The 274,706-nt window shown below is 51.3% G+C and overlaps 15 protein-coding genes across 44 annotated transcripts; 8 read left to right on the top strand and 7 right to left on the bottom strand.

Moving 5' to 3' along the window:
* Positions 1–1,863: 1,863 nt before the first annotated feature.
* On the bottom strand, positions 1,864–2,721 carry LOC147597932 (syncytin-2-like). The gene has a single exon (XM_086765944.1). The coding sequence runs from the start codon at positions 2,719–2,721 to the stop codon at positions 1,864–1,866; it is 858 nt and encodes a 285-aa protein (XP_086622070.1).
* A 12,997-nt stretch (positions 2,722–15,718) lies between these two features.
* Positions 15,719–25,025, bottom strand: PNPLA1 (patatin like domain 1, omega-hydroxyceramide transacylase). 2 transcript variants are annotated; one of them, XM_086765740.1, is made up of 9 exons: positions 24,824–25,025; positions 21,772–22,004; positions 20,601–20,666; positions 18,876–19,088; positions 18,440–18,500; positions 18,189–18,329; positions 17,576–17,675; positions 16,995–17,093; positions 15,719–16,430 (listed from the first exon to the last, which is right to left on the bottom strand). In XM_086765740.1, exons 1-9 carry the CDS (start codon positions 25,023–25,025, stop codon positions 16,427–16,429), a joined length of 1,119 nt encoding a protein of 372 aa, XP_086621866.1. In that variant the 3' UTR covers positions 15,719–16,426. The 2 variants fall into 2 exon arrangements, with proteins under 2 accessions (XP_086621866.1, XP_086621865.1); XM_086765739.1 differs by lacking the exon at positions 15,719–16,430 and having other exon boundaries at positions 16,839–17,093.
* A 7,039-nt stretch (positions 25,026–32,064) lies between these two features.
* LOC104486648 (uncharacterized) lies at positions 32,065–40,749 on the bottom strand. 6 transcript variants are annotated; one of them, XM_086765649.1, is made up of 6 exons: positions 36,298–40,749; positions 34,515–35,569; positions 33,705–33,842; positions 33,227–33,288; positions 32,695–32,958; positions 32,065–32,319 (listed from the first exon to the last, which is right to left on the bottom strand). In XM_086765649.1, exons 2-6 carry the CDS (start codon positions 35,311–35,313, stop codon positions 32,275–32,277), a joined length of 1,308 nt encoding a protein of 435 aa, XP_086621775.1. In that variant the 5' UTR covers positions 35,314–35,569; positions 36,298–40,749; the 3' UTR covers positions 32,065–32,274. The 6 variants fall into 6 exon arrangements, with proteins under 6 accessions (XP_086621775.1, XP_086621780.1, XP_086621774.1 ...); XM_086765654.1 differs by having other exon boundaries at positions 34,515–35,212; XM_086765648.1 differs by having other exon boundaries at positions 34,515–38,028; positions 40,465–40,749.
* A 134-nt stretch (positions 40,750–40,883) lies between these two features.
* ETV7 (ETS variant transcription factor 7) lies at positions 40,884–47,915 on the bottom strand. Its single transcript, XM_086765655.1, has 7 exons — positions 47,419–47,915; positions 45,355–45,472; positions 44,514–44,621; positions 43,474–43,614; positions 43,028–43,170; positions 42,596–42,696; positions 40,884–41,678 (listed from the first exon to the last, which is right to left on the bottom strand). Exons 1-7 carry the CDS (start codon positions 47,422–47,424, stop codon positions 41,549–41,551), a joined length of 747 nt encoding a protein of 248 aa, XP_086621781.1. The 5' UTR covers positions 47,425–47,915; the 3' UTR covers positions 40,884–41,548.
* A 158-nt stretch (positions 47,916–48,073) lies between these two features.
* On the top strand, positions 48,074–74,869 carry KCTD20 (potassium channel tetramerization domain containing 20). Of its 6 annotated transcripts, none has more exons than XM_086765828.1 (9): positions 48,074–48,126; positions 51,811–51,883; positions 67,675–67,874; positions 68,583–68,862; positions 69,758–69,860; positions 70,366–70,486; positions 71,433–71,630; positions 72,145–72,255; positions 72,866–74,869. In XM_086765828.1, the coding sequence occupies exons 3-9, from the start codon at positions 67,724–67,726 to the stop codon at positions 73,156–73,158; spliced, it is 1,257 nt and encodes a 418-aa protein (XP_086621954.1). In that variant the 5' UTR covers positions 48,074–48,126; positions 51,811–51,883; positions 67,675–67,723; the 3' UTR covers positions 73,159–74,869. The 6 variants fall into 6 exon arrangements, with proteins under 6 accessions (XP_086621954.1, XP_086621957.1, XP_086621956.1 ...); XM_086765829.1 differs by lacking the exon at positions 48,074–48,126 and adding an exon at positions 48,714–48,736; XM_086765831.1 differs by lacking the exon at positions 51,811–51,883 and having other exon boundaries at positions 48,081–48,126.
* A 2,541-nt stretch (positions 74,870–77,410) lies between these two features.
* STK38 (serine/threonine kinase 38) lies at positions 77,411–94,056 on the bottom strand. 3 transcript variants are annotated; one of them, XM_086765824.1, is made up of 15 exons: positions 93,810–93,941; positions 92,946–93,165; positions 91,777–91,909; positions 89,255–89,306; positions 88,923–89,045; positions 88,213–88,296; positions 86,302–86,425; positions 85,243–85,397; positions 84,045–84,147; positions 83,119–83,180; positions 82,454–82,571; positions 82,131–82,254; positions 81,313–81,408; positions 80,970–81,064; positions 77,411–80,365 (listed from the first exon to the last, which is right to left on the bottom strand). In XM_086765824.1, the coding sequence occupies exons 3-15, from the start codon at positions 91,905–91,907 to the stop codon at positions 80,235–80,237; spliced, it is 1,398 nt and encodes a 465-aa protein (XP_086621950.1). In that variant the 5' UTR covers positions 91,908–91,909; positions 92,946–93,165; positions 93,810–93,941; the 3' UTR covers positions 77,411–80,234. The 3 variants fall into 3 exon arrangements, with proteins under 3 accessions (XP_086621950.1, XP_086621951.1, XP_086621949.1); XM_086765825.1 differs by lacking the exon at positions 93,810–93,941 and adding an exon at positions 93,304–93,464; XM_086765823.1 differs by lacking the exon at positions 92,946–93,165 and having other exon boundaries at positions 93,810–94,056.
* Positions 94,057–95,046: 990 nt separating this feature from the next.
* LOC147597931 (parathyroid hormone 4-like) lies at positions 95,047–106,355 on the bottom strand. The gene is made up of 4 exons (XM_086765644.1): positions 106,096–106,355; positions 99,429–99,539; positions 97,943–98,114; positions 95,047–96,522 (listed from the first exon to the last, which is right to left on the bottom strand). The coding sequence occupies exons 3-4, from the start codon at positions 98,029–98,031 to the stop codon at positions 96,120–96,122; spliced, it is 492 nt and encodes a 163-aa protein (XP_086621770.1). The 5' UTR covers positions 98,032–98,114; positions 99,429–99,539; positions 106,096–106,355; the 3' UTR covers positions 95,047–96,119.
* A 129-nt stretch (positions 106,356–106,484) lies between these two features.
* SRSF3 (serine and arginine rich splicing factor 3) lies at positions 106,485–112,508 on the top strand. Of its 2 annotated transcripts, none has more exons than XM_086765642.1 (6): positions 106,485–106,620; positions 107,405–107,612; positions 108,173–108,307; positions 110,472–110,510; positions 111,295–111,381; positions 111,645–112,508. In XM_086765642.1, exons 2-6 carry the CDS (start codon positions 107,407–107,409, stop codon positions 111,670–111,672), a joined length of 495 nt encoding a protein of 164 aa, XP_086621768.1. In that variant the 5' UTR covers positions 106,485–106,620; positions 107,405–107,406; the 3' UTR covers positions 111,673–112,508. The 2 variants fall into 2 exon arrangements, with proteins under 2 accessions (XP_086621768.1, XP_086621769.1); XM_086765643.1 differs by lacking the exon at positions 106,485–106,620 and adding an exon at positions 106,716–107,271.
* Positions 112,509–123,823: 11,315 nt separating this feature from the next.
* Positions 123,824–128,399, top strand: CDKN1A (cyclin dependent kinase inhibitor 1A). Its single transcript, XM_086765668.1, has 3 exons — positions 123,824–123,855; positions 126,062–126,472; positions 127,016–128,399. Exons 2-3 carry the CDS (start codon positions 126,070–126,072, stop codon positions 127,063–127,065), a joined length of 453 nt encoding a protein of 150 aa, XP_086621794.1. The 5' UTR covers positions 123,824–123,855; positions 126,062–126,069; the 3' UTR covers positions 127,066–128,399.
* A 3,897-nt stretch (positions 128,400–132,296) lies between these two features.
* On the top strand, positions 132,297–144,002 carry RAB44 (RAB44, member RAS oncogene family). The gene is made up of 15 exons (XM_086765902.1): positions 132,297–132,515; positions 132,612–132,726; positions 132,966–133,137; positions 133,435–133,578; positions 133,944–134,034; positions 134,157–134,252; positions 134,575–134,762; positions 135,115–135,163; positions 135,482–135,576; positions 136,094–139,866; positions 140,360–140,441; positions 140,792–140,906; positions 141,555–141,656; positions 142,511–142,587; positions 143,045–144,002. The coding sequence occupies exons 1-15, from the start codon at positions 132,312–132,314 to the stop codon at positions 143,127–143,129; spliced, it is 5,388 nt and encodes a 1,795-aa protein (XP_086622028.1). The 5' UTR covers positions 132,297–132,311; the 3' UTR covers positions 143,130–144,002.
* Positions 144,003–147,438: 3,436 nt separating this feature from the next.
* Positions 147,439–173,276, top strand: C23H6orf89 (chromosome 23 C6orf89 homolog). 2 transcript variants are annotated; one of them, XM_086765468.1, is made up of 8 exons: positions 147,439–147,566; positions 151,088–151,295; positions 152,571–152,736; positions 165,210–165,364; positions 165,690–165,811; positions 167,605–167,731; positions 168,123–168,246; positions 168,632–173,276. In XM_086765468.1, exons 1-8 carry the CDS (start codon positions 147,439–147,441, stop codon positions 168,715–168,717), a joined length of 1,116 nt encoding a protein of 371 aa, XP_086621594.1. In that variant the 3' UTR covers positions 168,718–173,276. The 2 variants fall into 2 exon arrangements, with proteins under 2 accessions (XP_086621594.1, XP_086621595.1); XM_086765469.1 differs by lacking the exon at positions 147,439–147,566 and adding an exon at positions 150,624–150,960.
* Positions 172,854–184,270, top strand: PI16 (peptidase inhibitor 16). Of its 3 annotated transcripts, XM_086765467.1 has the most exons (8): positions 172,854–172,951; positions 173,538–173,691; positions 175,762–175,871; positions 178,342–178,560; positions 179,184–179,293; positions 180,059–180,147; positions 180,595–182,448; positions 182,817–184,270. In XM_086765467.1, the coding sequence occupies exons 3-8, from the start codon at positions 175,854–175,856 to the stop codon at positions 182,957–182,959; spliced, it is 2,433 nt and encodes an 810-aa protein (XP_086621593.1). In that variant the 5' UTR covers positions 172,854–172,951; positions 173,538–173,691; positions 175,762–175,853; the 3' UTR covers positions 182,960–184,270. The 3 variants fall into 3 exon arrangements, with proteins under 3 accessions (XP_086621593.1, XP_086621591.1, XP_086621592.1); XM_086765465.1 differs by lacking the exons at positions 172,854–172,951; positions 173,538–173,691 and adding an exon at positions 174,363–174,593; XM_086765466.1 differs by lacking the exons at positions 172,854–172,951; positions 173,538–173,691 and adding an exon at positions 174,396–174,593 and having other exon boundaries at positions 182,820–184,270.
* A 23,776-nt stretch (positions 184,271–208,046) lies between these two features.
* On the top strand, positions 208,047–235,581 carry FGD2 (FYVE, RhoGEF and PH domain containing 2). 10 transcript variants are annotated; one of them, XM_086765346.1, is made up of 20 exons: positions 208,047–208,635; positions 219,699–219,859; positions 223,742–223,870; positions 225,535–225,808; positions 229,228–229,501; positions 229,737–229,817; positions 230,311–230,459; positions 230,874–231,030; positions 231,156–231,294; positions 231,853–231,911; positions 232,290–232,436; positions 232,830–232,931; positions 233,223–233,302; positions 233,381–233,411; positions 233,515–233,607; positions 233,833–233,958; positions 234,160–234,306; positions 234,709–234,852; positions 234,937–235,198; positions 235,294–235,581. In XM_086765346.1, exons 4-19 carry the CDS (start codon positions 225,744–225,746, stop codon positions 235,165–235,167), a joined length of 2,025 nt encoding a protein of 674 aa, XP_086621472.1. In that variant the 5' UTR covers positions 208,047–208,635; positions 219,699–219,859; positions 223,742–223,870; positions 225,535–225,743; the 3' UTR covers positions 235,168–235,198; positions 235,294–235,581. The 10 variants fall into 10 exon arrangements, with proteins under 10 accessions (XP_086621472.1, XP_086621471.1, XP_086621473.1 ...); XM_086765345.1 differs by lacking the exon at positions 219,699–219,859; XM_086765347.1 differs by lacking the exons at positions 208,047–208,635; positions 219,699–219,859; positions 223,742–223,870 and having other exon boundaries at positions 225,158–225,808; positions 229,231–229,501.
* On the bottom strand, positions 215,021–224,905 carry MTCH1 (mitochondrial carrier 1). The gene is made up of 12 exons (XM_086765354.1): positions 224,729–224,905; positions 223,849–223,933; positions 222,478–222,584; positions 221,989–222,066; positions 221,613–221,670; positions 221,356–221,407; positions 220,471–220,530; positions 217,143–217,236; positions 216,734–216,781; positions 216,475–216,542; positions 215,690–215,765; positions 215,021–215,234 (listed from the first exon to the last, which is right to left on the bottom strand). The coding sequence occupies exons 1-12, from the start codon at positions 224,903–224,905 to the stop codon at positions 215,160–215,162; spliced, it is 978 nt and encodes a 325-aa protein (XP_086621480.1). The 3' UTR covers positions 215,021–215,159.
* Positions 235,582–263,674: 28,093 nt separating the features above from the next.
* On the top strand, positions 263,675–267,241 carry PIM1 (Pim-1 proto-oncogene, serine/threonine kinase). Of its 4 annotated transcripts, none has more exons than XM_086765759.1 (6): positions 263,675–263,863; positions 263,942–264,048; positions 264,147–264,197; positions 264,566–264,932; positions 265,382–265,558; positions 265,880–267,241. In XM_086765759.1, the coding sequence occupies exons 1-6, from the start codon at positions 263,782–263,784 to the stop codon at positions 265,990–265,992; spliced, it is 897 nt and encodes a 298-aa protein (XP_086621885.1). In that variant the 5' UTR covers positions 263,675–263,781; the 3' UTR covers positions 265,993–267,241. The 4 variants fall into 4 exon arrangements, with proteins under 4 accessions (XP_086621885.1, XP_086621883.1, XP_086621884.1 ...); XM_086765758.1 differs by having other exon boundaries at positions 263,677–263,863; positions 265,835–267,241; XM_086765757.1 differs by having other exon boundaries at positions 263,675–264,048; positions 265,835–267,241.
* The last annotated feature ends 7,465 nt before the right edge of the window (positions 267,242–274,706 follow it).

The raw sequence follows: 274,706 nt of genomic DNA, 5'->3' as shown, positions 1-274,706 counted from the left end.
TCTGTTTGTCAGACTTTTTCCCCCCTTCTTTACTTCCTTATTGACCTGTTGGTCTACTGAAACCTCAGCCATTTAGGAGGCAGATTAAGCCACGAGTTGTGACCTGAACTCTGTATTTTTACCCTTTTGTAAGCAATTTCAAACACTGAAATTGTGGAACTAGGATAACAGCTTAGGTTATGATTTCTTTGATAATCCAGTCACCTTCTCCAACTTCTCCACTCCCTGGGATGGGGTTTGGTAACCTGTTACAAATGGGGCAAGACAGTTTTGAGCAGCATCTTGCAAGGCTCTTGCGTACCAGAGAATACTTGCTGATTCCTACCTCCTAAGAGGCTGCAAACTTAGGCTGGGACCCCAGGTACCACTAAAGCAGCCCAGCAGCTTGGGGAAGCCACTTTTCTCTCTGGAGGGCATGTTTCTGAGGCCCTGGTGACCACCCCGGGCTGCTTCCCCAACACATCAGTGTGACACATGGCCCTCCGCATCGCCTGGGGCTTCGGCAGTGGAGTGCACACCTTAGGAACATATTGCAGTGTAGTAATTTTGTTCTAACGAGTGGCCTGAGGTATTAAGACATCACGCCATCCACTTCTGCCCACTGCTGTGGTTTCACTGGGTGTTTGGCTTAGAGACCTATGTCAGACAGAGATATAAGACAGCAGCAGCATGGTCAGAAGCAGGTTGGGAACAGCCGCAGCTAAGTATTGGCTGGCAGGAGGTAGAAAAACCTCCAAACCTGTCCTGGGCAGCTGCTTTCTTGTGGCTCGAGTGCTTGGTGTTAGCAGAGGTGATGAAGAGAAGTGGAAATGAGGGAAGACCTTTCTCTGTGCTGTTTAGAGGCTGCAGTTTTTTGCTGATGTACTAAGCTGGAGTGTTCGCTGCTTTGCGGGAGTTGTCACCTGACATACTGAAATCTGCATCCAGGATCTATGGGGCGTCTTCGGGATCCATTGTAGCTGCTCTTGCACTGTGTGAGCATGATATAGGTGAGGGCTATGCACTTCCAATTGTTCTGTGTCTAAAGAGAGAGAACGTCTGGAAATTTTGGTGTTACAAATGATAATTTTTTAAAAATTATCCTTAATCAGTGGTTAATTCCTCAGAATTTTACTTCATTGACTTATTTAAGAGTGGAAAACATGGGTAAATTAACCAGCACAGAGAAAATAGACTAGATATAGTTATTAACTAAGTCGTTCCAACTTATCAGTTTGAATTAATGGTACATGTTGACGTGCGGAAAAGGGACTCCACAATCTGTGAGATTGTAAAGTAGGTATGTTTATTCGGCACCGACCAGCACGGGGGGTAGTCCCGCCAAAACCGTGCCCCCCTGATGCGGCAACTCGCTTTGAATTTATACATCCAGGTGTTACATACACATGAAGTTCCGTAATTCACCTGTACATATGCATGATCTATCCCTGCTTCCTATTAAAATTAGTCCCAAGGGGCCATTTTCATAAACTCCCCCCACCTGCGCTTGCGCAGTGCCTCCTGGTGGTGGTCGTCGGGGGTCGTGGGGATGAAGATGAGCTGCTCCTCTTTGTCACCGCTAGTAACCCTTTGTTTTCGCGCAGACTCGGTTATGCTTTGGTTCTTGTCCAACCCGCAGGGTCGGTTCTGGCTGGTTCATGCAGAAGGCCCCTCCGCTCTTATCAAGAACTGTCCTTGGGAGGGATACAAGACTTCTCGCTTTAGATAGTCTGCACGATGGCTGGTTAGTAAAGCATAGAGCACCATCTGTCTCAGTATGCACAGCTGCAATTGATTAATGCTATACCCACTTAGGAGTTTTCTTTTAGCCCCTTCTCTCAGTCCCCCCTTTTCTAGGAAATTAGTAAATTCTTTTACTACGTTTTAATAGGACATCTCCCTCTCCAGCACTTTCTCGAAATACTTGTCGGACTCAAGCCTTTGTCGTAATTGGTTCTTCTTCCAATCACTATAGGAACTTCTTGTATTCTGAAAACACCCGAGGCCACATCGAATCACCCTGCAAAGAATTATGATCAGAACTATGATTATGATTGCTGCGATAAATAATTGCTTTAACCATGCTAAGTTTGGCAACCAAGAGGTTAGTTTCTGCCATAAGTCAGAAAACCCCCAGGAGGTGTCATCCCTGGCTATCTCATGGAAAATTTTAGTCTGTTCCCAGATTCCTGACAAGTCCCTTTCTACCCTTTTTTCTTGATCTGCATATGTGCAACAACGTTCGCCTACGGCAGTACACAATCCCCCGTGCTGGGCAAACAACATATCCAAACCTAATCTATTCTGGATGACCATTTTCTCTAGAGATGAAGTTTCCTCTTGGAGGGCCTGAATTGTATCCCTTGTCGTGGTGCTGAGAGCTTCCATAGTAGCTGAAATATTCACTAGTGCCTTCTCTAATTCACTCACTCCCAGCCATGGAATAAACCACCTCGCAAAGCTATGAAAGCCAGTGGGCCTGTCTATCAAGGGGTTGCTGCCACGTCTGTGCCTAAAGGATCGCATGTATGTGCGTAGGAATTTTGGTGTGCTGAGGTGGGTTAGGTCTTTTCTAACAATAATATTTGGTACTATAATCCCCATAGTGCACCGACCAGCCCAATGCAATGGTAAAACTTTATACCCTGTACGCCCACAAATCCAATGCCAACCACGCGGGGCGGGGAGCCCGATCACTGGGATGTTTTCAGTCCATGTCGTCCACCAGTTAGCGATTGACATTGTCTGCAGCCTCTGGGGGCTTTCATTTTCTGAGGTGGGGGCTGGTGTGGGAGAGATGAAGTCTAATAATCGCGGAACGCATTTAGTACAGTTGGGGTATTGTCCTACAAATGTTGCATTGCTACATCGTGTATCGAGGTGCCCCAAGCTACAACTACAGTTCGTTACCCATGAATCAAAATTGTCGGGCCTCAGTCCATTTGAATCACACTCCATACCTTCATTCCGCAAATTGTCACACCTTCGGTGACACGTTGTACTTTGGGTTTCATTCCCCAGATTTAGGTCTATTTGCCAATCAAGATCCCCCGGTCTTACATTTTTTAGGTCATTAAAAAGGGTGCTGTGACCGGGTTTGGGGTCTGGGAAGATTATAGCTGTCACGGGGTGTCCACTTTCCGCGTTCCTCGGTAAGTGAGAGCACAACCAGCAATCAGACAGATTCATGACCTTAGCAACCTTTTCATGAAGTTGCAAAAATGTGTTATCCTCCCATGCCCCGACTCCCTTCATCAGAATAGTGATAGTGGTTAACGCCGCAATAACACGAGTTTTTGAGGCTGTACTTGTGTGACCCTCCATGTAGACCTGGGTGCTCTTTTTACCCTAGTGTGGTGTATCCAGGCGTTTTGCTCCTTGATCTTGATTGCTGTAAAGGAGGTGAGGAGTGCCTGGTACGGTCCTTCCCACTGCGGTTCCAGGGTTTTCTCTGCAAGAGACTTCACATATACATAATCTCCAGGTTCTATATCATGCACAGGTTCATCTAGACCTCTTCCTCGGGTCCCAATCACATGCTTTCTGATTTTATTAATCTGTTTGCCCAATGCCACCATGTAGGAAGTCATAATTTCGTCCCCAATTTGCATGGATATCCCCTTTTGTGTCTCATAGGGTCCCCCATACAAAATTTCAAAGGGACTCAGTCCTTCTCTCGCCCTTGGTCTCGTTCGTGTACGCAAAAGGGCTAAAGGGAGAGACTGAGGCCATGTGAGGTTTGCTTTTTGTCCCAATTTTACAATTTGCTGTTTGATTAAGTGGTTCGTTTTCTCCACTTGACCACTCGACTGGAGGCGATATGGGGTATGAAGTTGCCAATCTATTCCCAAATGGTGACTAATTTGTTGTACTATTTTTGAGACAAAGTGTGGTCCTCTGTCAGAGGATATGGTTGCTGGAACCCCAAAGCGTGGTATTATCTCTTGTACCAATACTTTAGTTACCTCCCGAGCCTTGGCTGTCCTAGTTGGGAACGCTTCTGGCCAACCTGAAGAGGTATCAGTTAATACCAGCAAATAGCGATACCCCCCTTTTCTTGGAAGTTCTGTAAAATCAACCTGCCATTGTTGTCCAGGCCCATTGCCTTTCCCAATTTGGCCCATTTCTGGTTTGGGAATATTTTTAGGATTAGTCTGGAGGTCACACTGTTGAGTCACCTGTCTCACCATGGTATATAAGTTTCTGGCTACAATTTCTCTTATTAAATGTTTATACAGAGCCTCTGTTCCCCAATGCCTTTTTCTATGTTCCTCCCGTATCAAGTGCCACAGTAAGCAGGAGGGAATAATTAGTCTTCCCTGTGGGGTATAAGCCCACCCTTCTTCATTATATGACCCTTCTAAGTCTGTGATAAGTTTCCGATCTTCCTTGGTGTATTCTGGCTTACCTTCTAGGGAGATTTGCCTATCAGGAATTAGAGCCCCTTCTATTTTCACCTTTGTTTTGGCCACTTGTTTTGCCTCTCTGTCCGCCAGCTCATTCCCTTTCTCCAAATCGGAGCTCACTCTCTGGTGTGCCTTAATATGCATAATTGCCACTTTCTCAGGGAGCTGGACAGCTTCTAGTAGCTTCAGAATCTCTTCTGCATATTTGATATTTTCCCTTGAGAGTTCAATAGTCCTCTCTCTTTCCAAATTGCTCCATGTGCGTGCACAACTCCGAAGGCATATTTCGAGTCTGTATAAATGTTCACAACCTTGCCCTGTGCCAATTCCAAGGCTCGGGTTAGGGCAATTGTTTCTGCCTTCTGTGCGGAGGTGTTCATGGGCAAAGGCCCCAATTCTATTACCTCTTGACTGGTGGTGATGGCATATCCCGCATGTCGGTTGCCATTTAAGACATAACTGCTCCCATCTGTGAACCAGTTTTCCCCGTTTTCCATGGGGCTGTCCCTCAGGTCTGGGCGGCTTGCGTATGTTGCTTTGATGGTTTCCAAACAGTCATGGTGCACTGGTTCTCCTGGGTTCTCGTTGAGAAAAGAAGCTGGGTTGACAATGTTAGTGACTATAATTTCCACGTCGTCCTGTTCTACCAATACAGCTTGATATCTCAGGAATCTTTGTGGAGAGAGCCAGTGCCCACCCTTTGCTTCCAGTACTGCTGATACTGCATGGGACACTAAAACAGTCATCTTCTGGCCCAGAGTAAACTTTCGGGCTTCCTGTATGTTTAATGTCATGGCTGCAACCACCCGTAGGCATCCAGGCCAACCCTTTGCTGTGGTGTCTAACTGCTTAGAGAGGTAGGCAACTGCCCGTCGATATGGACCCAGATCTTGTGCCAGTATTCCCAGGGCAATACCCCGCTTCTCATGAGAGAAAAGAAGAAATGGCTTACTCACATCTGGGAGTCCTAAGGCCGGGGCCGACATCAAAGCCTTCTTCAGTAGCTCAAAGGCTCGTTCAGTCTCCTTGTTCCACTCAAGATACTTCTGCTCGGTGGCTATCAGCGCATACATTGGTCTAACAAGCAGTCCATAATTATAGATCCACAATCAGCACCACCCCGTCATTCCCAGAAAAGTCCGCAACTCCTTTACCGTCTGAGGTTTTTGAGTTTGGCATATGGCCTCTTTGCGGGCCTGTCCCAAAGTTCTTTGTCCCGCACTAATTTCATAGCCCAAATAATTCACTTTGCGCTGCATTACCTGGGCCTTTTTCTTGGACACCCGGTATCCTTGGAGTCCTAAGAAATTCAACAGACTCACCATCCATGCCATACAGTCTTCCTCTGTGTTGGTAGCAATCAGGATGTCATCCACATACTGCAACAATTTTCCTTTCTCAGACGGGGCTTCCCAGGATTCCAGGTCTTTTGCAAGCTGATTGCCAAAAATGGCAGGACTATTCTTAAATCCTTGCAGCAACACCGTCCAAGTGAGCTGGGTCTTCCGACCACTTTTAGGGTTTTCCCATTCGAATGCAAACAATTTTTGACTGGCTTCGTGGAGAGGGAGGCAAAAAGAAAGCATCCTTCAAATCTAAGTAAACCAACTTAGTTCAGGTGTCAACACAGTCAGCAGGGTATATGGATTGGCCACTACTGGGTAGAGGTCTTCAGTTATCTTATTCACCGCCCGTAAGTCTTGGACCACCCGATATGACCCATCGGGTTTCTGAACAGGTAATGTAGGGGTATTGAATTCTGACTCACACTCCTTTCATAGTCCTAACTGTAGAAATTTTTCTATCACCAGCCGGATTCCTTCCCTGTCTTCCTTCTTTAGGGGGTATTGTTTAATTCTTACCGGTCGTTGGCCTTCCTTAATTCTAACTTCGACAGGTGGAGCACTTTTTGCTCTTCCAGGTACATCAGTAGCCCATACCCCCGGGTACACTTGGTTTAGGATTTCCTCATTAATTTTTCCTTCTGAGGGGAGACTAGTTAGGGTTGGACTTAATATCTGAACATATTGTTGATCTTTTACCTCCAGAGTAATTTCTCCTTTTTCAAATGTGATTTTTGCTCCCAATTGTTCCAACAAATATCTTCCCAAAAGTGCTTTTGGGGAGTTGGGCGTATATAAGAATTTGTGAATGCCCCATTGTTTTCCCCGTTTGTATTCTAGAGGCTTACAAAAATATGCCTTTTCACTTTGGGCAGTCGCCCCTTTTACCATGACATAATCGTTTCCCAGAGGCATCAAAGCTTGATTCAAAACCGAGTATGTTGCCCCTGTATCTACTAAGAATTCTACTTCTTCTTGTTTTTCCTCCAGCTTAATTATAACCAGTGGATCCGCTAGGGTAGATCCCCCAGGTTCCCGTCAGTCTTCCCCTGCGTGGGCTATTGTTCTTCCTCTTTGAGCCATTTGGCCTTTTTCTGTATTCCTTGGGCATTCCCTTTTCCAGTGACCGAACTTCTTACAGAGAGCACACTGATTTTTACCCACCCGGGGCAGGTCCCGTTTAGTCCCTCTTTCCCCTTCTTCCCGGATAACGGCTATCAGCTTCTTTTGCCCTCGCCTATGTTCTTCCTCTCTGTTACTAAACACTCTCCATGCTTCATCCAGCAGCACTTCTAAATTCCTGCTTTCTGTGGGGCGTAATTTCTGAAGTTTGCGCCTTAAATCTCCTGTGGATTGACCCAAGAATAGGGAGACTAGTTGTTGTATTCCTTCCTCTGATCCAGGATCCAGCGGTGTGTTGCGGCGCATCACGTCCCTCAGTTGATCCAGGAATCCGGATGGGGACTCGGAAGGACTTTGCTTAACTGCATATGAAGCTGACCAATTTATAGTTTTGGGGATTGCCTTCTCCATTCCCTTTGAAATCCATTCCTGATACTCCTGCAATCTTTCCATATGTGAGGATCTATTGACATCCCACTTTGGATCTCGGAGGGGGAAATGTTCCTTAACGTCCCCTCCTGTGACTTTTACTATAATAGTCTTCGGCCAGATTCCCTGCTGTCCTTAAAACTAGCTGCTTCTCTGTCTCAGTCAGATATTCCAATAATAATTGTATATCATTCCAATCAGGATTGTGTTGTCTTACAATAAATTGGAAATGTTTAGTTACACTTACCGGGTCACTTCTACAATCTTTTGCAATCTTTTCCATTCCCCTAAGTCAGCAGTAGAAAAGGGTACTTTATTTAACATCGTCCCACCGTCCGGCCCCACCGCCTCCCGGAGAGGTGCTTGCAAAACTGTTGGAGCGGATTTCTTCCTAGTACGGGAAGATACGGGGCTGTGCGGGGGGTTCTGTCCGAGTCCACATCCCGTTCCTGTGGTCGAGGGGGAGACTTAAACAAATCAGTTAAATCTTGTTCTGACGCCTGGTGAATTTTATCTGCCTTAGTACATCTTTGTCCAATGCTACATGCAGAACACCACCGCCTCAGTTTACCTCTGAGCTCCTTGTTGTTTTCTCGCTCAAATGCGAGTACCATAGGGTCCTGTGGGGGTACCATTCCACAGCCCCTTTGCCACTCCGGGTGGTTTCGTAGGGTGAAAAACATATCTGCCATCATGTGCAGCTGCTTCATCCCTCTGTATTTTGGATTTTTACCTCCTGCGTACCATGAGGTGGTGAGTAGCCTTGTGATCTGGAGACCCTATCCCGATTAGACGAAGGCCCATCTAGCCCGTGTCCTCTCTCCAGTGGTGGCATTAAGCGTGTTTATACCTGTGTTTGCCACCAAAGTTGCTTGGTGCTGTGTTCACACAGCGTCGGCAGAGGGAAGAACTGAACCCAGGTACCCTACAATCTGACCTCAGTGCAGACAGAACTGACCTGCTCACAGAAGTGTCCATCCTCCCCCTGTCCATGGGGGAGGACTCAGCTCCTTTCTGCTGCACTTTTCCCTGATTTTGTTAAAGAGTAATTTTTCAACTGGAAGGGAGGAGGTGGTGGGTGTAGCCCTGGAGTACATGGGACAATGGTCAGGGCTGTTCCCTGGAAGGGAATCTCTGTATCCCCAGTACCTCAGTCTGGTTTGGGACTGGGTGAGGAAGAAACCCCAAATGCATGCACGTGACACAGCACTTCTCTCTGAAAAGAGGAAGGCTCAGGGTTCCTTGTTTTCTCTCCTAGCATTACGTTGATGGGGAGCTCAGCATGTGGCAGGCCAACTTTGTGTCCCGGACCACGATCACCGTGTCTGCCTTCACTGGCGAATTCGACATCTGTCCCAAAGACAGCCCAGCTGCCTTCTTCACTTTCCAACTCTCTGATTGTGTTTTGCAGATATCCAAAAGAAACATCTGTCGCTTGCAGTATATTTTTCAGCTTCCCACATGTCAAGTGAGCTGCTTCTACAGGTACCCAGAGCCATGAGACCCCTATAGCTGGCCCATTGGCCCTGACTGCCACCTCCCCCCTGCAGGTTCTGGAGCAGTTGTATACCCATGGCTACCAGGACACAGTCTCCTTCTTAAAAAGACTGCGTAAGTGATTGGGAGTGAGGAGCAGGTAGGTCGGGTGCTTCTCTCACAACGTTCGTTTGCTGACAGAAGGTGAGAGATGCTGCCAGCGCATCCAGAGTGATCAGGGCAGGGGGATCTCTGCGTCCTTGGCATTGTCAGGATAACTTGAGTTCCATCATCTCTCTGGCCTCTCTTGAAGCTCCCTGTTCACCCTTTCCCCTCTGATGTTGGGTCCTCTCTTCTCTGCCACACTGGGCATGGTAGAGCTTTCCAGGGAACACAGATCCCCAGGACGTAGACAGGAGACATGTATGCTCAGCTGCCCTGAGTGGTGTTAGACTGATAACCTGCTGAAGCACAAAGCAGCAATGTTTGGTGATCCCTGGCCCAGAAACCGAACTCAGATTAGCCATGCACTGTAGTCAACCCTGGTCATGCCTTACATTGCTGCAGACCTGGTAGTTGAGCAACAAGTGGTGAGAGCTGGATTCCTTTCCCACCAGGTGAATTTGGTATAATCATAGAATCATAGAATCATAGAATGGTTAGGGTTGGAAGGGACCTTCAAAGGTCATCTAGTCCAACCCCCCTGCAAGGAGCAGGGACATCTCCAACCAGATCAGGTTGCTCAGAGCCTCATCCAGCCTGGCCTTGAACGTTTCCAGGGATGGGGCCTCCACCACCTTTCTGGGCAACCTGTTCCAGTGTTCTATAGCTCGCATCGTAAAAAAATTTTTCCTAATTTCCAATCTAAATCTACCCCCCTCTATTTTAAAACCATTACCCCTCGTCCTGTCACAACAGGCCCTACTGAACAGCCTCTCCCCATCTTTCTTGTAGGCCCCCTTGAGGTACTGGAAGACCGCTATCAGGTCTCCCCGAAGCCTCCTCTTCTCCAGGCTGAACAGCCCCAACTCTCTCAGCCTGGCCTCACAGGAGAGGTGCTCCAGCCCTTTTATCATCTTCGTGGCCTCCTCTGGACCTTCTCCAACTGGTCCATGTCCTTCTTGTGTTGGGGGCTCCAGAACTGGACACAGTACTCCAGGTGGGGTCTCACCAGGGCAGAGTAGAGGGGGAGAATCACCTCCCTCGACCTGCTGGCCACGCTCCTCTTGATGCAGCCCAGGATGCGGTTGGCCTTCTGGGCCGCGAGGGCGCATTGCCTGCTCATGTTGAGCTTCTCGTCCACCAGCACTCCCAAGTCCTTCTCCTCGGGGCTGCTCTCAATCCATTCCCCGCCCAGCCTCTATTTGTGCCTGGGATTGCCACGACCCAGGTGCAGGACCTTGCACTTGGCCTGGTTGAACTTCATGAGGTTGGCACAGGCCCACCTCTCCAGCCTGTCCAGGTCCCTCTGGATGGCATCCCTCCCTTCCAGCGTGTCGACGGCACCACACAACTTGGTGTCATCGGCGAACTTGCTGAGGGTGCACTCTATCCCACTGTCCATGTCGCCGACAAAGATGTTGAACAGGGCCGGGCCCAGCACGGATCCCTGAGGGATGCCACTCGTGACCAGTCTCCACATGGACATTGAGCCGTTGACCACCACTCTCTGAGTGCGGCCATCCAGCCAACTCCTTATCCACTGAGTGGTCCGTCCATCAAACCCACATCTCTCTAGTTTAGAGAGAAGGATGTCGTGCGGGACAGTGTCAAAAGCTTTGCACAAGTCCAGGTAGATGATGTCAGTTGCTCATCCCTTGTCCACTGATGCCGTCACCCCGTCATAGAAGGCCACCAAATTGGTCAGGCACGATCTGCCCTTGCTGAAGCCATGTTGGCTGTCACCAACCACCTCCTTGCTCTCCATGTGCCTTAGCATGGTTTCCAGGAGAATCTGCTCCATGACCTTGCCAGGCACAGAGGTGAGGCTGACTGGCCTGTAGTTACCCGGGTCTTCCTTATTCCCCTTTTTAAAAATTGGGGTTATGTTCCCTCTCTTCCAGTCATCAGGGACCTCACCAGACCGCCACGACTTCTCAAATACGATAGCCAGTGGCTTGGCAACTTCATCCGCCAGTTCCCTCAGGACCCGCGGATGGATCTCATCAGGTCCCATGGACTTGTGCACCTTTAGGTTCCTCAGATGATCCCGAACCTGCTCTTTGAGTACAGTGGGCGGTTCTTCATCCTCACAGTCCCTGCTTGCACCTTCTACAGCTTGGGTGATGGGACAAGAGCTCTTGTCGGTGAAGACTGAGGCAAAAAAGTCATTGAGAACCTCAGCCTTCTCCATGTCCTGGGTAACCAGGACACCAGTTCCCTTCCGGAGGGGGCCTACATTTTCCCTGGACTTTCTTTTGTCCCCTACGTACCTATAAAAGCTCTTCTTGTTGCATTTTATATCCCTGGCCAGATTCAGTTCTGCCAGGGCTTTGGCCTTCCTTACCTTATCCCTGGCCACTCGCGCAGCCTCTTTGTAGACCTCCCAGGCTACCTGTCCCCGCTTCCACCCTCTATAGGGGGTGAAACTTTCAGTTGGTCCAGGAGCTCCTTGCTCATCCACGCTGGCCTCCTGGCCTTTTTGCCCGACTTGTTTTTCATCGGGATGCACCTCTGCTGAGCTTGGAGGAGATGCTCCTTGAATATAGACCAACTTTCCTGGGCCCCTCTTCCCTCCAGGGCTGCCTCCCATGGCACTTGGCCCATCAGGTCCCTGAAGAGGCCGAAGTCCGCCTTCCTGAAGTCTAGGGCAGAGAGCTTGCCATGCAGTTTCCTTGCTGCCCCGTGGATCTTGAACTCCACCATGTCATGGTCGCTGCAGCCAAGGCTGTCCTTTAGTTTCACATCCCCGACCAGCCCCTCCCTGTTGGTGAGCACAAGGTCGAGCATGGCACCCCACCTCGTCGGCTCCTCTATCGCCTGCAGGAGGAAGTTGTCATCCACGCATTCCAGGAACCTCCTGGACTGCCTGTGCCCTGCCATGTTGTCTCTCCAACAGACATCAGGGTGGCTGAAGTCCCCCATGAGGACCAGGGCCTGTGACCGTGAGGCTGCTCCTGTCTGCCTATAGAGCGCTTCATCTGCTCTGTCCTCCTGGCCAGGTGGCCTGTAACAGACCCCCACCATAACGTCCCCTGTCCGTCCCCATCCTCTAATCTTGACCTTGATGAGGACTTTATGCTTTCATTGGCCAATGAGTCACATCAGAAAGGTGAAGAGGTTCTGCATTGGAAGCCAGAAAAAAAGAGTACTTCGCTCCAGAGCCGCAGACCCTGAGGATGTCACTGAAGAGAATCCACAGACCATCAGGACAGTAGATGAAGTGGAAGAGGAAGCCCCACACCACCTTCTCCACCATCAGAAAGGTAGAGGACCAGCACTTCCTTTGCCCCATCAGTTTTCATTAGCTAAGTGACACTTGGGCAGGGTTCTCACTGCCAGAAAAGGTTGTCTGGGTTTTTGCAGGCTCTAGGGGGTGAGAACATCAGGAACGGGAGAGAGTCCTCTCTTGGGTCAGTGGTTATTAGTGAAGTCTCGTGTTGAACTTATTTTGGGTGAGGTTTGAGGACTTAGGCTGTGGCCAGGACAGAAGGGCTGTTTGGAGGAGTAGCTCTTTCTATGAAGAAAGCCGTTCACTCACCTTGCAAAGTAACAGGTTCTGCTTACGCATCATTTCATTACGGGTGAGGGGAGGAGCAGTGTCTCAATGGTTAGAGCTGGGTTTGCTGTGCCAATCCAATCAAAATTTCTTCTTAGTCACTCTGGTGTGCAGCCATGTGTAAATACTTAAGTGCAAGAAAAGCTTATTAGAGCTGCAGGTAAACCTCTGCCTGTATCATTTGTAGGCAACATAAAGCAGGTTTAATTCCAAAACTTCTAATTTTCTGAAATCCTATGCAAGATAATACCCTCTCCCATTTCAGTTTTGACATGGAAAACTGGTGAACCCTTAGCATTTCAAGTTCCAGTTTCTTATTGTTACTAGCAGAATACAAAGAACTGTGCTGGAGTGCAACGTTGCTTTCCATTTTGTTATTTATTTTATTTTTGTTTCTGAGTCAACATTTTGGAATTTGTCAGCTTAGGAAAAATTACACAGCTTTTCCAACATGATGATGGTTTAAAATGTTGCAACATAGATTTAAGTAAAAGTGAAAAAAGACCCAAATATTGCTCTGAAATATCTAGGAGGACCATACCAAGTGAAGAATATAAAGGGGAAAGAACAGGACCATTACCATTCCAGATCTAAAAACAAGAGCTTGGAAAACAAAATGAAAGCGAAGAAGATATTTCAGTTGAAAACAGGACAACTCCACCTATGGGAGGAGACCCACTCTCGAAACGCAGGACACAGTGTTAGGCTGTAGAGTTTGCTTCCAGCTTTTTTAAAGGCTTAATCAGGATGAAACTCATGGAGCTTTTGAAAGCAGCACAGGAACCAGGTTTCTTTAGAGGCTGGACAGCTCTGGGTCGTCAGAAGTCTCCTGGTCTCTGGTTTGCAGTTGAGCTGCACCTTTCCTAACCAACCTAAGGTCAGCTGTGGAAGGAATCAAGACTCATTTGTTAGACCAGAGAGCAACCAAGAGGTAAGTCAGGGCTCTAAGTCTCCGGAGGAGAAGCACATCAGATTTTTCAGTGCGGGGAAGGAAAAGCCCTGATGACCTAGGCCAGGAAAGGGCTATTTGACCATTTATCTGCACAGTACCGTAATGTCATTGATGTTACCAAATAAGCAAGGGTATAAGCGTGTGAACTGCTCACACCTGCTTTCCTGAGTAAGCCAGAACGTCTCCAGAGGACTGCTGCTGCGGTGCAGCCTGCACACCAGCAAGGCGCAGGCTGGATTACGAGGTTCACCACAAGGATTTGCCTCTTTATCCAGTTGCACTCCCCTTAGCGTCTACAACTAGAAGCAGAGTCTGGCATACAGCACCTGCAGCCGACAGCCAGAGACACAGGCAGGACTGGGCACACATTTGTTTTCATTTGGCTGGGTTGCGTGGGTCAGGCCCCAGCACTCCCCTTCCCACTAGCTCTGCAGTGGGATCTGGCTTTGGAGAGAGCTGCTGCCTACGTGGGTTGTCTCTAGACTCTCGTCCCATCCACCTCAGGCTTCGCGAATCTGCTGAGTTCTGTGCAGACTGGGGCAAGCAGCAGGACAGTGGTACGAGGGCAATATTTTACGAATATCAAAACCTGCTTACCCTGTTACCCTCTAGACAGCAGGAGGGAGGGAGGCAGCCTTGGTCAGATATTTGAATCCAGTTTGTCTCACAAAGAACTGCTGGAAGTTTCTGTCAGACTGACCAATATGGTTTTACTCCCTTTAGGGCCATTCCAGCCACATAAGAGCATTTTTTGACCCCGCTGCTGCCTTTGGTTCATGTTTTGAAGAGAGAAAGAGCATCTTGCAACCCAGCCTGCAGACAGACACCAAGATGCACTGAAGAGTGCACTGTGGCAGCAATGTCACCGGCACAGGCAGGGCCACAGCCCCCATCTCATCCCCCCGTGGACCCCAGCTGATTCCCATGGCCCACCTTTGAGGGAGGCATTTCAGGCTGAGGACAGATCTATTGCAGCTGGTTTGAACTGGGTGCAGCTGGTTTCCCAGCTTGCCCCTCCCTAGGGGTAAAACAAGCTCCTTGAGAGCCAAGAGATGCCAGACTTTGCCTCTCTTCATTGCCTCTGCAGAGCCTGCTTTTTCCGTTAGCTCCGAGCTCATGCAGAGGAGACAGCAGCAGCAGGTGCTCTTGCTTGAAGAGATGGGGGATTAATAAAATAAAACAGCTGATTTCAGTAATGAGTCATTACATACATATATCTTAGCACATCTCTGCAAGTTTGGAGCAGGAGGCTCTGTGCTGTGACCATTTTGGTGTTCCTTGAGGTTGTTTTATGTTAAAGTTCTCAAAGTTTTAGTAACTTTGAGGGGCAGGTGGGATGCACTGGGTAGTTCGAACTGTGCTTCTGTTTGTGGCTGAGATTTGCAGACAAATTTAGTGGATTTGGGGGTCCGATTCCTATGTGAGAATTTTCTTTCAGGGATTTTAATTCCCATTTGAGTAGGAGGGATAGTCCCTGAGGCTGACTGAAATGGTTATATCCTGCCTGGGGGTGGTAGTGCTTGCTAGAGGGACGAGGAGCCTGGTGGAAGGGCTGTTGCCGAAATGAGGCTGTCTGCCTGGGAGCAAAAGCAGATGACGGGCTGAGTGGCCCTGCTCCTGCCCAGGGACGACGGGTGTCTCTGCGCCCTCTCCACTTCGATCTGTGGCAGGAATGTAGTCACAGTGCATGAGCTGGTTTTGAGCAGCCCAGCTTTGGCTGCAGGGGTTGGGAGATGTAAATCTGTCCAGGATGGGAGGGAGATGGGAGGAGGTTTCGATGGATCCAATGTAAATAAGCATCCAGGTTTCTTTTAGCAAGTTCATTGCAGAGATAATATTCCAAGGTCGTTGATTTCAACCAGAAATAGCAGAACGTATTATATAAATCTTCCACTGAGCATTTGTAGTTAGTTTGAATCTGTTTACATCACTGCAGCCTTCAGCTGTTCCCCACGTTCACGCCTGCGGTCTCTAGGGCACTTCGGATGAAGCTTCCCTCTGTACCATTTCCCTTTGTGCGATTAACCAAGCTGTTTATTCAAATCAACAACTTGTGCTCTTGTGATCTGTTTGGTGGCCATTGGGAACCAACAAACGCAGGAGACTGGGTTGGGGTAAAGCCAATTACCAGCTTCTGATGTGCAAATTGTGTTGGGGACGGTAAGAGTGCTGCTGATTCATCCTGCGTACAGACCAGCAACACGAGGTGTGTTTGCCTGGACCATACAGTGTTTGGAGCAGGGAGTTACAGAAGTTCACATGGAAAGAACCAATGTGTTTGTGAAATGTCAGCTCTCCCGGTGTGATAGGAGATGCAGTCTACACGACTCTGGTATTTTGAAGCAGAGGGAGGTTAATCTTTAGGTTTCTCCATCCTTCTCCACAGCTGCAAATTCAGAGGGGTCCAAAGCTCTGCCTGCCTCCACTGGCAGCAGAAGCAGGCCTCTGAGGGTGTATGAAGCTCAAGAATAGGTAATTGGTGAAATAACTTCAGAAAACTGGATAAAATGAGTTCCTGCCCAGTGTGATGCTCCCTAAGGCTTCTCCCTCTCTCTGTTTTCTGTTTGATTAATCTCTGGATTTTTTTGAGTGGGAGGCAGACACTTAAAATGTGACATTTCCTGGCAAATGCCTGCCCAGTAATCTGCATTGAAGCAGAGGGAGGGATGTTGCTGGTGACCAGCAAGTGAAGTGGCTGGAGAGACCAGCAGCTGGGCTGCACGTGCCTGCAAGTGAAGGTGCCCAGTCTCCCCTGTGCAGGCTGCGGTTTGGCCGTCATGCTAAAAGCAGGTCAGGCCTGGGCAGGGAGACAGCAGCAGCGCTGGAAACAAAATCAGCTGGTTTCCCCAAGTGAAAAAGGAAAAAAAAAAGCACCCTCAAAAACCTCCATGAAAAACTAGCAGCCATGCCGCTGTGTGAAATGAGCTCCGGTGTCGCCCACCGCTTCCCAGGGCAGCAGAACCACGTGACGTCGGAGACTCCCAGGGCCCATCCAGGCTGGTTACCTAAGGGAACAAGCTGGCAGTTAGTTGGGTCAGGGTCAGTGACCCAACAGGGACAGGTACCCCAGGGACATTTGATGCTGAAGAGCTTTTTCATGGCTGAGGAATTGTGTAGCTGCCCGCAGTGTGAAATCGTTCTGTGCAAGTCTTTGTGCCAGCTGCACATGGAGTAACTTGCAAGCAGGTTTCGGGGAGGTATGGCTTAAAAGCTGTCTGTGTGAGAAGCTAAATGCATTGAATCTGAGAGGTCAGTGCCAAAACACCTCTAGGATCTTGGTGAACATGCCTGATGACCTGCTAGACCAGAGCCTAGCAGATAAATACTCTGCAACAAGAATATGTTGCTGTAGGGAAGCGGCATTAAGCTACTTCATAGCTTCTTTCAGATGTCACTAAATAAAAAATGCCACAGGACAAAAAATAGCTACTTTTAATGTGGGGTACCCCAGATCTGGAATCTTTAGGCAAGCTTAGCATCAGTGACCCATGGGTGAGGTCCCCAGGGGTTTCTCTGCCCTTCACCCTGCCCTCCCTCTGCCAAGGGTTTGCATCCTCCAAGCACCTTACCTCCTGGCCATGGCTCTCTTAGGCAAACCGGGCACCATGCTTTGGAGGAGTTTTACCATGGAGCTGATACCTTCCAGCAGCCTCCACAGCTTCTTCAGCCTGCAAAACCAAAATAAATAGGCAGATATTGATGACTGGTAAATGCAGCAAAGGGGGGAGGGTGTTAGTCGTAAATGCACACTGTAATATTCTTTTTCCATAACCAAGCAGTCCTGTGGTGTTCCTGCTAGCCATACCCACTCTCCCGGCAAGCCTGCCTTCAGGGAATTCCAAATCCTTCTGCAGAGGAGGGGGATGCTGCTCAGCCTGTCTGTGCGGTGGATATGCATCACCATGCCCTGGTCTGTAGAAAAGGAGGGACTCGCCGCCTGCCCGTGCTGCCCCGTGTGCTCCCCATGGAGCTGCCATCTGAAGGACGCTACAGCCCATCACACACCCCGACGCTGGGCTTGCAGGGTGCCTGCGGGTGCCTCATACTAATCTTACACCATGTCCCTTCGGCTGTCTCGCCACTGCTGAAGGCAGAGCTGCTGGTTTCTGTATTGCTCTCAGCTTCGATGCCTCTATCAAGCTGTTCTTACCCTTTCCTGAAAAGAGCTGGCAGCCTGTATGGCTGCAACAGGACCTTTGACAGCGGATCCTGCAGTCCAGTCAGCTGCTCCTTCCTCCACAGAGCCAAACCTGTGTCCATGAACAACAACACAGAAGTAAGTAAAGACCAGTAATTAGAAATAACCCAATAAATGCAGTAATTCCTCTTGTCCAGCAACTCTTGCGGCAGCTCAGCCTGTAGGTACTAAAGCCCAGGCCAGAATCCAGCTTGAGCCGCTCTTACAAAGCCTCTTTGCGAACAGCGACTGCAGATCTAGAAACAGGAAATTGGGTTTTTTATGCTGAGGGTGGTGGAGCACTGTCCCAGGTTGCCCAGAGAGGTGGTGGATGCCCCATCCCTGGAAACATTCCAGGCCAGGCTGGACGGGGCTGTGAGCAACCTGATCTGGTTGGAGATGTCCCTGCTCCGTGCAGGGGGGTTGGACTGGCTGGGCGTTGAAGGTCCCTTCTAACCTAAACTCTTCTATGATTAAATAACTCAGTAATGTCTTAAATACTACACTGCTCCTCTCAAAGGCTGCAGAAGTCCTCAGTGGCCCCAGCCACCCCCAAAACCCAAGATCGGTACCCCAAATCCTCTACCTGGCAGGAAGCAAGGAGCCAGACACTGCGGTACCCTTTTGCAGAGGCCGATGAACGTCCCATTGGATTGGGCGGAGTCGTTCTTCCCACACATGCTGGCGAAGCGGAAATTCCCATCAAAGTAGTTAAAGCCAAAGGCATCTGCGAGACATGAAAAGAAAGGGCTGATGTTTGGCCGGTTGCATCGGCCGTGCAATGCCCATGGGCATCAGGCTTCTAGGCTGCCCATCGGGTCTTGGGGTAACACTTACTGTTCCTGTACAGGAAAAGGGCAGTGTCCTGGTACCCTTGGGAGAAAATGTCATTCAAGACCTGCAAGGAGAAACACTTGAGGTCACTAAAGAGCCCTCCATCCAGGCACCAGCAGGATCTATCTGATGCTGTTTGACCGTGGAGGGTTGGGATGGCCCATTTGGGAAGGCAGCAAGCACAGGTTGGTTTCCAGCCACTGAAGTGCTGGTCCTTTGCAGGTTGTCAAACCAGGGTGGACCCCATCCCAAGTTGGTCACTCATCAGCAGTGTCCACCAAAAAAATGCACTGCAAAAACAGCGGGCACTGTCCCATCCCCTTGAAATCAGATTAATTAATGAAGGAGATTGAGCTGAACCTTAAAGCTTGGGAAGGCAGGGCCAGCATTAATTTGTTTTAACCAAAACAAAGCTGGGAAGAAGACCTGGCGGGCTTACCATGGTGCTAGGTGGAAAGAGAGCATAGCTAATCCTGCAGAGGTTTTCTATCGAGATCTGAATGCTGCCATTGAAGATCTGGAAACAGAAGAAGATAGCGGGACAGTCCCGCGGGCAGATATCGATCTCTCCCGTGAATGGGGACACAGTGATCACGGCTTCCTCCAAGCTGGAAACGGGCTGCAGGCCGGTGAATCCTCCGTCAACATATCGCTGAGGGGGAAGAGCAGAGGAAGCGTTTGCTTTAAGGATTGCTACAGCATGCGTGTGAGGGCAGCGTCACCGAGAGGAAAGCAAGCAGCTGCAAAGGTGACGTCTCCTGCTGTGAGCCGGTCCCAGCATATTCTCTCTGCCAGTTGCCACAGCATCTCTTCCCACCCCCTTGCTCTTTATCCCAGCCTTCACCAGCTCCTTGTGCTGCCCTGCCTGGGGCACCCAGCCGGCTCCTCGACCAGGTGCTGTCACCCGCAGCAGTTATTAAAATAGAAATAGAATTATTTTAACTCGCAAAGCTGTGTAAAGTTCTTCTGGCAGTCATTAGCCAATTCAAACATCACTGAATTTACAGTGCCGTATGAATTTCAAGCCCTGAGCTCAAGCAGTAGGGCTCCTGTGTTTAATAAATCCTGCAAATCCCCGGAGGATTACTCACTGGGCAAGGAAAATGTCATTTGCTCTGTTCCAAAGGAATCTGAATTTACCACCTCAATGGGATCTGAGGTTGCAGGGACTGCAGCTCCTGAAATAACAGTGCAGAGGAGCCTCATGCAGCAACGCTGCCGAGCTCTGAGTCCCGCAAACTTTATGCGCTTTGTGGACAAGCCCTGCACTGTGGGTAAGCTGGAGACGTGACCTGACAGCCGGTACAGACATTCGAGGACTAACGCAGCTCAATCAGTGCAGACCAACAAGAGACAAGGAGGGATCCGAGCTCTGTCCCAGCTGCGCATCTGGTGTGGTGGCTTTGTGGGCTTTGGCGCACGAGCGGGTCGCAATGCATTGGCTGCTCCGCAGTCCATCTGCGCATGCTTCCCCACCACCCTGCTGTGCTCCTGCCTCACTGAGGGTTAGCAACAAGCCAGCTCAAATCTGTTGACTTCACTGCTGTGTTTTCCAGAGTATAAATATGCACATGCTTGGGGGAGGATCCTCCCACAAACTTTGATATTTCAGCCGTGCAACTCTGCACCTGAGCTAATTGAGACATCTACACTGCACACAGATCCTGCCCGGGATAACCAGGTTGTGTGTCAAAGTTCTGAGTGTGGGCGTCCTCTCATCTCACTTTGGAGATCTGCAAGGCAAGATCTAGTCATCCAGGCAGGAGACAGCTCTCCAAATGGCAGTTCAACCCAGCTATCCTCTTAGGATGGGAGGAAGAGCAAGCTAAAAGGCTTTGTAGAATCATAGCATGGTTTGGGTGGGAAGGGACCGTTCAAGCCTTTCCAGTCCAACCCCCTGCCAGGAGCAGGGACATCTCCAACCAGATCAGGTTGCTCACAGCCCCGTCCAACCTGGCCTGGAATGTTTCCAGGGATGGGGCATCCACCGCCTCTCTGGGCAGCCTGTGCCAGTGTTCCACCAGCCTTGTTGTAAAAAATTATCATCCTCCATTAACTAATGCAGCAGCCTAGATGTAGCTACCCCTCCCTGCTCAAGGGAATGTAAAGTTCAAACCCAAGAACATACTGCTGGGAGCATATGTTTTGTGGAAATGTCACTCACCACGCCTCGGTAGGATGGAGGGATGAATCCACAGTAGATTGGAAGAAAGCAGCTGCAGAGGAGAGCCTGGGGGAGGAGAGGAATTGCAGAAGTAAATGTTCCTGTCAAAGTTCTCCTGGACAAAAGCAGTTGACTGAGCACCTGCAAATTGAGGCTTGACAAATCATCGGAGCCAGGCTGTCAGTACCACCTGGACTTGGCACTTGACTGTGTCAGGAAGAAAGATTTAAAGAAGGAAAATATCTAATTTCAGTGAAATTGAAACACTTCTCCTGAGAAGGGCATAGCAATTCCATTTTTTATTTTTGTAGCTGCCAGCAATGTTAGAGTTGTGTGTGTGTATATATCACTGTCCAGACACTGCCTTGGACGGTGGCAAGGTGAAGCCTTGTGGTCATTTTTCGTATTTTTGGGTTTTTGGACAAAACCAATACATCCTCACAATGTATTTTCATTCTGCAGCGTTGTGTCAATGATGAAGCCACCACTGTGCCATGTGCAACCATTTCCCACCAATCTCATCAGCTGGGAATGAGCATCCCACGTTCCTGGGTTCACCTAAGGCCGACACCACGGGGGGAGCTCCAGCGTCTCCATGGACTTGCCATCCTCTACTGCCTCCCTCGGACAAGTGGGCCCACGACCCCATGGTCAGCTCTGTTAGGGTTTTACCCTGGGATTCTTTCCCCAGCAGCTAATTTACTGGTTAATCAGCTGCTTGTTGTTTGGTAACACAGACGCTTTGTCCAGCTCTTTCCTCCCAGAAAAGTGCTGAGGCACAGAGGAAAATTCCTGCCAATGGGACTTGGCTGAGGAAAGACCTGTCCAGAAAATGGAAAGGTCACGTTAGCATTAACGCAGCTCTTTGCAAAGAGTTATTAGTGCTTATTAGAGCTGACCAACATGTCAGCATCAGCTTTTTGAGGCTGGAAACAAACTTTCTGCTTTTTTAGCATGATTTATTCCTGCCTGACTCTGGATGTAACAACATCTTCCTCCCTCCAAGCCTCATGGAGCTCACTGTGGTGGGACCAGGGCTCTGGCAGAGCTTCCTGATGCTCTCCCCATCTTGGGTAGAAAGCAGTGCAGTTAAAGTCATCAACCCTTTGGTATCCCCACCCCAAGCAGTAGGCAGAGATCTTCCGATGGCATCAGAGGAAGGTCCCTTTACCTGAATGAGCTCCTCTTTGGAGTTGAACTCGGAGACCATGACGTTTTGGCCGTCCACCACCCGCGTGAGCGAGATGTGCAGCCGCCCCGAAGCCAGCTGGTAGGAGTCCTCTGGCAGCATCCGCTGCAGAACAGTCTTGATATTCGCCAGCAAGCTGCACTTGGGAGAGAGCGGGCCCAGGATGGTTTTCCTGACTTCCTTTGCCATGGCAAAGAAAAATTCCTTGAGGTCATCTGATGCAGAGGGGTAGGGGGAAAAAGAGAGAAAGTCAATATCCCTGCTGCCCTAATAGTTATATTTTTAATCCTATTTTAACCTTCCTCACAAATAAAGCCTCTTGCAGTCCCTGTGCGTGACCCCAGGATGATGCTGCTATGATGAGGGGCACTGTGGCAGGACAGAAAGGAGATCACCCCCATGGTGTCCTCAAGGGACAACGTATCGCTGAGCGCAACCCCACTGGTGAAATCTGCACTGGAGAGGGGTGCTGAAGGTGTGCTGGGCCGGGGATTAGGGAAAGGCTACGGAGTTCCCCGGGAAGGGGAACACAGGTGCAGACAGTGATTTGTTGATGCCAATGTGACTTGCACAACACCTTGCTGCCTTCCACCTCAGGTTTTGCACGTGGGCAGCCCCACCTTCACCGGGGAGCCAGGATGGCTCAAAAGTGAGGATGAGGGGCAGACCCCCACCTCCTCTGCTTAGGGCTTTCCCGCACACCAGGCACCCTGTCTCCACTGTGCCTGGATTCCCCGCTCATCTGAGCTCCTCCGGTGACCTCCCAGCCGGTGTTAATGTCATTGCATGTGTCTGCACATCCCCGAGGATGGATTAAAGGAGCAGAAAGGAAAGCCCCAGCCAAAGGCTCAGGAGACACGGGGTTTTAAAGGCTGTGCGGTGATGGCGGGGAAGAGGGCTGCAGCAAACCCCACGGTCACACTGATCCCTTTGCTGAAATGGGGAGCTCGCCTGGGGCAATTCCCCACCTTGGGCAGTTAAACTGTTGCTTCAGAAAGCTTATCCAGCTCCGTGATGCTGCGCAGAGCCGTCTGTGCACCCGGGTGGGCTCCGCAGGACCCTCTGCTGACACAGAGCTGCAGGATTGCCTTAGCACCGTGCTTCTGTCGGGGCAAAGTTTCCAGGTTGTCTTGTGGGACGGCTTGAAAAGCACGGACAGACAGACGGATTAAATGGAGCGTCCCAAAAGCAACCGGAGCAACAGAGGTATTGAGAGGGCTTACAAATGTTTGAGTGGATGTTCAGGCCATGTGGCTGCTTGGTGGGTTCATGCAGGGTCCTCAGGGATGCTGAAAAAGCCAGAGACGCTCCAGGCAGGTGAAGCACTCAGCGGGCACTATCTGGCTGCTCTGTGTCCTGGAAATGGGGGAAAACCTGGGAAAACTGCCCACGAGCTGCTGAGTGGAGGTGAAACCCAAGCGCAGCTTTGGGGACTTTGGCTCTGGCCGGGGCTTTGGCTTGGGGTGAGCGAGGGCTGGCCGCAGCACACAATGCCAGGATTGTCCTCGCCTGCACCAGCTTGCTGGTGACAAGCATGTGCCCAGGAGGTGACCTGTGGGGTGGCAGAGGACAGCCTGGCTCAGAGTGCTCAAAGCTCCTCACCCAGCCCGGGTCAGGATGCACGACTGCAGCCGCCCCATGGGACCCACCATCAGGGTCTCACCTTTAACGCTCTTTCTGCCTGATCCTCCCCAAGGTGAGTTTGACAGAGTTTGTGCCACATTCGTTGTCCTTATTAGAAACCCAACCAGAGTCATCACTACCCAAAAGGCCTTTTCTTCCCCTGGGGAGGATGTTTTGGGCACAAGATCCTCTCAGCACCTCTGAGTGGATGGTGCCACCACCCCCAGTGAAGCAGACCCCCTGTTTCAGCACCAGTGCCCACAGCAAGAGCAGTCACCAAACCAATTTGTGCCCACTGGACAGCCCCAGCTCTATCCAGTGACACCAGTATGAGCAGAGAGGAAAGTTTTGGGGTTCTTGCTGATTTGTAGAGGAGTTCATCTCCATGTGGGCAGAGGGGTTCTTTTCTGCTTTGTCAAAATGTATTTGCCAAAGTTTTGAATTATTTTTAGCTCCAGCAGAGTGGTTCTAGCATCCACCAGAGGTTTCAGGAGCTGCGTGTTCCCCTCCTGCTTCCTCCATCATTATTTGGACCCTAAAATGTCCCCGTTGCTTGAAGTGGGGCTTGGGTCACCCTTCAAAGACTTAAGTCTTGTGTACGCGTGTTAACACATAGACACTGATTGGAAATATGGGAAGGTGTGATTATTAAAAGTGGATTAACTGCTCTGCATTAATTCTACACAGAGATGATCTTATTGCTGGGGGGGGGCGGCCTGTGTCCACATTGTCTGAAGAGGTTCAGAGTCAAACATCATTTGCGGCAATAAGAGAAACCTCAGCCGCGGGCTGGAGCAGGGGCTGCTGTTCCCCCGGACGCGTCCTGCTGATGAGCCCTTGAGCTTTTGCCAAGGGGGAAGGGTGCTCCGCTATCTGGAAACAGGAATGGTGCCCTTGTGCTGGGAAGGTTGAGCGGGATAACCCACAGCGGCATGCCAACAGGGCCGTCAGCTCTGTAGACACTGATGTGACTGCCACTTGTGTCCCTTTGTGACCCATAGGGGACAAAGGGGCGTATCCGCCCGCTGCGGCCATGTAGACTTGCTTTGGGACACATCTCAGCGCTTCTTAGGTCTCATAGGAGAAGAAAAGGAGATCTGCTCCTTCAGCACCAGCAGCAAAATGAGCCAGTTAAATACAGCTGCCTCCAGATTTACCCATGCAGTATCCACCCGACTACCTGAGATAACATTCAGACAGCAATAACCGTCTTTTTCAGCTTACACTACCCAAAATTGCTGCCAGGGTGGCTGCCAAAAGTGGCATCATCTGCAGATTCCTGTAATGCCTTGTGAGCAAGATGAGCTGCACCAGTATCACATCCCCACCAGTGCTTTAAAGCATTCACTCCTCTATTTCTGTTTGAAATAAAAGATCTACAGTAAGGAAACGTAGGCAATAATTGTCTTACCGAGGCCGATGCCACACACCACGGCGGCGGCGATGAGCGAGCCGGCGGACGACCCGTAGACCTTGCAGGCAGACTTGAGGAGTTCGGGAGCCAGCTCCAGGAGGGACTGCACCACCCCAACCTGGTACAGTGCAAGAAAGCCGCTACCCGAAAAGGAGAGTGAGAAAGGGGTGCTCGATCCCCGGAGATCCTCCTCAGCCATCTCGAGATCAAATCGGCGTATCTGGCTCGAGCTCTCGAGTTGTCCTTTTGCACCAGATGAACCTCAAGCTCTTGTCTCCTCTGCTTTCTCCAGGCTCATCTATGGCTGCAGAGGAGTTCAGAAGATGGATTTTCTGCCTCCTTTTGTGGCAGCTCCCCGAGGTGTTTAGATTCACGAGCTATTTTAATTACTGCCTGTGCTAAAAACAGAATTTTTCCCCTGATCAAAACAGCTTTCGTAATCCTCAACCAGGGCCAGCTGAGATGCTCAGGGCTGATTCAAGGCTCCCCTTTTATCCCAAGTGATCTGAATTCCCCCGGGAGCCCTCCCGGAGATGCTCCCCGCATTACCGTGCCCATCATGCTTGGAAACATCCGTGCAAAATTTCCTCTTCGCTTTGTGCTTTCTTCATCAAGGGTGTTTTCCTAAATAGGATTCTTCGTCAATCCCGGCTTAGGCACAGCTCAGTCGGGAGTGAGCAACAGCTTGTGTAAGACACTTAAAGCCAGCGGGTGTTACACAAGAGGTGGATGCAGGGTGTTACTGGGTTGGGTTTGGAAATAATGCTTGTATTTGCTCTTTATTGGAAGGGTTTTGTCCTTGCCTGACTCTTGGATATCCTTTGGGAGGGGAGGAACAAGGAGCTGGATTTGCTTTTCTCTTCCCCGCCTGGCACTGTGCTCTGGGAGGCCCCAGACGGATGCCCCACAAATCTGGAGTAACTGAACCAGAACCCACCTGCCTTCCAGCTGTCTTCCTCGCCTGGGTGGTAGTTAAAAACAGGGAGAAATCCAGTAGATTTCTGGTGTCTTTCCAGCCTCAATAACCTAATGCTGCCGCCAACATACAGAATAAAAATGGCCATTTTAAACAGATGTATTTATTAAATATTGCTAAATACTGTGCCGCTTATGTTGTCCAAACACGTGCAGCGTGCACGCCACATAATGATGTGACATCTGTTACATTCACGGTTGTATGTACGGCCGTAACACGGCACGTGTGTAGCGACAGAGACGCTGACGGAGAGAGCTCTGAGTTTTCGTTCCCCACGTTGGTGCACCAGCCTGGCCAGGACAGTATGAGAAAAGAGAAAATGGTCCCAGCACCCTGACACAACCTTTGCAATGCTGTTTCGCCCCAAGTTTTCATACATTTTTCCTTGGCCTCTCCAGCCGTCGCTGGGACACCACGGAAGTTGTGTCGGGTGCGATACCTGGGGGCAGAGACCCCCACCTCGATGTGCAAAATGTCCCTGGGTTGAGGTTTAGCCGGTCATTGCCCATCAGCAGGTAAACGTTGCCTGCAAACCCCTCCTCAGATAAATGTCACTCGGCACGGCCATGGCTGTCCTCAACGGCTGCTACCTGGACAACAGGATGCCAGGAGCTTGTTGTCAGCTCAGGGGTTGTTGAAACGGGATCCGGACTGTCCCGGAGGTGAACAGCTGCTTGAACTGGGGCACTTGCATGTGCCCACGTCCTGCTGTAGAAACACAGCCTGACTGGATTTGGTCTTTGCCTTTCTGTCTTTCCAGTGTTCGATGTTGTTTTTACATTATCCCCTGGTTGGGTGTGTCTCCCACACATTCCAGCCTTTCTACCAACCTTCTGGTGGTATCTGAGCTTCAATCTGTGTGATTGATGGCACTGTCTCCTCCAGCCCTCGGGAAAGAAAATTCCTTCATTTAAAGGATTTCCTTCCAACGCTGGCAAACACCCACCCGGTGGAAGGGCCGAAAGTGTCATCTCTGACTATGATGGATCCAAACACGCAAGCGCATCAGGAGTGCACGAGTGTTTGCACACCAGGAGAAATGGTTTTCATGTCCTCTGTGCGTTTACTCTGCCAGTGGTGTGCATCAGGCCCCCGGGGAATTCAAAGGGCACTGCGTGGAAGAGGTGTAGGATGCTCCTGTTCACTCAGCACTCTCACCTCCTTGCTTGAGCCCAGCCCCAGCTGCCAGGCTTCAGGAAAGGTTTTAAACAACCCTGTGGGACCTGCGGGAACACACTTCTCCATCCAGTGTGTGGCACGAGGACGGTTTCCTCATGGGAACTGGACTTGCTACAAAATGTGTTGCTCCAGGAGCACCTTGTGAGTACAAACCCCAGCTGAGCTGAGCCAGGAGATGTTCATCCCCCAGGATCTCCATCAGGCATCTTGTAATAGTTTCTTCCCTTGCAGCTGCCATGGAGTAACGTATTAAATGGGATTTTTCATTCCCAGAGCCAGATGATGAAGCACAGTGTGGTGGCCACAAAAAAAACCCACCATTATTTCTGCAAGAAGAGAGGTGAGTAGCTCTGTGGGGAGGTACACGGTGAGTACAAGAAGGTCCCTGACAAGGAGAGACCTGCAGTTCCAACCTGCAGGGACCTCTCGGCATGCTCAGATACTCCAGGCTCTTCTTGGCATCCCCTAAGTCCAAGAGGAGCCCAGAGCCCAAGAGGATCCAGGATTTGGGGACACGCCTTGGGGGTCTGCCAGCCGGGGGGGGGGGGCACAGCCACAGCACAGCATTTCCCACAAACCACCCTGTCCTGCAACGAATTACAGGGGGGCTTCTCGAGGCAGTGGAAGGGGAGATGCAAAATCTGCCCTGCCCCCTCACCCACTGCAAACACCAAGGCTCCGGGACAGCATCCCAGGAGACAGCATCTTCCCTGGCCCGGCACCACGCGTCCGTGAGATGAAACCTTGTCATCACCTTCTTAGTGACAGCAAATTTTGCATTAATTGGCTCATTAAGTGCCAGGCTGATGTTCTAAACTGCCCTCCCCCACCAACTGCTCAACAAAGCAGGATTAGCGAGGAAGAACGACTTCAGAGACGCAAGATCCCAGAAGCAGCCTGAGATGCTTTCAGGAGAAGGCCCCCCAGCTCGCGTAAGCGGGGGACAGGCAGGGGGCTGTGTGGGGCACGGGGTTCTTCCTGCCCGGGCAGGATTGGTGCCCAGATGGCCGGTGTCCGTGATCGCAGAGATTTTCAGGCCCTTAGCTGTTTGAAACCACAGCAGGGCATTTAGGGAAGGATGAAGGTAATGCCGAGAGTTGGAAACCGATCAAAACCCTGGGCTAATAACTTGTCCTTCTTTAATACCTTCTTAATATCTTCAGTGGCCACAGGCAATCGAGGTCTCACATTTATAACGAAGAGATTAAGCCACAATGCTGAAGTCACTCACAAGAAGGGACCTGGGCTCTGAGAGCCACAAGCCCCAGGGTGCTGTGCTAACGGCAGCCGTGATTGCTTCCATCGCCGTCCCACCACGCCAGGCTGGAGCTGCTCCCCTGCTTTGAGCTGGGTGATTTGGGACCAGGAGCGCGTCGTGGCTGGGCAGGATTTGCTCCTTGTTTCCCCCGCACTGTGGCCCTGCTGGGTGGGGAAAGTCCAGCGACCACAGAAGGAGAATGTTTGGTTCAGCCGTGATATCAGGAAAAGTGCAGTGGGAGAGCTGAGTTGGTTTTCTCAGCGGTGTTTTGCCTCGCTGGCATATCCCACATCCCGGGGGAAGATGATGTCCTCCGGGAAGTCAGCGAGGAGACAAAGCCATTTGCTCCATGCAAATCCCAACCCAACTTGGCACGAGCTCAGGTGCAAAGCAAATAAGAGCATCGGGTGACCCTCCCGCCGGGTGCCCACCATGTCCCCAACACCAGCTCACCCTGTCCCAGTCACAGCCCTGCAGCTCCGGGTGCCGGGCAGGGAACGGGAACGTTGTGAGGGTGTGCAAACAGGCGAGTGTGGTTTTGGTTTCTCCTGCAGTAACAGTCTGCCAGCTTGGTTCCTGGCTAACAGGAACCACAAGCGCTGTGCTTGTTGCTGGCATCACCAGGCAGGACCCAGAGTGGGATTTGATGTTTTTCACAGTCCTAATTACGCTAGGCTAAATTAAACGGAGCCCCTGCAAGCTCTCCCCCTCGCTGGGGCTTTCCGTCAGCCAGTGATTCAACCCTCTGGTCCCCATCAAATGCTTCCTCAAAGGCTTTGCAAACAGGGGATTTTCATCAGCGTGGGGAAGGGCTGCTTCCTTCTGACGAGGAGGACGCTTCCCTGTTTTGCGTTACTGAGGGTGTTACAGGGACTGGAGAGATGCTGTCCTCCAGGAGAGGAGGGTAAGAGAGCGGTGCTGGGCAGATGCGGGACTGTCTCCCCTTGCGTGGCACTGACCCAGACCCGCAGATCTGTTTGCCACCGTCATCACCCTCAACCCACCACATCGTCCCACCTCTTGCACACTGCAAACCCCAAAATGTTGTCCCCGTCACCCCAGGCTGGGTCCAACCCTGGCAGGGGAGATGCTCCTGCTGATGGCACGCGCTGAACGCTGGCAGTTCCCCCCGGCCCCAAGCTGCCTTAATCCATGGCCCTAATTAGGGGTCTGGGCACAGATTAGCTGAGAACATTCCCAGCGATTAGGGTTTAATCACTCTGACATTTCACATCTTCTTAGACCTCGTAGGTGAGACCCCAGCAGCCGTAAATCCCCTCGGTCCTCGAGGGAGCGACAGTGAGGGCAGCTCCTGCACCGCTCGGGAGCCAGCTTTACCTGGTTCGTGGTGTCGGATCAAGCTGCTTTGGCTAATAAATCTCCTCCTGTGGAAGGGGAATAGCTATAAATAGTAAAAAATGGCAGGGCCACACTGAGTATCTGCTGGAAGAGTCCCTTCGTGCCACTTTGCGTCTGGCTTGAAAGGAGCAGCCCACAGCAGCTGTGGCAAAGCCGGCATTGTTCCGTGTGTGTCGGCCGTACACGTCACCCGTTGGACAGCCTGGCTGTCATCTAGGGACCCATTTATCTGAGGTTTAGGGTTTTTTTTCCTGAACTGGACATTTGGCTGACTGCAGAAGACAGAAAAATTGAGTTGTACATTTGCAGATACGAAGGGGAAAGTGGGTAGATAAATACACGTGCAGGAACAAAGAAACCACGAAGTTCACACATGCACGTGGTGGGAGCTGAAATGCCGTGGGTTTGGCTGGGATAGAGTTCATTTTCTCTGCAGCAGCCGGTATGGGCTGTGGTTTGGATTTGTGCTGAGAACAGCGTTGATAACGCAGAGATGTTTTTGTCCCTGCTGAGCAGGGCTTGGTCAAAGCCAAGATCGAGCCGCGGTGTACTGGGTTGACGTCTGATGGAAAACCAAGGCAGTCCTCTTTGTGATAAAGATGGGGTTCAAAGGTTTCGAGATAATGGCAGGTTCCGCCGGAATGCGCTGTATCAGATTTGTGGCTGTTGTTGTTGTTTACCTGTTAACTGACAGGCTCCTCTGCTTGCCGTGGGGCTCGCTTCCCCCATGGTCTGTGGGAGTCCGGTGCTCGTTAATGAATGCGTTTTGCTTACGCTGCTCCCTGTGCTGCTGCTGGTCTGGCTCTGCTGCGCCTGGGAAGATGTTGATACCAGCCATGGCGATGCGCCTGGGCTGCCGGGCGGCCAGGGCATCGCTGCTGGTTTCTGCACTGGACGGGCTGAAGCTCCAATGTGCGCAGGAGACGAAGGGACTGTGACCTGGGGATGAGTCCACGTGAGGGCAGGGACACCCCGAAGCATCTGTGGCCGTTGAGTATGTCCACACTGGAGCAGGGACACCCCAAAGTGTCTGTGGCCGTGGTTATGTCTGTGCCACAGCAGGTCTACCTCCAAAGGGACTGTGACCCAAGGGTAACTCCACGCTGGAGCAGATAGGCCTCAAAGTACCCATGGCTGTGCCTGAGGTGATGCTGGAGCACCTCAAGGCATGTGGCCATGGATAAGCCCGTGACAGAGCAGGGACAACCCTGCAGGGAGTGCAGCCATGGGTCAGGCCACGCTGGAGCAGGTCTATTTCTGAAGGCACTGTGGCCCATGGAGAAGGCCATGCCGGAACAGGCGCATCTCAAAGCGACCGTGGCTGTGGATAAGTCTGCGCCGCAGCCAGTGTCACCCCGGGGAGGTGTGGCGTGTAGATAAGGCTCCGCCTGGAGCAGGTACAACCCTACGTAAGTCCGAGCACAAGCAAGGGGAGGAGTTCACTGCCCTATGGTCTGGTCTACAGGGACCTGAGGTGAGGATTTTATTGGAAATACCTTTCAAGTGTTGTAACCCATGATGTAAGTAGCATGTTACGGGAATTACTGTAGCAGGAACCTGAACAATTGGAGGTCAAGCACTACAAGAAGCAGTGAAGTGCCACAGTGACCCGACCCGAGCTGGCTTCGGTGCCCAATAACTCCACACAACAAACCACCTCCCCAGTCCTGAATGACCCCCGTAAGAAATGGAGCCCATGGACTAAATGAACTCCATGGACATTTTGTGGCCATTTATGGACATTTTACAGACATTTCCCAGGGGCCCATGGACTAAGGGAGTGTTATCTGTGTGTTGTATCAAGGGATGGGAGCGGGGGTGGTTAGTGAGGGTGGATCGGATAGTGTGGGACCCGAGCATGACATAAACGGTATGGAATAAGAGGTGGAGAAGGTGCTGGTTTTGGCTGAAATAGTTAATTTTCTTCACAGCAGCCAGTATGGGGCTGTGTTTTGGATTTGTGCTGAAAACAGCATTGATAACACAGATGTTTTTGTCACTGCTGAGCAGGGCTTACAGAGGGTCGAGGCCTCTTCTGCCTCTCCCACCACTCGCCAGCGAGGAGGCTGGGGGTGCACGAGGCACTGGGGGGGCCAGCTGACCCCAGCCACCCAGAGGATATCCCATACCGTACGGCGTCACGCTCCGCACACAGAGCTGGGGAGAAAGGAGGAGGGGAGGACGTTCAGAGTGATGGTGTTTGTCTTCCCAAGCAGCCATTGCGCGTGGTGGAGCCCTGCTTTCCCGGAAACGGCTGAACACCTGCCTGCCGCTGGGAAGCGGTGAATGAATTCCTCGGTTTGCTTTTCTTGCTTTTGCTTTACCTATTGAACTGCCTTTATCTCAACCCACGAGTTTTCTCACTTTTACACTTCCCATTCTCGCCCCCGTCCCACTGGGGAGGAGGGAGCGAGCGGCTGGGTGGGCCATAGCTGCCAGCTGGGGTTAAACCACAACAAATGTAAATACAAGGCAATCTCCAAAATCTGCGCTTTGTTTGATTTACAGATTTGCCCCAGCCACGAGGAGTTTCGCTATGGTTTTCCTTAGAATATTTCAAATACCCAGCTCAGAAAATGAGAGCACGTCCAGGTCACCAACAAAGGCTGTGCCCCTGCATCAGTGAATCCGAATCTCTGGGTTCCCAGCACCGCACTCCCTTTGGAGCAGCCGATGTCAGTCCGGGCTCTCGCAGCTGTCTATGCTGAACTTTTCTCTGTCCTGTTGAGACAGAAGAGAACATTCATGAGGTCCCTTCCCAAATTGAGCTGGTGCTATCAGTCTTCTAGATGGGGTTAGGAGGAAATTCTCCCCAAGGAAAGCTGCGGTTACACCAGGTTGCAGGAATGCCACACGCTACAGGGCATCTCCTGGCTGCATCTCCGCAGGCAAGGCAAGTCCTGCTGCTTGTGTGTGCGTGGACCATGCTGATATTGGAGACAAACAGAAGCAGCCCAAACAGCACAGGGCAAGATCCAGCACCCAGCCACCCCCCAAGTATGAGCCAGCATGACTGCTACCCACCTAGGTCTATCAATCACCCTAAAATTACACCACTTGCTGCTGGAAGCTCAGCCCTAGACTCCTCCTCCCTACCTGGAGAATTTTGTTGTAGGACAAGGGTGCAAACGAGTCTTCCAGGTAGCGGTTGCCAAAGCCCATGATCCTGTTCACTGCCTGGTTGCAGATGCCCGCCACCTTGGCGGTGAGGTGCACCGCGAAGGCAAACTGGATCTCCTGGGGGTTGACGTTGGTTCTGCTGACTGTCATTTCCTTGAGGATGTAAGCATCGGCCAAGTTCTTGAAGGAGCTGTAGGACATGTCCCTGAAGAACATTTGTAGCCGTGCGTCTTCCTTCACCTGTTGAAGAAGCAATTGAATGCACACATTATGAGCAGGTAACTCTGTGTGTCATCCGGGTGTTGAAGCCTTCACTCTGCTAGGACTGCAGCTGAGGGAGGACAGCCAGCCAGCCGCAATCACACCCAGGCGGGGAATTAAAAGCTGCCATTTCCCTGATTGCACTGCGCGCTTCCCTGCCCCGGGGAAAGTGATGGTGTTGCTCTGTTTTACAGCAGTACAGAGCTCGGCCCAAACTCCCTCGCCCCCACCGCAGCTCTCCTCTCACCTGCCTGTCCAGCTCATCTCCTGCACTCTGGAGCAGAGCGACAATTGTCTTGATGGCTTCATCTGCAGAGAGAGATCCCCCATTATCTCCAGCCCTTTCTCCAAGCCCCACACCCACACCCTCTAAGGGGGCAGTGCTGCCCATTCAGCCCCCCTGAAAAATTCCCTGAGCCCCGTGTATCCACCTCCATCCCTGCAAACCCCACTCCAGCCTATTCCCAAACCCACTCCAGCCTATGGCCAGGGGCCGTGTTATCCTTTAGCCAGGAGAAAGACCCTCGTACCTTTGAACTTCTCTCTCCCAGCCCTAATGCTGAAAATCTCCCCTGAGGCGTCATACGACTCTTCGGATGGCGTAAGCCCCCGAAGCAGGACTGAAGTCGGGTTTGAGTCCCGTGCAGGATTTGCATTGGGACAAATCTCATGCCTATATATTTTCTATACATGCCAGCAATGAAGCACTCGCAAGGGCGACTCACCGACCCCTTCGGTGCCAGCCAGCTGCGGTGGCTCCCCGCACCCACGTGCTCTGCTCCCCTGGCTCTCGCTGCCCTGAATGATCTGCCCGATCTCATCCGAGACTTGCGTGTAGTAACTGTCGAGCTGCTCCACGGCTGCTGGAAGGAAAACATGTCTTCAGAAGTGAGGATTATTTTTTTTGGTCACCATTGATTGAAACAAAAAGCAGCTGCAGCAATGGCTGCATCCGCATGATACTCATGCCCACCCTGGATTAGTGCAGACCGCCGGTGAACAATGGGGCTGTGCTCTCTGAACCATAACCGAGCAGCCGCGACTTGCCCCAAATCCACAGGAATCCCCTTGCCAGCTTTTCAGCAGCGGAAGGGCCAGGGCCGGGATGGAGGTGCCCTGCCTGCCGTACCAGCTGCCCGCACCCTTCCCTGCAGCAAATTGAAAGCAGCTTAATGTTTGCTGAAGATGTAATCTCAGGTCTCGAATGCAGGTTTAAACTGAACCACCATGCCCCTTGTTTACCGGAGGAGGAAAATCTGTGCTGGGACGGTTACTGCCGAGCAGCTGGTTTGGGGTGACTTGCTGGGCTCACAGGTTGGAGCAGTGACCTGTGCTCAAAGCACAGGCAGACTGACCCATTCCTGGGGCAGCAGGTTGAGATTGGAGTCCCTCAAACCCCAGAAAGCACCAGGAGGGTGATGTTTAGGTTAGAAACCAGCATTAAACATTATAGCTTCCCCAAAAGAAGCGAAACAGAGGTCCCGTTGGCAGTATGGTAGGTTTAGGGTCAGGGTTAGGGGTGGCAGGGGTCTCACCTGGCACGACCGGCACCTGGAAGGACCGCAGAACGCTGCTGAGTTGCTTGGCCCTCATCCTGGCTGCTGTCTCTCCCCACTCCTCCTCTGTGTGCTTCTTGAAGGAGAAGACCCTCTTGAGGCTGGGTCTGCTCTTCAGGGTTCTGCCCAGCGGTGGGGACATGCTTGAGTCCCTTCCAGCTCTTTTAGCCCCTTCTGTTCTGGAGCTGTACAGAGCTTTGGCATCTTTCTCCCTTGCTTTTTGCCCTCTGTTTTCCTTCTGGTTCTCAGGGCTCATCTTGAAGAGGACACTAAATAAACTTTTGAACCAAGAGCGCTGGGTTTTCCTTTTCCTCCTGGGCTCTGGCTCCTCTTTATTGATCTCCCCAGGGGCTTTGCTGTTGTCATTCAGAGCCTCATCCAGGTCTGACTCTTCAGATTCCTCCTCCTGGTCCTTCCTCGGGCCGAGTTTGGTGCACGAATATTTGCAGAAGTCGCTTTTTGACCGTTGCAGCCTGCCTGCCTTCCTCCCTTGCCCTCCAGCTTTCTCCTGAAGCTTTTTTTTGGCCAGCAAGGAGTTTTCGCAGCAGCTCAGCGAGCGCCTGACGTAGATCTCCAGCACTTTCTTGGCCCCTTGCCTGTCAAGCGAGAGGATCTTGCCCGACGGCTGCTTCCCTGTGTCCCACCAAAGCTGGTCCATAGCCACGGTCTGCACCTTGCTGTGAAGGAAAACAACATTTTCAGCCTCATTTTTGCTTTCCCCAGGATGCTGCATGGTCAGGCTGGGCACAATGGAGACCACCTCCATTTTGGCAACCATGGGATGTTTATGTTCCCAGCAAATGATCAACCCCGTTTATGGTTGTTATATGAGTGCTCCTTGCACAGGCTGCACAGGTGGGGTTTTACGACAGGCTATTGACCGCTGATAGCAGAAGCGAAACTGTGCAGAGCTGGGGAGGAAAGCTGGGCATGTCTGAGAGGGCAAGCCTGGTATCATCCAGGGGGTTTAATCCAGCAAGGGTGTCATCCAGATTCTGTGGTGCTCTATCTTCCCATTGCAACATATTCCCATACTGTGACAAAAAACCATATGCCAGGAGCACCATCCCCCTGATGAAAAACACAACCTGGATTTTTTACTATCTCCCCTTGGAGTATTGGCTGCTAAAAAAATCCCAGACCTTTCCCCAGCAAGGCTGGGTGCTTCCAGCCCTTGGAGAAGCCAAGGGCAATGTGGGCTTTTGCTAATATCCTCAGTCACTGCCAATATTGGCTGAGCACCTTGGGAGAACACAGCCCCTCCACGAGCTCTCACCAGCGCAGGGCTGTGACCAGAGCTCAGGGCACCTGGTCCTTCCCTTTCCCATCACCCTTTTCCTCCATGTTTACAAAAAAAAAATAAACAGGAGATGTTATTATTGAAAAAAAACAGCGTGGCGTGCCGTGCCTGTGCTTTGTGCTGGCTCTGCTTCCAAAACTGATCTTGCCCCTCAGAACACCAGACTTTCTCCAGGAACAGCAGCACACGGGAAGCCAACACCGAACTCCGGCACGCTCGGCTGTACAACCACCCTGGAGCCTCCGCTCAGGCCAGGTGAGTGACGTCCCAGCGCACAAGCACAGCCACCCACCCCAGCTTGGCCTTCTTTTGGATCAAGAAGGCAAGTGTCCTTCACCCAAGCCAACTCCAAAGCCACTTGATCACCTGATAATAAATCGTTCAACCAGATTTAATCACAGCAAAGCAACAACCCCCATCCGATGGCCACATCATTCTTTATTTGCTCTCTTTGGTATTTACCTTCTCATCGGTATTTCTGCCCTTCTGGACCTGTGTCAAGGCAAGCTCCTTGGTCACGGGCTCGGGTTGTAGGGTCTCCTGGGAGCTGCCTCTTTTATACCCGGGGCTGGCAGGTGGCTGAGTTAATTCCTATTTTTAGTAGCCATTCAGGTAGGAGAGCAGCCGGTGCTTCCGCCTGAGCTCCCTGCTATCACCTCCCTCGTGGCTGAAAACCAATGGGCTTGAGTTTCACTGGAGGAGAAAACAATTTCCTTGTGACGAATAGCAGCAGAAGAGCATAAAAATCACCTGGCACCTGGTGTAAGCACTGGCTTTGAAACCAGCTATGTTAGCCATCTGTTTGGCATTTATCTTTTTGTTGGGGTTTTTTAATGGATGTGATGCCATGCATGGGCTTTTCCGGGTTGTTTTTGTAAGAAGTCGTAACTGTCTCAGATAAATGGGGTTTCAACGCAGCAAGCAGATTGCACCGCTCACATCCCAGGAGCTTCCAGGAAAGTGGATGCTGAGGGCTCTTGCAGGACTGCAGACACTCTGGGGCACGGTGCTGAACTCCGAGCATGGCTGGGCTGCAACATCTTTGAAACCCACCCCGGGGTCCTTCAGACAGCCCGTGCACCCACCCTGAAATGTGAAACAGGACTGGCTTTGTGACCCGAGTCCTTTGCACCCACGTGGCTCCCACTCAGCCTTGCCCAGGGGCAGAGCGTCTCCCAGAGCCGAATTCGCCGGACACAGATCTGCGCGTCCCACCGTCGACAGTCTGCGATGGGCCATGCGAATCTTCAGCCTCTTGTCTTACATAGAGATCCGTCCGGCTGCACAGGCACGCTCCTGCAGGCTGCCGCCGTCCTCACTGCTGTTTTGCCATCTGATGGCAATATTCCGCACTGCACCTCGCAGGGAAGGTGCTGGGCGTGGACGCATTTGCCGGGCAGCAGGTGCCGGCACGCAGGCTTTGGAAAACCTCTCCACAAGATTTCCAGCTGAGCAGTGCTGCATTCCCTCCAGTTTGCAGCTGGGATGATGTGCTGCCCCAGCCCTTCCTGGATAAAAATGGTCTTTTCCTGATAACGGCTTCAGCTTGCGATTGAAACAGTCCAGGATTATTTTATTTGTTTTGTCAAACTTTCTGTGCCGTCATTTCCTATAATTGAGAGAGATCCAGTCCATTTCCCTCTGTTTCTCCTGAGCCTACACCGATGAATCAGGGTCTGATATTGATTAGGGATTACCTGGCTTTGTTTTTCAGCATCCCCATCCACTTCCCATAAATAATTAAACCATCCCTGAGGAGCTCCACGCTGCTAACTAGCATATGGCCACGTCCTTTCATAAGCAGGTCGATTCCATTGGGTGGGAAGGAGTTTCACAATCAATCTTGTTGGGTTTTCTTTTTCCTCTGCAACATCCATAAAACTAAAAGCCACATCCATTCCGGTGATGGGGCACAGTTTGGACATCTCCAGGTTGGAGATCTTGCTACTGGAGATCATCCAAGGCTGCGTCAAAACACTGTCGCTGCTCATGGAGGACTTCTCATTATTAAACTGGAAATCAGCATTGGTTTATGGCCTCTTGCAAGCTTTTCCTCTTCATAGTAACATTTCTGGACATGGCCTGAAGATGACCCAGAGTGACTGCAGGAAAAATCTTGACCTGAATTGGGATTCTGCACCCAGACCTTTATCCAAGTTCAGATCCCTTCTGGGATTTGGGACATGCTCAAGCCTAATGGGAGAGAGGCATAAGAAAAAGATGTTTGCAAGAGACCTGAGACCAAAAGCCCATTACCAGAGTTGGAGGAAGAGATCTGAATCCAAATTTGTCTGCTTTTCTCATCAATACTGAGAATGAGGAAGCTGGCTGGAAACGCGGTCACGTGGAAGGAGCACACAACGCCGAGGTTGGTATCTTCAGGCCAGTGACACTGGAGGGAAAAGCAGAACTAAAAGCGTGGGGACACAGCAGGGGAAACTGCCCTATTTATGGGAACTTGCTCTAGAAGATGGGAAAAAACAAGGGAGAGGTACTCTCCACATGGAGCCGCGAGGTGCAGAGGGCTGGAACAGGGTCAGGAGAAGACAGGAGTCAAACCATCCAGATTTCTTGGGAAGAAACCAAGACAGGCCACAGGCTGAGGCTGGAAATCAGGAAAAGCTTCCTTTGCAGGAGGGTGGGACAACCTCAAATGGGTGTCCAGAGGGGTTGGGGATCACCATCCTTGGAGGTCTTCAAGATTTGGCCAGCCAAAGCCACAGCCAACCTGACTGGGTGCTGGAGACCGTTGTGTTTTAAGAGGACCACAAAGGTCCCTTTGAGCCAACACCGGCCACCTGGGCACAAAAATATCTGCAGTTTCAGGTCTGAACCACAACGAGGGCGTTGAGGGCAGCCACCGCTGCCTGCCCTGGCCACAGTTTGGACAGACGGTGCAGCCAACACACGGCCTCGGTGGAAACCTCTCAGCCCAGTTGTGCGGTGCCTCTGATCCAAGAGGGTGGTGGGCACCAGCCCCCAAAGCAAATTCTCTTTTCCCCCAGCCCTGGAACTCATTTTCAGCTGCTTCCCTCAGCAGATGAGCAGCGTGAGACAGCAGCAGGCACGCATGGGCATTTCCATTTGCTGCCGTGCAACACCCTGCCCCAAAAACCACCTGCCCTGGGGCTGCTGAAGCACGGATGGTGAACTCTGGGGACCAAAGCACCTGCAGACCTTCAGGAAAGGCTGCACGGGGCCCGTGTGCCACCAGCCCTGGACTTCACCTGTGGCAAAAGTCACCAACTGCTGTGTGCTTTCCCTGCCCACGCCCGCACTCCAAACACCCCAGTGCAAGCAGCGGTTACTTGGCTGTTTACTGAAAGGGATGGGATGGGTTCCCGTTCCAGGAAAGCAGGAAATTTACAGCCCTCCTGCCTCTGTTTACCACAGGGAAAAGACACATTGCTCCGGGAAGGACACAAGGGCTTCCTGGGAGCATGAAAAGAGCTTGTTATTTCAGCTTATCCTTGAAAAGGTGCCCTTTGACTTTCACCCTCCAAGATCCCTCCGGAGCTGCGGCAGCACGGCACAAGGAGGGTCGGGTGCTTTTGGCAGCTTCCCAGCCAGAAGAGAAAATCCCCATTCAAGTCCAACCTTAGTCATCGCAAGAAAAACAGGTGAAGAGCGGGCATCTCGCATGCTCCCTGTGAGCCTGGTGCAAGCACCAGGGTCATTGATTGCCACCTTCTCCAGCAAAACAAACCACGCTGGCGGGACAAGTAATGGGATGCTGGGGAGCCATCAGGGGTGCTTCCATGGCAAGAAAGTGAGGGGAAATATCTTGTTAGGAGGTCAGGAAAAAATGCACCCATGAGTGGGTTCCCAAGAGTGACGCAGGGCCAAGATGGGACAGTTGCCGAGGAAGGTCTGCTTTCCCACCAAAGCTGTCCCTCAGGGCTGGGCAGGACTTACACTGACTCTCTGTTGGATTTCACCCCAAGAAAGAGCTGGCTTTAATCCTCTGGGACAAAAAGCACCTGTTGTGGAAGGAAGGGTGAGGCCTGGGTGCTCCACTGCACCTTCCTGGTATGGTCCATCTGCAGGCTGCAGCTTGGCTGGGTCCTGAGTAACCTCCAGCCCCCTCTCCTAGCAGAGATTTTGGTGTCTGTCCCTAGCAAGGGCCTCCCAACGGCTGTGACGCGATGCTCGTTTACCCCACTAGATCTTCTCCTTTCCTTCTCCTCCATCACCTGATTTGTCAGGCACTTGCGTTTCACCAGTGAGCTGATGATTTTTTTCTGGAAGTGAAACTTCTCAGCTAGCGTTTCTGGAAATGTCGTACTGTTGACATTGTGCCAATCAGCCACCATGTGCCTCACCACCATCTCCAGGCTCCAGTTAATGGCTGTAAAGAAGTTTTGGAGGAGCAACAGCAGTTACAGAGAGAGGGACCGTGGTTTCAGGTTGGCAACACCAGTTTTGGTGGAAACCTTAGCCACCAACTCTTGCCGAAATTTTTCACAAGACCGACAGTTCCCAGACCCATGCACAGCATTGCTGCCCCGAAAGCAGCGCCGATGCAGCTCTGAGATGGCAGCTCAGGTTTGGGAAAGGGTCGAGAGCAAAGATATGGGGCAGCAGGAGAATTTCCACCATGGTGCAAAAACAAGGTTGGAAGGAACTCACCTTTTCCTACCAGCCATGAAACGTGATGCTGCTCCACAACCTGTGTGTGTCCCTATAGCTGCAGAACGCCATGTGTCTGCACCGTGTTCATCCATCTGCTGAGCAGCTCAGACTGTTGCACGCTGGTTTAGGGGCTGCCAAGCTTGGGGACAAGATCTGGGTGCCCACAGGAGCTGCTTTAAAATGGGGAAGGCTGAGATTTCAGAGTTTCAGACCTTCAACCAGCAAGAAGTGGACTTTTCAACCGTCCACAGTCACAGGATTTCATTTCTTCAATGAAAAGCAATTGGAAAATATTAGTGGGTATTTTGGGATTTAAAACACGCACACACCTTGTTCCCTCCAGGTCACAGTGCCTGGGGTGGCAGGTACTCCTGCGTGGGACCCAAAGCAAAGAACCACGTGGCTGGCGACGAGCATCTCGTATCCATTACTGGCTTGCTTTCTTTTCACATCATTTAGTCAGCTAATTACTGAACGCATTACATGGAGGGAAAGGAGGTAAAATGAGACCCAGCTTAGGTCATCCCGGTGCTCTGGCCAGGGCGGATCCAGGCAGACATTTCAGCGCATTCCCACCCTTAATTGGAGGAGCAACCCCACAGGAGACAGTGAGATGACACTGTACGATCTGCAATGTCTGTCCATCCCCAAACTGGGAAAAGGGCTCAGATTCAGAGCAGCACGTCCATGCTTTGGGCCACTGCTCTCTGCAAAGGTGCTTCAGTAGATGTTCGACCAGGAGCACGGGCTCCGATGCTCTCTGCTCAGCCCGTCTCGCTATAAGAACAGAGCAGGCTTCACCGGCAAGGCTGAACCTTAAAGACAAGCATCCAAATCTACAAAGCAAACATATCACACTCTCTCCCAGGAGAGAAGCGAGCAGAAGACCAGCCCACACGTTCACCTGCGCTTTGGGGGCCGGGGGACAGTTTCTGAGTCTGTTTTGCTAACGAATCCCCAGAGATGTCACAGCTTTGGCTCAGGGCAGGTTTTGAAATCCAGGACCAGCTCTGTGGCCTCCTGCCCAGGAGATGCAAGAGATGCTGGTATTTCCCAGCGGAGCGCAAATCAAGTGCCACCTTCAAAGATCTCCTCTTTGAAGAGATCCCACCTCCAGTGGGTCTTCTTTCAAATCCTCATGCTCCTCATCCTCCAGCTGCTCCAGTTTGCTGGATTTCTCATGGATGATCTCCCCGGGAGTCTTAAAAAACCTGCAATTCATTTTTTAGCGGCTTTAAGTGTATGTTCAAACCCAGCCCCAAACCAGTAAATGCTGGAGCCTGAGCCCTCGTCAGCTGAGCTCTGGAGCTTGCCATGGTGTCTGCCATTCCTGGGCTTTGCTGAGGATCCCAGCTCTTGCTGTGCACCCAGGGTGCCCCACACCCAAGGAGACAAAGCTCAGCACTCATCAGCCCAGCGCTGGCATTTCAAGTCCCAGATAGTCCCAGGGAAGCAGGCAGCACTGAGAACAGGAGGCTCCTGGCTTATTTCCACCCCTTCTTCTGTCCGGAGGTGGACTTCTGGTGTCACTGGGGCACAGGAGGGAAATTTCCAGCTCAGGTGGGCTTGGGACATTTCCACCAGCCCCAGCTGACCCCACACAGGACAGCGGATGGATGCTGGCTCCAGGGCAGATTGCTGGCGCGCAGCTCTGGAAAGCGCACCAGATGGGACCTGGAGCCCAGGTGTCCCAGGTCCTGGCCTGGTGGGAACAGAGCCTGAACACAAACCCACCGAGGTGTTGCATTTGCAGGGGAAGATAAAAAGAAACAAACCAAAAAGCGACCACCGAGGTTTTACAAAACTGAAACCAGGCCAGGCTTTTATACCTCAAGAGGAAGGCTGACCCCGTCTCTCAGAGCCACGCAGAGCTGCTGCGGGACACCTGGGCCACGGGAGCACGGCACCAGGCTGGGACCAGCCCCTGCTCTCCCTCAGCACCATAAACCCAGAGGACAGACCACGTTCCTGTGCATCACCCCAGCACGCAGCAGATGCTGCAACTGCAGCCCAGTCTGGACCGTTAAGGATCGAGCGAGGTGAAGCAGCTGCCAACATCTGGAGCCCACCACCTTCCTGTGCCCCATCCGCGCTGTCCCGGGCAGCTCATCTCACTGCTTCATCTCACCTGAACAACAGCTTCTGCCCTGGCTCCTTTTTGATGATGTTGAGCTTGTAGTAATGCCTGAGCGCGTGTGACATCTTTTCATATGTCATGTTCATCCGGTTCTGAAAGACAAAAAGATTTGGGGGGAGATGTTGAGCAAAAGCAAGCGCCAGCACCTGGTTTGGGTCAGTCTGCAGCCGGAGCACACGTGGGTCATTCAAGGTGGGTTTGGGCATGGCAGGCTGCGGTGTGGATGTCTGAGCCAGGCTTGCTCCTGGGTTGGCTTTCCAGGGAGTGAGCAAGCCTCCCTCTTTAATCCCCAGGAGGCTGGCACCTCTTGGTAGCCCTGCACCCACTCTGTCCCACCCTTCCTGGTCCCTGTGTGTCAGCTCTGGGGAGCAGATCGTGAAGGCAGAAGCCCAGGAGTGACCAGTTTGTTCTCAGCGGCATTACCTTGTGGTTCCCCCAGAGCTCGGCAAGTCCGTTCGGGTTAACGACCCGGAAAACCTTGGCTTCCTTGTCTTCCCACTTGATGTAGGGCTCGTAGCGGCTGCCGGAGAGGAGCTGGTACACGTAATCCCACAGCAGCCTGCAGTCTGAGCGTGGGGGGAGAACAAATAGTCAGAGAGCTCCCGCTGAGGTACCTATGCTCCAGCCAGGGTCAGTCAGCAACAAGATTGCAGGCGTCAGCAATAACAAATAGAAGAGCCCAGAGCTCACGCACAACACTTATTGCTACACCTCAAATCGCTGGCAGGAACTACAACTTTTCAGCTGGGGAAACTGAGGCAGGGAAGCACACACCGATCCATTGAATAAATGGAAGGGGAACAGATGGGTAGATAGGACAAGGCACGATCTAATTTCCCCAAGGAACCAGGCTGTGAATTTATATTTACCTGCAATTTTCCCATCCACTGGGGCTGGCAGGGCTGTAGGAAAAGAGCAGATGGCTTCTGCCCTGCGGCTGCCCTCCGGGCTGTGATGGGAGAGGTTCAGCGGCGCCGCGTGGCTTTGGGACACAGGCCTACAGTCTGTCCCTGGGCAGGGAAAAAAACAAACAACCCTGTGGTGCATTATGGCAGGTCCCAGGAGATCTGCCAAAGCCTTGGAACGGGGGAAGGACAGCCCGGGCTGGTTACCAGCCTGGGACCTGCCCAGCCAGCGGAGGCAGGTGCTGAGGAACACCCAGGATTTTCCTAAGGCAGGAGCAGCAGAAGGTCCAGGGGGATTAGAGGAGATGCCAAGTAGGGTGAGGGCCAGATACGGAAGAAAAGGTAGAACAGGAAAGTGCCCCAGAGCACAGGCACTCTCTTGTGAACTGTTGTGAGAGCTCAAGATGTCCATCGCCCTACACCTGGGCCAGCGGAAGAGCTCAGGAAAGCTTTCCCAGACCCACCTCAGCACAAAGCCTGGCAGCAATACAAACCTACCCCCTCCCTAACTCCTACCCAAGCCCCCCAAGAGCACTGTTAGGCCTCATTAGCCCTGACCCTCGCCTGGGGCCTCTCCCCACTCCACCTATTGTCCCAGAAGCTCTATTTAAACTCAGCCCTGGCCCCTCAGCCCCTTCCCAGCTATGCTGCAGGCAGACTGGTCTCCAGCCACGGCCATGCCTCTGCCTGGCCATTGGCCCCTGCAGTCCAGATCTCAATTTGCAGACTGACTTCCAAGGGCAGCCATAGCCTTGCTGGGTCACAGTGGACCCACCTGCTGATCCCTAGACCTGCTTCTGAGCAGACCTGCTTCATCACCACAAGCTTCCTTGATGACTTGGACTTTGTTGGACCTAGCTGCCCATCTCCAGGGCTGTCCTGCTTGTCTTGCTGAGATACTGTGGGATGGGTTCAGCTGGCTGAGCTTCAAGCCCCAGGTGTGTGCAATCCAGTCTAGCTGAGGGCAGGACAGCTTGAAGGACAGCTGCTGTTCTCCACCATACCTTCCTCTGTGCTCCTGGCTTCCTTCAGGGGCGAGTTCAGCAGAGGGCTGCACACCAGAGCTCTTCTTTGAGTCTTAATGTACTGAAGTATTTCGTACAACACATCACCTGCAGGGAAGGAAAGTCTGCTCAGATGGTTTTGTATTATAGCAGAGACTCTCTCAGCTGATGGCGTTGCTCATATTTCTGTGCTACAGAGGAAGAGGTTTATTTCCCCATCCCAAAGCACTGGGAGTCCAGATGGACTAAAGGAAGGAATGGGGTTGTCCTTGTCTCCAGCAACCAACTGGCCAGGTAGGGCTAAAGCCTGGTCTGCTGGGACCCAGACCACAGCTTGTGCTGTACTGGGACAGCCCTCGGAAACGCCCTTGCACTCGGTCTAACCTGAGCTCGGAGCTCGGTATCAGAAGTCATCCTTGGTGAGGATGCACAGGGCTTTGCCGTTCATTTCAAACTTGCTTTCATCCATTGGCCGAAGGGAATATTCCTTCTCAGCCCATCTTAGCCAGTGGATCATGTCATCCTTGCTCCACAGGGAGGGCTGGATTCCTGAAACCAGGGGCAGCCTCTGAAACAACTCAGTCTCCATCTTCCAAACTGGTGAGGGGCAGGGTGGGATACTGGTCTTCTCCATCACCACATTTTCCCTCTACATTAAGCTCTCACAGGTCAAAAAACCCCCAAAGAGGGAAAATGAACCCTAATGACTGCTCCATTTTGTCCCCCTAATCTAGGCAGCAGGGAACGGTCCCTTGGTGGGACACCATGGCTGTACACAACATGTCCCACCCTGTGGGAACTCCTTTTTTAGGCAGCGTTGATTCACTCCACATCGACTCACTCAGCCTGCCTGGAAGCTTGAAGATCTCCCCGTCGCTGGTGGGTGCACGGCCGGCCTGGGACGGAAGTGGTACCAAAGCTGCGACAACAAAGCTGGGAGAGCTGACTGCCGCTTTACCCTGGGGAAAAGAGATCAAACACGTCACTGAGGGAAATTCCCAGCTCCGGTCCTGCCTTTGCCTCCATCGCAGCGCACACAGCCCAAACAGTTTCTGCCTGGTTTCTCATAGCAGCACGATGTGCTGTCTGCAGCTCTGCCACGCTGGCTCTAGGTCCCTTACCAGCCCCAGGAGGGATCTCTCGTTGCCCAAAACAGCATGAGTAGCCAGAGATCCCCCTCTCTTTCTCCAGCTTTTTTCTTTAGCGAGGCCCCTGCCCTCATCCAGGCTCTGGACGTGGGTTGTCTAGCCCCACTGCCTCAAGGATGTGGGGAAGCAGAAGATGGAGCCAAGACTGGTGGAGCCTGCAGTGCCCGTGCTGGCTCCCCTCCCTGCGGGATCCTCAGATGCGCGCTGGACGCCCGGGGTTTTAGGACAGTGCTTCAGTTCCTTAGAGCTGTGACAATACAGCTGGCAATACTGCTTGGGTTTTGTCTTAAAAGCGCTGTCTGAAGAGATCTCCAGCTTTTTCCCTAGGGATCATTTTAAGTGGAAATAGCTTTTCCCAGGGTTTAGAGATGTCCTCTCGTGTTCCTCTCCTGCCACTGAGTTCAAGCCCCTCAAGAATTTACTCCTCCCTCTCGGTTGCTCATTAAAGCTGCTCCCCCCTAGCCTGGCAGAGGTGCTGGGGCTGCCTCTCCTCCCAGCACCGACCAACTCACCTGTCCAGTGAGGCTGGAGGGGGCCAGCATCGCCCCCAGGCTCTCATCCAGAGCACGAGAGCCAGAAGGGAGCTCAGATCCTGCTTTCAGCTTCATCTAGATCTTGAAATATTACTGGCAGCCAAGCAGATAATGTTTCCCCTTAAAAATCTATTAACGTGAATCCCAGCAATTTCTCAGCGTCATCCTCTGGAAAATTAACAATTTTGCCTACAAATAGTATTTTCCGAGGCAGTTGCCAACTCTGGGCACTTCAATACACCCTCAGGCAGATTTTCGGAAGTTGTTAGAGCAGCCAGCACTCCTCAGCTGTGGTTGGGGGGGCCCAGGAGCCGAGCCCCTCTGAAAATCAGGGGTGAAGTTTTCAGACAGAGCTGACAGTGGTTGGATACAAATGCAAAGCTGGTGTCCCCAAAACGGGGAGCACGGGAGAGAGGAGCAAAGCGCTTCATCCCTCCCCAGGAAAACGCTTCCCTGGGATCCGGGGGAGTTACAGTGGGAGAGAGGCAGCGGGTTGGTGGTGGGCGGTGGGGTTTTCTTCAGCAGAGGGATGAGCGTGAACAGTTCAGTGGTGTCAGGGCTGCGGCTGTCTCGGGGGTGTTGGTGTTAGCAAAGCAAGCAGCTGCGTGGCACTGTAGGAGAAAACCAGGGAAACTCCGGAATAAACCCTGAACAGGCTTGATGACGATGCAAACTGTGTTTCGGATTCATTCTAAGCAATAAGCTATGGGAAAAATAAAAGTCAAAGAAATTAGCAGTGTATTTTGTCTAGAACTCCTCTAAAAACTGTTGCGGCTTTCTCCCATCGGTGTGACTCACTTACAGTGAGATTTACAGTAAAACAGGCCAAATGTTTGATGTTTTTCTTGCACCTAAAGATTTCTAGGGCACGAGACGCATCCTTAATTTTTGTTACTTTGTACCAAGTTTATGTTTTTGATTTTCACCTGCTCAGCTGTTTTCGCAGCTTTCGGAGCTGGCATTTCCTTGCTTCAAGAGGAAACACTCTCCTTGGAGGGGCTGGAGTGTGGAAAGCGAGAAAAGTCGGGGTGGGGGGTGAAAAAGAACCCCGGGAGGGGGGAGAGCAGCTTTCGGCTCAGTTCCAAACGGGGAGACGGAGCCACCCCCCGCCCCCGGTTGCTCCGAGCTCCGTGAAGCCGTTTTGCGGGGGGGGGCGGGTATCACCCCGCCGGGGCTTCCAGCCCCGCACTGGCGGGAGCAGAACCGGGGGGGGGCGGCTTTTACCTGCATCCCCGGTGGTGGAGGGCGGCCGCTCCCCGCCGCGCTGCTCGGCGCTGCCCCGGTGCCCGGCTCGGGGCGGGTCCGGCCCCTGCGGCCGCTGAGGCTTCGGCGCGGTCCTTCCGGGAAACGAAATCGAAAGGAGCCGGAGCCCGGAGAGGAGCAGGAGAGCGGCAGGGGGAGCAGCGCCCGGGGCCGTGCCGTTCCCCTCTCCCCGCTGCCGCGGTCCCGCGATCCCGCCCGCTGCCGGGGCCGGGAAAGCGCCGGTGCCCCCCGGGGGTCCCTGTCCTCCCGGGGGTCCCGTTTTCCCGAGGGGGCAGATGCGCTGCTGGAGAAAGGAGGGGTCCCGGGACAGACCGGGGGCGGGGAGGGGCAGCTCGAGCTCTTTTCTCTACAGGAGCGCGGGGAAGGGGAACGGGGGGGACGCACACGAGGGGACGCACGCCGCCCCGTGAGCACCAGCTGCCCTGCGCCGCACGCGCACCGGCACGTGCACAGCCCTGGTACGCCCGCGCGCCGGAACACGCCGGGCCACGCCCATCCCGGTACGCCCCGCCCCGCCTCCGGTGTGTCCCGCCCTTTCCTCTAGCCTGGTTCTCATTGGCCAGCCGCTCTGAGCGCGGAGCCAATCGCGGAGCGGCGGCGGCGGGGCCGGGCTTAGCGGCGGGTTCCCGCCCTCCGCCCGCCTGAGGGAGCGGCCTTGGCGGGGACGCGGTGAGTGCGGCCTAAAGGCCGGGGAGGGGGGTGGCTGGGGACCTCCTGCGCCCTCCGTGGGGCCTGAGATGGCCTGAGGGGCCTTCCGCTCCCCATGGGGCTTGGGGGGGGGGGGGCTGTGCGGGCCCGTTCCGGCTCTCTTTGAGCCTGAGGGGCCTTCCAGGCCCATTCTGTGCCTGAGGGCGGCTTATGGGCCCGAGGTGCCCTGTGTGCTCAGGGGAAGGGGGGCACTCGGGGCTCGGGTGAGGCCTTCCCTGTCCCCTGTGGGCATTGAGGAGGATGGCTGTGAGGCCAAGGGACACAGCGGACTCCGCTGGGCTTTGGAGGGGCCTGCGGGGCTGCCCTTCCTGTGTGGGGAGGTGGGTACGGGGCCTTTGTGTACACTGTGGGAGGGCCATCTAAGGGGCTGGGAATACCACCCCCCACCCCCCCCCCGTGTTTACCTGAAGAAGGGGCTTTTGGGGCCTCTCCTACGCTGTTGTCTGTGTTTGGCAGGGGGCTGGGACCCCGAGTTACCTCGGGGGTCTGGACTGTGCCCAGTGCTCCTGGTGAGGCTGCTCCTTGTGACCACCGCCCCTGGAGCAGGAAACATTCTCCTCTCAAGGTGCTGGTAGGTCATGCTGCCCTCCTACACGTGCTCTGGGGTTGTAGGCTGGTGCATTATTATTCCTAAGCGTGTTTTTAGGCTTAAGTCTACCTTCCCTTTCCTCCCTCCTTTCAGCTCCCACTGTGATTTGAAAGGGAGCAGGAGTTTCTAAGAGGTTTTCCCACTAAATGGGTGTGGTAGGTGAGACCTCTGCCTGCCTCTGCTCATAGGCACCTTTTTCTGTTGTGACTTTCCCCATCTTTGATGCTGCTCTCTCTGCACTGTCTTTTCAGTGACCTTAGGCTTTTTCAGGGAAGGGGTAATAATAATGCTAACGATCTTGGGCATAAGCCTGGGAGGCTGAGAACACACCTCTGTGGGGAGAGTATTTTGAATTACTTTGCCAGGGTTGCTGCAAACACAAATCCTGTTTTAGCAGTAGGTTATGACTTTAAGGCAGAAAATTCACCTGTCCTCCCTGTACCTACCTCACCACAAAGTCACGATCCTTCCTGCTGGCATTAGCAGCAATCACGAACTGTTAATTGGAAGGACGATGTGTCTGGGGAATCAACAGAAAGGCACAGCTCTTCTTTTTGAGGTGTGTCCTTTTTTACCCCTGTGCTCAGACGGTGAGACTGCAGTTACCTGGTTTTAAGGGCTATAAATACTTCTGCCTTGGTTCACAGAAGCATTTTCAGTGATGTAAGCATCAAAACAGTGAATCATTGGGCTCAAAAACTGTGGGTTAGTCTGTAAGCAAAGCTTCTTGTAAAGAGCTGTTAGTTATTATTCTTCAGACTGGATTTACACATGCCTTTACTACAGTGGAGCAGTTTTATTTAGAGAAACAGTTGCCTTTTACTAAAAGAAATAGATGGATACCATTTGTAGCTTGTATGTACTTAGGTCACTAAAAACAAGCTCTTGTGCAAAGCGATTGCTTATGCTCGCACAATTGCCTTTATTTTCTATATAACAACATCCACGTTAGAGGGTCTTCTATAGTCTGATCTTGTGGCTGAAATGGAGACTAAACCTATGCAGAAGACTGCATCCAGACTTATTTCAGCTTATCTTAAAGCAATTAAGAACAGGTTAAAGTAAGTTATGCTTTCAGGGAAATGGGTGTGTGCTGAGTTAGCTAAATTGGTGTTTGTTTCAAGACAGGCTTATTTGCAGCAGAAGGAATGCTTTTTGATGTCTTTCAGTCCTGTCTTTTGCTGCTAGTGTTGAAGTGGATTAGTTTTCTGTTTGATCTGGGCTTAAAAAGAGTGATCTTTCCGGTAGGATTTCATCACGTGGTTTTATTTTTTGAGCTTGCTATTTTGTAGTTATTCTGTATAATGTTGAGTGGACTTCAGCAGGCCCAGTCAAGCTGCAGGTGTCTACCTGGAAGAAGTTGTAGTTGAAAGGACCAAAATGGTTATTTATGTACTTCTCAACAGTGGTGAGAAACAAGATTTAGCAAAGACACTTGAGCTGTTTGATGCAGATTGCATGTACCTACAGGCAGGGAAAGAGGTTGAGGGTTTGGGGTTTTGTTGTGGGTTGTTTTTTATTCTGGAAAGGCTTTGTGACAGTTTTCTAAGTAGAAGGCAAGATTACAGAGCCTGAAAAATAGGAAGCCTCATCACTGGTCATAATTGTGCTAACAGAAATTTATCATTTAAGATTCACGTGAACGCGGCCAAGTTTGTTGGATGTGTCAGGATAAAATGAGTCGATGTTACACTATATTTTGCTGTGCTCCAGAGGTAGCCTCACCTGAGCTATACACAGCAGTAATCTTTGTTTCCTTCCCCAAAGTATTTTTAACCATTGGAACTGAGGAACCCTCTTTTGCTGATTCAGTCATAAATCTGATCTTTCCTCAGTCTTTGAGGTGCCTTCATATCTGGGCACATTCAGTCTTGCCTTCTCCAGATCCGAGAGGTTTTGTAACCACCTACTTTGAGTTTTCTGATCAGGATACTGTAATATTTCTTTGTGTGGCAATTCAGTCTGCCTTTACAGGTCACGAGAAGTAAGAATCATATCTGTCTTTATTAGCTGATGCTTCCAGCACAAAGGTGGGAGCAGGCTAGGATGTGTTTGTCACTCCACCTCATCTTGAACTCATTCCATGTGCCCGTGATAGGCAGTCAAGTGTGTTTAGCTCACAGTGTAGCCAAAGAAAGCAGAGTATAATATTGTTCAAAAGTAATGCTATTAATGCCACTTTAAATACCTGAAAACCCATAAGGAGAAAATGTGGGTGTAGAGAAAGGTAAATAGTACTTCACCCTTTGTAATGAATTTTCTGTAAGACTTCAGTGCAGGATAGCAATTAACACCACCTTTGTCCCCTTTTGCCAAAAGCTGTGGTCATAAAGGAATATGGGCCAAGCAGGAGGCAGCAGTGGTGCTGTATTAAGAATTGCATCACAAAGTTGCAGTCCTGTTACCAAAGCCACTGCATGATGACAGGCTGACTCAGCAGCCAAATAACTCCTGAAAGGAGACTTGCAGAGCTACCTGAAGTAGCACGTACTTGTGCAGGCTCTTTGGTTACATCTTCTTGCCAAAGCCAGTGTCAGAAACTCTTCTTCCTACTGGAAAGTAAGTTCCTGTTTAATAAATGCCAAGTCAGCCTCCCTAAAACTTCAGCTTGGGAACAGACGCTGGGACTGCTGCATTCTGCTTAGAGATCCCAGAAGAGTGTGTGGATAAGGAGCTCTTTCTTTACAGGAAAAATGCTGGATTGGTGCCTGCTGATAAAGGCCTCTTCAGCTGTCTAAAGGATCTCCTGATTTTTAAATGAATTGCTTAACAGAAAGTAAATTTAGGTAGAGGATCAGTTCATTACTGGCTAATTTAACCCATGTCTAGACAAGCAGCATAATAAGTACTTTTCTGTGGGGAAATGTAAAGGAATGGGGAGCCACCACCATTTTTTTCTTCGATTTTATTAATAAATAGCGTAACCAGAGCTTATGATGAGTTCAGAAATCACCAATTTGGTAAAGTTAACATTTTCTGTAGAAGCAACATGACTGCAGTATCTTGGTTTTGGGGGAACTTGGCCAGGCTGCTGATGAAAGCCCCTCTGATTTCAGGTTTCTGATCCCAACATCCCCTCTGATTCCAGCATGACAGCCGGCTAGAGCTTGTGGACCACCTTTTGCCAAGGTTAGTACAATTTCGGGTCCCTGGCTTTTGGACAGCCTTGCCATCTGAACGGCCTCCCAGTTTTGAAAAACTTCCAAATTTCAGCGCTTCTATTCTGTAACCCAGACTGATTCCATCAGCTTCCTGAGGAGCTGAATCACCTTCCAGTGCTTGTTTCTTACCAGTGTCTGTATAGAGAAGCTGGGACTTGTAATTTAGGCAGCTCAGGTGAGCTGAATCCAACCCCCTGTGCTCCAGGGTAAACAGGGAGTGCTTTAAGCATGCCCCATGCAGCCCTGGTCTATCCTGGGGAAAAGAAAGGTGACATTGCCATGTGAGGAGGGACTTTATCCAGCCTGTACCATGGAGGGAGGCAGATTAGCAGCATGAATATCAAAACTGCAGTTTTCTGAGATGAGAGTGGCTGTTGGCTGATCTCTGCTGCAGAGCCTAACATCCTGATTTTGCTACGGCATGTTCCCCAGAGAGACTTGGGCAGCTCACAGCTAAGATGGATCTCTGGGATGTGTTTGTTGTGGTGGGAGGGGAGGCCAAGGAGCAGTGGTTTAGAGGGTTGAAGGATGTCCAGCTTTCCAGAGAAGGGGGTTACAACAGGAGACCAGAGTTGAGGAATGTCTCATTTAGTCTCAGGTCTAAAAGTAGTGGGGAGACTTTTTTTTATCAAGCCCTTGTTAGCTTGTACCCATGGAGCTTTTGCCGTCCGAACAACCTCAAATGTGTTATGTGCAGCTATTAAAAATGGTGTTAATCCACTGATTGCTCCTGAGTGTGGGAATTGTCAGTCATTGCATGGGTTTTGCTACTGAACATGCAAATACAGTAATACCCTTGTGAACTGTAAACTGGGCTACAGTCGGCCTGTTCCGCTGTCAGTGACTGGAGAACTAGTCAGCAACTTACTGTGAGAATAAAAATCTATCTGGGGTCCAATAGTGAAATAGCCAAAAGAAGCAAAAAAAAAAAAAGAGTTAAGAAGATCGAATAGAGAAACTACAGCACAGCTGTGTGTGTCGGGTCTGCTTTTGCAATTTGTGGACAAATAATATGGATTAAAATTTATTAGTCATACTTTCAGTTGCAGAAGCATGTATTAGGAGAACAGTAATCATCTCATACAGTCAGTACAATCTCATAAAATAGTGCTGTGTCCCTGATCCTTGTGTTGGAATGTAGCAGTTTAGTGCATTGAATCAGAGTTTGTAGAAGGAAGTAGAGCTTGGCAGCTGTAAAAATAGCAGAACTGAGCCTTGTGCCTGATGCTCATCACAACAGAGCAGTGCGAGAATGTGCGAGTCCAGTGGTAGCCTGTTCTTGTGACAGCCATAAGAAACAGTGTATAATGGAGATTGCTGCTTGTATGTAAAGTTCTGGCAACGTAGCTTTGAAAAACAGATTGGGCAGGCAAAAATAGCAAGGCCTTATTTATTAAAAGAAGAGTTTCCTCAATAAATGTAATTCTGGATCTAGAAGGTGTAGCTGGGTCTCCTGGAGCCCAGCTGTGTGGCTCACTCTACTGTGACAACAGCTGGTGACATTTCCAGAAATTAATCTGTGAGTCCACGTAATGCCCTAGGGTGTCCTGTCCTGCCCTGCTAACTGTCTTGATTAAGCATGTACCCCAATTTTAGGGATTTTCTCAACTTAGTAATAATTAACGTTTTTCTCTAAGTGGTATCTGTTTTATAACTTGCATGACTGCAGTTCTCACTCGGAGTTCTCTGCTAACTTGGAGAAACTGAAAGCTCCACAAAGGAGGTGAGGAGGGAAAAGGCAGGAAGAGTAAAACTGTTTGCAGCCACTGTGTTGCAGAAAATGCAGCAACAGTTTCTAGTAGGACTGGAAGTCAGCTGGGTGGATTTTGCAGGTCTTCAGTTCATATGCAGTTAATATCATCAGCTAGTTAAACACAACTGGAACAAATAATAGAGAAAAAACATAATAAGGAAGCTTTAACCTATATGAAAGCTAGCTAATTTCTTCATCCTCTGGGTGAGTTGATTATAAGTCATGGCATTGCGTAATCTCTAGCCACGAAAAAGGTTACGTCTGCCGGAATGTTACCTGCTGCAGCAGCTGGTAGTTATGAATGAGTTCCCTAATCCATTGACATGAATGTTCTGGCAGACACTTGCAAATCTCCTTGCAGTCTGATGCTTTTTGAGAAGCCTGCCCTCTGTCGGGTGTTAGTGACTGATGCAGACTCAGGGGATGGAAGTTTACGACAGCAAAGGCCTTTTATACAAATATGGTTTTTAGAAAAAGCCTGTGCTGCATGTGTTGGGAAAGGAGTCTTTGGAGGTTTTTGAAAAATTTGTCTTATTTCTTGTAACTTTGTTGAGGAGGCCAACTAAGGAATAGAAAAGAAATTATTTAAATTTCAGGAAGTGCTGATTTGCTGTTACAAATGGATTTGTTAAATCTATAGAGTTTCTCTAACATATATGAGCACAATCTTTTTCTTTCTCCAGGCTGTTTTCTATAGGGTGTACTTTGTTCTTTGTCCTTTCAGACAGACCAAGTCATAAATAGGAAAAATTGTAAGATTACTCAGTGATCTTCAAATCAGATAATTCAGATATATTTGTGAAATGGTTTAGTTTTAATATCAAGCACCTCAAAACCTCAAGTTTTTGCTGATCTCCACAGTTTCTATGAGATCCCATCTTATGGTGTGTAAATTAGCTAATGTTTGAGTCATTTTGGGCTAGGCAGGTTTTGGCTTTTACCCTTAATGCTGATCTCTGGGCTAAGCCATACTGCACAGCAATTTAAAACCTTCTTTTTTGAGCAAGATCGAAAGCCATTGATTTGAATGTTGTGCTAATGGAGAAAAATATTGATCATGCACATTTCTTGGGCATGTGTGAGCAGCAGGTGGGAGAGGAAGATTCTCATCGCCTCCCAGAACAGTCATCCGTTCCAGATCTTGTAACGGGGCCCGAGCACGCATCTCCATCCCGCTGCCCGCAGCAAGCTGACCCTTCTCAAACGTACGGGCGAAGCTGTGGTCAGACGTGCTGTTCTGGCTGCTGCTGAGTGGTATGAAAAGGTTGCTGTGACTCAGCTCTGCGTCACTGCTCCCCGCCTGCTGGAGATGGTAGTTCCCTCGCAGAGCTGTGTGACGTGGCTCTCTCAGAAAAACCTAAACGAACATATTTGATAGTGAGGAAAAGTGTTTACGTGCAGTTTTGCTGTCAGGCTTAAGGAGCAGTGATAAACAGCTGGTTTGAGATGGTTCACTTTGAATGTGCTGCGCAAGATACTGAAGTGAAACCAGTCTAATTATGCCTGTTACCTAGTGTTGGATGAGCAAGGGGGAAACTGGATTTCTGTTTACTGGTAATTATAAAGCGGTGGAGAGCTTAGTGCGTTAGGGCTGTGCTATATTTAGATGGTACCCTGTCTGTCAAATGTCCCTATTACAGAATGTTCTCTGCCAAGATCATGGGGTGAGCCTCTCCTTTTAAAAGCTGTTTTTGAAACTCTCAATTGTTTGCAGAAAATTGGTTAACATGCCATGGCTGTGGCAGCTGTAGCTGCCCTCACTTTGCGATGTTAAGGCATTCCAAGACCATTTTAAAGGTGTTGTGGACAACTATGGGAAATGCCACTTTTAGAGTGGAATTACTGCATTTCTGAAAGATGAAACCATTATTAATGTAGAAAATAGACTCTTCTTCAGTCTCTCACCCTATGTGTTGCAGACACTTAGTGCTATCTTTAATTAGGAGACTGTCACAGCTGAATTAAAAATAATTCAAAACAAAACCTCCTGTGAACTCGGGCCAGCCAGATTCACAGCCCTGAGACATGAAGGCTTTAGTTATCTCCAGAGCAGCTGGATCCCTGACAATGAGTTACCAGTGCTCTCATGCTGCCTCACCAGTGTCCCGCAGACAGGGCTGGAGGAAGCATTCACCCGCTGGTGTTGAGTGTGCTGAGACTTCTGGCCGTGTGAGTTTTGGTCCAGGTTTACCACCAAGAGGGTCACTTAGTCATGGCGGTTTCTTTTAAGTGTCTTTCTACTTGACAGCCAGATTGAAAATGGCAAACTCATTTCATGCAGTCCAGGCTAAGAGCTCTAAAATGTCAAGTTTTGATCATGTCTGATCAGGATTGAATTGAAATCCTAGGGTCAGAGAGCTTCTTTGTACAGTAATAAACCACTTAATTAGGCTCTGCAGCCAGACCTACCTTCTTGTTAAGGATTTATTAAAATCATGCGTAAGCTCTATTACTGGCATATGCTAATTTATTTGTGAATCTCTTGGATTATTCAGCAGAGGAGTTGAATATTCCTCACAAGGGCACACTTTAAAGAAATAAACACACTTGAAATAAATAAAATTTTAAAAATCCTGGCCTTTTTTTTAGCTTGTTGTCTTTGAGATAAACACCCACAAAGCCAGCTGCAATTTTGGCTAGGATATTGATGGGTTGCTTACTTGTCAAATTAAAAATGAGCTGGAGGGGACTGTTCTGGAGTACATTTCAATTTCAAACTTTCCACTTTCCAGAGTGACCTTATTGAGTGCCCCAATGGGCACCTTTCCTCTGCACGAACACCTTATTATGTGTGTTGAAATAGGCATCCTCTCTGCTTTTCCAGTTTAGTATTTTTTTTTAGTGGTATTTTCCCTTTTTTAAAGTTCCACAATATGTGGCTACAGTTCCTGGCTAATTGTGCTGAAACATGACACTAGCCAAATATGTTTGTGAAAGAATTATTAGTCACATAAGAAAGAATGTAATGGAATATTCTTAGAAAGTGTTTAACTATGCTTGACATGTAAAATATTTATCCAGACGTGTAAACAAAGCAAGGGGTGCCAATGTACTGTCATAAACCTTAGTTATTTTGAAATCTTGAGCAAGATGTTTTCCAGTTCTTGAAAATAAGGTATCGAGTTCTCTGCTGACATAACTTGGCAGTGTGCTAATGGTTGTCTTTACCTAGCTGAAATTGTAGCCCCTGCTTTTGCCTCTCTAAAAACAAATCAGGATGTGCTTTCCTGAAGAGCTGCAATTGTGCTGAATAAAACTCTTCTGTTTATTCTGGTTTTGGATTACTCTGGTAATACTTGCAGAGTTTACTAACGTGGCTGCACTCTAAGAGGTAGGCCTTATGTTTGTTTTACTACTTATTGTCTGTATATTAATGTAAGTTAAACAACTTGCCTGGTTCAGAGAACTCCAGTTGTTCCTACAAAAAACACTCTGCTTGTGCCTCTGCTAGCGAGGAGTGTATCAGCCCTGCGGCTGGACGGTACACCTGTAAATTGGGTGGCTTTATCTCCTAATTTATTCTACTTTCAGCTGTAGATTGGGTGGCTTTATCTGAGCTGGCTCCCAGCAACCTGTGCTGCTGGCTGCTGTGGTGAGATAGGTCAGGGCCCCGTGGGGATGCCAGATAACTCTCCTGGCAGGGACCCCGTCCCAGCCTGTCACCTACCAAAGTCAGGTAAAGATCTCCTGTGGTGGGTCACAGCACCTGAGTTTTGCTGAGCCTGGTTCTCTTCCCCACTGAACGCAAACTGCTGCTGGACCCTTAAACAGTGACAGCAGTGCCTGGCCCAGAGCACCAGGGCCCTGTGGTGCAGGTAGAGGGGTTGGCTTGCTGTGCTGTGCCCTCTTCCCATTCCTGTCCGCCTTGTACAGCCCTCCCCCAGGCCTTGGAACAGATGCTGGGGTGTGTAGGTAGAGCAGAGCTGGTTCCAGTACCTCAGCAGCACCAAGCTCCTCCTGACTGATGAACTGGTTTTTTCAGCATGGGAATATTTACTTTCAAATTCAATTGCATTTCATTAAACAGTGTGCAGCTTCCCTGGTTTGGGGTTTTCTTGGATGCTGTATGCTCTGTCATTCTGAAATCTCTTTGGTGAGTAGCTACTGTAACTGCATTCAACTTTCAAAAATCTGCCATCTATTGTTAGTTTGTCAAGCCGCTGCCATGTAATTGGTTAAAAATGAATGGCAGTTGGAGTTGTAGCAGATGAGCTGGGAATGAGTTAGCAGTTACTTGTTGGGATCCCTTCCAGAGAAGGAGGGTGGAGTTTTAAGCTGCTCACAGCCTTTCTAAAATAAGAGTCAAAGCAAGTAGGTGCCTTTTGCTATGGGTGAAACATCAGCTGACTTTTTGTAGGAAACAAAAAGCTCAGTAAGTGAGGAGAGGAATTTTTAGTCTTAATATTTTCTCTACTGATATTCTGCTGTAAAATAATCCACTCACATTAAAATGGTGCATTTCAAAATACACTGATCCTTAGTACACCGATCCTCATCTCAAGAGGATCCACCCTGGACAGTGGCTATGCTACAGGCAAATAGGTTTGTTTAGCCTTTATGGTGCTGCAGGCTGGGTGGTGGTGTTGGGACCCTGCATTGCAGCCTCAAATTGGAAGTGGTGGTGGCAACAGCCCCTAGTACTGGGCTGCAGTTCCTGGCTCTCCTGAGGCCACTGTGGAGAAGGAGGCAGGAGGGATTTAGGGTGTGTTCAGCCCCTCAGTTGTGAGCTGAAGTGTGAATTTTTTTACCCTGCTGTCTCCTTGCTGATTTTTTGGGCTGAATGCTCTACTGCATGCTTTGAAAGTGCAACAAGCTGCCTTGCTCTCAGCAGCATGTGCTCTGTGTGGAGTTTTCATAGCCCTGAATGATGGCAACCTGCCCCCCCTTGTGTGGGACAATACGCTGTAGTGATTAGAGGCTGTTGCTCTTTCTTTACATTCTTCTCAGCCTCTGTAACAGGCTGCAGGTGCTTTATTGCACCCATATCTGGACAGACTAGATAATTGGGTGTTAGAGAATTAAGTTTGCCCACAAACTAGAAGTAATAACAAGTGCTTGCAATCATATTGACTCTCTGTATAGTACAAGCATGAGTTAGTAAATTAGTGACAACTGGTTTGTGTAATGTTGGATTGTTTGATCTTTCATTAATCTGTTCAGGTGCTACGTACTGTTCAGAGTTTAACACTTCCCAGTACACATGCTTTATCACTGGCATGAGTCAGGATGAAAATAGTTTCCTACTTCTTCAGGTTCTGTTTGCATTAAAAACGATGTATTATTGCTGATACGTGATATATTTAATTCTGTTCTCGGAAATTGTTTGGAACAGTCTCTGAGCAGCTCAGATATATCTGAGGGGAGAGCATTAAGAACAAGAAAACAGATTGATTTAATACTGCAGTTGATGGAGGGTCACATTTCCAGGTAACAGAAATGTGTAATGCCTCTGCAATGCTGTGCATTGGCCCTGAGCCCTGAGAGAAGGTGGTACTACTTATTGGGGCTCATTAGCAATGCATTTTGTGGGCATTGAGGTATCAAAATAACTCATTTTATCCTCAGTTACTGTAAATTTGTTTGGATCCGAGTTCTTCTGGACTTGGGAATCTGTATGCTCATGGTTATGTACATATTCAGAAATTCTGGTAGTTAATTCCTTTCTGACTGTGTAAGGAATGTGTGGCAGATGCGTGGCAGGAGTGTATTTAACTATATGGCGTCAAGGGTTAATAAAACTATGCCTTTTCTACCACACAATTCCTGCAAAAACAGGCTGAACTAGGAATTTGGGAAGAGAGATTCTGGGAGACTTTTGCTGAAAAGAGAAGGCTTAAAATAAAGCTGTTTGTTACAGTGCAGATTTTATATTCAAACTTTTCATGGATCAGCTGGGGGGGCGGGGACTTTTAAACTGAAATATTTACATGAATCAGACATCTCTGCTTTGGGGGAGTGACCATTGCTGCACACAGTTTAAACTCTGCAGCTGTGCTGAGACTTCATGCTTCCCTCTATTACAGAAGGATTTTGGGGTATTGGTGCTGGTAGCACTGAGAACATATGAGCCGCCAGTAAGTAAGGAACTGTGTTGTTTGGGAGGGGGGTGCTTGGCAGAGGGTTTGCTCCCGAGTTCCAGTAGGAAATGTGGGGGATTGTTCAGAAGTTCTGATGGCTGCAGGTATTTTGGGCTGGGGGTTAGAGCTTTCTCGGAAATACTGTTGTCCGTATACTTTTTTTTTTTGCATGGCTTATAATTGAGAAGCTTGACTTCTTGTAATGTAGGTGTAGGATGGTGTGAATTTGAAAACAAGTTGGATTTAACTGCCTAGGAAATCTTGTTCCCTTCTGAGACACCCAGTGGTAGTATGTTATGGGATGCACTTCAGCTATTCCAGCTGATGAGTCTGCCACAGTATAACTTTCCTATTTTGGAAAAGTTACTTCAAGTTAATTAATCTCAACAAGCTTTCTGCCTGTATTAGTCTTGGTGATTATAGATTGACAAAAGAAATTACACTGTCAGTGTGGGGCACCAATGAGGGTCAGTGCTGTCAGCAACGATGGGGTCTTTCAGCGCGTGAGCCAGGCAGTGGCAGTTGCAGGAGGACCTGGCGAGCTGTGGGCCTTAAAGCAAGGTGTGGATGTGCAGTGTTGAACCATTAAAACCATGTTGCAGACTGTAGTTTTGAACTGCATTTGTAGAAACAGTGGATTTTTGTTAAGACTCAAGTAAATGAGTGAGTCTGTAAACTTTGCTAACAGTGAAGCACTATGCACAGAATAGGAGAAGACAATCAAGCATTTCATCAGCCTTCTCGCTGTCTCTTGCCAGAATTTGCAGGCTGTCCTGCATTGCATCAGTCCTGCTGGACATGATTTTCCATCTGTATTTTGAAGCCAGATGGAAAATGAATCCACTGTATATTGATAGAGTTATTTCATGATGCGGGGAAAGCCTTTTGTAATGTGCTTGCACTAGTTCAACCTATAAATCACCCTTTTATTGTCTGGTTACATTCACGTCTAGAGCAGAAATTGAAGTGAGGATCATTAGTAGGTATGAGAAAAGCATATTAAAGGCTCCAGGCAGATTTTCTACCTGATGCAACTTGGGTGAATGCACTTTTATGTTGTTCTCCTGTGGTACAGATGTATCTGCCAGTGCTAGTGAGCGGCCAGCCTCAGACCGGGCACGTCTCACGTTGCCTTGAGCCTTCCTCGTTGGATTCAGCCGCGCAGGGCAGCGCCTGGGGCTCAGACCCTTGTTCTAGAAGGTACGCTTGCCCAGGGCAGCCTGGTGACACCAGCTTCCCTGCTGATGTGACGCTTCATGCGTAGCCATTCACCTTCTGGAAGAGGATATAAAACTGATCTCCTAGACAAGTCTTAGCTTAAAAGAGAATCAGTGAGGAACCACATTTGTGCTTGGCAACTGGAAAAACGCTTTAAGGGGAAAAAGCCTACTAATGAATGAGAGACCCTCTGAATCTTAAAATGTTTAAAGACTGTAGAATTTGGCTGAAAGCAGGGAGTAGGATTTCAAAGCAGGATGTGTCATTGCTTTAGAAGTGCCTTTCTTCTACTGTAAGCTGCAAGACTGACCTGTGAGCCCATCACTTGCTTTTATTTTTGAGTGGATAAAGAATCAGTAGGCTTGTGTTTACTCCAACTTGTAAAAGGAAAGGCAGCTTCCTGCATCTTAAACTCTAGATGAGTTTTAATAGGCAATTTTTATACTTATTTTGTCTATTCCGATTTCCTAACGGTGCTGAATTTCCTTCTTACTGGGAATGCAGAAGGGAACAAAGCAGAGCATACAGGAAGCTCTGTCAAGACTATGGCACACACAGTCTGGCAGGCTTTTTCCAGTGCCCTTCCATGCTATTTCCTTTCCATACTTTCTCCATTTTATTTTTTAAATTTTCAGAGACTCCAAAGGTACAGGTGTGGGAATGAACAAAAGCTGGTGCCAAAATTCCACGGATTTGACTCTAGTTTCATTTGTGCAAATTCAAACCTGCTGTTTTCAGTGGATTTCCTTCATATTTACAGAATGAGACCCCGGATCTGTTCTCAATCTTTAGTAGAGTACAAAGTTTTACTTTTTGCCTTCCCTTCTACCAGTTGGATTACTCTTATTCTGCACAGCCCTCTGGAATGCTTCCTTGGGACTGGGGAATTTTTATTGCCACTGAACTGAGCTGACAAGCAGTATGTGTTTTTTTTTTCTCTTCCTCCTTCTCTCCAGGAAAATATGCATCCAATGATCCAGCGGAAATAGTTTTTATGAAAATTAGAAAGTTGGATTGCTGACTATTTGCCAATATGATTATTTTTTCATAGCAAGTTTGATAGCTGTTTTTTTTTTTCACTTAACCAAGTTCCAAAACTGTGTAGGGTGCACAAGAGCAGACCTGAGAGAAGGTGAATGTGGGCAGTGAGTACTACATGAGCAAGGCCAGCTTTACTAACTCAGCGTGGTACGGGACCGACACAGCTAGACCGCATCCAGCCTCCAACTGACAAACCCGCACGTTGTGTACAGCACAACGGAGCCTTGGCCGGCGGATCCCTCCTGGCTTGGGTATCTGTGCTGCACGCCTCGCTGTGGTTCAGATGTACCCGATACTGATTCGCTAATCCTTACGTACAGGAAATGCTTCTCGTTATTTATCTTAAGCCCATGAGATTTCCCTTTTTCTCTCCAGAGTAGGAATTCAGTCATTGCTAATTTGTTTTTCTGCTTTTATGTTTAGAAAAACTTTTGGCATGTTCCAAGGATATGTTTTTAAGAAACTAAAGCAAGGCTAAGCTTTTTTGAAAGGCGTGCAATTATATTAGAAATACGTCTCATTCCAAAGTAGTAGACTGTGGAATTAGGTCAGGCACACCCTGCATACCCATGTTTCTTGCTTGCTCGTATTTCTGAGAATAATTGTACACAGGAGTGTTTTTGTAGATTTAAAGGAGTGTTGTCACCTTAAATAAGAGTTGTGTGGAGTTTTAAGTCATGATGGTTACGCTGTGGTTTAGGAAGCGGGGAAGATTGCTAACCGTCTGATTCACTCCCTCAGTGTGCTGCTTGTTCTGTGCTGTTCACAAACTGAATGGTGAGGTAAGGTTACTCACTTCTACTATTTTTACTCTCTTCTGCCTTCGTTCTTGTCATGCCAGATGACGGTGAAGCAGTGCATAAGCTGTCAGATGTTAGAGTTTTAGAGATGTTAGGCTTTACTCTTCAATGGATTTTGACAGCTCAGCTTTTCATTATTTTTCTTTGAAGTTTCTGCACAGTTCTGCAAACCTGGTATCTAAATTATTTTATAATGACTCTTTTAAAAAGTCCCAAGGATAAGGAACAAGTAATACAAAAAGAAGTTAGAAACTAGCAAGTCTGTAGTGATGTTTTTGTTTTGCTTAATAAAATATCCTGCATCTAAATGGGTTTTCTTTGCTGGAGATGGTACTGTATTTGAGTTTCTTTTCTTTACACACATCACCTATGCATTGTTTATGTTGGTCTGTACAAGTTAAACCATTCACCTCCTTCCAATAGCTGGGTGAGAACTGTGTACCTTGAGAAGTGGGTTTGGATGTGCCTCAGATTCGTTAGGGTGGGGAAGGATAATGTGCTGAAGACTGTCACAGCCTTTTTACATTCCATTACACTTCCTTCTTAAGAATTGCATAGAACAAGGATCAGCCTCTTTATCTCCACAAAAGGTTTGTAGCCTGAATTGTTTGTGCCAAAGATGCATTGCTAAATAAAACTGTTTCCAGTTTGTGTTTAAAAATAAACTTAAATATCACTTCCATGTTTTTCTCTCAAAAGTGTTGGCTCTAAAGGTCAAATAAAGATGACTTCACTGTGACCATCAGCATGTGATTTGGAGAATAAAGATGTTTGTTCAGCTGCACAGCTCATTCTTGACATTGTCATGTTCTGGGTGGAGGAGGGAACCTACATGCTCCAAGTTAGGCAAAACCAAGGGCCAGAGTGAGATGTGACTTGATTTTTGTCTGTGATACTGATTTCCTTTCAAAAAAAAAAAAAAGCCTATTTAGGAGCTCTTTCTCTGATCTTTAGTGCTGAACATGACACTGGGCTTCTGACATTCATGAGTTCCATCCATGAGTCTTCAGCTCCTCTGCAGCCTGGTCCCTACCTGGTCCTTTGGGATCTGAGCACACAAACAAGTTACTGAGAAGTGAGCTAAGAAGCCAGGGTGCTCGTTTACTGCTCATTATCAGTTCTGTGGTACCAAGCCAATTTATGCTTACCAGAGGGTAGAAACGTGCATGGAAACAGACCTCAAAAGAAGATGGTAACCTGCTCATCTTTGTCCTGTTCACCATGGGGCAATTGCTCGTGCACGCCCAGGGAGCGTGAGCAGTGAATGTGCTGAAAGTCAGAGGAACACTTGGTTAGTTAGTGGGGCTGGTGCTCTGGCTGGTCCTGAAGATTAGGTCTCTTTTTCTGTGTCCCTGTTTTCTCTCATAAAAGATTTCCCTGCAGTGCTTCCCAGGGCTCTCAGGAGCACTAAGCAGTTAATATTTGTAAAAAGCTTTGAAGATGAATAGTGCTAATTATTATTTATAGGTATTCATTGTCACCATGGGTAGTTCACCTTGATCCTAGGCATGAAAGGAAACCAGGACATTTGTAAGCTGGCCAGGCATGAGTATGGCCTTCTGAAGTCTTTGTGTGTTAGTTTCCCTGCTGGGTTGATGTGTGATTGCAATATATTTGTCATGTTAAATGACTGGTTTGGGTATTTATTGTACCAGCCAGATGTGCCTCATTTGCCTCAATTCTGCTGACACGTAAGGTATAGATTTGGGTATGCCAGGAGGGGACAGAAGACAGCAAAATGCCATGAGCCTGGCCCACCTCTGATTGTCGGCAGGGCGGAACGTTTGGCTTTCCTGCAGGTTTAATGAGGGAAGTCGGATCTGATGCGTGTGAGAACGACCACTATTGCAAAGAGCATCTGTTTCTGAATCTTCCCATCTCTGCAGGTTTTAGCACCTTTCACTGATGCTGGACTGAGTGTAACAGAAAAGAATGAGGAGAAAGGCGTCAACAGCTGGGGCTGTTTTTCCTAAAAATCCTACTTAGCAGATTAGGCAGAAAAGGGGAGGAAAAGCTATCAAGGGAAAATAATGTAGTATAGCTCCTGCGTGTCTGATCATAGCTCTGTAAATGGTGTCTGAGATACTGTTGTTAGAGGACTCAGCTGAATGGCACACAGGGTCTCTTGAACGGTGCGTGCATTTACAATTTAAAGCTTAAGGTGCTGGACAAAGATTGATCATCAAGTTACAGATTGCAACATTCATCAAACCCTGTTTGATTGTTGTGAAAATTCAGTCTGTAAGTGTTCTGCGCTATTGGACATGACTTAAATATCGCTTATAAGGCCAGCCTCTTGTGAAGTTATGGAATGTAAGTGTCCCTAGGTAAAACTGCTGTTTGCCTGGATATCAACTGCCTGCTGACCTGACTCCCTGCCTACGTTCTCCTTGCTGCTAAGGATGTATTAAATAATCAAGAGACTGCTCAGACGGCGCAAGAGGAGCTTATTGGCAGCCACAGAAAGAAAGAGGCCTAAGAAGTAAATTTTATGCTTATCAAGTTTTCTTAATATACTAGTTGTCAGCTCACAGAGCAAAATCTGTTCCAAGTGAGTGTGTGAGCATCCTCGTTTTATCAAGGATGAGGGGATAGAAAAGTTGGAGGGGATGGAAGAGTTCCGGAGACACACGCCAGGATGTTGTTTGTGTTCTTGCCAGTGATTAGCCAATCTCAAGAACAACTCCTCTTGAGGGCTTTCCCGAGATGATTATGCATCCTCTGGGCAAGGTTGGGGTTTTTTTCTTCCCCATCTTGAAACACTTTTGCCTAAGCAAATCAAACTGCAGTTTTAAAAAATATGATTTGGCTTTCTGTGCAGTTAACAAATTTTAAAGCATTTTTGGTTAAAAAGTATAGCATAGTTATAATGTATGGACTTCAATGGATGCATTTGAAACCACAGTATTAGTTGTATAAATAGTTTAACCTTTGCAGTCTGGAAAACTCCATTTTCTCACAAAAGTTACAATAGGCTTTATGAAACAGGGGAATGGTTGACTTTTTGTAGTTCCATTTGACATTGTCAATTTTGGAATTGATTTAAAGGCTTTTTTTTTTTTCACTCTAGAGTGTTGTACAGTTTGCATGTTTAGGTTTACTGCAAACAGCATTTTCTGCATGTTCTATATGTTTACTCATTTCTGTAGATCATTCCTGGGATAGCAGGTTTGTCCTGAAGTTGTATGAGTGGGGTGGTTGGTATGTTCTGCTTAGACACTGGGAGCTCCACACACCATGTCCCGCTGCCCAGCAGCCTGCTGGCCTTTCTCACTGCCTCTTTGCTGGTCTGAGAAGAGGGCAGAAGGCTACACGGGTTTATTCACGGAGAGCTGGTGTTGCCCTGTGCTCGGGCAAAAGGGGATGGATTTGTAAGTGTGTGACCCAATGCAGGGCAGCATTCACAGGGGCTGCTGGGTTTCTGGTGGGAAATAAGGGGGTTTCTCCAGGGTCCAGGCAACCAGTGCAGTAAGTACAAGAAAGCAGACTGGAAGGTGTCAGGAGAGGGAGTTTTCTGAGCCAACATTGGGTATTTGGTGAGAGGAGAGGTGGATAGCAATACACTGCGCGCTGTTAGGCTTGCTGGCACTGAGCCGACCCTCGTAGGCTCCTCACATAGCTGTTCCTACCAGCCAAAGCCTTTTAAAAAAAAAGGAAAAAGTACAGTAGCTTTTCACATGGTTTTGCTGTTGCCAAAAATCTTCCTGCTGATGAATATCAAATGATGTGCAAGCAACAGATTTTCTAAAAATATACAGATAAAATAATGCTGGCAACTTAGTATTGGTTTTACAGAACAAGAGGAAGGAATTGTTATTCCTTTTTTACATTTCTAATTAAGAATGAAATGCTTGCACGGACTGCCAGTAACGATGGGCTTGAAACCCACCACTGAAGCGCTCATTAAGGCCTTCGTCCTCAGCAGGTCCTGACCAGAAAACTTGCCAACTCTTACTTGGCATTTTCTTGTTTTATTAGTGCTGTATTTTATCTGGTTTGTATCTGGCCCTGTCAGTGTTCTGCCGTGCTCTATAGATGGTACGTGCAGGCCCTGGGCTCTTAATTCAGCCAAGAAAAAGACACAGGACGATTGTTCTGCAGGGGAGAAATTGGGAAAATTCATTAATGAGGAAATTGGTGTTTTGTGTTTGAGAGAGTGAAAGGAAAACACTTAAAGCCAAGAAAGGAGGGCTGTTTCTTGTCTAAGGCAGCATCAGGACAAAATACATGCCACAGAGAGAATGAGGAAAAGAGACCGTGGAAAGGGTCTGTTAGGAAGTACAAAGGAGTGAAGTGAGTCTTAAAGATAGGAACAAGGAAGAAGAATTTCACCTGAGTGAAACAGCAAAACAGCAGGAATGGAAAATGTCTCTGCATGTGCTGAAAGACCATTTAAAACATGAATGGCATTGGTTTAACCGTTTGTGGGGGCTGAGCCAGGGCACAGTGGGTGTAAGGCTGATGCAGTCATGGCTCATTTTGCCAGTGCTGGGAATCAAGAGACATGTAAACTTTTTTAAAGGGCTCTAATGGTCTGGAGGTCGGGCAGTTCCCAGGAAGGTATTCATAGGAACACATGTGTGATCTAAAGACATCAGTGGCTTTAGACTTACTTTTAAAAAAGCAAAAGTTTAGAGATTAAATAGAACCCTGGTTACTTCAATACCTCCCCCCACCACCACCCCCGCCCCTTCCTGGGTAAGTGTAGGGACTTAACTAGCATCATAAGCCTCTCTGAAGCCCAGCGAAGGATCTGAAGAAAGGCCTTTTGAGCCTGAGGGGCTTTGCTTGCAGTACCAGATACAGGGATTTGCGCATCGTTGCTTGGGAGTTTCTTCCAAAACTAACAACCTGGTATTTTCTCTCCTAGCTCTTCTCTTAGAAAACGCAGCCAACTCCTCACATCACGGAGGCCCAGCATGAATGTTAACTGTACTGGTGGGACAGACTGGTCAAGGAATCCGAAGTCCAGTTGCTCTGTGGAAAACATAACTGTAGCCATCCATGAGTCAGAAGAAAGTAATGTGGTGCTAGGAGGTCGCAGCCCTGCTGCAGTTCCCAGGACTGACGGTAAGGATAATGTCTTTACCTTATAGTAATCATTAAGGGAGATTATTTTTTTTTCTGTGAGATATTATGTTTTGGAAAAATTGCAGTATCTCAAGGCAGTTTGCACTGGGGAGTGCAGAATGTACCCTGCCTTTGCCAGGCTGGTCTAAAGGACAAAGGTCCACAGCAGAGTTTAGGGTCTTGCTGTCTTGGCAAGATCATCACATGCCAGACGACTTGCAGCTCTTTCTGAGGTTGTCCCTGAACAGATAAACTGAAAATAGCTGGCCAGTCTTGATGAGCTGTGTGCCCACCATGGACCAGGCATCAAGCACTGCTGGTTGAAACTAGCTCTAGTCTGGTGTGTGCTTCTGTGCCAGCTTTCCTGTGAGAGCAGGTGTCAGTACTTGGTGTCTGTCTGTCTGTATTTCTGGCCTTGTTTAAATCCTGTGCTCCTGCTCTTCACACAGTGAATTCATCTTGCTTTAACAAAGAGCATTAAGCATCATGGTTCATCGGGAAATATTTTATCCAAAGTCCAACTGCTGGCGCCGTTTGAAAATGCAGTCTAGTTTCATGGCATGTAACATCACCCTGACCGTTATGTATATTCACATCCTTTGTTATTGTATGACTCGGTATTCTCATTACAGTAGGAAGTGTTACTATGAAATTATGTTTTTCAGTAAATTATATCTTACCCTTGCAATATTTGTTTGTCTCTCTCAGGTTTAGATTCTGAATGCCGACACACTGCTTGTCCAGTAAGTCCCCAGATCAGTAGCATGTTGTCTGCTCCTGAAGACACCCACAACTGTCATTTCCAAGATGGAAATAAGAGACAGTCAGAATATTTTAATACCCAGGAACGCCATGGATGCTGCGCTTTGTCTTCAAGCAGCAATTCACAAACAGTGGCTCCAGAGAAAGTGACGCTTGTGGTAGATGGGACTCGCTTTGCAGTGAATCCACAGATTTTCACTGCTCACCCTGATACTATGCTGGGAAGGTGGGTGATTTCCCCTGTTTTCAAGGTACCTCAAGAAGGTCAAATATTTACTAGAATGGAACAAGTACCTAATGTTTGGTTTGTGATCTCATCTGTATGCACAAGTGGAGCGAGGTTGACCCTGTTCAGAATTTGGCTGTGAGCGAGGCCTTGAAGATGAGACTGGATGTGGAGGGAGTTGGTAGTTCTCTAACATTCTCCCTTCAGTCTGCTTCCTTCCAATAATGTGCACTTTTAGCTAGACACGGTCTGCTTTGCCTTCTCTCCAAGTGTTTGCCTTGTTTGTAGGTAGTACATCTGTTCACAGCTGATAAATTCCCTTCCAGAATGGGGAAAATGATAGTGCTCCATCCTCCTGCTGCTCTTATCTTATGATACTCTGCCATAGGAGAAGTTACTCAGCTCCCTGTAACATAGCTTAAAGGTTGGAGCCTATTGATGCAACAAGAAGCGCTCGTTTTCTGTACTGTCAGCACTTTCACCCATCTCTGATCGAAAGGAGACAGGTTCTGTTGAGTTAGTGAGCCTTGCACAGGTCATTGTGTAAAACAAGGGATCAAAAGGCAAGTGGCGATAATCTTGTGTAGTGTCAGTGAAAGGGCTTTATTGCCAGGGTGTTTTCTGACCCAGGGTTGAATGATGTGTTCCTTTGAGCTGTGGCTTGTTCCATACAATACAGTAGCTGCAGCCACAGAGTCCAACTGTATCGAAATCCAACAGCAGGACTTAGCCGAGACAAGCTCTTGTGCTTATTTACTGTAAGAGGTTGGAGTGTAGGTTTCGAGTTACTCTGTATGTGTGTCACTGTTTTGTTTAATCTCAATGCACCTATTGGTCTCTAGGATTAATGCATTTAAATATACCTGTGCACTTATGTAGATTTTTATCTGTTCAGAATGTTTGGACCAGGGAGAGAATATAACTTCACCAGGCCAAATGAGAAGGGAGAATATGAAATCGCAGAAGGAATTAGCTCAGCTGTGTTCCGGACTGTGCTGGTAAGGAGATGTTTGGAGATTGAAAAAGAATCTGTTTGTCACATGTGCCAAACGGAGCTGTCTCCCAGGGAGCTGCACACCCCGGGATATATTATTTTATTACTGTTTTCAATTGTGATTTTAAAAAAAATTACAGTAGACTTTGGTATGAGTCATCATTTCAGATATTTGCCTTTTAACCTTTCTTGTGTCATGCCATTGTAGTTCCTGAGCTGTGTCCTGAGCTCGTGCATATTGCACGTGCATATTTCATATGAGATGTTATGAAACCCCATGCCATGGGAGAAGTTTTAACTGGAGCTCACAGTTTATCAGATCCTCCCAAGAGGATCTGCAAAGAGACGTAGATTCTGGGACAAGCAGGACTGTTTCTGCTGTGCACAGAGCTATATATAGCCTCTGAAACTGTCAAATGTTGGTTAACAAAACAAAGAACTAATTAAAAAATTATCGAAGTCCAGGCTAGTCTTTTTCTCTGAAAAAAAACCTTTCCTTTTATTTGCAGGATTATTACAAAACCGGAATCATTAACTGCCCTGATGGGATTTCCATCCCAGACCTTCGAGACACATGTGATTACCTCTGCATAAATTTTGATTTCAACACAATCAAATGTCAAGATTTAAGTAAGTGTGGAGAGAAATCAGCTCTTAGGAGATGATCTGCATGGTGTTGAGCACTCTGATCCTGATTCAGTGCAGTTCTTAATTGTATACTGTTTAAGCATGAAGACCCGGACTCCACTAGGACTGATGTATGTGTTGCGTTTAAACAGCTTCCTTTTTTGATGCATCAGTCCGAAGTGAAGTGATTTAATCTTGCAGAATACAGACACCTTGCTCAAAAAAGCAAATTGAAATTGTAAAAAATCTGGTCTCCTCTTGTAACAGAGGCTGAGAACAAGAGCTTGCTGTTACAGCCAAACAAAATAAAAGCTGAAAGCAGGATTATAACTCCTGTCTAAAATGTACCAGAGAATCATGAATAATTTAAGCTTAAGGATGATGGGCAGAGCAGGAGCCAAAGATAGCAAAGTTGGAAAGGAATAGAGAGTTCCTAGTCATGAAGGAATCTGTTTGGGAGCGGTTTTTGGTGGGTATGCTGGCAAAAAAAAAGTACTTCTAACATAGGCAAATCTGTGAAAGGCACTATGCTGAAAAGGGTTATATGGTATCATAGCACAGGCTGTGGGTGGAATTTCCTACCCTGTCCTCTGAATAATCACAGAGAAGGCAGAAAATGTGCTTTCAAGGACAGAGGTTGTTGCTGGAAATTCAAGTTAAGTCTCATAATGAATTAATTATTCAGTCTATTACTGTTTCACTTTGGAAACAATGATTGGACCTTGGTGTTTTTTTTAATGTAATTTGCATCGCATTTGAAATGCAGTCTCATGTATCTGATTTTGCTGATTCTGGAGCTGGAGACTGTTGATGCTTCTGAACATATGTTACAGAGTTTGTCTAAAGAAGAATGCGGGCTGTGTTCTTGAATGTATCTGAAAAGTGTAGAGCTGGGACATACTTTCATACTGTGTAAAAAAAGCTCACCATATGATTCATGTCTCATTAGGTGCTCTGTTACATGAGCTCTCCAATGATGGTGCTCACAAGCAGTTTGATAGCTACCTGGAGGAGCTAATTCTGCCTATAATGGTGGATAGCGCAAGGAAAGGGGAGCGTGAATGCCACATTGTCGTGCTGACAGATGAAGACACCGTGGACTGGGATGAAGATCATCCACCTCCAATGGGAGAGGAGTACTCACAAAGTAAGGGCTCTACACCGGAGCTCCTGGCTCTGCGTTCAGCACACACCCAGACATATGGCTGTAAGGAAAGGACGTGTTGCCCAAACAGCAGTCTTCCTCCAGGAAGAGATGCTGGCACATGGAGTCCTGTTTTGTACGTTCCTTCTGAAACGGCTGCTGCTAGAGGCAGCAACCTGGCTGGTTAGAGCTTTGGTCTGACCACCTGCATTGGTAATGACAGCACTTACTGCATGTTTCCCTTTTGTTTGCTTCTTCCCCCCCCCAGCCTTTCCCTGGCTCCCTAGTGAGGGAATATTCTGCTTTACACACCCATCACCACCTGCTCTATCCAGACTGTAATGTCTGTCACTACCCTCTCACCAAGGAAGTGCAGCTAATCCCAGTGATGAGAACAGAGACCTGAAGTCGTTCTTGGAAACTAGACCTGGTGTTCGGCACCGCCACAGCTGAATATGTCAAAAACGAGGAGAAGGTCCCTTCTTGAAGGTGCTAATTGCCCTTTTTATTTTTCAAGTCCTTTACAGTTCCAAGCTGTACAGATTCTTCAAGTACATTGAGAACCGTGATGTTGCCAAGGCTGTATTGAAGGAACGGGGCCTGAAAAACATTCGCATTGGCATTGAAGGTAAAATATTTCTTCAACAAAGGAAGTTCTGAAACAGGTGACTCCACAGCCAGTAAAGTCTAGTTTTCCTCTGGACTCTAGGCATTTCCTGTTTTACTCTGTGTTTTACTAGGCATTTATTTTCATTAAATTAGTAGAAGCTGGAACCTTCCTTCAGCTCTGTCATGTTACACTGAAATTGCCCAGGGAGGCTTAGAAGTTAAGGGAAAAATGAGAGATACATAGCATGTACCAGCAAGCCTTGTCTCTTTAGGACTGAAAAAAACAGGAAACGGGAGTCAAATGCTTCTGCCTACTGATCCAGCCGTTCCCTTAGGGAGCTTAGAGAATGTTGTGCTCTGTCCTGGGAAACTAATTTTTATAGTAGCTATGTTTGTTCATCACATGACTAATGCTGTGCAGCCATTGGTCGTATGACTACACACAACGGCTGCACCATCTTTTCAGGGGAAAAGAAAGCAAGCCAATAATGTGGAATGTGAGTGTCTGTCTACTGAGTGCCCCCCTGTCCCCATAATCACTCCCGCCTGGCTGTTCTTCTGGGATCATGTTGTCTCTTTGTGCAAGTCAAAGGTGTGTAGTGCAACTGACTGGCTGCCTGTATTTTCAGGATATCCCACCTGTAAAGAGAAGGTGAAGAGGAGGCCTGGTGGCCGGTCAGAAGTGATATACAACTATGTTCAACGGCCATTCATCCAGATGTCATGGGAAAAGGAAGAAGGGAAAAGCCGTCATGTTGATTTCCAGTGTGTTCGGAGCAAATCTCTAACAAACCTAGTCACTGTGGGTGATGACGTCTCGGAGGACCATGAGGTGATAATGCATCACCCTCCACAAGTAGATGAACTCGACAGGCTAAACGCACCCTTCTCCCAAATGGCTGTTAATGATCTTCCCGATTAGTCGTGGCGCAGGGTGAATAGTCCTGCTTGATGTGTCTCATCATAGTGTTGTCCCAGGTGATGGAACACACACTCCTGCAAGGTGCTTTATCCTCATTCAGGCTCTTACTACCGTGTCATATTTCAAGCATGTTAATAAAGAGCCACACTCCATAGCCTAATTGTGCAATCAAAAGCAAGTCTCCTCAGACAAAAAGAAATTATGCTGTTTGTTTCTGCTACAAAGGTTTCCAGATTGGTGGGTGCTGAATATTTTACCTGAACTTCTAAAAGAGGAGCAGAAGTGTTTAGAAACGTCTTGTTTGACATGAGAGAGAAAATTCTGGGCCTATCAAGACAAAGCTTTCCTTTACCATTAGGCACTTAGCTTTACTTTTGTGATAATCAGTTACAAAGGATTGAACATCAAAGCGGGACAGATGATCCTCTTTCATCAACCAGCAGAAATGTAGCACAGCGAAATACTGAGTGTGGAGGAATCTGTTTACAGTGCCACCTGGCTTTGCCTCCAGCATGTACTGCTGTTCTAGGGAAGGATGAACTAGTTCAATAGGAAGCATATCTGTGTTCCCAGGAATTTCCCATATATATTTCTCCATAAGATGCAATACTCTTTTTAGGGATGTTGTCTGTTAGGGTCAGTAAAACAAGCAGATCACACTGAAGGAAAAACCTAAAAAGAAGAGACTGTAGTTCATATTTTACCAACATACTAAATCTGTTTAGCAGTCCGATAGATGTAAGAAGCCTTCTAGAGGTGACTGTGCATGCTAAAGACTTTCAGTTATCTCCTCCATCCCCCTGCTAAGACAAAAAGCCAGTGGAGAAGCTCCCAGTACAGATGTTTTACTGCCTGAGTAAAATCCTTGGTCTCATCAACCTTAGTCTGTCAAAATTTCTGTAGGCTCTCCAAGGAGAATTCTACTATTGCAGCTTTAAAAGGCCAGCTACAGTCTTCCCAGTTTGGAACTGACTGGACCATTTTGCTGTCAGGCAGGTAAGAAATGCCAGTAGTAAACCAGCCTTCAGTAGAGAAAAATACGTGTACCTAGGAACAACTCTCTTTTGCTGCTCTGAATAGATAATCCTAGTCTGTGGTTAAAGCTCTGTTCATTTTGGATTCGGGGCCAACAAAGCTGTGACTGTAGGTGTAGGCACACTCCGGGCTGGCTTAGCTCAGTTCATTACATTAGAGCCTGGCTGGTCCTGTTCTGGCAGCTTGTAGGCGTGCTTATCCCCCTGGCTAGCACACAGTGGGTTCAGTCCTGCCACAGCCGAGCTGTTACATCAAACAGAAGGGGCCAGCGTTGCCAAGACGTCTTTTCTGATGGCTCCAAAGCGGAGTACTTAAACCTGGTGCTGGTGCAAAGAAAAGCTGAAATCCATTCAAAAGAAAGAGAGGGAGAGAGCTCCCTTGCAAAGTTGTTAAGTTCAGGTCAGTTCTACTTTTGCAGTTGACTGCTGTTGAAACCTGTATCACTTAGCCTTGAGTTACCTGGTCATAGTGGGCAAAACAGAGGTAGGTCTCAGTCTGACCCTAGAAGTTTTAATCCTTTGTTATCGGGGTTTCTCCATCAACCAAGTTTTTATTATTCTCTGTCTGTCTGCAAAGTGTGTGGTAGACTTGGCACTGGATTGCTGTTACTGTTTGCTGCTAAGGATGTTTGGTTTTTTTCAGTGCAAGTAACATGACAGTATTGAGTACAAATTTTCCTGAAGGTTTGAGTGTCATTTTATTTACAAGTAACAAAATCTCTGCTAAGGCATATACTTGCTGATGCATTTAGTTCCCATTTCTTTGGATACACGTTACATTCTTTGCGGTGTTTCTCTTCTTAGCTTCTTTCCTAAGTAAGTGCAGCAAATACATTTCTTCTTTTTATAAGTGCCTATGGGAAGATTTCTAGAAGTGCTTCAGGACCTCCTGAGAGTCCCAGGGTTCAGACGCCCATGTCCACCTGACTGCTTTTGAAAAATCCTCCCTGCGTGTCATTGGATCAGTATAGAGAAGTGTCCTTCAGTATCTGCACAGAGATGGTGTGCAATCACTTTCCGTTATTGCTGCAGGTGGATTTCTATTTTTGTAGTAGGGAAAGGAATACATATGGACTATTAAACTTCCAGCTAAGGGCCAGACCAAACTCATGACTTGCCCTGGTAAGGAGCTGTTCCCACAAGTTAAGCAAAGGCACTGGTGAGACTGTTCGGCCAGCAGTGATGGAGCTTGCCCCCAGGCGCTATGGATTTTATTTGTGTGTGTATGTATTTATTTTTACAGCAGTGTAAGTTTTAAGTAAATGTGTGTTGGTACTGACCAGCTGACTTGGAATGGCAGTTCACACATGTTCTACTCTGAGGACTTGTACATGTATGTTGTTGAGCACGACGCTGCAGGACTGTGTCAAGGCATCAGAGGCCGAGCATCTGACAGCGCCAGCACCTCCCAGGACCTGACAGCCAAAACAAACCCTACCAGTGTCTGTCCCTGCGTGTCAGCTAGGCTGCCAGTTTATGCAAAATAGCGGCCCCAGGCACCTAACTGTGACAGACCTGAGGGGTAAAGACTGTCAGTGCCTTGTTGGTACGCTGTGTGTTTGGACCGTCAGCGTAGGATGGAGGTATCTGGGTTCTGTGATGTCTGTGCAGGTTTTATGACTCCAAGAAACCACTGTACTTGATTGACTTTCCCCAGTAATTAAAGATTAATTCTGGGGTTCTGTGGGTTTGGGGGTTTTTTTTGGTAGTAGAGTGAGTTCCTTTGGAATGGTGAATCAAATTGAAAAAGTGTGCTGTCCAGGTACATGGTCAGGTTTTGTCTGTTGTAGATATACTGCAGTGTTACCTGTGTTGTGTACCAATTACAGATGTATGGTTTCTTTTCTGTATTAAATTATATGTGGCTTGTTTGGCTCTTTTAAAAACTGTTTTAAATGTGGAGTAGACAAACGAGCAGGGGATAGATTGCTACAAGGTTTTATTTCCTTGCTTCATAAAGTAAGTGTGGCTTGTGACCCCAAAGTGTTGGAAGTAGTTTTGCATCAGAGCCCACTTGATGTGGCAGGGACCTTGTGCAGCAGCTGCACAGAAGTGTTACTGCCACTTGTACTGAGAGGACCTCAAAGTTTGTAATGTTCTAAAAGCAGCACATAGCACAGGTATGAGACAGCACTACTTAACCCACAAACTGCAGCTTTTATACCAGCCCCTAGTACTATTTTTGGTTAGTATGCTGGGAAAGATGCTCTCTACTGCTACCTACTGCTGTCTCTGGAACAAAACAGCTTAAAGCAGGTCTGGCTTTTTTTTTCCAGCTTCAATGCTGGAAATTTATTTCAGGGGATTTCTTGAAGCAGCTTGAGAAAGGCATTAAGTTTGAACAAGGTGGAATGTAGTAGAGTTACTGAAGTGGTAACAGGAACTTGGACTCACAAGTGAAGCTGTTGCAAATGTGAAGTAATAAAATAAGAACTGCAAGTTTATTTTGGCATGTTACAAACTGGTAGAAGAAAATGAAGGGTCATAGCTTTGCTTCCACTGGCACTTGCTCACTGTTTATTATCTCGTTAAAAAATAGAAAGGGGAAAAGATTAAAAACAACTTGCCCTGAAGGTGGTGAGCTGAGGAGACATTTACACAATGCAGACACCTAGGCATGAGTGAGGTCGGGCACGTTCTGCCAGAACAGTTTAGTTCTTCTGAAGATCAGCACTGTCTTTCACCTTTAATAGGGTGCTCATTTCTTCATGTCGGCTGTACATCTTCTGGAAATGCAGTCTTCAGCCCACGAGTTACCATTGCCTTCTCATACCCAAGCAGAGCAGTTGATGCTAAAATCAGTTTCAAGTACATAAAAACAACAAAAAAAAAACCCCAAACCAAAAACACACACTGAGATTCCAGTTTGTAGAAACAAAACATGCTAGCACAATTGTGTTTTACTAAGAGGACTTTATTTACACAACACAATGGAAAGATTGTTCCATAAAAAGTTGGCTCCCCCAGCAACACACAATACACCTGCCAAATTTTACAGTGCAATTTAGTAACAGCTTGTAAATATTTACAGAACACTTTTCCAACATACAGGTTAAGGCAGAGTCAGGGCACAGTGATAAGCAACACTTAGTGCACTATGTGCTAGGCATGATACAGAGATGAACTGGCAGCATAAATCCTGTTCAGATCCATTGGAAATTCAGAGTGGAATTACTCCTAGAAGTCCAGCAACTGGTTGTTTGGTTGGTTTTTGTTTGTTTGGGTTTTTGTTTTTTTTTTTTTTTTTAAAAAAAAAAAGATACATACGACCTCAATACACAAACCAACAGCTAAGAAAAATGTTTGGCTAACATGGGAGATGGAACAGGCATATAAAACTCAATCTGTTAGCAGTGAGCATGGATCCTGGACAGAAAACACTGTACTTTTGTTCCTAGTGTTGAACAGCTGTAACAGGAAGCAGGCTTACAATGCAGCGGTGATAAAAAACCTACCTCTGGAAAGGGCTGGCCAGGACTGTCTTCAAAGACATGCAACTTCTGCTGAGAGAACAGGAGCGAGGTACCTAACTGCTCCCTGTGCCTTTCAAAAACGTCACCTTTAACTCAAAAAGTGAACAATCAGAGGTTTCAGAAGACTAAAACACATGCACTAAATGCACAATACATATTATTATTGTATAGGGTTATTTTTCCACAGCAGGCTGTCACAATTGTATAGCTTCACCTTTGGTATTTTTAAGTAAAAATGCCAGTCCCTTTTAGTAAAGGGCTAATAGTGCAGCTACTCAAAATAATTTATTCTTAACCCACAGCAATAATTTTGGTGGTTTATTTTTTTTTTTTTAATTTTAAAGTAGTAACTAAGCTGTTAGGAATTTTTAAAAATGTTTTGATGTAATACCTCTTAATTTTCCAATGGTTTATAAGGCAACATTTTCAAATGGCTAGAAAAAAAAAACTGCAGGCTAAGGAGATAGAGCCATTTGAGAAGTCGGTATCAGTCCTTCATAAAAAATAAAACGGAAGCAGCGGGTGATATTACTGACTAGCTGATAAAAAGCCTGATCCTATAAATCATTACTTCAGTTAGCCCTTATTGATCTGAGTAAGCCCTACTGACTATAGTGGTCCTGGTTCTTCTAATTAAGGCTATTTTTGCATTTCAGCTCTGTAGGATCCAACTGGGATCTAAACTGCTTATGGCAATTCATTAAACTCCTAGGACATATACAAGAAGTACAAAGGGTGGTTAGGGAGGGGATGCTAACGAGTTATCACCCAGTTTTAGCTACACATTGTACTTTCACTCCCCGAACCAGTTCCTCATGATGGCACTCAGTTCAAAAGACATCTAGGTAAAAATTCCCTAAAAGCACCTACAAAAAAAAAAGTTTCACTACAAACTCATTTTCTTTCATTTCCTAATCTAGAAAGTTAGGACTACATGTAACTGAAAGCCTTCCTTTTACTTTGAAACACTGCTTTAGCTTTGTCTCTAAACAGATTTTTTTTTTTTTTTACTGTGCTACATAATTAGTGTTCAGCACCAATAAGTTTGCAGGAATCCAAGACCATTCAAGTTGATACATACTTTTAGGAACCTCATTAAATTTATTTAAAAAAAAAAATCAATTGCCAATTAAAGACTGGAACCAGGCAGGCCCAAAGGTTAACACCACCTGCCCCTGGAAGTGCAGAGTTAACTACAAAACAGATCAAAGTGGAGCTCATGAGTACACAAAGGAATTGCCAAAAGCTCAGCTGAGGCAGATTCCTCTTCCCCAAAATGCAGTCATGCTCAGAGAGATGCTTAGGCAAGGAAAGGCACTTGGGGACTCTCCTGGAGAGCATCCTCATCATAACTGAATGTACTTTGATAAATTACACTAGGCAGTAATCAAAGAGTTGACGCAGTGGGTTCCACTGCCCCAGCAGTGACCTCGTGAGGCACCATCTCATTGGAAGACTACAGGGCCAGACGCTTCAGCCATGGCAGCAAGAGGAGCTCTGTAAGGAAAAGCCAGGGAGGCCTCTGTCATGAAGCCTCAGAAGAATCTGGTACCGTTCTGCTCAAAACCATGAGCAAGAAGGCCACGAAAGATAGTTATGTCTAAACTGATGAATATGCAGCAGATCTTAGACATGGCCAAAAGATGGCAGCAGCAGGAACAGGAATCCTCAGGGCTGACACAAGGTGCCCCCAAGGATCAAGTTAAATCATTTTTCCCTCTCTCTCTCTGCCAGATTCACTTGTGTTACCAGCTGTAGTTTTTAGTATCCGCAGTGTTTTTAGATCCATCCTTTCATACAGTAACTGAAAACTGCTGGCACTTGGTAGAGGAAGTGGCCTGTTTCTCCTTTCACTGTCTAGAAAAGAAAACATGTTTTTTTTTAATTTAGAAAAAAAATATCAAGTGGCTTGAGGGTCACTGTCCTAGTACCAAAAGTAAAGTGCACCACAACTGGAATCCACTGTGACGGAGTTGAGAAACGCTATTAAGGAGGCTTCCAAATAGCATTATAAAATCAGCACTACAGACTAAGGTTAAGGCAATGCAAGTTGTGTCCTTCTACTAGATAGTTCACTGGAGAGTTGTCTGTCTCAGGCTTTAATTATTGCTTTGTTTCCTCTGCACTGAAGTCCTTAGCCACTGGGAAAACCGTGCTGGCAGAATTGGCAGAATGAGTTTGTCACTTAATGCAGGACTGGCAAAACAGTCCATATAAACATCATGAACTTCGCAATGTCAAAGTGGAGGCTTGCTCTCATCTCCTGATGGACTGTTACAATCTGGCAAAGAATGTAAAAAGAAAACAAAGTCTTGCTCCTGAAGCAGCAAAACCTGCTTGCAGCAGAGATGATGCAAACATTTTGTGGAATTTTTTCAATGGTGCAGAAAGAAAAAATCCTTAGTAACAACCAGAGTGCGTAACAAAACAGGGTCCTGAAGTCTTCTCCAAGAGTTGTTAGCCCTCAAGTTTTCTTTAAAAAAAAAAGGAAAAAGTTTTTTTTATGGGTATAAACCCAGGTACAGGAACAGAATTCCACGGCTCAGAAGTTGTCCCAGGTAAAGATTTATTACTTTCCTGCTTTCATATAGGATGGTATTGCTCCTCGGGCTGTCAGACCTTCAAAACGCTTGTAGGTGTAATTGATAAAAACCCAGTCTTTGTTCTTGTAGTCAGTCTCTGGATGGTTGCTTGTTGCCACTGGTAAGACATAGAAAAAATATCATTATCCTTTGAAGACTGCACAGTTTACTTTCATACAAAATACTGGATGTGGAGTAGGGGAGAGTGCTTTTAGAGAAATAGATAAATCTAGGCATTCAGTCAAGAACTGCTGTAACATTTTTTAAACACATGGAACAAGCGTGTGACTATGCTTTGACGTGTAAATACAAGGATCCTTTAGAGATTTACACCAGAACACATGATCCCCTTCTGCCCTACCCTCTCCTTACCCCCTACACTAAGTGTTAAGACATGGTAGCAAAAATTAGCCAGCATCAAGAGGTACTCGCAAGTGTTGGGCTCACAGGTCCTGCTGAGAACTGATCTTGCTGGGAGTTGTGCTGCCTCTTAGAGATGCCCTTCCTCACACAGCTTCCCCATCATTCACAAGTCTGCATCTCATCTCCTGAAACCTAAATTATAGCTTGCACACCCGTGCACCACGAGATTACCAAGCTAACAATTTGATTATGATAAAAAACTAGCATCTAGCAAGAGAATTTCTGTGATGATCAGGGAAGTTACATTGTTCTACTGGAAAAGAGGGAGGATTGTTTACGTGCAAAATCAAAGCACTCACCTGTTGGTTTAAGGATATCAGACTCTGGAAATTCATCAAAGTTTGAGGTATCATCAATACTTTTAATTTCTATTGAAATTGCAGCAGGTCTCTCTCTGCCAAGAAAAGCACATTCAGCATCAAGATTTTAAAGGCAGAAGAAAGCAGGATTCAGCCACTTTCCATTTCTTAGCAGCATCAAAGACTGAAGGTACATAAGCCTTAGCAAGATCCATATACAGAACAACTCTCACCTACACCTGCGTATGATGAGTGCTAGTGAAGCTGCTCCCTCCTGCTGAAGAGGACTAGCTTCATACAGTCTATAGAGAAGAGCAGCTTGCTTTTCTGCAGAGCATCTTACCTGATATGTTCCCAATCAACCCCTTCAAAGAATGGGTTACTCTTTATTTCCTCCACACCAGATGCACCAATTCTGTGCTCCCATTCACAGCAAAATCTGGGATGGAAGGAAGAATGAAAGTGAAGGAAGAATGAAAACGAAAGCATTCCATCCAGAAATGGAACGGCTTTCTGAACTGATACTACTAGGGTTTCTTGACATATAAATGGAGGAGGTTAAGAACTCCCACTGGAAAACCAACACACAAAGTTATGCTCAGGAATGTCATGTCAAATGCTACAATTACGTGGCATTCTTTCACAACAAGATAATGTGCCCTTTCTATTTCAGGACCAGTGTACAGCAGGAGAACATATAAAGCCTAAAAGGCTAGACATTTATATTTCTGTCCTGAGAATAGAGAAGTGATTGAAAATATAAATGAAAGAGCAAGAGTCAGCATGCACTGGGATATATTTGTATGCGCCAGTGCATACCAATGTCAAAACTACTGCTACTGTAAGGTAGCTCTGGCAAAAAGGTTTAAGTTGCTTCCACAAGAAGCTCACAGATGAAATAAAGAGCAGAAACATTTGTATTTTGCCAGACTAAGAGCACTTACATGGGAGCTCTTTTTTAGCATAGTTTAGTCAGGGACCTACTAAATGACCTCTGAAAGACAAATGCATTTGACGAGGGAGTTCAGCATTTGATGCATGTGCATAACAGTATGTAGCACCAGGTTTTTTCCATGTGAAGCAAGCTATGAGAGGCATTACTACAGTTTGCAAGACAAAAAAATTAGTACTGTATTAACTGGCAAACCATACGGCTGGCACCTTAAAATAAGATCCTTTGCTTTATCAGATATTGGAACTTCTGGAGGAAATGTCAGGGTCTCTTTCCAATTCATTACTTTCTTATATGTCTCTTGAGGAGTCTCAGAACAGAATGGTGGATAACCTGAAAAAAAAAAAAAAACCACAATCTTGTATAAAGCAAAAATAGCTCCTGTAGTTACTGAAGTCTACAATGCACCAGAACAAACCGCACAAACCATGCACGGAGTGGATGCTTTGAGAACCTGACCCAAGCACATAAATATCACCGCTGTCCTACAGCGCAGTTCCCACTTAAAACTTGTGCGCTGCCAGTTTCTTACCGATCAACATCTCGTACATGATGACCCCAAGTGACCACCAGTCACAAAGCTTGTTGTACCCGGTCTGCATGAAAACTTCAGGGGCAATGTAATCTGGAGTACCCACAGTAGAAAAAGCCTGGAACAAATACCATCGGTTATGTATCTTTAGAGAAAATTGCCTGATATGGAAGTGGGAACTTATGCAACAGTGGTTATTTTGAGGAACACTCCAGATTGCTAAAGGATCTTAGAGACAGAGTTGTTTAAAGACTTTATTTCAAGATATGTAGAGACAAAATCAACATGTTCATGTGAAGGTCTCTTAAAAATATCATCAGGGGAGTGAAGAAAGGTACCATTGTCTGTAGAGACCTTGGAATGGATCATTAGCCCTCTGTTATATTGAAAGTGGCAAGAACTGTTAGTTTTAGCTGGGAGGCACCAGATATCAATGTAAATAATTATGGCAGTGCTATCTCAGGCACATATGTCACCAGCTGTTCAGCATATGGATAAAGGACAAACTAAAGTCATTCCTCTTTTTAAAAGAAAAAGCATGAATCTTTTTATACCAGCATTGTACAGAACTCTGAAATAGATTAACGCCCATCATTTAAATACGTGTGCCATTTGAATTCAGCAGCTCAGCCGAGAACACTTTCAAGCAGGTGAAATGTACTTACCAACTGTCTTCTGTTTCTCTTCCAAGTCTCTGCTTTCCTTTTGGAATTCATGTTCTGGAAAGCTAAAGGAGATTGGAATATATGTGACTGAATCCTATTGGTCAACCAACATACATTTTTACCCCAAACTATTACACTAAAAATCTGTCTCCCAGATAGCTCAGCTGTCCTGCTAAGAGCTTGCAGTGCCCAGGTGCATCACTGGCCCCTACGTCCAAAAGTTTACCACACAGTGAAGCTGGAACTGTTCGTGGAAGCACACCTTAATCCACCTCACTGAATATAAGCTGCATCAGCGGAGATGAACTAGTTAGCCTGCCTCAGCCTTGCCTGGCTCAGCTTACCTTGCACAATCTAAGGGGCGCCTGCAGTGGCAGATGAGTGGTCAGCCGCCTCTAGCAGGCAGTGGCAGCTGACAGTTAAGAGCAGAGCAAGGGATGTAACCTCTTCCACCAGTGCAGATGGCTGCAAAGAGTACATCTGTCAATACCCTAAACCTATCAGCAACTTCCAAACCTATGTAACACTGATGAAATTTTATCAAGCCTTTCATTAGCAATCTATGCTTTCAGGGTTTTTTTAACTCCACAATCAAAGTTATTCCCCTTGAGAAAATTACTGAGTATTCAAAGACTCTGTGTGCTCACTTATTAATTTAAGTAACACATGAGATACAGCTAGCATCTCCCAAGTCACACTGAGTTTCCATTTGAGGTTTATTACACATGCAAAGAAAGGCTACAGCAGAGTCTATTTCAAGGACAAACTTCTAGAAATGAAGATGTTTATGTACACTAAAGTAACTGAAATTATTTTTATAATTAAGGTCTACAGAAAATCAAAATTACGCCTCATAATGCAATGCTGATTATTAGATCTCCCCCCTAGAGCCTTCTAACCTCACACTGAAACAAGTTATAACTTACTGAAGTCACTGGGAAGACTATGGTTCAAGTTTCTATAAAATTCTGTTCTGTGAGCTTTCTTTAGTCCAGTACATAGACCAAAATCTGAGAGTTTCACATGGCCCTATAAACAAACAAAAAAAAAAAGATATCCACAAAATATAAAAACAGTATGAGACATTCATAGCAAATCAAGTTTTCTACTTCTTCCCCTCACTTTATTTTATATAGTAAGTAGATGCGCTCTTTTTGCATTCCTTGTTTTAGCCTAAGACTGGATGTGTACATACAATCAAGCTATTAATACTTTCACCATTACTACACAGAGAAAGCCCAGTAGCTATTTACGTCAGAAACCTCTGCTCCTGCAAGCTCCTGACCACTTCAGAGAGAAAGCAAACATCTCCAAAGGGAGCTGTAGTCCCTGGACTGTGCATTGACTCTGATAGATCAGACACATCTCAAATTCAGTGACTGGATCTATCCTAGCGCATAACACAACCACACTGAGTAGGTGCAATTTTTAGATGTATATCTAAAATATACATCCGTTTCAAAGTCCTGAATTTATCTACATCTAGATGTAGACATATTGAATTATGTCAGTAATTCCAACAGTGCATCAGCTGGCAAGTGGTAAAGTATAATTATTTACTGCTGACTATTTTTTTCTAAACAAGCTAAGTTTTAAGTAAACTTGTACTGAGCAATAGGAAGATAGTGAAACAATCAAGCTCTCTGCAAACTCCCTCCAGTAAGCACCTAGAAGCAATGGGGTAACCCCAGCCAGCCTTCAGAAACACGTCCTGATTCTGAGGGAGATAATATCGCAGCTTTCAGTCTCGCTAATGGCACAGCTACAGCCTTCGCATTTGATACGATCAGCTACCCGATAGCTGGCAAGTGTGAGCATAACAGAGACCAAAAGGAAACATCTTTGACTAAGAGGGGAGAACTGAAACCGTGTTTTAAATTGCAGCTGAAATAACCAAAAATAGCTTAAACAACTGTCAGAAGAGAGCTCTAAGTGAGGTATGACTACAGCTGGAGATGGAGGAGAGGTCCTTCTTGGCTTGTTGTTGTTGTTTTTTTTTTTTCCCAGCTAAGAGCTAAGAGCTAATAACGAAGCAACATCTTTCACAATTCTCAGCACTAGTTGAGGTCAATACTAAAAGACCTACTTACTACAACCAGCCACCGGGCACTAGTTACTACATACCTTGCTATCCAGAAGAAGGTTGTCTGGTTTTATGTCCCGATGGATAAAACCCAGCTGATGAATAGAATCGATGGCTAGCACGGTCTCAGCTATGTAGAACTGCGTCTCCTCTTCTGTTAGAGTGTCTTTTTTCATCAACAGCGTCATCATATCACCTAGAAGCCACCCACAAATAGCAAAGGTAAATACAAGCGAACACACAAACTCCGCTCTCACTATTTTTGAAGACATTTACTAAGAAGAGAACCAAGCTATTTAAACCTCAGGAAATCCAAACCAATTTCACATAAAGTAATACAGTTCTCCAGCACCTCTTTGGCAAACTTTTGTATTTTCCCTTGTAGCATGGTACATGGAAAGGCTCGTACCCTGGTTGCATTGAACTTACTGAGACAGCTAAACAGCGTAAGGCTGAAATAGCAGTATAGAAGCATCCCTTAAACAAGAGGTAGTTATGGCCTGCCACTCTTGACTACACATCTGAATCACAGATTAAAGTAGATACTTGCAGCTACAGAGCTATTCCAAAAAAACAGACTGCATTTGTGCAGTGTCATCTCGGAAAGCATTCTTGTGGTTTCCTCAGTCATTCATATTACATGCTTTCAGTGTAACTTTCTTCTTAAGTGAGTTACAGTAGCATTATCATTCAAGGAGAAACATCATCATCCTCTGACAAAAGGACCTTAAAAGCCCTTTCTGCTGCAAGCCAGCTAAAAGCAAAAGGTTAGAAAATCAAAAGCTAGTTATGTTATGGTTCTATAGGTAGCCAGTGCACAGTAAGGATAAGAACTAGCAGAACATTAAGGCCAAGTTTCAGACATCTGTAGCTAGGAGACCCAAGCAGATACCCTCAAGCCTGACCCAAAAACCTCAGCACCCTCACTCACATTGTAAAGCAGAAAGCTTTACAATGACTTCTTTTGTCACAAAGTAATGTCCAGTACAAACACCACCGTATGGTAACCACATACACTCTCGTCCCAGACTACATTTGTAACTAAGAAGCTAGAACGCCACAAACAAAAGGAAAGCAGCCTTTTGATTTCAAGTCGTTACCTCCAGGCAGGAACTCCATGATAAGGTAGAGGTTTAGCTTGTCCTGAAAACTATAGAACATTTTCACAACCCACAAACTGTCTGCCTCCACCAGAATGTCCCGCTCCGCACGAATATGCCCAACCTGGAGACACGTACATGCATTTGATTAATTACAAGTCTGTTTTATTAGATACATTTATTTCACAGACAATTCAAGTATTATATTGAAAAGCATCAAATATTGAAAAGACAGCAGTCAAACTTCTGCACAAGGGCAGAAACACTATCAGAACTTCAATATTTATACCCCTCAATATTTTCAGGTAATAAAATAGCATAACATGTTCAAAAACAAATCCAAAAGCCATGCCTCTGACAGCAAAAAAAAAAGTGAGAAGCTTTAATTAAACTGTATGTTTCTGGAATGTTTATTTTTCCACCTCCCCTCAAATGTGATACATCCCACTGAACACCAACTCCATTTTACTCCTCAGCAAGTAGCTCTGAAAGACCCTTCTACATTCCAAAGTTTCCACTGGGAAGTTTATGGGGACTTACTGGACATTTACACTTGAGTAGCATTTATACTTATTGTGTGACTTTTGCTGCCGTAAACTGAGATATATGTAGGAAGGCAAGAGAGCACTAACCTCATTCATTAAGCAAAAACTCAAGCTTGAGAAAATTAAGCTACCCTCCTGAACAACAGAGTTCTGTACAGAAAGATAACTCATGTTTATGTTTTTATTCTTTCAATTCTTATGGCATTTGGGTCCCCCCCACCCAAATCAGAAGCATACAAGTGATATGGGACACTATGAAAGCACTTATCTTAAAACCACTTCGGTAACAGATCACTCCAAACCATAATTTATTACCGTAGAAAGATTTAAGAGGGCAAATGTATGGTTGATTATAAAAACACGTTAATCCTATATACAAAAATATCTAACAATTAGAACCTAACTCTTCTCTAAACAGTTTGCACGCCCTTCGATATGGCTTCAGCCTATTCCTACAGATTTAGGCCAAAGCACTAATTTAGCAGTGCTGCACAAAGCTTGTGTGAGCGTACTTTCAGAAATGGACACCAGTCCTGATTTTACGAACAGACAGAGCCTCCCAGATTCATCCCAGTGCTAAACAAGAAATGATGGTCTCAAACCACTGCATTCCCAGAAGTACTAGCTGAGGAAAGCCTTAACAAGCGTTAAACACTGCTAGTTTATGTCGCTGTGAGTCAGAATTCCAACAGGCATATCACTTTGGTATTTCTATCTGATTCCATAAATCAGAAATGCAGTAAGACACCCGTCTTGACAGCTATACTAAGTCATGTGCACATACGTATGTGTAACAGATCATAAACTGAGGAGGAACATAATCAGACAGAATCGTCCTCCTCTTTCACTGAAGACAAACTTAATCCTTAGAAAAATGCTCTGCTTCCCCATGTTTTCAGGCAGAAAGTGAGCTCAGTTCTACCTTGCTTCAGCCTGAAGAATCTCTTAGAAGAGGCACTTACAATTGCAGTTTCCATTGAGACCAAGAAAGGCTTTAGAGGTCGTCTGACACACTGTTTGAGCATTCAGTTCCATACAATAGCCTGTAACTACAACTGTAATGCTATTTAGATTAAAATTATATATTCCCCAAACTTTTGCATTGTTACAGGGACTTTTTTTTTTAATTGGAAAAAAAAAAAAAACCACCACAAACTTCAAAGAGCCCACTAGAACAGAGGTCATTATGAATTCACATGAGATTTTTCTGACCTATTTCCTCCATTAAAAATGAGGAAAAAAGAATGCACATAATTTTTTAGCTAGTAAACCCAGTGCACAGATTACTATTACTCTCTTCACATCACAATTGCCTCCTAAAGTCATCTAAAGCATGGTAGCACTGCTACTTAATGTGGCTATTCACCTGCTCTTTTTCAAGCATATCAGCTTTGCGTAGTATTTTCATTGCATAAACATGCCCCGTGTCTTTCTTCTGGACAAGCCGCACCTAGGAAGTATGTGGAAATTTGAGTCAAATACAGCATTAACACCACAACTCTTGACAAATTTGGGTATCAAGCCCTTGGCATCCATTTAATGAAATCATATCAGGTTATAAAAACAAAAAGCATTACATAGTGTACAGTAATGGTAAACAAGTTCTGCTAACTCTAAGAAATTAAATCATTTTAACCAAGTTGACACACTGAGCAATCATAGACCTGAAGGAGATAAATCCAAAGGCACTTTCTGTGAAGAAGACCACCAGAAGAGACTGCTGCGAGTGGCCCTCCAGCTCTCCCTGGCTGCAAGGCCAGCTGCAGGTCAGAGTTAAAGTGCACTGCCAAACTTGTATTCAGCTTGCTCATCAAGCCCTTTTCAACAGCATTCACGTTCCTTTAAAGCACATGTTTTTAAACCGGCATTTATTAGGCATAAAGACAGATGCCTGTGACTTAAGCTTAAAAAAAAATTAAAAACAAACAAACAAAAATCAATCAAAAAAGCATTGTTACAACATGTATCTTTCACTTGTATAAACTATACAAGTCTTTAACAAATACCACTGCCATTTAAAAAAAAAAAACCAACCAAACAAAAAACCAAACATTTAGTCATCTTTTCTGGACTTACCTCTCCAAATGCACCTCTGCCTATTACTTTTAAAGACTCGAAGTCTTCCAAACCAAGCCTTGTTCTCTTTAGGCGAAGAAACTCTGTTTCCTTCTGTGCATGTGCTGACCGCCTGATTCTTTTCTAGAGTTTAAAAAAAAAAAAAAAAAAAAAAGAAAAAAGAAAAAAAAACCACCCCACAAAAAAACACCAAACACAAAAATGAGAAATCTGCATAGAGAATGCTCCATAGAGATCCCAGCAATTCCAAGGAACTATGCCAGATCTCCATTTATAAGAGAAAATCACTTGTATTACTTTAACCATTAAGGTAAGTTTCCCATATTCATTACCTCTTCATCTTTTAAGCCTTCTTCTTCCATCATTTGTTCTAGCTTCTTTTGTCTATAGTAGAGACAAATTACAAAAATAAAGGCTGAATCATTAGCATTGTTTCTTAATCACATGCACGTATCCACCACCTCTTGTCTGTGCTCCCTGTGAAAGGAGGACGTAATGCCAGCACATAACAAGTGTAAATGATATTTAAGGCAGAATCAGACATGAGATTAATTTGAAGAATCTAGTATCACAGCTTTACCGTTCTACCCTTCTCCTCTCCAATTTTGACCATCTAAACCTGCCTCAAGTTTCACACCTTACTCAACTGTATGTTTTTGTTGTACACAAATGTAGACTGAGGAGCTCTGGGTTCAGTTCTTGTCTCTCTGACAGCTGGGCAAGTCACTTAAGGCCAGAGCAATAATAAATATTTAAGCACCAAAGTCTCACTTTTTCACAGGGAGAACTGGCTATCTAAACATCTTTGTGGATCTGAACTGTAATTTCCCTGCATCTCAAATTCACATGCAAAATGAGAAAAGCTACTCTCCGTTTCCTAGTACCCGAGATACTTAAAACATTTGGGAAGAGGAAACCCATCTGTACACATTCTCCTCCCTTAAAGGATCAGAAATATTCACAGCCCTAGTACAAGATGATTATTTGGGACCAACGAAAGAAAGAAAACAAGACTTCGGAGGAGAGATGGCTTCAGGGGACGTTTGTAATGATTACCCTCTGGGAACTTCTCCCCAACACCGATCACAGTAGTGGCTGAACTGGGATTGGTGTTTTGGCGTTTTTTCCTCTCTGTCTGTGGGGTTTTGTGATATAACATTACAGATGTACTAAAAAATTCCTTCTCTTTTTGCAAGTCATTCTTCACAGGATCCTCTTCCTGTCTCCTGTGCCACTACGCAGCTGCTGCAACACGATAATATTTTGAGTTATTGCTTCCACAATTGGGCACATTTAAATCGCTTTCCCTTTAATTTAAGTACCCAGTGAGCACTGTCCAGTCATCTTACTTCACACTAAAGCAGTGACTCCAGTAGCAAAAGACAACCGCTGCAATACGCAGAATTAAATAGCTCAGCATGACCAGGCAATGCTGAAATTCCCCAGAATATCCCTAATAGGTCCTATCTGCACCTCCCTGTACATTTTGTCAACACCACTTAAACTCCAAATTGCACATCCACAGGCAGTTCTGTTGTTAAAAAAAAAAAAAAAAATCGTGTAAAGGCCAGTATGTTTGTTCAGACAAAGTCTTGATCCTAAACAGAAAAAAACCCTGTCATTGAGGTTTGGGAGTTAGCACTCATAATAAAAAGCAAAAGAGAAAGAAAGGAATTAAATAAGTGATATTTTCCTGTTTCATAGAATAGAATCATAGACTGGTTAGGGTTGGAAGGGACCTTCAAAGGTCATCTAGTCCAACCCCCCTGCAAGGAGCAGGGACATCCCCGACTAGATCAGGTTGCTCAGGTTTGTTTGGTTTAGACCTCAATCTCTCATTACTAATTTTAAGCTTTGAAGAAAATATGTATGCAACTTAGTATTTATTTCTATATCACTTCCTCTTTTCTGCAGTTATTGTAGCTAGCAGGCATTCCTCTTGGATCTAGTTAGGTTTTTGGCAGCAAGTCTGCAAGCAAACGAACACTGAACCTTTCTGAAAATTCTGATGATAGACTATGTGGCAAGTTGGGAGAACATCAGAGGTCCCAGTGCTACAACATGAGGGTATTCAGCAAATTATAGGGTTCCAGCCAAACAAAATAAAAGCAATACTTCTCAGTTAACACACTTGTTATATTTTGACCAATATATTTAAAGAGATGCCATAGGTTCAGCTAACTCACAGAGAAGTTAGCATTAAGTAGCAGTCCTCACAGGAATCCCTCATTGTCTTTGAAAGATTATCTTCCTTTATCAGATGTCTCAATCACACATTATAATCCAAACTGAAACTGATGCTGTAAAATGAGTTTTAAATATTACAATCAGGGACATAAAATAGGGAGAGGCAACAGAACAGACACAGGCAGGATAAACATTTGTAAACATTGGCTTTTACTTCAGAATTGTACTTGAACCATCCCAAGCACCTCCCAAAGTTAGTTTCTACTTACTCACATAATCAAATATAAGTTTTTTTAAAACTTCTTAACAGCCATATCACTTGCGCATTTGCAAGCACGTTTCAGTTTGTTTCAGAAGGAACTCAAAAAGCTCCAGCCTAAACTACCACGGGATTCAGAAACCCAGCAGTTGCCTGTGGATGCTCATGCCAGGCCCCAGCAAGGTGCACATCTCAGGAGTTTACGTACACACTCAGCAAAGACGATCTCTTTTTGCTTTGTCTCCAGAAAACTAAATGCAATTTTTTTATATTTATATGAATATATAAATATTATATATTTATATAAATATATAAATATTTTTATATTTTTATATATATAGATATAAATATTTTATATATATATTTGGCTCTTACCTAGTTTGGAAAGGAAGCAAGAAAGATTTTTACCTCATCTCTCGTTCTTCATGCTGTGCAATGAGATTGCTGTAGAAGTTTTCTAACGTCACCTTTGTCATTGTAACTCGCTCCTTGGTGTGATTACTCATGGATGAGCATGGTGTTGGGCCTGTCATTGCCATGGCTATTGGGAAAGAAAAAGGCAGGAGACATTTAACATTATAACTGACAAATAACCTTCAAACAAGAGCTGAAATCAATTAAATGATGCTGAATCACAAAGTTAATATTTTTAACAACAAATGGTAACAGCCCAGTTGTCTAAGTAAGTAGGGAAAAGTCTTACAAAATAAAAGGTACAAGTCAAACTTCCTGTTTTGAACATTTCTGATCTGAAAATAAAAGGGAAGGAAACTTAAGAAACACGATGCCTCAAAAACCACAATTTCAGGCACTACTGCAAGTGTTTATTTCTCCCAATATATATTTTAGCTTTAATATATGTTAAAAATTCAGAAACATCACAATGAAACATCTAATCCAGAAGTTCCTCTTCCTTTAACTCTTGCAGACACAACTCCATCGGTTGCCTGCTGTCTCCTCTGCTGTGAAATTTATCACAATCCTGAAAGCCATCCAATAACACAGCAATTGAGGAAGGAGAAAAAAGGCATTTAGTTGCTTTTAAGCACTTCCCCCTTTTACTAGGTACTTTCACACAGAAATCTGGCAAAATCCAGAGAGCCACTGCCTTTGAACAAGCTGTAGTTTTAAAAAAACCAAACAAAACCAAAACAAACAAACAAAATAAAACCACACCACTCTAGTGTAAGTACCCTACATCTGCATACTGGATGAGATATCGGAGCGTGCCACTTTCAGCCAGTAGCACAGCTTCAGGGCACATCTAACAACCCAGCTCTACTTTCTAAAATGCACTAAAATGCAAAGATTTCCAGTGTAAAACTACTTCTTACTCTAGTTCTCCTAGTCAGGACGTAACGCGCAGTAAGGTACCCGCGTTTTGCAACTATTACTAGAAATTGCAGACAAACATAGGTTAGGCATACACTTCCCGTTTTTACAATGCTCGGGCGCCAGCAGCGCTTTATGAGTTATTCTTTTCTGTTTGCTTTTTGCAGATCTTTACAAGGCTCATTAGTGTGCCTTCGCAAATCACCTCCTTTACAGACACCAGCTATTTTGTTTGCTACGCTTACAGGCTCATTCACAGAAAAGATAACAACGTGGGAGCCGGGGAGAACCTCCAGCTATGCGGATTTTGGGGGATGGAGCCGTGCCTTTACGGAGGAGCAGCTCGGAGTGACACCACGCAAGTGGCAGGGTCACGATCTCCGCACACCCCGAGGAGATGGCACCTTACATCCCTGCGCGCTGGGAGGGGGTAGGTGTGAAAGCCATGCCTCTGGTTTTCACTTCCTAGAGAACAGAATAGGAAAATTATCTGGCAGAAGCAGGTTATGAGGAGGTGAAGAAAAAGAAAGAGAAAAAAAAAAAAATGGAGAAAGGGGAAGAAAAGATAAAGTAACCGGCTGGAAGGCAGCAGTGCCAAACTACCTGTTGGTGCCCTTTCTACAGGGATCGGTGCTCAGCGCCAGCCGACACCCAGCACGGCGATGGGATGGCGAGGGGCAGGATGCTCCCGGCACCGGGGTTCGGCCAGAGCCGGTCGGGGCTCGGCAGCCCCCGGGCGGCGGCGGCTCCCCGGCCCTTCGTGCTGCCCGACCCGCCGGGCTGGCGGGCGGGCCCGGCAGCATCACCAAGAGCGAACAAAAGGGGCCCAACCCCGCCAAGGGAGGGGAAGGAGAGTGCCCCCGCCACCCCCGGGCCCGCAGGGCTGCGACCCCCGGGGAAGGGAAGACCTGGCCACTGGCCGGACCCCGGCCCGCGGAGCCCCCGCTCCCAGCCCCACCGGACCCGGGGACTCCGAGGGGGGCCGCCCCCTGCTCTCCCCACCCCCGGGAGCGGCAAAGTGCCCCAGGCGGGGAGGGAGGAGAGCGGGGAGGGGATGCGGAGCACCGGGAGGGGGGACACGGGGGTCGCCGTAAGCAAAGGCGGCTTACCGGAGCCCCCCGGGAGGGGGGCGGCGAGGAGCCGAAGGCGGCGGTGAGGTCCCGGCGCCACCAAGCCAGGCGAAGCGGCTGCGGAGAGGCGGGGCAGAGCTGGCCGGTGCGGCGACGGGACCGGGGCAACCGAAGCCCCCGCACCGCTACCGCTACCGCGCCCCCCCGCACGGACGGCGGCACGGACGGCGACCCGGACGGGACAAGCACCCGAGGGACCGCTATGGCAGCGCGCATGCGCCCCCATCCTGCTGGCCCCGCCCTCTGCCCGCGGGGCGGGGCTGTCGCGCCCCGCCCCCTCATGCCAGCAGCGCATGCGCCTGGAGGCTTCGCGCCAGCCCGAGGGTCCCGGAGTGGGCCGGGCGGTGTGCGCCCTGGCGCATGCGCTCTGTGCGCGGGGCACACCTGAGGGGGGATGGTGCAGGCCCGGCTGTGGTGGGCGGCAGCAACAGCCACGCACTTTGTTTCAAACCAGCCCTTTTTCTCCATTGCGCCCGGCCGGCGGTACCAGCGCTTCAAGCTGTAGGGCGCCAGCCTGCCTGCGGTGCTCCCACAGGCCTGGGGAGCCCTGTCCTGCTTCCTTCCCTCTGCCCCACAGTGGCGCCATGACCTGCAGCTTCACAGCACACAGCCCCCGCTTACCATCCAGCCCGCGGGGGAGGGGAGGTTGGTTTTTCCCCATCCCCGCAGGGTGACACATTGGGTCACCGTGTGGTGACCACAGGGGTGAGGTGTACCCAGGGACAGGTGCCACCAATGGTCACCTCAGTCTCCCAGGGCTCAGGAAACGGCCCCTCAGCCCAAGGGGAAGCCACATCTGCAAGGGCAGACAGACTGATCCACAGCAGGCCAAGCAGGAGATGGCCGCTTCCAAGAGCTGTGAGCTTTTCATAGTCTGGTCTGCTGGTTTTCACCCCTTGGCTCTGAAGTCTGGCACAGCCCAGAGACAGATTTAGGGGAAGAAGGGCTGTCACATCCCAGCTCAGCAAACTCATTGCTTAGGCAGTATAACCCATTTTCATCTGAGCCCTCATCTCCTCTGGGTACATCTGAAACCATCTGTTTCAGTAATGGTTTGATTGGCCTTGAGAATCTAACAGGGAGCTCTGAGGAATGGCATGTTGAAAGAATGGCATGTGTGATTCCATACTCATTCCAAATGTGCAGAGATATTAGCTAAAGAGGATTTTGCTTCATTTTATTTAGGCTCTACAAAAAAAAAAAAAAGTGCAATTCAGAAGGAGAAAAGGGGTTTTATTATTAACATCAAGGAGTTCTTGGGTTTTAATCACTCAGAAATACATTCTGCACATGCAGTTGAAGTCCATCAGCAACAGAGAAATTTCAGGATTTAAAATGGCATGTATAGTCTACATGATTGAAACACTGATATATTCGTAACACGTGACAAATTTAATTTCTGAAAGACAATTTCAAATTTTGCCGTTAAACTCAACCTTGCTTTGCTTAGACAGAGCTAGTCAGTTCAATATTAAAGGTGAGCAGCAAAATCATGTGCTACCTCTTTCAGGAAACACAGGTGGTCTCATGAAGCTGGTTTTCTGCAGAGAAAACTCAATGCAGCACAGGCGCTCTCGGAGAGGATTTCACATGAACAAAGAAAAGGTAGGAAGCCTGGAAACAAAAGGCTCAAATAGGGACCCTGGAAGCTGACTCATCTCTTCCACCAGCAGAACAAGGTGAACGTCTAGGGCTTTGGCTGGGAGAGTGGGGATCACTGCCAACTTCTGCCTCTGAAGCCCAGCAAAAGTTTGCCATCGTGAAGGAAAACTTGAGAGATGAGAGGCTTAAAACATTCTATATGCTGGAGAAGCAGGCAAAAACAAACCTTTGGACCTAAAGTATAAGGAAAGTCATTACTAATGCAGAGCAGGGCAGAACTGCAGGCAGGTGTGAAATAGAGGAGAATCTGAGTGAGGAGGTAACTGCCTCTTCAGGAGTCAAAACATTAGCAGTGAATCTGAACATGCAGATTAATGAACCAAACTTCCTGCTACATGTGGCCCACAAGAGCTGCCCCAGCCCTAAGACAGCAGTGACAGATGAGGAGGGCCTTGCCATGGAAGGAGATTTCTGGCCTGTGACAAGTGACCCCATCTCACAATCACAGCACTCAGACTGCTTGCTAGGGAGAGAACCTGAGTCCTTACAAGGCTCTCAACCACTCCTAGGTGTTGAATAAAGGGAACAAATGGACATTATTTTTCTTTTGCAGTTCACCTTTTCTCTAGAGGTTTTTCTTACAACATTACATGTCTTAAGCAGCGGACAGACTGAGCTGGGTTGAGGCTAGTGGGAAAAGTTCTGTGCCTGGGTGCTAGGATTTCTCTTGCTACCCAGCTCTTTGATTTGAGGGAGGTCAAAAAGGTCTTGTGGGCTCCAGTTACCCTTTGGGGTCTTCACATACTGCAGCAAATCCAGCTGCTTTAACAGGGGGAAGTCCTGCTCTTTTTCCATCAGTTCCAGCAGCTGCTTCATCAGGCTTGAAGTTTCATCTCTGCTGATGCTACTGTAGAGATCTGTGGGATCTTGGCTCTTCTGCAAATCCCACATTGCATTTGAAAGCGAAATATCCCTGCTGCTGGCTGTGTGCACACTACCAAGGGCATTGTGGAGCCACATCAGGCGCTTCAGCCCTTGAAATGCCCTCCCTTTGTCGTGCATGAGCTGATGCTCCGTCACTGCTCTTTTACTGCAATGGGAAGAAAGAGTTGGTTAGGAACCAAGCACAGCCAGATCTAAAATCCTATGACAAACGTGGCTGATTTGCATCCGTCGATCTTAGATGCTTCTTTAAGCTGAAGAATGAGCATGGGTGGTGTCTCCAGGATGTGGAGGACAGCCCCGAGGCCACCTCCATGACTAGGTTAGGAGGGCTGGTGCCCACAGCCAGCCTGACGCTTGCAAAGCCCACAGTGTGAACACTCACGCAGGCTAGCGTGGGCAGCCTGTGAGACAACCAGTTCCTGAAGATGGGAAGCTAAAACACTGTGCCACTCCCCAAAGGCATACCTTGAACCTCCTTTTTTAAAAAGGAAAAATTGGAAGGCCAAACTGGGGAGACAGTGACAAAATAACCTTAGCAGGCTTAAAGAGCTCTTACAGAGATTTGGTCTTTCCCAAATTTGGGTTATTTTCAGAGGTTTAAATACCAGATTAAAACTCCCTTTTCATGGCCTTATGTCATGCTTTAGCCCCACTCAGCAGCTAAAATATCATGCAGTCATTTGCTCATCCTCCCCCACCACCCGTGGAGGGGGATGAAAAGGAGAATCAGAAAAGAAAGGAAAAACTCATGTGTTGGGATAAAAACAGTTTAACAGAACAGCAAAGGAAAAGAAAACAGAGATTGGAAACAAAACCAGAACATACTGAAGCATGTAATCTACAGTACAATAGCTTACCCTGGATCCTGTTGCTCAGCTCCTTCCCAAATAGCAACACTTAATCCCCTAGCCCCCTCCCCACTTTAAACACTGAGCATGGTGTGACGTGGGACGGAACAGCCCTTGGGCTAATTTGGGTAAACTGTCCCAGCTGTTGGCTAATGAGTGACCTATCCCAGCTGTGTGCTCAGCCACAGGGGCCACCAGCTCCAGCTCCTCTCCCACCACAGGTGAAAATTAGCTCCATCCTAGTCGGAACCAGGGTACCTTAGCATTCCAGAGTTGTTGGGTTTGTTTCTTTCCTTCCAGAGCTGTAAGTCAGCAGAAATTTAACTGAAATCAGGGGTGTCCATGGAATGAAAACAAATCCTTATTTTCTTCAGATATACCAAAAATTTGGAGCCCAATAGTGACTGGGGAGGGCAGGCTAATTCTGTGATACAAATATTTCTGGATTTCAGGCTGTTTAGGTAACAGCTAACTGCAGCTGTAGGCTCCCACTGCAGATTTGGATCTGAATGGGAACCTAAATATGGACATTTAGCATGTGCCATTTCCATGGCTTGCATTGGACATCCTTGTGTGGTTTGCTACACTGCGTTTAAAAGCAGCAGCTGAAATGTGGTATACGTTATGCATCTAAAAATTCAATTAGTGAATATAGCCCATAAAATCAAAGGCAAGCAGTCTTCTAATTATATTAAATAAAAGGATGATGTCACTTACTTTTCACCGTCTTGACATGTTGCAAAACAGGCAAAAAAAAGAATTGCCAAAAATGTAACGATCTGCAGAGATCTCTGAGGCAGGAACATTTTCTCTCTTCTGTAAATCTGCTCCACGGGACAAGCTGACAGGATGATCACAACTCTTTTTTCTTCTCTGTTCTTTCTTTCACCTGACAAAATGAATTTGAGCCTTTAAGCATGGGTAAAAGTGGAGCATTGTTCTATGGTACATCATCCCTGGACCTCCCAGAACATCAAACCTGTGGATTTGTAACATACACCAGTAAAAGATGAATCGATTTCATAGTACATTTCTACATTTCCTTGCTAAGAGTCCTAGATCTGCTTTTCCACTATTGCCTGTCAATATACTCCTTCCCATCTTGCGCATTTGCAAGCACAGGAGATTATTTCATTTAGAACTGGCAAGAGACCTTTCTGATAAAAACTTAGCAGAAATTTAACAAAAATAGCAGGATGGCTGCCTAAGAAATCTGTCACAAAGGAGAGTTAAAGACTGGAGCATACAGATGAAGTGAAAAGGTGTACACAGCCCTGGGAGTTGGCCCTTTCATAACACAGCCTCTTCCACAAGCAGTACAAGTACTGACATCCAAATCTGCCACTGCATGAGGATGAGATCGGACCGATCTTGGATTTCTTTTCTGTAAAGAAGTAAATTTCTGACTTAGGGAAGTGACAATTAGAAAATGTAATTGTGCAATCATTATTTTCATCTAAGTAATAACTATATCCAGTTATACATCTGCTCCTGTCATTGGTACGCCGCTATCTTAAAACTCCACTGCTCCTTTAATGCCAGGCCTATCACTAAAACTTCTACTTTTTTTACACTAATGACTGTACTCTGTTTTTAGGATTGTTGCCAGCCTAACCCTAACCCCCCTTTAGTTATTTACTAGCAAATCCTGTATTAATTGTTACATCAAAACCTAGATGGACAACAAAACCAAAGTTGCAGTATTTAAATTGTTACGTAAGAATAGTAAAGATAGGTTCCTGTATAATGAGGCTACTAATTTTTTTAAGAGATATTTCTTTTTCTGCAGAAGCAGTTTGGGTTATTAAAAAACTCAGCATCTCCTCAAATGACTTTTCTTTATACTAACTTGAATATTGAATTGTCAATGGCTGGATAGAAAGGCAAATTATACATCTGGTTGTATAATTAAGCTGCTTCTTAATAAGTCTACACCACTAATTTGTGAGTAATTTCCTTAGACAATATGTTCAAATTAAACTACACATGAAAGAACAGACAGATACTTGTTCTAATTTAAAAATTTCTATATTAAATACAGATATATACACACAAATAGACATAGATATTTACATGCTATGTGATATTTTAGGTTATGCTACTGCAGAACTCCTACTCATATAAGCTATACTTTCCTATTGTGATCAACAGTAAACTATTTATTTAAAAGCATCTTCCAGTTCCAAAAGTAACTATTACTTACTGATGATCTTGTAGAGATCACGGTCAAGTTCTGATCCGCACAGATTCTGGCCAATCTTGTCAAGACGTTCCAGCTGCAATGACAACGAGTGCCTTTCACCTTCTTTTATACCTGCTCAGAAACCACCGAAACAATAGAAATGATCTCTACAGCACTTTGTGACTAAGACCTTTCCTCTCATGTCAGTGAAATGAGACAGCTCCTTCTTTCCAGTGATAATAAATCTTAGATTCTAAAACGTTCTATTCAGCTGTGACTAAGGAAAAGATCACAAGTTTGTGGACAGTATCTTTCTCCTTTGCTGGCTGTCCTGTTTTGCGAGAACTTTTTATTCTAACACAGCATTCTTGTGCCCTAAGATGATGGAAAAGGGATATTCAAACCTGTTGTTCCAGGGCTGATCCAGAAGAATGGTATGGAAAAGAGAGCTCCCTCTTTTGCTGTCCTCGTGGACCCACGTATAGGACACTCATGTTGTGCAGGAGGAATCTAAATCAACAATGCTGATGGACTCTGTAATGCCAGTTATCAGACAGTCAGAAAAACGTTACTAGCAGAAAATCTAACTGAGGAGTTGGTAAATAGGATCCCGGTGGATTTTAATGTTCAGTACAAATTTCATTTAAGTCTGTTGATTGCACAGTAAACATTTGTTTTAACACTAGGAAACTGGGAAGATCTGGAGAAGACTTATCAGCTGACTAAACAAAAGCAAGTAGTAGCTCAGGCAAAAAGCCAAATTCTGATACGCTTTGAAACCCGACAAGTTGATGCCATGCAAGGTTTGATACTCACTTTATGATCTCTAACCAGGTCATTTCAGTAGAATTTGGGTACTCAGGATATGCCTGGACCATGAGGCTGAAACACTAGTCTGCTTAAGAGGACCAGTTCCTATTTCTCAGAGTGAAAGAAAGTGAATGTATGTAATCGCTGTGCAAAAATCCCCTGGAAAGATTGAAAAGATAATTCATTTAGTCTTATCAGAAGCTACCAGTTCTTTTCACGTAGGCACGGCCATGCCTTCCCGTTAAACCCAGTCTCAGGTGAATGCAAAAAAATGTCCAAACAGAGACAGGCCCTATTAGCAGTGCTCACACCACCTCATCTTTTCTCGCAGCTTCTCTGGACATCAAATTGCTTTTTATTATATTCCTCATGACAGCTTATTTTGAGTCCCGCTATTTCAGAGCAATCAAATAAGCATTCCTGATTTCATTACGTGAGTCCCAATTGCTAAGGAGAGTATCACTCATAAAGAGAACAAAGTGTATCACCAATTAAAGATGGCATTTGTTAAATGTTGGTAAAACAGGGGCATGCTTCACATCTCAGTTTCCAGGGTAGCGGTTACACTGCAGTTACACTGAATTATCTGCCTGTGAAGCCAAGGTTTCCTAGTTACATCTGCAAGGACTAATAAACATTGGCCAAAGTCATGTCCAAAACATCTGGTCTAATTAATCCTTGAACTTTTTGAGTCTCCATTATATAATGGGCTTTCATTGAATGCAGTTACCAGCACCTCCAACGGAAGAACTAACACCGCGTTCATCTGAGTGACTGCAGGCAGGCCAGATACACTGACAGGGGGTCGGTAAATAGGCACTTGAAGCATTCTGTAATGGCCGAACTGCATTGCCATGGCTATGCTCTTCCACTGGGTATTTCTTTCCACCCAAGGACTTAGAAGAAGTAAAAATAATCCCAGATGTGACTTTGTAACATCTCCCTAAGGGTGTATGTGAGGGCAGACTGCGCTGAAGTTAGGATCCATCTTTGAGAAGCATCCAGCACAAAGACTGGCACGAACAGTGCTGTAGGTAAGAGGTGCTTGCAGGGATTGAGTTCCATGGTTTGCAGTATGTCTAAAGAAAACATAAAATGTGTCGATTGCACAGCTTATACCACAGCCACACACATAGCAGTTAATATTTCTAACTATGATGGGAACCCTTCTAATTTTGCAAGGAGAAATTGTACAAACAGCACTGCTGGGTGGTATTTTTAGCTGGTGTAGATTCATCTCTGCAAGAGCCCTGAACAGCGTAGAGCAGACTACGAGCCCATTTTGCAGGGAAGTAAATAGCAAACCCAGCTGACTGGAGTTTGGTTACCTCGGGGCCTCCCTCCAAGCACGCTTGGAGCCATCAAAAGTTTTAGCCTTGCCTTCAAAGCCTTCGCTCCCACCCTCTGGCTTTTCCCGGTCTTAAGCCCTGACTTCTCATTAGACCTTTTTCAAGTGGGAGCTTTGAGCGAGGAGGGCTGTGCAAATTACGGTTTCCCAGTGAGTGATTCTTTTGTTTTGCTTTCCAGTCCTCTCCCCAGGGAGCCAGGTGGGGGAGGAAGGGAATATGGCTTGCTGCAGAGCATGAAAGAAAAAGGAAAGAGAAAGCCTGGAGGCCCAGTTGAGGGGGAAGGAGGAATGGGGGGAGGAAACAGAAAGCAAAGCAAACGTGGAAATAGCCTCGTTAGTGCAAGGGGGATCCTCTTGCCTGGGATTTGAAAACTTAATTAAACAAAGACTGTACAACAAAGGGATCCTCTATATGCAGGGAGGTGGGGAGATGAATTTTTCCCACGTTCCGCTCTCTGTTATTCACCAGTAACAGGAGTGTGGGCTCCAGAGGGCTTCGTGCTGCTCTAATGTAAAAATCTACTTTGTTTTATTGGATTTTTTTTTCCCCTAACTGCTCTTAGCCTAACAGACTAAAATTCATATGAGCTGTTCAGTGCGGTGTGTGGAAAGACACCGCCCTCTGAGAGGAAACTGTTTGACCACACTTGGATGGTAAATATAGTTCCCCTGAGCTGCTGGTGAAGCAGCTGCTACTGAGTGGCTGCTCTCCCTTCCTGGCCTCCCTAATTGAGAGATCAGAGGAGACAGCTCGCAGTGAAGCCGGAGGCCACGAAGACTTTTGCACCATCACACCTGCATGGCTTGGCACTACGGGGGCGTCACCAGCGCCCTGCCCCGGGAGGAAGAAGCCAGCAGCAGCATCACCCCGCTGACCATTTAAAGGAGATGAAATACAGTGCCTACAGAGCAGGGTCCAGTCTCCCCCCTCGGTTTGGGTGCTTACAGCTTTTCTGTGTCACCTTCTACTGCTGAAGGGGACAGTCTTGTGCAACCCAGGGTCTAAGTAATCACGTTTGAGGGGGATAGGGTCCAGGGCCAGCGTCTGGACTGCATGGGCCGTTTTAATCCTGGCACCTAATCCACTACGAACGGCAGCATCCCAGAGAGAACTCCCATCTTCCAGGGGATTAAAATAAGAGTTGAACAGCAATGAGTCGGGCTCACCGTTTTAATTTTCCATTTTCTGATTTCAAGTGAGGCTTACAGAAGTGCCTGAAACTCACAGCTTTATCTGAATGCAGCAGCAAGGGTAAATGTTTTGTCCTGCAAAACCTGCCCTAGAGCCAAGCCTGGGGCTGACTCTTTCTTTTTAATTCGCCAAATAGTCTCCAGATGGAATATTTTCTCTCTGCAAAGCATTCAGGTGGAGCTGAGGCAAAGCCGCCAGTCTCTTGTGCTGCGTCTGTAACAGCCACTGGGCTCTGAGCTTATCCCCGCTTCGACAGCGTTGCAGATGTCTGCGGAGAACCTCGACCGAGCAAAAACGAAAATAAAAGGAGGGATATCTCCCGGTGCTGCGGGCGTCCCACCGCCGGGATCGGCAGAATGCCGCCATCTGGTGCCCACGCCCCGGTGTGGCTGGGGGTCGGTGCTGGCCCCGGCCGGGCCCAGCGCTGCGGTTCAGGGACAGCCCTAAATCCCGCAGAGCAGCGGGTCACTACTGCTCTGGGGCATGCATGGGGCTCCCAGCAGCCGGGGCTGGGGTTGAAGTCACCACCCAGCCCCTGAGGAATAAAAGATGCAGAAGGAGGTGGGATCCCAGCAATGGCAGAAGGCTCACACCTGGAAAGCTGGAGATGAAGGCTGAGGAACTGAGTCTCCAGATGACATGTCATTCAAGTAAATGGACTTCCTGCTAACTAACCCTCGAGTGCCGAGCCTTGGAACACGCTGTGCCCCTGCACTGGATGCTGAGTGTGTCCTAGTTTAGGTCTATGATGTATACATTATAGTCTGTTGTTTGACTCTGCCTTTACTTGAGGTCTGAGGCACAGTTAAAAGCTTTCATGGTGTAAAAAAAAAATGTATACATTTTAAAAGTGAGGGAATAAGGGATGGGGACTTGTACCCTGTAAACAGAAGAGCAGTCGTGACAGGAATAAGCTTATGTGAGCTGATTGTAACATATCTAAATATCAGACAAGTATAGGTCACTGTTTCTTCAGAAAACAGCTCTCATCAAGATTAGTCTGTTAGGCAGGATGTGAAAATGGGTTGAATCCACCAGAAGCTCACAGCTGAGGTATGACTGTGCAGTCAGCTTTCTGACAGAAGCAAAGGCCCCTCAGACCAGTTCCTGTTGTGTACACGTAATGACATTTCCTAGCAAGAGATCTTTCTGTAGATCGCCATGCCAGTAATTAAGTATTTTTGCTAATGTCTGGTTTCGCTTGAGGAGCAGCTCTAAGAGATCCTATTGCTGATAGAAGTATTCTTCAGTGAGTGCTGTCTCCTGAAGCATCCCTTAAATTTGGCTCACATGGCTGAGGTTTCTTCCGCACCATGATGGCTAGAATATGTTAATTTTCTTATGTGAGATTGAAATCTCAGAAACCATGACAGCAGCTTGACTGTAACACCTTACTTTGTGTCGGTGTGGGCATGGATTCTGGTCCCATAGACAACTGTGCTCCACTGTAATTGTGCAGGTGTTTTCAGTCTATAGTCTTGGCCCAGCTGTTTAAAGTAGATTTGGGTTAGTCTGTGAAGTCAGTGGTCTCTCCTTCCTTCTAGGGAAGATCTGAGTCATGTAAAAGTTCTGTACATCTCATAAATATTGGACACGAATGGCATTTTCTTACTGCAAGAGCAAGAGAGTTGCCATGCAGCAGGATTTTTTCAAACTATCATAAACTTGGAATAAGGGAGAAAGTAATGTAACAATGCAGCTTTCCTATATGAATATATATACACGCGTTTATAGCCACACTCAGAGCTGATTCAGGGTATGATCTTTCAGAGAACAATCAAAGTGCTGACTTTTGAATTACTGAAGCGCTGTGTGGCTGTGCTGGGACATCCTAAAACCAACTGGGGAAATAGGTGGAGTTTTTGGCTGAATGCAGTTGCCTCTATTCTGACCTCTGCCTTTTGTCAGGGTTATGTGCGACGGTTAGTTTCTTTATAATGCCAAAAGCAAACTGAAAATGGATTATGTTTGGATGACACGCTTTTTATGGTGTGGGATTTACGAAGCATGGTGATGGGCCATATAAGAAGTGCAGTGAACAGAACAGGTAGTATGTCCTAGATGAGTCCTGAATGCCGTCTTTACCTTGCAGGAGGTGAACTTACTCCTGAATAAATCCTTCATTGCCAGGTCTGTTATCTGTAATTATTGTCATGTGTAGCTTTGGTATGAAGTTTAAAGATCTGCTATTATTACAAGGTTGTCCAAGTTTTTCTCTAACTGATGTTTGGTGTATTTTGTTTTGGTTTTGTGGGTTTTTTTTTAATATAGATATTATTGCCATCTGAGATCATGTTTCAAATGTACATTATGTGATATGAGGGAGGATCTAGTTAATGTTGCAAATGCCAGTAAAGAAGGGAGGTGAGCATGGAAAATCATCATCTCAAAGAAATCATGAAGTGAAATGGCTCAACAGCCCCAAGTAAACTTTGAATTATTTCCTTTGTTTGTGTTGCCTCAGGAAATTAACCATCAGCTATATTAGATTACATTGCATTAGATTTTTTTAATTAAAAGCAGGTAACTGTCAGATATAGCTACTTCAGAGCATCAGTTACAGCAAAACCCTTGTTTTTCTGTCCTTTGGCCAATTTTGACCATTGGGAGGATTTTACTGAGAAGATGTTCTTAAAACTAATGAGGGATGCTGCAAAAGATTTTGGAAAATGCTGGTGAATTATACCAGCTGGTTGTCTTTAATTCCAGTAATTTTTTTTTTAACCTGCTGGTACTATTCTAGTAGACAGAGGACACCCGATGCTCTGCACAGTTGCTGCTTGGAAAACACAGTGTGTGTGCATTAACGTGTACTCAAAATGCCTTATCATGTATAATATTACTGAAAATATTATTAATTATACTTGTACCAGATAAATTTATTGTCTGGCCTGAGTCAAAAAGTTAAGGTCTGGATTAAACACAGCCTACAGGTACGTCTTGTGGGGAGTTACTGCGGCAACAGCCCTGGGTGGGTTTCTCACGTTACCTGCTGACCCAGAACAAGCGGTTTGTTATCTAAGGCAACTCCTCTGGAGTGAGTTATTTTTTTTAACTCATTTTAAAACTCGTGTTGTATGTCCTAGCTAAATGCTTGAGAGTTTAGTAAAGCACTTCAATGCCACTGACTGTGCCGTCTGTGACTAAAATGCCCCAATTCAAGTCCTCTCATTTTCTATTGAGCGCTGAAAAAAATCAATTCTTTCGTGCCTCAGCAGGCAGAAGCCCAGACATAAAATTTACCAAAACCATGAGGTATCACCAGTTTGCTCAACACGTTTATTTAAAGCCCTTGCCCATGGGGGGAAATGGCTACTAGCGAATCGAAGCTTTCGTACGTGTAAAATCCCAGCGATGAGGGGCTGGTGCTTAAAAAACCCGGCCTGCGTGTATCCTTGGGGGGCAGAGACACGCAACAAGAAAATCAAACCACCTTTTCCCTTTCAGCCAGCAAATCAGCCTCCGTGGCTGTGTTGCTGTTTCCCGATTCCAGGACCTGAAGCCTTTCCTCGATCGGCAGGCCCTAAAGCGAAACTCTAGCCGAGAGGGGCGGAAGGGCTCAGCCCGTGCAGCGCCGCGGGGCTCCCAACGTGTTCCGTGCGGAAAAGCCCGCGCGCCCGCCGCCGCCTGGGGCCGCGCGGAGGCGACGGGATGAGGCGAGCTGTCAATCAGCGGAACGGCGCCCTCTGATTTGCTGCCGGCTGGCGTCACGTGAGAGCAGACGGCCTACATAAAGGCGGGCGGGGAAGGTGGCGGCCGCCATTTTGTCCAGTGAGGAAAAGCGGAACGGAAGTCTCGTTGAGGGTCGAGTCGGCTACGAATTTAGCGCGCCCTCCCTTCGCGCGCCCTCCCTCTTAGCATCGGTGAGGATCTTCACCTCTGAGGGCGGGGGGGAGGCGGCACCCGCGGTCTCGGTGCCCGGCAGGGCGGATGGAAACGGCGGGGCCCGATGGCAGCAAACAAAGAGCAGCCGCCATTTTGTAAAGCTGGGCCGCGGGCGGTGGCTGCTGTTACGCTGAGGAAAGCCGGGCCGGGAGAAGGCGGGTAGGCCGCGGATTGCCTTGAGCCCACTCGCCGCCTTTTCTCCGCGGCTGTGGCCAGTGAGGCGAGGTGCGGCTGGGCGGGAGGTGCCGCGGGGATGGTGTGCTGCCTTTCCCGCCGCTCCGGGGGAGTGCTGGTTCCTCACGCAGAGCTGAGGAGACGCTGTGGAGGGATTCCCGGAGCGCTCCCGGCCTGGCCTCTGCCGGAGATGGCGTTCCTTCTCTCCCCGGCGTGTGCAGCTTCCCCCGAGTCGCCCTCCGAGAACAATGGAGCCCTTCTCCCGCGCAGCGCTCCCTCTGCAGGCCCGGCCCCCGCTCTAAGCCAGGGGCGGGGGAGAGGGGCGCAGAGAAACATCCCACTTCAAAGTTGGGGGCCTTAAAAGTAAACGAGATTCCCTGAAGTAGTGAATTTTAATCACGATTACGATATAGCTAGTTTTTGTGTTTGGTTTTCTCCTGCCTCCCCACCCACAGGTTAGTGTTTCTATTGTCAGATCGTATTGTTATTGACGTTTCTGGGGAAAGCAACCAATATAATTACTTCCCTTGTAAATAAATAAAGATTTGCTGTATGTTAAATATACATAAGCTGCTTCTTTTGTCCTAGCAATGCATCGTGACTCTTGTCCGCTGGACTGCAAGGTTTATGTGGGTAACCTTGGAAACAATGGCAACAAAACTGAATTAGAGCGAGCTTTTGGCTACTATGGACCACTGCGCAGTGTATGGGTGGCAAGAAACCCTCCTGGTTTTGCCTTTGTGGAATTTGAAGATCCACGAGATGCAGCTGATGCAGTAAGAGAACTAGATGGAAGGTAAAATGTGCTTCTTGTGTGCTTGACTTGCCTGCTGAAAGTAAGAGAAATTGTGGGTAGTGATACAGTTTAAATTGGGAAGCTTCAACTGGCAAAACCAAGAACTTGATGCATTTGTTATGCAGTATTTATTTGTACAGCAGTATGAGGGTAATCTTTCTTCATAGTGCAGGGATAGCATTGGGACGGTTAATTTTGAATTTTTGAGTTGGACTGTGAAGTTGGACATGACTGGATCTCTTGGTGTGTGTGAGTTAATTCAAGATGGTGTTACTATAAAGAGGCAAAATGACTGTCCTTGGTTCCTTCTCTGCCTGCTTTAATAGCAGGGCAGGCTTTCAGAAGGGGCTAAACCTTTTGTCTGTCATGCTGGAGTCTACTTTTTTAGACTCTGAACCCAAGGTACTTTGACTAATGTGTATAAACAGAATATTATTCTTGTTATCTATTCCTTTTCTCTCTTGTTCTCTACTCCCTTTCCCTCTCTCAATTCCACAGGTTTTCTTCTGCATGCGGACTTGTCCCTGGAAATGCTAACCCATGTCAATCTCTTTTTCCAGAACCCTCTGTGGGTGTCGTGTCAGAGTGGAGCTCTCCAATGGTGAGAAGCGAAGTCGGAACCGTGGTCCACCTCCATCCTGGGGCAGGCGTCCTCGAGATGACTACCGCAGAAGAAGTCCTCCTCCTCGACGCAGGTACCCTGGGTCAAAGTACACTCATAGAACTGTGGGTACTGTTGCCACTTAGCATCGTAGAAGCAGGCATGTTGATGGATAACATCTGATCACAATTTGGAAATGGCAAATGCTAAAAAAAAAAAAAAAAAAACCAAAAACCAACAACTCCAGAACCCCACAAAATCAAGGTGAACTTAAGTTGTGTTGAATGTTGCCTTTTGTCCTTAGGTCACTGGGCAAGTTGGTAGTCAGTGCCCTGTATCCTGAGCTTACCCTCGTTCCTCCTAAAACCTGCTCATCTTCTAGTCACACTTTCCCTTTCTTCCCCATACTTCAACTTAGGCTGTTCCTTTCCTTTATTCCATAATGGCAGAACATGACATACAGCAGCTTAGCATTTCCATACAGGTGTGTTTCTCCGCTTTGTTTGCACAATTTAAATACTTCTGAGTAGGCAGCTGTTTAATAATAGATCGAGTAACAGTTGCTCTAAACATCTCGAGTCTTTGCACTGTAGTGTTAGTTTGGAATTAAAACATCATGTGACAATCCTTAAGGTTTGCAAACCCAGCTCTAAAATATGGCAGGATTTTTGGTAACTGAAACGTTCTTGGACCCAGACTAGCTTGTCTGGCAGTTTAAGTCTGCAGCGTGGTTTTTGCAGGACTGAGTTTGCCTGTTGCAGGTGAGTGAAGTCCTCACAAGTGAGGGTTTTGAGCTTACCCTTTTGCTGTTGAAAAATAACACATTAGGAGTATTTGTTAGCTAATAGATGGTTGTACTGATGGCTTGTTTTTCATTTTTTTTATGCTTTTTGGTCCATCTATTAATAAAAATGAACCCGTTACAGAGTCACCATCATGTCTCTTCTCACCACCCTCTGAGTCTGCATTAGCCAGTCAACTAGCCCTTTCAGCGTCATGTGACCAGCGCGCCCCATTCAGCTTGGCTGGTGTCGTTTCACATGACCCAGGCATGGCCAGTCGTCAGGTTGCACCGCCCTTTGGTTCCCGAGCATGCTGTTTTCTCTCAGCCTTCTCTCCAACCTTAACCAAATCGGCAGCAGCCACCTCGACCGCCCACACATTCCCGGCCAATCAGCTCAGCTGTTTATTTACCAAATGTCTTCACAACAACTACAGCAGCAGCCTTCGGCTAACAAAAAAGCAGGAAAAATCCACAACACCCCCTTCGCCAACCAACTAAATACAACGCAACATCTGGCAAAACCTTTTCAGCAAATTCTTCTTGGCAGTCAGTCCGGCAGCCTCACCTCACCATTTCTAGCTTGTTGAAACCAAAAACTAGTAAGTTTTTCCTGCTTATACAGTTTACTGCTGGTTAAAATAAGGAGTAAGCGGCTTATAAGTAATTACTTTTCTCAATCAAAGGCTGGCTGTGCATAATTGAGTGGTAACGTACATATGTTGCTTGAGAAAACTTTTAAGGGTGATACGGAAGCTCTTACACTGTGAATAACGTAAAAACTGTATATTTGCATGTGAGATGCCAAACTAAATTTTTAATAAAGCTCTAACCAACTTAGCTTTTCCTTGCCAGAAAAATCCTATCACCTTTAAATGGTTTTACTAACAGTTTTCAAAACTTAAAACAATTACTTTTTGGGATGAACTGGGCCGAGCTAAGGTTATTTTTATTTTTATTTTTTTTTCTAAAGAAAATAGTCTAAACACACTCTATGGCATTAAAAATTACAATCACAAATATGCAGTTCTAATGTAGCACTTAATGGCATTATCGATATTTACACTGAGCGCATTTTCACTTTTTTTTTCCACTTTGGTATATCTTGTGTCTTGTCGTGGACCTTTTAGACTTGCATGGGTTCCAAAATATTTGATCTGTGCTATTTTTTTGGAACCACTTGTGGGACTTTGGTGTGCTGTTCTGGGCAGTGTATTTAGTTGAAATGAAAAGTGTTGCATTGGACAACTCTGCTATGAAGCGTTCTTGGTTAAAGTGAATTCGTGGAAAAGTGCTGTTCACACTGAGCTTTGTTTTACTGCCTAATCTTTCCATGCCTTTTACTGGATGATGGATGCCAGTTATTCTTGGCACGTTCCCTGGGCCCAACAGTGAGTTTGACAAGTTGGGAAATGCCTCACCCCGTTAATGCTGAAAGAATTGATCAAAAGCCTCACATTTCTTTTTCTGGTTCTAGATCACCGCGAAGGAGAAGCTTTTCTCGTAGCCGCAGCAGGTATGCATCAGTTCATTATAGCCTGGAAAGGAAACAAACAAACAGCTTATTTGTTTTGTCTGGATGCGGTAGACTGCAGGGTAGGCATTGTAATTTGCTAAAAGGGAGAAACTGGTTTACTTCTGCCATTTTGCTTGCCTGGAGTTAACATATTTACACAGCTCTTGGAGATTCCAGGGTTATCAGTTGAAGGGTACTAAGAGTGGAAGTAATCAGTTTTTCTGTTCTGCAGCTGTCCAAGGTTCCTGCCAGTTTTTCACAAAGTTTCGGTGTTAGTGTCTTGCTCTCCTCCGGATACTGTCAGCCACGAGTACTGGTGGTAACACAGTGAGCGTGTGCCGCTGTTGCGTGCTGCAAAGCGCTAGGTGGTAGTGACACGACAATGGAACACAGTTTTGTGTTAGGATTTTTGAAGCTTCCAGAGTTCACAAGCTGTTTCTACGTTCCTGTAGCATCGGGTGCTGCTTTACTGTATGGGATGCATAAACACACGTGGACATGCCGTGTGAGCTGAGGCATGTCACTTGCAGTGCGACTCTGAACAGATTGAAACTGCCGCAAAGGAATAGGTGCCTGTTTGCGGCAAACTTAAGCTGTGTTGTATGGCTCAAGCTGGTTATTCTTACCTAAAGGAGAGGCTAATACCATAATCTTTAACAGGTTTCCCCTGGATGAATAGTTAAAAACCTTAACGTCCTGAAGGGAAGCTCTTCAGGTAGCTTTGTGACTAATTAGTTCAGCTTTGCTTTGACACTGAATCATCTTGCTTTGTAATCTTTAACAGGTCCCTCTCCAGAGACAGAAGAAGAGAGAGATCACTCTCACGGGAGAGGAACCACAAGCCTTCTCGTTCCTTTTCCAGGTCTCGCAGGTAGGCTGAGTTTCACGGTGGCGATGTGTTTTGAGTAAATCTGTAAAAATGATTTTCTGTCTGGGTAATCCTGAAGTGGGTTGTGGTGGAGAATCACCTCTAGTGTCTCATGAGATTCTTTACCTTGAGTAATTAAATACTCAGTTCTGTGAAATGAACAGTGTTTTTTAAATGCTTAAAAGTAATCTGCTGAGTTGGGCTGGGGGGTTTGACGCAAAATCTGGTTTTGACACCTGGTAACTAACACGTCTTTTCTTCTTTAGTCGCTCCAGGTCAAATGAGAGGAAGTAGGAACGTGAGAAGGAGCTGTGTACAGGAAGTCATTAGATCTGAGGACAGGAGGAGTATGTACAGAACATTGTTTTGTTTTGAAACTTCATAAAGCTTGGTGCATTTTTAAAATGTTTTAGCTGTTGAACTTGCTTTGTTCCTTGTATCTTGTAACAGGTGGCAAATGTAAAGATGTGAAATCTGTATATGGTTCTAAGCAGATCATATGATTTGTAATATTAGTCACTTTACAATGTGCCATTATACATAATTTTTTGTTTGTGTTGAATGGTAAGCAGTTTGTCTTGCATAGCTAGAAGAATGATTCTGGTCTTGACGTGCTGGGGTATGTTTTGCTGGGACTCGGCTTTTGGAAGCAAGCACACAGTGAAGATGTGTTCATTGCGGAAGCGTGACCACGAACAGTGTCTGTCTGTGCAGAACAAGATGTAGATGCTTCATAGTACAGTTCTCGGAAATAGTCAGGAACGTCGAGCCCGTGGCGTGTGAAGGGAATGACTGAGCTGCAGTTTTATCCAGAGCTCTAGTTCTGACTTCCATTACCTGGAACTGAGCTACTTTATATTATGTGAAATATAAATTTTTAGCCGTGGGGTCAGATAATTTTTGTACTTCATGTAACTAGAGTACTTCTTAAATAGATGATTGACCGTCTATTCCAGAACTTCTGAACAGACCAAATGCACAGCAGAACTGACAACTGGAGTGGATCTGTTGAGTGTGTAATGGTACATTGTAAAAGTTATGAATTAAACATTTCTTTACTGTACAAGAATTTTCATGTCACTTGTAAAATGTCTTTTGTGAGATCCTTGGGATTAAAGTTTTGGTTACAACTTGTTGTTTAGTATTTAACTTGAGTACCTGCTGTATACATCGCTTTGCAGAATGTGCACTTGGGTTCAAAGTAAGTGTGCATGGGGTGGGATGACACCACATCTCGCTGACATACCTGTGACCTGGTCAGACGCTGCTGTAAGGTGCAGGTCGCTGCCTGTGACTGCTCTGTACAGTCTTGCATCCTGGGCAGGGGCAGCGCCTCACGTTCTCCTGCTGGCATCTAATACCAGCGCTACAAAGGCAGCCTAGGTGAGCTTTGTGGTGCTAGCTCAGCTCTGTGCCTAACCCAGGCTCCTTACTGCTTGCTCAGAATGCTAGCTGGAGGTTCAAAGGTTCACAGCATTTCCTTGTGTCCTGGGCGTGGATTGGTAACATGTAAGGTGTTCCTGTCTGTTTTGAAACTACTGGTTTGGAAACTGAAGCTTTCCATGAAGTTTTCATTCAGAGTGTAAAGCCATATGACATGGCTCGAGTGTGACTGGAGCTCCCAGACTGCCTAACAGCTCCTCTTTCTCCTGTATCCAAGAGCAGATGTGCTACAGCAGTTTCAGTCGTGTGTGTTTAGATTGAACCTGTCATGCTGAACAGTCCTGTGGCTGAATTTCCTTGGATCCCGGTGGGGACAAGACTATGGCAAAGCTGTAATGGGAAGGAATTCTGCTGCTTCCCAGGAGTGACGGGGGCAGCGTGGCTGGTGTGTGGTTCATCAGCCGGTGGCTGGGGCGAGGTGTTGCCATCTTGGCTGCAGAAGCGTGGTGTCTTGATTTATTTATTTTTTTAACTGCTTGGTACTGTTTGTGGTTGGACTTGATCTCCAGCAGTTTACCACGCTGTGGTATGAGCATAGCCAAGCTCACCTTCACTGAAGGGAAGGCTGCTGGTGGTGCAAAGGTGCATGCAGCCCTACATAATCTTAAATGGGGAGCGCGGTGAGCTGAGAAGGTCCGGACACGCATGTCATCTCTGCTCCCAAGCTGTTTGGCCTGATGGGTTTGTTTTATGTATCGCTCGATACCGCTGCACAGAGGGTTGCTGCTGCGCAGGGTAGGAGTCAGCTCACCCGTAGTCCTTGGCACAGAGCTGGGCGGTGGGCTGTGCGTGTGTTCGGCGATGTTCTCTCTTCCGGAAAGGAAAGCGCGGCTCCTGCGTCGGCCGGGGTGTGTAGGAAGCATCGGGCTGCGGGTGTGGTGCTGCTCTCAGGGCTCCCCGGCAGAGGTCAGGGTGGCCTCAGGAGCCGCACGGGGCTCCCGTCCTGCTGAGTCCCAGTCGGGTTTGGTCTCCAAACGTTGCCAGACCATCTCCTCTGGGGATGTTTGTCTTAGGTAAGAGGCAGCCAAGGGTTGAGATGATGCCATGTGCCACACACAGCTGTGTTCCTGTTTCTGATACGTGCTTCTACCAGGGTTTGATTTGTGGAAGGGTTGCAGCTTTTGTTGCCTGGGAGCCTGGGAGCCAGCCTCTCTGCTGGCACCTCGGTTCCTCCTGTGGTTGTGCGGGAGGGAGGGGACAGCGGGGGCCGGTAGCCTTTAGTAGTTTCTAGTACCGAGGGGAAAGAAGTCTGAAGCACTAGAGGCAGCGTATGCTGCAGGGAAGCAGGTTGTGGTTTTTGTGCCCAAGGGGGTCTGCAGAACTGGGAATGTTTATCAGTTTCAGGTTTCTGACGTTGTGCTTTACTCCTCCGCTGAATGAAGAAGTTGGCTGTTAGGCTGGATCAGAGCTGCTGCTTCACAGCAGACTGCTGGTTTTATGTGGTCAGGTGGGGTTTTGATGGAGAACGAAATTAGCAAGTTCTAGAGAGAGATGGGAGATGTATAAATACAGCCCTTCTCACAGGGTGTAGTTAGCAAGTGTTCTTTTTAATGCAGCAACACATTCTCGAATGTAAGGTTTCTCTCAAATTTAAGTAGATTTAAGTCAACTCTCAAATTACATTTACAAGGAAATGTTTGTGTTGATCCTCTAAAGCCAGGGACATCCCCCACCTCTCCCCAAAGATGTTAAACCAGGAAGAGCCGCTAAGCCGTCTGTCCTGGCTGGAAGAGGACAGATGGACGCTATCCAGGGTCTTGGCAGAGCCAGGTGGCTCGCAGCCCAACCTCAGAGACAGCTCTGCTCTGAACACTCCTGGGTCACAAGGGAACCTCTTCTGTCTGCTGCTTTCTGAATTGTTTCAGGGCCTGGGCTCGTGGCACTCACACGAATGCGTTAAGCTGCGTTTCTAATCTGGGGAGCAGTTCAGCTGCCCCTGCCTTTGGCCGGCAGAAGCATCCCAAGGTTGGTGCTATCCCAGTTCCTCAGATGTGTACCTAAACACACCCCCAAAGCGCCTTAGGCGACATGACTCCCCTCTGCTCATACCCTAGGGAGAGTATTGTGTGCAAATGGTTTTGTGAAGAAAGGGAATTTTTGTTTCTTTTTATGTACACCCTGCTCTTTGTTTGTGGCAGAGGTGGTTTTAGGAATGTGCCCTGCACTTTGAAAATGGAGAGTTTACATGTGTTCTTTCACTGGCATACGTTCCACCCACCACAGGTGGCAGGTTCAGCTGACCACAGTCGTGCTTGGGTGAGAAGCTGCGACCATACAGAACAGCAACAGTGGTTCCAGTTAGCAAACTGTGTTTCAGTCTGGGGAGCTGCTGCAGGTCACCTCCACAGTTACCCTGTTTCTGGGTCTGTGCTGTTCTGAGCTCCAGTCACACCAAGAACTGAAATACCTTTGTGGTGGAAGATCACTTGCACTCTATCTTTGCATTTCTTTTTGTTTGAAGTCAAAGATGACATGAGAGGAGCTGCACTGTGCCCTTGGCTCTTCCTGCAGCAGCCGGCATTGCCGGGAAGGGCAGGTTACGCCTCATTTCTGAGTGTCTCCATGCTTCGGTGGGGACCTGTCAGCAGAATTCACCACTGGAAGTGACGAGTTCCTTAGCTGTTCTGCAGCTTTTTTCTTTCCCTGTTAACATCACCTCTTTTCAGTTTCCAGTTTTACTTTCTTTTTCTCATGATCCCGTCACCACAAGATGCCACAATGTCTCCTGACATAAAGATCCATGAAGCAGCTGAATATTTTACAAACTTTCTCCCATTTCTGCTGGTTTTAATCCCTCTCCTCGTACCCGCGTTCAAATCATACCCTAGAAATACTGTCCCAAAACCTGAGCGACGGTCACCATCATGAGTCGTCCTACTTTGGTGCTGGCTGTAGCGCAGTGTCGCTTAGCTAGGGAGAAAAAAAAAATGAAAGAAATAGAGCATCAACTCCTTTTGCAAACAGAGGGCTGAAGGGCAGGACTGCGATTCCAGCAGCTCTGGTTCGACCTTAGATCCCTCGCAGCGAGGCGATAGCACAGCACCCGCTGTAAAGGAGGCGGCTCTCAGTTTCCCTGTTGCTGAAATGCATCTAGCTCAAATTTCACACCTCGACCTGCCACAAATAGGCAAAATAGAGATAGTTTTCACTTGGCAATTATTGCAGTCATTTAGAAAAGCAGTTGCTGGAGCTGAAGCAGCATCCCAGCCTGCCAGCCCCCGCAAGAAGCGTTCTGGCTTCCTAGAAATCCTGTCACTGTCTCAGTTTTCTGTTTCATTTCTGAAGTTTCACTGAGGCACTACCATTAGTTACATTCTGTTAGTGCCGTTCCAAAAAGTACTGTTGTGGACTAAAATAAACACGCGATGCAGACAAGTACAAAATAGATGATGCAATAGGAACGCTATGTCCCAAGTGATTCGTTCATCTATTATTTAATAATTTAGTAGCTGACACAACTCTTGGTTGAACAAGTCTTCACATTGATTCACGTGGTGTTTCTGCTCGGTCCTTGGAGTGATGCTAGCTGTCGGATTTTCTGTGGGAGTGATCCCAGTTGGAAAAGGGAAATGTACCTGCTTCCCAGCTAGATTCTGCCATGGATTTCAGTGGTGTCACCTCACAACCTCCCTGTGGTACCCAGCATTCATCCTGCTACAGTCAGAGTCAGACTGTCCTGTCCTTGGGCGCTGTGCTGGACAGCACAGGACGGCGCTGACCGGTTGTGATGTACTGATAGCATGCGCGGACACCGCCATGCTGCCCAACGCCACCAGCAAAGCAGCCCGGCGACGACGTGCGCCGTGGTGCGAAAGGTCCTTGGCAAGCTGCAGCCCTCAGTCAGTAGCCATGGCAGCAGGGTGGAGCAGCGGTATCAGGGCGAGGCACCATGTCACCCTGGGTGTCACTTTGGAGCCGGCTGGAGGATCGCTACCGCCAGCTGTGAGAGAGAAGCGTTATCTCCGCTGCGCGCAGAGGCTTCTTTGCCTATGAATATTCAGCAATATTCAGCAGCGTCTTTGTGAGGAAGCCCCGCTGCTTCGTCCAGCCTTTCCCCCACCGCTGCCAATGGAGGGGCTCGTGTTGTTTGCTGTAAAACGTTTGCGGTCCCTCGTTTCTGACTAACGCCGACATTGTTTGCCATCGCATTAAAACGCGGTCGGTCACTGCAGAACGCCCGCCGGCCGGGCTGGGTGCCGGGCTTCCTGGTGCTAGCAGTCGGTGATCGATGAGCTTTTCCTGCAGTACGATTAGAAGGTTTTTGGGAGGAGGTTGTCCCAGCTGGAGAGATAGGCTTCAGGTGTGCTCCTGCCAATAGCCGTTCTAGAGGCCTGGTTGACATGTCCTGCTCAGAAACTCAGGGCTGAACGCTCACCAGATTTGGAGTGGGGGTTCCCCCTGCATGGGGCCGGTTTGGTATGATTGCTGGGGAATTTTTTAACCTGTTGCACAACATAGACATTTCCAGGTTTTCATGTTTCCTGTCTGACGACCTCCCTCTCCCTCTTTATCTCCTTCCTCTTCTCTTTGTGGTGCATCACAGCCGGTCAGCTACAAAGCCCAGGTTTGTTACAGGAGGATGAGAAGGTCTCTGGCGCAGCGTTACAGCTGGCAGGTCACGTGTGGGACATTTGTAGCCTGTTTCCAGCCTCTGTGGCACTACTGACAGCAGCTCCAAGATTCAGTGAATTTCCTTTCCCTGCTGCAATGTGGATTCTCACCAGCAAGGGAGGCTGAAACCAAAAGAAAAAGGTTTTACATCAGCCCCTGGGACTCCCTGAATCAGATCCCCGTTTGGTGTAACGAGCAGAGCTCCGTGCTGGTGCGTGGACCACGTCCATCCCCATGGCCAGGTCTGGCACAGCTCTGTGCCAGTGCTCGGTGTCAACGGCAGCAGAGGTTCGGTGTGGGGCGGACGCTGCTCCCTCACCCCAGCTCCAGGAAATCCTGCTCGGCGTGACCAACAGGTAGAGAGGAAAGTGCAATAGACCCTTACCCCGGCGTCTAGGTGGCGGCTGTTACATCATCACTGATTGGAAGTTGTACACACACTGCTGTCCCCTCCCATTACCTCTGCCCCGCACAGGACCGTGCACCAGCGTGAGTCACCGTGCAAGACAGACGTCCGTCTGTTCGTCCGTGTGCGTGGGCTGGGTGCTGCCCTCCCGCAGGGACCATTTCAGGCACCTCTTTACTCACGGTGCCCTGGGGCTGGTCTGCCCCCACCTCTGCCCCTTCCCTCTCCTCTGCCCCACACCCAGCCCCACTCCTCGCCCCCCAGCACGAGGGTGAAGTGAATCACGACCCCGTGCCCGCCCTCACCCGGGGTGACAGGATTCCCAAAACATGTGCTGTGAGCAGGAAGATCCCAGGAGACGCTGACACAGGGTGAGCCACTGCCTGGCAGAGCTGGCGGGCGCTGGGGCGGGCGAGCGGGCTGGCATGTGTCTCCCGGAGCCATGAGTTTGGGGTTGGGTGTTGCTGCCTCCGAAAGCGGAGGGATTTGCCTTGCAGACACCCCATCCCTGTGTCTGACTGCTCTGGGCGGAGGGTGCTGCACCGGATCGAGCATTATTTTTAAAGCACACATCATGAGCAAGCATTAGTCAACAGCATAGTCAACATAGTCACCTCTTCCTCGCACACGGCTATAAAGGGACAGATCGTGCTCCTGATGGGTTTCAAGCAACGCCGAGGCTCAGGGAGCAGAAAATCCCTCGTCAGCAGTGCTGTGCCACGTGTGTCATCCGTTTGGAAGAAGTTACATCAGTTGACAGCTTCCCATGGACCTGGCTGCCCCAAGAGCTGCCGAGGGCTGGAGACCCCATATGCTGCGTGGACGGGAGCAATTCTGCCCCACGCTTTGCTTGCTTATTCCCACCCACGCAGTGAGTCCTGCTGTGGGAGGTCCCAGTGGGCCTGGAGAAGCCCCTGTCCTGCCCGCTGCCACCCCAACGAGACACTTACCCTGCCCTTGCTGAGATGCCTGCAAGGAAGAGCTGGCTGCAAAAAAAAAAAAAAAAAGAAAAAGAAAAAGAAAAAAAAAACCACACAAAAAAACCCCCACAAAAACCACCTGTGGACATTTTAGATGGACCTTATTCCCCGCGAGGAGCTTTCAAAAGGCTGGAGCCGTTTGCCACAGTTCCCGGTGGGGCATCCGTGCCCCCTCCGTGGGTGCCAGCCGTCTGCACGGTCCTGCTCTCAGGCCGTGGTCAATGAGGTGAAGCAGCAAGCACATCAACAGGCAAATGAGCCCGGGGTTCGGAGCCAGGTACTCCCTGCTGGCCTCGCTGGGCTCTGAACAATGAGCTCCTTTGCTGCCAGCAAAAAAAAAACTAAACCCACAAAGCTTCCAAGCTGCTCATGGAAAGTCAGTGAAGCAATTACGTTAATGACTATGAATGGGGCTAAAAACAATCTTGGATGAAAATGAGTGAGGGGCTGAATGAAGCGACTGATTCATAGCCCGGCTTCCGCATCCAGGAATATTTCCAGTGAGCAAAGGCCTTGTTTTAGGGACTGTCTCTTCCCCAGTTTGTGCTTGGTGGGACTCCATTTCCACTCTGCTGGCTCCGGTGTCTCATCAAAATGCCTTCATAAATGGAGCAAACAAGGGCTGGATATGGCAGGGAAACAGTCAATTAACACGATCTGAGTTCCTTTAGGGGCAGAGTTAATCAAGCATTCAGTGTTTTGTCATTCTTGTCTTTCTTTCCTGGGAAAATCCTATTAGTATAAAATCACTTACTTGGGCACTTCAAAGAGCTGATGGGAAAACAGTCTTTGCTGGGATACAAACGCCGTTCAGCCGAACACTGGCTTCATTTAGACTTTTGCTGGAGCGTGAGTGTTTCATTAAGAGCCTTCACATTTCCCACTTAAAAGAAAAAAGCTTGTTAGTAGAGATAATAAAAAAAGGGGAAAAAAAATCTTGGAGATTTGAATCTTGCTAAAGAGGGTTTTTGCTGCCTGGATATGGGGGGCTTTGTTTGGGGCTTTGTCCCCAGCAGAGCTGCCTACACCTCCAGCATCAATCTGCTTTCCACAGCCGGCCGATTTCACACCTGCCTGGGGTGTTTCTGCCAGAAAAGGAGGGGGAGTCGCCCCCGTGCCCCGGGGGAGGTGGGTGACAGCCCCGGGTCTGACCTTCGGGGTGTCAGATGGTGCGTTCTGCGGGACTGAGCCCCACAGCCCGTGTGCTCGTCCCCGCTGTCTGTGCTGGGGTGGAGGTCCCGTGTTAGTTCCCGTGTTCTCAGGTTGATTCCCTGGGCAGAAATTCAGGTTTTTACAGAGCTGACGTTTATCCCACCTTGAAAAACATCGCAGTGTGTCCTGATCTGTCACTGCCAGCTCCGTCCTGAAAGACCTGAAGGATGCTTATCTGCCCAACTCTTTTCTGTTTCTTCTCCCTACATGAGTTGATCTAACTGGAATGTTACATTTTAACCCAAAAAACCCCCACTTTATGTACACCTTTGACCACCAAATTTCCAAAACTTTCTTGCTGCTGGGGAGGGCTGGGTCAAGAACCACGTGGATTGCTTCGTTTCTGCGGTTGGTGCTGGGAGGCTTATGTCTGGGAAAATATTTCCAGGTCAATCATATATTTATATATTGATGACATCCTGTATTCAGCCTTTATAAAATCCTTATGTAGGTGTTCACGTGCATTTGAAACAGTTGTTATGAGCAGGGGTTGGACCTCAGCGTGCGATTCCCATCAGACGCACCGAGGTCCTTCCTTGGCACAATGTTTGGTTCTTCACGTTGGGGTCAGGGTTATTTTACGTGGCTCCATGAAGCCACATTTCCCTGTTCTCCATCTCACCCGAGGCTGGAGCATCCGAATCCCAATTTCTTCACCCAACTCAAGCCATTCCCCTGCTCCGTGCTGAAGCTCCCACCCCACACCCCCTTGGCTTTTGGGGGTGCTGCTCCCTGTGTCCCCGGAGAGGATGAAACTTGGTGTTGTGCCCGGGCACGTTCCCCTGACGAAATCCCGGCTGTGCCAGCACTGAGGACGGGCTGAGTCACGCACCGACTCTGCCCGCTGTGAATAATGTATTTGCACCCATGGCTGCAGCAGCTTCCTCTCCCCTTGGCGTCGGTGGGACCCACCTGGGGAGATCTGCTGGGATGGCAGCACTCCAGAGGGTCCCTGGCTGGGGCAGTGACCACTGCTCGCTATTTAGGTGCCCCGGTGCTGGGGAGAAGGTTACTTTGAAGGCTGTGAAATATGCAGTCATTTAATATATTCCTTGTGCTTCCAGGCGCTGGGATGGGGTTTTGGGGCAAACTAGAAGGACGGATTCTCCCATGCTCGCACCCCTCCTGGGCGGGGGTTTGGGGCGCCCCTCGGGGAGGGCGAGCCTGGGCCGGGAGAGGTGGCAGCTCTGGCAGGGTGGCTGTAAACAGCGAGCGGGAAACACCCTGTCCACCCTCGGCGCTGATCCCGGCCCCCAGCCCTGCACCCCTGCCCTCCTCCTACTACGTGATGGGCTCAGCATCATGAGTCACCTTCAGGAGATTTTTTTTTTTTTTTTTTTTAAAGTTTCTGTACTGCCCTCTGTATTAATCACTTTTTTTTTTTTTTCTGGTGATACCGCTGCAGACCTGACCATGGACTCTCTGACCCAGACCCTGACATTGTTCCTCTCCCCACTTCCCATTTCCAGTAACCCTCGCTGAGGTCTCCTCCAACGCCAGTGCTGTGCAGCTGGAGCTCTCTGCCTCCCGGCACGAGGAAGGGGAGCAAGAGCAGAATTTACAACAGCCAGAAATCTGCCTCTTGCTCCATCCCGGCAGAGACAATCATAGTGTTACTTTCCTAAGGGAAAACCTACATCTGATTTATTTTCTGGCTGGCATTGCCCTGGAACGTATTCCCTGTGTAACCAGGGATATTCGCATCAGCCGGGCTGGTTGGTTATCTCGCATCGCTTTGCTTTTTTAAAATCTCTCGCTCTTGCATCAGCGGTTGCTGGAGTTAGCTGTGGGTTGCACAAACGGGGACACTCCTTCCTCTGCCACCTCAGCTGCTAATCTAAAAAGCTGCCGGTTTTGACATTCCCTTTTTGTGCATTCAGGGGGGCTTTTATAGAAAAAAAAAGCTCATTTATGCAGTGAGCATCCTCTTGGTAAATGCTGCTTCACCTGAGAGCCCCGGCTCGCGGCTGGAGGCTGCGCTGGCCGGGGAAGGACGCCCACGGTGCTGCAGCTGGGACAGCAGTGGGCTTCCCTTCAGTGCCAATCGCATCTTCCTCACAATCCGGAGGGAGCAAACCAACGAACTGCAGCTGGAGCAGAGCTGGCTGTTGGCGAGGAAACGCTCCGCTATGGCACAGCGAGGCACCCAGCCCTCCGCAGTGCAGCTCTAAGAGCTGCGCTTTGCAACCAGGAGCAAAGATCATTCCCATGTGGAAACATCAGCGACAGCATCCCTGCGAGGAAAGGCTGTTCCAGCTCGCCCCCTCCTCTCCCTGCATATCACAAGCGGAAAGACAGGCTGAATTCAGAGGCACCCCTAGCTTTGCCAGGGTGCATTTTCTGCAGTGCGTAGCATCAATTTAGGATGCTTTCACATTCCCCATTGTCCTTTCACCTTTCCTCCCCATCTCACCTTGCCCATCCAGAGGCAGCCGAGGGGGCAAGTGGCTGCCCATGACCCAAATGCCATGGCCCAGTGCCACAGAGAGGGGACTGGTGATGGCAAACACTGCTGCCGTGCGTGGCAGCCCCCAGCCAGACATGCCCAAACATATTCTCCAGCTGCTCGGGCGGTGGGAAGCTGCTGGTCCAGCCAGGAAATGCACGGGTGGTTTGCATGCCGAGGGTCCTGCTCAGCACCCCAGCTCCCACGGGCTCCAGGGTCCTTCGAGGGTGCCTGGCACTCCCAGGGTCTCGCTTGCAGTTGGTCTTTGTCACTTGGAAATGTGCTCCCACCCTCCTGTGCCACACTGGAGCACGCTGTGTTTGCAGCCTCGCTGCCCAAGTGGTGATGCCCGCGGTGCCTGGGCAGCTTTCGCCACGCTGGGAGGGTGCTGCAGAACACAGCCCCCCCATGCAGTGGGGTACATGGACTCTGTGGGTGCCAGCTCTCGCGCTGTGGGGCAGGGACGGACCCACTGACCAGGCCCAGGTTGGTGCTCCCTGGCCTTGCAGTTTACCCTGGGCAGAAGCTGCCCTGGGTTCAGACCTTTCCCGCCCATGGACTTGGGGGAAGTTTTCCAGAGAAGCCACGGATCCCCCCAAATCCTCCCCGCAGGTTCCTGCAGGACATGCACGGACTTGTTCCTCCTCCTCCTCATCCCTGCTCCGGGACTCAAACCAGCAGATCCTTCCCAAAACACACAGCCGGGTGTCGGGGGTTCAGCTGGGGGAGCAGAACCAGGCCCTGGGGAGAAATTCCGGCAGGAGAGGCCAAGGCCAGGGCGGCCAGGGGAGCATGGTCCCAGCGTGGCTGTGAGGTGGGGGCCCCGAGGGGCCGAGTCACCCCCTCCTTAATCCCTTGTCCCCCTTTCCCACCAGAATCCTCTGCACTAGTGACCCAGTGGGTAGGAAAGCCTGGGGGGAATGGGGACAGCCCCCCCAACTCCGGCCAACTAAAGCACCGCTCCCTACGGCCCCTGGGTCTCCCGATGGGGAGAGGGCACCCCCGTACCCCCTGATGGGGGATCCCTGTATCCCCTGGTGCAGGGGTCCCTGCGTCCCCTAAAGTGGGGGTGTCCTTGTATCCTCAAGGGGGGATCAACAGTGGGGTCCCTGCACCCCCGAGAAGCGAGGTCCCTGATGGGGGAGGGAAGGGGGGTCCCTGCACCCGGTGTCCCGCAGGCCCCGCTCCTCTCTGGGACCCCGGGAATGGGGACTGGGATTTTGGGGGGGGTGGGGGAAAGGACCGAGACAGCTGCCCTGACTGGGATTAGGGCGGGGCGGGGGCGGGAGGGAAATCCCGGGCGACGCGGTGAGGCCCCGCCCCCCGCGGTATAAAGAGCGGCGAGAGGCGACCGGTACCGGCCTCCGCGAGACCTCACGGTGAGTGCGGGGCTCTGCCCGGTTCGGGGGGTTCCCCTACCGCTGCCCCTACCGCTATCGGTGCCCGGCTTGGGGAGGGAAGCGGCCGCAGCGGGCGGCGGCTCCACCCCGGTGGTCGCGTCCCCGCCCCGGGGGGGGGCGTGGAGCGCTGCTGGTGGCGGGGCCGGGGGTGTTTGGTCCGTGGGGGGGTGGGCAGCGAGGAGCCCCCGCAGCCGCCACCCCCCACCCCGGGCGGGCGTGGAGCCCCGTTACCGGCTGCGCTCGCCCCCCGGTGGCTGCGGGGGCGCGGTGCCGCGGAGCATCCCATCCCATTTCATCCCATCCCATCCCATCTCTGCGTGCCAGCGGGATCCGGACACCTTCCCCCCGCACCCCCGAGTGCTCCGGAATAGCCCCTATGCGTGAAAGCCCCACGGGCTCATCGGTGTCACGGAGCGAGGCGTTCTCTGCGCCTTCCTCTGGGGTGTGGGGTCACATCAGCTGCCGGCTCCATTCCCACCCGGGATGTGGGTGCTCCCGGACACTCCCGCTCCCCAAACCTTCTCCCAACTGGTGTAACTGGTCCTGGGTGTTGCAGGTGTTTGTGGGGCTGGTGAGGGTGCAGGTGCGGGTCCCCCAGGAATGGCTCCATCTCCCAGCCTGGCTGTGTGAGGTTTTGATGCGACTGCACCTGCATCACCTCTTTGGCCCAGTTTTGGGGTTCTCCAGCTGGGTTGTTGGAAGCTGCAGAGAGGCTCTGAAGGTAACGCCAGCCCCATGGGAGGGGACGGTGGCCCAGCCCTTGTCCTTCCCGGTTTGGTGGCTCCATCGATCCGCAATCATGAGTCAGGGCGAAGCTGTTATCTTGAGGTGCGGGGCTCCAGGCTGACACCTGGGCTGTGGCGGTGGCCCGAGGATGGGGTGATCGGTGCCTGACACAGGAGGGGAGAGGGTCGGAGGGTGTCCAATCGGGGTGTCGAAACATTTCCCCTGCCTGCTACCTGCCAGGGCTTGCCTGGACATGCTGGGACTTGCCTTGCGATGAGGTCACCCTGTTTGCGCTCCGGCTGCCGGCAGATAGGAAGCTGGATCGCTATTTTTACTCGAGGATGCTCAGTCTGGGCTGGGAGCAGGGCAGGGCCCTGGGCACTGACCGTGGCCCCCCAAACCAGAGGCTCTCCAGCTGCCCGCTGGCATGCCATGCCTGGTAATGCAGCACAGGCAATCTGGAGGGGCTTGGGGTGCTGAATTTGGGCAGAAATCTTCCCTGTGGGAAGCTGAGTACCCCAGCCCTCAGCATGTTTGGGGGTGCAAGCCTGGGGGTCTGCTGTGGTCCTGGCTTTGGAGGTCCCAGATTGGGTGGGCAATGAGAAAGCTGGCATGCAGGAATTTTATTTCTGTGAATCCCTTTTTAAAGCAGATTTAATGAGCATGGCTGTCCAAGCAGGGTCAAGCCTTGGCTCCGAAAGCTGTCAAATCCCAGAGCATTGTTTGCTTTGCTCTGATAACGAGGCTCTTCTCAACCGCGGCTGGCATGGGGGATCCATTAGTCCCACGTGTGTGTAAGAAGGGAGAGGACTGCTCGGAAGGAAAGGCTTTGCCGCTTACTGTGAAGGTCAAGGCTTTTGGCACAGATTTGGAAAAAAAACCAAAACCAAACAGCGTCTTGTCTCTGGTTACCCAAGAGCTTCTTGCAGATAGAGGGTGGTTAGCAAAGTGGTCAAGCTTGTGGTGTGTTCTTGTAGTTGCTTAAAAGGCTTCCTTGCCACCAGGCTTGAGTTCTTCTTGAGATGAAGAAACTGGCCAGAAAAACATCCGGTTGCTTCACTTGCCCCTGTGCTAGCTTGCCTTGCTCCTGCGTGGAAGTGGGAATGCAGCAGGGTTGTGGATGGAGCTGGTGGTGGCATTGAGGTGCTGGATGTTCTGCCCCAGCGGGGCTTTACCTGCTGGAGGAGGAATGGGGAATGTAGACGTGCACCTTCCCCATCCTTCTGCAGTGCACCAGGCTGTGTTTGACCTCAGCTGTGCTTGAGCCTCTGCCCAAGACACCATTAAGATCCCAAATGCCTGAGTCCTAGATGAGCGCTGGCAGATGGGGGTCCATTTGCCTTGCTGCAGAGCCCAGCCCAGCCTGTCCCACCTTGGCTGCTGGTAGCAAATGTGTTGGCCCTTGGGCTTGCTCGTAGCTTGGCCAACACCCCAGTAACTCGCTCTGCTTTCCTCCCAGCCACCACGATGCCCCTGTCTCAGAGCAGAGCCGGGCAGATGCCGTGCAGCAGCAAGGTGTGCAGGAACCTCTTTGGCCCTGTGGACCACTGCCAGCTCCAGAATGACTTGGAAGACCTGTTGAGGCAACACCTGGAAGAAGCTCAGCAGCGCTGGAACTTCAACTTTGAGACGGAGACTCCCTTGGAAGGACACTTCAAGTGGGAGAGGGTCTTCCTGGCTGAGCAGCCGCCCCAGGAGGTCCACAGCCTGGTCAAGGCCACCAGCAGTGAGAGCAGGAGCTCCTTGGTCCACAAGGTCCCCACCAAGGACCATCTCGGCAGGATTTGCCCCGAGGGGTCTCAGCAGAACTCAGAGGTTTACAGGGTTGGATCCCCACAGAGCTTGAAACGTGGGCAGACCACCATCAAAGGTGAGTGCTGGAGGCTTGGTGTCACTCCATGTGTGTTTGGTGGCATTGCTGGTGTCATGGCCCTCCTGGAAGGGACAGATGGAGGGGACTCAGGTGCAAGAGCTTGTCTGGCTCCTGGACATGGAGAGGGGACCACCCTCCATGCATCTCTCTCCTGGGGAAGCAGAGCCCATCTTCCAAGGGGAAAAGGCTGCAAACTGGGTGCCTTTTGGTTGCTGGGGGTCAGGCAGGGGGCTTACATCAGGCTTGTGGGTCTTATCACTGAAGATGCCCCAAAACAGTTCATCACCCTCAGTTCCCATGGCCTCAGCCTGTCCTCCAGGATCAAGGGCTGGGGTGGAAACAGAGGTGAGACCAAACGAAAGAGATGGTGGAGATCTCCAGACTCATCTCCTGGAATGTATGGCTTTGGGTGGGTGGCTCTGCAACAGAGTCCACCTGGGCTGAGTTTTGGGGTGCTTCCCTGGGGACACCTCCCTCTGCCTGCCCCACCACTTCTGATGGGCTGGAGGCACTTTCCAACTTTCTCTTTCTGCCTTCCAGACTTCTACAGCTCCAAGCGGAGGGTCGTCCCTGACAAGCCCAAGCCGTGACCTGTCAGTGCTCAGCTCCTCTGCCATTGGGGACAGCTGCCCATGCTGATGTGCCCTGCGGGCGTCTGTGGCTCTTCTCCCCCACCCTGTACTGTGTAAGCTGTCAGTATGAAGCAATGTAGAGTTTGTAGTTTCCTATTTATGAGTAGCTCTGGGGTCCTGAGGGACCTTCATTGTGTGCAATGTATAGGAGTAGCCCATGTTGAGGCTTGTAACCCCACGGAGGAGATGGAAGAGGACTGAAATAGGCCTGGTGGCCTGCATTGCCCTGCCTGTAAAGAAGGAGTGCCCTCTGCGCTGTGTTGGTGGGGCCAAGCATCGTCCTTGCACCATCCTGCTGTCCACCTGTGGCCCTTCCCCTGCCTGATGGCCAGCCATGGAGGACACTTGTGTCCCAGCCACCTGGTGCCACCAGACATCCTTGAGAAACCATCACCAGTACAGCTTGCGGAGCCCTGGGACAGCCCAGTCCTGGCCCTGTTCCCAGCAGGATCATCCCAGTGTGGCAAGCCCTCATCCGTGCGTGGAAGTGGAGTGATGTGGGGGCTGGTCCTTCCCATGGCTGTGTGGGAGAGGAAACGTTCCTCAGACAGCCCTTCCTTCAGTGACTCACCAGTGCTGTCACCCGTCGGAGGCGGGCTGCAGATGGTGACAAACCCACTGGAGGTCCCCAGTGCTGGGCTCATTGTGGGACCAGCGCTGCCTGAGAGGCTTTGGGGTCCCCTGGACTCTGCTGACCCAAACCCCCACGTTCTTACCTTGTTGTTGGCTTGTTGAGAGGGGCTGTTTGCCGCTGTGTTCCTGCCTTCTTCAACACTGACACTAGGCTGGGGAGCCACCTGCTCTGGCTGTGTTGGACTGCTCTGGGGAAGGATGACACTGAAAAGAGAAATTGTAGCTTCTTTCCTGGACTTTTTCTCTGTTGGGGCTGGAAGAGAGAGGACCCTCACCTGGTTCTGCAGAGCAAGGTGTTTTGGTCGCCTCCGGGACTGAGGGATGTCCTGATGTGAAGGCGGCTGGGTCCCAGTGCCGAAGGATGAGTCCCTGCTCTTGAAGGACTCAACGCTGTCAGGTTTCAGCACTTTCATGGGGTTCATCTCCTGCTCCACTGGATTTGGACTCTGGAAACTGGTGCAAGATGGTCCCAGGTGGAAAAGGGACGGGGTTGACCTCCCACCTTGCACCGCAATGCACTTTGCTGTCAGTGAAGCTGGCAAGCTCCCAGCACTAAATGTTTATTTATATGAAAAATGCTATTAAGTCTATAGGGAGGGAAGGGGAAATACTTGTCTGTCTCTAAATATCAACGCTGAATAAACACTTGTCTGGTGTAAGGGATGTGGTGTCCTGGGTTAATGGAGCTACCTGTGCTGGGAACAGGGTCTGGCTGTGGGGAGGGTGCTCTGCTCTGCGTCCCTGCCTGGCTCGGTGGGCTTTGGGGGTCACGCTGGGGGTGCAGCCCTGAGCTGGGAGCTGCCTTTGAGCTGGCTGGAAGCAGGGGGGCCTGCAGGACAAGCCCAGCTGGGCTTTCCAGGGTGGGAAGGGGCTGTGGCACCCCCCTGTCCTCTACTCCTAACCTCCAGCGTGCTACCCTGTGGGGCAAGTGGCCGTCAGCCACGGGCATGCTGGCCCCATCCCCACCCCCACTTTCAAAGGGTCTTGGGTGCCCAGGCCAGTAATGCTGACCCCATGTTGTGGGACAGGGAGGTGTGAGCACTGCTGACGCAAGTGCGTGGCAGCCAGTCCTGGCTGGGACAGACTGGGGCAGCTGGGTGCCGGGGCTGAGATACCCTGGGAGTTGGGGTGCCTCTGCTGTCAGCTGCTTCCCCCCGAGGCCTGAGCAAGGCTTGTACACAGGCCCTGGTTAATGACCTGATTCACAGAGGATCCAGGTGAAGATAAAGTTTTGATGGTAGCAGCCTCATGTCCTCATTCAACCGAGGATCACTGAAGTGTCTGTCCCCAGAGTACTGGGTGACATCCACCCATGCCGATGCCCCATGAAATGCCTGTGGAGAGCGATCACGCAGCCTTTCAGCTGCTGCTGAGTCAAGCCCTACAGATTTAGCCCTTTTAATATTTCCCCTTGCTGCCGGCTGCTCCCCTCTACCGTCATCTCCTGCTTGTCAGGAGCGGTGGTGCTGGAGGAAATGAGAAATAAATCAGCAAATTCCCCCTCGTCCCCATCTGCAGGGTTCTGAGGACAGCCAGGGCCTGGCTTTGCTGTGTGAGAGGGAGTTTGGCCCCCTCCTGGGAGACCCCAGCCCTGCACTGCCTCTCCTGGGTGGGGGAGGGCTGTGTCCCCCAGTCCCACTTTTGGAGACAGAAAATGGTGGTGGGCTTCCAGCAGCTGAGGATGGCTGGAGACCTTGCACTCTCAGTCTGGGTTGTGTTTTGCTGCTCTCCCATCCCAGGCTGGCCTCAGCACGGAGCGATGATGCCAGGGTTCAAACTCCCGCGATGGCCGAGTGGGGCTGGGAGGAAGGTCAGGTGCTCCCCCTCCTTACCCTGCTGTATTCCATCCCCTTTCTCTGAGACTGGGAACCCTGGTGTCTCCTCGGGGCTGGAAAGGGCTGGATCGTACCTCCCACAGCTGGCGCTGACCCTGGGCAGAGGGCATGAATCAACGAGCCAGGGACATTTTGGGGTTCCCCCCCCCAAAAAGCATCCTTGGGGAAAGCAAAGCTAAAATCCAGCCCTCTCCACGCAGTGACAAACACCCCTGGGGGTCGCGAGGCCCCTGGCCATGGGGCTGCTCCCATCTGGGGTAACTGGTACCAGCTTTGCTCAGAGAGTGGAGAGGAAACAGCTGAGCAGTGACTGGGCCCAGGAATGCCCAGACGGAGCAGTTGCACCTGAGCTGGCTGCCGCTTCATTAGGTTAAGCAGCAAACGAGTGGGGCTGGGTGGGTGCAGTGGGGCCAGGCATCCATGCAGCTGGTTCCCAGCAAGGATTTAACCCGCTGGGACAGGGAGAGGTGGGCAGGTCCCAGCCTCTGCCCTGTGGCTCCTTTCCTGAGAGCCTGGGCTCAGATCTGTGCTGTGAGCCAGTGGGTCTCAATTCTAGTCATAGCCTAAAGATAACAGTTGGTGTTTCACCTTTTTAAGCTTTTTGCTTGAGTCTTTTCCAATTTTCCAGTTAAAGTGGAGCAAAAATGCATGTGACCGGTCTAATTCCCCCGTCTTGCAAACCAGGGTGGATGCAGACCCTGGGCAGCCGGTGGGGCTGGGGCTGGTTTTATAGCTGAGTTCATAATTTGGGCAGGAGCCTTGAAAAAAACCATCAGTGCGAGCGGTGTGGTGGGGGAGATTTCCAAATCCTGGGGCCAGAGGGTCCACAGCCCCAGGTTTGCAGGTTTGTTCTGTCTTTGGTAGGACGTCAGAATCTGTGGGTTGTACACGGTCTTGCAGCTTGGGTTATTTGGACTCTTAAAAATAACATTTGCTGCTTCTCTGGTGCCTTTCCCCTGCCCCAAGCACCTTCCAGCCTTGGCCGAACCACTGCAGGTCAGGAGAGGATGGGGGCTTCTGCGGCAGTTCCCGACGCCGCCAGCGATGCCTTTGTGCGGGGGTTCGAGGGGACGGCGGCTCTTCGGATGGGCCCTTCCCGCACCCCGCTTGCAGGGCGGCAAACAGGAAACGTGCGAGCACCGGCAGTTAAGTGTAACCCGAAAACGGAAAGCCGCCTTGAGTAAGAGAGAAAATGAGCGCTCGGGCGCGGGGCAGGTCGGTGGGCGGCAGTGACGTCCTCAGCATGGGACTGGCACCCCTCCCGGCCCCCGCGCCCCAAAACTGAGGGTCCGTCTCAGCACGCAGGGAAGGTAGGCTTTGCTGCTCTGGGGATAACTCATGCATCACCTTAAAAAATAGAAAAGTGAGGAAAACAAGGGGATTTTCTTGCTGTCAGCGAGATGGGGGGAGCTTTCTCTTGCTGTCTGTGGGGGCACTGCGGCTGGGGGCCCTTTTCTGACGGCTGGGAGCAGCACAGGGTGTTTTGGAGGGGACACGGGTCACCGGCAGTGGGTGATGCTGGGGGAGGTCCCTGCTCAGCCAGGGCCAGGGGGTGCGTGGTTCCCATCCCAGCCCCCCTCCTTGTTCCGTGTCTCCGTTGTGCAGTGGGCTTGGCTCACCCCCAGGGCTGGGGTGGGTAAATGGGGGCTTCCCCGTGCCTTAAACCACCCCACCCACCCCTCAGAGCTCCTGCTTCTGCTGTCTTAGGGGTTGGGACCACCGCAGAGGCACCCGGTTTCTGTCCCTGGCTTGCCAGGTGTCGCGTGGGACTCCAGTGACTCCTCGGGACCCTCTCGTGTCCACATATCGCTACTGGATAGCGTTTGTGGATGCTGTGCTTTAAGGGGAGAGGGATGTTTTTGGGGCCTATTCCCACATTTCTGGTGCACCCCGGGATTTAGCGGAATCACTGTTTCAGATTGCAAATGGAAAGGGCTGAGGGCTAGAGCAGCCGGGCGGGTTCCCAGGCCAGGAGCGGAAAGCTGGGCTGCAGCCAGCGCGAGCGTGGCCCTGGCTCTGCATCACCGCTCTCCGTGGCCGTGGTTTCCTTCGCTCATGTTTTGGCTTAGCTCTGCAGAGAACAGCCCCTCATCGGGATGGCACGGTGGCTGCTGGTGACATTGCCGCCCATCCAGGACAGGGAGAGGGCAGCGGGGAGGGGTCCCGAGCCCAGGCCGTGCAAGCTGGGGCGAGTGCGCAGGCGTGATTAAATCCTCCCCGCGGTCTCGCGCAGCTCTCCCCAGAGGTGACTCACGGCTGTGAAAGCCGGGGGAGGAATTTTAAAATCTGCTGCTGAGCTGCGAGAAAGCAGGTGGAACCACTGGGTTTGGCCCAGACCTCCAGTGTTGCCTTGGCTGGTCCTCTGCTGGTGTCACCTCCTGGGTGCCCTGCGCATCCTCTGTAGCCAGGGCAGCACATGGGGGGATTTGGGATGGACACTTGGCTGTGGCGGGAGAAGCGGCTCGCCCAGTGGGTGCTGGGCTCACAGCCCGTGGGGTTGGTCATCGCTTGCTGTGGGTCGAGGTTCCGTTTGCGCCATGCGGTCAGAGATAAACGCCTCTCTCCCTATTGCCAAATCCGGGGGCCGTTGACACCAACTAAAATGAATTTCCAGCTCAGTCCTGCCCCACCGTCTCCCACCACACTGGAGCAAAGGTCTCTGGCAAGGAGAGAGCCGGCTGAGGCTCAGCACCTGCCTGTGCTCAGCACCCCCTTGACAGGACCGAGCTGGGAGCCATGGCTGAGCGCCGGGCGGCCACCAAGGGCCGACGCATAGGCTCCAGCCGGCGCAAACAGCTGCGTGAGGGCTCCAGCGAGGCGCTGGCCGCAGCCACCATTGAGGAGGCACCATTGGCATCCGAAACAGTGCAGTGGGTGCAGGACTTCTTCAGGGAGCAGGACAAGGACCGAACAGGGTTCATCACCCGCTCAGACATGCAGGTAGGGGATGGGGATGTCTTCTTGGGTCACAGGCCACCAAAGTGGCTGGAGACTGGGTGATGGGTAGGTTTTTCCCCTGATTCGCTTTGTTCTTAGAAATTGCAGGAGGAGGACTTCCTGTGCAGCACGGAGGAGCTGGAGCTCATCTTTGATGGGCTGGATGCCACCGGCACCGGGCGGTTAAGCACCGAGGAGTTCACTGCCGGGCTCTGTGAGTGCCGGCAGGCTGCGTCCGAGCAGCCGGGCTGATCCTGGATGTGGCCTCGGTGCTTTCCCGGGGGGGGATCTGAAACATTCCCCTTGCTGATGGCACATGATGGCCCAAAAAGTGTCCCCACACCCAGGGCTCAGCCATGGTTTGCACCAAAGCGGCTCGTTGAAGCCATGGGGTGGGAAGTGTCAGGGTTCGGGCCTTGCTGGGCACTAAGGGTTTGGGGTGTCTGTCAACAGGGCAGTTCCTGAGTTCCCAAAAAACTGCCAGGGACCACCGCGGTCGGAAAAAGGCATCCCGGAGAGTCCGCTTGGTCCTCCCCAGCCCGGCGTTGGAGGGGGCGGACAGCGAGGAGCAGAGACACTTTGCTGCCTTTATGGACCAACTGGGCACAGACAACATCTCTGAAGAGTAAGCCACCCTGTTTAGTACCCATGGGTGTCCCACGGGACAGGGCATGGCTGCCTGAGGGGGAAAGGGGTGGGGCAGGATGTCCCCATGCAGGCAGCCAGCCCAGGAAGGGCTTGGAGGTGCCTTTGCCCCAAGTGCAGGAGCAGGGGGCAGGATCACAGCCACCTCAATGCTCATCTGGTCCCCAGGGCCACGCATCCCAAGCGGTGTGAGCCGTATGACTTGGGAGCCTATAGCCAGCCTGGCTTTGGGGGGTTCTGAGGGGATGCTCACCACAAAACACCCCGCTCCCTGTAGACAGGAGATCTGGCAGCTCTGGGTGAAGCTCCGGCAGGACGAACCCCAGCTCCTGGGCAACCTGGAAGACTTTCTGGCCAAGATGAGGCACCGCATCCAAGAAGCCAGGAGCAAGAAGGAGGCTTTGGAGGCGACTCTGAACAAGTGAGTCACCCCAGGGTGGCAGAGAGGGGTGGGACAGGAAGGATGGGGACACAGATGGGGCTCCCTGCTCACCCCAGCCATAGAGATGCACCTGAGAAGGAGAAAGCTGGGTGCTTTCAGCATCTCCACCGGTGGCTCAAGCAGGTTTCACTGGGAGCCCACGTTTGGGGTCGGGCTCCCCCTACAGTCACGCATGCGCTGGCAAAAGTGCCGGACTCGGACTGCTGGGCACGTCCTTGCTGGGTGAACCCCTCCATGCGAACCTGGCTGCAGCCTGCGGGTCCCGTGGGCAGCGTGGGGTCCCAGGGACCTGCACCCACTGCAGCAGGGTGTGACCACCCCCCCGGCCTCGCTGTCCCCGGCAGGCGCATGGCTGAGCACGGCAAGGAGGTGCAGCAGCTCTGCGAGGCCCTGGAGCAGCAGATCCAGAAGAAGCAGCAGCAGCTGGAGCAGGAGGTGGGTCACCAGCTGCTCCTCTCCCCTTGCCACCCACTCTGGGAGGGGACCCAGCACCCTCAAACCCCTGGGGCGGCTCCCAGATGGGCAACTGGGTGCTAACGTCCTTGTCGCCATCCCAGAGCATGGCCCGGAGCCACCAGCACGGTGTGGAGCTGCAGCGAGTGCTGGATGCCAGCGAGAGGGAGGTGCAGCGCTTGGTCACGGAGCAGACGGAGGTGAGCTGGCCCCAAATCCTGGTCCCCCATCGTACTTACGGGGTCCCTGGGCTGTGCCTGTAGCAGCAATGCGGTGTTGTACAGCTGGTCCCGGTCTTTCCCACCAGCCCTTGATGCAGGTGGTCACGTAGGACCTGCATCACCGCCTTTGTCGCTCCCAGCCCCACACTCCCCTCCATCCCCAGAGCACCCAAGTTGAGTTTTCCACTCACCATCCTTGTGGGGGGTAAAACTCAGCCCCAAGTCGAGAGGAGATGATTATCCACCATTTTTTTGCACGGGGTCCTGGCGGGGTGTGAATGTCCTGGTTGCCGTCCCACAGTTGGAGACGCGGTGCCGCAGCCTCCGCAGCACACAGGAAGCCACCAGCACCGAGAACCGGCAGTTGGAGGAGAGCAACTGGCTGCTGGAGGAACGTCTGCTGCACCTCCACCAGCAGCTCCAGCAGACCCACGGGCGCCTGTGGACAGCGAGGGCCGCAGTGGCTCGGGAGTACGCGGAGGAGCCCGGGTGAGCAGCCAAGTAACTGGCATCTCCCTCTGCACCTACATGGTTTCATCTTGGGGGATGCAGTAGATGGAGAATGAATTTGATGGGTCTCAGCCATCACGGTGCTTCAGTGGCCTCTACCATGCAGATTGATCATGGTTTGGTACGGAAAATGTCAGAAAAAGATCCAGGACTATCAGCACCGTGCACTGAACATGTCCTTCGAGGGCAGCACTGCCCTTGAGATGGGCAGAGATGGGGACATCCTTCACCCAGAAGGACCCTGCCAGGGCTGGGGACAACCCTGGGGTGGGGATGGACGCAGTGAAGAAGATGCAATTGCCATTTTAACCCCTGTGCTCTGTGTTTGCAGGGACAGAGCTGCGGAAGAGCTGCCTGGTGAGACCCCAATGTCCCCGCAGGTACTTCAGCTGAGTGCGTGGGGGTGGGATGGGGTGTCTGTGCTGGTTTGTTTGAGACCGCTGGGGAGGCCAAGAGCACAGGGTGCTTCTGCCGCAGAGACAGTGTCTCCCCTGAAAATTTCTCAAATTGGGCTGGCACGGTGCCCTGCAGAAGCTTGGGAAGGGAGCGGGTAGCAGCCCCTTGGTTCTGGTACCCCCAAGATTTTGGGTGGGTACCTCTGGACACCTGCCAGAGAGCTCAGCATCATTTCAGGTGGATACGCTCTCTCAAGAAGTGCATTTTTTTTTTCTCTCCTCCTCCCACCCTGTTTGCTGCAGACCAGTCCGGAGAAGAGCGAGAGGCACCACTCCAAGATGCGGATTGGGCTGGGGTCCCAGAATGGCAAGCCCAAAGCCAAGAGCACCCACCAAGTGTAAGGGGTCCTGGGCAGCTGCTGCTTCAGCTCGTGCCCTTAGCATCTGCGAGCCGGTACCGAGCACCCAAGTTCTCCACCCTCCCCAGGCAATACACGATATTTATTCCTTTTAACGCTCCTTGGCCACCCACTCATCTCTCACCCCAAGATCAGATCTCTTGCCCCAGCCCATTGCTCTGCGTCACACCCTTGGCTCAGGCACTCGCTGTACCTGGCCGAGTTGTCTTTTCATCTCCCATCATGTAAATATGGAGCCTGGGAAGCGGCACGCTTGCTTGCTGGGCGGGATATTGCCTTGGGTCTGACTCCCTGGCTGTGCATCTCCCTTTTCCCCCATCCCCATCGCTGCCTGTGTGAACCTCCAGCACACCTGGAGGGTAAATACCGAGGGGTTTGGAGAAGGATGGGGTGAGCTGGCAGAGGAGATATGGCCCTGGTACCAGCCCAGGTGGATGGGAGGGAGCTGGAGCCCAACCTGAGGACCGGGCTGACCTCCCATTTCTGCCCTTTCCAGGGTTTGGGAAGTGCTGCCGGCAGAAACAAGCGTTTTGGGAGCCCTGCCGAGAGTGAGCTCTGCAGAAGAGGACCCTTTCCCAGGATTTCTGAAAGAGGAACACTTTTCTGACCAAAGCTCTTTGCTAAGAGACATGAATGATGCAATGGTGGCTCTGAGCAAACAGCTGAAGCCACTGAGTGCAACCCCCGCACCGGTAGCGGCTGACCATCACCCCCAGGACGATGCTGAGCCCCAAATGGGGCTGGAGGCAGCTGCAGCTTATGGCACAACTCCCGGGCTCCTGCGAGAGACCCTCCCCAGCCACGTCGGTCACGAGCTGTTTGAAGGAGACCTGAAAGAGGGACCAGCCACAGCTGAGCTTTGTGATGCAGACGTGACACAGGCCGGTGCGTCCGTGGGAGCTGGGCACTGCAGGGCTCAGGAGCTGGGCACAGAGCAGGGAGAGAGCCCGGAGGAGGCATGGAGGATGTTATTCCTGCAGGGAAAGGGCACCAGTGTGAAGGAGCTGATGCTAAAGGCAGCCGAGCATCCGCAAGGAGCACTGGGAGAGAACACGGTGGCAGGAGAGCAGGCACTGATGGAGATGGAGGGAGAAGGATGGATGCAGGAAAAAACAGGTTGGGAAAAAGCACAGCCCCCAGGAGAGGCTGAGGAAGCGGCACTAAGCCAGGGAGAAAATCTGCAGGCGGGTCTGGGGCCACCTGAGGTTGGGGAGGCAGGTGAAGCCACGGGATGGCAACTTGCCATGGATGAGCTTGGCCCGGCTGCGGCTCCGGCAGAGCACGCACAGCGCCTGGGCGCGGGGCTGGGGGAAGAGGCTGACCCGCCGTTGGGGTTCTCTGAGAAACTTGAAATAACGCCAGGAGAGCAACTGGAGCCGGAGCCACCATCCCAGGATGAGGCGCAAATGGGAGCAGTCCAGGGGCATGGTGTTGTCCCCGAGGTGCCAGTGGCTCCTGGCCCCGGGATGCTGGAGGAAGAACACGTCAGTGCAGAGCTGCAGCCCTGGGGAGAGACCTCAGACAGCGATGTGCTGCCAACCCCAGCTCAGCGTGGAGGGAGCAGCAGAGCCGGGGCCAAGAAAGGGAAGGTGGAGGTAACGCGGCCGCAGGGTGAGTCTGCGTGGGCAGACGCAGCGTGGGGAGGGAGCGTGGGTGCAGAGGTGCCGCTGCCAACGGCTGTGCCACCCGCCAACGTGCATGAAGGTGGAGTGGGAACAGATGTGCAACCACTGAAGGCCCAGAGCAGCGATGCCGACGTGCAGCTGCTCGCGGAGGTGGAGGCAGCTCCGCAGCCCCCCAGCGAGGCCGGCTCGCCGGGGCCAGAGCAGGGATGGAGCGAGGCTCCAGCTGTGCAACCGCTGGAGGAGGAGGATAAAGCAGAGTCAGGGCTGCAGGAGGAAGCGGGTGCTGCTGCGGTGCTCGGTGAGGATCTGTCCCCAGCAGGAACACCCGCGGGAAGCCTAGACCCGGGTGGGCTGTTCCCAGTTAAGGCTCAGGCACTGAGGCTGGTGGAAGCAGAGGAATCTCAGGCAGACACACAGCCTGGGGATCCCAGTCGTGAAGCCCCCCAAGGAGGGGGGAACCAGGCAGCCACACGGCTCAGGGACAAGGCTGAGGATGGGGGACAAGGGCAGGGTGAGCAGGAGCTGCCACGTGATCCCATGATGGATCTGCATGGGGCAGGATTCCGGCAGCAGGAGCGGGTGGATGCAGAGGAGCAGCCTGGAGCTGGGGCCAATGAAGGCAGCGCTGGCAGGGGGGACCCCGCTCCTCTGCCCGTCGTGCCGTTTGGGGGACAGAGGGCAGGAGCAGAGGTGGATGGAGACGTACAGCACCCAGAGAAAGGCGGGGAGCTGGAACTGGTGCAAGGAGAGGGCGTCAAGCAGGACGGGCTGTTCCTGGTTAAGACTCAGGCCCTGGAATTGGTGGAGTCAGAGGAGTCCCAGGCAGACATGAAGCTGTGGCGGGGTCCCAGCCCAGAAACCCCCCAGGGAGGGGAGAGTCAAGCAGACGTTCAGGTCAGGGAGGAGGCTGAAGATGGGGCACGAGGGCAGGGTGAGCATGGGCTGTCCCACGACTTGGCACTCCATCCACAGGGAGAGGGGGCTGGTGCAGGTGTGTGCCCACGGGAGGAGGCTGTAATTCTGGATGTGGTGAAGGACCAGAGCACTGACGCAAACATGCAGGCACTTCCAGAGGTGGCTGAGCTCAAACTGACCCCAGGAGGGAGCACAGGGGCAGAGCTGCAGAACTTGAGTGAAGTTGGCTCCTTGGATACAGAGCAGGAAGAGAGCGTGGCTCCAGATGTGCAACCCCTGGATCAGGCTGATAAACCAGAATTGGTGGAAATGGTGGAGGCAGAGGGCTCCCAGGCAGACACGCAGCTGCATGGGGTTCTCAGCCCAGAAGCTGCAAGGGGAGGGGAGGGTGGAGCAGTTGTTCAGCTCAAGGAGGAGGCTGAGGATGGGGCACAAGGGCAGGGTGAGCGTGGGCTGTCCCACGAGCCTGCACTTGATCCGCAGGGAGCGGGAATTGGGCAGGGAGAGGGGGCTGGTGCAGGCGTGGGCCCACGGGAGGAGGCTGTAATCCTGGACACGCTGGAGGAACGAAGCACTGATGCAAATGTGCAAGTGCTTTCAGAGGCAGAGGAGCTGAAGTCAACCTCGGGAGGGAGCACGGACGCAGATGTGGCACCCCTGAGTGCAGCTGGGATGTGGGAAGGGGAGCAGAGCCAGTCTCCTGGTTTGGAGGCAGGCCAGGGTGCAGCTCACACAGCAGACATATGGGAAGGGGCTGCTGGTGCACACGTGTCCCCTCCGGCTGAGGCCGCTTCATATCCTGAGCGTGCCACTGCTGCTGAGGGTCCTAGGCTGGAAGCAAAGCTGGGAGCACTCACTGGTCCAGATGGGCAGATCCTGAAGGATACTCAGATACTGGAATTACCACAGAGTGAGAGGGCTGATGTAGAGGAGAGGCCTGTGGACAGAGCTCAAGGTCTGGACGTGGTGTGGGGAGAGAGGCTGGAGGCAGGGGCAAGGAGTCTAGTTGAACCTCAGGGTCTAGACCTAAAGCAGGGCCATGATGATGGTGCGTCTGCGCTCGTCTCCCCGATCTCCGAGGTGCCATCACAAATGAGCACGCTAAAGCTGGAAACGATGATGCAGGAGGATGTTCTCGTTCCAGATTTGCAGTGGCTAGGCGCTCCAGGACAGGCAGCCCAAAGCGAGCTTCAGGAGCAGGTCTCAGTAAGGGCAGATAAGGTGAGGCTTCATGCTGCTTTCCAGCAGCTGGAGGAGAAGCCACCACACGAGATGGAAAAGAAGCAGGTAGCTGCTGGACCTGCCGAGTCTCCAAAACAAGAAGTGCCACCAGCATCAATCCTTCACACAAGAGTCCAGCAGGTTGAAGGGAATGATCAGTTGGGGATGGTCCTCAGAGACAGCTCACTGGGAGCTACATCCAACAGCAGCATACGGCCTCAAAGGCAGCTCTTGGGAGATAAGATTGAAGATCTCAGTGTTGGTCAATGGGAGAGGCAGCAAGAGGTTGGGTGGAAAACGAGGCAGAAAGGTGAGCCCAGCCCAGGAGAGCCCAGAGCCATGACTGCAGATGGGGCAGGAGCTGCCCCAAGGGGTTCTTCTGAAGCCTCTCTGGACCCAGACCACCTCTACAATGTGCTGTTTATTGGGGACTCCCACGTGGGCAAAACATCGTTCCTGTTCCGGTTGCACACCGACACCTTCAACCCAGACCTCACTGCTACAGTAGGTAGGTTTCCTCCAGCTCCTCTCCAGCACGGCTCTGCACCCGCTTGGGTGACCTTCACAATTCCATTTTCTCCACCCCACAAGCTGCTGGAGATCATTACGGGCATGTTATAACTTATGCCCAGTGTGCTGTACAACCTGTCACCAAGGACCAAATAGGACCATCAACTTCACACACCTGGATGCTCCTGAGCAGATGATGCTGGTCCTCCTTGGCCTGTCGGGCACCAATAGTAATGGTCCTAGTGCTTTTCTCTCTGCTTTGCCTTTCAGCTATATTCTCCTCTCTTAACCAACCTGGTTTTTACTCATCATGAAATCAGAGACCTTCCCAAAATCCAGCCATCAAAGATCTAAAAGCTAGAGGTTCACTTAGAACCAGCCAGCTTGAGCTGCGGCCTCAGACCACGCATGCACCATGCACGTTCTGCATCCATCCTCTGTCACAGGGATGAACTCTATAGTATCAAAATATCCCTCTTTGTGTCTCCTAGGAGTGGATTATCAAGTCAAAAACTTCATCGTGGACAACAAGCGCTTTGCTCTCTGCCTGTGGGACTCAGCTGGCCAAGAAAGGTGAGGTGCTGCTTACGGAGAGCAACCTGTGGTTTTCTTTTCCTATTTTTTTTTCTCCTGGTAGTTTAGTGGAGATGAATGTTCTTGGCTTTGCTGAGCAAAGGAGGAGTTGTTTCAGATGGGACTCTGTACAGTGTGTGATCTGTTAAAGAATAATAAAGGAAGTAATGAATATAAAAATAAGCACTCAGGCTGTTTGTACAGCCTCTGTGAGGGGATAGGAGCAAAATCTGGGGTTTGGCTTTTTTTTGTAGATGTGCATTCCTAGCTTTCCCACTGGGATTTCAGGTCGCTCCTAGGAAAAACCTCCTAGGCAAGACCTTCTCGGTGACCACTTAAAATGTACGCAGGTACCACAGCATCACCAAGCAGTTCTTCCGGAAGGCAGATGGGGTCGTGCTGATGTACGACATCACGTCAGAGTACTCCTTCTCGGACGTGCGGTACTGGCTGAGCTGCATTCAGGTGGGTGAAGCAGGAAAACCTCGTTCTGTCCCTGAGGGCTGGGAACCGGCAGCAACTCTGAGATCAACATTTCCCCACCTGATCTCTGCCACCAGTTAGGGGGGATGGACACCAGCGGGTAACCCAGCCTTTTGTAAAGCACATTCTGCTTTGCTTTGGTTAGAAAATATTTTTTCTTGGGGGTTTTAAATTCAGATACTGACAATTTGCACATTTTTGCAGTGTTTCCTGGGGTATTTTTTGATAGCATTGTTATGATAATTATAAACTTTTTAAAAATTAAAAACAAGTGCAATGTCAGTGTTTAAAAACGCTGGAACAAAATGGGATATCACCTTGCTCAGTGCCTGTAAACCCCAGCCAGAGCATCTTCTGGAGGGTTGCTGAAGTCAAACACAAAGTGAATTCACTACAAGGGTGACTTGGCCAGTACTCTGCCCTGTTAATAGACCAGGACAGATGACTTCAGGGAAAGAAAGTCCCTTTCTTAAATGCTGTTAAACTCATTTAAGAATTTAAGGTTTTGTTATCAGCCCAAATCCATGGGCATCCTTCATGGTGCTCCGGGATGCATCTGGACAGCGTGGCCAGCTGTGATTGAAGGGAGATCCAGACACGCTCCTGATCCTTCCCTCTTTAATTGCACAGGAAGGAGCAGAAGATGGAGTCCCTATTCTGCTTCTCGGGAACAAAACCGACTGCGCTGCGGTGAGACAGGTCCCTACCATGGAGGGTGAACGTCTGGCCAAGGTAGGTGGTGGCCCCGCTAAAGCATGCTGTCCACCCAAGTTAGGCAACTAGGACAACCCAAGCACAACTAAGGGTGGATGCCACCAGCCCCTGCCTGAAGATGCAGAGAAAGTTGAAAGCCCTTAACTTACCTTTTGTGCATCAGTGGTCACCAAAGTGATCTCTGAACCCATCTTCCACCTTTCCACACCTTAGTTTCCCCTTGCCATTCTAGTTTTGACTCAGCATCATGCCCCAGTAGAACAGTTTATGGAACTGGATCTATAAACTAAAATATTTTCAGCTCTGCTTATCTTTGCTGTGAAGTGCCACATATTTTCCCAGTACCATACAAATAATAAAACCACCGAGCCCTATCCTGTTTTAAAGATACTGAAATCCTTGAAGTACGATTTATCTCTTCAAATGTAGATGGCTGATAAAAATAAGCCTTTACCGACTTAATTTCAAAGTTTTTGGGATTTGGGCCAGTACCTGTTGACCAGTTTTATAAATAGAGACAGGAGGACAAGGGGTTAGAGGCTTCCCCACCCCACCCCAAACCAGTCACTGACAGGCACAAAAGACCCAGGAATATCCAGTTATGTCTCCGTATTCACTCCACTAACCAGAGTGCATCACATTTTGTTCTGTCTGCAGTGTCAGCCTTTTCCTTGATACTAAATGTTGGTCTTGTAGCTACCAGAAAAGCTGGATTTCACCCTCATGTTCCAGTGAATAAGTTATTGAGTTATTCATTTCCTTGAGTCCTTTTCTTTCTCCAAGACCATGACTGTCCCTTGGCTATTTACTCCCACATTAAGCTATTCCAATGCAAGAATATTACATTTCTATTTGGCCTCTGTGTGTTCCAGGAGCACCAGCTCATGTTTTACGAATGCAGCGCTGCCTCGGGCCACAATGTCTCTGAGTCCATGGTCAACTTAATCAGGTAAGGCACATGCTTGGATTTTGCCAGCTGTCCTAAATTTACTGGGCTCCCTTCCTGCTTTTTTAACTCCAAACACTGGTGTGTTACTGTCACTGGAGACTCCATGTGCCCAAATGTCAGGGAAAACTCGGAGCAGCCTGCGCACGGCTGGGATGAGCCAGACATTAAGTGCTGTAAGATGTCGTCTGAATAGTCAGCATTGCAAGGAGATTAATAAAACCCTTTTCAGGATGCTGCTGATTTCCCCCTGGGTTGACTGAAATAAATTCTCTCTGTGATCTGATTTATGTTGGCATTTTTAGCAGAGTCCACAGTTCTCAAATCACGCTGAGCTGGAAGGCTCCTAACTCCCTTCAGCCATGCTGAGCCTCCTTTAGCGATGCTTGTCAAGACAAATAGCACAGCAATAAAAATATGGGGGAAACACCAAGCTAATTTGCTTCCTTTTCTCTCTCAGGTTGCTCAAAGTTCGTGAAGATGAATTGAAAAATAAGGCAGAAGTGGTACCACAGCCACCTCAGAAGAAGAAGGGCTGCTGCTAGTGATGGACAGACCCCCGTGTTGTGATCTGAAACTGCAGCGACAGCCAGAAAAGCATAAAAACAGCTCTCAGACACCATCTCTACTCCCCGAGCATCTGTCTTGCCTGATCTCCTTTGGATGCTGAGAGCAAAAGCTGCAGAGGTGGAGCCCATTGTCACCCAGCCCCTTCCCTGCTCATCTCTTGCCATGATCCCGGAGCGCACGAGCCCTCCAAGATACTTGTTGGGTAACTTTACAGCTTTCTTTTGGAGACAAAAGAACAGGCTAAGGGTAGAGGCAGAAAAGGAACCCACTTGGATCTGAGATGCTGGAACAATCCTGAAAGCAGCAGGGAGCAAAATCAAGTCTTGGGATAAAAGAAATGAATACCAGGAGTCACCCGAAGGCCAGCGTATAAAACAAGGGCGTTTAGGGCCATCGGCAACGCTCTGCAGCACTGACTTTTGCTCTGGCTTTGCAATCTGATTGGATTTGATCTGGAACAATAAAGCATGCAATATGTCCTAAAGGTCTCTCCAATTAGGCAAGGTAAAGCTAGTTTTTTCTCTTTCCTGGTTTATCATGCCAGTTGAGCAGTAAGGGGTCTTGACAGAAAACGAGTAAAATTTTTGCTCAAAATAAATTCAAAAGCCCCAAGAGCACGTCCAGGATAATAAAGAGCAGTGGGGTTGTGGGATATATGATCAGAGAAATGCTTGCAAGAGCTCTTTTCGTTGCGTTGCTCCCAGAGCAGATTTTTGCACTATGGCAGCAAACCTCAGGATGGGGAAGAGCGAGCTGCTACACCCTGCTCTTCTGCAGCTGGGATGGCTTCTTTGCAAAGTACTGAATCCATTTTAAAACCTGGCATTAAAAATCTAAACAAGCACTCATCACAACTTCAAGGTGTTGGGTTTTTTTTTCTTTACAGCTGATGCAGAGAACTGTATTTTTGCAGAGAAAGACATAGAGACTAAATAAATAAGAATACCAGTGTGGCATTTTAGTATTTGTATATATTATGTGTGTTGTCTTGTCCCCCTGCAGTTCAATAGATGTTTTAAAGACTGTGCTTACATGCAGATTTTGGAGAAATAATTCTGCTCAGAGGGGTTTGCTTTTTGTTGTCATTACTATTTATATGTATATTATGGCAAAGCATAATCATGGCCAGTTCCTGCTTCTCAAGAATACAGTGACAACATGAGTTAGTTTTCTAATAACACTATACATTACAAAAAAAAAAAAAGTACCATTCTGCATGTTTCTGATCGTTACAGCTCATCTTTCCAAAGAAACAAGGTTTAAGAGCTCCTGATGCCCGTGTATATGTCCCTGTTTTCTCTTTCCCTGCATGGAAAGTCCGGCTTTGGAGTCCACGCGCTGTTTTTAGCAATTGCAAAGCTGTGAGACATTACGACTCCTGTATGAATAAAGGCCTGAGTAACTGAAACTAATTAACATCCCCACTGATGGAAAAATTGCAGTTTAAGTTTAGTCTTTGAGACAATGATATATCTCCACGGAAGAGACCTGCAATGCACAGAGCCAGGCGAGAGCAGACCTTTCTGGCTCTGCTGCTCACAGAATGCCCCCTTTACACCGGGCCAGCTCTGTGTGATACCCAAAGAGCGCTCGGTGGAGATGACGATTTGCAGATGGAGATGAAAAGAGATCACTGATGGACCAAGCTCATGCTCAGCAAAAAAATCAGAGTTATGAGCTTCACCAGGTAGGGTACAACTTTGTGGAGATGCAGGAACTTCTGAGTCTTTTAAGGATGAGTTATCTCCTCTGTGCACCTCCGTACCACTCAAGCTCCCATCCCCTACGTGTTTTCCCCCTGCCACAAGCCACCTCCTCTTGGCTCTATCGTTAAAAGATTTTCTTTTTTTTTAATGCAATATATTTATACTCCCATTTCATGTCAATCCCTCTTTGCCATATTTCGTTATAAAATATTTTTACTGATGGAGCAGTGGGAGCAGTGTGAAGACCACAGCTCAGACCCCCACAGCTCAGAGCTGTGCCTGGTTTCAGTATCTGGGGTATCTAACAATTTTTTGTTGTTGTTTCTTTGGGCTCATCTTCTCAATTTCTACTTGCTGGTTTATCTTAAAATAATATAAATCTAAGTACAGTTTGCAAGTCTGGTCCATGATAAGAGAAGCACCATTTCAGCTTGATAAACCCCAAAATGTTATTTTACTGGATACCCAACAATTCCCGGCTGCATGACCCCATACACAGCTGCCCAGCTGCACGTACACCAAAGCCATCCATCAGATCAGCTTTTCCCTTTGCCTGAATTTGCTGGGATTATGTGCAGAGAATGCTGCTTTGCCGAGTGGCAGCAGGATTGCCCAGGAAAATGTTTTTATTTGCTTGCAGAAAAAAGAGTTGAGGTCGCCAAGGCTGAATTCTCCCATTAGATGGCAGCAAATGCAGCAAGACCTTAAAACTGCAATATTGCTGCTGCAAAGATCAGGGAGCTCCAACAGGGCCCAAAAGAGAGACCTACAAAAGAAACAGCTTCCCAAAACAGCAAACAGAAAGAAACATCTGCCTTATTCCACTAGAAATCATGTCTAGAAACAAAAAGAATTGAGGTCGCACCCAAAGGCGTTGCATGCAACAAGCGTTACTCCACTCCAAACCTCCCCTCCAAACTTGGAAATTAATTTTTCATTGCCAGGCTGAAAGAAATGCCAGGCAGGCATGTCAGAAAACATGGTCAGCACGTCGTATTTGACAGCACCTTTCACCTTCAATAATTCACAATCCCAGCAAACGTTCCCACTCCAGAACCAAAGGGACCGCTCATTTGCAAGCTGTTAAATGCATGCATGAGTGTTTGGAGGAGAATCAAGGGCTGAGATATTAATAGCATCAGGGAAATGCATATTTGTTTGGACCACAGGAATTTTTTTTTTAATCAGGTCGTTTCCCTTTGAGCTGTTTGTAATTCCTGAAGGCGCTCCACGAGAATTAGAGGAGCTGCCCCAGCCAAGCCAAGATTGTCGAAGATCTCGGATAGCAGCCCAAAGTCAGCAGGTGTTGAGCACATTCTCGCTTTGATGCGCCCACCTTGAAAGCAGAGAACCCAAACGAGCTCCCGACAAGTTGGAACAAATCATCGACCAAAGCCGATGCCCAGCCACCGGGTTTTGGGTCTCACGCAGCAGCATCTCCCAGAATTTCACCCCATTCCCCTTGAGAGGCAATAAAATCGAGGTACAGAGACCATCCCACTTCCCGTGTGCTGGGATTGACAGGGCAGGAAATTCAAACCTGATAAGAGGAAGCATTTTTTTTCTTGCAATGTTTAATTAAACTGCAGAATTAATCACTGCAGGAAGTTGTTGAGGCTGAGAACGTAAACAAAGCTGAAAAGGGACCAGAGAGATACCAAAACTGCCCCGCACAGCCATGACCAGCAGCTGACTCTGAAAATGCATTTAATTTGCAATTAAGGACTGAAGCCTGTGTCTGAGAGTTGGGTGAGGCTGAGACCCCTTGCTCCTGCTTTCTTCCAAGCTTTTCATGCTGGGGGTTGTTTCGGGGCTTGCTCCATCTCCCAGCCCTTTCCTCCTGGAAGCCTTTCCCACAATTTTTAGGGCTTTCCCACATTTTTTAGGGGGTTAATCCCCATGCATGGTCACTGCTTGTCACTTGAGCTGCAGGAATAGGCATCCATGTCCCTCTGGGGCTGGGGGTAAGTGGGGTTGGGGGGGCACCCCCATGGTAAATGAGACTGATGGGACTGCTGTAGGGTCTGGGGGGCTGTAGGGGGTGATGGGTGGGTGCTATGGAGGGATGCTGGGAAGTTAGAGGGTGCTTGGGGGTGGAGAGGGGGTCTCATGGGTGCTGTGGGATCTGGCTATTAAAGGATTTGGGGGTGCTGTGGTTTCCCAGGGGGTGCTGGTGAGGGGAATCTCAGGGGTGCTGTGGGCGCAGGCAGGTGCTGGGGGGGGGTGTCCGAGGGTGCTGGGCGTTCGTGTGGGTGTTGGGGGTGACTTAAGGGGCTGGGGTCTCAGGTGGGTGCTTAAGGGAAGGAGCTTAGGTTTCGTAGAGGGGTGTCTGAGCGTGCTGGAGCTTCAGGCAGGTGCAGGGCGGGTCTGAGGGCGGTCATGGACTCGGGTGCGTGCTGGGGGGGGTGTTTTACGGATAAGGGGCGTCTCCGTGTGCTGTGGTGTCTCAGGGGGGCTCCGGGCTCCAGTGGGTGTTGGGGGGTCTCAGGGCCATCTGAAGGGGGGTGTTTTGGATGCTGGAGGGCTTCTTAGGGATATTTTGGGTGCTGGGGGGTCTCGCGGTACCCGGGGCCGGTCCATGGCGGAAGCAGGAAGCGGCGGGGCGGCCCGGCCCAGCCCCTCGGCTCCCCGCGTCCCGCCTCCATCGCGGGCGGGAGGAGCCCGGAGCCGGGCGGCAGAGCGGGGCAGCCGCCGGGCGGTGCCGGGGTGAGGCCGGGGGCGGTTGAGGGGGAGGACGGGGCGGGAGTCGGGAGCGGGGCCCGGAGCGGCGGGGCGGGCGCGCGGGCGGGCCTGGCCCCTACGGTGGGCCCGGGCCTGGAGGGGGCTCCCCGGGCCTGGTGGGGCTCCCCGGGCCTGAGCGAGGCCCTCGCCAGGCGCCCAGCTCCGGGGCTGTTTTCTGCTTCAATTTATTTATTAAAAAAAAAAAAGTCCTGGCTGGAACTTCTCTGCCTCGGAGATAAAGAAGGGCGATGCCGTGGGCCTGTGGTGGGGTGCAGGCCCTGTTCCCGAGGGTTTTGAGCCCAGGGCTGAGGGATGCAGCAGAAACAGTGTTAAAGCTGATGAGAATTTATTTTTATTTATATCGCTATTTCAGGTTCACCAGCAAGGGGAGCAAGTTTCCCTTTTAAAGACTCCTCCGACATCATTTCTCTCTATTTAGCTTTACTAAAGCCTGGGTCCAAACACTCCATGCCTTGGGTTTGCCCTAGGCGCTTGGGTGGAAACCCTCCAGGCCGAGAACCATTGCTGTTTGTGTCTGCAGAGAGAGCTGCTTATTCCTCCCCGGGTGGTGGAGTTCATATAAAAAACCAGCTATAACGTATGGGTTCCCTAGTTTAAAAGGCCTGTCTCTGAGGGGTTATTGTGTGCAAGGGATAAGACTCGTTCAGTTTGTGCCTGTGACGGCAAAACGGGTACAGTAGTCCGTTGTTATTTTATTGCTTCTATTGTGGTGATAGGAAGGGAAATAATGGGTTGTTATTTGTTTTCTAAGGCCTCATCTGTCCTCAAAACAATATGGGAGCGTAGTGCCTTATTTCCTAGCTGAGGACATGGGTTACTGTTGAGTTTGTCAAGGAGCTGTGTTGGGTTTTCAGTGCCTGTGACTTGCAGGGGTTGTTCAGGAAGGTATTTGCTCAGATTTGAATACAAGTGTACAGGTGGGGAGAACTGGAGTGTATCTTTGCATTTTATCATAGTAGGGTGCTTCTTCTGCTTAGAAAGGGGAAAATTGCCATGTTTGACAGCGTTTCTGTAGGGATACTTGTTTTAAGTGGTTCCAGGCAGATTCTGCAAGCAGGGGAAGCTTGCTGAATCTGCTGGAATTGGGCATGGGAGAGCTTCACAGGTGAAAGCTTTGGCACACGGGAACCAGAGGAAGCTGGATAACCTTCCAGACCATTTTGCACACCAGTTGCAGCATCAAGGCAAATAGAGTAATTGTAAAAGCTGGGGGAGAAAAAAGGCATTTAATATCATGCAGATGTGCTTGCTTGTTATATGAATCAGATTATTACATAAATGAAAGAGTTAGTAAAGCAATGCATTGTTTTTATAGAGCCAAGTGCATGCCAGATGCTTTACAGACAAGAAGAAAAGGTCCCTGCCTTGGAGAGCTTTCGATCCATAATGAGATATTATTGATCAAACCTGCTGTGGGGCAGCTTTGCCAGCCCGTGGGGCTGCTCAGGTGGTGAGATCTGGGACAAATATTTGCACGGAACACAAGGAATGGCAGCAGAACAGGGCCAGGAGCTAATTAGCCTGGCAATGTAGTGCAGCGTGTTCTCGTTGCGCGCTCAGGGTTAGGTTTTAATTTGGCATTTTACTCTTTTGATGTTTCTAAGGCTGTGGCTAGATATTTGACACTGATGTTAATATAACATCTGACATTAACTGTTTGAGTTGGATGCTTAGGCAGCTGCTGACCAAACAAATAGGGGTTATTTTTCAGCCAGATAATTTTCCTGATCAGATTCACCATGTGACTGCATAAACAAATGTGCAAGAGCAGAACAGAGAGTTGATCTGGGAGTAGGAGAGGAAATTGCTGAAACTGGTAGTCTTGCTGAAAAGTAGGGTTTTTTTTCTGAAACTGCACCCTAGCATTGCAGAAAAAAAAAAAGGTATTAAAATGCCATTTCTTCAATTCTGAGTTCTTGTAGAAGCCCACACTTTAGGGGGAGAGCTGTCTGCCGCTTCTTTAAAAGCAAATCAACTTTCAAATTTGGTTGCCTGACAAGGGAGTCTTGTTTCTTGATATATACATACATTCATGGCTGACTTGTCCTGTGGGGGCAGCCAGAACGAGTTACACAGCGCTCGTCAGCTTGTTCTAGAGTAAGCAAAACAAATCTGTGTTTCTTAAATGCTGGCTGTTCTGTGAGGTGTGTGCAGAGAAGACCTGTGTAAATAGCCGTACACTTCTTGCAGTACAGCGACAGCCTTCGCAGAGCAGGGTGGTGAACTGGGTGAAGCAGCACGCAGGATTCACCAGCTGGTTCCTGGTGTCAGGCGGTAGTTGGAGCAAAAGGGGGACAGGGGCCTGATGTCTGTTTTCAGCTGTGAGCTGGGTGCGTTGGTTGTGCTGCTTGTGTTTCTACGTGATGGTCCTCAGCCTGTGCTTTGCTAAACTGTATTTCTCCAGAAGGAGTTTTGGTTGTCCCAGTTTGATCCAGGTTAGAGTTTTCCCAGCTCAGCAAGAAGAACCAAAGCAAGGCCTCACAGCTGCTCCCTTTCCCCCAGTAGTGTTTTTCCGAGGCTAAATGTCTCTCTAACAATGGGATTCTCACGTTGGCATCTATGAGCTTGTCCAGCGATTTCTTTGCATCTTTCCTTCAGCCCATCTGCTGCTCCTGGTATCAAGGCTCTGCCTTTGTGGCAGACGAGGGGAGTGGTAGAGAAGCACGCTTCTGTTTTTGGCATCTTGATGTTGATCGCTCATAGGTGTGTTCTTACAAGCTTCCCCGTTGAAATTTCACAGTAGGAAATAATTTGCTGTCAAATGCTGTTTTGTCTCTGTCTCAAGTTCACAGTGCAGTTCTTGCTGTGGTATTTAGTCGTGCGGCATTTCTGCATGTGAATGACCTGCAGGCAAACTTTCAGGGGAACGCAGGAGCTTTTGTTGCCTGCAGAGCATGCTGCTATCACGTTACTGTTACTCAATAATCAGTTGGCCTGGACATTAGGTTGTGAAAATTTAAACAAATTGTAAACTGTTGAACTTTGCCCCACACATACTGCTTATTTCTGTGTCCCCTTCTTATTGCTGACAGGGGATTTAATGAAAACAAATCTATGTTAAAGTAAGTGACTAAAATTGTAGTGCGGGAGAGCTTAGCTTGGCTACTGCGTGTGATGATCAGCTTTGTATTGCTGGCTCATGAGCAATCGCTTTATGGGATGGATTCATTTTGAATAGATGAATAAATGGAGTTTCACTGATTTCTGGGAAGCTTTGTTCATTTACATAAGCTGCGAATCTCAGCCGGTTCTTCTCTTGTTAGGAAATTTCACGGCTTCTTTTGGTCCCCAGGAGATACTGAACCAGCAGAGACTATGAGGACTGCAGCTAAATCTTTGTGCCTTTAGCTGCAAACAGGTTTGCTCCAGAGAAACCTTCCTTCTTGCCTAGACATCACAACATTCCTGTGATCTCTCTGCACATGCTGGTGTCGAGCTAGACAGTGGGAGTGTGTTTTCTGTTAACGTACTGAATCTCTCCACAGAAATTTTTCATTGGAGGCCATGGAGTTTTCGACCAACGAGCTCAGCATTTATGACAAGCTATCGGAGACGATTGATCTAGTGAGGCAGACTGGCCACCAGTGTGGGATGTCAGAAAAAGCCATTGAGAAATTCATCAAGCAACTCTTGGAAAGAAATGAACCCCAAAGGGGACCTCCGCGGTACCCTATCTTAGTGGTTCTCTACAAGGTAAGATGTCTTTTTGTGCATGCGAAGACTGCTGGAGGGTCAGAAGTTCTCCTTTCACACTTAAGCCTTTTATTTCCCATTGCATTTTCTTGATGACTTTTTCTCAGTTCTTTATTTAAAATCTGTGAAAGGTAGCTTCCTTCCTTCGTCCCATGAGCTGGCTGGAAAACAGAAGACCGAGATTTGAAATTGCTCATGTGTGTTGAAAGTTTAACATGTCAACACCTTTCTCTTCTTAAATTATTAAAGAATGAGACTTAGATTGATTCTTCAGGCAGAGATTCCCAGTGTCAGCACCCTCAGTGGAAATGTGAGGAAGGAAGGAGAGTCTTAAAGTTCAGAGCTGAATAATGACAAGATCCAGGTTTTGTTTCTGACGCTTTCACAGGCTTCTACCTGTCTGTATTCTCCTTCTTGTCTATGAAATAAACCTGTTGCCGTGATGCTTGATGCTAGAAAAATATTTTGTGACCCTTAACTAAAAGATGCTGTAATAAGTTTTGCAAAGTGGGTGAAAAGATGCTAATGTTAGGTAGGTTCGAGATGTTTGCTATGAGGGTGAAAAACTTCCCACTGGTATAATTTTCAGTAATATTTTAGTGTCCTCTTTACAAAATCATCACGGTGGTTTCTATTTAGAAAAAAATTCAAGCTCTCTTCCTCACATCCTATAAAAAGCTGTAAAACGAGGCAGGAGAACAGGAAATTGGAAATTTGAACTTTCAGCTTCTGTTCTTGTTTTTGCTGTTGATTCACTTTGACTTTAGCCAGGGGGAGAAATGCATCATGTCATCTCTTTAAGGCTTATTTGGGATCCTGGTATGGAGGAGGGAGCTGGTTCCAACTCTGCCAAAGTGTTTCAAGGCTTGACGGATGTTTGCAAAAAGCCTTGAAAACCTTGTGTAAGAGGTATGGCAGAAGTGCAAGCTTTTGTTTGATTAGGTGGGAGGAATCGGAACTATCTGTAGATAATCCTCATAGCTCTCTGGTGCTGGATTATTTGCAGTGCTAAAATAGATGAACAGAGTTGTGTGGCTTGCGATTGAAGGCTGCTTAATTTCATCCTTGGACAGCCCTAACAATAAAACTGAGTGATGACTCTGTGTACATAAATAGCATTGCAGCTGAACGAGGAGCCACAGCAAAAAAATTTGAGTGTTCCTTTTACAGCACGTAGCCACAACCCTTTGATACCAGCCAGAAGGTGTGTCCTGATCTGAAGACACATCAGCTCACTGCAGTGTAATTAAGTGTGTGCCTGGTTTTGTCTCGCAGGGCCTGCTCACGCTGGGGTTGGTCTTGCTGACTGTTTACTTTGTGATCCAGCCATACAGCCCGCTGCCTCCTGAAGCTCCGCTCTCCAGAGCCCATGCCTGGGGCTCCCTCATCGGTCACATCCGGCTGCTCTCTCTGCCCATTGCCAAGAAGTACATGCTTGAGAGTAAGGAAATTATTTCTCTGCTGTAACGTAAGCCTAGCAAGAAATACCAAGTTAAATACCAGCCATGCGAATCATTTGAGTGTCTCCCTGGGCACCAAATACCAAATGTGTTACTGGCGTGGCACCGTAGTTTTCTCTTTTCCAACCACTGTACTTAAAAATAGCATAGTGAGTTCTAGCTAGAGCTCTTTCCCTTCTGTTCACTGAGGCTGAAGCATGTTTTATCTCTAACTTCATAATTTTGTTCTTGCACGTTCTCTTTTCCTTGCTTTTAACACCTCAGGTTTTTTCTTCCACAAGAGTTCTCCTTCCTCTCAAAATCTCTGCAGTTCTAAGAATCATACTGAGATGCTATGCTGGGTAAATGTCACCTTTTTTAATGTTTTCTGAGTAAGCAGGCTGTCGTAGTTCAGCCCCCATCGGACCAGACTACGCAGTCTCTCTCTCACTCCCCCCACCTTCCGAGAAAACAGGGAGAGAAAATATAAGGAAAAACGGCTCGAGGTTTGAGATAAGGACAGGGAGAAATCCTTAAAGTTACCGTCACGGGCAAAACAGACTCCTCTTGGGGAAAACTATTCATTTATTACTACAAACAGCAGGATAATGAGACAGAGAATAAGATAACCTCCATCCACCCCTCCCTCTTCCCAAGCTTAACATTATCTCTACTACCTTCCCCTCCCGAGCAGCACAGGGGGGAAGAGGGAATGGGGGTTGTGGCCAGTTCATCACATGTTGTTTCACGCCGCTGCTTCATGGTCGGGGGAAGAACTCCTCGCATTCCTCCCCTGCTCTGTTGTGGGGTCCCACCCCTATGCCACAGTCCTTCGTGGAACTGCTCCGGCATGGGTCATCTCTTCCACGGGTGCAGTCCCTTCAGAACAGCTGTCCCAGCGGGCCCTCCACGGGCCACAGCCGCCTTCAGGCATCCACCTCCCCCAGTACGGGATCCTTCACGGGCTCCAAGTGGATCTCTGCCCCTCCGTGGACCTCCATGGGCTGCAGGGGGACAACCTGCTCCACCATGGTCGTCACCACAGGCTGCAGGGGAATCTTGGCCAGGAGCCGCATTACTCCTCCCCCTCCTTCTGAACTGACCTTGGCGTCTGCAGCCATTCCTCACAACAGGCTGGTAGATGTCTCTCAGGATCTTTTTACGTCTTATTCACTTCTCATCTCCTCTCCACTTCTTGCAGCCGTGCTGGACCGAGTCAGGCCCAGTCGGCTGCCTGGCGAGAGGCCAGAGGGTGAGGCCTGCAAGGCCCATGAGGCCTGTGCCTCCCCCTCTGCGCCTCTGCCCCTGCTCAGCTTCTTCACATCTTCTCTTCTCTCTCTTTTTTTTTTTTTTTTCTGTTTTCCCATTCTTAAATACATTATCGCAGAGGCGTTATCACGAGACATTCTGCTACCAATCGGCTCGGCCTTGGCCAGCAGCGGGTCTGCCGTAGGCCTGGCCAAGTCCACTAAACAAAGGGGAGCGACTTCTAGCAGTTTCCTACAGAAGCTACCACCTTAGGCCCCCCCTCACTAACAAAACCACGACACAGGCAAAAACAGTTTGTCAATCAAATCTTGATATCTGTGAGCAAAGTGTGACTCAACATGTGACTCGGGTTTAAGGAAAGTCGTTTTTGCCAAGTGGCATATTGGGAAAGGACTGTGGGGCTTGAGAGCTATGGTGTTTATAGCTGTTAACGTAACGTTAAGGGTTGTGTGTGTGTGAGGAAGCTAGATAAGTGGTTTCTTCGTGAGGTGGTCCCATCACGGGAGAGGAACATAATAGGTTTTCCTAGACTGGCATAATAGAAATGGAAAAGTTTGAGTATTTCTCATTCACAGTTAATCATTTCCAGTGACTTAGACTGGCAAATGAGTGTAAGCATGGGCTCTGCCTCTTTGATAAAATACAAAGCCTGTCAGTAATGATAAAGCTGTGAATTATTTTGAGCAGGGATGTGGCACAATGTTGATCGTCTGTTGGCTCACTGTAAAAACAAACTCCTGTATCCATGCCCTCGACGGGTTTATATTTAGCTTCAGCAATTCATTGTGTTCTGGCTCCGACCTTCCTGCCGTAGCTAAAAAAGGGTGTCCTGAAATGCCAGCCCTGTTCTGTGTTCCCTCTGTGTGTCTCCCTCTCTTCTGCTGACGTGTAGGATTTCTGTTGATTCGGATTGGTATGGGTGGGACGGGGTATCCCCCATTGTTTGTCTGCTTCCTTAAACACTGGGATCTCTGCAGGGAGGAAAAAACAAAGGCGAGGAGATGGCCCTGATAGCCGCTTGACATTAGGAGCCTGCTTATCTAATGCATTTCAGCGTTGGTGTGAGTCTGTGCACACCCCTCTTCTCTGTATGGAGAAGGGAACAAACAGGATCTTTAATGCTCGTATTTATTCAGTTAAATTTTGTTCAGAAAACTAGTAGGTTCTTCCTTCTGATGCCACAGGGCCTCCCTTGGATGGGGAGAGCCCAGGGAGGTTCCTTGGGACAAAGGAGCAGGGCAAAAGGGAAGGATGGATGGAGAGGAAGGATGCGAGATGGTTGTTTAAATGTGTATAAAATCCCTCATGCCTCCGTAAGTCCTGGAAATGTTCTGCAGTGATGAGCGATAAGGTGGGCAGCAAGCCAGCCCTGGGGAAAGGAGGGGGAGGTACCGGGGGAGCAAGGCAGTTCCTGCTCTGTTTTTCCAGCAGTAGTAGGTCGTGGTGGAAACCATGGCATGTCCTAGTTAACAGATTTGTTAGGGATGGCTGGGGTAAATTTGATCCTGCCTCAGCAAATGGAACTGGACTGGACCCCAGCTATTTGAATGGGAGAGTGCAGCACCCAGCCTGAACTTTGGCTGGGTTCCTGTGGGAATCCCTCATGTCCTGGCTTCCCGGAAGGCAACTGTGGCCACCGGGGCTGTCCCAGCATCTGGCTGTCCCAGCAGTGCTGGTGACAACTTCACGGCTTGCTGCTGAGTGGAGTGTGGTAAAGCCATCCTGAAGAGAGAGTTTCATGGAGTGGGGCTGAGAGGTCTCTCGTGCTCTTTCAGCCCAGCCTAGTGCATGACGTAATGTTTTGCCCTCAGTTCTGGCCTTGTTTTCTGCTGAAGGGAAGGGGTAAAGCTACATCTTGCCGTGCTGTTTGTTGATGCCAGGAGGTCTTGCAAGCAGGTCTAGTGTTCCCTGGTGCGTCCTTGCATGGGAGAGGACACTCTGCAAGAAGGCTGAGGAGCAGAGAGAAAAACACTAGCCAAGGGACTTGACGTACAGCCTCCTCTTCCTTTTTCTGTGTAGATCCTGGTTAGATTAGTTTTTTGAGAGGGCTGAAGATAAAACTTGGAGCTTTCTGTGCTTGGGCACCAGTTCAAATCCAGCTCGGGCCGTTCTTGTTGAAAGCCACCTGTTAGCTGTTTGGAGGCTGCCCTGGCCCCCCGGCAGTGCTGGCAGGCTTCCCCCGACTGCGCCGTCCAGCATGGTGCGGACAAGACCCGGCCGCAGCAAGCATGGGCACATGGGTGGTCCCGTTCCCCTCCTGTGGGCCTTTAGCCACCTGGGCAGGCCGGGGCAGCCCGCTGCAGGGGGCGGCAGTCTGGGGCCGAGCTGTTCTTCCTGAGCCTGCCTGGGGAGTAGTGGGCTTGGGGCAGCTTTCCGGTCTCCGGGATTGCAGGTTGGAGCCCAGTCCCCTGGTAGATGTGGGCTGAGCAGCCAGGTTTGTGTTGCAGAACAAGGGGAGCTTGGGCATCTGGTTTCTCTTGAGAGCCAGAGCCCTGTGTCAGAGTGGTGGTGAGGCTTTAGGAGGAGCAGGGGTGCAGGATACTGCTCCCCTCTCCCTCTGGCTCAGAGCGACCTGCCTTCGCTCTCACCTCATCCTCGTCCCTGCCACCCCAACGATGTGCTGTGGATGACAAGGGCTGCCTGTCTGTCGGTGGCTGTGGGTGGACCTTTGAGTGGCCGAGGTGAGGAGCAGTGTTGGCAAAGCTCTCTCTTGCATTAAGTTTGTAGGATTAGGTCCAAAGTAAATTTCCTTTTTGCCTGTCTCTGCTCTGTTGCTTACTGACTTTCTCCCCCGGATCAATTCCCATATTAAAACCCACCCTTTGTTTCTTCAAAGCTGACTCTTAGACTCGGGTTTGGCGTCCATGCCTCTTTTTTTCAGCTGTTTTCCCAGGGCTAGGAACCAAGGTCCCTTCAGCTGGGGAAAAGATCTGTGGAAATGTGGTTTGCATTTGGTCTTCCTGAGCTTGTATTTATGCAGAGCTTGTGAAAGCCCCGGTGCTGGGTCATGCTGCCTGCTCCGGGCTGGGGGAAATGCCTCTCGCCATCAGCTGTTAGCCGGGTAGAGCAGTGCTTCACGTAGCCCCTGGGGAGGCAGCAGGTTTGCAGACCTCTGGGCTCTGCCTGCCCTAAGGAACAGTGGATTTTGGGTGAACACGTGGGTTAACTCAAGGCTTTGTAGTGTGGTTCCAAGGAGAAAGTACAGGCTGTGTCCCTGGTTTTGTTTTTCTTCTCTCACAGACTGGGATGAACAAGTGGCTCCATCTGTGTTTCAGTCCTCTGGTGCAAAGTAGGGGTACCAGTACTTCCCTCTCCCCTGCAAGAATTAGAAAGTGATATAATGAGCTCTCAAAGTCTGTAGTAATCGGAGCCAAATGAAAAGAGATTGTTTTTGTGGGTTTTTTTAATAGAAATTTTAAAACCAGTATGGTGACTTTTTTAATAGAAATTTTAGAACCAGTATGGTGACCACTCTACCTGTTTATCAGTGGGTTTTCCCCTCACAACTGTTAGCTTTGTTAATATGAATTAGCTCTTAGCTTTAATAATATGAATTTTGATATCAACTGGTTGGTAACTGTTCCCTGCCAGCCATGCAGAGCAATGACGTGGTGAGCAGAGCATTAAGTGACTCTTGCATTAACTCATGTGTCTGCCCATGGTAAGTTCAGTCCTTGCAGCTCAAAAACCTCAGCAAAGGGGGTCAGTCAGCAGCAAGCAGGCTTTCATGCAACAATACGACAACTTGTATGTTGTACTGATATTACTGATTGTAACGACCTCAAGGAAAATCCAACTTTGCTTCTAATCATGAGACCTGATCCTGACTGTATGCATCCTACGCAGTTCAAAATCAGCTGGATCAGTAGCTGCTCAGCACCCCTAAAATCAGACACAGGCACGCACCTAGCTCAGTGTTGGGAAAGGGATCCTGTGCAAGTTACCCCCAGCTCAGAAAAGACTCCTTGTGTTGAATACTCCTTTCTGCATAGACCAGAAGGGCCAAAAACCATGTTTATGGGTTTTGTATGTGATCTATTTTACAGAAGGGAACCCTGCTGGAGGAGCTGTGTTTAAACAACACCTTGTAAATGGCCTGTCACCCTCACGTCCCAAGGCCCACTGGGTGCAGAGAGCTGTTTGTGGGGATGGGTCACAGGGGGCTGGGTGACTGGGAGAGGACAACAGCCTCTGCCTCTTGGCTGGCCACCTTCAGTTTAGCTGGAGGCTTGGCTCACAGCCAGCTCCTGGCTCCTTTCTGATCTTAACCCTTTGCAGGCAGCTCGTGATGGGCCAGCCACAGCCACATTTCTTTCTGCTTCTCACATTCCTCTCCTCCCCTCTCACTGTAGCCTTGCAGTGTATTTATGCTTGGCGCAGCTCTGTGCAGAAAGGGAGCATCCTGCCTTACGTGAGAGTTGACTTTCTGCTTCCTGAGCTGAACATGGGCTAAGCATCCATGTACTCAGCCAACCTTTCCCCCATGGGTTTTGCAGCCCACGCTACATCTGACCTGCTGGGTTCAGTGATGTGTGAGCCCCAGGAACATCTGAGTGAAAGGGTTGCACAACAAGGCTGCTTGGGAGGGAAAGCAGGATCTGATTTGTGATTTCTTACTGCCTTCGGCATGGCCTTCTGTTCTTCACAAAGGATCTTACTTTTTTTTTCCTAAACAAAGTCAGGCTGGTTTACTCTTGTGTTTGTGCGTATTCTCATGCATGCTTTCTGGGAGCTGGGGCATTTTGAGGTGTATGTGAGCCTGATGTAGGCAGCAGCGCTGTGCAGGGCTCCCTCCTGTTGCTGTGTGGCTGCCAGTTTATCTGATCTTTTTTGTATGTGTGTAAACAACCCTTTTGTATTATAACCTGAGAGTGACCAACAGACGTGTGTTGGCTGGTTCAAAGGGGAAAAAAAAAAAAAAAAGATGACTTTGCAGTGCAGGGTGGTGCCAAGATGTTTTCATGTACTGCTTTGCTTTGGCCTCTGTTCAGCCGGTGTGCTGTTTGTTTGGATTTGCTGACAGTAAACTCACTCCAAATCATTGTGGTAATCCAGAACATGAAAAACTCTTCCTTTTGCTTCTGTGTTTTGATGCCTCTAGAATTTCTTGTTTCCTCATTTGCAGAGCAAGTGAATTCTCACTTTGCATTTGCTTCCCTGGAAAGAGGGAGGCATTTGGCAGCTTAGCAGAGCCCTGTTTGCTTGTGACACAGGCACATCAGACCTTTTCCAGACTGAAGTTGCTGTCGGGCAAGTGGCAGCAACTGGGAGAGATTTATTTCAGAAGTGTGCTGTTCCTCCGAGCCAGATTGCTCATGCAGACACTGCTAGAGCAGCACAAGCTGTCTTCTAGGGCGTGTAAGCAGCAGTACAGGCTGGAGTGGACTTTGGAGGTTTTCCTGACAGCTTCGTCCCTGCCTTCAGTTTTCTAGATTGGTAGGTGCAGATTTCTCCTGGAAATAATGCTCTTTTGCCCCAGTGGACTGTGCCCCTCTTGGGCTAGGCTGAGCAGACCTGATTTCACAATGTCTCACTGGATCAAAATCACTTTTGTGCTTTGCTGGAGGTTGACTAATCATCCTTAGGTTGTTTGGCCAGCCATTACCCATTAGTGAAATGAATGAGTAGTTCTTTGAGCTGTTGACTTTTTACCCATAGGGGTTTCTTGATGGGTTTATTTGTAGCTGTTGTTTTCTTGTTAGCTGTTCCTAAAAATGCTGTGAACCAGACTGGAAGGTACTTTCTTCTTCTGGCATAAATATATTCAGTATACTCAGAGCTACATAAAAGTTTAGTGTGAGAAAGAGGTGAGGATCTTGTGCTGAACAGGGACCCTTTTTGTAGTATATATTTAAAACTCCGCTGTGATGCATTCCTTAATCAGGACTTCAATGATGTAATTAATAAGCACTCCTTATGATTCCTGTCTGACTTACTCAAGAACCCATCAGTTTAGCCTGACTTTGACATGACATTATAAATTATCAAATTAATTTTTAGCCTAGTGAAAAATTTCAGTAAAATGGAGCTTGGGAAATGTTGCTTTTGCAACAAAGAGCTCCAAGTGTCTCCTCTGAACTGTACCACACAGTAACTACAAAGCTCTTGATTTCTAGATCTGTAGAGTAAGAACAATGAGACTTAATCATCTCCTAGTCTGTGATTGTAAATTGATGTCTGTAAATTTGAGTTTTTAAAATACTGTTTTATTTTTCTGTAAGGTGTGGGGAAGGGGGTGTGGTGATAAGTGTATAGTATATCTGCTGCAATGACATAGCACAGCAAGTAACAAGCCATTTACTTGAGGAGTGTAGTATCTGTAAGTCTGTAGTGGTCCCAATGCCGCAAGTGGCTAGTCGTATCTTAGGAGCAAGAACAACCTGGCCTCCACATTCTTTGGCTGTCAAAGCAATAACAGTAGGTTATGAGCTGCAACTTCACTTTAAGGTTAAGGGCTAGATCTTGCAAATCCCTGCCCTTAAAATAATGGAAAACAGTGCTGTAAAATCCAGCATCTGGAAGCTAGATATTTCCAACTGGAGGGAGAGCTCAGCCCTTCTGTTGTAATGGCAATTGGATGTCAGAGCACTGGGGATCTCATGGCCTCTTCATCAGTGGGAATCTTACAGGTGGGATTGAATGTCTCTTAAAAAGCTCTTCTCTGTGTCAGCCAGAAGAACCAGCTTGTAGTTGGGCTTTTGCTGTGAAAATGAATGGAGGGTGTAGGTATGCCATGGGCTGTCAGATGCGCATCTGTAAGGGGCCTCTTTGGCCAAGGGGAAGGTATGGTCACAGACAGCAGAGGGTAGTCTGAGGTCTTATTCCCTTCTTTTGAAGGGTCTCTTCAAAACCACCTTGAAAAATTCCCCGACTTTTACCAACGTGCAGCAGTGGGGAGACACTGTAGAAGATGGAGATCAGCATCTTGTCATGGGATCTAGCACGTAGGAACAAGGTTGTGGCTGTCAGTGCAGTGCCATAAATGAGTCACTGGGTTGGGCCCGGGTGAGTCCACCCCGACCCTGAGCTTACATTTGAATTGGCCAGTGTAGAGTTGGTAATTCTTTTTGAGTGCCCTGAGGTTTACCTGCTCACCTACCCTAATTGCAAGTATTTTTGCAGTTCTTGATGGTATGTTGGATCCTGTGAGGGACAGTCCAAAAGTGTTGCGGGCGTTAATGAACGTTTGCAGCCAGGCTCATGCAGTGGACCTACGAGAAAGGACAGAAAAATGTCTAGTGAACATTCAGTGCACAGGCCAGTCTTTCTTGAGAGCCCTGAGTTCATCCTAGGCTTGCTGAAGTTGCTTGAATAGTCCTGGTTCCTAGTGAGATATGTGGTAGGACTGGGGAATAGTGTCATCCTCAGAAAAGAGGAATTGGGGATTTGGAACCAGCCCTTGCAGATTGTGAAGCTGCTTAGGGCGTTAGACAGCCCTCTGAGGACCTTGCTTCCCGTTATCGTGGGTGATGGTAGCAACAAACTGTAAGGACAGAAGACCTGGAGGGCTTGTGAAGTCCTGGAGGAGTCCCCCTTCCCCCGGACCAGACTTTTCTGTGCAGACCTAGCTCTGTTGTTTGCCTGCTGGAGACTTCTTCAGCCTTGCAGTCCTGAGCACTGGGGAGCGAACCAGCTCGGTGGGGAGCCAGCAAGCTGCCTCAGCACCTGCAGTTTGACATGCAGGAGTGCAGGAGGTTTTACGTTTTTCAACCCTTTGTTAGGGTCAGGAGCAGCCCTTGGCTCCGTGTGTCTTGCTGGAGCAAAAGATTCCACTGCTGCAGAGCTTCCCTTTGAACCTGCTGCAGTGACAGACTGATATTTTGCCCTCCGTATGGTCCCTAAAGAGACCAGAGCTGTGGCTGAGATCCTTCTCTCAGATCTATGCAGGCAAGTTTCCGTAAGCTTTATTGCTTCGCTGCAATGGGCAGAAGCAGGGCCAGGTCTTCTCAGTAACCTCTTAGCTTCCAATCTGATCGTCCACACCCAGCATCTCTGGGGTTGTGTGGACACACCTCTCTGTAGTTCTGGGGCCAGCCAAAAATCTTGGGAGATCCTCTGTGAAAATGGCCAAGAAGGGCGGGGTACTCATTTTAAATTGGTTGTAAGTTGAAAATTATTTTTCTGCATAGTGGAAAGTACAGTCATAACCTCCTTCTAGCATTAATCATAGATGTGTTTTAAGGAAAGTTGTTATCTCGTCTGTGCTGTGTTAGCTGGAAGTCCCCAGCCCTTACTCTGCTAGGAGTTACCCTGACACAGGGGAGGAGAACAGCTCTTGTTCTGGAGAGCTACTAAAGCATAAAAGCAAATATTAGGTGGGTATGACTGGTGGGGAACTGAGGTTCTGCTTAAACTGAAGGCTGCTCCTCAGAAAGAGATGAGAAAGCACCAGCATGGAAGAGAGAATAGTTGGGACTGGCCTGCGCTTCTGTTGCATAATGGATAGTTGTACGTGTCAACACTACAGCTACTTTCCTGCTCTCGGGCTCCAGAGGGATAATTGCCCACGCCCAGCGCTTTACTGTTTAAATGCAAGTGGATGGGACCATCGTGTGACGGCTGCACGTGACGGTTGCACTGGGATGAAGAGTGCATCTTTCATTTCAGTCTCCAAGCAGACACTGTGTGCGCACAGACAGCGTGCTCAGCTTAAACAAAAATAATCCCCAGGGTGTCTGGGCAGGGTGATAATGTAAAAGGAATGCAGGGAGGGTAATCAAAAGAGAGAATAAGCATCCTCAGTAAAACTCCTGCTCTGGTCCCCAGTGTGCAGTTGCGTCCCCTCTCCTCTCTGCACGGTCTCTTCTCCCTCCCTCCCCTGGCAAGGGCAGGCACTTCTCACTGCCGTATTTGTCATGCCAGTCACACGCGTGCTGGTGCACAGACTAACACCCTCCACAATAAATCTAAAAGATTAATTACAAAAAAAAAAAATCCCACAACCCCACTTGTGGCATTTGAAATGCGTCTCAACCATGCTCCGCTTGGGTTATTCATGGGGAAAAGAAATAACCTCCTGAATCGAGCAATTGAGAATGCAAATATCCCAGCCTCGCTCAAAAGAGGAATCAAGCTCTACACTGTCAAGCTGATTAGCATCCCGTTATGTGGGGTACTGCCCTGAGTCCGGGGAGAAAATTTTGGGACAACTGTGCTTAATGCTCTGAGATGAGGTTTCTAAGTTTTGCCAAGAAAGAAATTATAGTATTGTTATTCCCTGCATGATGAAAGACCATAAGATACGTGTTCTTGTTCTCTTCATGGTGACTGCCCTTCCTCTGGTGAGATCTTTCAGCCTTTTGTTTTCTGTGACTGACCAGCTGTTTTTTGTGAGTTGAGGTTTTTTTGTTGTTGTAAAATTGAAGCTTTCTACAGGCAGTGGAACAAAGATTTTCTTTTTTCTCTTGTGAGCAGGGAGGGAAAGTACGTTGGAGCAGTTTCTCATGGGAGCAGGACTTCTGCTTGCAATAAGGATTTTACACTTTGCTTTGCCTTTTTACCCCTTTCCCTGAAAGCAGTGTAGACATGTCTTCCAGAAAGACTAGGAATTATATCTTAGTCCCTTTCAGTCCATATCCCAGCAGTAGGGTGGGAAATGCAGCTTTTAGGAGTTGACTGGAGATATTTAGAGAGGGGAAAAAAAAAGCACGTTGAATCCCAATTTGTTCCTTGTTGTTGTGTCCCAAAGAACCTAAATCCTCTATAACATTCCTGTTTGTCTGTTGCAGATGTCTGAGGGAAAAATAAAACAAGAGCTTTCCTATTAAGTGCTGTCCATCAATTATGATCCATGTGCAGGAGGGTGAGCATGTCTGGAAACCATGATGGCAGTAACAGGCAGGCTGCATGCAGGTTTTTTCCTCCTGAAAAGCTGCTGTGCGTCCTTGTTTCCCAGCTTTATTTTTTCAGACAGCCTTCACTTACTCTTCTTTCTCCCTTTCCCATCCACTTTGTTTCTGGAGTGGGTGGTCCACGGGAGCTGTTTGACATGTGCTGGCAGTGGACGGAGTGGGTGGGCCTGTCATGAGGACTGATCTCTGGACATTCTGTGTGAGGTGTGTCCTGAGCCTTGGGTTTTTCCTAACGCACCCCAAGAGATCAGGCATTTGGGTGGATTTGCTGCCCCTGCCTGAGTTCTACATCTCCTCATCGGATCATGGCTGCAGCACCAGGGCTGTCACTGCCGCAAAATTAGAGCCTTTTAGTGTGGCGGCTGCTCCTGCAGATCCTTTAGCATAGAAATACGTGGGGCGTTCAGCGTTATCGGCTCTTGTCCTGTTCATTCAGAGCTGCAACAGGTCTATTCTGTTAACGTTTGCTTACTTTTTTGTGCTGGGAGGGCTGTTAAGTTGGAGGAGGGAGGCAAGATGTAGGCGTCAAGTAATCATTTCACTTAAAAATTGAATTTTTGGAGATGCATAGTTCATTGTAAGCCAGTTCAGCCAATTGTGGTGTAACGATGATTTCTGGAATTTAAAATAGGTATAGCTGTGGTCCAGAGGTTTGTCATGCTGGGACTTTACTCCCCGTTCATCTTCAAGTCAATGCATGGGATGAATGAAAACAGCAGCTTCATCTGGTGGAATCCCGCATTCCCCAGCATCTTCTGCACATCAGAGACTGGGCAAACTTTGCCTGGGATAGAGTATTTCTTAATGAACATAGAGGTGAAGGGGAGGGTCATGATTTCAGGGATGCGTTAACAGGATACATGGCACCAGTGCTAACCACGATAGAGTTACTCTCTCCAACCTGTTTTTTTGTTTTTTTGTTTTTTTGTTTTTTTGTTTTTTTTTTCTTCTGGATATCTCCTTGAGAACGTGTTTGAATTGCTCATTTGCTTGTGGACTTGTTTCAGCTTAATTGCACTATATATGGTGATTGCCATCCTTCTATTTTTAATGAAGGATTAGCTTAGTTTGTATGCCTCATGTACAGAGGAGTGTAATGTCCACAAAGTTCTCCCATTTCTCACAACCCTGAGCCATATCTCTTAAAATATTCAGCTTGTGCTGGATACGTTTTGTGATGAGTTCCCTGCCCTAGTGAAGCTTGCTTTTTTTGACTAACTCACAACCATCGGAAGCTGTAAGAAATCTCTGTATTTCATGTTAGGGATGATGAGTTTATCATCGGGTCTGTCTCCTTTCCATTTTCCATTTCAATTTTGGTTTTATTAAACACGTTTCTCTTGTTTCATTCCAAGCATGCCAGGACTGGTGGGCATCAGGTTGCAGACAGAACATTTCTACGCTTCCTGCAAACTGCACAGTCTGTTCTGCTGTGAAAAGCCTTCAGATAGTGACAGACTTTGGAGAACTATCAGAAAAGCTCCAGAGGTCTCAGCCTTTTCTAATCAAGGTAATGCATGGATTTCTAAGGCTGGAGTCCAAACACTTGAATAGCACCAGCCAAAGACCCCTGCCCAGTATTTCCAACCACAAACTCAAACTACTGTTGAGGTAGAACGTAAATCTAAGAGGACATTTAGTCCCAGTTTAAAGATGTCGAGGGTGAGGAACTCACTGCATCCTTAGCAAGTTGTTCCTCTGACTAATTATCATTGTGGTTGGAAACTTAGCAATCTAGATGGCTCTCACTCTTGGATGTTCTTTGGTGGGATGGAAACAGGAGAGGAGAAGAACTCCAGGTGCACAGCTTTTATCTTTGTTTTATGTCATTCAAGACAGGGAAGCATCTCTCCTATGAAGAACTGAAGCACTTTCAGTCCCAGGATCCAGACCTAGCAGAAGTTATAATAGAAGAAAATCCAGCTGAATTATGGAGCTGCCCATTTTTCTTTCCCTGGTGAGTCAAAGACAACACATGTGATAGATGAATACATCCGTTCGGCAGGGGTGCCCAGGCTCTTTGCCTATGTGAACTACGAGGAGCCTGCAAGTTGCACTTTAGCTGGAGGGAAGGGGAACAGGAGTGCATTACAAGCTTCTGCCAGCTTGCTGGCACTGATTTGATCCAAGGAGAAGACTTCTACATGAAAAATGGAGTGTTGTGGCTGGGACTACACGTATTGCTCCCCTGACGAAACAAAAATATCCCAGTGACTGCTCGGTCCTGTCCTTCAGGCCATAGGCTAATCATCTGGGCTGTGGTCTGGTCACCTGAGGCAACTGGTTTACATTTCTAATCACCTCTGTCAGCTCAGTGGAAATCCTCCACCATTAGTGGTCGTCACCACAGGCTGCAGGGGAATCTTGGCCAGGAGCCGCATTACTCCTCCCCCTCCTTCTGAACTGACCTTGGCGTCTGCAGCCGTTCCTCACAACAGGCTGGTAGATGTCTCTCAGGATCTTTTTTTACATCTCATTCACTTCTCATCTCCTTTCCACTTCTTGCAGCCGTGCTGGACCGAGTCAGGCCCAGTCAGCCGCCTGGCGAGAGGCCAGAGGGTGAGGCCTGCAAGGCCCATGAGGCCTGCGCCTCCCCCTCTGCGCCTCTGCCCCCGCTCAGCTTCTTCACATCTCTCTTCTCTCTTTTTTTTCTGTTTTCCCATTCTTAAATACGTTATCGCAGAGGCGTTATCACGAGACATTCTGCTACCAATCGGCTCGGCCTTGGCCAGCAGTGGGTCCACCCTAGGCCTGGCCAAGTCCCCTGAACAAAGGGGAGCGACTTCTAGCAGTTTCCTACAGAAGCTGCCACCTTAGGCCCCCCTCACTAACAAAACCACGACAGTGGAGAAGAGATACCATGGCTTTTGCAAAACACTGAGAAGTCACAGAAAGCCAGGAGATCCTGCAATGTATGTTTGATCTCGTCCAGGAAAAATGGCCAACCCTAATCCTGACCCACTGTTAACAAAAAGCTTTTTGCTAAAGCCTTTAGTGTGGCTACAAGACCTGTGAACAACTCAGAGCTCTCTAAGGTTTCTGAGCAACACAGCATATTAGCAAAGTCTCTTCCTGTGGAGCAGGGTGAGAAGTAATGTGGGAAGGTGCCACCTGGTGTGGAGTAGGCTCCCTGGCAGATTTGCACGAGCAGAGGAGCAGTGTCCAAGCAGACTTGGAGAAGGGCATGGTGGAGTTTGTTCTTTGACTGGTGCTTAGATGGGATCTTCTTGCTACACTTCTTGACTGCAGCAGTGGTAGACAGATGATCGGGGCACAGAAGCATTAATCATGTCAAACCACTTGACAGAGATGTAAAAATAACAAGCCCCACCCTGCCTTTTCCAGTTACATTCCCTGGCCTAGAGAATAGGCTTGGTTTCCCCTCGCCTTGCCATGTGGTTTCAGTTATGGTTGCACACAATGCCACCTCTCTGCATCCTTTGTAATTAATGGATCCAATCAATGACTCAGATAATTTTAAGGGAAGAGGAGAGGGAAATTAAGTTTAGGTGTCCATGATGATCTGTTTGTTCTCTCTTTACATGGTTCTACTGCAGGTACTAAGAGGAAGATATGAAGGAGCACAGGTTTAGAAGCTGAGAGGTCGAATTTTTCTCCTAGGGGCTAGTCTGTCAGCAGGTTGTTTATGAAGCATGAATATTTGTGAAGAATTTTGATCTTGGAAGTAGCCTTTTAAATACAAGCACTGTCATTGTATGATATTTCTTTAATATGGGTTTTCTTGTTTAGGAACAAATCTGTGAATAAAACTTGGATTCTGCAGGAATTTTTCCCCACTTCCTCTTTGCTGTCCTTCCCCAGGACAGTGTCTTTGGAGAGCTGCTTCCTCATCCGCCATCCAGATTTGGGGAATAAGGTGAGAAATTAATCCCAGAGACATTATCTCTCTGTCTGTGAGTTATTCTCCAGAAACTCCAAGTCTCTGGGGGATCTGGAGGACATGTTCAGCTGATACAATCCTGACAGAAGGGTTTAGTGTTGTGTCAGTTCTGTCCATCCCTGTGCAATGTGGTATCTCAGGGCTGTGTTTCATTTTGTGCAGGTGGTGCATTGCACCCATCTCCCTCGGCAGTTAGAGATACCCATGGCATGACCCAGCTCTGTTCACATTTGTGTCCTGGCCTCGCTCTGTAGCTGCGTGAGGGGATGATCTTTTTGTGCACAGTTGGGCAGAATTCATCTCAGAATTGCATTTTAGGAGCTGTTCCTGGCAGTAAGTCTTTTGAAATATTGTCTTCTCATCCTAGAACTACAGTTTGCACAGCTTCTTTGCTGTTGGAAGCGGGCAGCTCACCCTGACTGTTGTACCTCTGGACAAGTGCAGGGGACACTGTGAGATGTTCAAGGTGGAGCTGGAAGCTGGAGATTTCTGTGAGTACTTGTGCTGTAGCATGCAGGGTCTGGGAGATCCCTTGGAGTCAGGAGACTGCTTCCAGCTGGGTCTTTTCTGTCTGGCACCTGAGAAGGTGGTCTGTGCCATTACCACCTCCAAACTGGTGTGTGCCTGCTTGTAGCAGTACAGAGGAGTGATCGTTCTGGACTGGGAGTTTGTGGCCTGGAACACAAACAATGGAATGAGATGCTTGGTTTGAAAACTGAGCGGTATGGGCTGCAAAAGACACAATGCTCTGCTGGGTGTTACAAACCCAGCAAGTTGTTGAGGGCAGCGTCTTTTCAAGGAGCTTCTGCATAGGGAAATGTGAGCCATCATTAAACGTGGAGTCATCTGATCTGGCTTGTATTGCATCTTCCAAAGGTTATGCCAGCGCAGATTACTGGACGATGAGCTTCATGGCCAAAGGGATGGAGCCGGCGGTTGTTTGTGATGGAGCTGCTAGCTAAGAACAGTGGGGTGAGAAAACAGAGCTGTTCCCAGGACAAGAAGACTTTCTGCTTTGAAGCCAAGGCAACATCTTGAAAGTGATAGAGCTGGGGCAGGCAGCTTTGGCACCCTGCACGTTTACAGTGTTTAAAAATGACTGTTTTCCTGACCCTTGAGGTAATTCTTTGCCTTTCCTCAAATGTATTTTGGGAGAAGCTCAAGCTATTTATGACTTTCCCTGTCCCCTCAGGTAAGCCCTGGGTTTGCAGGAAAATATTTTTTCCAGGAATAACAGAGGGATTTCTCAGGATGAGATTCACCTTGTGTCCTTTGTGGATTCTAGCACTTCTGAAACTTCCTGGGGGGTTTGGGAGTGGAGGGGGTGTGTGACATTTCTGTGTACATTCCTCCTGAGGAGGAGGCTTTAAGCCTGTCTTGTCAGGCCAGCTCTGTAAAGGGAATGAATTGGTGATGTGTCCCAACTCCACCCCATCTCTCCATCACGTACGTATCTGTGTGCCTCAGTAGTGTGCCCCGCAAAGCCAATCTCAACTCCATGCTCCAGGGCTCAGATCAGCCTTGCAGCCTAGTGGCAGAGACCCTCACCCGCGGCGTGGTTGTTGTACCAAAAGAATCTGTTCAGGCCTCTTTGTGTCTTTTGATCGCTCTTCTGCGGTTCTCTATCAACAGGTTGTGAGTGAGTGGAATAGTAACTGTGCTGTTTTTTTCTCCTTCTCCTTTCCTACAAAAATACTGATGCAAGTTTTATCAGTGATGGTGCTGAGAGTGCCGTAGTTCTGGATGGAGGTGGGGCTGGGTGCACAGCAGCTCTGTACCAGTCTCATCTTCTGATTGTGCACCTGAGGCACCAGGGCTGCACAACCGTTTCCATGTACTCCTTGCTTTGAGAGGTGCTGCCTGCGTTCCCCGCTCAGGGTGCCTATGGGAGCACCTGAAAGCTTCCTCCTCCCTGGCATTTTTTTTTTTTTTTTTTGCATTGACCCCTTCAAGATCTGGATTTCTGTCTTCAGAATGAATGTTGGTTTTTCCTAATTCCTTTCCAAGCTGCCTTCGCGTGCTTCCTGTTGTTTGAGCACTGCTTTATCCAATGCCCTGAGAGAGGCTCTGTTTCAGTGTTTGCAGGCTGTGGATGCTGCGCTCCCTTCCAAGTCTGATCCTTTGGGTCTGATCCTGCTGTTGAAGATCACTTACAGATGTGTGAGGCTGAACTCATAGGCCAGGGCTGGGGTTCAGGGCATACTCTCATACTTGTTAATATGGAATTGGGAGGGGTTTTGTTTGAAAGCAAGTTAACTCTGTTCTCAGGAGCGAGAACCTTTTCCTCTGTAAATATTTTAGGTACGTGTAAAACGACAGATTGGAAAATTGTCTATCCAGCCTTTGTTTTTGAGCAAGACCAGGAGAATGGGAGCAAACATTGTACTAATCTTATTAGGGTCTGACAAAAGCTGCCAAGTGGGATGACTGTGTATGGCTCCTGTACAAGGACAAGGCAGAGGACAGCTCCTGCTCCAAAGAATTTAGTTTGACGCCTTGACACTACAGCCATTTCTATGCATATCCCTTGTTTTTCCTCCTCTAAATGAGTAAGAACAGCCCCAGCACCCATGTCAGTCTGTGTGCGTGGCCCTCTACACTGCACCAACACACACCAGATCTCGTAGAACCAAAGTGGAAGGGTTTGACTTTCTCAGGACAGAAAGGAACTAATTTAATTTGTAGCAAAATATTAAAGGGAATTAGATTAAGAAGCCTTCTGTTAATATTGTTAATGCTTGGGGTGTGTTTTACACTTGTGACACTACATGCAATCTTGCATATGCCAAGACACACACATACCACCCCTCTCCCTCCTCTTCAAGCCTGGGTCTTAGTTCATGGAAATTTGGGACTTTGGTGATGGCAGAATTAGGGCCTCGTTAGTGACTGTTGCTGTTTACACTATGGCAGCTTCTCAAGTCAAATTCAAAGGCTGACAAGGTTACTGCACCTCTTACTGGTTTTGTACCTGAGCTGTTTCTGTCAAGCATTTGGTTAGAGATGCATGGGGAGAGAACCTGCTGGACCCATTATTGCTGAGGTTGCGAGTGGTTTCTTGATGCTATCACTTCTAAGTGTCCTTGAATGTAACGTGTAAAAGAGCTGCGGGGACAATTCTCAAGTGTCTGTGAAACGCCTGTATGTTGTGAGTTGTGCTTAAGCCCTTGTAGTGTCTGGCTCCTTTGGGAGGAAGCAGAGAAAATGGATCTGTTTACAGATGCTGTTTAGATGGGGGGAAGGAGGGCTCTAGGGCAGGTTTGTGCCTATTTAGCAAAAGTGCTCTCACATATTGCTTCTCCTCTCCTCAAAGAAGTTGCAGCTGGTTGGACAGAAGTTGGTGAATCTGGAGTGTTTGCAGATCGGCTTTCCAAGTGCACTTCATGGTCTCTGCATAAGTTTCCAGATCTGTGTCTAGGCGATACATTGCATACATCCCAACCTTGCTCCCTTTGGAGTTTACATCATTTGGTTTTAAATTTCCAGTATATTTTCTCTTTCTCTTCCAAAAGCTGTAAGGAATTAGCTGCTAAACTAAAACAGGAGGGCAATTCTCCTGCTGATAAAGAGCCGATTTTGGCCCTAGCCGCTGTTGAGTGTGGAGCCCCAGTCTGTAGCGTAGCTTCTAGAGCAGCTCCTGTTTTCAGCTGCCAGAGAAGTAGTGCTAACGCCTTCTGCATCGCAACACGGGTGAGGAGCCGGGATGGAAAACTCGGAGGTGAAGCCAAAGCGGCAAAACTAGGATGGCCAAAAGGAGGTGTTGATGCTTTAGCCAAATGGCTGCAAGCAAGCCCTGGTCGTCTTTGTCACCTGCGGCTCTGGTTTCATGGAGCCTTTGCAACGGCTACAGGAGGCTGTGACTTCCCTAGAGAGCTGAGGCTGAACTGGGGGGAATGTGGCTATTTCCTCAGCTATTGAGGCATCGTGGCGACAGACGTGATCGGCTGAGGTGCAGAGGGTGTGTATCCCATCGTGGTCTCCCTCACCTCTAGCTTCATTTTGGCACGTGTGCGTATCCAAATGTGTGCTGGTTTGGACAGTCCCCCACTCCCCACCCTGGCCAGCTCAGACGGGTGCCTGGTCAATGCGTGCGTCTCAGCTTTTTGAAATCTATTTGTGTGCTTCAGAGCTCTTTGCCTGTGAGCCCACACCGGTGAGGCGCAGAAATCCGTGCTACCGGGAGCCCAGTGGGCAGAGATGCAGAGGGGTCATCTCTCTCTCCTTGTCAGAAAGATGGGCTGTCACTCATAGCTGGGCAGGAAGATCGTGGTTTAAAGCTGGTTTCCAAAAGCAGGGGTCACTGACTGTTGCTCTCAGTCAGTCCTGAACTCAGAGTAACTGAAAGGAGGAGAAAGGAGTGTTATTATTTACTTCAGTACCAGGAAATCAGCATCCCCTGCGGGAGCCAAGCTGCCAGTTTCTATTGATTCTTTTTTTTCTTTCTTTCTTTTTTTTCCCTTCCCCCCCTCCCCCAGCCCCCCGACTGGCATTGCACACACAATTCCTGAGATGCCTCTGCAGATCCCAGCCTCAAACTCCTTTGCAATGCCCTGGAAAGCTTTCTAGGGTTTAGGTTTCCCAGGAATCTTGGGCCTTTAGCTTCTCCAGCTAGTCCTCTTGCTGTAATGGTCTGGCAGAGAAGCTGGTTTTACTGGGCTGGATCAAAGCACCTCCCTTCTCTTGTGGCTGGCCTCTCCGGTTTTCTTGCAGCAAGGCTTGCACGCCCTTTCGCAGCAAGTCCTGCACGCAGCGTGGGAACACCCCAAGCAAGAGGAGGTGGGGAGCAGGAGAGCGTCTTGTTACTAGAGATGCGAGCTCTACAGACTCCAGCAACTCGGAAAGGTGAATCCTCCTGCCTTTAAACCCTCCTGTTCACATCCGTAACGCTGCTCCGGGGAGTGAAGTTTGCAGGTTCTGCCCAGTCCCAGACTCCGTGGTCCGCGTTTAGCCCCATGGCCCCCAAGAGAACTGAACACTTTCTGAGGTGAGGGTGTTTTAGTGGGCCTTACAGTGGGTGCACAAAGAGCTTTTGCTTCATGTGAACCAAACTTTCTCCTCCTTGTAAATTTTATACGTAGAATTATCTGTTCTCCTCTTCAGGAAGCTCCTTGTGAAGGATAGATTTATTGTCCTGCTGAGTTAAACAAGGGAGATGCTGGACTTCCCCTTTGCTTTGGAGGTTCAAACAAATGACAGGTGATTTATTTTTTAGCATTATCTCTTCGTCTACAGGGAGAGGAGGCATGTTATAAAGGCTCAGGGGTGCTGGGAAGTAAAGCTATATATGCATACAGACTGTTTCAATACTGAACACTATGAATTCAGTGGTGGATTAAAAAAACGAATGTAAATATGCACTTAATGCAGAATTTTATGGGTGGTCATAATTTAATATATTGCAAACTTTGTAAATACTTGGAAAAAGCCTGTAAAGTATGTAAATAAATGAGATTTGTATGTAAGAAGAATAAAAAAAAAGTTTTTACTTTTTGCAATTAAATACAAGTGTTAATGCACCTTTTCCCCTTTCCTGATTTATTTTATTTTCATGTTGCATATCAGCCATTGAGGGGTTATTTAACCCTTTTTAGGGCACTTTTTCTAAGTGGAAGTGTCATTTTAAGTGAAAAGGCAGAATATTTGTTTGAAAAATGTCAAAAGAAACACTTTGGAATATGTTTTGGCTGTTTTAGCCTGGTTCCCTAAACAAAGTTGATGCAACAGCTCTGCCTGTCCGTCCTTTCTGCCCAGTAACGATCTCCATCCTTCCGTTACAATTCAGCTTATTTCAGCCAGACGTTGTGGGGCAGAAGCTGATAAACTCCTCCCGAGTTCATAAAAACAGGCAAGGAGAGGAGAGAAAGATCCTGCTACCACCAAGACAATGCGTTATCCTTGTTAGACACCAGAGAAGCCACGCTGAAGACCCTCAAGACGTGAGTCACTAGAAAACCAGGCTTTGTGGCTTCTGCGGTGCAGAGTTGTGCCATTCTGGAGCCTTGAGCCAAACCCTTCGCACCCCATCAGGTGTTGGCATGGAGCTCCTGTCTCCCGCACTGAGGCTGCTGGCTCCTGGGGGTGCGGCGGACGGGCTGTTCCTGAGTGAGCAGAAGGAAAGCGTCATGCCTCATGTGCTTACCTAATGCCAGCTGGACACGAGCTTGTCAGCTCCAGGGTGGGGCTTGGACCTTGCGCTGTTAATCAAGATGCTTCAGACGTTGGCTCCAGAAAGAGCTGTCGGGGCAGGCTGGGGAGTTGAGTAATGGCCCGGCACCCCCTTTGCCAGCAGCCACATCTGATGTTGCCGAATGCATCGGCTGTTACGTTTCCCCACGAGCCATGTGCCCTGGTTGTGACCCCTCTGGGGCTGTTTTCTCTTCCCCATGAGCACTGTGTGTCCTGTTTTCCTTAATCCTTGTTGCACTATCTCCTGTGAGGCTTAGGATGCTGTAGTGCCAGGGGCTACGTCGAGCTTGGCCCTTCATCTCTGCATTATTTGCAGAGACCAAGTTGCGGTCTTCTCAGCACTGCCTCGTTCCTCCTAAGCCAGGCCACGGCAAGCTGGCCAGCAGGAGTTGAGGCCAGTGTTGATCCTTTCTAGATGTTTCTCCAGGTCTCCAAAGATGCAGCAGCAGAGCTATTGAGATGTCTCTTAATGGAGACAGGTTTGCCTTGACCCAGGGTCCAGGCCTGCAATAAATGGGAACCTGTGGTTCGACCAGATGAGTTGAAGATAGCCTGTTGAGGTGTTAGCCTCAGACCATGCATGCAGAAATTGTTGAACTATTGAGAGTATGGTGGACCCTGGACCTAATGAAGGAGAAGGTAATATGTGGAGGTAAGAGATTTGGCGGGCAGTAGGAGAGCTATTGTGGGAAGAGTGATGATCAGCGTGGTCCAAAGCAAAAAGCGTTGCCTGGGGAGCTGGAGGGGGAGAGGGGGAGGCAGAGCCGACAGTGTGTGATTAACTTGGCTGTGCTAGCCAGAGCTGCCCACCCGCTGCTCCTCTCTAACAGCCTGCGATCCCCAAAGGTGGCTCCTGGAGCAGAGCCGGGGCGGTTGCACAATCGCAGATGGGGAGGAAGAGGCTGCAGGCAGGCGGAGGGTCTCTGCCAGACAGTTTCCACGGTGGGGTGATTTGGGGACACCTGGTGTTGAGCCCTCCAGGTGTCTGCCTCGGGAGGGAGCGCAGCCTGTCCCTGCAGAGCCACGGTCAGCCAGCCCTGGAGGCAGTGATAGGCTCTCAACTCTTCTTTTTTAGGGAATTTTCAGTGCTATAGCCTGTTCTTCCTCTCCTGCTCACCCTTCTCCTGATAGCACAGGGAAGGGGCAGCAGCCCTCTGCTTAGCCCTGCTTCCCAGCAGACTAGGTGAGCCCGGGGGGCTGCCCGCTGCTTTCCCCCCCCAGCACGGCCAGGGCACGGGCACGGGGCTGGATGAGGTGGGCTCTGATTCCCGGCTGGGGAGTTACTGCGCTGCAAACTGTTCTCAGCCGTTGCATCTTGTTTCCTTTGCTTCTAGACAAAGCTGCATTCCAGGGACAGGGGAGGACCCTTCTGTAAAACAGGGCTTTGCTGGTTGCTGAGGGATTATCCTTATAGCTTAAGGAGAAAAGGGATGGGAGGTAGAAGAGAGGACCCGTAACAGAGGGCTAAGGGGATATCTGAGGTTTGGAGCAGCAGAGGCTTGGATCAAAAATGCCCATCCAGGGACTGTGAATGGGGCACAGGGTCTGTCTCGGGGAGCGGACCCTGCACGCTCCTTGGCACCAGCCGTACTGCTGCTCCTCCGTCAGGGACGCTATGTGAGATGGGTGTGTACCGCGTGACTCTGAAACTCTGCTCTAATAAAGAAATACATTTCCTCCCCAATTTTCAAGCTGTTGGGTGTTCCTTGCTTTTGGGAGGTGCTTTAAATCCAGCTGCCAGAGTCGTGGGCTGCTAAGAGCAGAAGCTGGCTGCATGATGCTGAGCTCAGGTCTTCCTCCTATTTTCCTGTTGCTCACAGCACTGGAGCTGAGCTGGTCCCTGAGTGATGAAGAAAAGAAGATCATCCTGGATGGGCATAATAAATACCGCTCCCAGGTGTCTCCTCCTGCTATGGATATGTTGAAGATGGTAAGTGGTTTTTATTGCAGGGGAAGGTCAGAGGGTGTTGGTGTAGTGCAAGCCTCCATCTTAATGCTAGGAGGGCTCAGGGTCTTCTTTAGGGGAGGCAGAGCAATTCTTCTGTAGGGCTACAACTAGGTGTCAATGGAGGGGTTCCCTAAACTCTCTCTGAAGAGGGGAGTTTCCTTTCACCTAGAGTTGTCTTTGATTGTGGAAGTTCCTAAGCGTCATCTGAGTCTACTGATGCCCTGTGTGAGAGCGATGCAGCTCTCGCTCACGTGTGTGCTCGCTGGAGCTCCTTGAGATGGGGAGGAAAGGCAGGGAAGACATTGCCATGAGCATGTGTCCCGGGCTGGAGGGCAAATCCTGCTGTGTGGGGCATTTACCTTTGCAGGTGAATGGGTTTTTATCTATAGGAGGGAACATCAACTTCAAACAGGACCACCAGGTCATTCAGTTATTTGGGCTTTCAGTCGCTCTTCTAATCCCCACTACAACTTGGGCATGGCCATCTTGGAGATGAGGGATCTCCCAGTTTTCTTGGGGAAACTGAGTCAGGTGCCCACCACCACATGTGGCCGCAGTGGCAGCAAAAACAAGCTCTTGAGCTGGTGCCACTTTTTGTCTCATTTGGACTCTTGATTTTATTAAAATTTGGCTATCGTGTTTTATCTTGCTCCACATGTGATTTTTTTTCACAACACGTGTGGAGGAGGAGGAGAACTGTTTATCACACACAGTTGGAGCGCTTTGCTCTTTCGGTCACAGTGCACTTGGAGGAGACCTCTCTGCCTGGCCCAGAAGTTGCCCAGGCTGAATTAAACCTTTGTGGGCTGGTAAATGGGAGCTTACCGAGCAAATGAAGCAAAAAGCTGTGATCAGGTATAGGGGGTCTGACCAGTGACTTCAGACTCAAAGGGGAGTCCAGAACTCCAAGCTATAACTCCAAGCACCATGATTCCATGGACACCTACCAAAGCAAGGCAAGAAAACTCGGAGAACAAGGGCTTTGGAGCCAAAGCCCAAAGGGCTTTCCCCAAAAGGAAACAATCTCTCAGGGTCCTTAAATCCACACAATTCTGAACGCGTGAGAGCTGCTCCCGGCTGAGACTTTGATTGCAGATTGTGTGCTTTGAGATGCTCCCATCCGCAGCGCTGCTTTGTTCCTGCTTAAACGCACAGGACCCCTTGCAGTTTGGAGCCAAAGGCTTTTTTTTTTTTTTTTTTTTTTTTTTAAGTGCGACAAATGTTCAGCTTAGAGCAGCCCTGATGATTTCTTGGTAAAGGTTTTCCATGAGCGTGCCGTCCTCGCCTTCCTCCTGGGACATTTGCTTCGGCTGTCTTTGCCTCCATGTTCACCTGCCGCCATGGCACCGTGCCCGGCTGAGGTCACCCTGCGCTGTTTGGGACACAGATCTGGTTGCTGTGGAAATAGTTAGGCGGTGGGGGGGAATCCATAGCCTAAAGCCACTTTTCTTTTTTAATGAGGCAAATCCTGCAGGTGTGTGTCCCCCAGCTCAGCTCCGGGCCGGAGGGAGAGGGGCGTGCACTCCCCAAGCTGGGTTTCCAGCCATCGCTCTCAGCCTGGCCTGGGGCCATGGTGAGAGGTTAACCGACATTCTGTGCCCCCATCCAGATATTTCGGTGTTTCTTTCCCCCCTGGGCCTGTCCACATCCCCTCAGCAGCCCGCTGGTGACATGCCCTGTGTCGGGGCTGTGCTCTGTCCCCATCTGGATTCAGCCCTGGCTGTCTGGGAAGGTCCCGCCGTTTGCTGGGCTGCCTTCCAGCCCTCTGGAGAAGCAAAGCTGCTGTCTCCATCAAATGGCACAAGGACGGTCCGAACAGCTGCGGCATAGGGTTCCCCATGTGCCTCCCTGGGAGAAAACCTCTCCTCCTCCCCCTGCATATCAATGTGGTCGGCGGGGGACCGCCAGCTGGTGGGCTTAGCTGGCGGCGGGGCCGCTGCCGCTCCAGAGGGGTCTCTTGGCAGGCAGCCGGCTGGCCGCATCTCGGATCCAGACAAACAGATGATGTTTCCCAGGAGCATGTGCTCCCAGGCTCTGTTGCGGCTGCTAGGGGAGGCGTGTCCCGCTCTCCTCCCATCCCACCCTGGTCAAAGAGCGATGTCCCCAGGACCCCTCCTGTGTGACCCAGAGTGAATCTCCTCCCTTCCTCCATCCAACTTCACGGTTTCTCCACGCTGAGTTGAGGATGCTCCATGACGATGACAGATGCTCGGGGCAAGGTTGTGAGAGTTGTGCTGATGCACAATGGGCTGTTTGACCCATAAGCTAAGGTTTGGTTTGTGCTGGGACTGTGGGGATCTCTCTCCTGAGGACTCTGTTGGGCAGTGATTTGAATTTTACTCATGAATGGGGAAATTGTGGCCAGAGACCCAAGGGGTCCTTGGTACGTGACCTTGTGTATGTTGGAGAGCCCAGTGTTCCTCTCTGTGTGCTGACGCTGAGCTCCTTTCAGAGCTGGGACACGGAGCTGGAGGCCTTTGCTCAAGCCTATGCAGAGAAATGCATCTGGGACCACAACAAGGAGAGAGGACGCCGGGGGGAAAATCTCTTCGCTATGGCCCCAACCCTGGACCTGGAATTTGCTGTGGAAGACTGGAATGGGGAGGAGAAATACTACAACCTGACGACTTCCACGTGCATCCCTGGGCAGATGTGTGGCCACTACACCCAGGTACTGAATGGGTGGGGCAGAGGGATGATGTTGTGGGGAAAGGATCTGTATCAGAGCCACAGCTCCTCCCAGAGTCTTTGCAAAGGGATGGGGAACCAGGCAGGAATCGCAATGATACAGGGGGACCCGGGCATGATGGCAGCCATGACCAGCCTTTTTGGAGAAGACCTCTTTTAAACAACTCTGCAGCCCTTTTTGGCTACTCAGCAGAGCTAGGTGCCAGCTGGTCTTAGGCAGAGATATGAGGTCTCGGTGTTTCTTCACAGCTTGGGTGGGAGCAAGAAGGAGCAGAGATGGTAGTGGTCAATACAAGGTATGTATGGAGAGTTCCAGGCCCAAAGCAGAGGTGGGGATCCTCTACCTGGGCAGACTCTATGGTTGGAAAGCTGTGGCACTTGGATATGTGGACTGCAGCCCTAGACCGGGAAGGTGTTCCAGACAGCGGCAAGGGGCAGGATCCTGAATGCTAAAGCAACGTGGGGATGTGGGATCTGGGGCACACATTGGAATGAGGGGGACATCGGCGTGGTGACAGACCAGCCTTCAGGGCCGGGGAACAGATTGCCAACAGGGTGTCCACCTTCCCCTAGTCACCTCACCTTCAGCACTGGTCTTTGCCTTAGGTGGTCTGGGCAAGCACACATCAGATCGGCTGTGGGGCAAAGTTTTGTGAGAAGATTGATGGAATTGAAACAGAGGAGATGTACCTGCTTGTTTGCAACTATTACCCCCCGTAAGTCCCATGTGTTGCGTGGCTTGGTGGATCTTGTCAGGGTTTCTGTGCTGGAAATGTCCTTCCTTCAGTCCCTGTAGCAGAGCAGGATTTGGCCTTCTTCAGCAATAAAAGCAAAGCAATTCCAAAAAAGGCCTTTGTTATCTTGGGCTGGTTGCAAAGGAAGGAAGGGTTGTCTGGTGATCCCTGCCCATGATTGCGACTCCTGAGGTCTGGTTCAGCTCCTGGCACAGATCTGAGGAGGGAGTTCTCCCCTGCCAGCTGCCCAAGGCTGATGCTGCAGTAGCTGAGTACAACCCAGCTGCAGTAGCTGGGTACAACCAGCAGCTCCCTGCCCTGTGCCTTGTTCTTCCTCGCTGGCAGCAGCGACCACCTGGGTGGAAAAGCATGTTTGCACCAACAGGAAGGGCTGGATGTGGGAGGAGAGGTGAGACCAACAAGAGTGGCTGGTCGCTGCAGACCTTCTTAGGAGTCTTGAGAAGACACACAAAATCACCTGTCCAATTGCCCATCAACTGCCCCCTTAGAAAGGGGTGGTGAAGGATCTGCTCCATGGAGCTGTCTCCCCTGGTTTTGGCAGCCTTGGGGTCTGGCTCTTGAGTAAACAGCACTGACAGTTTGTGGCAGGAGACCAAGACCTGTTTTTTACATTAATCCTGAGTTTTGCCTTGGTGGGGATAGTCCAGTTGAACCAAAGCCCCTCTTTGGGATGAGCATTCCCTCCTCTCCTCATGCCTTCATTTTCTTGGCGTCTCCTGCTTCCAGGGGTAATATGAAAGGCCGAAAGCCGTACAAGGAAGGACCCCCGTGTTCACAGTGTCCCGAGGGCAGAGTCTGTGTCAACTCCTTGTGTGGTAAGTGAAGAAAAGCGGCACATGTCCCTTGACTCCTGGGACTCAGGCCCCTGGGTCCAAGCTCTGAACCCTCCTGGAGCTATCGGGAAACCCTGGAGCAGCAGTTCCAGGGCTGGACCATAAGACATCAGGTGCAATGGCAGCCCCTGAAACAGATCAGCTGCCTCAAGATGAGGAGAATTGGACAAGGCCCTCATACCCCTTAGCCAGCGATTGTTGCCTCGTGAGGAGGCATCTTGAGGGGTAGAAGGTTGTGTAAGGGTGATGAGATGTCTCCAGGCTGGGAGCCCCAGAGTAGGGGAGGGCCCAGAGTGACCTGAGAGGGGTCGGCTGCTGTTTCATCCCCCCACTGATTTCTGCTGGCGGAGAAATCCTTCTCAGTGCAGGGGATCCACTGAGGTCCGCTGACCCCAGCCCTAACCTGCGGCACTTTTCGTCTCTTACCAGAACCCATTGTAGAAGAGACCACTCCAGCCCCTGTGACAACAAAGGCAAGCCCATCCACCCCAGCCACAGCCATGCCAAAACCCACAATCACAGCCAAAACAGAGCCCACCACAGCCAAGCCACCACCCACAACCACGCTCCCAACCACAACCAAGCCACCACCCACAACCACGCTCCCAACCACAACCAAGCCAAAACCCACAATATCAGAAGCCACTGCATCCATTGCCAAGCCAAAACCCAGCATGCCAGCACCCACCACCACTACTGCCAAGGCAAAGCCGACCATGCTAACAACCACCACAACAAAGCCCACTACAACAACCACTTCTACTAAGCCAACACCCACCACAACCACCACTACGGCCAAGCCAGCACCCACCACACCAAAACCCACCACCACTATGGCCAAGCCAGCACTCACCACACCAAAGCCCACCACAACCACCACTACAGCCAAGCCAGCACCCACCACACCAAAGCCCACCGCAACCACCACTACAGCCAAGGCAACACCCACCACACGAAAACCCACCACAACTAAGGCCAAGCCAGCACCCACCACATCAAAGCCCACCACAACCACCACTACAGCCAAGCCAGCACCCACCACACCAAAGCCCACCACAACCACCACTACAGCCAAGCCAGCATCCACCACACCAAAGCCCACCACAACTACAGCCAAGCCAGCACCCACCACACCAAAGCCCATCGCAACCACCACTACGGCCAAGCCAGCACCCACCACACCAAAGCCCACCACAACTATGGCCAAGCCAGCACCCACCACACCAAAGCCCACCACAACTATGGCCAAGCCAGCACCCACCACACCAAAGCCCATCACAACCACCACTACGGCCAAGCCAGCACCCACCACACCAAAGCCCATCACAACCACAACTATGGCCAAGCCAGCACCCACCACACCAAAGCCCACCACAACTATGGCCAAGCCAGCACCCACCACACCAAAGCCCACCACAACTATGGCCAAGCCAGCACCCACCACACCAAAGCCCACCACAACCACCACTACAGCCAAGCCAGCACCCACCACACCAAAGCCCACCACAACTATGGCCAAGCCAGCACCCACCACACCAAAGCCCACCACAACCACCACTACAGCCAAGCCAGCACCCACCACACCAAAGCCCACCACAACTATGGCCAAGCCAGCACCCACCACACCAAAGCCCATCACAACTATGGCCAAGCCAGCACCCACCACACCAACATCCACCACAACCACGGCTAAGCCAAAACCTGCTACAGCCAAGCCAACACCCACTGTACTAACATCCACCAGTATAGCCAAAGGAACACCTGCTGCTACATCAGCAAAGCCAAAACTCACCACTACAACACCAGCACCTACCACAAAGACACAACCAAAAACTGCCACAGCCACCAGGCCAGAGCCCACTGAAATGGAAAGGCCCAGTCCTACTGAGGCAACTGGGCTAACTCTTTCCTTTGAGCCCACATTAGACCTGGATTATGAAGTATCTCCGGAAGTAGAGGCAGACACTGGAGAGCCTGTTAGCCTCTTAACTACAGAGGATCCAGCCTCATTAGAAAGCATGGGCACAGCCTTCAGCCCCAAATCAGTCCCAGAAACAAATAAAGGTGTGAGAGAGGATAGGGAAGAGAAATCAGCCTTTGCCAGCCCACCTCCATCCCTCAGCCCAATTGTTCCAGAGATCAAGTCACATTTCAATAAAGCTGAGCTCATAACCCCCTCAAAGTCAGTGGTCTTCAGCCCTGAAGAGCCCACGTTCTTGCGCTTAACATCATCTTCCAAAGAAAAAAAAGGGGAGAGCCCTGCTTTCCAGACCTCCCTCTCAGGTAAGGTAATTGTGGAGCCTGTCCTGGCATGGACACTTGGATTTTCAGTGATCCCCAAGCAGCATGGAGAGCGCTTGGGAGGAACCAGCATCGGACTGGTCCTTTGGATCCTCCTCTTGTATGTGGCACCAACCGTTTTCCTCACTTTGTCCTCTAACACCAAAAGGGGCTGTTTGGATGTCTGTGAAGCACGGTTTTGTTTCCAGCTGCTCCCCACTAACCCACCAGCTGTGTCACGCCTTCATGGAGGCATGCGCCTTGCACCGCGCGGTGTCTTGGTGCACATCACTGATGGACCTGCATGAGCGGGAGTTTCTCTTTTGTCCAGATCTTCCCCTCTAACTCCAGGTTTTCTTCTCTTCTGCCAGCAGGTGCCCTGGACACTGAAGAACTGGAGACAAATTCAGACCAGGCAAGCATGGATCAGCCTGTGGCTGGAGCCCCCAGTACCTGCTTGGGGCTTTCACTCTTCCTCCTACCCAGTGTCGTCCTGGTGGGCCTTCTGCTTTGAATGGTCTTTCTCAGCTGTCCCTGCAGCAGTCACCAAGGCTTTCTTCAGCATTGGTTGTTCTGCAACCCTGGTAGGCTTGGGAGACACCATGGACAATTCAGGTTGACAAGCTCTCTTTTTACGCTGCCTTACCTGCTCCTGCCCTGTCGAGCCAAGGGCAGCTGGCAGTCCCATGGGATCTTGGTCCACTTCCTGAGGAGACCCAAGGGCAGGAGGGTGCCTGCCATAACGCTGGTGACCTTGGACGCTTCTCCTTTTTTCCCAGCCACCCTGGGCTTCTGGTCCATTTCCAAACTGAAAGTGATGAGCTATCCCACCCACCTGTGTGGCTGGCAGGCCCCGCCGCATCGTGTCCCCAGGGAAAGCAGAATCACTTGGAAACCTGAGCGGCAGCGAGACATGGTCGTTGGTTTTGGTGTTTGTCTGTAGATGAGACGTGGTGGTTGGGTTTGGTGTTTGTCAGGATGAGTTTCCAGCAAAAACACTCTCTCTTTTCCCCTCCTGATCGTGTCTGTTTGTCTCAGTTTTGGAGAAGTTTAATCTCTTCCCTTCTTGTTCAAAAAGCCTGTTTTTGTTTTTTTTTTTTGCCACGGAAGAGGATTTCTGTTTCCTTCCTGGTTCTGGTATAGCTATGGCCAGTACTAACCACATACACTTCTTTTTCCTCCTCAGCCTCTGCATCCCTTGCCTCCTTCCTCTCTTTCGCTCTTCACCACGTGTGCCCATTCCACAGTTAGTCCATTGCCGTGACTTTATTTTACGCGTGTGCCTGCACCTGTGTGCATGCACAGAAGAAAAACCTTCAGCGCTGAAGAGGAGCTACCGGCTCCTCCGTACAGCTTTCTTCTGCATGGCTTCCTTCTTTGCATAACTTAAGTGTATTTGAGTTTAGATACAGATCCTGGGTAACGTATATTTTGTGTGTGGTGGAGCCTGGTCCAGGAGAAACAAGTCATCACGTGTGCTGGTACAATCTGAGCTCGAGAGAGCCAAACGAGTTATGTTAGAGGTTACCAGTGGTTCCAGGACTTGTTGGAGGACCACGTTCATTGTCTGGGACACTCTGTGTTTTATTCTCCCACATCTCTGCTCCCTTCATCTGTGGAAAAGGTGTGTTAAATACGTGAGAAGCTTTGCAGAGCAGTGGAAGTGACTAGGAGATACAATCCCTTCTCTGGCTGTTGCACCCTTTGGTTTCTTAAGCAGATGAGGTGGTGCATGACCTGAAGGCCAATGTTCATGTCCTTCTCTGTGATGCTGTGTCCTGGGCCTCCTCAGAGCGTGCACTGAATAAATCCTGTTGTGAAAGTCTGTTGTGGGGCATGCAGTGTCTCACTGGGGGATCTGGAGGCCAGGAGCCTGCTTACTCTGCCTGTAAAATGCTCTTGATGTGCTTAGGTGGCATTGCTAAAACACAGCGTGGCTCCTGGGGGTGCTGAAGGGTTGTTTTGGCTTGCCAAAAGCACCTGGGTGCCGGTTTTTGCAAGGTTGCAACTTAATATTCTTAAGCCTGTGTAAAAGCAGCAGAAGGAGGAGATTGAGGATAACGCAGAGAATATTCCCCGAGTGCCCAGGTGAGTGCAAAGCAAAAATGTGACCCCACTGGGAATTTCTGGGCAAGGAAAGTAAGAGGAAGAGAGCTCAGAGAAAAAAAAAAAAGAGATCAAAACTGGGGCTGGAGCGCTCCTGGTTCCCTGTTTCGAGAGGTCCAGTAGCCAGCCCCTTCCCACCCCCAAACACACATTTTTTTTCCCCTTTGCAGCAAAAAAAAGAAGTTAAATGCTGGTGTCTGTCCCCAGATCCTGTGCTTCTTCAGCATTTTTGCTCACCCAGCCGCGAGCAGCACGCGGGGAAAGGGCTTTGCGAGGTGTAACCTCGCAGCAGAGAAGCAATGCTGGGATCAGACCTTCACTTTTGGCTTTTCCCCATCCTCCTGCCCCTGCTCAGCTGGCGAGGCTGCCCTGGGGCTCCGCATTTCCCTTCTCCCTGAAATCCTGCTGCAGGGGCCCAGCAGCACCGGCTCCCTTGCAGGAAACCAGCTGCCTGCGAGGTCTTTTTAGGTCACGGCCACGGCTAGCCCTGCTTAAACGGTGACCGGCAGATGGCAGTGGGAGAGACACCGCAGAGAACTGGGCAGCTCTGAACTCGCTACGCAGAACCCTACAGAGAGTTTCGTGCTTTATTTAATCACAAACATCAGATGTAGTTAAGAATCAGATTAAAAATAACCTCCTGCCCAGGTGCCGTGGCTGCTGCACGCTCTCACTGCTGGCTGAGCTCCTGCTGCTGAGCTGCTTTCAGGGGGAAAAAAAATCCAGCCTTGGGTTAGGGATGGCTGACAGAAATACAGCCGGAGCAGCTCTGTTCGTCTGTCAAAAGGGCCGAGGGTTCATGCAGGGATGGAGCTGAGAGAGCGTTTCAGGACCGTGACTGTTTTTGCATCTGGGTGAAGCAGACTGTGGCATTAATTCCCTATAAATGGGGAAAAGAGCAGAAAAGCATTTCTCCTCCCAGCAAAATCAACACATTTGGTCAACACCTGATTTTTTTGAATGCTGGACCCCATACCCTGCTGAGAGCCATCATGGAGCTGGACGTAACAGTGCTGCTGATTAACAGCGTTAGCAGAAGCCCATCAAAATAATTCTAGGATTTACATTTGTGTCATGATTTTGAGGTTAGTGATTCTTGTAAAAACTATTGAGTTTTGATTTCCTTAAGGTTTTGACTTCTGGAGTCAGGCAGTTGTGCAAGGAGCTATTTATAGAGTTTCTTGTAACAGAAAATTCAAAACCAGAAGGCAAGTCCCCTTTCCTTTTCCCCCTGCACCCCAGAACAGCAGGGCTGAGCCCTGCCAGCACAGACATTTGGGTTGGTTTCATTTAATCCTAAATTGAGGGGTTTAGGGAAGGTGACCACATGGCAAGGGCAGGGTATAGTGTTGTGCTCAGGGGAGGACACAAAATATTCAAAGGAGACTTTTGTAGCTTTCCACTCCATTTCTGGGGTTGGCATAAAGGACACTCTGGCATCAGGGTGACCCAGTGCGCATCTCCTCGGGGGAGAAAGGTGCCAAGATCCCAGCAAAGGTGCTACTGGGTCCTGGCAATGCCATGGCCATGTGTCGTGGGAGGAGGAGGTGGCATTTAACTATCAGCTGTGGTCAGTTGCGTTAAAATCACAGGATTTGTGGTGTTTATAAGGCCTGGCTGCTACATCAACCCCACCTGCTTGGTCGTCCCCCAGCCTTGGGGCTTGTTTCCCAGAAAGGTGAGGGATGTGTCTACTGCAAGTCGAGTGAGAGGAGGTTGCTTGGCTTCGGCTTCTGAAGCTCTCCTGAGTACGCTGAGCCAGAAGGACTGGGGTGGGGGGGATTTGCAATAGGGGCTGTGATGCTGCTGGGACTGCCCAGCTGCCAAATATTCCCTCTGAGTGTCTGGGCTGAAAGCTCTCTCATCCTGCAGTGTCCCCAGGGGTACTGACAGGCACCACCTTTCTCCCTCTTGTTTCCTGGCTGATTTTTGCAAAAAGTTGCCTGCCCCTCCTTGTCATTGCAGACTGCGATGGCATTGCCACCACAGCACAGCTGCCCCTCTGAGACATGCTTGGGCGTCCTGACCAGCAAGTTAGCTGGGTGTCCCAAAAATCCAGAGCTCTAAGCTCAGACAGGCTGCTAACCCTCCTCTGGGCAGAGGCTGCCCCTTCACCAGGAAGCATTAAAGTGAATGTTGCCTTGGCAGGTTTCTGAGCCCTCATTGTGACTTATCAGAGACAAGATGATGGGTTAGTGGAGCCTGGAAGTCCCAGTGTTCTGTTGCTGGTGTCAGAGTTACAGACGTGGTTACAGCAAGGACCACCCAAGGCAGAGAGAAGCTCAGCCTGCAGCCCGTGAGCTGACTGAGGGTGAGGAAGCCGGTTATGGCTTCACGATAGGATTCAAGTTGGCCCAGGAAAGCACCTACTGACAGACAGAACGGACAGTCTCAGCTGCTCAGCCAACCCAGTCTGCCCCACATACTCATCACACCCTGGCTGTGGCTTCCCTTTCATGCTCAGGATTTTGGTCAAAAGCAGAATTTGGTCAGTGACACACAGGAACGCTGGCCATCCCTCTAGAGGTGCCAGTTCACCAGCCAAGCTTGCTTCAAGGCAGTAAAAAGACACTGTTTAAAGAAAGTCAAAACCAGTTTATTTTCACAAGAGAATATCTCCAGTAATATTTTATTCATGGCCTCCAGCTCACACAGTTTCACTGCTTCAGATTCTCTACGTTAAGATCAATGCGGCAGAGGGGAGCAGAACTGAATTCATTTGGGACATGCAGGATTGGTTCTTTCCTAGGGGATACCTCTTAAATACAAAGCGGCTGTGCCTTTCTGTTCCCATGCTTGTGCTGCTATTCTGGTGCTTTTCAAGCAATTTGCGGGTAGGAGCCCTGCCCCTTAGCAAGCGACTAGAGGACGCATCTAAAAGGACCAGGCTGTCGTTTTGCACAGCAAGTCACTGGGACTGCTAGAGAGCCAGATTTATGGAGAGGACTGCATTCCTTCGCCACTAGACACTGCAGCATCCCCACCCACCAGCTGTTGCCCAACCTGAGGAAGTCTCATCCCAGCCTCGCTGCAGTCTACGCCCCGTCCCAAGAAGCAGAGGAGCCTTAAACGAGCTGCTTCATTTTGAGGAGTGCCACGGCCCAAGCAGTCAGCACTAGGTCTCCCTGTGCATTTGTTCAGGGTGAAATTTGAGGGCTCTGATTTCTTCTTGCAGCTCTCTTCCTCACTTCATCTGAGAAGGTGTCCTCTGCTTGCCCTTGCTCCCTGATGTCTCAGATCTCACGTGTCTCCCTGACAGTGAGATGGCAGTGATAATGGCCCGAGATGTCCTTCAGTCTTGAAGAACGGATGCAGTCCTGATTGTGTTACAGCCCCACTCATGGTCTTGATCCTACTTTCTTTGGAATACGGCAGAGGTATAGTCCCATCTGCCACTAAGAAAGAGAAGAAATAGCGATTCCCTGTTCCTTGTCAAGTGCCTGAGCTCTGAAGCATGCTGTCTACTGCCTGCTTGGGCAAACCCAGAAGGATTAGGTCTTGCTCCCTTTGGCTTACATCTCTTCCTTACCTATCTCCCCTCTAGGACAGCGTGTTAGTCTGAATCATTGTATGTAAACACACAAAAGCCCTAATCTCCTCGCCAGGGTTTGCGAGGCTGATATGGATTATCAAATCAGAAAGACCCACCCTCTAACCCTATACCATGGGAGAACTGGAAACCTGTCCAAAACAGAATGCACTTCCTGAGCAGGGGCTGACTCGCCAAATCTGGTCAGCTCGCAGGGCTTTGAGTCCACAGGCTGAGCTTGCTCTTGGATCTAGTTCTTAACCCACACTTCAGAACTGGGCGCAACAAACTGAAATTGCAAGCTCAGTTCTATCCTCTTTGTACCGAAGTATTTGCTCCCCTCAAGTCTTGAAGGAGACCAGAAAAGAACAGCACGCTTAAACTCTTTACAACTTGAGCCCATCTCCTGCAAAAAAAAAGAGCAGAACTGAACACCAGGAGCTGATGCACCAACTCATTTCATTGTTTCTCTTGCACCCATTAAACAGACAGAGAGATTTTTTCTGTAAGCAGGTGTTTCCATGCTCATACGACCGAGGCATGGAGCAGTCCCTGGAAGAATGCAATCCTGGATGCTATAAGAGCAGACCTGCTGAGTTCTTCAGCAACGTATTGTGTTTTGGGATCCTCAACATAAAGAAGTGGTGCCCCAGGAACTCTGTGGCTGACCCAGTCCTCCAGTGGTTCTGCTGCTCTTTAAGGAAGGCAATAGACTGTATAGTTATCACCTGAAATGGGATGAAATCCCTCCCACCAAACTATACAACCTACTACCTCACCTCCACAGAGCAGTACAGAGGTCTTGCCTGACTCACGGCTTTGCATTACTTGCACCACCTGCCTCCGTGCTTGGAGTAGAAGCAGATGATGAGAACTGAAGACCTGACTGTCTCCTTAGGAAAGACAGTAGATTGTATAGTTAGCTCAAAGGGAGGATAGGACTCCACAACTATTCAATCTACTACCTCAGCCTCAAGGACAGCTTGGGACTATGGCAGTCTAAGGCCATGAGATGATCCTTATCCCACCATCGGCTGCTCTGCGGCTCCTGTGAAGAGAAATGCATGAATATTCATCAGACTTCATCACTTTAGGGAAATAGAGCCTCATACCCAACCTTGTCCTGGAGCTCCTATTCCTTCTTTAAACCTTCTTCAGTCCACTTGGACTACGCCTTTTCCTTGGTAATTCCACTGGTTACAAACTTTACGCACCCAAGGGCTTGCTGAAGCACCAGCCCTCCCCTTTGAACCCAGGGCCATGCACGCAGATAGCACAGCTCTCCTGAAACTGCAGTAACGCCAGGTAACATGCAGCCAGGCTGACCTCACCTCTTGAGCACACAGCGTATCTGGAACAAGCCTGCCAGACCAGATAAGAGAATCCATCAATTCAGCTGCGGTGCACTCCGGGGACTTGCGCAGATTAGAAATAACTGAGTACAAGGAAGCTTTTAGGCCACAAATGTAATGGTATTGAGTCCATCAAGGCAGAGCTCATTTCCTAAACAAATGAGTGCAGCACACAGGCTTGGTGTCCCTTTAATGCCGCAGCACAGCCAGGCAGTATTAGCATGGATCTGAGACAGAATGGCTCCCCCCAAGCCCTTGGCTCACCTTCTGAGGCCTTTCCATTCTCTGCACACCCAAATACAGATGCAAGGTATTAAGCTGGTAGTTTAAAATAAACGTGTGAGGTTCTCTTGCAAGGAGAAAGAATTCTTCTTGAAGATTAAAGCAAGCCGTAACGCAAGGGTAGCCACCCATAGCACGTTAAGCGGGCTGCATGTGCAGCACAGCAGACACCCAAAGGAGGACTTCCCACGAGAGCTCAGCAGGACGTGTCCCCAGCCTCCCCAAACATCTGCTGAGTGTTGCGGTGGGAGAGGCAGGGGCTGAGGCAGAAGTCCCCAGAGGGACAAAGCCTGCCTAATGCTCTGTGCTCCCACAGCTAACAGGCAGCAACCTAAATAAGTGAGATTCCCAAAGGTTTGGTGAACTATTGTAGGTGAGGTAAGAGGGTGAGAGGTTAGGGTGGCCTAGGGTACGAGGATATCTTTGCAGCAAGGTTTGGAAAGTGCCCCTGTTCCTTTGCAGAGCTGTCCAGAAGTCCTTCTCACTGGCGTTCAACACAGTCCAGGTAATTCTCTTAATTTCCTTTGACAAACAGCCTTCACAAGAGATGTGTCAAGCCATCTGGCCCAGCCTCTCCTAGTGTGACAGAATATAAACAATGTCACGAATCAGTGCTGCAGGACTGAGTCCTACAGCATTTAAGTACCCAGCCCATCCACAGTGCCAAGTACTTTGCATCCCAAACAGCCTTCTGATGGGAAATATTATCTTTCCTGTTTTACTGGCATTCACAGCGATGCACAGGTCCAGCACACCCCTCCTTAGCACATGCAGCACCAGCCAGAGTTTCACCGAGGTTACTGGTGCATTCAGTCTGTCACAGGCCATTCTGCCTCCTCAGGGGCAGAAGTATTAGTTTAGACTAAAGTGTTTGAGCTTCCTAAAAACTGAGCTAGTGCCACAGGCATCAACCAGAAGGAATCATGGTGGCAAGAACACCAGCAGTTGCTGCAAGGGTAGAGGACTGGGGAGGTGGGTGGCCCAGATGATCACATCAGGTGATGCATATAGCAGAGGATGGTCATCTTCTCCAGAAAGACTCTTGACCTAGAGGAACAATTTTTCCTGATTCCCAGTATTATTTTAAGTGTATAAGCAAGATGTATAGGCCAAGCATTTAAAAGGTCACTCTTGATACCATTGCAGAGAAAAGGCGTTTGGGCCAATCTCAAACTGTGGGTGGGAAATTGCATTAAATAACTCTTAGTTCACATAGACCTAATTATACATGGAGAGAAAAAAAAATTCTGACTTCTATAAGTAATCCTGAAAACAGGAGATTTAATTATAATAATTGTCTTGACGAGCATAGGTTTTGGGAATACTCAGCTGCTGACTCCACAATCCTAATCTTGCCAGGATCTGTGAAGAAAGGAGTCAAGCGGGAGGATTTAGGAATGCTACACCTGGCAGGCATCACTACAGCCACCCTACCCTTAGCACCACTGTGGCACTTGGTTGTGTCAGGTGCTATTCAAACTGCAACCACAGCAAGCCCCGCTCCTGCATGGCTTGTGGTCTAAACCATCGAGACAAATGATTGGGAAAGAAGAAGCAGAGAGGTAACCAAATTTGCCAAAGATCACGCAGCAAGTCTATGGTAAAGCTGGCACTGGAACCAGCCTTGGGAAGCCCTGCTCCAGTCTTGGTTGTGCTGCCAGGGCAGTGGTTTGCCTGGGGCAGCCTAACCAGGTTAGGACAGGTCGATATCCACCTCTCCGGACTGTATTTGACAGAGAGAGGAAAAAAATGATGTTCTGTTTTATATTTGCAGGAGAATCATAGATCCTGGGAGGGAGAAGATCACACACATACTGGATATCAGCTCAATGGTAAAACCCCGCTGGGATTTCACAAAGAGGCATAATGAATTAGTCATATAGCCATGCAGCCATAAGATCCGTGCAAACTCCGTATCTACCGAGATTCTCAGCAAAAACCCCATGGCAATCACCAGTGAGCTGCGTTCCAGCTCTGCCTGGCTCTTCAGACACAAAGCCTTCCCTTCCAGCATATTGCTGCTGAAGCATTAGATTTACAAGTGCCTGAATGTGATGAAGCCATGCAAAATTCTGGTATAAATAGTCAACGGGGTCTGTAGGAGTCAGAAGACTATACCCTAAAGCCTCTCACTGCCTTCTAAGTTATTTGAGCCCAGCTTTTGAAGACTTTTTGGATACTTGACTGCTAACAAACAACTGGACCTCTTTGAAAAATACCATTTTCTGTGCAGACCTTAAGGTAGTGGCACTGCAGTTTTCCCTTCCCAGATTCATATGAATCCTTCAAAACTCGCCAAATTTGATTTTTGTGAAAAAGCTTGATCAGTCTTCGCGAGAGACTGCAGGAAGGTCCCCGTGCTCAGCGTGTGCCACAGCACAGTCCTGCTGTCTAGAGTTGCGTGGAGGGGTGACAGAAACTGGCAGGTAAAGGAGTAATATGTTTCTTCACAGCAAGATTCTCCCGGCTGGCAAAAAAATGGCGTTTCCAGTCCAGCTTTCAGAATCTTTTTTGGGAGGAAGAGGTGACCTACAACTGTTCCTCAGTTAGCAGGGCTCAAGGCGGCTCATGATGACCAGCCATCAGACCCTCAGCAGACAATCCAAGCTGATGCCCCCCTAAATTTCAAAGCATCTGCAGACCAAAGATGCCCGAGCACGGCCAAGTCTGCCTTTAAAACAGGAAGGCACGGAGCCCGCCTTGAAGAGTAGCTGGAAAGGCTCAGAAGCTTTGAGGAGCTGATCTGGTTTATTAAGGAGCACTGAATGAAATGGAGGAGGGGGGAGGAGGGAGGAGGAGGAAACCATAAAACAACAAAGTCGCTCCTTTAAAAGCAGACATTGCTGTCAGCCTTTGTATAGCCTCAGTCCCGTGTGTCAGTGCCAAAACGTGCCGAGGACAGGCAGGGCTTCTTAGTGGGAAACCGGGTCCCTGCATCTCTGAGAGGCTTTTCAGCCTCCTGGCGCATGGGCTGGGCTGGGGCAGAACCAGCCCTGGCCCACATGAAGCCTGTGCGCAGCCAGCTGGCTGCCTTGGCACAAAATGGCTGACCGTCGGCCATTTTGTTTCCGTAGCTTTGCCTATAGGGAAGCTGGTAGTGACCTCATGTCCTCACCTTACAGAGTTGCTGGAGTGGAAAAATAAAAAGCAAACAGACCCAAAAAAAACCTCAGAAAACAAAATAAATGAAAATAAAAGGGAGTCGGGAAGGTTTTCAATAGCTCCCCAATGCTGCCAGGGCATGCAGCCACATACAGGACTGTTCAGAGCCGTGCAACTACCAACCGGCAGCGAGGAACCCCCTCACAGAATAAGCATCCGACAGCCCAAAAAAACCCATCTTGAACGCACCCTGTGCACTGGAAAGCAAAAAAAAAAAAAAAAAAAGATACATTTGCCAAACTAGCCACAAGGACAAGTTGCTTTTAACTTCTCACAGGCCAGGCAAACCTCTCAGAAAGCAAGGCTGACCGTCTTCCCAGACACTCGATCCTGGCTTTGGTATTAAAATATCACACTTCAAAAGAGTTAATCAAAGGTGCTGTGAATAGGGAAAGGGAAGTAAAAATATCTGAAGTTCATTCCTGCATGACGTAGGTAGTATTTCATACCAATGTTGTCGTAGCATTTATTATTAAACAATTAGCAGGTATCTTAATAAATAGCTACTCATCTGTTAGGCGTTGTCTTGAGCCCTATCAGATGTTTATAAACATCTGGATCATCATTAATTAATCTGGTTATCTGTAAAACAGGCATCTGTAATCTGCTTATTACACAACTTATCTTCTATTAACCCTTCATAAAGCCAGTATTAAAGGTGGCTACAAAGGAAACAGTTTTTCTAAAAGTTCATGTATTTTCCTTGTAAATTAGCATATAATTTACATTCTCCTGAAGGAAAAAAAAAAACACATAATAATCTCATAAAAGTAAAACAGGCACTATTGATATTTCATAGAGTAATTTCTCAAAAATATTAAAAATGAACATATATAAGAGAAAAAGTATCTTTTTGGTTTATTTTCACATGCTCCATACTCAATTCTATAGGTTAACTCAAAAATCTAAAGAAAGAAAATCCTTTCTTGTAATACTCTATAAAACTCTTCCATTAATACTGTTTCCCTTCTCGATGTTCAGTTCAAAGCTGCTCACGAAAGGTGCACCAGTAACATCCACCCCTAACGTAGATTTGGACCAAAACATTTAATTTGCGATGTGAACTGCCCGCCCAGCGCCCACACATGCAGCCCCAGCTCCAGGACCACAATCGCTCATGCAGTTCTCTACAGTGTCCGTTTGTAAGCAAGCCAAGCAGATATGGAGGTAAATACCTTTCTGTGCAAGAAAAGCGATTTCACCTCTTTCTGCTCTCCTTCCCAGCTCCTCTCTGAAAGTGCCTCCTTCTCTCCAGATCTCCAGGCAGCCCCTCAGGGAAAGGCAGGACAATCACCCCAACACTGATGCCTTATCAGAGCCTGATCCCCTCAATGTCCCTGGACAGAGATCTGCTCCTTTGAGCATCCATGAATGAAGAGACGTGACTACTAACTCCAAGACATCCAGGCTACTGAAGAAAATGCAGAATCACTTGAAAAAAAAAAAATCGCTTTTATTTGGTGCATGTTCTGGTATTTTTGCCATGCTTCTGTGCAAAATTGTATGGCAGTACCATCAAGTTCCCTTAAAGTTTCAAGGCGTGTTACTGTTGATGGCGTCTCTGTCGGGTATCACACCTTAACGAGTGCAGGACACACATGCTGGTGCAGTAAACAGCTTGTATCACAGTACAGTTCCATCCTCGTAAGAAAAGCAAGGGCTCAAAAAACCAAGAACAGCTACTTCTTTTAATATTTAAATTAAGATTTTGTATTCCCGAGATGAAAACTTGCAAGGCAAGAAGGCAATAAAGAAAACAAAAATCCCTAAAAAAATAATCCTCCGGATCACATCAGCTAAATCCAGGCACTGCCAGAGCAGTGGAAGGGTCACATCTCACATTCACCAAAAACAAGAGGACACACAACAGGTTAAAATGCTACCATCCAGCAATGACCGGCTCTAATCATACCAAGCCGATGTGTAAAACCATCCGCCAGTCCAAAAACAAATTAGACAACAGTGCTCTCTGGTACTTTATAAATACAGAAGAAAGGAGGGCTCTTTTATTGAATATAGCGAACAAACCTTTCCATCCGGCTATACCGTGCAGCCCCGCGACTCTGCGTGCACCGAGTAGCCTTACGCTGCTAATACAAAAGCTCAGTTTGGCAATTCCAGGCATTTTCAGCGCTCAACGTACGCCAAAACTACCCACTCTCTGCCTCTGACTTTGGTCTCGTTCCAAAAGGTCCTTTTTTTTTCTCTTTTTTTTTTTTTTTCCCTCTCTCTCTCGCTACAGCTGGTGCCACGTAGAGACGGGAGAGCTGGGCTCGAACATGGCCACAGCCTCCAAAAAAGAGCCAAGTCCAGCGTCCTGGCTTCCCTCTTCCAGATGGAAAACAAAATGGCCATGCAGCAGCCATTTTGTTTGCTGCGGGATGGGAGGGAGAAGGGAAGGGAGGGGAGACGCAGGCCAGGCGGGAGCACGCGGGAAGAAGGGGAGGGGGGGAAGGAGGGAGAAGGGAGGGCGTCGATTCGGCAGGAACCTAAAAGCTCTGCAGTGATACCCGGGCGCGTCCTGCCTTCCTCCCACCGGGGCTGAGCGGCCCTGTTGAGCCTTGCAGCAGGACCAATGTGGAGGGACAGACATGGGGTCAGCTTTTCCAGCCCTCCCAGGCCGGTTGAGCTCGAGTTGTCCAGCCTGACAGGGGTTACACTCCCTTCCCTGTGCCTGGCTGGCACCACCATCATGCCTGCTGGCGCGGGCAGGCTCCTGCCCGGCCACTGCCGGCACCGCAGGGCTTGGGCTCTGCGAGAGCTCCCAATGGGAGCCAGGCAGGAGAGCGGAAACCAACCGGAACTTCCCTGGGCAGGAAACGGTGTAAATAACACCCACGGGGAGGGGGAGAGGAACCCAGAGCAGGCAAGGAGGCCGTGGGGAGGGCGGCTCTGCGGCAGCATGGCCTCCACAACCCAAATCCGAACGGCACCTGTAGTGAGGAGGCCCGAGGAGGAGCGATCCAAGGTTTCCTCGCTCACTCCCATCCAGATGAGCCTGCCTCCGAAACGGAACTGCATGGCCGAGGCCAGTGCAGGGTCCAGGCTGGCCTGCAGCGATGACTTTCCACTGTCAAGCACAGCAGCGGACAGTGCGGGCAGCTGCCTGGTACCTGCCCACGACCGGGGTGCAGCTCTGTCCCTGTCTCCCTGTGAGTACACGAGAAGGAGTAAAAGGCTGTGTGGGCAGCGGCGGACAGTGCGGAGCCACGCGGCAGGCAGCCCTGCCTGCCCCGTGGCCGGCTGGCTTTCTCCAGCAGTGCCTTGCGCCTGCAAAGAACCTGACAAGCTCCACAGCTTTTACCTGCTTTTCTGCCCTTCCACAAACCAACTTCACAACTGCTCCTCCAGACAGCACGCCTGCGGCTTGAAGGACAGAGAAGTGTGGAGTGAAACCTCCTCGACCCTTTTCTCCCCAAAACACAGGGATGAGCTCCTAGCCAGCAGCCTTACTGAGGAAGCCAACAAGATGCACAGGTGAAGCCCACCCTCCTCCATAGAGGTTGTCTCTTCAAGTCCTGCCCAAAACCAGACAAGAGGTTTTTAGAGCAAGGCAAGCACCTTGTGACCTCATATGAGAGTATCCAGCATGGGAACACCCTTAGGAGCACACAAAGCAAACACCTCCTGGGCTTTCTGCTTCTGTAGGCAAGACAAGCAGTGAGAATCAGGACTATTCCCAGGATTTAGGATGGGCAAGAGCTCCCAGTTACAAGCCCTGTCCCCTAAGGATGCAGGGAACTGGAAATGCCAAAACCTAGCACAGTTTTGAAGCTGTGACAGATCTTGTAGGAAAATCCTACAAGGAAGGTTGTTCATTGGACAAGGCACTTTTTGGCATATTCACGTGGGATAAATTTAAGCACTGGAGGCTGGACCTGCTAAGCTTTATCTCATCAGTGCAGAGGGCAATTTCTCTGCAGAGTAATTCAGAGCAGAAACAATGCCAACATTGTGAATTATCCTGTAAAGAAACTCAAAATCTTAGGATTTTTTTTTAATAACCACTATTCCTCACCAACTTTCTGCAAAGCGAAATTTTTTCTGTAAAGTGAAATTTTCTAGGTGAAAATTGTTATGGATTTATTGCTTAGTAATTTGCTGTGATTGATTAGTCTTATTTAAATGTCCCTGAAAATAAGCATCACCTGTAACAAACTCTGTCAACTGCCTGCCCATCCTAACTTCTCATATGGCCAAATCTCAGAGGTAGGTTTGTGCACTTCATCTTCACCTTGTAGTTTGGGAAGTTTGAAGGTATTTGAGAGATCAAAGTCCTGTTTATTTTAATAGGATTTGGGAAGGCAAGGCTCACTTGAAAACCCTAGCCTTTGCACTGAAAGAGTATTGCATTTCTTGTGCAATGCTCTTCCAGGAAAAACATCAAGGCACCTTGCAGAATAAAGATCAAAGGGATCTAAATGTCTATAGCAATAGATCAAGAAATGACCCCATGCAGGATGTCAGTTTGAAGCTAGGAATGAGAACCTATTTCAGCTGCTCTAGCACCAGTACAGTCTTCTGGGAAAACCCTGACAAACTGAGGAACTTTATTTTCATGCTTATTCTAAGTGAAAACTTACTATGAACAAGGCATGACAAGATACACTTACAAGATGGGGTGTTTTGCCTTTCCCAATAACAGGGTCCCCAGCTCTGCTAGGCAGCACCTTCCTGCTGGGTGCTGAGATGGAGCAACACGGAATTAGGGCTGTGCATGGGGCTGGGATTGCTGAAGACATTAATAGCGCACACAAAATTGCGTATAGCCCCTCAGCACTAGGACCTGATTTGATATATCTCAGTCAAATGGGAAGGTGGTGCACAGGGTGAAAGATGGGAGCAAGAACTTGGGAATAAACAAGAGAGCACGTGCACTTGGGAGGCTTATTAGCATGGAAGGGAAAGTTCCTGACCACGTAAGCAAGGGAAGGAGATCCCAAATGCCCAGGGTTTGTGGAGCTGGGTTACTGAGAGAGCTGGGATGGTTTGTGTCAGGAGAGGGAGGTGTGAATATGATTCAAGTGCTGGAGCTTTAGAAAGGACAAGGGCAGAGTTGCTGAGCAGGGGGATATTTTTGTAGCCTCCAATCTGGTCTGCTATCAGCTTAGTAAACTGGTGGGAGATGAAGATGTGGTCATGAAAGGAGTCCCTTCTACAGGCCAGGCCACTCGCTCCTGGTGCTTTCAGCAGCTGCTGCTGTGGCCTCACCAGAGCTCTTGTTCAACACACACCCTTGACATTGCTGTTCAAACCTCCACTGTTGTGAAGGGATCACTGCCGGGGCAAAGGCTGGTCGAAAACCAGGAGCAAAGGACTGGTAAGGCACATGGGCCCATTCTCTAGCCCCACCCAGGAGACTTTCTTCCTCAGGGAAGTAATCGTTAAATGCAGGAGCTGGTGCTCGTCCTTCCACACACATCTTGCCAAGGATTGTCATTTGATGGTAGAGCTAACAGTGCTGTCTGACTTCAGATCAGAGCTGGGAGGGGAGAGCAAGGCTCCCACTTCTGTTTGTGTTTGGGGTTCATGAGAAAGGGTCTGTGATGCTGTCACGGGTCTTGCAAGCCAAAGAACTCTATCCTTGTGCTTTAGCTCTGTTTTTTCCTACCACGTTGTAAAACTGTGGAAATCAGCTGCTCATCATCATATGTTTGAGTCTGGACTTCCTCAGCATCAAAGCTTCTCCTCTGTCTGTTTGCTGGAGTCTCTTTGGGTCTTATCCTTTCAGTCCATTCATATTCCAGCAAGCTCGTACAAACACAGCCCCACCAGCATCTCTCTCATGCTCTTTCCTCCCCACACGGGCCATTTTGCTTCTGATTCATTACATTTAGAGTGGATGAAAATGTGAGTAAGAAGCAAAGGGATTTTATTAATTTGCTGATGAGAAAAAACTTTCCTTATGAATGGGAGAAATGGCATTACTTTTTTTCCCTTAGCTGGTGTGAGCAGGTGGGTGAACCAAATTGCCTTCTCTGGGTAGAAGAATCTGGATGGATTCTTTTCTTCTCCAGGTTTGTCCAGTGGTACCTTTCCTCACCAGGCCTGAGCAGTCTCTCAGGAGTCTTTAGGACTCCTCCATTTCTGTCTCAGGGAACTCTGTACAGAAGACTGCAGCAGCAACAAGAAGATAATTTGGGAAAGAAAAAAAAAAAAACACAGGCTTAACACAGCTGCATTGCTGAGTTCCTGCATCCAGTCTTAGTGAGTGACTTTGGCTCTGTTTCCTCCTTTGGGAGACAGATACTCCCTACCTGGAATGCTGAGAAGGTTAATTAGTTAATGTACTGATTAACTGAATGTGCTTTGAACAATGGAATTGCTTGAGGCAGTAGATCTCACAAAGGTCTAAGTCTAATACTGGCTTTAACAAGGATGGGCTCAGAGTTTTTATCAGCTGGGACACCTTGCCCTCAGCCAGAGAGAAAAGAATTGAACTTGTGTGCATTATTCATACTGTTGCCACAGCACATCTGAAGAACAAACGGCCAGAGTCCATCTGAGCTCTTCCTCACCTGCTTCTCCCATCAAGGTGGAAGATGCAGCTGACTTTCTTCTCACAAACACAGGTCTGGGGCTGCAGACCAAGGAAGCAGAGAAATCCAAGCTAGGGTTTTTGGCAACATTGCTCGTCTTCTTGGTACGTGCCCAGCAGCCTGTTTGTGAGCCATATCCCACCTTGCTCTGGAGGAGTCCATGCACCCAAGGTAGTTTCTCCTCTGTCTTCCAGAAGATGGATGGTGGTAGAGAGCACTGCCTGCTAAAGTGAGAGGCGGCCTCACTTTCCACATCACTGGGACCCATCCCAAAGTGGATTTGGAACCACAGCTGCAATGAATCCCGCAAGCCAAACCATTTTAGACTTTGGCCAGTCCTGAGCTCATCCAAAGGCCATTTCAAGCACCTTCTGTGTCTACAGAGAACAGTGAACTCAAACCCCACAGCAGAGGCTGTAACCCAGTTCTGAATGGTTCCAACAAAGATATAACCGCTGGAGCTGATGGAGGCTGTTTGCCTCACGCGAGGCATGGATACAGCAATCCGTCTAGAGCCTGCACTTCATCAGGGTGCCAGAAGTTACCCCTTAAGAATGCTGCTGTCCCCGGGCCATCCTCTGTGGGCAGGGTGAAAGAGAAATTGTGGCAGTTTTGATTGCTCAGGGAACCAAGATTAAGTTTGATTTTTCAAATGTGAGACTAAATTCTCCTTCCACATCAGTTCTGCAAACTCTGAAACGCTGCAGTTTTAGCCGGGTTCCTCCCAGCCGGAAAAGGCAATGCAAGGCAATGTCACAGCTATTTCTTCAGTGTCACACTTACACAATGCAATCTTAAGAAGCTGAAAATCATAACTAGGTGGCAAGAACCTACAGTCTGAAAAATGCATCCCTCTTTCCAGTCTAGTCTGAGGCATGTATTGTATTGGACTCAAGTTTTCAGAGCTGCATTTTCAGAAATGAGCTGCTGCTGAAAGCAGGCCCCCTAAAATAAGCAAGACTGGCAAATGTTCCCACCTCCAGCAGTTCTGACAACAACACCAACAGACAGATTTTCATCACCCTTTTGGCTGAGCCTCTCTAGAGCCGTGGACTTATTTTCTACAGACAGAGTGCTTTACAAAACCCCCCTTTTCCGACACAGAATCTACACAGATTCCTAATTGCAGCCAAGTTTGACCACAGATACCATAACACAGATCCATCTCTCTTCCTTTTTTGTTGATGCAAAAATGCCTTGGAGAAATTATAGCAATATGTCTTTGCTAATTGATGGTGGTGTGTTGGCTTTGACCCATCAGTTGATTGGCCATCCTCAACTGTCATTTCCTAAACCCAATATTTTTCTGCTTGTTTGTCTTCCCTGGCCTTGTTTGCACACAGCCACCACCCAAAACCCTCTCTCCGTCCAGGGAGTAGGATTTATTGTTTCTGTTTCAGTAGCAGCAGAACACAGAACAATGTAGGGCCTATGCAAACAAGTACTGCTGTTTTCTTTTGCTTTTCATTTATTCCTTAGGGGTAAATCAGCATATTCCAAAACAAACAAGAATCAGAAGATTTAGGACCCAAAGAGCAGTCCAGAGCAATATAGTGGGGGCTGAAGACAGGTTGCCTTTAGAAGTTAAGCAAACGAAATGTTTAATCTGCGATGCATAGTTCAAATTGTTTCTGGCTGGTAGTGACGTTTTGGCACTCTGTGCAAACAGCAGAAGCTCAGGTACCTGGACCAGTTAAAACTACAGACAGGAGAGATCTGGGCTGGGCGTGTAAGCTGCCCTGGGTAGGGACCATCTTTATCTTCTGTGGGGATCCCCCAAGACACTCCAACGACCAGATGTGACACAAGTAAGAGCTAATTTAAGTGCATGTTCACAGAGTTTGAATTTATAGGACAAGACTGGGAGTTGTAACCCTTAGACTTTGTCTTGCCTCTGGCACCAAGGTGGACCTTTCAGAAGACCCTAAAGGACCATGCATTACAAAAAAGCACTGACCCACACACCAGCTCCTCCTTTGACTTCACTTCAGCCAAAGCTAGCACGTGTGCCTGGCATTTGCAAGACAATGCATGGCTGCCACGGGCCTTTTTGCATAGTTAGACAAGACTTCCAAGGGAAAGAAGGTGGAATGAATCCTCAGGATCCTGCATCAGCACCTATCAGCTTTAACCAGCATTCCTCCAGAGCAGGGCTGGGAGCCCAGTCCCTTCCACAACCATGCGAGGACTGTATAACCTGTACACAGGATCCCACGTGACGAACAAGACTTTACAAGCCTGGCAGCCGAACATAATCCTCCTTTACCTGCTTGCGGTGAAGTTGAGCTCAGATGAGCAGGCAGTGTCTGGAAAACTGAGCTTATCAGCATGTTACAAAGATCACTCTGAACTTTGGTTCAAAGCCCTTTGGAGAAGACACCCATCCTCCCTCCAGAGAAGAGGCTTTCCCTGGGCTTGGTCCTGCTGTTTGCAGCAATCCTGGCCGGTTTGTTGGCTGCAGCTCTCCCAGGGCTTCCTCTGCCCTGACCTACGTGGTGAGGAGAAGGAACAGACGCCGTCACGGCATCCACAGCTCAGAATGAGCCTTGTTCTGCCTGCCTGGCGTGGCCGTGGAAGAGGTGGATAAAAACTGCTCGGGAGGCATCTGCCTGCAACGGGGCGTGCGCTGTTGATGTGCAAGGATGAACAGATGGGTTGATTACACAGGGAGAAATGGACACTAATCGTATCCAGATTCACCAGCTGCAGGATTTCCTCCTGAGCCCTAAAGGACAGGAAGCCCTTACCTGCTTCGTTATCCTGTCTCTGTTCATTAGCCCTTTCCCCCGCCCTGGGAACCACATCTCAGCTAATCCCCTGAGCAGGGGAGGGCCCAGATGCAAAGCTGAGATCCAGCTGGGAACTCCCACAGTGCTTAGGCATGGCTGGATCCAGCCCCAGGTCGGGGGCCTGTCCTGGCTGTCAGCTCCCAGCAAAGCCAGGCTCCAGCAGCTCAAGTTTCCCTACTTTGGGAGCTCGTTGCCGGACTCTTCTTTTGCCACTGCCTCTCTGAACATCCAGGAAGATTTCAGGACTAACTAGAGCAAGTTGTACAACAAAGACTGTGCTGGGGTTCGACACATCATCTCTGCTGAGATGCAGCCACTTCTGGGGTGGAGCCCGCTGTATGTTGAACATGACCAATGGAGCCAGGGAGCAAAGGAGCTTTTGCAGATTTAAAGCAGCAGAGGCAATCCCCCAGCAGGCTGTAGGACAACTGGCCAAACTGAACTGGGAGGTGATGCTGGAGATCTTATCTCTCTTCTCATTCCTGGGAGACTGAAGCATGCTGAGTGGTCGGGTTTCCTTGCCTGCTTAGCTTTTGTGCAGTGCCAGCTTGAAGAAGGACCCTAGACCCCTTTATCTGTGTCCCTCCACATCCATCTTAGCTCTCTTCAACCTCAGTGGTGCACTCCCAAGGCAGAGTGGCTGGAGAGACGGTCCCAGGCATTCTCTCAATCCTTCTCCCACAAACAGGAGCCCTGGGAGCAGATGTGCAGAAAATCAAGCTGTTGATCACGTTGGTATCAACACCTGCCCTGACTTTTGGCAGAGTCTCCACATGAGGAGTGCAGCCTACTTGAAAAATGTTATAACACAAGCTGCTGCTCTGAGTTGGGCTTTTTCGGACCATCTCTCTTTGCGTGCCCAGGGTGCCTCCATTCCTAGCCCTCAGGCTTCTGTTGTCAAATTCAGCGCAAGCAAATTAGCCTGCTCCCGTCCTGCTGCCTGCTCCCAAGCCGTCCTAGCTCCACACTCCAGGATGCCACGTGCTGCCCCTGTGACCTCTGCTCCCCTCGGCAGAGACGGTGCCCAGCGCTGAGCAAGCCAAGACTGAAGGAGAGGGGAACCACTCCCTGAATTCTTGGTGTTACTCCCAGAACCTCCCTGCCCAGCTAAAGCTGCTTCAGATCCCAATGCCCGGCACTAAAACGTCAGCACGGGCCATCCCATGAGTTCAAACCAGACTCTGAAGATCCCGACTGAACAGTCTCAAGTCAAAAGTGGCAGTGGCCTGCAGAGCCCTCAAGCTGGGAGGAGCAGGAGGAAGCACAATGCTTGTCATGGTCTTGCAGGTGAGGAGAAACTTTCTGCCTGGTCCTGCATGGGCCAGGGCTGCCCTGGGATGCACGGTGATCTCCCTTGGGCTGATCCTGCTGATCCCAGCAGGACGGTGATACTGATGTGCTGGCAGCAGCCGCAGGACAGAACAGTGCTGTTGGGAATGAGCAGGAGAGGTGCTTGCAAAGCTGCCACCCCACAGCCTGCCTACAGACCTCCCAAAACCACAGGGTGTTACACACAGGGTGAATTTTGGTCGCCATCATCACAATAATATCATACCTACCTCTTTGCCTCCACAGACCTCGCTTTATACAGCATGTTGTCGTGCCCTTTGCTGGGCTACTTCTCTTACATTTTCTGTGGCTGGGACTGTCTCGTGAGCAACCTTAGCATGCCAAACTCAGCGTGCATGAGCCCTGTCTCACGGGCTTTCCAAATGCAAATCCAGACAGCACAGCTCAGTGCCCACGAGCAACCCTACCATAACAAACCAGCCACCTCGCTTTGTCCTCCCAGACCTCACCTTTTGCAGCAGCCAAGTAACATCAAAGATAAACAGTCACCATGAGCAACTCCACCGTAACAAACCAGTACTACAGAAAAAAGTGGAGGAAAATTAGGGAATGAAAGAGGTGGCAGAGAGAGAGAAAAAAAAAAAACTGCAGGAAAGAAAATGAACTATATTGATTCTTCTGAGGACGAGCTGTGGGGTGGTACAGAGGGTGAAGCAAATCTGAGTACCTCTGGATGCCATATGTTCCCCAGGGTGCATAAAGCTGCTAGCATCAGGTCTCCCTTGGATGTGTTTTGCCAAGGATCCCGTTAAACTTCTGCCCCCAAATCCATTGGAACAATTGGTTTAAAGGCCAAGGATGGAGCCCACAAAGGCCAAATGCAGTCTCCCTGCCCTTTACCCCCTCTTTCCGCACCAGAAGTGGTCACTGGACTGGTGAAGCTGATTATACAGATGGTCCTGCACGGGGGAAGCTGGTCCCCTCAGGTCTGGCCTGTGGAGACACAGAGCACAGTTTTTTCTGCAACTGGGAATCAGGCAATTTCCACCAAAGCAAGTTTTACTCCAAGTTGTTGTTTGTTGTTTTTTTTTTTTAAAAAAAAGGAAAAAGAAAAAAGGAAATCACAACCCAAACTCTGCCCTGGCCAAACCCGGCCCTTTTAAGGAAAGGAAATTTCCCAAAGCCACCCTCGACAAACCTGGAGGCCCAGTCCTGCTCTCAGGAATGTCAGTGCAAATCCAGAGTGGCTGCTGGGAGGTTACGGCGGTTGAACGAGGCTCCAGCCTTGTAGAAAAGCTCCTGGTCTCCCACCTGGAGGTGAAGCAGAGCTCGCGCCAGAGCAGCCTGAGAGCAAACTCTAGGTTCAAAGGCAATAAACAGCAGAAAGATTCAACTCCCAGTTTCAAGAATTCATCCTTTTTGCTGAGCCATGTTCTGGAAGCACGAGCCCTGTTTTACTGTAAGCTGCGTGGAATAAAACAGCTGCGTCCCTTGGCTGGATGGCTCTTCCAGGGGTGCCAGATGTTTTGCTTAGGACACGTCAGAAGTATCTTGCTTGAGTTTAGACCTTCCCTCCTCTTGGGCTGCCCACTGGAGCCATTAGCTTCAGCAAGTTTATACCCACTCTCTACCAGCTTTTCTCAGGGAAGTAATAGGGATTGGGGACAAATTGGAAAAGGTCTGGTTCCACCCCAGCCACTGTTTGTATAAATAATCTGCAAGGGGAAAGCTGGACTGACGAGCAAAACACTAGCACTGCCTTCTCACTGGCATAAGGGTCTGGATGTAAATGCACTCCGCTGAAGAGGGCATCCCAACGTATTTTAGGGGCCAGACCCCTCGAACGACCCATGGCCCCAAGCTCCTGCAACACGGGAGTTTCCACTTCCAAACCCCTTTCTACTGGGAAAACCTACCCACAGCTGTGCCGAATGGCACACCAGCAAGCAGCAAGGTTCAGAGCTGGACTCTGGCATCCCGGCCACCGAACCTGGCTGTACGAGGCCACACAGCTCACTGCGGGGTAGGGAAGATGCGCAACACCCAGGAGAGCATCTCTGGGAGGCAAGGGACAGGTGAGACAATTTTGGGGATGTCACTGGAGCATGGCCAAAGGGGCCAGGACAGGCTGGTGGGTCATGGAGGCAAAGCAAGGCCAGGGCGTTCGGGTTCTTTGTGGTCAGTTTGAAGGCTTTACTGTAGGGCCATGTGTCACTCACTGGAAGAGGGATTTTTTTTGGAGAGAGGAGGAGGAGGGGGAAGCCAGGCGGGGAGTGAGGGGGAGGAAAAATTTGAAGGAGGAGGGGCAGCTTTCATGGCTCCCGAGTGCCTGTGAAGTGCACAGTGGTTGAGAAGGACCCTGCCCTGCAAACAAGCTCCTTTTGTTCCGTCCCAAATGGGCCTAAATTAAGTCTGACAGAAAGAGGGCAGGTTCACACACACTGGGGCCAAACCCCCGGCCTCCGTTAGGGCTGGGCAGACCTGCAGACCTTCAGCACAGCAGTGCCAAATCTCACCCAGGGTGTGAGGGGAGAGGCGTGAACCTCCATGAGGCCAGAAGCACTGGGCAGCTGTGAGCGGCCTTGTCAATCATCCCGATGCCTTTGCAAAGCAAATTCCTCCCAGGACTGCCCAGCTCAGTCCATCTCCAAAGCCTAAAGGCCACCATTGCTCCGGGAAAAGCTGCTGCCGGAACGCTCCCTTGGCTGGCTCTGCCCGCTGGGCCTGGCAGAGCCTCCTGCCCCACTCCGGGCATCTCCCTGGCCCCGCCACTGGCCTGGGCACACCATGCCAGCGTGAAAAACAAGCCAGCTTCTAAACAGTTAATGCTGACAAAACCAGACCGCTTGGGTTCCCTCCTTCTCGAATCACTCCTGGTGTAATTCACCCCCCCAAAATGAAATTAAATTATCCTCCTCCTCTGAGATCGCCCTGGTGTCCTCCCTCCCTCCCGTCTTCCCTCTCCCTCCTTCCAGCCTTCCCGAGCCCCCACCCTCCGCTGGCATGGCCGGCCGGGAGCATGCGTGCCCGCCGGTCTGTTCGGCGCTAGGAGCTCCCACCATGCTAGCTGCGGCTGCCATGTTGAATTGCAAATCCGACATGATTTGCCATATTTTTTCCCCCTTCGGCAGTGCCCAGTGGGGAACTAAAGAAGCACCCGTGCGACATACACCCAGCCCTGGGCAGCTTTTGGGGACGTTCCGAACAACGGAGCAAGGGCAGGGAGGGAAATCACCCTCCAGTCCTGCTCCAAACACTGCACGTAGGGACCTGCCTGTCTGCTATACATCTCTCTCTATAGGAGACTGATTTTCAAGTCGCCTGTTTTAGCACCAAGGGCCAGAGGACTCGGCGGGAAAGGGTTTTGGGGAGAAGGCAGGTTACAGCAACAACAAAGCGACTGAGCAAGTGGAGGAACAAAACGTTATTTCAAATCAAAGGCAAAAAAACCCAACCACAAGAACAAAAAAAAAAAACCACACCCAAAATTAAGAGTGAGGTTCGATTTCGTACCAAGGCTGCAAGAGAGACGCACCGTGGAAGAGAGCGGATTTGTTGTTCAGTGGTGGCTGGATTTAGCTCCGCTTATCCGGACAGTCATCGGGGAAGGATCCTTTTCCGAGAAAGGCCAGTTTGAGTGAGACAGCTTTTTTTTTCCCTTCTCTCGCTCGCTCTCTCCCCTTTCCTTCTCCTCGCAGCTCAACGCCAAGAAATGGGCGGTGCCTCGATGCCAGGCTCCATTCGAACGAAACACTCAAGGCCAACGGAGGCTGGCACAAAGGCGAGCTGGCAGGAATTCCTGCACTCAGAGCCATGCGCCCACGGGACAAGCCCGCCACCTCCCAAAAACTCAACCTCCAACACTGCCCGCTCTGGAAAGTTGCCTCGTTGGGCTCAAAAATGCCCCGCCAGGCTAAAGCACAGGGGAAAAAAAGGACAAGGGAGGAAAAAAAAAAAAGCCAAGACCTTCCTTTGCATCGACACAGATTAAACAAAGTCCTGGGGAGGTGGATTATTTTTTTTTTTCACCCCCCTGGGCTCCTTTTCTTGCCTGCCCATCCCCTCCTCACTCCTCACACCCTCCATCTCCGGCTCCCTCGTCCGCCTCCTCAGTGTCCAGGCAGAAATGAGCCCTGGGCTCCCTCCTTCCTGATTTTAGTGCGACAGGAGGCAGCGGGTCCTTGAATAGGAACGCACACACCCAACATGAGAGGGATCCGATGTGGGGGGGAGGAAAAAAAAGGACCAAAAAAAATATGTACAAACAACAACCCACCTGCCTTGGAGGAAAGTTGGGAGCAGTCGCCACCAAGGGGGGCGGATTGAGGGTGGTTGGGTGCCAAGGGGTATTTTTGGCCTTTTTTTATTTTGCCGCCATAGCACCTGGGTTGTGCTGATTGTAAACGGGGAGTCGCAGCGGGGACGGGGCTGGGGGGGGGGGGGTGGGCAGGGTTGGTAGCGCTGCTGGGGATATGCCAAAAAAACAAAACAAAACACGTTTTCATTTTGTCTGCACCAGCCTGGGCGCAGGCGAGTGCGGCAGAGAGGGAGGGAGAGGGAGGCGCACGCCGCCAGAAAGCCACCTCGCTCAGACGCGGGCCTGCGGCCACGTCCCTCTGCAACCGCCCCAGCAGCCGCTCCCGCTCCTCATCCCCCTCTCCCTGCCCACCCGGCTTTGCCTGCCAAGTCCGAGTTGGCACGGCTCCCTGGGCTGCGCCGAACAAAGCCGTCACCCATCCCCAAGCCGGCGCTGACAGTAAGCAAAGTGACAGGCGCATCTTCCGCATGTTAATCCAAACGGCGAGAAGGCGAACGAGCGGTGGAGGCCCCCCCCTTGCCATGCACGCGCCCCCCCGTGCCACCGCCCCATGCGCCCCACCGTTGGCACCCACCAGCCCTGCCGGCCTCGTGCGGGGATGGCGAGGCCCCCGCCGGCGGGAGAAGTGAAGCCTTCCCGTCGGCGAGTTTTCAATCGAGCCGAAGCCCTGCTCGGCGGGCAAACGAGGCCACTCAGCATCTGCTGTACCTGTTCCCGCTGCCTTCATCTCGCCTTGGAACCGTGACAAGAGCGCACTCGCCTCTGGTGGGCTCTCCAAGCCGCGGGTCTGTAACCCTTTGCAGGAAGTTGGCACCGATCCCAGGTAGGACTTTACTCCCCGGCTCGCACGCTCTCCCCCCACCTCCGCCTCCCGCTCCCTCCCCTCCGCTCCCCCACCCATCCTGTCCCTTGGGCCCCTCTCGCGTCCCCCAAAACACCACCCGGGTCCCTGCTCCCCCTCTGCCGCTCGCTCGCCTCGTCAGCCAGGAGGCAACACGAGGGGTGGCTGGCCGTTGCTGGGTGCCCGCCGAGCCCCGCGCGCCCACCTCTCGTGTGCACGTACCCTGGAAGGATGACCTGGGCAAGACAGAGAACAACAACTTCCTGCTCCGGCTCCCTAAAACGCCTGTTTCCACGCAGGGGTTAGGCGGCGCGGCGAGACGGGGGGAGCTGGGAGGAGGTTTGGGGGTTTGTCGTCATTGAACCATGGTTTGGGGTTTTTTTTTGCCTTTTTCCTTTTTTTTTTTTTTGCCTTTTTTCTTTTTTTTCAGCCTTTCTTCTTTTTTTTTATGCTTTTTTCTTTTTTTTTTGAAACATATTTTTGCCCAGCAGCCCAAACCCAACGTAAAGGGAAAGGGGGGGGAAGAGAAATCAAATGGGAAGAGAATAGCTCCAAGCCGGCAGGATAATGCACGGGAAACGGGGAGATTTGCGTAGCTCCTGAAATCCATCGCACCCGCCCCGTTTCTGAATCGTTCACCCCCACGCCTTGTCTTTTTTAATACTCCCAGCTCCTGAATTATTCCAGTCCCTGAGCAGGAGGGGAGCGCATAGTCCGGAGCCCCTCAGAGCTGCCAAGAGCATTGCAACAGGAAAGAAAGAAAGCGAGAGAGGGAGAGCCAGGAAGAGCCCGCACAATCGAGCAGCGAGAAGAGCAAGGAGAAATTAACATCCAATTAGTGCCGTGTTTAACGAGGGAGACAGAGGCGGCTGTTGTTTTATTGCCCTGTTCTTTTCAGGCGCATCTGACAGGCAGCAGGGAAGGCACCCCTGCTCCAAGTGACGTCATCATATTTTATTTTCTAATTATTCCCCCCCCCCCTTTTTCCCCCCGTCTTTCCTCCTCCAAGTTTCGCAGAGACGGCCTCGGCAACTCTGCCAGGGAAATTCGGGACTTTCTCGCGTTCAAGCCACCGGCTCCCCGCTCCGCCTCCGGCCTCCTTCCCCCCACCCTGGTCCACCGACACCAACCCCGGAAAAACAAACGCGCCAACCCACCCCAAAGTCTTTGTTCTTCCAGAAAAGGAGGAAAAAAAAAATAAACGTTGGGATGAGAGCCGGAGGGAGCCTGGAGGAGGTTTCTCCGCGTGCGCGTCCGAATGCGTGTGAGCGTCTGTCCCCTCTCCCGTCCCTCTCCCCAGACGACTCACTCGCTTTGTAAAACTTTGCGGCATGTGACGCTGCTCCGGCCTCTCCTGGCAGCCTGACAAGAGCCGCGCCACCCGGCCGCAGAGCGCAGACAGCTTTTAAGGAAGAAACTCCATGCCTAAAGATTAGAGAATTAACACGTCTGCAGCAAGGGAACGGCGCCTGGACAACGGCTGCTGTGGCCGAGGTGACCTGGATCCTCGCCATGCTGGGTCGCAGCGGGGGGAAGAGGAGCTGAATCAAAAGCTGGGGAGACTTTTCCCCACTCCCTGGCTCACCGAGCCTCCTGCTTCTCCCTTGGGACGGGGGGGCCCAGTGCCATGCAAGCGCCAAGGGAGGAGTGCAGGGGCCATGGCGGCCGTGGGGAAGGGCGTCTCAGCTGACCCTGGCCAGCCCGTGCCGCCACCTCTTTCCCCCAAGGCCCAGGGTCTCCTCAGGGTGGGATAAAACGCCACTGGCTCCCCCTGAGAGCGCTGCCATGGCAGGAGGGGACAGGGTGGCTGGGTTTGGGGGGATTTGAGGGAGTTACCCCCAAAAAAAGGCCCGCAGCAGGCAAGGGGCAGTGTGGAGAGCACCTCGTCCCCTCCTCTTACAAGTGGCCAGCGACGGAGAGAGCTGCCACCACCAGTGTGGCAGGTCAGGCCCCGCTCCGAGCTTTCCCGCTGTGCCCTTTTGTAGCCTTTTCTTCTTGTTTCCAACCAGGATTTCCCTTGTCCAGCCGGGAGGAATCCAGCAGGACCTGGCTCCTCCGTAACCTCCTGCTTCGGGCGAAGGCCATCCTAAGGGACAGGGCCACCCCGCTCCCGCGGAGGACGGGGCCGTGTGGAGACAGGGGACAGATCCAGGGCCACCGTGCCGCCAGCGCCTGGGTCTGGTCCAAGTCCCCACCCTGAGCATTTCCCGGCACCACCCTGTCCCACCTCCCCGGCGGCAGGATCTGCTCCACGAGGTTTATTGTTTTATACATGTAATTTTTTTAAAGAATTATTTGCCTATGTGGAGCTCAGCGCTGCAGAAGAACAGCACAAACAGCCTTATCGAGGGCAGCTGCGCCGCACAGGCACTTTCTCGTGCGTGGCTGCGAGACAGGGCCCCTCCATCGCTGCCAGGGCTGGCGGGGCGGTGCTGGCAGCCCCTGCCCTTCCCACTGACCAGACGCCGGGGTGATGGGCACCATCCAGTTTGCTGGGCTGTCTTCCTCCCAGCTCTGCAGTGGGGAGAGCAGCATGGTGGGGTGGGAGTTTGGTTTTAAAGGCAGGGTCTTTGGCAGGACAGCTCAGCAGGGGGAAGGGGAGGACGGTGCAATGGGTCGAGCTCAGCTGCACTTCCCCTGGGCACAAAGGCTTCACCAGCACCTCACTGCTCCCCAAGCACCCCGTGGAAAGTCAGGGCAGCCTTGACCTGAGTTTCCCTCTCCTGGCTGTGGTCACTGCCTCTGTTCCCTCCCCGGCAGCTGGGAGCACATGAGGCCAAAGTCCCAGCAATCTGTGTTTTCCACTGAGTGCTGATAAATCACCCGGGCACACAACGGCCGCGATCTCCACCCAGTTTTGTGCAGGAGAGAGTCAATATTTAAACCCAGGTTTGTTTCCTGGGCAGATAGGGGAGCGCTGAGGCTGTATGTGGGAGAAATCCCCAGCTCCATTCTGGGCGCAAGACCCAAACCTCCTCCTACACCCCCTCATTTCATAGAATCATAGAATCATAGAATGGTTAGGGTTGGAAGGGACCTTCAAAGGTCATCTAGTCCAACCCCCCTGCCAGGAGCAGGGACATCTCCAACCAGATCAGGTTGCTCAGAGCCCCGGCCAACCTGGCCTGGAACGTTTCCAGGGATGGGGCATCGACTGCCTCTCTGGGCAACCTGGGACAGTGTTGTACCACCCTCAGTGTAAAATATTTTTTCCTAATTTCTAATCTAAATCTACCTCCCTCTATTTTAAAACCATTACCCCTCGTCCTGTCACAACAGGCCCTACTGAACAGCCTCTCCCCATCTTTCTTGTAGGCACCCCTGAGGTACTGGAAGACCGCTATCAGGTCTCCCCGGAGCCTCGTCTTCTCCAGGCTGAACAGCCCCAACTCTCTCAGCCTGGCCCCACAGGAGAGGTGCTCCAGCCCTTTTATCATCTTCGTGGCCTCCTCTGGACCTTCTCCAACTGGTCCATGTCCTTCTTGTGTTGGGGGCTCCAGACACAGTACTCCAGGTGGGGTCTCACCAAGGCAGAGTAGAGGGGGACAATCACCTCCCTCCACCTGCTGGCCACGCTCCTCTTGATGCAGCCCAGGATGCGGTTGGCCTTCTGGGCCGCGAGGGCGCATTGCCGGCTCATGTTGAGCTTCTCGTCCACCAGCACCCCCAAGTCCTTCTCCTCAGGGCTGCTCTCAATCCATTCTCCGCCCAGCCTGTATTTGTGCCTGGGATTGCCACGACCCAGGTGCAGGACCTTGCACTTGGCCTGGTTGAACTTCATGAGGTTGGCACGGGCCCACCTCTCCAGCCTGACCTGACCATGGGTGTCACCCCTGGATCCCCTCTCCTGCAGAAGCAGGGCCCCGTCTCCATCAGCTGTGCTGCACAAGCGCCAGCTGCGGGGCTGAGCACCCACTAATGGGGCAGCAATTTAAGGGAGGGGGGTGGCCAGGCAGGGTTTGGGTTGTTTCCTTGCCTGCTCTTGCAGGTGCTCTCCCTGTGGTGTGACACCTCAAATGAAGCACGGGATAAGAAGAACCAGGGTTAAAAACAGGAGGAGGGAAGGAAATATTTAATTATCCTATGAATGGCAGCCCCTGCTCCAAAGTACTGAAAGCTTTGAAACCTGTTTTTTATTTAAATTGACCAAAACCTACACTCAAGTGTTGTGTTTCCAGCAAAGTTTGTGGGTCCCAGTGAGGTGGGCAGAAATTGCTGGCAGGATGCTTGCTCTGGTGCGCATTTAAGTAAATTCCTCAAAGGAAAGGAAATAGCACTTTTCACGGCAGTGGCTGCAGCCAGGCTGTGACTGGGTGTAGGAGGTTTCACAGGCATGTGACCAGCAGAACGTGGCCTTAATTTTGAGGGTAAAGGTGTATGTTCCTGAGCAGGCATCGTGTGATCTGGGACATGCAATGCCTGGTGTTGAGGTAGGCAAGAAACCAGCTAACGCAATAAAAGGCGGGTGGGTAAGGACCCTGCAAGCTGTGCAAGGGAGGATGGAGCAGCTGGGCCCACCCGAGGGGTCTGACAGCAGCAAAGGGTCTCCATTACCCCTTCCAGAAGAGCTCAGGGTCAACTTTAACTCCAAACACCTACTTTCATAGATTGTTTCAGGCAGCCGAGCCCACTGCTGCCTCCACCCTCGCTCCCAGTGCACCCAATGCAGTTTGCTCAACCTGAACCTGCCGACTTCCCATGGAGGTGAGATCAGAGGGAATCCGAACTTGCAGCAGCTGGTTTAGCCCCCGCCGTGGGGAAGAAAGCAAAGAAAATGCCTCTGTTAAACTGAAACCTGCCCTGAGTGAGGGAGCCCGTTACGCAAAAAAAAAACCAAAAAAAATTAACACTTCTTTAAAAAAGAAACACCCAAGAGTTGCTGTTTTATAGCTGTATTTTGGAGCATAGTTAAATCCTCTTTGAAATAATCTCTGATGTTAGGGAACAGGGCCATGCATTACTTAACTTCTGTTACTGTAACATAAACCGCACAGGAGGAAGGGAGGACAGACAGGACTGACTTCACAACACCGGAGGGAGCTGGGTGGGAACCACGGGTCCCCGCGTGTACCACACTGCCCTGCAAGCCCTGGCTGGATCAAACCTGTCTGATGGAGGAAAAACCCCCATGCGATGGCAGGCTGGCATCCTCAGAGGACCAGGATGGGATGTGACCCCAGCTGCTGCTGCTGCAGCAGCACAGAGGAACCTGCTCAAGGACCCCAAAACCTCTTCCCAGGGAGTGCAGCAACACCTCTGTGCAAAAGACTGCTTCGTGGGGGAATCAAAACAGGGGAAATCTGCCTGGCTGCCGTGACAGCACAGACTGGTGCAAAAAAAAACTTGTCTGGAGAGCTGAGGATAAACCCTGCCCTGCTGCCCCCGGTGAGCTGTGCTACACAAGGGCCAGCCATGCTCCCGTGTGCATGAGGAGCCCCCGACCCCGATGCCTTACAAGCCTTTGGCCAGCTCAAGGTTTATTCCTTTACTGCAGGCAGCAACGGACCGAGCGCCCCTCCTGCAAGGCGAGCCCCTCAGTGTGTAGCTGTTAGCAGGACGCTGTCCGTCAGCAAAGTGGTGATGCTCAGGTTTGGCAGGAGCCCGGCAGGACTCATGGGCCTGCCAGCTGGGAGACACTCATGTGATGCGGTCGTGCCGGTAAAGGGACAACCACAAGCTGGTCCAACCCAGGACCCACCACCTCTGAGGAACGTGTACAGGCTGCCTGCCCAGGTTACACCCAGCGGCTCTGGTGGGTGTATCCTAAATACAGCCCGTCCCACTGCAAAAAGCCTTCCCAGAGCAGTTACCATCTGCAGTGCACATCCTTCCCTAAGTGCTCTCTCCATGTCCAAGTCCAAACGCTGCCGTGCCTGTCTCTCTGGGACTGAGCTGCTCTTTGTAGTACATCTCGCTTCCCTTTTCTGTTTTGATGCTGTAATTTCCCTTTCATACCCGTGGGAGGTGGTGTGCTCCCTAGTGTTCAGGTACCCTCAAAACCTTAAATAGGGGTCGCAGGGTTGATCTCACCCAGGATGAGCTACCTGCCACACAAACGTTTGCCTTCTCCAGACAGGAGGCTGGTCAGCTGGTGTAGCCTTCCCAGCAAGGTGACCTTGGATGTCTTGCTGCTTCTCAGCTCATGAAGAACGAAGCAGTCTTTTGTCCCTATATCCTGGGGCTGGCTCGTTTAGTATCTGGGCAAATCTGATTTCCCAGACTTCCCCAGTGATCCCAGGGCTACAGCCTGGACCAAACAGACAAGACAACTCCCTTCTGCTCTCTGTTACACATCCTGGTCGAGACAGCCATGAGGATGGGGCTTTGTTTCAGCTGGAGCCTGAAGCCTCATCTCCAGGAGCCACCTTGTTGCTAGCCTTCCTGGAGAGGCAGTGTCTTGTTCTGGCACCACGGACTTTGGATCGAAAAGAAAAAATATACATATATCAAAACAAGCTTCGGGTTTCTTGAGGAGTCCAAGGTCGTCATCGCTCCCCGCCGAGGCATCAGTCGACGGGGAAGTAGGTGGCTGGCATGGGCGCTCTGCGGAAGAGCAGGCTGGAGCCACGGAATAGCTGCCCCTGAGAAGGAGAGAGAGCGCAGGGTCAGGGCAGCCATGCTGCCATGTCATCACGACGCAGAGACCGGGCTGGGGAACTGCAGCTAGGCTAGCAAGGACTGACCCGCGCCCACCGCAGGGCTGCGAGGCCTGAGCACCCTGGAGGAGACAGCAGGATTTCAGACCTCTGAGTGCTGGGGCTGCACGTTTCCCCCGGGGATGACTGATGGAGAAGGGCAGAGCCATCTTGCTTGGCTGTATGCAACGCATTTGCCAGAAGTTTGCAGACTGCAAGCTCGGGGCATGTTAACAGGAACACCAGTACCGCCACGCTTGGTACCAGTGCCAGAACTGGAGGGGTGGAAACAGGTTACAGAGCACGTCAAGGATGTGGCACAGGCACTTCCTGGGCAGCGCTGGAGATCTCGGGAAGGAGCAGAGGGAGCCCAAAGCCCTGCACGTGTCCTGCTCCCTCACCTGAGCACTGAGATACCTCCAGCAATGGATCCAGGACGTAAACGCAGGAGCGTAGGGAGGGAGGCCGGCACGCAACCTGCACGGCAATGAGAGAGAGCAGAGAGGGTCTGTACAGATGTCACAGTATCCAGACAGGTAACACAAGAGCAGTGACAAGTGTAAGCAAGGACACAGGAGCAGTGTCTGCGCCAGGCTGAAGGCCAAGTGACTGGCTTGTTATTTACAATGCAGCAGATCGTGTAATTTAATTACCCCAGTGTGTACAAACAAGGAGCGTTTCCTGGATACATTAGAGTCCAAGACTACACGCTGTATCTACACCTTCAGGAGGGAGCAGATAGCAAGACATTACACCAGCGGCTTGGATCAAGTCCCCTTCCCACAAGCACAAATGCAGAAGACTTCCTGCAGCAGCAGGACTGGGGAAGCTAGCTTAGTCCTGCTCCTGTCTGCACCCACCACTCTGCTAAGAGCTTTGCTTTCCCTTCTCTGCTCCCTGGAGTCAGCACGGTCTCTTTGATCCCTTCTGCCTCCAGTTTGGTTCAGATTGGACCACATCACCATGACTCCCTGTTTCTCTCCACTTGAGCTTTTATGCTGCTCTTGTCTGTGCCCTCTGATCTAAAATTATAAGCAACCTGGGACAGGAAACAAGCCAGCTCTGCAAGGTGCCATATAGTTTATGGTTCTGTATGAAAGTTTTACGATTGTTAGCAGAGGATTCAGACAACAAGGGGCTGGAAGAAAGGAAGGGAAAGCTTTAGATCTCGGTGTGATGAACATACCCACAATTGTTCACTGCCATGAGATCTCCCACGAGAAGGAATGGGTACGTCAGCATGCTCACAGCAATCTGAAAGCACAGAAAACTGATAGCCTCTCTAATGCTCATCATGCCAAAAAGCTAGGTTCAGCTCTTGCACCTTATTAAAGTTATCCCCATCTTTGGATATAAAGTATAGACTAGCCTGTGCGCCCAGACCACGAGCTCTCACCCCACAAATGGCAGGAAGAGAAGAAATAACATGGCAGATGCCTACGTACCCCCATCATGAATTTTGTGTAGCTCCGGATCACCGATGCCTGGCTGAACTGGAAAGTGAAACCAAAGGGATTATGGAGGAGGTGGATGACACCAGGCTGTAACTGTCATTATGTGACATCCCTCTTAGCCTGAGATGAAGGGCGTGGGGTAGGGGAAGGACACAGAAAGCAATGGTAACCGCACCACATCCCAGCTGAGAATCAGGAAAGTCATTTGCTATCAAACCTGATCCCCGAAACTGCAGCTGAGACATAGCCCTGAGCAGACACAGCATCTTCAGCACTTGCAGAGGGTTTCACCCAAAGCCCAGTGTCTGTATCAAATCAGATACTGCTTCCCATTAACTCCTTCCAACTGCAGGTGCTGGGAACGGGCCCCCCAAACCCTCTGTCGAGTACTTCCACTCACGTTATCGTCCACTGCGTAAGTGTTGATGAAGTGAGCCAAGAGGTTGCAGCACCAGAGGAAGATGACATCCCCCAGGATGTGAGGGACTAAACCGCTGCAATGGCAAAAACAGGGCCATGAGGGGCAGAAGGGTCTCAGTGCTGCCTTCTGAGGGGACCACCCCTCCCTCACTCCCTCCACCAGCAGGGAGGAACCCCACTCCCCCAAACACACCTTTACTGTGGGAGGAACTGAAGGGAAAAGGGGAGGTTTCAGGGAAGAGCTCTCCTGGCCTTCAAACATGGTCCTACATGTGCTGCTAGCTGCTCCGGCTGGATGCTCTGAAGTAGGAAGTTTGGGATCTGTTGTTTGGGCATGACTCAGTGAAGTCCCCTTGTTCTACCCCAAATCCCTTCTTGGCCCAACTCCTGCTCTGAAACCCAGGCAAGACACAGATGAAGCAGGTTTCTGTTAAGCTCATTTTGCGGATGCTCTTCCAGATGTAGAAGGCAGAAGTTCATCTCTTTGTGGAATCTCCCTCCTTTTAGAAACTAAAATGAGGGGGGCTGTTCCTGCAAAACCTGCTCTGCTGCAAAGTGGGATTAACTGCTGCTGGGGGCAGCACTCCAGTTCTTCTGATTTTCCCCATCCCTGCTGCTACCCGAGAGCATGGGGACACATGATGATGTGCTGCATTTGCTTACACTTCTCATTGACAAACGGGCTGGAGCTCCCAGCAGCACCAGCTGCCACAGCTAACAGTGCTAGAACATTAACAAAGCATTTTGGAGGGGTTTCCCACTTTGTCAGTGCTTCACCAGTATCTGTTGCACTGGTGCAGGAGTCAAGCACAGGGCCTCCTGCTTTGGCTGTGCAGTTTTTCTGCTGCAAAAGGATGCAGGTGTGTTAAACCTGCCTGTTTCACTAGCACATGTGTTCAGACGGTTCTGAAAATGAGGCCGCTGAGAGCCACAGGCGTGTTTGCTGAACTGGAAAGAGCCACCTCCAAGCACATCACTCCGAGTCACTGGTTTCTTCTCTGCCTCTTTGGAGCAGAGGACCAGTTTTGTTTCCTGCCGTGGTCCCCGCAGCAGCAGAATGGCAATTGGGAACTGGCAATTGATCCAGCCTGCTTTGCTGGCTGGGTGTTAGGGTTCACACTTTTTGGAGACAGCCTGTGTATTCTCAAGGCCCCAGCAGATCTGGAGATACAGCCAAGGTCTCAGGGGCTAGGCACAGCAGAAGTCTTCAGCAGAACACCTGCTGGCTTAAAAGATGCAATACCTGAGAGTAACAGACAGGACAAAGAAATCAAAGCGCTCTGGTTCCAAAGAGATGGTCTGCTTTGCATTTAGCCTTCAGCCTTTGTAAAAAAATCCTTTCTATAACTCAAAGTCAAGTCTGAAGCAGACTCCTGAGCTGCTGCAGATCCTAGAGCTTAATAAAGTCCAGAAACAGGGGGCTGGTCCAGGATGGGGCCGTGGCAGCCACAAAAGTAAAACCTCACCTACCGGTTGATAGAGAATTGGATCGTTTGTTCCATTTGCAATAAGGATCCCATCCCTCTCTGTACTTTAGCATCAAAGTAATGACGGATGCTGGGCCTGTGTTTATGGGATGACTGGAGACAAGGGGTCTGAGAGAGCTGCAGAAAGGGACTAAAAATATTTACTTGTGCTACAGCTCTCACACCTGGTGAGATGTCCAAGGAGATCTGGACTAGGAATATTTTTAGCAGATAAGTCATTAAAAGCTGAAATAGGAGCAGGTGGATGGTGAAGCCGGTGATGTACAGTGATGCAACCCAGCAGGAAAAACCCCAGGGCTGGGACAAGCCATCTTGGAGGTGACTGTGCGCAGCAGTCTTGGAGCCCCTGGAACATCTTTCTGGCCCTGCTGCAGATGTGAGGGGAAGCAAGATAAGTCCATCCCCTGAAAAGTCTTTATCTCTAGAGAGACACACATCCAGAGTGAGCAAGTGCCGCGGTTATTGCTGCACAGAGCTTATGAGGCCCTGAGAAATAAGCGCACCGCAATGACTGTAAGGGAGTGGATGTGTTTGGATTGCATTAGGAGGGCTGAGAGCAGAAAAGCAGCAGTTTGGTCCTACAGATGCAGTCTGTGTGCCCCTCATGGCTGTGTGATTTCCTAGCGGGGCTGTAGAGCACATATAACTTCAGAGCCCTCCTGAGACGTTCTGAGTTGTGTTAAAGCCTTTCCTGTGAACGATTAAGGTTAATTGGGCTAGCAACAGTGTTTATTTTATGTGGAGGAAGGGAATGCGGCGGCTTCTTTCACGTTACTCCCTCAGGAGGTGGAGGAGAGAGAAGGCTGCTGGGCAGCCTGCTCTGGTCATGCCCCAAGCACAGGGACCATCCCAGAGGAACCTGTATTTAAAGGGGGAGGTTTGGGGCTGCAGAGCTCAGCGGAGTAGCTGTGGGCTGCAAACAGAAGATGCAGTGACACTTGACTGATAGGATCTCTGCAGACCCTTGGCCCTTTCCCCTTGGGGAAGGACAGGGTGAGACCCTCTGCGATTGCTTGCTTCTACCTGATGCATTCATATTCCATCTGCAGGCCCAAATTTTGTGATTGTACAGCCAAACGCATCAGGCCTGAAAGCCCCTCCCGAAATTTCAGAGCTGCCTTTACTGTTATTGACATAATAAAGCGAGTTATCTCTGCACCAAGAGCGGAGGCAGCACATGGTTCTGCTTTTATACAGACGTGAAAAAAAGGTAAGAGGTGCTAATTAAGGGTTCAAGCAAGTCCGCTAGATTTCCACTTTAGCAATGCCATCAATTCATCACGCTTCGCAAGCGGCTGGAAGCGCCTTTCGGCTCCTTCTGGTCCAGGAAGCAACACCTTGCGCCGGGCAGCATCACGCTCCTGCCATACCGGCAAACCTACTGCCAGCATGAACCACCTGCTCATGACAAGCACCCACGGTGCTTTTCAGAGGAATGTGCTTCTTATCCAGGCCCTGGCTTTTATTTCAACAAGAGGTCTCATTGTTGCAGTTGATCTTGGTGCCTGCTGCACAAACAAATGCTTTAAATGGCCCTACACTGAAACACAAAGAAGGGTCAAGGGAAAAAGAAAGGTAAGAAAAACCACAGGGTTTTCTCTGGGCTCTGAAGGTTTGACTGAAGATAAGATCGGGGCACACTTAATGGTAGAACTGGAGCGTTGTCAAAGGCACAGATTTAATCTGTGCTTGTGGGAGTGATGCAAGAGACCGGTGGTCAGACAAGGTTTCAGCTGAGGGTGTGACTCCGAGGTTGGCACAGCAGCCAGGAGAGCCACTGGCACTTTGGGACTGTGGGAGAAAGTATTTAAACTCACGTACACAAAGAATCCCAGGATCCCTTCTTCCTTAAATATCCTGCCGATGGCGCTGAACACACCACTGCCAAGAAAGGAAAAGAGCTGTAAGCGTGCAAGGGCTGCTCCATCTCTGTCCCACACACTCTGCAGCCACCAGCCGTAGCAGTGTCCCCCTAGCCACCACACAGGCAAAGCAGCGGGCAGCTCTGTTCTCCTTCTCAATCCACGGAGGGTCATGTCTGCACCCTGCCAACCTGCAGTAACACCCGGGACAACACTCAGCTCACTGACAACTGTTTAAATGCTGAAGCTAAAAGAGCTCTGCTCGGCTTTGAGTGAGTGGATACACATGCCGCAACGATGGCATATAATTTGCTCTGATTAGGCTGATTCTCAACCCAAGAACCCTGTCCTGCCTCTGGGAGCTTGTGCTGGCAGTCGTGGGTTTGCTGAAATCGTGTCTAGCATGCTTTCACGTGGCTGCACGTGCAGTTTTGCCCTGCAGAGAGGCAAGTATTACTGAAAAAGGCTTGGGAAAAATCTTGCAGACTAGCAGGGCTCCAGCAATGCTTCATATTACCTACTCTGCCTCCTTGCTGACTTCCCTTTCTACTAACCCCTAAAGCAAAAAGGCAGGAGACTCACCGAGTGATCAGCAAGGTGCACTACAGCCACCAAAATCCTCACAGGCACAAGGTGGAACAGAGGCACGCCGGAACAGAGACTACACTTCCCACATCCCTTCACCCCCCACTCATCCACCCTCTAAACAGGGCTCAGATTCACTTTTTGGCCTCCCAAACCTCCTGGGCTGCCATGTCCCCCACTGCATGGGAGTGTCTGGCACCGCTGATTCTCAGACTCGTGCATCTGTGTGCCCAAACCCTTTAGAGCTGCAGCCATTCACCTGTATTTGACTTCCCGGCCTATGAACTGGACCATGCAGCGCATAGAGATCACTAGGAGGAAAGAAACACAGGGCTGGGTTAATCCCTGGAGGCCAACCCAAGCATCACCCTTCCCAAGCAACCGCTCAGGACCTGTCTCTGTTCTGCAGTTTCATACAAAGCCATTTCTGATAGAGAAGAGCATCAAGTAAAAGGGGTTTTGGGATGATCCCCAGGCAGGGCAGAGCTCCTCAGGCAGGAGAGGGACAGGACTCACCGTGCAGCGGATGTGAGACAAGCCGGGACACACACTGCATCATCATCTCATGAGATGTCTGGGAAGGGGAGGAAAAAAACACACCTGTATGAACAGCTGCGCTGCTCCACCTGCACAGATCAGGTCCTTTCCCTTAATGTAGTGAAACCCATTTTGGGTCCCTCTTTCGAAATGTTGTTTGCGGTAAACCTCTATTCCTAAAAAATATTTCATAGCTGGACACAGAGCGGCTACTAAATACCACAGCCTTTTCAGCCCGAGTTTCTCTCCACGTAATTTCACCTGCAGCCCACAGTTTAAGCCTCCTTTGCTCTCTAGGCACACCCCCAATGCGATCTCCCTAATCGCTCATTAACACGCAATATCCACTTCTCACCTCTTTCACCACTTTCCTAAGGGAAGTCTTCACATCATCCTTGTTAGAAACGTGCTCCATGTCCTCCAGTGGAAAAGCCTGAGCGTGGAGAGAAGAAACATATGGTCAGAACTGATGGAGACGCTGACCCACAAACCCTCAACGTCCGAGGACATGAGGAAACCACAAGCAAATTGTTCTTCTCCTCCCATCTAGAACACAAGAGGCAAGAAGGACCAGAGGAGAAAGAACAACAGAAAGTAAAACAGGGGAAAAGAGAGTGTCATAAAATTGCTTACAAAAGGCAAGTGGTTGTTCAAATTAAAATTATTTAGAAAGTAAGTTTAGGGGATCTGGGCACTGTTCTCCTCCTGTCCTGGAGGACTATTCAGAGCCCTCAGGAGACGGAGGGGGACCAGCGTTTTATTCCTCCATGTGCAGTCGTGGGATGCTGCAGTAGCACTGGCTAACCCAGCAAGCTGATTTATGGCGAGAGAAGCTGACCTTTACCTTCTTCACGCTCCCCCTGGTGATGCTTGATAAAGTGCTTGAGATGAGGCGAGGAGTAAGACCGCGGAAGAGGCCTCTTTTCCCATCCACTTCCACAATGTGTCTGGCTGGGTAAGAAAACACCAGGCTGCCATCAGTCGGGAACCGGCCGACTCACGGAGAGCACCCCAAACACCTCCGGCGTTCAGCACCAGAGCTCAGCACAGCACAGCAGCCGCTCTGCGGTCCCACCGTAAGTGATTTATTATAACAGTCCTAAATAAACGTCATATGGGATGTGAAGAATCCTTAAGTATTCTGTGTCTCATCTGCCTAATCTGGAAGGATAGCTCCAGTATTTGGGGCTACTTTGTGTCTTTTGATTGTTTTTCTTACCACAAAGGGCTACAGGGCAGTTTGGACTGAACCAGCGTAGGGAGGGTGTCACCTCCTCCCTCTGCCCTGTGGGGGCAGGCTCAGGGTTAATATGGATCTCGCAGCCCAGGTTCGGTTCCTGCCCCACCACCTTCTCCCTGGCAAACTTCCTCAGGTCTCCAGCCAAAAAAAAAATTGTCAACGGATTCAATTTCTCCATGATATAATTTGTGGGTGCCGACTGCTCCTGCCCCCCATCCTGCTGTCCCAAGGGAAGCCAGGAAGGCTCTGCACACCTCCATCCACCGTCTCCAACACTGTAAAACCTGTGTGGAAAATGCATCTTCCCATGGGCAGCACCAGAGTGTTTCCAGCCCCGGGTGTTCCAGGACAGGTTTGCAGTGCGTTCATACTGCTCCTGCACTGGGTCCCCCCCACCCCATGGGTACTGCTGGCTGATTTGGGGATTGGCTCAACTCCGCTGAGTGCTCCACTTCCTCACAGCAAACTCACTGTGAAAGCAACCCCCAAGGTCACAGAGCGTTCACCTGCCTCTCCCGTGCTGCTCCACCAAAGAGAGAAAAATAGCACTATTTTTTTTTCCTTCTAAACATATTACACTCCCTTTTCTTGGTACTTCTGTCCCTTTAGGGCTCCATCCACAACACAAATGAGCAAGGCAGGGGGCCAAGTTATTGCAGGGCTGTTTTGTAGCAAAGAAAAGCACTTCACCGTCTCTTAACACACACAAAACCCTCCACCAACAAACCTACCCCACCGCCCCTCCGCTATGGTGCAAACGTGCCACAGGAAGGGGATGCAGTGCCAAGGCCACCTTCTTGTCCCCAACAACAGGCAGGTAAATCTGATGGCTTTGCAACTAATTGTAGCATTTTATGTCTTATTGCAGCCTCAGGATGATCACAAGAGAGTGCTGCTGGATGTTGGCTCAGTTGGCAGCTCCCAGCCCCGTTTTTGGGAAGGACCTCGTGCTGGCATGGAGGGACGTTCGCTCACCGTAGGTGAAGAAGCCGGGCAGGTACAGGACTTTCCTTCCCAGCACATTTCTTCCAGCGGTTGGAGGTAGTGGCTCATGCCCAACCTGTAAGAGAAACCCCGTGAGCAGGTCCCTGCCCCTGTCCTGGCACTCCCGAAGTCCCCAGGCCATGCGGCCTCAATCCTGGCATCCGTGAGCCACATCCTCCCATCACCCTCAGATACCTGAGAGTGCCATGACACGGGCAGTCCCCTTCCCATCCTATGGGATTCCTAGGGTATAGGGGGCCCTCAACCCGCCCATCTTATGGGGGTCCCTATTCCAGAGGGTTCTCAGGACACCCATTACATAGGGCTTTCCCATCCCTCATGATACAGGAGCCTCATCCTCCCCATTGTACAGCAGTCCCCACTCTACAGGGGTCCCCACCCTCTGTCACAGGAGAGGGTCCTGATGCCCCCGCTACAAAGGAGTCCCCACTGCACAGGGGTCTTCATCCCCCCATTACATAGGACTTCCTATTCCCTGTGATATAGGGCGGCCCCGCTGTAGAAAGAATCCTCATCCTCCTATTCTATAAACTCCCCAATTTTATAGCTGCCCTCATTGTCCCAGTTATACAGGGACCCCCAGCATACACAGGGACCCCATCTCCTGTTATATAGGGGGATCCCATTACACAGGGGTCCCCCCCAATTATACAGGTGCCCCCTATTCTATAGCCACCTCCATTGCACAGGATCCCCCCTGTTATATCGGGGGGCGTGGGGGGCTGTATTTGTGGTGGTCCCCAGCGCACGGAGGTCTCCACAGCGGCACTACATAGGGGTCACCCCGTTATACTGGGGCCCGCCCCCCCGCTGCCCCCCTCTTCCCCTCCCCGCCCCGGCGGCCCCGGACCTGGACGAGCAGCTTGACGTAGAGCAGCGGGTGGCTGGCGGCGGCGAGCCCCGCTCCTAGCACCACGAACAGGCCTTCAGCGCCCTCGCCCCCGGGCCCGCCGGGGGCCGCGGCCTCCGCACCCCCCGCGACACCGCCAGGGGGCGCCCGCGCCGCCGGGGGCAGCGGCACCGCCATGGCCCGCTGCCGCCAATGCGCCTGCGCCGCTTCTCAGGGCGTGGTGCGTCACCGGGGTGGGCGGAACCATTGCGCGAAGGGCCGGAGGGGGAGGCGGGATGAACCATTACATGGGGGGAGGAGGGAGCCGCGGTGTGAGGGCGGGGAGCGGGCGGCCGGGCGAGGGCCGTGCCGGGGAACGGGGCCAGCGGCGGGGCCGTGGGGTGCGGGGGGGGTGCGGCGCGGTGGGGCTGTGCCCTGTGCTCTGTGCTGTGCTCTCCCCAGGGCTCTCCTCAGGGGCTCCAGCGGGACACCCGGGAGGGGGCTCGGCCATGCGGCCTGCGCTGCTGGCCAGCCTCCCGCCCCTGCCCGCCCGCCCGCGGGCTCCTGCGGCAGCGGGGCCGTTCAGGCTCCTGCACGGCCCGTGCGGGGCACCCCGGAGCCCCCAAGGCGTGGAAGGACGCAGCCCACCCCCGCTGCGGGGGCTCCCAGCAGGCCGCGCCCCCTGCCCAGCCTCTGCCTCGGGCTGGGTTACGCTGCCCATCTGGGAGCCCGCGGGAAGGCCCCCCCAGGCGGAACAAATTCCCAGCGTTTTCTGTTTTCCTCCTACTTGCAACCTGCTGTGCTTCCTCTTTCCTTTTCCTTTTGAGGCCACCCAGAGACAAGCTCCCCTACCGCAGAAAGAGGGACAGCAGATGGTCTTTACCTGGTGCAAATCCTCATCCCCAAACAACTTTGCGGGTTCCAGGAACACCTCAAAGCAGAAAGGGTGAGAGAAGAAGGGAGCCACAGCCATCAGCACCCACCCCTGCAGCCCCTTTACACGCGGGACCCGCTCCCGGCCGGAGCAGCCAGTGCCATGGAGGGAGAGGCCGATGATGAGCAGAGCGTCTTGAACCTGGTGGCTGTGTTTGAAGAGCACTGGTAAGGAGGGAGCATCCTGGGTGCTACGGGTGCGTTAGGACTCCGTGGGGTGTGGGTTTTGGAGGGAAGAAACCCGCTCTGGAGGTGGTGTGGAGGCTGTGAAGATGACTAGGTGATTTGCTGTTCTTGAGCACTCAGATCTGCCCCGGTGTCTTCCTCCTGCTGCAGGGTCATGGACAGAAGTCTGAAAACGTCAGTGGGATGCAGCTGGTGCTGCTGAAGGTTTCTGTGCCTGGCTCGGGGTTAGGTTGTGGCATGCTTTTTGCAGTCAGCGTGGCTGGTGAATGCTTTTTCCCCGGCTGCTGGGAGAAACGAGTTTGATTTGCAAATACGTAGACGGGGGTCTTCACAGGAATTGTCTGCTGGAGCATATGGGAGGATTCGAGCCTCAGGTACCAGCCTCAGACCTGTTTGCAGCGATGCAGCTTCTAGGAAAGAGTTTGTGTTAAGAGTTCATGTTAAGAGTTCATGTTAATCGTGTTAAGAGGGACTGCCGGTTCCTTTTGGGTTGCAAGGTAGCCCAATAAAACAGCTCCTTCACTTGGAAACATGAGCTGGGACCCTCAGACAGTGTGTGCCAGGGCCAGAGCGAGGGGATCTGCCTTGCCCCGGCACAGAAGTAATTCTGAGTTTGGGGTGAGTCGCCGTTGTGGTCCATGCCTGTTTCCCTGTCTGTTGAACTGCGATACTGGATCTTGCCTTGTATCAGTGAGGGGCTCTCAGTGAGGCTGGGTGGTTGGACAGATAAGTGTTGTAGCACTTCCTAAAGATGTTCAGGCATGAGATTTCCTTCTGCCCCAGGAACTTCGCCTGCATCTCCGCTGTGTGCTTTGCCCTGGGCTTTGTGCTCTGGATGGCTGCAGAGCAGCATGGTTGTCCCCATGGTCCCACAGTCTAAATTTGGCCTGTGATGTTGCATTGGAACTGTTTTCAGGGTTTAGTCTGCCTCCATTTTGCTGCTGCAGTGTGTTTGCTGTGTACTGTGAAGCATGAGTTTGATTTAGAGGAAACAAAAGTAACTTAATGATTTTCAGAGGAAGCTGGGGAACCTGGAAACGAGTTTTATGGAACAGAAAACAGTTTAGCCCCAGTCAGTGCAAATAAAAAGACAGAAGTTCCTTGTTGGATCTCAGCAGAGGGTTTAGGCTGGCACAGGTCAGGGAGGCACCAGGAGGAACAGATAAGGCCTTTCTGTCATGTGAGGAGTTACGCCGGCTCCCATGGACAGGAGGGGATGATGCATGGCTGTGGATGTACTCCTGAGCTCACAGATGTTCTTACCAGAGTGAGGATGGGCCCGTAATTCTCTTAGATGAGTGTCTGCCACTCAAGTCACCTGTCCTCAAGTCATCTCTGTGCCTGGCAACGTCGTGGAGCAGATTCTCCTGGAAACCATGCCAAGGCACATGGAGAGCAAGGAGGTGGTTGGTGACAGCCAACATGGCTTCAGCAAGGGCAGATCGTGCCTGACCAATTTGGTGGCCTTCTATGACGGGGTGACGGCATCTGTGGACAAGGGACGAGCAACAGACGTCATCTACCTGGACTTGTGCAAAGCTTTTGACACTGTCCCGCACGACATCCTTCTCTCTAAACTGGAGAGACATGGGTTTGATGGACGGACCACTCGGTGGATAAGGAGTTGGCTGGATGGCCGCACTCAGAGAGTGGTGGTCAACGGCTCGGTGTCCATGTGGAGACCGGTCAGGAGTGGCGTCCCTCAGGGGTCCGTGCTGGGCCCGGCCCTGTTCAGCATCTTTGTCGGCGACATGGACAGTGGGATAGAGTGCACCCTCAGCAAGTTCGCCGATGACACCAAGTTGTGTGGTGCCGTCGACACGCTGGAGGGGAGGGATGCCATCCAGAGGGACCTGGACAGGCTGGAGAGGTGGGCCCGTGCCAACCTCATGAAGTTCAACCAGGCCAAGTGCAAGGTCCTGCACCTGGCTCATGGCAATCCCAGGCACAAATAGAGGCTGGGCGGGGAATGAATTGAGAGCAGCCCTGAGGAGAAGGACTTGGGAGTGCTGGTGGACGAGAAGCTTAACATGAGCAGGCAATGCGCCCTCGCGGCCCAGAAGGCCAACCGCATCCTGGGCTGCATCAAGAGGAGCGTGGCCAGCAGGTGGAGGGAGGTGATTCTCCCCCTCTACTCTGCCCTGGTGAGACCCCACCTGGAGTACTGCGTCCAGTTCTGGAGCCCCCAACACAAGAAGGACATGGACCAGTTGGAGAAGGTCCAGAGGAGGCCACGAAGATGATAAAAGGGCTGGAGCACCTCTCCTGTGAGGCCAGGCTGAGAGAGTTGGGGCTGTTCAGCCTGGAGAAGAGGAGGCTCTGGGGAGACCTGATAGCAGTCTTCCAGTACCTCAGGGGGGCCTACAAGAAAGATGGGGAGAGGCTGTTCAGTAGGGCCTGTTGTGACAGGACGAGGGGTAATGGTTTTAAAATAGAGGGAGGTAGATTTAGATTAGAAATTAGGAAAAAATTTTTTACACTGAGGGTGGTACAACACTGTCCCAGGTTGCCCAGAGAGGCAGTCGATGCCCCATCCCTGGAAACGTTCCAGGCCAGGTTGGCCGGGGCTGTGAGCAACCTGATCTGGTTGGAGATGTCCCTGCTTCTGGCAGGGGGTTGGACTAGATGACCTTTGAATGTCCCTTCCAACTCTAATCATTCTATGATTCTATGATTCTAAGTTTGATGTTGTATGTCCAGTTTCATCCCAATTTTCCAATAGTCCTCGTCCCGTGTCTGCAGGCCACCAGTGGATATCTTTCCAGTTTCTACTCAGAGCAATTTACCACAGGGACCAGCTCTCAAATGGCAGACAACTCAGTTGCTGTCATCTTCACAGCCTGCACCATGTGTGGCTTCTCCCCCGTGCCTGCTCTGGACCTGTTTTCTTTGTCTTTACCAGAAAAGGGAAGAGAGAAAAACCATCCAAAAAATACCTCTCAGCAAAACCGCCTACACAAGCCCTGCTCTTGCCTGACACCTCTTGGCTGTTTGGCTTTTAAAGCCTCATGCCCAAGGCTGCTGGCTCCTCACTTTGGCTCTGTGGTGTTGGCAGGCAGAAAGCCGCAAAGGCCAGGGCTACGCTTCAGGCACTGAAGGGCTGTGGGTGGGATAAACGGCAGAGTCATGCTTTTCTAGAGCAGGACGGGGGCTGACCACATCAGCAGGAGGTACTGGAAGGAAAGGGGCTGGATCCTGGCTCCCTTGGAGGATATGTGGGCTTTCAGACCCTGGTTTGTATTGGCAGAGTCATAGCAGAGCAAAGCAGCATCAGTGCTGGGGGGGCTGCTGTGTCTTATCGCCCTCGCTTGAGGACGGTGGCTCTAACCTGGGCCTGGGAGCTGGGTGAGCTGTGTTGTGCTGGGGGAGCGGCTGAGCTGATCATCCCGATTCCTCCACAGCAGGGCCGGCAAATTTCCTTGGAAGGATCAGCAGGCTCCGCACGGCCAGCCTACTCCTGCAACCAGCCAGGCGCAGCAGCTTCCAACATCCCCTGCCAGCCAGAGCCTCTCTCAGATGGCTGCCAGGCACCAAGGAGAGCAAGAGAATGAGGAGAAGAAGGAGCAGCAGGATCGGCGGGGCCTCAGCTTCAAATGCGTCCGTTCTTTCCGACACAAGATCAGTGAGGACAACTGGAGGAGGCAGCAGGACCCAGGCCTCCGGCCCAGCAGCAGGGTGAGCTCTGGAGGCGGCTCAGGCGAGGCTGGCGATGCTCAGGCAGGGAGTTGCATGGGCTGGATCAAGGAGCTGAAGTCTCTGCTGGCCCTGAGCAAGTCCTTGCCCTGCAAGGGCCGGTGTGTGGGGTGACAGAGAAGTGGCACCTTCCCTGATGCTTCAGGCACAGACTCCCCAGAGCTGCATCCCCTGCTTGTGTTGCAGTCCATGAGACTGAGCCCTTCTCCCCGTGCAGGAACCAGAGGAAAAGAAAATTGCTCTGGAGCTGCTGGAGACAGAGCAGGCTTACGTCAGCCGCCTCCACCTTCTCGACCAGGTGAGCTGGGGAGCAGAGGGGCCCACACAAGTCTGGGAAGCAATAGCCCTGCTGCTGTCTGTCTCCACTAGCGTAGGTTGGCCACCCCGTGCTGGCAAAGCAGGCAGCACCACAGCACAGCTCCATGCTCACCAATTGTCCTGTGCTCCTCAGCAGGGCTTGGACCCTGTGGCAGTGCCAGGGCTCAGTTCAGAGTATGCACAGGCCAGGAACTGTTTCCTGGAGGTTTTGGAGACAATCAAGCTGTACAGGTGAGAGCCACACTGGGCTGCTGTCTTCATGGCCAGAGAATGGGTCTGGCTTTTTCTCCTTTTACACCACACACATCCGAGGAGCAATTTTGTCCCAGCAAAGCCTTCCATCCCACCTGCTTCTCTCTTGGGGCCCGGGATTTCCCTTCTGCACAGAGTCTGCAATGTGCCAGCTTCAAAGAGGGAATGAGATCCTCAAGCCTCTTCCTTGACCCTTTTTATTCACCTCTTCTTTCTTCCAGATATTCTATACAGAGTTCATGAAAGAAGCCAAAAATGGGAAGACAGTCCCGGAGGAGGTGGTGAAAATGATCTTCTCTAACATCTCCTCCATCTACCAGTTCCACGCCAAGTTCTTCCTGCCAGAGCTGCAGAAGCGCATGAAGGACTGGTGAGCTGCAGGAGGGGAGGGCAGCCTGGGTTGTTTTGCCAGGATGAGGGAGCAGTGATGAATTTGGAGTCCCAACAGGACCAGGGAGGTCAGCCTGTTTTGCTCCAAGTGACTTTGTGCTGGAAAGCAATTCCTTAAAACACTCCAGCACACATCAGGGTATTTCTGAAAAGGGAGGGGACATCTCAGGTGGTTTAAGGGTGTTCCCAGGTATGAATGGCCCAGGATGGCTGCAAGCTGGGGACATTCCCATTCTAGAGAGCGAGAAGTTGTATGGGGATGTAGCAGGTCGCAGTGGTAAAGTGCAGGTGCATCCTCCTGCACCGTGCACAAGCTGCCCCTTTGCTTTATCCCACCCTGTCTGTCTGCCCCACTGGGCTGAGGAAGCTCCGGGTCTGCGGTTCCCTCCTGCAGGAGTTGCAACCCGCGGATAGGGGATGTGATCCAGAAGCTTGCACCATTCCTCAAGATGTACAGTGAATATGTGAAAAACTTCAACAAAGCCATGGAGCTCATTACTGTCTGGTCAGAGAAATCCCCACCCTTCCAGGAGCTCATTGCTGACATCCAGGTAACAGGCTGTGGCAGGGTGGGGGGCTGCAGCAATGCTCCCCAAAATCTCCCCGCAAGGGAGAAGCAGTGGAGGGTGGGAGCTGCCCTGGTGACTGTTTATGTCTCTGCACGGTGTCTCTCCAGAAGAGGAAGGTCTGTGCTAACCTAACGCTGCAGCACCACATGCTGGAACCTGTGCAGAGGATCCCACGCTATGAACTCCTCCTGAAAGACTATGTCCGAAAACTGCCACCCGAGTCCCCAGACCGGGACGATGCAGAGAGTAAGGGCTCTGGCTGGCGCTTGCCGTTGTGGGGAGTGGCAGGGTGGGTTTGTAGGGGAAATGACAGTCCTTGATGTTGTACACAAGCATCAGGATAACTGGATTTTCTCGTCAGCTGCCCTGTGCTCTCAGATAAACCCCTCAGTCTGACCCTTTTCTAGCAGGGAGAGGGATTAATCCGCCCTTTCGGGTCTATGGAGGTCAGCTGGAAAGGTGTGTGGTGTTTCAGGATATGGATGATCCCTCCCCAGCATCCCCCAGGGAGACCTGCAGTGACCAAGGGAGCTATCGGACCCCTACGGGTCACACAGCTCCCAGTCCTGCTGGGATGGAGTGATAAATGAGCCAGCTGGCTGTCCCCCGAGGACCCCACCACACCACATGCCAGTCCGGCCGGACCCAGATGCTTGCGCAGCGTTCAGGCCCTTTTCAGGTTGTGTCCAGGGGAGGGCAGCAGCCCCTACACGCGTGTCTCTCCCGTGTAGAAAAGACCTAAGGGTTTTCTCCCACAGCTCCCTACCAAGTGTTTAACCTACACCCTTTCTCTTCTCGTTCCAGAGGCCCTGGAGATGATTTTTAGGGTGGCCAAGCACTCAAATGCAGCTGTTGCCGAGATGGTGAGTGTCTGTCGCAGCTGGCACAGGGATTTGCCAGATTTCCTCGTGGCCTCGTTGCTGTGTGACTAAGTGAGGACAGCCGTGCCCTGAGTGGGACAGGAGCACTGTGGGTTCAGCAGAGGAGGTTAGACCCTGCTCTTGATGCTTGATCCCGTCGCCCTGAGCCTGGGAAAGTCGTGTCTGCAGCATCAGCTGTGATGTGACCGGCTGTTTCAAGGCTGAGAGCTGCTCCCGAAGATCAGTCTGGGGTGAGGGAGCTGTGCCAGCTCTCCTGGTATTCAGCAGCTGGCATGGAAGGTGGGGATGGAGTGAACTCAGGGGTGACAAGGTTGTGGCTGCTGAGCTCCCTGCAGAAGCAGGTCCCTCTATCTCCCCCAGGAACAGCTGCAAAACCTCTGGTCGGTCTATCAGCGGCTGGGCCTCCAGGATGACATTGTGGATCCCTCCAACAAGCTGATCAAGGAGGGGCCGATCCAAAAAATCTCAACCCGCAACAACAGCACGTCGGAGAAGTACCTGTTCCTGGTAGGAGCTGGGATGCCCAGGGGAAGGGGCAGGGAGCAGATAGGCTAGGAATGGGGAGAGTGGCAGCACAGCCTGACCAAGGTGTTGCTGGGTCGTCTCTACACAGAGGGGATGAGTTCAGAGCTGGGTGGTTTGAGCATCCTGTATAGGGTGTGGTTGGGAACCTGCTCATCTCCTGGGCACAGCAGCCCTTGGGGGTTGCCACGCTCCCAGAGCGCTTCACCTTTGCAGAGTGGGAGAGGGCTGGGGCAGAAGCAGTTGCTTTCTAGGCTGGATTCTCCCCAAGGACGAGCTCAGCCCAAGGGGGTGAAGGACCCTAGATCCCGGGGAAGCCCCCAGCCCTGAGCAGAAGAGTGCTGGGTTCCAACCAACCCTCTCCTTCCCGCTGCCCAGTTCAACAACATGCTGCTGTACTGCGTGCCCAGAGTCATCCAGGTGGGCGCTGAGTTCCAGGTCCACCTCCGCATCGACGTGGACAGCATAAAGGTCAGACAGGTACCTTGTCTTTGTGCTTCCCCCAGCCCCTAGCTTCTCCAAAATGCACCCTGCTGTGGGGTGTAGTATGGCTGCTGGCCCGCACCTCCTCAGAAAGGAGAGAGGAGCTGGAGCCAGGGGGTGGCTTTATGGGTGAGGAGGGCTGGTTGATATGCTCTGATCCTGTGAAATTGCAGTGAGAACTTGTGTGTGCAGGATTTGAGGGGCTGACAGGCTTCTCCATGTCCCCCACACCCCTGTGTGCTGGGTGCAAGTTCAGCTGCTCCACACCATTTCTTTGGTCTCTCTCAGGTGCGGGAGCTGAACGACACGCAGTTCCCTCACACCTTTCTGGTCTCAGGAAAGCAGCGGACGCTGGAGCTGCAGGCCAGGTAAAGGGAAGGGTGGCGGTCCTGCAGACCTTCGGGGAGAAGAGACAACAGCTTATCCCTCTCCCTTTTTGTACCCAGGTCTAGGGAGGAGATGAACGCCTGGATCAAGGTACCACTAAGCGCTAGGAGAGGTGGCACATCTCACCCCAGCTGGATGCCCTGTGTCAGGGCAGCCCCCCTGCCTGCCTCTCCAGCCCTGCCTTCCCCTCTAGGCCTTCCAAGATGCCATTGACAGGAAGGAGAAGAGGAGCGAGACCTTTAAGATGGCAGTGCATGGGATGGAGACAGGCACTCCTGCACTGAAGGTAACCCTCCTGCCCTCCCTGCGTCTTGCTTGTCTCCAGCACTCCCCTGTATGGAAGCTCAGGGAGAGCCCACCTCGCTGTGTCTCAGTTTCCCTAGCTAAACAGAGCTAAGGGAGAGGCTGTGGATGGGGAGAAGGGCTGAAGAGGGGAAGGGGTGAGAGCAGAGGGGCTGGGACCACCCAGACTATGGCTAGGCAGCCCAGCAATGTCATCCCCCACCCCCAGACAGAGGAGCTGGGCCGCCGAGCCCCACAGTGGGTGCGGGACAACCTGGTGACGATGTGCATGTGCTGCAAGGAGCCCTTCAACGCCATCATGCGCCGGAGACACCACTGTCGAGCTTGCGGATACGTGAGTCACTCCATCCCCTCTCTCTTCCCTCCCTCCTGGTCTCTTCAGGTGGCCGCTGGGGCAGGAGCGCACCTCTCCTGTGCCTTGTACCCCTTTTCCCGGGCTTGGGACTGCTCCCGCCCCTCAGCTCCCTGCGGAATTGTCCTTGGGATCCCTCAGCCCTACACCAGTCTCACCAATGTCCCTGTCTGGTGGTTGTAGGTGGTGTGCGCTCGCTGCTCAGACTACAAGGCCAAGCTGCAGTATGATGGGAACCGCCTGAACCGCGTGTGCCGGGAGTGTTACACCTTCCTGACAGGCCACGTGGTGCTGGAGGACCGGGAGGGGAAGCACAAAGGCATCCTGGAGGTGAGCTCTGCCCATCTCTGCCCATCCTCCCCATGCGCCCTGCTCCTTTGAGCTCTGCCACCCCCGCAGTCCCCAGCCCCGCTGTCACAGCTTGGCCGCGTTGCCTGCAGCGGGAGGGATGGGGATGCTTCCGCAGCAGAGTGCCTGCTAATTGCGAGGCCGGTGGACGTGCTGAGGTCTCTCTCTCCCGCTCTGTGAGCCTTGGGACCAGGCACCCGCGGTTCCATCTGCCAGGAGAGCTCAGCAGAAACCTCACAGCCAGGACCGCCCCTCGCTTCCCCCTGGTTTGGGGGAGGTTTGTGGAGCACACAGGGAATTCCTGAGGAAGTGACCTTCCCTAAGTGTCCTTTGTGCCTCCCTCACGGGGTATTTGGGGATTTATTTGTTGGGTTTTTTTGGCAGAAAGGAGCTGCAGAAGTATCGGGCAGGAGTTTGCTGTGCGGTTCCCTGCAGCTGCTGGACAAGAACAGCAAGGGGGGCACACGGGGCTGGTTCGTGATTCCGCAGGATGATCCCCTCGTGCTGTACATCTACGCAGCCCCCCAGGTAAGGCTGGGCTCAGCTCCATCTGCAGGGGACAGCCCAGTGTGCTGGTCCCCTGCCTCCCACCGCTGTCTCTGCTCTTGGCAGGACGTACGAGCCCACACCTCCATCCCGCTGCTGGGCTACCAGGTGAGGGACTTGCCCCAGGGCGACTCCCGCCACCTCTTCCAGCTGGTGCAGTCCCAGCAGGTCTACACCTTCATGGCCGACACAGAGGAACTGAAGCGGTGCTGGATGAGGGCCATGGCGCGCTCCGCTGCGGGGATCACACGCTCCGACGAGGGCAAGGATGTGGACTCCTGCGATGAAGCAGAATGAGGCCATGCCCGCCTGCTGCGCTACCTGGTGGGTGAGACCTCCTCCCCCTGCCCATCCCGCCCACAGCAGACCTGGGCAGATCCCGGATTTCTCTGCATTTTGGTTTTTCATCACGAAAAGGGCAAGGCAGCGGCACATTTGCCACCGCATGGACAAGCTGAGTCCCCCTTCCCTTCCCTCGTCTCCGCACTGTGCAGAGGTGATGGAGGTACCCCAGCCGTGAGGCGCAGGGAGAGCCAGGGGATTTGGGGGGAGCCTGCAGCCCGCCTGGCCCCTGCCCGCTGTGCCGCCCGCTGCCGCCCGAGGGCAGCAACCCCTCAGCTTTCCTCCACGCCTGGTGCTGCGGGAGATACCCGGTTTTGTGAAAGCAGCTGTGGAATTGGGATTGCTGTGATAAATCCTACCTGCAGCCTCCATGTGCAGTCCAAGGAGCCTTTTTTTGGGAGGTAGGGGTATTTTCCAGAGTGCCCTGTGGGTTTGTCACTGGGGCTACACATCACATTGTCTGTAACCAGCCCCAATCTGACAGCCTGCAGAGACCCATCTGGTAGCTCACCCTCAGGGACCCTCGTACCGGGTTTAGGATGTCCCTCTCCCTTTCTGTCACTGCTCCTGGCCTCACGCTGCTGCAGTCCCCTGGTATGGGGGTACTCCTTAGCCACAGACACCCCCAGCCTGCATTGCTGAGCCCAGCCTGTGCTCCTGCCCATCCCAGACTTTCCCTGCACCCCATCCTGCCCACAATGCACCTTCCCCCCTTGTACGGCTCTTGATCACGTTGATCACCCGTTTTGTTGGAGGGGAAATGCTCTGGGACAAGAGTGGGTCACTCGGGGATGGGATGGGGAGCAAAGATGAACCACAGCTGTCACCATGCCGAGTGGCTCTGGGGAGCCAGGAGAAAGCCGTGAGCATTGTCCTCCCTCCTCAGTCTACCCAGCTCAGCTCATCCCAGGGAAGCGCAAACCGTGGTGGCTTTATCTCCTCCAGCTTAAGAGACACCAACGAGGAAGGGAGAGAGGAGCTAGATGCTGGGGGAGAGCTCTGCCAAAGCAATTGTCCCTTGAGATGGCACCCAGCACAGGGCTGAGCCTGGAAACAAACGTCATGGGGTTTCCAGAGACACCCCAAAACCGCCCTGACCTCCCACCACTGCCTCACGTGAGGGGGAAACTCCAGCACCCCTGGAAAAACCGACGAGCGCAGGGTGCTGCTGGGGGGAAGGAGCAAGCCAGGGGAAGCCCGCGGGGCTGGAAGGTTCTGCATGGTGACCTTCCGCCTCTGTGTCACCCCTGTGTTAGCGAGGAACAAAACAAGCCCGGAGCGGGGAGCTGCCGTCAGCCATGGCTCATGAATGGGCCTAAGAATAGATTTCCTGTTTACCAAACGAGAAATTGCTTCTGGGGCAGAGGGCACCTGGGTGCTATTTTTACCAGCTCCAGCCCACCTCCCTCCCGGCCCCCAGCCGCCCTGGGGGACCGCTGCCCTGCTGCAGCATCCCTCTGTGCCGCGGGGAAGGGGCTGCCAAGGGATGGAGGGGGTGACGAGGCACCAGGCCACTCAAAGACAGCTGCCTGGGAGACAGCATCACTCCGCTGCCCCGAGCATCCCCGAAACAGGCTGGTGGGAGACCTAACTCATGGGGTTTCATGATTCCCTCACTTCTGCTTTCCTGGAAAAAGGATACTTTTGCACCCAAGATGTGCCCTGATGAATTTTTCTCTTCCTGTGCTTATTTGGTTTCCTTGCTGCGTTGCAGCGATGGTCAAGCGGAGCAGTTTGGCCTCTTGCCTCCCCGCGCAGAAAGCGAAACCCCATGGAGAAGTCGTGTGGTTTCCTATTCTCAAGAATGAGGAAGGCTCGGAGGCCATTTACTGGAATCCCCCCCTGCAGCAGCCCTCCCCGCGGCCTCTTCTTGTAAGCACTGACCAAAATACATTGTGAAACATGGAGCTGCGGCCACGCCGGGGGCCAGCCACCCCTCATTGAGAAAACACAGCCCGCGGCAAAGGGGAACGGGCGCTGGCGCAGCCGCCGCTTCACAAAGGCTCTGTTGTCCCATGCTCATCCCAAACCCTGGGTACTGCACCCCCATCTGCCCCGCGCTGCGGGAAAGGGGGTGCAGAGGGATTCAAGGGCACGGAGTGAGCAGAGAGGTGGACGGTGAAGACGTGGAGACGTCGGGGGGGTGTTGTGGTTCCCCTCCTGTGCCTCGCTGCAGGGCTCTGCTCCCCAGGAAGGGGTGCAGCAGGTCCCAGGGCCAGTTCTCCCGTGTGCCCCCCAAGTGTGGGGCGGGATCGAGACCACGCGTGCCATATAAAACCCTACGCCCCCAGCCTGCAGGGCTGCTCTCTGCTTGCCCTGGGACATGCTCTGTGCGCTCTTGCTCTATAGGGACAGGCTCTAAGGGGGTTTCTTTACAGGGTGGGCGTTCCCCCTCTATAGGGCTGCTCTGCTGGGCACATTCTCTTGCTTGCTAATGGCAGATGCCTATAGGGGCTGCACTCTGCCCTGTGAGATGGGATTTCCTCCTCTATAAGGGCTGCTCGGTGGGGAACTGCATCACTGCGGCGACAGCTTGCGCTCTGCGTGCCTGGGGCTGGGTTGTGTAGGAGCTGGGCTGCATAGGGGCCCTTGCTCTATAGGTGGTGGGTTCTATAGGCGTTGTGCTCGCGGCTGCCTTCCCCTGCGCCGTGCCCTATAGGGCTGGTGACCCAGAGGGGCTCTGCTCAGCAATGCTGAGGGTGCAGCCCCGGGACGGGGGGTGGCCATTCTGGCAGCATCGCCCTCGCCGCAGTGCCACGACACTGGGGCTGTGCAGGCCGGAGCCGCGGCAACGCGGCCTCACCCCAGCATGCAGCATCTGCAGCCCGCGGGGGTTTCCACCGCTCCCACCAAGCGCTTTAAATAATAAATGTGCCGAGGCTGACAGCAGCTGCAGCGGAGCATCCCCCCGCCGCTGTGCTCAGGGCTGTGGGGGCACCTCCCTGGGTGGGGATTTAAGGACGGGAGATGATCCTAAATGAGGCAAAATAGCTGTGGTGCATGCCCCCCCCAAAAAAAAAAACCCACAGCCAGGATTGTGCAACCTTAGGGCTGAGGTACCCCCATCCCGCTCTGCATCCGCCCCAGGGAGCAATGCAAACAGGAGGGGGGCCCACCTGCACCCCCTTTTTGCACTGGCTGAGGGGGTGTCCCCAGGCTCGGGGGAGCAGTGGGGTGGGGGCATGCAGCTTCCACCTCCTTTTCAGGGAGCCCCGCAGGCTGCTGGCAAAGGGCGTTTTTGTGCATCTCGGTGTCTGGCGAGGCAGGAGGTGTTTCCCAATGGCGCAGGAATTCACTGTTTGCGTCTGTGTTGCAGGAGGCTGGGGGAAGGAAGAAGACGGGGGGAGCGCCTGGCGGTTGTTATTATTTAATTTTATTTTCCTGCCTCCATCCAGGAATCTCTGCAATGTGCTGGCTGCTCCCCAGGAGGCTGGGGCAGCCATGAGTCACTGCTGCCGCTGGAATGTGACGCAGTCCTGCTGCTCGCCCCGGCGGGACATGACCAGACTGCCAAAGCCGGGGAGGAACCCCAGCGCTGCTGCCTGCCTGTGCCAAATCCCCCCGAGAGCTCAGCCCCCCGCTTCCCGCAGGGATGTGGGCCCGTTGCCGTGGGGAAGGGCTCAGGCTGGAGGGCAGAATGAGCTCCTTTATGTATTTGTATTTATTTTTGTTTATTTTTTCTCTTTTTTTTTTTCCCCAACCAGCAAAACCCACTCCACGCGCTCTGGCTCGCCTATTTGGGTTGCCGTCAGGCTGCGGGTACCTTCCCGGGATTTTGCTGCCGGGGAGCAAAGGCCAGGCTCTATGGGAGAGCAGAGAAAGCTCCTGGCACTGCTCCCGCCCCAGTTCCCATGCCTCAGTTTCCCCATCCGGTGGGGAGCGGAGATTTCCCCACTGGGGAGCAGGACAGGGGTTACTTCAGGTTGTGCTTTGAGGTCAGTGAATAGCAGCTACGGGGGTTGTTATTAATATTAATTAATAGCCAAGCTCAGTCAGGGCTCAGGTGGTGTGGAGGGATGAGGGGGGTGGTGTGAAGCAGCCCTGAGTCACGGGGCAGGAGCAGGGGCTGCCCTAGCCCTGCGCTGAGCCCCAGCACACTCGCTGCACCCCAGGTCCACACCAGCCAGAGGCTGAGGCTGCCCCACTTGTCTCACCCAGGGTTGGGTGATGCCAGGCATGAACCCTCCTCATCCTCACACCGCTGCTGCACAGACAAATGAGCTCCCGAGGTGGGAGAGCAGCAGAGACGGCCACGGGGCAGAGCTGAGCGCTGGGACACTCGTCACACCTCAGGCTGCACGGTACTCTGCCACCACAGCTGCCTCTGTCAGCCGTGATTGAAAGCCAAGCCAGGCTGGCAGGCCTTCTCTGTGATCTTGTTAATTAAGAAATACATTTAATTAGCAGCTCCCCAGCTGTGACTCAGCTAATCATCGGGATCGAAACAAGAGCCAGACTCCAGCACCGGGGCACGGCAGCGCCAAATCCCACAACCAGCCGCGACCCCATTGCCCGCCAGGCACAGCTCGATGCCCCCGGGGTTTTGGGGTGAGTTTCCCCCGTGCTGGAGGCAGGTTGGGGCTGAGACCATCCCCACGCAGCACACAGGGTGTCATCCCCACCCAGGGTGATTACCCGCTGCCACTCTGTGAATAATCATATTAATAACCTGCTTACCGCGCTACAAAAAGCCTCGATAATAACACCCTGGGCTTTCCAGGAATAAACTATCAAAAACGTGGGGAAAGCCATTTCCTTCCTGGCCTGGGTTGCAGATGGGGAAACTGAGGCACGGCCGGTTTTGGGCACAACTCTCACCTGCTGCACCAAGCCGTCTGCCAGGCAGCTGTGGAATTCGCTCCCAAATAAACCGTCATGTAAATGAGCCCTTATGTATATTTATGGGCGCCGTCCTGCCAGCTGGAATCTCATTGGGGAGAAAAACTGGGAAAATGCTGGGAACAGGAGAGCGGCGCTTCACACCTCGGCCCCAGGTCTGTCCCTGGTTCCGGGGACCCAGTCCTGCACCCCAGGGTGCCCAGCCCTGGTCCTGCATGCCCAGATTCCTGGGTGCCCGGTCCTGGGGTGCCTGGCAATCCGGCACCAGATGCTCTGCAGGTGCTGCAGGCTGCAGTGGGCTTTGGGGTCTGGAAAACCTGGGGATGGTGCCAGCGCTGAGTGTAGGTGGGGGTCACAGCGGGTGAAGCTGCAGCACATTTGGCATCTCTGGGCGGGGGGGGGGGACTGGCACAAGGGGTGTCTTCTGCTCAGCAGGGCCTGGGTGGCACCTCTGTCCCCAGAGCTCACAATGGGTGCCCCTTCCTTGCGATGCGCACAGGTATGTGTGTACATGCACACGTGTCTGTGCATGTGTCACACGTGTGTATGGCAGCGCCGCGCGGGCACTGCGGGGTGCAGAGCACCCACCCAGCAGGCAGCCGGGTTGGGGGCGGCCACAGGGCCGATGGCAGCACCCACGGCAAGGGAGCAAAGCCACGCACCCGGGGGTGCCCTCGCCCAGATTTCCGGCAGCCTCCGCAGCGGCACAGCCCATTAGAGATGCAGACAGTGCTGCTCACTCACTGTCTGCCTGCCCAGAAATGACAGCGGCAGCCTGCGCCGCCACCATCCCGCCTCAACACCCCACACCTCGGTGGGTGCCCCGTGCCAGGGTGCAGCCCCACTGCCCATGTCCGGCTTTTCGTCCAGCAGCATGAGGATGTGATCCCTCGGGTACCCACAGGCCGTTATGGGACGCAATGGCACCAAGGCCAGGTGTGACCCTGCAGCCATCCCAGGGGGAGGTTTCCTCCCCGAAAAGCATGGGCGGTGGGGCTGGGGGTTTTCGGAGCAGGGATGCTGGCAGGGCTTCATGCTGCAGCACCTTCCCCCCTCCTCCCTCTCTCCTTCCCACTGCTCCTGAGTGCTCGCCGCTGTGATTCCCTGCAGCAGGCTAAAAATATCCCCGGGAGCTGCTGCCACACACCGGCACTCGGAGGTGGTTATAAATAACCCGGGGAGCAGGAAGCTCACGCCGGCCCCGTGTCGCTCCAGCCCTTCCCAGCCGCTGAGGTTGCAGCCCCCATCCTCATTGTGATGCTGGAGGAGTGGATGGACACAGGGAGGTGTGTGGGAAATGGGGATGGAGCAGCCTCTGCCCCTTGGCCAGGTGGGGAAACAGAGGCACAAGTCGGGGAGGAGACCAGCCCCGTGCTGATGGCAGGACTGGGGGAGACACTCAAAGCCCTGCACTTGTGTCACTCCGAGTCACATCCATCTGCCTCAGACACATCCCTCTGCCTCAGATGCATCCCTTTGCTGCAGCTCCCTCCTCCTGCAGCAGAGCCAGCCTCCTGCGTCCCATCCATCCCTCTGCGCTGGGGCCCTGCCTTCACACAAGCTCCATCCTTCGGCCTCGGCTCCTTCCCTTGGCAGTAGCTCCATCCCAGCCTTGAATCCATTCCCCCGCCATCAGATCCAGCCCACACCAGGACTGCCTCTTTCTCCCCACACCATCCTCCTGGGGGTTGGGGACGAGCTCTGGGGACCATTCCGGGGGATCTGCCCCCTTCCCTCCCGCCTCCCCATCCCACCGGGCCCCACTCCCGCCTCTGATCCATGCACCGAGCTGGGGCAGTTCTCATGCCTGCACACCTCGAGCAGCTCCGTGTCGTGGCCAGCTTCCTCCAACTCCGTGGGGAATGGGCTGCAGGAGCGGGGTCCCATGCAGGATTGGGGGGGGTCCCAGTTTGGTGCCATCACCCTGTTGGTGCCGAGCACCCCAGGGGAGCCCCCTCCCGCCTCCTGGCTCCCATTCTCGCCACATTCCAGCCTGCCCCGGCAGAGCCGCCAAAGCAGAGGGCAAACAGGGACAAGCCAGGAGAGAGAGTGATTTTTGCGAGCATTTATTTTTCCTCCATCAAAACCCAGCAGCCAGAGAAAGCAGCGGAGGCGGGAGGATGGGGAAACCCATAGAGTTTCACGAGGAACACTGCCGGCCCCCGTGCTGCCACTGTATTTATTTCACTCTCTCCCTGCACCGCATTGCACATCGGCCTTGTAATGCAGCTGGATAATAAATATCGGTGCGCTGGTAAGCAGTGAATCACCGCCCACTCCCAGCGCTGACACGCCACCGCCATCGCTGCGGCACACAGCATTTCTGTCCCCAGCCCTGGCCCCCCCGGCCAGCCCAGCAGGTCCCCAGGCCACAAAGCCCCTGCCATCCCCGGCTTCAGGCCACAGCCAGGCCACCGGGCAGTTTCATAGGATCATAGAATCATAGAATGGTTAGGGTTGGAAGGGACCTTCAAAGGTCATCTAGTCCAACCCCCCTGCCAGGAGCAGGGACATCTCCAACCAGATCAGGTTGCTCAGAGCCTCATCCAGCCTGGCCTGGAATGTTTCCAGGGATGGGGCTTCCACCACCTCTCTGGGCAACCTGTTCCAGTGCTCTATAACTCGCATTGTAAAAAATTTTTTCCTAATTTCTAACCTAAATCTACCTCCCTCTATTTTAAAACCATTACCCCTCGTCCTGTCACAACAGGCCCTACTGAACAGCCTCTCCCCATCTTTCTTGTAGGCACCCCTGAGGTACTGGAACACCGCTATCAGGTCTCCCTGGAGCCTCCTCTTCTCCAGGCTGAACAGCCCCAACTCTCTCAGCCTGGCCCCACAGGAGAGGTGCTCCAGCCCTTTTATCACCTTCGTGGCCTTCCTCTGGACCTTCTCCAACTGGTCCATGTCCTTCTTGTGTTGGGGGCTCCAGAACTGGACACAGTACTCCAGGTGGGGTCTCACCAGGGCAGAGTAGAGGGGGAGAATCACCTCCCTCCACCTGCTGGCCACGCTCCTCTTGATGCAGCCCAGGATGCGGTTGGCCTTCTGGGCCGCGAGGGCGCATTGCCGGCTCATGTTGAGCTTCTCGTCCACCAGCACTCCCAAGTCCTTCTCCTCAGGGCTGCTCTCAATCCATTCCCCGCCCAGCCTCTATTTGTGCCTGGGATTTGGCTATCGTATTTGAGAAGTCGTGGTGGTCTGGTGAGGTCCCCGATGACTGGAAAAGAGGGAACATAACCCCAATTTTTAAAAAGGGGAATAAGGAAGACCCAGGTAACTACAGGCCGGTCAGCCTCACCTCTGTGCCTGGCAAGGTCATGGAGCAGATTCTCCTGGAAACCATGCCAAGGCACATGGAGAGCAAGGAGGTGGTTGGTGACAGCCAGCATGGCTTCAGCAAGGGCAGATCGTGCCCTTGAGGGGACGCCACTCATGACCGCTCTCCACATGGACATCGAGCCGTTGACCGCCACTCTCTGAGTGCGGCCATCCAGCCAACTCCTTATCCACCGAGTGGTCCGTCCATCAAACCCATGTCTCTCCAGTTTAGAGAGAAGGATGTCGTGCGGGACAGTGTCAAAAGCTTTGCACAAGTCCAGGTAGATGATGTCAGTTGCTCGTCCCTTGTCCACCGACGCCGTCACCCCAGCCACGTTTCAGCCACGGCATGAACATGTTTGGCCTCATTCCCCTGGCTCCCACCCTGAGCCAGTGCCAGGAACTGGCTCCAAAAATCCAGTTTTGTGGGAAGGTGCTCACGAGGCAGCAATATTTTGCCAGCTGATGGGAGGTGGCGGGAGACTCGGGGATGCTCCTGCCCCCCAGATGCTGGGGGTGGCCCCCACTGAACCCCACAATTACCCCATCCCCTGTTCTCCTCAGAGTCCCTAACTGGTCCCAGTGGGTTCATCCGACCCTGGGGCAGATGCCTGCTTTTCCAGCTCTACATCCCCCCTCAAAAAACCCCCCGACACCCACCAGCCCCATCCTGCTCCTGCTGCCTGCACCCATCCCACACCCTTCGCCCTTGGCCAGCCGGTCGCTGTGGGATTACAGCTTCACCCAGCTGCGGTTCCTGTCCCCACCAGCCAGGGCGTCCCCGATTGAAGAGCCGAAGCAACACATCTGTAACGTGCAACGCTGGCAGGATGCCCTGGGCTCAGTGGGCACCTCCTGCCCCACCCTCAGCACCAAACCCTCCCTCCAAAGCAGCTCCCCAGGGACCCCAAGCCCACCTCGGACCCCAAACCCAGCCTGGGTCCTGCAGCTGCGATGGGGCCAGCACATCTGGGAGGCACATCTGGGGCCGTGCATCCCCGCAGCTCAGTGCTACCCTCAGTGGCGAGTGACACAGCCCATCCCAAGTGCCACCGAGGACGTGTGGTCCCCGGGAGCAGAGTTCGGGGTCCCCCCGCATGGCTGATCCCCTCCACAAGTTACAGAAGGTCCTTGGACCCCATGAGCAGCTGGTGTGAAGCTGTAATTACCTTAATTAGCTCTGGGGTCGCATTCCCTCCCTGTGCTAATTTCGTTTCTACAGTAACCAGCCCGAGAGGTGTGCGTGCGCTCCGAGCAAGACAAGACGGGAGTCCTGCCAGCCTGAAGTGGCCCCAAAACCGGGGGCCACCCCCAAATCCCCACGCCCCAGGGGCTCTGCCATCCCTGCTCTCCCAGGGCAGAGGTTCAAGGGGGTCTGCAGTGTTTCCCACCGTCCCAACAGAGATGATTTGCTGCCAGCAGCATCTGTCCAGCTCCAGAGAAGGGACAATGGGGGGAAGCGGGACCAGAGGCAGATGGTGCCCAAATGCATGGATGGATTTAGGAGCAGACAGAGCCCGGGATCTTTCCCCACTGCTGGTATTTGCTGTAACCCAATATCCTCTTGATGTAAGAGCCATTTGGGAGGAAACCATAAAAGCGTCAGGAAATGGGTATTAATTCACACCGCGGCAATCAAACGGAAGGAGAGCTCCTGGGCAGCGCGGCCGCCTTGAGGGAGCGAAGGCGAGCGGGGCTGAGGGGCACAACGTCTGCGGGCAGCGGCCGGGCAATCTTGGAGCAGATCTCCCCCCCGGAATTGGGAATTCAATCCCCCCCTGAGTCTTTTTGGACTGAAAGCGGGGGGGGTGCAAGGTGGGAGCACCACCTGCCCCTTGAGTCAGGCATTTGTGTGGAGCCGGACCGCAGCGTGGGGTGACTTTCTCACCCTGGAAATGTGGAGCGGGCCCAGCTTTTCCCCTGCAAATGCCAAACCCTCCTCTGGCCACATCCCTCCCCAGTGCCTTGGCACGGAGATGGCAAACCCCTGGCACGGGCAGACGCCATGGACCCATGGGCTGAGCAGGGGAGAGTGAGGACAGAGGAACCCCACACCCCCACCCTGCGCAAGGGCAAGGACCAGGTGATCCCACTGCCACACTGGTTGGGTCCCCACACCGCGGCCACCACTGCATTGAGCATCACCCTGCAATAAAAAAGGCCCTTGGTTCGGGCAGGATCCGTCCTGCTGCGTGTGGAGGGAGCGGGCGATGCTCTGGGGAGCCTTGGTGGGGGAGCCCTGGCCTCGCCATGTTCATGGGGCTATAAATCCTTGGGGGATCCAGCAGCCCAAAAAGCCAGCGGAGCCCAGGGAGGGGGCCGGCAGGCTGCCGGCAGGGACCACACTCCTGCCCCCCATTTCAGGCATCCAAGAGCCGTGATTCCCGGGATGAATTTCTCTCCCGCGGCGGGCAGCGGCAGCAGGACGGGCAGCAGAGGCGAATTTTGCTGAGTGGTTGCTTTTTAAAAATAACTCTGCCTTTGTCAGCAGGTCAGGGTTGCTCCAGATTGAATAATGGCAGCCGCCCAGCCCCCCCGGCTCCCAGGCGCTTGCTGGCAGCCCCAGCCCAGGATGCACCGGGCGGCCACCGGACCACAGCCCTTTCACTGGCATCACTGTCCCCAGGGGTCGGACATCTCCCAGGGGACACAGTGCTCTGCATCGCCCACCCTGCTTCCCCCAAAACCCAACCCGAAAGCCACAGCGGGTGGTGATGTCCCAAGTTTGCATCCCCAGGGTTGGGGGGGGGGTACGGGGGGAGCTGTGGGAGGAATTGGAGTGCCCAGGGACGGAGCCATTGAGCGTTTAACAAAACACCTGGCTCGTGCGGTCATTACACCTCAAACGTGAGCACGCTCGTGCAGGGACGAACGACGCTCACGCGAGGGGAGGCAGGGAGCTCGCCCTCTCTCCTTCCTCCGAAGGCTCTGCCCTAGCACGGATCCAGCCACTTTCCATCGGGAGCAGGGAATCACCCCAGCTTTGGGGCAGCAGCTGAAGGACAGACAGGAGGGAGCATGGGGGCGATGGGGGAAACCTGGGGGAGAACGCACAAGTGGCAGGAGAAGGAAGGCAAAACCCTGCGGAGCAAACGGTGACGGCAAAGAGTGGTGAACGCAGCAATGCTCAGACTGGGCATGGCACGGCACAGAGATGCCCACACGGCACGGTTTGAGGGCTGGGCTGGCTTCTAGGCAGACAATGTCTGGAAGGAGATGCAATTCAGCCGCACCGGCCTCACTGGGCACCTACAGCATTGGGAGGGGGAATAAAGCACAGGGGAAGGAAAAGCTCAAGTGTGAACAGCAGCGAGCTCGGATCAGGCCCAGCTCCAGGAGGTCGAAATCGATTCCTTAAATTCTTGCAATTGGAGAAATACTACCTGATATGGGGAAAATGGGAACAGTCTCCATCTCGGCAGCCAAAGGAGGGGTTTAGGGCAGGAAGGCAGTTCCCTGGGTTTGTCCTCACTGCTGTGGGGACTGGGGACGCTGTGCTACCTGGGGCTACACCGCACCGAAAGGATGCTAAAGAAAATGGGGAGAGGTGAAAAAAACCACACAGCCACATCCGCCGTCCTGTCCCAGGCAGGATGGGGACAAGGGGACAGGCCACCCATGGAGGGCAGACCCAAGGGCTCCCCAGAGAGCCCCTGTCCCCGTCCCAGTCTCTCTTCAGGGCAGCTTGGGAGTGACAGGGAGAGGCATGCTTGGCTGAGACTCTGTCAGCGGGACATGGGAGGGTGGGAAAAAAGAGGAGATGCTGAAAAGGGGTTCAGACTGCCAGGAGCTGCCACTCAGGCTCCCCCAGGCCACTTTCCCCTGACTGCAGAGCGGTGGCACAGTCAGCATCCTCACACAGACATCCTCATGCGCCCTTTGCAGAGCTGGCGGGATGCAAGGTCTCCCCTTGCGACGCTGTGACCAGGGCGAATGCCGACAGCGAGGTCAGATCTTGTACAGAAATCCTCAGCTTTGTTCAGGTCTGATTTACACCCCGGAGATGCTGCAGACACTGCCACGCTCGGTAAAGCCACCGCTGATTGATAGCAGCGTGCCAGCATCCCACCCTCTGCCATCTGCACCCTCCCCTGGCACCCGGGGACAGCCCCGCGCCACCCACCCTCCCGCAGCCCCATCTGCCCGCGATGGCATCGCCCCACGGAGCTGTCCCCACCCTGTCACCACCACCGGGACGTGGGGCTCATGCTCCCCGGCATCCCGCAGCACCCTTGGCTGCCTCCATCCCCCTCGGACCATGGTGGCGGCACCGTGCAGCCCCAGGCTGCTGGGGTGAAGCACCACTGGGACCCCGGTACCGGCCCTGCCGGAGGCCAATCCAGCAATGAAGCGCCAGGGACCTTTCCGCATCCCCATCGCACATCCGCAGTCGCTTCCTCCCTCACTGCAAAATGTCTCCTTGAGCCCTTCCCACCATAACCAAACCCTTCAGCATCGTTGGTTTTGGGGTGAAAGCCCAGGGATGGAGTGGATTTGGCCTCCCATCCTTTCCCCTCACCCTGCCATGCCATTTCAGAGGCGAGACAGGAAATCGCAGCCTTGGTTTTCCTCTTTATTTTTTTTTTTAAGTCATAAAGGCAGAGAGCAATTTGGGATTGTGCTGCTCGCGGAGGGGCTGGCTGCGTGGCGGCATGGGGAAAAACAGGGAAGCAGGGATGTGAAAGGTTTCACACGGTGAGCCGGGCACTCGGGGAAGGGGCTGAAAGGAGGTGGTGAGTGCTTTGTATTTCACGCTTGAAGGCACAGAGGCTTTCACCAGCCTTCCCGCCATGATTTAAGACCAGCTCTCTCCTTCAGGAGGGGATCAAAGCCGTGGCCAGCAGCTGAGTGGGACGCCCTGGATTTGCCCGGGGTGAAGCCTGGGCCTGGCTCGGCGATGCCCCGTACAGGCAGGTGCCAGCCCTGGGTGTTGGTGGGGCAGCTACAGAGTCACTGGGGGCACCTGTGGGGCACGAGCCCAGTTTAGACCCCTGCCCTGGGATCTGCCTTACGGGAGTGGTGACCAGCCCCTGTCCCCGCTGTCCCCACCATCCCCTCCCTGCTCAGCACCTCATCTGCAGCAAGAGGGGTCTCATCCATCTCTGCTGGCCGAGCTCGTCCCTTCTCAGAGGGTTACTTACTGCCGGCAAGGGTGTCAGTCCTGCAGAGGAGGTTGGATGTGGGCTGTGGGGTCCTGTCCCATCCCCAGGTCCCCCTGAGCTGGGATCCCCAGAGGGAGAGCCCCCCAAAAGTAGGTTATTGACTCCCCTAAGGGCCGTGCAAATGGGCATGGGGGGGTTTGCAGCCAGCTGCTCCCTGACACAGGGGACCAGCCGCATCCCCCGGCCCCATTTGCGCCGGAGCACGGAGTGCAGCTCATGTTTTCGGGAGTACACGGGGCTGCACCTCGCACTCAGCCACAGCAGAGATGTGCCTGGGACTGAGGTTGCCATCGCTCCCACTGGCACAGCCCGGGCTCCGCCAGGTTGGTCCATACCCTGGGGCCTGGCACTTTGGGCCACCCCTAAGCACAAGGACACCTCCTCCGGGCCCTCTTCCCCACTCTCCATCCCGGCTGTGGGTCTCCCCTGCCCCATCCCCTCTCCCCATCTGACCTACATCCAGCCCGATCCCTCTCACCCACCTTCCCAGGGCTATAAAAGCCCTGAGCAGCCCCAGCTGATTTTCCCCTCTCTGGGCTTTGCCTTTTTCTTCCTAATTCTGCATTAAACCAGGCCTGTGGCTGCTCGTCTCCTGTGGCAGGACTCTTCTGCTTCATCCTGGGCAAGATGCAGCTGGGAAAAGGGCTGGAAGGATCAGGGATGCTGTGGGACAATGTCGGATCACGGCAAGCAAATGGGGTGAGCGGCAGCCGAGGCTCTTGCCCTGGTGAGGTGCGTGGCTGGCTGCTGCAGAGCAGAAAAACTCGTGAAGAGGCTGCAGGTTCCTTTGCAGCTCAAGGGGGGAACTGGAAAGGAGAAGTGAGGGAGTGAGCAATGGTCACACAGGACCTGAGGTCTGGTGAGGAACAGGAGGGGACAGTGTGAGCCCCAAATCCAGGTTTTGGGGTGAGAGCGGCCAAGGATGGGGCGGCAGCAGGGATGCAGGTGGGAGCATTGCCCTGAGCGTGTGTGAGCATCAAGGGAGCACCCCAGTTTGGGATGCACTGGGATGGGGAATGGGAAGAGCTCAGCATCATGGGGAAAACAGCCCCTTGGGACACCCCCAGTGCTGCTCCTGGCAGCCTGGAAAAGGGTGCAGGGGGTTCAGGCCGCCCCGGTTCTGGGGCAGGTGCACAGCCCTGCCCAGGCTGACACTGGCCGACGAAGGAGCAGTGTTTGCCGCAGCGTGCCAAGGGCTTGACTGCAGAAACCCCAGGGGAATGAAACGTCAGGTTGCTCCTGGCCAGTGACAGAGCGGGTGGGAGAGCCCCGGGCGCCAGACCCCCAGGGTGGGGATGCAGGGACCCCTTGCCAGGGGGAAACGGGGCCTTGCCAGGGGACAGGCAGAGCCGATAACCACCGGGCTGCCCTTCCCAAGCAGAGGGAACAGCAGATAAAAGCACCGCGGGCAGAGCAGGGCTCAGCCCCAGGCCTGGCCTGGGCTGATACCAGCCCCAAAGGGCGACCTCTCCCTCAGGCTTGGCTCAGCCCGGCCACCTGCCCCGCTTCACCCCAGATTTCTCCCTGCAGCTCGTATTGCTCTAATTGCCCAGGGTGATGCCCCCAGCATGCCCTTCCCCCGCTCTTAGTCAGGTTTGATCACGCTTTGGGGAAAAAAATATCTTATTTATTGTAAAATAGAGACCCGCAATGATGCCCAGCTCTGCTTACAGACCCCTGCAAAAGCCTCCAGTGAGGCTGGGAGGAGCTGGTGTGGGGGGAAGCAGCTGCTTTGGGGATTATTAATGAGCAGCAAGTGATGGGAAAGGTGAGGATCAATCGAAACAAAGGAGTTCGATGGTAAAAAGAAAGGTTTGCAGGGTAATGGGAGTCCATTTCTCCAGCCGACTGTCGGAAATGCATCCTGTTAAACATCCATCAATTATCCCAGCTTGCAAATGCATTAAGGTAATGAGGAATTAGCCAGCAAATACACTTACATCCAGGCCCCCCCTCTGCCAGCCGCCTGGCAAAGAGCCACTTCAGGAAGGGAAAATGGCCCGAAGGTGGATGGAAATGGTGGGGGAGGCAGTGAGGAAGCCCCAGGGCCCTGTGCCTGGTCCAGACCGGATAATGCTTGGTCAGCAACTGGGCTTGGCCACCTCGTTCGGTACCAGTTTCCTTCAGAGAGCTGCAGTGATGCTGGCCGGTGTCCCCCATGGGCAGCTCACTCTATGCCTCAGTTTCCCCCATCCCTCCCGCAGCACTGCCTGCAGGCACCCATGGGTGCCGCTCGTCTCTGTGCCATGTCCCCCATCACCTCCCTTCCCAGGAACAGAAGTAGCGGTGAGCAGGGTGCATGGGCTGGTAGCTAAATTCCCCGAAACCTTTTCTCCACTGCTGCTTCCCCACGCATCGCCCACACCCCTTGCACCCGGGATGGCCCCATGTTGGTGGAAAGAGGCGGGGAGGGGTGCGGGGAAAGGCCCTTGCAGACCCTTGGGATGCCGATCCCTGGGCTGGGCCAGGAAAAATCAAAGGATCTGGCAGGCAGGATCCTGCCCGATGGGCACTGGGGGGCTGCAGGTCCAGTCCCCGCATGTGGTGGGATGAGTTCGTCCCCACAAGCGGGTTTGGAAAGCGGTCGGAGCGCCGCTGGGACAGCGGGATCTGAGCAAACGGGAGGAGGAGGGATGTGTCCTGGTGCAGGAGCTGGAGGGTCTGGGGTTTGGTGCTGGATTCAGGGCCAGTCCCAGAGGTTTCCATCCCGGGCGACGCAATCTTGTGGGGAGACCTCGGCTGAGGTTTCGGTGACGCGGTGCGAGGGGACGCGTCCTCCTTCCCAGGGACGGGGCTGGGTTTATCAGGGCATTCCCCTGACGTTTCTCCCCCCAAGAGCCAGGGCTGCTCTGTGGTGCTTTGGTGTGGATTCTCTGATGTCTGATGCTGTGGTTGTGGGCAGGCTTCTGCCTCTCCCTTCATGTCGGGGGGAGGATTGAAGACAAAATTCAGGGTTTCCTGTGCACCTGTCTGGTGGTTCTCAGCTCTGCAGGCCCCACTCGGTTTGGGGCTGGAGGTGGCCAGCAGGTTCAGAAGCCCCTGGGAGGAGGCGAGTGGACAACCAGCACAGTGGCAGCCTGCGTTTCCCATAAGGAATGGGGAGAAAAACCAGCTCCGGGCTTGTCTTTCCCAGGGCTGATATCTGCATCTCCCAAACCCCAGTGGCAGCCCCGTCCCAGCTCAGCAGTGCCAGCCTGGGCTGGCTACCAGAGCATCCCTTGATCTGTGGCTCCATGGGAAGCTGAGCCTTCCTAGGGGAGCGCTCAGTCTGATAACAGTAACTGCCATTAGGTGTCACAAGAGCATCAGGTCTTTTCTCTTCCTGGGAAGATGACTGGTGGCGTGGGATGGGATGTTGAAGTGGCCTTTGGAGTGGTACCTGGGAGCTGGAGACGGCCTGGACAGAGGAGATGAGCTCCGGCTGCTGAGAGGGGACCACATGTCCCTCATAATGCCATTGGCATCTCTGGAGGTCACCATCCTTCAGCACCCAGCTGCTGCTCGGCCATTCCTTTTCCCATCACCTCCTGGGTCTCCTGCCCTGGCACTGGGGACAGGCAGGAGGTGGCAACAGGTTCCTGCTGTCCCACGCTCAGCCCTTCAATAACTGTGCGTTTTATCGTGTTCCTCTCAAGGAAGCGGCTGGCGCTGGTGCCTCACTCAGCATCACAGCTCCTCCCTGCAGCCATTCCTACTTGTAGCCAATATCCTCCCAGCTCTGAAGAAGCCCAGGGCTGAGATATTTGCAAAAACATAGCACGTTCCTCCCCATTCAGGACATGTTCAGCTGTGGAGGCTGAGAGGGCACAGCTGGGTGGGCTCTGGGTGCTCACCAATGGAGGGATGCTCTGGGCTTTGTCCTCTCCTGGGATTCCTGCTCCATGCTCACTCCTGGCAGGGTCCTGGCCTCATGCCACATCCCACTGCCCTGCACTGGGGGTGGCTGCCACACTCAGATAATCTTCCAGAAATTCACAATTCTTCCCCTAAGCACCATTTCCGTCTTCAATTTCACAATGTGGCCTGAAACAAAGCAGTATCTGGGGCTCAGTGCCTCGATAAGGCACTACTGGGGAAAACCTTTCTCTCCTCTCCAACGCCGGGCACAAAGCTGTGGTGTACTGATAAAGCCAAAAACATCGGCTTCCCGGTGGGAAGGACAGAAGCAGGAGCTGCCTCGGGGAGCATCTCTCCCGCAGGACGGAGGTGGCCAAGCGGGAGAGCCCCGAGCACTAGGCTGGGATGGCTTCCCGGCCCCTAGTGACCTCCCAGCATCACGTCATCTCTCCCCACTGGAGAGGCTGAGTTCACGTCTGGCCTCCCTGGAGCTGGGGACCGTGCCTGGCCTGCCCACCTCATCCTGTGCCCGGACACCGAAGTGATGGCCGCCTCTTCAGCGCTGGCATCTTGGTTGGGTTCACACCCTGGGCGGGCTCTGCGGCTCCCCTGGGCACCTCTGTGAGATGCAACGGGGGTGTCCCAGGGCCCCGTGCACCCCAAAACCTGGAGTGCGGGATCCACAGCCTCCAGTTGCCGTCTGTTGGCTGGGAGGCACAGCAAGGGCTGGCGGCACGGGGAGGCTTTCCCCATGACTCACGGCATTCCTTGCAGGTCAGCGGCGGCCGGAGGACACCCCGACAGCCCTCGCCGCCCCTGCCCCCTGCCTGAACTCTGCTGGCAAAGAAAACTTCCCCTGCGCCAGACACTGGGGGTCCTCAACCCAGCCCCATGGTGGCCCTGGGCGAGGCTGGGGACGGGTGATAGAGAAGCCCTGTGGGTACTCGCACCGGCGAAACGATCTCTCCGTGATCTGCAGGTTTCCTCCTCTTCCACCACCGGTTCTGCAGAACCCCAAAGAGGAAGGGGCTCGCCGATGTGGTCACAGCCCTGAGTGCTCAGCAAGCCCTGCCTGGCTCTGTGCCCCAGTTCCCCTGTGCCAGGGTGAGGCGAAGCAGTGCCAACTCTTCCGATGCTCTGCACAGAGGTAAGAGTTTCCGTTGCTTCTCCCCTTCCAGCTCTTTTTGGGCACATCCCATCCTGTTTGCCACTCAGGTTTCGCCCCACCCAAAACATTTCCCTTTATCTTTTCAACTTGAGCCCTCTGAATCCACTCCCGGGGACCCTCGGGGTGCTTACCCCGGCACAGCCCCGCATCTCACTGCATCCCACCACCCCCAGCCATCCCATCTTGTTGCCATCCAGGTTACATGTCACAAGTGGGTCAGTTCACTGCTGTAGCCAGGACTGGGGCAGGATGAGCGTGGAGGACCAGAGCCAGCAGCAGCACGTGAGCACCTATTGAGACCGTGGCCCGCCAGCTGCCCCGGCGCTCAGCACACAGGAATGCCGTGAGTTTGCAAAGTGGTTTCAGCGAGACGTTATCTAATGGAGGAGGAGGAGGAGGGCAGATTAACCCAACCCACAGCACCAGCTTTCAATTAAACTGGGCGAATTTATGGCTTCTGACACAGTAAACACACGCTCCGAGCGGCCCATGGGGTCCCGACCCAGCATTTCCTCTCTGTGCCCCTGCAGGCAACGGGAGCACAGATGCTCATCCCATGGCAATGAGAAACTCTCTGGGCTTTACGTTATTTACCACCATGAAAATGCAGGGAAATGTAGGCGACACTGCTGCGGGTGCCATGCCCCAGAGCTGTGGGAACAGGGAAGGGATGAGGGGAGAAATGGAGACCTGGGACAAAAAAACCCCAGCAGCATCCAGGATGGGAGCGATGAAGAGAGCCTGGAGCTCTGGGTAATGCAGCAGCACCCTGGGATGGAGGATGCTGTGGTCTGACGGACGGGTGATGCTCGGCGCAGGCTCAGCCCTCTCTGGCTGACCCATGGCCTCCCCCCACAGCAGCCCCCATCTGCATCCCCGCTTCGGTTCTGCACATCCCAGTGCCTCAATTTCCCCCTTGGAGCAGGGAAGAGCGCAGGCTTTCTCGGAGTGGCAGGAGAAGGGCGAGCCGGATGAGCCAAGAGAGGATCTCGCAACCGAAGCTGGGAGCATCCCGTCAGTGCTGCGGAGTGGGGCTGGGTGTGAGACGCACCTGCACGTGTGCCAGGGCACGCCTGGCATCCCCTGCCAGCAGCATGGCCCTGCCCAGCCGCCTCCTCCGCGCCAGATGGGGGACATGGCAGCAGCCCCTTGCCGCGCAGCAAAGGGGTCCGGTGGGGCAAGGATGGTGCATCCTGCCACCCTGACCCCTGTGCTGCTGGGCACCCAAGGATCCCAGAGCCCTTTTGGCCACAGCAGAGGAGACCTGGGCATCACACTGATCCCTGGCTATGGGAGGTGAGGCTGCGGTAGCCAGGTCAGCGGCACAGAGGCCAGCGCAGCCGCCCAGCCCAGCCATGCCGCCGCAGCATCCGCATCCCGGATGCAGGCATCTGGCCAAGAAGGTGACAGAGGAGCCAGCAAGGCTGCTGGGGTGACGTCCCGGCACGGCTGCTGACGTCCGACAGAGGGGAAAAGCCCTCCCTAGAGCAAATACATGGCCACGCTGTGCAAACCCGGCTTGGCGGGTGTCTCCTGGCAGGTATCTGGGTCCCATCTGGCTGCTGTTTACCTGCCCGCTGGAATCCACCCTGCAAACTTCCTCCTCACACGGCCCAGATAGGCGAAGGAGCCACGCTTGGCCCTGTGCCGGCGTCGTGGGAAGGACCTCGGCACCCCGGCCTCACCACTGCCCCCGAGCCGAGTGTCCTGGGGAGATGGCGATCCCCTGGGGATGCCTTGGTCCCTGCACAGGGCAGTGCTGCGGGCAACAGAGTGGATCCCAATGGGGTTTCGGGCCATGCGAGCTGCTCAGCACCCAGCCCCTGCTGGGTCTCCGCGCCCAGGGCAGGACCCTGTTAATGCCAGCCTGGCTCCCAGCAGCCCCAGGAGCTACAAACTGGTGTTCAGGGAGGAAGCAGGGCTGCTGGGTCCCCTTCCAGGAGGGTTTGGGCAGGTGATAGTGTCCCCCTCACTGCCTCCATTTCCCCCTTGGCCGGGTTTGCCTGCACCGCACATCCGTCCCTGACCCGTGGCATTGGCTTCTGCAGCGTGCAGGGACCTGCCGCCATGCAGGGAGGGGACCGCGGTGGGTACGCACCTGGCCGTTTCGCAGCCTGACTCGGGCAGGACCCTGCCTGCCATTTCCACTGCCGGCAGTTTCAAAGGCAGCCGGGACTGCTCAGCCCCTCGGTGCAAACAGGAGCCACCTGCCACACTGCTCCAGGAACAGGGGGGACTGAAAAGTCCCCAACCTGCTCCCATCCCATCCCGTAACTTGCACCGAGGTCCTACATCCACCCAATGGGATAAGGGGACCAGTGGGTGCCTGGCCACCCATGGTTCAGCCCCTGGTACCCACCAACGCTTTCTTGGCTGCTCCCAAGGAGATGAAGGACCCTTGCTTCTCCTCGTTCCCCTGCTCCAAGATGTGCAAAAGGAAGTTTCCAGCATGACCCTTGAACTCAGGTGGCTGGTGAGGGGGAGATGAGGCTGAGACCTCACACAGTTCATTACGCCTTGCAGTGAAATGCATCTGTGCTCTTGCTTTTCTTGCAAGCATGTGTTTGCACCACTTAAGGCTGTGTTTCCACCTCTGTGGAGCAGTGAAACTGAGGCAGGGCAAGCAGGGTGATGCAAGCTGGGAGGAAGGACAGCAGCAGAGCGAAGAGTGAACCCAGCCCCGCACTCGCCAGCGCGTGTTGTGAAAGCAGCCGGTTATCAGAGCACCAGCATCACGCTCAGAGCGAGCTGCTTCCAGGAAAGGAAGGAAGCGTGGGGTCACCCAGCCCCGCTGCTGCCCTCTTCCAGCAAACAGCCCGAGCCTACTGATAATGGGGCTGTGCCACTGGCTGCACAGGAATTTGGGGCCACTGGCCATGCGTGTCACCCAAAAAGCGAGATTTCCCCCCATTTCCTCTCCCATAAAAGCCGGCTGCAGTGCTGGGGTAGCAGGAGCTGGTGCTGATGTCTCCCGGCTCTTGTGTGGGGTGCAGAATGGCATCGTGCATCAGCAATTGCCCCAGTTCTACCCCAATGCCTCTTACTGGTGGAAACTGGGAGTGACTGGGCTGGGTTTGCTCCTGGGCTGCACAAGGGATGCAAGGAAGGAGGTCAGGGATGTGTTTCGGATGTGTTTCCCACTGGGATGCCCTGGCACAAGGTGGGTAACCCCAGTGCAAGGTTGAACCGGGACGCAGCAGGGCAAGGGGGTGTGATAGGAGCTGCTGCTCCCGCGTGCCTGGGTCATCTCCCATCGCCTCCCGCCGGACACGGTCCCAGAGGCTGGCAAACCATCCGGGCACTGGGCAGTCCCACCAAACCGACAGGGATCCAACCCCCTGCCACCATCCTTCCATGCAAAGTGTCCCAGGAGGGAACAGGGATAGGAGCCTAGAGCCTGCTCCACCCCGATACCGAGAATAATTACATGATTATGCGATTTGGAAGCAAAATGCAGATTAATCTCTGATCTCGTTAGTCTGTGTTTTACCATCTGCTTTGTACCAGCAGGAGAAGCCCTCAGCCCGCACGAAGCGACAGAAACCCTCAGGGAGAGCCAGGGTCTCACAGTGCAGCCAGGACCTGGGTGCATGAGGACGTGGGTGCTTTAGGAAAGGGGTGCATCTCATCGGGACCCAAGCACCTTCAGGCAAGTGGATGCCACCCGAGGCACCAGCTGTCACCCACGGCCGCCCGCCCCAGCCCCAATTCCTGGAAACCAGGCTGGATCCGGCTCGGCACGGGGCAGGGCTGCGCTGGGACTCCTCCTTTGACCAACAAGGGCAGGCGACAGTGGCGATGGCCCCACGCTCCTTGGGGGGCTGCCGGGAGGGAGATGCTGGGGTTCAAGGCACAGGGAGAGGTTCGTTATAGTCCAGGCGGGATAAAGAGATGGAGGGATCCGCCCGAGGACATGCAGCGGGGTCTGTGGCAGAAGAGGGGATGGCTCCGTGCCTCATGGGCTCCTTGGGGGCTTCCCTCCACCTCCTCCACTTGGGATTTTTTTGCCAAGAAGGGCGAGATCTGCCTTTTATTATGCTGCAGGCTGCCCTCGTGGGGACAGGGCTGGGTTTCCACTGGGATTTCTCTGGGCTGGGACAGTGCCCCTTCGTCCCCATCACCCTGCTGAGCCGCACAAAGGGATGAAGGCCAAACCTAATTGCCCATCGCCTATCCCGCCACCGCTATGACCTGTCCATCCCATCTCCGCACTGACCGTGCCACGTGGTCATTCAGCTTCCGCTGGCCTGGAAACAGCGTCCAGTGTCCCAGGAGCCTCCTCCTTCTCCAGCTGCAGACAAAACCCTTTCCCACTCGCCCCACACGCTCTCTGGCTGTGTGTCGGCTGAAGGCCTGGGCAAAGATGAAAGGGATTTCCCAGCTGACCTCCTCACCCCGCACTATTTGCACCTCCTTTCCCGCACGCAGACAGACATTTTTCCCATGCTCAGAGGGTCAGCGCCCTCCCTGCGCTCCTGGCCAGAGCAATGCCAGGAATGTACCTGGGAAAAGGCAGAGCTTTGCAGGGCGGAGGGGGAAGAGGAGAGCCAGGCACCCTCTGGTCCCCCATCAGCCACCAAAATAATTTCAAACATTTTGAGAAGATGCTTTTCTTGTGCAAACACGCTGCAGAAAGAAACCTGTTGTGCCGGGGCAAGCTGGGGTAAGCGGTCACTCTGTGCCTTGGGTACAGATAAATTTTGTGTCCTTTTCCCCCACGTGATGCCAGTCCATGGTGCCGGTCATCAGGCCAGATCCTGAGTCCCCAGGCATGGTCAGAGGTCTCGCCTGGGTCCCCCAGCACAGATGCACCCCCTCACCCTCCTCTAAACAGCACTTGGGCTGATCCCAGCCACATCTTCCCTGGCTTGCAAACCATTTTTTTGCCCTTCCATCCCCTTTTTGGGGTGGAATAAGCCCACCTCCCCGCTCCAGGCCCCCCTGTGCCTCAGTTTCCCTGGGCTGAATTGAGGAGAAGAGCCTGTCCCTAGCGCATACCCCCTGGAAGTGGAAGCCGGCTGCCCGCAGCGTGTGCCAGCGTCTCTGCTGTGCCAGGGTCTGATCCTGCAGCATCCCTTGACGATCCGCCCTGTGATGATCTCTTCCCGGCTGTCGTATCAGAGACGGAGGATAACAGGGAATAACACAGGAGAAATGTGTTTCCTTCCCCTCCTCCTCACCCTGGCCTTGCATTGCTCAAAACAGCGATAAAGGGGAAAGGAAAATGACAAGGACAAAACCTGAGCCTCGGCTCAAGGTGGGATGATGCCAGGCAATGCCCAGGTCCGGGGGCTGCTCCCATCACCCGGCAGGGAACAAACCTTCAGCACCCAGCCCGTGCCCCCTGCACAGAGCCCTGCATCTCCAGCTACCCCCTCCCCACTGCTCATGTCCCCTCTCCCTGCCCCTTTGGGTGGCACGAGCCCTCTGGGAAAAGCGGATTGTCCTGCCTGTGCACGGGGATGATCCGGGCATCTGCGACTCAGGGGGACGAGAAGGATGGGAAACCTCCTGGGGCGGCAGGAGGACATGGCGGAAAAGTCAGGCCACGCGTGCAGGGGGCAGGCTGGCTGCGGAGGGGCTCTCGGGGAGGAAAGGAGGCAGGGGCCGGGGGCAATTGCCCCACTGTGCTCCCCAGGGAAGGGATGCAGGCGCCGCGTGGCCTGGGGTCCCCACTGTCACCCCAATGCAGCCCTTTTCCCCCTTCCGCTCCACAAGAGGGTTTGCTTGTAAACAGCAGCCCCTGGGTAAGGGTTTTAATCCCTCACCTCTTGGCTATTATTCACCCCCAGCTAACCTCAAAGCCTCCCCCTTTTTCTCCGCGAGGCACCCCCAGAGCAGAGGAAATTCCTCAGCCCTGACGTGATGTGAAACACGAGCGGCTCGGCCCCAGCCGCCCCCTTCCCTGCCCCAGCCTCGCCGGGCCATTTCCCAACCCAGGTTTCCCTGTCGCATCCCACTCCCCCCCCCCCGCCCCTTTTTTTTTTCCCCCAACCACCCTTTTCTGCTTTAGACATTGTAACCCGAGAGGCTGGAAATGCAGCTCCTTTTATCTTCCATTTCCCACATCCTGAGTGTCTGGGGAGAAGCAGCCCACCCAGATGAAGGAATCCCAAATATGTGGCTCCCTCCACCTCCCTGATCCCCTTCGCTGCCCCCTGTGTGGCTCCATTCACAAAGCAGATTAGCCATGCTGCCGCCTCCGCACACACCTCTCCCAAAAAGCCCGCGCTAAAACATTAAAAAAAAAAAAGAAAATCAATTCAATTAATAGGAAGAAATCCCCATGTCTGCTCCTCTCGAGGAGCAGGATGGATCCCTGCATCTCCTGCCCCGCTCGCCGGTCGCATAATTTCGCTGAGCCAACGGGGATTGGCACCCAAAGGCCCAGGACTGGCTGCTGACTTAGAGGGGTTTTGGGATCCTTTCCTCATCCTGTCGTCGAGTGACGCCAGCCTCAGGATGAGACGTGCTGTCACCACTGTGTTGGGGTCTCAGCTGGGTCTGGGGGGACCCCTGGGGCCCAGAGGATGGGGAGGGGAAGCAGCACCCTCGGCTGCACTGGCTCCCAGTAACCATGATCCTGACTCATGGCTGGGGCAAAAGCAGCCCCACCGAAGCATGCCTCCGTGCATCCCAGGATGGGCAGCATCCTGCAAGGCGAGGCTCATCACCTGCACCCCAATGATGCTGGCAAATGCACATGCATTTTGTTGCATTTCCAAAGTCAACAGTGAGACACCAGGACACCTTTTCACTGCCGTAGAGGTGACTTCAAGCAGGTGATGGTGCATTGGGGGTGTCCCAACCATGGTACCCACTGCCTGGCCAAGGGCAGTACCCGCTTCCTCACCAGTGCAGCTAGGGATTGCTCACTGCATGCAGGTGGGAGCATCTTTGCTGACCTGAACGAGGAAGGTTTCAGGCTTTCCCCGGGAGACCCAGGAGGTTGGTGCTGCCGCTTCACCCCACACCCTGGGCCAGCCGGTTCTGCAGGCAACCAAGCCTGAGCGGAGTGTGCCACAGGCAAACGCAGCCAAGGTCATGGAATGACTCAAAGCTCATGCTAGGAAAAACAGAGCCTTTCTGTGTCATGGCTTTAATCGCACCCCAATCCTCCCCTCCTTCCTCCAGGGATGCTGGTCTCTCCGGAGGGGGATGCTCCTGGGGCTGATATAGGGTTGTGCTGCTGGCTTGGCATTGACCTTGCTATTTTGTCTGCAGGACACTGGTGGAAACCTCAGTTTTAACCCTCCACAGCCTGCAATCTGCTTCCCCTCTACCCCAGGGACTCCTGGGCAGCAAATTGCCCTCTCTTCCCCCCTGGGTATCGCCCTGGCCCTCCCCATTTTCACCTATTTCCTAATTGTGCTGGCGGGGAAGGAGAAGGGGAGGAAACACAAAAAGTAAACGGCGACAGCAACACTACAGCTCCAAGGGCCCAGCACAGCAATCAAGTGATAAAGCAGTAATTAAGCCTGATTATAATGCAAGGCAGCCCCGGTTAGACTGGAATGCCGCTGAAGAGCCCGAAAGCTGCTGGGATTGTTTGCAGGGCTGAAAACTGATCTTTTGATGTCTGCTGGGAGCTCCTCTCCTGCAGATCTGCTACCAGCACCGTGTGCCACCCTGGGGTCCTGCTTCTCCCCAAGCATGGTCCCACTTGGGTTCTTCCTCCTTGCAAGCCCTGTGCAATCTCCCAAAGCTGCAAACTGCTCCCCAGGGATTCACGTCAAGCCCTGAGTTTGACCCAGGGGTGGGAAGAGGCAGGGATGCTGCTGCCTGGCCAGGGCAGGACCTGCAGTCCTTTTTGGACATTTCTGTGTCCATGCAAGTGCAAGGTGTGCTAAAAGATGTGGGCTGCTCTCCTGCACTCACCATCCTCGGCGGCTTTCATCCTGGAGGAAGAGGGCTGGGAAAAGAGATGATCCCTACGGATGAAGGCAAAGCGGGTAGCAAGCAGGATGGGGTTTGTTTCATGTTAGCGTGAATGTCTGACACATCCCAACAGCCTCGCCCAGGCTGGCAGGGGAAAGGTGAGTAAGTGGGATGGGCTTGGGGGGAAAAGGTGGCTCCCAGCCCTGGTTTGGGGTCATTTGGGGAACGGGGCTGCATCTGGGTGGGTTATTGTGGACAGAGATGGATACAGCTTGGAAACGGGGCCACATCCCTGCTCCACACGGCCAGGACATGGAGAAACGTCTCCCCATCGCCTCCAAGACGAGGCATTTTCCCCAGCCCAGAGGGGATGCAACTCTCCCTGCCAGCAGGAAGAGGCGGCCACCGACTCAGTCCCTCTGGGGCAATTAGCAGTTGGGTTTACGCACAAGGATGATTTGGCCCCAGATCATCCAGGTTGCAAGACACGCTGCTCCCCTTGACGCTAATTAGCAGGTTTGGGTAGAGCGAGGAAGGCGGCTGCACCTCCCAAGGAGGCCAGGGGAAGGCAGCCCCCAGGAAAGCCCTGCCACTCCCGGGGTGAGCTTTGTTTGTCAATAAAGAGCTGGGTTTCCAGGGCAGCCCCTTGGGTACCTTTCATCATCCCGGGGAAAGAATTTTATAATGTTTGGGGCTCGATGCTGAGTCACCTCATCCCATTGCTGAGCACCGACTGGCAGAACCAGTTGTCCCAAATATCCCAGGCGTCCGGTGGGAATAAGGCAGGAGAAAGGTGCTGCCCGCCTCTCTCCTCCACCCTCAGCTTGCATCACCCAAAATAATAACAATAATGTAATTTGAAAAAAAAAAAAAAAGGATGAAGGCTGCTGTGCCAGATTGTCCACATTTTTCCACAAATAAAAATGGCACCTTCTGGGTAAAAATACAATGCACGCTTTTCAGTTTTCAGGTTTTTAGTTGTCTCAGCCCCTGAAAGAGGATGTGTCATGTTCTTGGTAAATCTAAAAGAAGCAACGGCGGCCACGAGCCCTTCCCGGCCGGCGTGAGGGTGCGGCTGCAGCTCCATAACAGACTTTGGGGTTTGTATTTCGGTTGTCTTCTAGTATTTATTTTGTTTTAAAATAAAACAAATGATGAAGTCGTCAGGAGCTCTCCAGCATTTCCAGCAAATCCCATTCGATTTCAAGCAGTTCATCCCACAAGTATGTGTGGGATGCTGGCAATGCCTGGGTCTCGCTCGGGCGCAGGAGCCCAGGTGGGCTTCGTCTGGAAGAACTCAGCTCCCGCTGGCTGGGGCTCTGTGCTGGGAATGCTGACAGAGTGAGTCACCGGGGACCTCCACCGGGACTCGTCTTCTCTCTGGAACTCGGGAAAGCATCTCGGCTAGCAGCTTCCGAGGAAAAATAAAGTGGAAAAGATATTTTTAAAGAACGTTGTGAGTCAAGAGTCCTCGGCTGGAATCGGGGGGAAAAGGGAAAAGTTCGGACAGGGTTTGCCCGGGATGAAGTAACAGCGGCGCGGGGCGAGCCGGCGGGACCGGGTGCGGGGGGTGCGAGCACCACCGGGAAGTTGTGATAAATAAATAACGATAAAGCGGCGCAGGACCTGAACATAACCGGGATTTTGGCGCGGATGCGGGAGGCGGCGGCGCCCCAGGACTCCCCCCCGGCCGGGCCCGGGGATGCTGCAGCCGGACGGGGCGGGCAGGCAGCACAGGGCCCCGGAGAGCCCGGGCCCGGACCAGCACCCGGGAGCCCACCTGACCCTTTCCGTGGGGTCTCCGCAACCGCACCCCGCTCTGTGACGCTCCCACCCCACCCGACCGCACCTCCCTCTGTTGCGCCCCCGACGCTGCCGACAGAAACCTGGCAGCCGGAGGACGCAGCAGTACTCCCGCTCAGAACAAGGGACGCCTGCGGGCTCTCCGAGGCCCGCTCCGCCCGCGCCCATCTCTCCGACCCCTCCCCGCCACGGCGGCCCCAGCCCCCCGCCCGCCTTTGCCGCCTTCCCGCCACCGCCCGCCCCGCCCCGCCGCGGCCGCCCCGCCCCGCGCCTCTCGCCCTATTGGCTCTGGCGGCGCCGGGCGGCCCGGCCCGGCTGGGCCTGGCGAGGTAGCACCGCCCCTCGGCTCCGCTCGTCCCGCCCACGGCCCCCGCTGCTCCCGGGGGCGGCCGGGGGCCGCTGCGCCACACGGGAGCTCGGCCGCGCGCGGAGCAGCCGTCCCGCCCTGCAGCCGCCCGAGCTCCGCCGCTCGCCAGCCCGAGCGCCGGCACCGAGCCAGCGGCGGCCGGGCCGGGTGGGGAAGCGCCGGCAGCGGCCCCGACACCGGCCGAGCGAGCCGGCATGCTGCTGGCCACCATCGATGGCCTGAGCCACCTGCGTTCCGGAGCCGGCGGGGAGCTGCAGGCGGCGAAAGCGCAGCCCGGTAAGACAGCCGCGGCCCGGCCGGGGGGCGGGGGGTCCCGGGGGCAGCGGAGCGCTGAGGGCCGGCTCTCGCCCGCAGGGACGCAGAAGGAGCCGCTGGAGAAGCTCTACCGGGTGGGCCCGCTGCTGGGGAGCGGCGGCTTCGGCTCGGTGTACTCGGGTGTCCGGCTCTCCGACGGCAGCCCGGTGAGTGGCAGGGGCCGCCGCGGGGCGGAGAAGGAGGAGGAGGGGGGAGGCGGCGGGGCGGGCGGCGAGCTCAGCCGGCCGCTGCCCTTGGCTTGCAGGTGGCCGTCAAACACGTGGCTCGGGAGCGCATCTCCGAGTGGGGCGAGCTGGTGAGTGCGCGGGGCCCGCGGGAGAAAGCGGGGCGTCCCGGGCGGCGGAGAGAGCCAAGGCGCGGGAGGGCGGGGAGCGGGGCTGGGCTGGGCGGGGGGCGCGGAGCATCCCCGGGGTTCGGGGGATGTCCGGTACCGGTGGGGCCGGTTAACGGGGGATTCCCAGGCAGCGGTGGGGCCAGGCATGTGGGGCACAGGAGCATCCCCTGGGCAGGGGGCATGTCCAGCACCGGTGGGGCCGGCCAGGGGGCACACGGGAGCATCCTCTGGGCAGGGGGGATGTCCAGGAACCGCTGAGCTCACACAAGGGGGTACCGGGTCCTCGACGCAGCATCAGCCCCGCTAACGGCGTCGTGGTCCCTCCGCAGCCCAGTGGCACCCGTGTGCCCATGGAGATCGTACTCCTGAGCAAGGTGGGCTCCAGCTTCCGAGGCATCCTCCACCTCCTCGACTGGTTCGAGCTGCCCGACAGCTTCGTGCTGGTGCTGGAGCGTCCGGAGCTGTCGCAGGACCTCTTTGATTTCATCACGGAGAGGGGGTCCTTGTCCGAGGAGCTGGCGCAGGACTTTTTCCGCCAAGTGCTGGAGGCTGTGCAGCACTGCTACAGCTGCGGCGTCCTGCACCGCGACATCAAGGATGAGAACATCATCGTCGACCTCACCACTGGTGAGCTCAAGCTCATCGACTTTGGTGCCGGTGCCTTCCTGCAGGACACGGTCTACACCAAATTTGATGGTGAGCCCACAGTCGGGAGGATGCTCCTGGGCGTTGCAGGGCCCAGCCTGGCCGGGCACCACAGGTTCCTCGCTTTTGCACATCGGGTTGCAGAGGGGCGGTTGCAAAGCCAGCCCTACTCTACTCCCCTTTTTTGCCTTGGCTTATTTGAGTTCTTTTGGCCAACACAGGAGAGGGGGTAAAGGCGTGGCTTTTCACCACCCATGGGGTTTTTTTTTTTTTTGCATGTAACGGTCGGGCCTTCCCCGGGCCCGTGCTGCCCTCTTCCGGCACCGGCGGGTTTATTTTACAACCCAAAGTTTGTAAACAAGAGTCACGTGCAGGCGAGGGGCTGGCAGGTCACACCGAGTGTTGCCCGCGCCGGTGCAGCCCCCACAGCCCGAGAATGCTCAGGCGAGGATCTGGGAGCAAGCAGCACCCGCCTGACCAGTTCCTCCCGGATCCTGTAGGAACACGAGTGTACAGCCCGCCGGAGTGGGTCCTCTACCACCGCTACCATGGCCGTGCAGCAACCATCTGGTCCCTGGGCGTGCTGCTCTACGACATGGTCTGCGGGGACGTCCCCTTCGAGCAGGACCAGGACATCATCCGGGGGCAGCTCTTCTTCCGACGGCGGATTTCTCCTGGTGGGTACCCAACTCCGCGGCAAGGAGGGATAACGGGGTTTGGGAGATGGCACCGGGCATGCCAGCATCCTGCTCTTGCGGCTGCGGAGGAGGTTGGTCTCCCATGTGTAGCTGGAGGAGGTGGCACATGTCCTGCCATCCTGTTCTCCTCCAAAACGGGCAATCAACTTGGGGGGCGTGGGAGCAGCTCTGAGCACAGCCCGGGCACTGTGGCCAGTCGTACGAGGTGGACAAGAGGAGATGATTCTGCGACCAACCAGCGGTTTCTCTCCTCAGAGTGCCAGCACCTCATCAGGTGGTGTTTGTCCGTGCGCCCCTCAGACAGGCCGTCTTTGGACGAGATCTTCAACCACCCGTGGCTGCAAGGCACTCGCATGTCCCAGGAGACGGCAGAGATCCACCTGCACAGTCTGCTCCAGGAGCCTGGCCAATAACTGCTCCACCCGTCTCCTGGCCAGAAGAAGCAAAGATGACCACGCTTCTTCCTCTGACCAGAGTGCTGAGCAGGGATCTACAGATGGGAACACGCACGTCTCATCCTGGAGCCTGGCTGGAGACCTGCTCTTCCAAGTGCTGGTGGCCACCATCCCACGCAGCTCTGCGGGATTCCACCTGGGTGACCCCATCCCATTTGATGTTTTGAGAGTAAACTGGTTTGGTTTGGTTTGGTTTTGGAGGCTCCCAAGTGTCTTCCTGAGCTGCTGAACTGGGGACCACAAGAGGATCGGAGATCTTACCACGAGAAAAGCTCCAACGGGGGAAAATGGATTGGGGGTGGAGGGCAGGTACCACGACCAAACGGCGGTCTCTTCTCCGCTCTCACCATGCTCGAGTGCCTTCAGTGGCGACCTGGCCCGTGCTGGAGGAAATCCTTGAATGTTCCTGTGCTGCTGCTTTCCCAAGGCCTGGCCTGGCTGCAGAGTTCCTCTTCCCTTGTCCACAAGAAAACCGGTCAGCAGACGCTCGGAAGCCAAGCGGGCCGCGCCTCGCCTCCTGTGCCTCCACCTCGTCTGGATTTTCTGGGGTTCTTTGCTTCCTTGTGCCCTTGCAAATGCACAGACAATGCAAACCAGAAGAGCTGTAAATGTGGACAAAGCTGGACAGGAGCAAAGCTGGATGGACAGTTGTTCATAGCGATCACATTTTCTCTGTTGTCTTCTCTCCGGCTTCTGGTTTTAATTTATTGCCATGAATGTGGTTTTGTTTTTTAAAGGAAGAGTTCTAGCAGGTAGGGTAACTTATTTATTTATTTATAATCCATGTGGGTTTCCCACCCACGCCTTGCTCCTACCGCTGCTGATCCCCCGCTTTGCCATTCGGGCCTTCCCTCCATCTCTGTCCCACGTCCGTCCCCGCGTCCGTAGTGTTCCTGGCAGATGTGTGGCCGAGGCGCAGAGCGGCTGCCTCTCCCCAGCTCTCTCTGGACAAGATCCTGGCTGCTGTTGTCTCTGTGCCACCTGGAGATCTCCATTTGCAGATGAGGTTTGGTTTTTCCCCACCAGCGTCTTGGCTGGGGCTGGGAGGGGGGACTGGCCTGCGCTGTCCACACTGCTGAGTCTTTCCACGTAACCCAGTGTGCCGCCGGCGGGGTTTTTTTGTTAATCGTTGATATGGTACAGGGGAATTTTAAGAAATCTTATTTTTTTAATGCAGTTTTAAATAAAAACAAACCACTTGATGTGATGCAGTGTCGTAGTTCAGCCCTGATCAGGACCAGACTACGCAGTCTCTCTCTCACTCCCCCCACTCCCTGAGAGAACAGGGAGAGATAATATAAGAAAAAACAGCTCGAGGTTTGAGATAAGGACAGGGAGAAATCCTTAAAGTTACTGTTAGAGGCAAAACCAGACTTGACTTGGGGAAAACTATTAATTACTAAAACCAGCAGGATAATGAGACAGAGAACAAGATAACCTTCCTCCCCACCCTCACTCTTCCCAAGCTTAACATTATCTCTACCACCTTCCCCCCCAAGCGGCACAGGGGGGAAGAGGGAATGGGGGTTGCGGTCAGTTCATCACGCGTTGTTTTACACCGCTGCTTCATACTTGGGCGAAGAACTCCTCACATTCCTCCCCTGCTCCAGCGTGGGGTCCCACCCATGCACCACAGTCCTTCGTGGAACTGCTCCAGCGTGGGTCATCTCTTCCATGGGGTGCAGTCCCTCTAGAACAGCTGTCCCAGCGGGCCCTCCACGGGCCACAGCCTCCTTCAGGCATCCACCTGCTCCGGTGTGGGGTCCTTCATGGGCTCCAAGTGGATCTCTGCTCCTCCATGAACCTCCATGGGCTGCGGGGGGACAACCTGCTCCACCATGGTCGTCACCAGGGGCTGCAGGGGAATCTTGGCCAGGAGCAACATTACTGCTCCCTTTCCTTCTGAACTGACCTTGGCGTCTGCAGCTGTTTCTCTCACAAGAAAAGTTCTTCACAACAGGCTGGCAGACGCCTCTCAGAATCTCTTCACATCATCCATCTCCTCTCCTCTCCACTTCTTGCAGCCAGGCCGGGCTGAGTCGGGCCCAGTCGGCTGCCTGGTGAGAGGCCAGAGGGTGAGGCCTGCAAGGCCCATGAGGCCTGTGCCTCCCCCTCTGCGCCTCTGCCCCCACTCAGCTTCTTCACATCTCTTCTCTTTTTTTTTTTCTGTTTTCCCCTACTTAAATACATTATTGCAGAAGCGTTATCACGGAACATTCTGCTACCCATTGGCTCGGCCTTGGCCAGCAGCGGGTCTGCCCTAGGCCCGGCCGAGTCCCCTGAACAAAGGGGAGCGACTTCTAGCAGTTTCCTACAGAAGCTGCCACCTTAGGCCCCCGCTCACTAACAAAACCACAACATGCAGACATCCCTTTATCACGGGGTGGGATGAAGGATGCTGGCAGCGCGCTGGCTACTGCTGACAGCACCGTGGCAACCGTGGGACCGCCGGTCTTTGCCTTCATCCGCAGTCTGGTGCAGAGCCTGTGCTGGGGACGGCGAGTAAACAAAGATCAAACGACCGTAGGAAACACCGGATGTTGTCAGCCAAATTACATCTGGTAAGGCAGCTCCTCTTGCTCTGGCTCTGTTGGCATGGAGCAGCTGTTGCACGCTGAGTGCTGGTGGCTGAAGAAAGCCGCCATCGGGCTGTCCCCACCTCCAGCTCGGCTGCAGCCAACACGGAGCGAGAGGAAGTCGATCTTCAGATTACCAGAAGTCGGTCGCTGTCAGCGAGCAGCGGTAACACTTCACTCGAGCTTTCACCCTCCAAACTGCCAAACCCCACCTCCCAGCTCGGCAGTCCTTCAGCTTCAGGCTAGGGTTTTTTCCCTTGTTTGGTTTTTTTTTTTAATTAATTTAATGTGCCCAGTTTTGAAGCTCTGTTCCTGCTTGACCTTGTGGAGCACTGTCTGCTGTGTGCACACCGGGCTCTGTGTCTCCCACTCCAAGCCAGGGGCACAGTTCCCTTTCTGCAGGTTACTTTCCCAGTCCCCTGGCCAGATTTAAGGCACAGCAGGGTTTTCCTTGGCTTGCCCCATACTTTCTTGCTGAAACCCTCCCTGCCCAGGGATTCCTCCCTTTCCTGTGGTCACCCCGGGCTCGCCAACAGCACTTTCTGAGCCATGGGGCTGCTGCTGGAGAGAACCGAGGGTCCTGGAGCCACATCCCAGCTTCGAGGGGTGACCTGGTGAGCTGCGTCACTGCTGTGCCTCTGCCTTCAGCAGAAGCTGTGAGGTTTGTTTGTTTGGATTTTTTTATTTCTTTGGTTTTGTATTTTTTTTTCCCTCCTGTGCATCTTTCATCTCCTGCTTGGGGCTGCTAGAAGCAGGAAGCTCTGCTCCAAACACCTTCAAAGTTTAGGCCTATTTTGAGATGTGGTTTCTATTTCACCTCCTCTCTTGCTTTTCCCCCGGACCATCTGGGAAGCTGCTTTTACACAAAACCAAACCTCTCTGCCATGCCGCCTCTGCTCACACCGTGCACAACCCAAGCCCCTTGAGCAGCTGCCGTCTCCTGCGGCACCACCAAAGCGCTATCGTGGCCGCAGACTGAGCTTGGCGCACCCTTCCCATAAACACTCGCTAACTGCTGTGGCGTTTCTTAGAAAACTCACCGCAGAAAGGCCGAGCAGGTCTGGCGTGGGGCTGGGGTGCTGATAGTCACTTTGGTTCTGCCTGCTGCTGATGATTTTGCCCACGCCAGGCTGGCGCTGCAGGAGGGGAACGGTGCCATCGTGTCTTCCGGGAGGATCCTGCTGCCCCGGTACTGTCTTGCCCTGTCGGGGCCACTGGCTGCATCCCAGGTTTGGGTGTTGGTAAAGGATGGGTGCGGGTTTCATCCCCTATGCACCAGCCTTCCCATGCAGGAATAGCTTTCCCTGGCTGAGAGCCACCAGATTCAGGTCCCAGACCTGTGCCACGGGGAAAGGACCACAGTAGCTGCGATAGAAGACTGGAAAATGGGCGGCCACAGCATCGCATCGTGGCACGGGGACTGTGCAGGGGGCTAGAGGAGAGGAAAAGGCCTTTTCACCCCTCCTTTCTCCTTGGTGGAGGGGACAGTCACTGCCCTTCGGGGCTGTCAGCTATGACAGGAGAGGACAAAGCCATGACAGTTACCAGCGCGAAGCTTTTTGGAGCCAGCATTGCGCTCTCACTGATCGCCTGAGTGGAGTCCCGTGGATGACTGAGGACGTGCAAAGGGCCAGCACTCATCACAGCTGTGGCTTCCCGTACAGATCCGTCCCCAGTTGAGGTGCTTGGCCGTGCAGAAAGGACCAGCCAGGGGAGCCTGGAGCCACAGCAAAAGGGATGGTTATATTTTCTGTGTCCCTTTCTGGGAATGGGAGATGAGCAAGAGCCAGTCTGACACAGCTGGAAAAACGCAGATGAGCACCAAGGAGGAAAGCCGCCCACACAGCCAGGAATGGGCTCTCTGCAGGGACACAAAGAGCTGGAGACTCGGAGGTGGCATCTGGCCCCACGTCCCCTCACAAGGAAAACAGCCAGCTCTCCCTGCCGCGGTGTCCCAAACCCTTTGGCCCTCTGGGCACAACGAGTCACTGCAGCTGTTTCAAACACCTGCCTTGGGACAAGGTGAATTATCAGCAAACCGGGTGTCCCGCAGCTCCAGCTCCCAAATAAATGAATCTCTGTGGAAGTCAGTCTCTGAAGCCTTTTTGCGGATCGCTCGTGTCGCAGTTGCATTATCTCCATGAGTCATGTGGGGAAACTGAGGCACTGTGACCCAACTCACTGGAGATCTTCTGCGGTGGAGGTTGGGCTTGCTTGCCTTTCCCTGCCCTGTCCCTCTTCAGGACAGGACCGGCCACAGAGGAGCTCTCAGATTCAGAGCCTTGATCTCCCCACTTTCCCTGGGCAGGGGATTGATTCCTCCAGGAGCTGAGACCAAAGCTCTGCACCCCTCTCAGCATGAACATGGGGTGAGATATGTCCCTTTCCAGACCTCCTCTGAAAAAAAAAAACGCACTGTCACTGGGAGGGGTCCACGTGCTGTTTTCAGGCACCTGGAGCCCCGCTGGAGCCCAAAGTCTCGTGTTTTAGGGTTTACACTGACCTTCCCGAGAGTGGGACCTGCGCTAACCCTGCCTCCGTGACGCATTGAAACTGCATCACTCAGCTCAAGAGTTGGTGGGGGGATTTCTGAGGAAAAAACACTTTATGCAGTGTAAAAAAAAAAAAAAAACAAAACCCAACTGCAAGAGCTTTACAGTGTGTAAAGTTGAGACAAATTCAGCAGCTTCAGCTAAAGAAACATTTTTTAAAAGGAGTAATCAGAGCGTTTCTTTCATCCTTTGCAATCTTTTGGTCCCCTTTTTTTGTGTCCTTCATCACCGTGTTTATTACAGTTAGGAAAGGGTTAAATGGCCCGAAAAATGAAACAACAGCTCCTGTTTCAAACTGAAGCAGCCACTTCGGTTAACCTGAAGTGACACACAGGCGCACGCCTGTGCATTTGAAGGGCAAGCGGGTCGCAGTGACGGAGATCTCACCCTGCTGTGAAAACTGAGAAAAACAGTGTGATGGTTTAGCCCAAATCACCACAGTTTCTCACTCACCCTCCCGCTCCCCAGGGGGATGGGGGAGAGAATTGGGAAGGAAGGAGAACTCGTGGGTTGAGATAAAGACAATTTACTAAAATAAAAAGGGAAAACTACAATAATAACAGAATATAAGGATATTAAAAAATATACAAAGTGAACAATATGTGTTTTCTCACCACCCGATGTCCCAATGACCGATACAGCCCGTCCCGAGCAGCGATCACGGAAACAAACCCGAGCAGCAAGCAAAGGAGCAAAAGGGAGCCAGCAAGGGAGAGGGAATGATGCCAGCAAAACGAGCAGGAAAGATGGACGCCAGGAAGACAGATACCCACCCTCACCTGCCCCCATGAGCATGATGTTTATGGCATGGAATACTCTCTTTGGCCAGTTTGGGTCAATTATTCTGTCTGTCTTTCTCCCAGCTTCCTGCATCTGCAAATTAGCGAGACTTGGAAAGCAGGACGGTGTCCTTGGTCTCATTCGCAACAACTGGTATCATCAGGGTGTTCATCAACATTCTTCACACACTAAATCCAAAACGTACCAGCTACTGAGAGGAAAAGTTAACTCCATCCCTGCCAAAACCAGGACAAACAGAAACAGCAAAGTGTCATTTTAGGTCAACCCTTGCTGAAATTCTTCATTTTTCTGCCCCTGAAACAGGCAAGCAGGGCTGGGCCTCCCAGCACAAACGTGCAGCCTTGTAAGCCATCGGTACCGACCCCAACGGAAACCACACCCGCACTGCCAACTGTGTAACACGGCTGTGCCACAGCAGCCAGCAGCCGTCATCTTGGTGCCAGGCTACTGCTCGTAGTAGATCGCTCGCTGTAGCAACACGCTGTGTGTGCACAGCTGTGCAGACACACAGGTGTGCGCAGATCCCCCAAAGCACATAGATTTGTCTCAATTTGGCCCAGGTTGGCTCCTGTTGTCACTGGCTGAGACCTGGCAATTAAAGAGCAGACATGGACGCTGAGGACTTGCATTTCAGTCCTTTACCCCATCCTCTGGGTGGATTTTCTCTCTTTTTGGGGAGAGGAGTAGGATGTGGGCAGAGCAGAGACAATGAGCCACCTTCCCTTGCCAGGGCAGAAGGATCACTCTCGGTTTTTTTTTCCTAGTGGGTGTTTCCAAACAAAGTCTTTGATAAAGCTATAAAGGAAGTATGAGATGATGTGTGAATTGCCATGGAAAAGCATGAGGGAAAACTCCAAAGAGGATCTATCCCTCAGGCTGAGAGGGACCAGCAAAGGGAACCGACTCTGCCTAGATGGAGGGGATGGCAGACACACGAAGGAGGCTTTTGTGGGGATGTGCGGATGCCAAAAGTGACTCTAGAACAGAAGGACAGACTCTCCAGTGTGCTCAGCCTCCCACTGACACCAAGGGCTCCCGCTCCAATGTGGGACAGTTTCCATTTCTCAGAGTCTGCAGCCACGTTACAGGTTGAAGTGACTTGCAATAACCCTGTTTTGTCATACTCTGTAGCCCATGGGTTTTTAACTCTGGGTGGAAGGAGCGACATTTCCACCCTGGATGTCTTCCTGTTGGGACCAGCTCATTTCTGGAAACTTTCCTAGTTCAACACAGCACCTCCTGACCAGGCAGTGATCTCCCTGCAGCTGGGTACCTCAAAATGCTCTGGTTTTGCCAGCTCTTAAGTTTCCCTTCTCCGCTTCAGCTTCAGAACGGGAAAAGGAACTGATTCTTCTCTCTTGGCTTTCGTTCTCATTCAGAATAGAAAGCTGTTGGTGATCCTGGGCTCGCTGTCACGGTCTTGGGCTCGCTCTGCCCCCCGAAATATCTCCCTGTACCTCGAGAGCTGATAGAGAGCGACAGAGCAAGAGCACGTTGGGCCAGGGCAAAGCAGCCGGGTGCCAGGCCAGGCCGCGCGGTGATGCGCCAGCGACGAGCCAGTGCCGCCCTCTGCCGTCAGCCCTGTCGTCCCAAAACAGGCTGGTTTTGAAGAAATGCACCCGCTTTTTAATTTTTCCTTCCTTTTTTACTGCTCCAAGCCTCTCCCTGAGTGCTGGGCTGGAGCCATCATCCTGCCGAGCCAGGCCCCGACCCTGAGGGGATGGCAAGGGCCTTGTGTGTCCACTCTGGCCAGGAGGCTGAGCTGAGGGTGATTATTGTCCCTTTTCATAGAACGGTTTGGGTTGGAAGGGACCTTCAAAACCCACCCAGTCCAATCCCCCTGCAAGGAGCAGGAACATCTCCAAGCAGATCAGGTTGCTCAGAGCCCCATCCAACCTGGCCTTGGATGTTTCCAGAGATGGGGCATCCACCACCTCTATGGGCAACCTCAGCCAGCGTTCCACCACCCTCAGCATAAAAAAATTTCTCCCTTACATCCAGTCTGAATCTGCCTCCTATTTTAAAGCCATTACCCCTTGTCTTGTCACACCAGGCCCTACCGAAGAGTCTCTCCTTTCTTTCCTGTAGCCCCCTTTAGGCACTGGGAGGCCACTCTAAGGTCTCCTCAGAGCCTCCTCTTCTCCAGGCTGAGCAGCCCCAACTCTCCCAGCCATTTCCCAATGTCCTCAATGCCTGAGACACCCTGAGGGATGGCCAGCTCCCTTCCTGCCATTGCCTTCCCCTTTGGGGAAACCGCAGCACCTCATGAACTGACTCATGTGGGGCACGGCCATGCCGGAGGCCTGACCACTGCAGAGGCAGTTGCTAATTCACCAGGAGCCATTGCACGTTTCCCCCAGGAGCAGGAGGTCCCCGTGTCCCCGTGGCCAGGGGATGACGGTGACAGCACACCCTGTCCTGCTCTGCCCACACCCGGTGCCATCGAGGCCCCATGGCTGCCAGCCACCCCTGTGATGGGGTTTCTTCTCAGGGCACGAGGGGGATGGCAGTGCCCTGGGGACCCATGGGTCCCATGTGACACAGAAAGTTTATGTTTTTTTGACATCTGTTTTTTTTTTTTTTCCAATTTATCCCTCTTTATACAGGGATTGACTGCTTGCACCTCACGGCTTGCCCCATCATGGCAGCTCCTCCCTCACCCCAGTTGTTGTTATGAGGGGGCACCTAGGCACCAGGGCTCGGCTGGGGGCTGGAAATGGCCCCAAATGGCTCTGGACCCTTG

Source organism: Chlamydotis macqueenii, chromosome 23 (assembly GCF_036417535.1).
Source record: "Chlamydotis macqueenii isolate bChlMac1 chromosome 23, bChlMac1.mat, whole genome shotgun sequence".
Classification (NCBI taxonomy): domain Eukaryota; kingdom Metazoa; phylum Chordata; class Aves; order Otidiformes; family Otididae; genus Chlamydotis; species Chlamydotis macqueenii.
The sequence above is the reverse complement of the archived record's forward strand: the minus strand, read 5'-3'. Positions and strand labels throughout refer to the sequence as shown.

What these genes read in the sequence shown, in the direction of transcription:
- STK38 (XM_086765823.1), bottom strand. Translation starts at nt 94,056, where the DNA reads ATGGGGGCGCATGCGCGCTGCCATAGCGGTCCCTCGGGTGCTTGTCCC. An exon ending in GCAGAGGTGCATTTGGAGAG is followed by an intron (nt 88,297 to 88,922) that starts GTAAGTCCAGAA and finishes CATACTTCCTAG; the next exon opens with GTGCGGCTTGTCCAGAAGAA. An exon ending in GTTGATTGGGAACATATCAG is followed by an intron (nt 81,065 to 81,312) that starts GTAAGATGCTCT and finishes TTTTCTTGGCAG; the next exon opens with AGAGAGACCTGCTGCAATTT.
- CDKN1A (XM_086765668.1), top strand. Translation starts at nt 126,070, where the DNA reads ATGCCCCTGTCTCAGAGCAGAGCCGGGCAGATGCCGTGCAGCAGCAAG. An exon ending in TGGGCAGACCACCATCAAAG is followed by an intron (nt 126,473 to 127,015) that starts GTGAGTGCTGGA and finishes TCTGCCTTCCAG; the next exon opens with ACTTCTACAGCTCCAAGCGG.
- PNPLA1 (XM_086765740.1), bottom strand. Translation starts at nt 25,025, where the DNA reads ATGGCTGAGGAGGATCTCCGGGGATCGAGCACCCCTTTCTCACTCTCC. An exon ending in GGTGTGTGGCATCGGCCTCG is followed by an intron (nt 22,005 to 24,823) that starts GTAAGACAATTA and finishes CCTCTGCATCAG; the next exon opens with ATGACCTCAAGGAATTTTTC. An exon ending in CCAAAGAGGAGCTCATTCAG is followed by an intron (nt 20,667 to 21,771) that starts GTAAAGGGACCT and finishes CTCCTCCCCCAG; the next exon opens with GCTCTCCTCTGCAGCTGCTT.
- FGD2 (XM_086765345.1), top strand. Translation starts at nt 225,744, where the DNA reads ATGGAGGGAGAGGCCGATGATGAGCAGAGCGTCTTGAACCTGGTGGCT. An exon ending in ATGCAGCTGTTGCCGAGATG is followed by an intron (nt 231,912 to 232,289) that starts GTGAGTGTCTGT and finishes TATCTCCCCCAG; the next exon opens with GAACAGCTGCAAAACCTCTG. An exon ending in CGGAGAAGTACCTGTTCCTG is followed by an intron (nt 232,437 to 232,829) that starts GTAGGAGCTGGG and finishes CCCGCTGCCCAG; the next exon opens with TTCAACAACATGCTGCTGTA.
- LOC147597932 (XM_086765944.1), bottom strand. Translation starts at nt 2,721, where the DNA reads ATGTCAATCGCTAACTGGTGGACGACATGGACTGAAAACATCCCAGTG.
- C23H6orf89 (XM_086765468.1), top strand. Translation starts at nt 147,439, where the DNA reads ATGGCGGAAGCAGGAAGCGGCGGGGCGGCCCGGCCCAGCCCCTCGGCT. An exon ending in CAAGAAGTACATGCTTGAGA is followed by an intron (nt 152,737 to 165,209) that starts GTAAGGAAATTA and finishes TTTCATTCCAAG; the next exon opens with CATGCCAGGACTGGTGGGCA. An exon ending in CTCAGCCTTTTCTAATCAAG is followed by an intron (nt 165,365 to 165,689) that starts GTAATGCATGGA and finishes ATGTCATTCAAG; the next exon opens with ACAGGGAAGCATCTCTCCTA.
- SRSF3 (XM_086765642.1), top strand. Translation starts at nt 107,407, where the DNA reads ATGCATCGTGACTCTTGTCCGCTGGACTGCAAGGTTTATGTGGGTAAC. An exon ending in AGTCCTCCTCCTCGACGCAG is followed by an intron (nt 108,308 to 110,471) that starts GTACCCTGGGTC and finishes TTCTGGTTCTAG; the next exon opens with ATCACCGCGAAGGAGAAGCT. An exon ending in TTTTCTCGTAGCCGCAGCAG is followed by an intron (nt 110,511 to 111,294) that starts GTATGCATCAGT and finishes AATCTTTAACAG; the next exon opens with GTCCCTCTCCAGAGACAGAA.
- LOC104486648 (XM_086765649.1), bottom strand. Translation starts at nt 35,313, where the DNA reads ATGGTTGCCAAAATGGAGGTGGTCTCCATTGTGCCCAGCCTGACCATG. An exon ending in GGCTGGCACCGAAGGGGTCG is followed by an intron (nt 33,289 to 33,704) that starts GTGAGTCGCCCT and finishes CTCTCTCTGCAG; the next exon opens with ATGAAGCCATCAAGACAATT. An exon ending in CCTACAACAAAATTCTCCAG is followed by an intron (nt 32,320 to 32,694) that starts GTAGGGAGGAGG and finishes CTGTCTCAACAG; the next exon opens with GACAGAGAAAAGTTCAGCAT.
- MTCH1 (XM_086765354.1), bottom strand. Translation starts at nt 224,905, where the DNA reads ATGGCGGTGCCGCTGCCCCCGGCGGCGCGGGCGCCCCCTGGCGGTGTC. An exon ending in TTAGGAAAGTGGTGAAAGAG is followed by an intron (nt 221,671 to 221,988) that starts GTGAGAAGTGGA and finishes TCCCCTTCCCAG; the next exon opens with ACATCTCATGAGATGATGAT. An exon ending in ACACAAAATTCATGATGGGG is followed by an intron (nt 216,543 to 216,733) that starts GTACGTAGGCAT and finishes CTGTGCTTTCAG; the next exon opens with ATTGCTGTGAGCATGCTGAC.
- PI16 (XM_086765465.1), top strand. Translation starts at nt 174,518, where the DNA reads ATGCATGCAGAAATTGTTGAACTATTGAGAGTATGGTGGACCCTGGAC. An exon ending in TGTGTGGCCACTACACCCAG is followed by an intron (nt 178,561 to 179,183) that starts GTACTGAATGGG and finishes TCTTTGCCTTAG; the next exon opens with GTGGTCTGGGCAAGCACACA. An exon ending in TTTCCAGACCTCCCTCTCAG is followed by an intron (nt 182,449 to 182,816) that starts GTAAGGTAATTG and finishes CTCTTCTGCCAG; the next exon opens with CAGGTGCCCTGGACACTGAA.
- RAB44 (XM_086765902.1), top strand. Translation starts at nt 132,312, where the DNA reads ATGGCTGAGCGCCGGGCGGCCACCAAGGGCCGACGCATAGGCTCCAGC. An exon ending in GGAGTTCACTGCCGGGCTCT is followed by an intron (nt 132,727 to 132,965) that starts GTGAGTGCCGGC and finishes GTCTGTCAACAG; the next exon opens with GGCAGTTCCTGAGTTCCCAA. An exon ending in ACTGGCTGAGCTGCATTCAG is followed by an intron (nt 140,907 to 141,554) that starts GTGGGTGAAGCA and finishes TTAATTGCACAG; the next exon opens with GAAGGAGCAGAAGATGGAGT.
- ETV7 (XM_086765655.1), bottom strand. An exon ending in AGCCAGGAGCACAGAGGAAG is followed by an intron (nt 43,615 to 44,513) that starts GTATGGTGGAGA and finishes TTCCCTGCCCAG; the next exon opens with GGACAGACTGTAGGCCTGTG. An exon ending in AGCTCTGGGGGAACCACAAG is followed by an intron (nt 42,697 to 43,027) that starts GTAATGCCGCTG and finishes TTTGTCTTTCAG; the next exon opens with AACCGGATGAACATGACATA.
- LOC147597931 (XM_086765644.1), bottom strand. Translation starts at nt 98,031, where the DNA reads ATGTTCCTGCCTCAGAGATCTCTGCAGATCGTTACATTTTTGGCAATT. An exon ending in ACATGTCAAGACGGTGAAAA is followed by an intron (nt 96,523 to 97,942) that starts GTAAGTGACATC and finishes TTCCCATTGCAG; the next exon opens with TAAAAGAGCAGTGACGGAGC.
- KCTD20 (XM_010119982.2), top strand. An exon ending in CCTGATACTATGCTGGGAAG is followed by an intron (nt 68,863 to 69,757) that starts GTGGGTGATTTC and finishes TTATCTGTTCAG; the next exon opens with AATGTTTGGACCAGGGAGAG. An exon ending in GGGAGAGGAGTACTCACAAA is followed by an intron (nt 71,631 to 72,144) that starts GTAAGGGCTCTA and finishes TTATTTTTCAAG; the next exon opens with TCCTTTACAGTTCCAAGCTG.
- PIM1 (XM_086765757.1), top strand. Translation starts at nt 263,782, where the DNA reads ATGCTGCTGGCCACCATCGATGGCCTGAGCCACCTGCGTTCCGGAGCC. An exon ending in GGCTCTCCGACGGCAGCCCG is followed by an intron (nt 264,049 to 264,146) that starts GTGAGTGGCAGG and finishes CTTGGCTTGCAG; the next exon opens with GTGGCCGTCAAACACGTGGC. An exon ending in GGTCTACACCAAATTTGATG is followed by an intron (nt 264,933 to 265,381) that starts GTGAGCCCACAG and finishes CGGATCCTGTAG; the next exon opens with GAACACGAGTGTACAGCCCG.